Here is a 278,744-nt window from a genome sequence, read left to right as displayed (position 1 = left end):
ACAACTTAACTAATGTGGATATCAGTGCTCCACGCTGATAAAGCCATTCCTGTCCAATCCAAGCATTCAGGAACATCAAAACATTGCTCGTGACGATTTCCACTGCTCACGGAGCATATTTTCAAGCAAATTCGTCATCTGGTAGTGTAATAGTTACAGCTGCTGCTTTTAGACCCAAAGGTTGCAGGTTTGAATCTCACCTCCAGCTATAGCACCCTTGAAGAAGATACTTACCCAAAACTGAGCCACTAAAAATTACATGACTGTATAAATGGGTCAGTTGTTGCTTTGGAGAGAAGTGTTGAATAAATGTAATTAAACTGGAAGGGTACTTCAAAAGTCCCACAATGTGTGGGTGTCACTTTCTCAGGAATGTACCTTTCACTTCGTCCCTCCTTCATGAGTGCTACACCTTTCTCCAGATACACACAGATGGAAACCACTTCTCCCAAGCAGGGTTGCGGCAAACCGGAGCCTAAGATGGGAATGCAGGGCACAAGGCCGGAGGGGAGGGGACACACTCAGGACGGGATGCCAGTCCATTGCAAGGCACCCAAAGTGGGACTCGAACCCCAGACCCACTGGAGAGCAGGACCCAGCTAAACCCACTGCACTACTGTGCCCCCTTGCCTGATCCAGCATAGCACTAAAACCTCAGTGAGCAAAACTGCTGAAGCTTTTTGGAAGAACCTTATCAGAGGAAAGCGCTCAAGTGCAGAGTTTCCTGCCTGGTAATGTGGGGTGGCATGGAAACAGAGTACTGATGCTGTATAATGTGGGTAACATACAATAAATCATGGCTAATCAATATAGGGATATGTCGATCCAAAACAGACAGAAACCACACACTTGTGTAATTAGTAGACATGGCTTTATAAAGGGGTGTGTTCCTTTTCATGCACTGTACATTCCTGCCTTTTCAGAAGATGTGTGCTGTTTTGACTGTAAAAAAATGCTGAAATTACCCAGCTGTATGAATGGGTAAATAATTGTATGAAATTTAATATAAAGTTAATGCAGCTTAACATCAGAAGTTGCTTTGGAGAAAAGTATCAGCTACACGAATAAAGGTTTGCACTAATAGTCAAAATGATTTCTGGAATCATTATTATTTGACACTGCCGAGTGCAAAACTTCCCAGATCAAAGTCAAAATCAAAGTGCCTTTATTGTCGTTTCAACTATATACAGCTGGTACAGTGTACAATGAAACGAAACAATGCTCCTCCAGGACCATGGTGCTACACTGAAAACAATGTATTACGATATATCATATTACACGGGGGTGCGGTGGCGCAGTGGGTTGGACCGCAGTCCTACTCTCCGGTGGGTCTGGGGTTCGAGTCCCGCTTGGGGTGCCTTGTGACGGACTGGCGTCCCGTCCTGGGTGTGTCCCCTCCCCCTCCGGCCTTACGCCCTGTGTTGCCGGGTAGGCTCCGGTTCCCCGTGACCCCGTAAGGGACGAGCGGTTCTGAAAATGTGTGTGTGTGTGTGTATCATATTACAACGATACATTACAATATATTATAATATATACAATAAAAAACAATAATTTCAATATAGTAAATGCTGTAAAATGTAAACACAATTGTAAAAAAATGCAAAGGGAGTTGAATGGTGTTCATATCCTCACATGCACAGGTGTGTGTTCTCCATTCTCTCTTTGGCCCCCTTATATTGCTGTAAATTTACATCTGTAAATTTAGCAGATGCTTTTTTTCCTAAGCAAGTTATACTGCTGAGCGACTTAAAATGATTCATCCATTTATCCAGCTGGGTGATTTTTACTGGAGCAATTAAGGTTGAGTGGCTTGACCAAAGCTACTTCCTCAGAAGGAGGGATTCGAACCTGGGTCTTCTCAGTGTAACATAATGACTCTAACAGCTCTGCCTCCTGCAGCCCCACTGTGTTAAATGACACCAATGTACTCGTCTTCATTCCCTCTGGATCAGCCACGTCAGAACATATCTAAGCCGCAGTCATTGGCCTCGGATAAGATCTTTTAACCCAGCTGTAAGTCTCAGAGTGCCAAGAGAGATATTTCAAGCACCCGTGCACTTGACTCTGCCCCACTGCATTGTGGGAATGCTCACCATTGCTAACGGCTGCTCACGCCTTGGGGTCTCTCCTCAGATAGATTCTGGGCCTCCTGTGTCGAATGGCCTGCACCCAGAATTTTCCCCACATCCTCCCAGGTAAGCGAGATGGGATCCATCTCCAGAGATTGCGTCATCGTGTTGAACGCCGCAGATCCTGGCAAGGACGAGCGGTGCTGTCGTTCAGTCACCCGGCTCAGCACACCTTGCTCCTCTGTCTCCCACAGGTGGATATTAACACCAAAACAAAAACAATAACAGTCATACCTGGCTGAAAGAAAATCTCAGCCTTGTCACTCTCTCTAATGACATCAGTGGATATATATATCAATGGTGTAAAACAACTTCTAGGTGACTGTAACTGAAATATACATTCTAGGTGCCCCTTAGATACCGTAGTTGCAGCAAACCCCCTTCAGTCATTCACCAACCTGTACACCAGGGCTGCAGTGTGTAGCACACACTCTCACATAATTTAGAGTCACACCTGTGGAGTTAGGGAGAGAACCCATAAGCATACCTTAGTGTGCAGCCCAGCTATTGTGAGATGCCAGCACTACCCGCTGCACCACCTTGCCCTATGGTTCAAATACATATTTCTAAGTTTAAGTCTCTATTTCCAGTACATTTAATACGCACATGCTGTTCAGGTTCCCCCATAGTGTGTGAGTGACAGAGAGAGTGTGTGTTCCACTGATGTATGGATGAGTGACCCATTGTAAGTAGTGTATCTAGCAGTGTAAGTCACCGTGGTGAATAAGGTGTGTGGGCTGATAACACTACATAGAGTTCATCGGAAGTTGCTTTGGAGAAAAGTGTCTGCTGAATAAATAAAATGTAAATGTGAAGTGGTTATAAGTGTTACCTTTAGACCCAAAGGTTGCAGGTTTGAATCCCACCTCCAGCTACAGCAACCTTGACAAAGGTATTGCTCCAGGAAAAAGTAGAAGTTACCCAGCTGTCTAAATGGAAAAATAATTGTAAGAAGCTTAACATTGTTTGTCACTTTGGAGAAAAGTGTCAGATAAATGAACTGCTCACAATTAACTGCTTCATCGTTCTGCTAATGATGGGAATTAAGTTTGTGTGACAGATAAGGGGAAAAAAAAAAAAAATCCCCATTTTCTTTGCAGCGTGTATTAAAACTCAACACCGGCAAATGAATGCAGAGTTAGGATGTGGAATCGGAGCCACAGGTGTTGACACACGTCAGGTTTTCAGCACTTTACATCATCCACCGATCAGGTGGCAGACCTGCCAAGACTGCTGTGCCAGAGGGGATCGCGTCGTTCTCCGGGAGAATGCGAAGGCTGTGTCGGCTGTGTGTGCCATTACCGCACGCCCCGCTCCGAAGCCCATGTCTCTGGGCCATGTTTATTATCCCCGACCTAGATTCCCTTCACCTTTCACCGCGGGGAGATGGGCTGGAAGCTGGGGTAGCGGCTGACGGCGGGGCCTCTCGGGTAGGATCGGCACTGCGGCTGTGTGACACGTTCAGCGTAATTGGAGGAAGGATGCTGTCTCCCGCTGCGCTAAAGCAATGCAAATGTGCTTCTCAACATCTCAGAACAATACCCCTGAACCTTAGACGACGTGCCGGCATGTAAACACAAGTATCTGCTCTTAATGCAGGAAGAAGAACGAGCTCCATTAACTTCTGCACGGTTGCGATGCGTCGCTGCGGCAGCTTTGCAGAGGGCTCGTCGGGGCGCCGCGCTTTGCTAAGGACCTGCTGCGGGTTCCGCCGGCGATTTTCCGATAAACGTGGACACACGCCCAAAAAGGAAAGTGTATTTTGCTGACAGCAGTGAGGTCTCGCAACTGTCTCCTGTAATACCTGCCAAAGGACCCCACCTTATTATCATACGTCCCACCTGAGAATAATCGGGCCATCCGGCCAGGACTCAATTAACTCAAATAAAAACAGGTCCGAAGAATAGCAGAGGGAAAAACGAACAAGCTCCGCTTGCCTGAAAGCGCTGTCACCCCAAGAGCTGGCAAGTGACACCTCCCAGACCAGAGTTACACACCTATGTATTTCGCCAATTAAAAAAAGTGTCAGTTTCCCGCTGCCTACTTGCCACATGTCACACATCAGGCAGCAGAACCACTAGTTTAAGGACTCGACGCATAAATCCCGATCTCTTGATTAGCGTTTAAAAAAAGGAGAATTGGGAAGCTGGTAGTATAATGTTGCACCTAAAGGTTGCAGGGTTGAATCCCACCTTCCGCTCTAGAACTGTTGAGCCCTGAATTCGGATGGGTCGAAGAAGGACGCACGGACAGCGCTCATTACGGACGCTTACCGGAACACCAGAACGCGAAGAAATAATAGTCTCGGTCTGAGGGCCCCGCTTCCTCAAGGACCTGCATCTCAATCCAGTTCTTCCACCCTACTTAACACCCCCTAGGCTTCCTCTCTTTCCCTACTGCTGAACACAGTCACCCCCTTACAGTCCCCGCAAGTCCCCCCAGCGGTTGAACACTTAATTCCATTTTTCCCACAATTCAGCTATTCACAATAACCCCTTTTCCCGCCCAAACTCCCAGTAACGCAGGTCGTTACAGAACAGGTGGCCCTCGACTTACGGTAGTGTAACTTTCCACGAAACCTATCGTAAGTCGAAAATATCGTAGGTGGAACATGCATTTAATACATCTAACCTACCGAACATCATAGCCTATCATACATGCGATGGTCATTACGGGCTTGCCACCGCTGCCCAGCATCGCGAGACAGTATCGCACCGCATATCGGTTCCCTGGGAAAAAATCAAAATTCAAAATTCGAAGTACGGTTTCTACCGAATTTCTATCACCAGCTCACCATCACAAAGTCGAAAAATCGAAAGTCGAACCATCGTAAGTCGAGGAGCATCTGTACTTTCCCTAGATGGTTTTGGTAACATTACCCAGCTGTATAAATGGGTAAGTAACTGTAAGTGGCTTTGGAGAAAAGCGTCAGATGAATGTGTAATTGAGTTTATTTTCACGTTTCCCTCCTTCACACACTATGCCTACACCTCAGGAACGTTAATGCTGCGGGAACCAGGGATTTCGTCTGAAAACCGTGCAAACCATCCAAAGCCCCGGGATTCGCAGCATCCGAAGGCGTCTTCCGTTCCGGAGAGAACACGTCTGCGAGCCTTTGAAAAGCGAGCTTCGGGTGCGTTCGCCGTTAACATTCAGACCAGGGACCGAAAACAAAACGATGAAAATGCGCAAAGAACATCTGAATGATGTTCTTTACTGCAATCAACACATCGATCCAGTTGCATCCTTGGAGACCCTCGCTGCGCTTCCCAAGCGGCGCGCCGTTCTGTTTTCTCATTTTCACCGCTATTATTCTTCAGCCCTAGATCCACCTACACAGCTGTTTGATGGATTTCCTCCTGCATAACCCACAGGCCTCTCAGCTCAATTATAATGCCGTAGTGACAAGAAGAGGGAAAGGAGAGAACTTCTCACTTTTTCTTGGGGCAAATGCAGTTTCTTCACAAATCTGGCGAGCAGGAAAAGAGACACCCGCAATTCGGTGTCCTTCCTCACAAAAACGAAAGCACGTGTCACCTGGAAGATGATGTTTTTCGGAGCACGTGCACTGAAAAATGACCATACAGTTATGTGTGTGTGTGTGTGTGTTTTGACTAAATGGGATTTGCTTTGCAAATGATGTGCACCAATATGTGAAGACAGGGTCACGAAGGGTCAAACAAATTGTGCAAAGTTTATGTGTGTTGTGTGCGGGTTTCTTTGTTGAGAGTGTGTAAAAGTACAGTGCGGTTCATATCATATTATACGTTGGATCTCAGTCTCATGTGAGACTCATAGCTCTTCCATCACACACCCCGAAACAGTGACAAAGGAGCATACAGGCCAGCATGGTGGCACAGTGAGTAGCGCTGCTGCGAGAGGACGTGGATTTGATCTCCGCTCGGTCTGTGTGGAGTTTGCATGTTCTCCCCGTCTCTGTGGGGGTGTGCTCTGGTTTCCTCTCACAGTCCAAAAACATGCTGTTCAGGTTCCCCCATAGTGTGTGAGTGACAGAGAGAGTGTGTGTGTTTGTTCCACTGATGGATGGATGAGTGACCCAGTGGAAGTAGTGTATCTAGCAGTGTAAATCACCTTGGTGAATAAGGGGTGTGGGCCGATAACACTACACAGAGTTCATTGGAAGTCACTTTGGAGGAAAGCGTCGGCTAAATAAATACACAAACCTGATCTCTCTGTTATTTCACTAACAGTTGCTGAATAATGAGTAAGGAGTGTTCATTTAACATAATCGCTTCCAGATCCTTCATGGACTCTGGTGTTTTTTACAAGAGCAGATATCAGTAACGTCTATTCTGGGCTCAAGGAGAAACAGAGGGAAATGGAGAGAAAAAAAGGAGAAGCACGCAGAGCACATTCGCCAGGACGGGTGGCCACGGCAGGACAGGAAGAGCCATACATGGCCCTCAGGAAGTCGGGGCAGGAAGCTCCTTTTATGGGCACAGAAGTTCCTGGCGGACTGAGCGGCGTTGTCCCCCCCCGCCCTGGCCGGATCGCACGGGTAGAGTGCTGCCGAGGGACCGCAGAGGCAGCCGGCCCAGCGGCGGTCCCTGGTGGCGGTCTCCGACGGCGGTCTCCGGCGGCGCTCGCCGCTGGACTTCGCCCAGACCAACGGCGCAGCCGCAGGCCTGGCAGCCGCAGTGGCGGTGACCCCTCTGAGAGCGAGGAATGTAAGGCCAGATTCTTCTCAGGTGTAGACTGCTGGAAACCCAAGAACCTGTCCAAGAACTGTCTGTAAAAAGCGGTGTACACAAAGCCTCTCTGTGTGTGTGTGTGTGTGTGTGTGTGCGTGAGAATGATGGCGACAGGTGTCATTTTGAACGCAACTTGAGAGGGACAGCACTGCTGCATGTCCTCCTGCTTAAAACCATAAACAATGTTTTATCGCTGTTATTTCAGCACAGTCAATTACTGTGTTTTACCACGACTGACGGTGGCGTTACACTTACTCTGAGTGCAAAGTTAAGTGTCCCTGACGTCCAGCTATTGCGTCTGTCCTCCTCCCTCTCGCTGCACAGGCGGGACTGGAACACATGTCAGGACCCTGGATCTGCCCAGCCGCGTGATTTGTAGACACTTTCCCGCACAGTGTATGTCGCTGTAGGGCAGTAAACGGAATACCACGGTATTAGGATGGTAAACCACAATACCTCCTCGCAATAAATGAGCCCAGCTGTGGACCTGCAGACCGGACGTCACCCTCCTTCCGCCGCACCTCTTTGACACATTTGCCAACTTGCTACTCAGTCGCTGCAACTCAGACCGCAGCCTGTAAATGTAAAATAAAATATGAATAATAAAACACTTAAAATGCTTCTCCTGCTTTTGCATCATAACAAAATGACTTTAAGCGGTGCCCAAAATAGCCTTCTTACTTAATTTTCTGACATGATTTATCGAAATTCCCCTCTACATACTAATTTAAAGAGACAGGAGTAATTTGGCTGACCGCTCCACCACTGCGACCATCATAGCTGCTCCAGTGTGGCTCACACTTCTTCTCCATCCTTTTTTTTAGTACTCTGGGAAAGAAACATTGTCCTGCTCAGGGTAGAAAAAATAGCAGCACTGCTGCCTTATCCTTTTTTTTCTGTTGAGTTTCAAATTTTTTCGTTTAGTTGATGCTTTTTTCCCGAAGCAACTTACAGTGTAAAGGTATTTACAGTGATTTACTATTTTAAACAGCTGGGTAATTGTAGTAGAGCCGTTTTAGGGTAAGGACTTCGATCGAGGGTGGTACAGCCAAATGTGTGAATGAAATCGACAGCCTTTGGGTCAAAAGGCAGCAGCTCTAGTCACCATGCGAATGTGTGTATGCTCAAACAGGATATAAAAGGCATACTTATAACTCTATAAAAGCATTATATTATGATGGTCTGCAGACAACTGTCTTCTTTGGTTCTTTGTTCTGATGTTGTTTTCCTTGCCTTATACCTGTGTTAATGCGCTCTGTGTCACTGCGTGAGAAGAGCTCTCGATAAAAATAAATTGAACTAAACTGAGTGGCTGGTGCAGTGACTTGGACCAGGTCCTGCTCTCCGATGGGTCTAGGGTTCGAGTTCCACTTGGGGTGCCTTGCGACGGACTGGCGTCCTGTCCTGAGTGTGTCCCCTCCAGCCTTTTGTCTTGTGTTGACAGGTTAGGCTCCGGCTCCCCACAACCCCATATGGGACAAGCGGTTTCAGATGATGTGTGAATGAAATTGATTAATTGAATCGCATATTTACATTTTTTCTGTTTGCAACCTTATGTTAAGGGCAGCTATTGTAAGGGACAGCTGGTAGTGTAGTGATTAGAGCTGCTGCTGTTGGACCCATAGGTTACAGGTTCAGATCCCACCTTCAACTCTAGTACCCTTGAGCAAGGTTCTTACCCTAAATGGCTCAGCTGTATAACTGGGTAAATAATTGTTAGTCACTTAACACTATAAGTTGCTTTGGAGAAAGGTATGAATAAAGGTAAATGTTGCGCTAAAGAGAAGGTTAATATGAGCTCTCGTCCATGTTTGTGTGCTGAAGAGTGGTCCAAGTGAATAAACTCTCTGAAGAAGGGAAGAGGGTCATAGCCTGAGAACATGAAGATTATGAAAGTGTCTGAAGGACAGACAGCGTGTGTCTTGTCCAAGGGACGTGCACCTGTCAAGTTGAGATTTGTCTCAGAAGTGTTGGATGCTGGAAGCTGAACCCGTCCGTTCCCCAGCAGCAAATCTGTCAAAGCTCAACATGTTTTTCACAAAGCAAGTACCACACTGCACCGTGGTTTATTACATTTGTCCATTTAGCAGATAATTTCTTCCAAAAGCAGCTTACAATTATTCATCCATTTATACAGCTGGGTAGTTTTTACTGGAGTAATTTAGGGTAAGTACCTTGCTCAAGGGTCCTACAGCTGGAGGTGGGATTCAAACCCGGGACCTTTGGGGTGCAAAGGCAGTGGCCCCTATTTCAATATCTTGGATCTTCGTTCATACAGAGCATATGCTCATTTGCAATGGTTTTTCTTTAGTTACTTGAGCTTTATTCTAGAGTAATTCAGATAAACCACCAGGCACTCCTGCAAGACATGGGATTTAAACCTGAGTCCTACTGGAGAAAGGTAACGACTCCGAGCATTATGCCTCCTGTTGCCCCGTGTAGTCTTCTTCCTGCTAATTCCAATCAGTGCTGTATCTTTACACTTACTGAATAAGAATGACTCAACAGCAATGACCACTAAACCAGAATTAATCTCTTCTATATACACAAACATGCTAATCAAACCAAATGTTTGGGGTTTTTGGGATAAAGGTGTCATTTTATATCAACCACAGCACCCAATCTGACAGTATCTTTTCTGTACACTGTATATACACTGTAATATAATATACTCTGTAACTGTTATACGGAGGCAGCTGGTAGCGTAGTGGTTACAGCTGCTGTTTTTGGACCCAAAGGTTGCATGTTTGAATCCCACCTCCAGCTTTAGTACCCTTGAGCAAAGTACTTACCCTAAATTGCCCCAGTGAAATTACCCAGCAGTATAAATGGATAAATAATCGTAAGTCGCTTCGTAGAGAAGCGTGAGATAAATGTAATATCCAACAAAAGTTACTTTCAGTTGTTCAGCATGTGATAACAATTATTCCTTTGTAACATTACCCAGTTGTATAAATGGGTAAATAATTGTAGGTAGACTAACATTGTAAGTGACTTTGGAGAAAAGCATCGGCTAAGCGAATACATGTGAAATGTGTTATACTGTATGTAAATTACGGCAGTAAGCAAGAGGTCTGGCGTGCAGGTAACACTTTTTTAATGTTTAGGTACACTATTAGAACACATTTTGCTGTAGATGTGTGTACCTATAAGGTCGCGCCATCGAAGAGCAGTTTGGCTCCATCAGTACAGCTGACATTCCGAAGGTTTGTCGGAAGAATGAAGCAAGACTCTGCCACATAACTTGAGATAAATGTGCCACAGACCGAGCGCTGCTTGTTTACTCTGGTGTGGCTTTCTACCGAAGTCTGATTAATAGGCTTTTTCTAAATCTCCCCATTGAACCTGATGATCGAGAAATAGGCCTGTCATGTCTGTTCATGTATTGGTAATGGAAATATTTCCCAGCAAACAGGACAGTACTGTGAGTGGAGCAGGGAGAGACACTGTATCCTCTCCCTGAAAACCTGTCTCATGTGTCTGTGTGTGGGGTGGGGGATTACCTGTTGTAATGATGATGCGAAACTGCCACTCCTGGCATCGAGATCTCTCCGGAAGAGCCACGACACCATGATCGGTCTGCGTGTGGGGTTCCAGGCCGCAAATGTCTGCAATAAGACTGAATCTGCCCAACCAGTCAAAACAGTACCTTGTTTCACAAGAAAACCTGAAATGCTGCTATTCTTTTGAGGTCTTTCTCCACCCTTCACTGGCCTTCCTTTCTGTGAATCCAACTGTGGTTTGGGGGCTAAATCAAATCTTCATCCCATCCTTCTACCTATTTGTTTGTGAAAACATCTCAATGGATGTTTGACTTTGATGATGAACCTGCCGAACCACAGAGCCACAATGGTGACACGGCGACTCCTAGGGATCCTTCGATGAGTGCATATTGAGTGCCTGTGTTTCGCTGGACATGGTGACACGATGCATCCCATGGCGAATATACCGGGGACTTGCTGGAAGGCATGATGGTGTGGAGGATCCTCAATGAAAGACCTTTGATGGTTCCTGAGGTGGTCAGGTATGGTAGAAAAACCCAAACAATCTGAATAACTCAACTGTCAATCAATGCACTTTAGACTAAAATCAATTCTAATTTAAATATTTATTCATTTAGCTGACGCTTTTCCCCAAGGTGACTTCATAACAATAATAATGCTATTATGGTAATGTTAGGGTTGTACACTCAGCTACTTAATGATCTATACATCAGGGTGATATTTAATGAAGCAGTTCAGGGTAGGTACCTTGACAAGTATCCTAGAGCAGGGATTTGAACCCAATTTCATTTTATACTTAACAGTGACACTCACATCTACGCTACCTGTTGCCTTGTTGCAAAGTGTGGATTTCCAAAGACAAAGTGATATAGCAAAGTTAGTGGTATGACACAGTAAAGAGAATGTAGAGTAGTGAAAGTCGCAGTAGAAGGATCAGTGTGATTGAAAGGCAGGGTTTTACAGTTCCAGTGCTGGAGGGTGAACTCCTGAAGGTTTTGGATAAATTCAAGTAATGAATCACCTGAATCATCGCACTTCCTTGGCTAAACCTATTGGACGCGTTTCTCGAGCTTTTAGTGACATACACAGAGAGCAGTATTTGGCCTTCTGGGACAAGGAGTTGAGTGGAGAAGGGAGTTGATGGAAGAAAATCAGCCCACACGACTAATAGCTGAGAACCCTGGTGAAGGATGGAAATGTACCAACAGATGTTCACTCAACATGGTAGGTGTACAGTAGACTGAGTTGCGGTTAATCACAGGACTTCTCTAAGACGTGTGCAGGACGGTCCTTTATCTGATTCTTACCGAATCAGTGTATTTTTTAGAAGAAATATTATATTTACATTTATTTATTTAGCAGATGCTTTTCTCCAAAGCGACTTCCATTAAACTCTATGTAGTGTTATGAGCCCACACACCTTATTCACCGCGGTGACTTACACTGTTAGATACACTACTTATGATGGGTCACTCATCCATACATCAGTGGAACACACACCCTCTCTCTGTCACTCACACACTATGGGGGGAACCTGAACAGCATGTCTTTGGACTGTGGGAGGAAACCAGAGTACCCAGAGGGGACCCATGCAGACATGGGGAGAACATGCAAACTCCACACAGACTGGGCGGCGATCGAACCCATGTCCTCTCGCACCACTCAGGCGCTGCTGTCTCTATAATACAAATATAAAAAAATATTAAGAACATTGGAAGTGAAGGTGGCCAAAAGAGAACCAGCGATAACTCGTTCAGATCCATTTGCTTTCTGCCTGTGGAAATAGATGAGATGTTGACCAACTGCAAGCAATAGTGGGACTCAGTGCTGGAATTTCACAGAATATGGACGTTGTAGTACTGCAGTCATGATTTTATTGCAGGGGAAATGCAGTCTTTAGATACTGCATGTTGCTGTTATGTGTTATTTTTATATTTACAAATGATACTTTCATTTTAGAAACTTATTTTAGCTATTTTTTAAAGACACATGCAAACCGTACTTGTGAATGTATTTCTGCTTGTTACTTATACGGCTGGATGTCAGAGATTTACAAATGCATGCAGAATTTTATATTTGCCTCTTTTAACAGAATTGTTGTACACTTTTAAAGAGATTGCGTGAAGGCTTAAATGATGGAGATAGTGAATGCCACCAACGTGTTTCTAAGGGCTTTCTTGTGAGAGGAGGGGGATGAATATAGCAATTTAATACTCCACTGTCACCATGGCTACAGCCAGTTACCATAGTAAAATGGCTTGCTCTTTTGTTAATGAGAAATAAAGATATTAATGATGCCAGAAAATCCCAGCTCATTAACTTGTATTACTTTAGCAATAATGATTTGTAATAACAATTTATCACATAGGATTAATGTGGAAATTCATCAGTTTTCCACTGGCTCCTGAAGACAAGGACAGGTATGTCGCTGTTCTCGAATCAACGGAGAAAAAGAGCCTCGCTATCCAGGACACTGAAAGCAAATTAAAATTCTAGACAGGAGTTACAGTTATTTGTTCTGTTTTTCCATTTAAATTGGGAACTATGTGATCTGGCACTTATGTAATCTGACAGAATTTTCATCTGTGGGAAATATTTGTTACGAGAAAACCGGCAGATAAGATAGAACATGTTACTCTACAATTTCAGTATAACAGAGTGTCTGGTGAGCCGAGTAAAAAGATAAAAAGAGGAGACCAGCAGGAGCAGGATATCACCAACCAACAGTTATAGACAAGAGCAGTAAAAATCTCAGGATGGTTGGTTGTAACTTCTCAAAAAGTCTCAATGGCAACAATGTGCTTTTCAGTATCGAAATGACATGGAGAATTCCCTCTGAAAGAGCTGCACAGGGAAGAGGGTGGTAACTGCTCTGACTAAAGCGTGGCAACATTACCATGAGGGTATGGGATTAGAGAGCAGGTTGCTGGTTCAAGTCCCACTCCTTGGGAATACTGCAATTTGCTAGAACAGGGAACTGACTCTAAACAGCTGCAGAAAAAATTCCCAAGTGTATAAATGCTCTAAACATTGTAAATCTGGATCAAAGTTTTGGCTAAATAAGATACACACACATTTTCAGAACCACTTGTCCCATACAGGGTCGCGGGAAACCGGAGCCTACCCGGCAACACAGGGCGTAAGGCCGGAGGGGGAGGGGACACACCCAGGACGGGACGCCAGGCCGTCACAAGGCACCCCAAGCAGGACTCAAACCCCAGACCGACTAGAGAGCAGGACTGCGGTCCAACCCACTGCGCCACCGCACCCGCACTAAGTAAGATACATTAATTTCAAACATGTATGAATAACTGGTGACACTTTTTTCGTAACAGCCACTTTACTTGGTAAGGAACTTGCATGCAACTTCAAATTTCTTTTTTTGAAGAGGTAGTGACTTAAGTGACTTACCTGGTAGCATGGTGGTTCGTGCTACTGTGCTTGGATCCAAAGGTTGTGGGTTCAATCTCCATTTCTAGCTATAGTACCCTTGCTGAAGGTACTTACCCTGAATTGCATAAATGGGTGAATAATGTTAACTTTAACACTGTAAGTTGCTTTGGATAAAAGCATCAGCTAAATGAACATATGTAGAACTCCTTGCCTGAGTTGTTCTGGGATTTTAAGATGCTGTGGTTGCATGCTATGGAAGTTAATGTTTCTCAATGAGAAAATTACACTTTATAGTGATATCATAATTACAAGCATCCATGAATGTACAAGGAAGAAGTGAAGAACTTGTGTTTCAGCAAGAAAGGCAACCATGCAAGACACTTCTGGAGTGACGTCTCAAGTGTTCTAGGAGCCGACCTAAAGTGCTTTGCAAACAAAAAAAAAGATATGTTGTCTAAATCCATTCATAAGGTTGATCAATAGGGTCCATTTAATCATAACTTTTTGTACAGCACATGTGGCTGTATTTTTTTTCAAAGTAGGGCCTAAATATGTTTATATCTATTTATGTATGAGACATCATCTGTTCTGTGATTGAGTCAGAGTGAGGGGGTGCAGTGTTACAGTGGCACAGCGGGTTTGGCCAGTGCCTCCTCTCTGGTGGGTCTGAGGTTTGAGTCCTGCTTGGAGTTCCTTATGATGGACTGGCATCCTCACACCCTGTGTTGCTGGGTTAAGCTCTGGATGAGCAGTTTCAGACAACGTGTCTGTGTGATTCAATGTTAATGCAATAGTTCATTTAACAAAAGTTGAAAGTTTTAAGTCCCCAAAAAACATGGAAGCAAAATATTATACGTATTACTTCTGTGGAATGATATCTCTTACACAAAATAACCCATTGAATCATGTCATTCAAAGCCAAAACAGTCACTTTATTTAACAAACACAATTACAAAATAGAAATTGCCACAAAATAATGAACTGCATGTAAATAACATACAAAAATCTCATGCCTACCCAGTAGGTATCTTGTACACTTCAGTTGTATGTACATATTTACATCTCTATTACAAAAATATAGCTATGAAATTCCTTTTTACTTTGATTCTTAACAAGAAAGGGTGACCTCAGCTGGATCTCAATCTTCCGTTGAAATCCTGCTTACATTGTTTAAAAATCCCATCAATCACAGGGTTATTTTGGAACTCTTAACAAACCGATATGTTGAACAGATCCAAGCCGTAACAGAAGGCACCCAAAATTTTTCCAATGTTTATGTCAGTTTGTTTGATCACATTTTGGAACGAGAGGGCCCGAACCTATGATATTTACAGAAAGGAAAAGAAAAATACAGTCACACCCCATAATGCTTGACTGTCTCTGTAAACCGGTTGAAAATGAGAAAATGCTTATAGAACAAGTCCCATGTAAGTTAAAAAAAAAAATGTGAAAATGAATATTTGTCACCATAATTGGCCATGAGAAAACAAAATTTGGCACGTGACCAACACACACAGAACCCATGTATACCTTTACAAGTCCTGACCGCTAGACTCATTGTTCCAGACCAGCGTTTTCATTACCTGGGGATTCCCGGTTTTAAAAAGCCAAGAATCGCTTAAAACAGTCACATTCGATGATGAAACACAGCGGTCACGCTATCACGCTTACGTGTATTTCGCTCGGCTGAGGGAAAAGTGCTCATTTCGTAAAAATGATGAAAGGAAGGGACCCGAGAGTTTCAGCAGATCTCGGTCGTCCTTGGAGAGAGTGTGGACTGCATGTCTGACAGCGGGGTGTTGGCTGGAGAGCTGTAAATGCTCGAAGGAACAGGGGAGGGGAACCCGACTGCTCCCTGCGTGCCAAACGGACTGGAGCCTGAGGGGTACATAGTGGCAACTGACGGGGACGGGTAAGAGTTGTGCCCAGGAGACGGGTAGCAGGAGGGGACTGGGGAGGGGTAAGAGGAGACAGGCGAGGGGTATGACGTGACCGGCGATGGGTAACTGGAGATGGGGGAAGGGGCCGAGACGGAGCCCACCGCCTTCTCCGCCTTCTTGTCCTTCTGCCGCATGTGGATCTTCGTGTGCCGCTTGCGCTCGTCGCTCCGGGCAAACTTGCGGCCGCAGACGTCGCAGGCGAAAGGCTTCTCGCCTGTGTGCGTGCGGATGTGGGTGGTCAAGTGGTCGCTGCGGCTGAAGTTGCGCATGCAGATGCGGCACTGGAAGGGCTTCTGGCCCGTGTGGATGCGGATGTGGCGAGTGAGCTCGTCGGAGCGGGAAAAGCGACGGTTGCAGGTGTCCACGGGGCAGGCGTAGGGCCTCTCGTGCGGCGGGGTCTTGCTGGGACGGTTTGGGTACTTGCGCATGCGGCTAGGCTTCGTCAGCTGTGACTGGTAAGTTCCCTTCGGGTCCTGTGAGCCCGTCTGGGTGGCAAATGCCCTAATGGTGGACAGCGGCGTAAGGGAGAGAGGAGACTGTCCAGTTTGGGACTGGAAGGGCTTCTGATCTGGAGGCATCAAGGTGGTGTCGCACTGCTGCTGGGGGAACAGGTAGTCAGGAATGATGGGAACAGCGAAGGTGGAGGGCTTGCCGTTAGGGTACGCAGGTGGAGGATATGGGAGGGAGCAGCTTGAGGGGTTGGGGAAGGTCTGGCTCTGCTCTGGAAAGATGTCTTGGTTGCCAGTGGCAATAGTTGGTGCGGCGGAATAGATGGGGTTTGAATCGCCGTGGTGGGTAGAGCAGCTCAAGGTAGTCTGGGAGGAGAAGGAAGAGGAAGAGCTGATGGGCAGGGCAGCAGAGGGCAGTGCCGATGTATTGGTGGGTGCTGGCATCCCCATCAGTCCGCTGAAGAGGCTGAATATGGGCTCGGCCCACAGGCTGTTGCTGCAGGCGGCCGCCGGCTCCAGGGTGAAGCGGCCCGTGTACGAAACAGGGGGCAGGCGAGGGGCAGCACAGCTCTGCTCGGCAAGGGTCTTCTCGGAGCCCAGGGAGATCTCCGACAAAGTGTCTGCAAGACAACAACAGCAAAGGGAGCCCGTGAGACACCTGTCCTGAGAGTGCCAAACACGCCCCCCGCTGCGCCGTGCCGGCTTTACGTTCCGGGCAGGCGAGGAGGAGAATCCTGGACAGAGGGAGAGGGCTTCCCACGCTGTCAGGAGACGCTGACGCAGCATAGGAAAATCCCCAACAAATAAGAGCGTCCCTGCCGCCCCTGTTACTACAGGCATCCAGCACAACGTCGGCCAGCCCTGCCTGCTTCTCCACTCCACTTTCTAAGATCATTAGATCACCTGGTTTCGTCATCAAAGCTGCAGCTCAGCCGTTTCATTTTTTAACGTGCAGAATGTTTCTATCTTGAGAGAACCTCTAACAAACTTTGACAATGTCACATTGTCACTGTAATAAGAGCATATGGCGTTGAAATTACAAGCAAGTCTATATATTAAACACGTCAACATACTGATGTCCAAAACTGATGCCCAAGTCATTGATTCTCATTCATTTGGAAGCTTGATATAATAACTGAAGACTTTTGATTTGGTTTGTTGGTAACTGATCAGAAACGGTTACACACATCAGCACTCCTAGGGATGAATAACTCAGTAGTTCTTACCGGCTGTCAGGTGGTCATACTGTTCTCCTGGCTCTCCTGACCCATATCCCGTGGCCTCCGGGGCAGAGGCGGCATGGAAAGCGTTGGAGTGGAGCTGCAGAATCTCCTCCAGCTTGGGGTAGTTGTCCATGGGTGAGTGAGGGAAGCTCAGGGGCTCCGAGATCTGAGGTACAGGCAGGAGCATCTCGGTCTTGGCCGCGGCCATTCTTCACGACCGATGCTGCGGTTTGCCCGAGGAGGAGGAGGAGGCGGAGGATGCTGAGGGGAATCACCAACTCTCCTCCAGGGAGCGAAGAGATGCTGCTGCCGAACAACAGCTGCAGCAGCCTTTGAAGAATCTCCAGGGGGATTTTCTTTGCTTGATCTCAGCGCTCTCTCCTCTTCCAAGAAAAGAGAGAGAGAGAGAGAGAGGAAAAAAAATATCCACTACGTACTTCAAAAAAAAGAGTACAATCATCAGATGTGCCCAAATCGGCTCATTCCCACAAGTGAGCAAAGACGTATTTGTTAATTGCTTGGTCAAGCAAGTAAAGCTGGAACCGTTTGTTGTTGTTTACTTTCGTGTAACGGACTTTTTTCCGTGCTCGTGCACTTTAATGGGACTGTTCAGTAGGGCTGTGCTGCTAATGTTTCGGTGAGCCTCTCCGAGCTCTTTCACATTTCAGAGGATCCCCCACTGTCTTATATACCCTCTTGCCGTGACGCAGATGTCCATATTTGGAAGAAAGGAAGTCCATATTTAGGCACTGCGGTGGAAGACACGTGACGCTGGCGAGGTGGAACATGGAGCGCGGGGAACCGTTAAACAAAACGTTCGCGCAGAAACATAAAGCGCGTGTAATCCCGCAGTCCAGTGGTTGCTTTCCAACTGAAAAGTGCAAAGTAAGGACCAGAAATCATCGACCCCCCCCGCGCCGAGTGTTTCACTCGAGCACATATTCGCCGTTTTGTAGAAGCGCCGTTTCTGCCGGAAACTCGGGGCACCAACATACCATATAAGGTCATGCCTAGACATGGATTGGTTCCGGTCCGGTTCCACTTCCGTGCCCTTATTTGGAGTTTCCTGAGGTGGCGCTGAGCGCGGCTCGTCCACGAGCGGGATCAGCGTGCGACTGAGCGCCGCTGCGCAAAAGGAGCGGCGAATGTCAGCGCTGTGCTTGCGTTTGAATTTAACATATTTTTGTGCTTTCACAAGCGTTGACACTTGGTGCTTATCCCATGAGCTGCATTGCAATGTAAAGTCAACGCTTTAATGCAGCTGCTTTTGCGCGAAATGAATTGTGCGTGCATTGATTTGTGAAAAAAAAACAACAGTATAATTATAATAATAAAAAATGATAGTAGTAATAATGCAACAGGATATAAACATTTATAAGTCTATGGGGCATAAGTGCAGCAAGAAGATTGACATATCCCCCCCCCTCCAATATTTACCTGATGCTTTTCTCCAAAGCAACTTACATTGTTAAGGTTACAATTATTTACCCATTCATACACCTGGCTAATTTTTACTAGAGCAATTCAGCATAAGTACATTGCCCAAGGGGACTATAGCTGGAGGTGAGGCTCAAATCTGCAACCTTTGGGTCCAAAGGCAATTGCTCTAACCACTACACTCCCAGCTTTCCCTTTGTTTCCTGCTTTATGCATGACTCAATTTATACCATTGTTGTTGTTCTTTGGACACACACTTTCTGATCCGCTTGTCCCATACGGGGTTGCAGGGAACCAGAGCCTACCTGGCAACACATGGCGTAAGGCCGGAGGAGGAGGGGACACAGCCAGGACGGGACGCCAGTCCGTCGCAAGGCACCCCAAACGGGACTCGAACCCCAGACCCACTGGAGAGCAGAACCTGGTCCAACCCACTGTGCCACCACACCCCCGTTCTCTGGGCAGTAAATGGTAAATTTAACATCATCAGTATATAGTGGTTTGAAAGAACCCTTCCCCTCCTCAGCCACAGTAGTGCATTGTACAGCATTGTGAATGGATTGAAAAGCTGAATATGATGTGAGTTGCCTTCCCTTCAAATGTTGCATTTATCTCATCACTGCGTGTGTCCAGAAACAACTGAAAGAGCTCCTGGGAGCATCTATATAAATCCGGTTAGAACAAGCAGTGTTGAAATTGTCGGAACAAAGTGTGATTTCTCTCTTTCTGCTTGATTTCGTTATCTTTATCAGGCGAGAGATGTTCTAGGCTGTGAAATGAACAGAGATGTTCCTGATTGTGGGGTGAGATATGTTGCAATGCAAATACTGAAGTGGTGACTTTTGAAAATGAACCGATGGCTTATAATAATCTCTCGATGTTTGACTATATGCTGTCGACTGTGTGGAAAAGGTGCTCCACTCCACAGCTCTCAGCCAGGTAATTTTCACCGAGTGTCTGACAGATAAGCTGCATTCCCCGCCCAGCACTTGTGGCGAGTGACATCCATCACATGACTGCCACTATAGTTTATTTCATTTCCAAGAGAGGGATGTGATTGAATGAATGTCATTATTTTACAGATTATGGTCACTATTTTCATTGGAGTGTTTCATGATGGGGGGTGCAGTGGCACAATAGGTTGGACTGCAGTCCTGCTCTCTAGTGGGTCTGGGGTTCGAGTCCCGCTTGGGGTGCCTTGCGATGGACTGGCGTCCCGTCCTGGGTGTGTCCCCTCCCCCTCCGGCCTTACGCCCTGCGTTACCGGGTAGGCTCCGGTTCCCTGCGACCCTGTATGGGACAAGCGGTTCTGAAAATGTGTGTGTGTGTGTGTGTGTGTGTGTGTGTGTGTGTGTGTGTGTTTCTTTCATGACTGTACCCGCAGCGCTGCGCTCACACACTGCTGTGCTTGGCTCTTTCTACTTTGCGTTGCTGGAGTAGCTTCTCTCCGTGGCAGTTCCCACACTGCCAAGCCTTATTATCTTCTCCCCACACCGAAAAGAACAACAGAAACATGCACTTTACCAGCTGCCAGAAGTACATGTACTTGATAAAGAAATGCCCAGCGCCTAAAAGCTGGACAAAGTGTGGACATTGCAGAGAATTACCGGGATCAACTGTAATACACTGTTTGGATTAGATCAAGTTCCAGAGAATATTTCGGGTTGCGTCGAGGGGGGGGGGTTTCAAGGTGTTGTACTAAATTAAATACTGAACAGGCATGATTTCTCTGATCCTCCTAACATGTCTGAAATTGAGTTTCCAAACTGTGTTAAAGCATGTGATTCATGTATCATTTACCAGCTACATTTTCATGGTTCATTAATGAGATTTGCTTTTTCCTTGACAGGTTTGCTACAAAAATAAGCATCTTTATTTAGCTGGACTTTACATGCTGTGTATTTTCACAGACTTATGTACAGGCAGCAGCTTGTCCTTCACACAGGGACAGCCATACATTAACGTCTTCGCACACAGCCCCCTTATACGTGTGAAATAAATTATTTTAAATGCCATCGGCATAAAACAAGATAAATAAATCGGGAGCAGAAGCATTCGCGATGCAGAAGAAGCACGTTTTGTGTCGGCGCGTATCCCCCGTGGCCTGGACAGAGGTGGGGATTCGCCCGGCTGGTTTGCGGTGGCAACCGGCCTGTCGCTGTGGATCGTTATTCTGGCAGCCCACGCAGCGCAGCCCGGCGATGGTTCCTCCTGATGAGTTGGGGGGGGGGGGGGGGGGTCTCCGCCTTGTAGGCTCTCCCTTGATCGTGAGCTGCGCAGTCGCCCCCTTAAACAAAGCGGTAGATGTATAATTAAGCCTCGGCCCCTCCCACCCTCAGAGCACAGTTATGTATTCAGCTCTGGGTTCTAATGGCACTGCTCACCATGGCAACCACTCTCACCGCAGGGAACGCGGGTTCATTATTTGCATCGCTGTGCACGTGCCAGAGCGCCCTCTAGGACCGGCGCAGGTTGCATTTGAATTTTTCTGATGGCCGATGTCGGAACGTCGGTAAAGCAGCTTCTACTAGATCAGTCTCAGCAGTGCAAAAACTTAATGCGCCGCTTCGCAGAGCATCAGCTCTGTCCAAACAACCGTTTATTGTTGTGCAAAGCACGGTGGAAGTCACGGCTTTCCGTTCACACCGTGTTTACTTAAACTAGTAAACACCGTGTGATTAAATCCCGGCCTCATGCCGCAAGGGCTGGGCCGTTCGAGTTTGGCCCCGCACGGTTGAGTCCGGCAGGTTTTCCACGACTCTTCCCATCGCCGACTGCTCGGAAAGGCGCGGAAATGGCTTCAGTTAAGACGGAAAGTTTAAGGACGTGGGCATCTGTTCAGCGTGGAGCAAACAGCGCTGGCCTTCCGTGATCGTAGTCCTCGAGAAGCGGAAGTCGTCCGTTTGCACACGCCGAACGATGAGGAAAGTGCCCAACTCTGCGAGCTCGTACCCTCGTTGTCTGATAAGTGTAGTGAAACCAGGGACCTGAGACAAGGAGCTCATAGAAAATGAGATTTCTTTTTGGCTTCTCAACTTTGGGTGTTGGGAAAGAAAAAACCCAGAAAGAGGGAAGTGTGTATTACTTCTGCAGATTATTCTACAGAATTTTCGGGCAAATGGTGGGACCTGCCTGCCCACACAGACTCTTCTCTGCCTGCTGTGATTCATGGATTTTACGTATTTTAAGATGCGACCATCAAGGCGGGGCACAGTCCTGGAGACAGAGTGATGACAACATCCACCGTCATTTAGGAAAAACGTAAAGTGTCAGAAACTGCTCGCTTTGTCGAACTAAACACACACACACCGTCTGAAGCCGCTTGTCCCAAGCTGGGGTCACGGCGAATTGGAGACTAACCCAGCAACACAGGGTGCAGGGCTGGAGGAGGAGGGGACACACCCAGGATGGGATGTCAGTCTGTTGCAGGGCACCCCAAGCAGGATTCGAACCCCAGACCCACTGAAGAGCAGGACCCAGCCAAACCCACTGCGCCCCCCTGCAGACTAAATATTTACATTTATTTATCAGACACTTTTCTTCAAAGTGACTTCCAATGGATACTATGTAGTGTTATCAGCCAACACACCTTATTTACCACAGTGACTTACACTGCTATGTACACTACTTACAATGGGCCACTCATCCATACATCAGTGGAGGACACACACACTCTCTCTCTCTGTCACTCACACACTATGGGTGAACCTGAACAGCGTCTTTGAAGTTTGGGAGGAAACCAGAGCATCCAAATGAAACCCACACAGGTAGAACATGCAAACTCCACACAGACAGAGTGGGAATTGAACCCCTGTCCTCTCACACCACCCAGGCACTGCAAGACAGCAGCACTACTCACTGTGCCACCCTGCCAAACAAATACAAATTATAGGGCTTAACTCTGCATCTCATTCTGAACATTTGTAAACCTACATCTTTGCGTTTCTTATAAATTCCCAATTTTCAGCTGCACCATTTTTTAACGTCATATTTTTGCAAGGTTTGAACGTGAGGTCACTCGTAAGTTTAAGTGCACTAAATGTAACCCGGGCCTCTTGGTGTGTAAGTTACACCATCGCTCAGACAGGACGCTTCCCCTTCGCCTTTGATGGCCGAATGATAAAAAGACTCTTGCATTCTGTCCATTTCCTCTCGGTGTCTGATATTATTATTGTTTTCGGAGTCGACTTCCTTGCCAGGAAAAAAGAACGAACCGGGCTTTTCTTTAAAGTGGTGCCGGTGGTTCTCGGTTTGTTTGCGTGAGCGATTGCGTCTCCGCAAGCTCTGCCTCTGTTGTTTGTTGACTTCACGGAGCGGCCATCGTGCGGAGCCTCTGATCCGGAGCCTCTGTAGCTCCCTGGCATGTTGTTCTGAGCACAAAGCATCCGCCCGCTCCTTGTTTGCTTTTGTCGGAAAACTCCTGGCACGGCTGTCTTCGCCGATCGGGGCGGTTCTCGTGAAAACGCACGCTGCCCCGGGGTTCTCGTCCTTCTCTCGTGTGCCTGGGCGCCTCGGCACTAACGTGTCAGCTCTTTCATTTAAAGCGTTTCACTTTAATTCCATACATCTTGATCCTCTTGGTCTTTTCCAGAATTTAAAATGTTTCTGAAATCTTTTCAGTTTGCACCTTCTGCAGTATGTCTCAGTACAGGGGCTCATCTCCTCAGTTACCAGGGATACATTTACATATCAGATGCTTTTCTCCAAAGCAACTTCCAATGAACTCTCTGTAGTGTTATGAGGCCACACACCTTATTCACCGTGGTGACTTACACTGCTAGATACACTACTTACAGTGGGTCACTCATCCATACATCAGTGGAACACACACACACACACACTCTCTCTCTGTCCCTCACACACCATGGGGCAACCTGAACAGCATGTCTTTGGAGTGTGGGAGGAAACCAGAGCACCCAGAAGAAACCCTCAAAGACACAGGGAGAACTAGCAAACTCCACACAGACTGACCAGGGATTGAACCTATGTCCTTTCACACCCTCCAGGCACACCAAGACAGCAGTACCACCACACCACTGTGCCACCCCACCTGATGTGTGAGATTTAAGGAGAAAAAGGTTTTTGAGAATTTCAAGCAGTACAGAAGTGGACTTCTCGTTATTGCCTAGTAAGTTTGCTCTTATACACATCCGATGCTTTTAAAATTATTAAATGCAGTGAAATATTCACCCTTCCACCACATGGGGACCAAAACAACCGTTATCGGAAGTAAAAGGAAATTACAGCACAGCAGATAAACACGGTTTTTTTTATCGTCTCAGCAATGTTTATCTTGCGAACAAAAGTATTTCACACAGCAAAGTCTCCGAGGCAAATGCATAAATGCTGTAAAACCGTTAAAAATAATTGAACAAATAAACATTTTATTGAGGATGGCCGTTGTTTCGGATCCCTGCCTTGTCCTGCACTTTTTAAAATCTCCGTCCGTGTCTTGTATTACTTATCAGAGGGTTAAAAATCATCGATTGTTTTTGTGAAATAGTATAAAAAATATGTATTTCCTCATGTTACCCAGGTCTGTTTGCGTTCAGTAGTAACAAACTGTGTGATTCACAAAGAGTCGAGGTCAGGCAGGAATTTGCTTTGCAGTCAAACTCCAGGTACTGAGTCCAAACATTTGATTTGGTAAAAAGGTGATGAATATTACTCCTAAAGCATTTATTCCCATAAGAGGGAATTTGTTTCTTTCTGGAAACGTTCGCCGTGCTCCCCGAAACACGGTACACGCGCCGTCACCTGGGGCTCAGTGGAAGCGGCAGCTCCGTGTTTCCTTCTGCGTGAAAAATCCATGCGAGGCCTTCGCTTCCTGCCGTCGCACACTCTTAGAGGGCAGGGAACTCAAACAGTGTGTCCACGTGTGTCTTTGTTGTGTTTGTACTACTATGTAAACAGAGGGCGGTAAGATAAACACACCTCTGCACATGTTATAGACACACACACACACAGTGCAGCGCTGAACAAACAGCCCATGTGTGTCAAGGGTATTATTTCCCAAATAATAATAAAGAAGAAAAGTGTATTTTTTGGCTCTACTACATGCCAAAGATTATCATCAACTCTTTGTAAAGTACTATTCAGGCAGGCATTGGTTTGAATCCCCGTTCCCGGTGTGACACCCTGACGCAACACTCTTACCCTGATTTGCGCCCCTGAAAATGTCCAGCTTCTACGATTGTAAGTAGCTGAGTGTGCAAACCTTACAATGTAGGCTGATTTGAAGAGAAGAAAAAGCTAAATGAATAAATAATAGGAAGCCGTGCGGGGACAGCTGGTGGTGCGCTGGTTAGCGTGGCTGCCTTTTGAGCCAAAGATCATAGGGTCAAATCCCACCTCTTGCTATAGTAGCCTTGAGCAAGGTACTTACTCTGAATTGTTCCAGTAAAGTTACCAGCTGTATAAATGGGTAAATAATGGTAAAAGTAGCTCAATGTTGTAAGTTGCTTTGGAGAAAAGTGCCAGTTAGATGAGTAATTGAAGGCGTGTTCAGGATCTCTCGGTGCCGTGGTGTCCGTTTCAGTGCGAGGGGGTACAGTAGAACAGCTGTGTTACTTTCCGTTACTCTGTGCATTAATGCCTGGCGACACACAGCTGTCTCTGCGGCATCTTCGTTTTTTCTTTCTTCCTCTGGATGAAAATGCAATTTTCCGTCACACACGTCGCTTTCCTGGATGGAACGTTTTTCAAACGACTGCCGTTCTGAGCGCATGACTGTCACCGCATCGCCTCCCACCTACACACACACACACACACACACACACACAATTTTGTTTCCCTGTCACTGTTCAACGTGTGGATTTTGAATTGCGGGAAAAGTTGGAATTGCATCTTGGTGAAACGCTGCGACTGCTCTTTTGCCTGCACGATCAAGGCTCATTTTCCACTCTGGGGTGTTTTACAATGCAAAATGACCCGGCGCTTTACTCCTGAGGGCAGAAGAAAAGCTCCGGGCCTCGGACGAAACGCGCACGGGCGTCATCGGAGAAGTCGCCGAAGTGACACGACGCAGCTGGGAAGATGTAGATACGGCGAGTGGAACAACCGTTCGTGATTTCGCCTTTACTTTTGTCTGCATCTGCCTTCAGAGTCACGGAGCTTCGAAGGGCACGACTTCGCCGCAGCTCACAAAACAGGAAGCGATGCTGTTTCCTCCGCTCCGTGATATCATGGGGCCCCGCTGGTGAAACAGAGAGCGGCGTGTTCGCCAGTGGAAAGAGGAAGCGCCTCTTTCCTTGGTTCACGCTGCTCACAATACGTTCAAACGCGGCAGGCAAATGAAAAACAAACAAGGCCTCGCTCTCCGTTGACAGTCGCCCTCCGATAAACAAATAGACCGCAACGCAGTTAGGCGGGAGGATGAGGCTGGAGACGACACATCTTTCCCAGTCTGCTGTATGACTGTGAAGGTATCGGTGAATTCATATATTGGCCTTTTTCATTCTGAAGGCCGAATATGTAATATTATACTAACCAATGCAGGTTCGTAATGCCTGGGTGGTACAGTGAGTAGCGCTGCTGTCTCACAGGGCCCGGATGGTGTCAGAGGACGTGGGTTCGATCCCCTCTCAGTCCGTGTGGAGTTTGCATGTTCTCCCTGTGTCTACGTGGCTTCCTTCTGGGTGCTCTGGTTTCCTCCCACACCCCAAAGACATGCTGGTCAGGTTCACCCATAGTGTGTGATTGACAGAGAGAGAGTGTGTGTTCCACTGATGTATGGATGAGTGACCCAGTGGAAGTAGTGTATCTAGCAGTATAAGTCTTTGGGTGCTCTGGTTTCCTCCCACACTTCAAAAACATGCTGTTCAGTTTCAGCCCTAGTGTGAGTGACAGAGAGTGTGCGTGTTCCACCAGTGCGTGGATGAGTGACCCAGCGTAAGTAGTGTATCTAGCAGTGTAAGTCACTGTGGTGAGTAAGGTGTGTGGGCTGATCACACTACATAGTGTTGATTGGAAGTTGCTTCGGCGAAAAGTATCTGCTAAATAAATAAATGTAACAGTAATAATGAATGTGTTTGAGAAAAAGTTATTTACTGTGCTGTGTGTGTAATGATAATCATTGCATAAGGTGGGGACTTGTCTGGGCTCGAACATGAGACTGGGTGTACACTGTAGATATTTTCACCTAAGCACCCCTCCCTTTTTACCCGGTTTACACACTCCAACGCATGATGGGTCTCCTCGCCAAGGAGATGTGAAAACACACGCCAGCAGCCTCCCGGCACTCAGAAGGGCTGCGACAGACATCAACAAGGCGCCTGTTGCTCGTTGCCACATTGTGAGTGGCAAATGCAGCAGTTCCCATGCAGAAGTCCAGAAAGACAGCAGTCAGGGCTGGGCGCCTATGATTCGTTAAACTTTTAAACCCACGCAAAGCAAATGAAGAGCAGGGTTAGGAAAAGTATGTAATTTCATCAGACAATGGTGCTTTCATGTGCCGAATTTGAATTTTGTGCATATATGCGTAGATTCGAGCTCTCGATCCACAGAGCAAGTGGCTCATCCTCTCTTTTTGGTACAGAGGCTGACTTTTGTTTTACTCCAGCTTTTTATTTTTACATTTATTCATGTACTGGACACTTTTCACCGAAGCAACTAACAATGTTAATCTACTTACAATTTTTTACCCATTTATACAGCTGGTTTATTTTACTGGAGCAATTTAGGGTAAATGACTTGCTCAAGGGTACTACAGCTGGAGGTGGGACTGAAACCTGCAACCTTTGCGCCCAAAGACAGCAGCTACACTACCAGCTGTCCAGGGCAGTTTTATTTTCAAGCACTGTTGCATTTCTTTATTTAGCAGATGCTTTTCTCCAAAGCGACTTCCAATGAACTCTCTGTAGTGTTATAAGCCCACACACCTTATTCACCGCAGTGACTTACACTGCTAGATACACTATTTACACTGGGTCACACATCCATACATCAGTGGAACACACTCTCTCTGTCACTCACACACCATGGGTGAACCTGAACAGCATGTCTGTGGGAGGAAACCAGAGCACCCGGAGGAAACCCACACAGACACGGGGAGAACATGCAAACTCCATGCAGTCTTAGTGGGGAAGAAATTCATGATGTTTCAGATATAATTACAGACAGATAACCAAAACACTTTTCTCTCTAAATTCATGAGTTGTAGTGTGCAGATGGGGGATAAAAATCAGCGACATCCCAACGCCCACTCATGTTGCACTGTACAACGTCTGTACTGTACAAGGTCATTTTTGGGGAATCCCAGCTTTATCTCGGTCTTCGGCGCACTGCTTGAGCAATTCTAAAGTAATTCCTGGAAAAGAGAAGATAACTTCTACTTCTTGTAATTACTGAAACGTCAAGCTTTTCTCCACTTCAGTAATCAGGCTTGTGACAAAAGTGCCGTAGACGTTTTGTGCTGGTTAGACCTCAGGATAAACAGGTGCTAATTTTTTCCTACCCTTCTCATCAGTTCGGCTGGAAACTCAGTAATATGAAGACTCAGTAATCTTTTTAAACATAGAAATTAAATTCATATGTGACTGGAAAATGATGCAAGAATGTAGAATTAATCACGCTGATTTTTTTTGTTTTTTCTTTTACACGCCAGAAGTTGTGCGTTTTGTTTTGGAGAATAGATGAGGAAAGGCGTGTGGCAGAGACAAGGTGGGGAACGGTACCAAATTCTTGAATATTTGTTTCAGGTTTTTCCGTTTAATATTTTTAGGTGAATATTAATATTGAAGGTTTTTAATGCTAACATGGGTTACAGTTTACTGGTACATTTATTCATTTAGCTGATGCTTTTGTCTAAGGCGACTTACAATCTCAAGGCATTTACAGTTATTTACCCATCTATGCAACTGGGCAATTTTACTGGAGCAACTCAGGGTAAGTACCTCGCTCAAGGGTACTACAGCTAGAGATCAAACCTACGACCTTTGGGTCTGGAGGCAGCAGCTCTAACCACTACTCTATCAGCTGTCAAAAAAGCCACTTACTCTTATGTTACCTACAATTATTTACTCTTTTATACAGCTGGGTACTTTTTACCTGAGGAATCTAGGGTAAGTACTTTGCTCAAGGGTATTACAGCTGGAAGTGGGATTCAACCCTGCAACCTTTGTATCCAAAAGAAGTGACTCTAACAACTGTGCTACCAGCTGCCCCAGTTCACTGTGAATAATAGTTTTTTTGCCCTTGTGTTTACTTATAGTTCACCGTCAGGTAATGGGGGGGGGGCTGGCTGTTCCATACATGCATAGCACTGCTTGGGTGAATTGGTTACCTTAGTGGCAAAACCGAACCAGTGTGGTAAATCAGGTAATGGTTCGACCGTACAGCAACTATATCTCAGGCCAGCATAGCGAACAGTGTCTCTTTGCACCTACTTTTATTTATTTATCGGGCACTTTTCTCCAAATTGACTCCCAATGAACTCCATGTAGTGTTACCAGCCCACACAACTTATTCACCACGGTGACTTACACTGCTATACACTACTTACAATGGGTCACTCATCCATACATCAGTGGAACACACACACTCTCTCTGTCACTCACACACTATGGAGGAACCTGAACAGCATGTCTTTGGACTGTGAGAGGAAACCAGAGCACCCAGAGAAACTCACACAGATACAGGGAGAACATGCAGACTCTACAGAGACTGAGTGGGGATCAGCCCCATGTCCTCTCACACCACCCAAGCACTATGCAACAGCAGCGCTACTCGCTGTGCCACCGTACCGCCGGACTAAGTCACCTGAAGGACATGGCTTGTTGTACCCTTGAGCAAAGCACTTACCCAGAATTACCGCAGTAAAAATTACCAAACTGTACAAACGGCTATATAATTGTAAGTAGCTTAATGTACAAACCTCATATTTTCAGTTTCTTGGGACGAAAGTATCAGCGAAATCAATTAATCATTACGACTCGCAGTCAGTTCATCAATATTTCCTGTAAAAAGAATCTTTCAAGTTTCGTGAGCTGATCTGATGAAAAACAGATGAACAGTAAATCTCTGGAGCATGTTGGGGAACCAAAGTTGGTGGCTATTCTAAGTCTTTTTTTTTTCTTTCCCAGAGCCCTTGTGGACCATCTGCTGTTTTGATATGTGACAGAATCACATTTGGCTCTATTGAAATTATGACTCAATGTTCAAAATAGCTGATAACACAAGGCCGTAATAAGACATCAATTACAGCGTCATGGAACTCGACACCGATGGCGTTGTATGTCATGTTATCGTCAAAACTGGACGGAAATACCAGAAAGGATGAGACTGAAAAGATGGCTGGTGGCATAGTGGTTAACCCTGCTGCCTTTGAACCCAAAGGTTGTAGGTTCTGTTCCCACCAACAGTAGTACCCTTGAGGGAGGTATTGAAAGTAAAACCATCTAACTGTGTAAATAGGCAAATAATCATGTTGCTTTGGAAAAAAGCATCAGGTGAAGATGGCCAGATGGTGTCTTCTACCATTACTTGACTTGGAAGTTGTGCTTCCTGCATTAAAAACAGTGTGAAGAAGTATCCAAGTTCTCCAGAATGAGGAGAACTGAGCAGCGTGGAAAGTACAGTTTTCCCCCAGAAGTGTCGAGGAGCTTCACGGTTCCTTCAAGCCGTGCGCTGAGAGAGACTCCTCTCCTGCCTCTGAAGCAGTGCGTTCGTGCCATTGTTGCCCATGGCGTTTAGGGCTTTGATGCTCTTCAAAGCAGCTGCGAAATCCAAACACCAGATATTAATAGTAAAAATAAACTCGGAAAACTTGAAAACGTTACTTGGCTCTTCGTAAGTCCCTGTTACTGCATCTCGCCGCATGGCTCATCTTCAACTTTCTCATTTTTCTGTGTGTCAGTTCGGCGCAAGACTGCAGCTGATCTTCAGGAAACACTTGAATTTCTTGAATTTTAATTGTTTTTGATTTATTAATGCCTACCTCCTGGCAGCAGCGCAAATTCCCATCAGTGAATTTCATTGGTAAAAAACAGCTGTTCTGGGAGGACAGAGACACACACTGTCTAAACCGCTTGTCCCATAGAGGGTTGCAGGAGCCTAACCTGGCAACACAGGGCATAGGGGGAGGGGACACACCCAGGGCATGATACCAGTCCATCACAAGGCACCCCAAGGGGGACTTGAACCCCAGACCCACAGGAAAGCAGGAGCTGGTCCAACCCACTGCACCACCACACCCTTGTCTTCCAGTTGAACATGCTTGCTGATATATTAAAGAAGAGTTTGAACATCTCCCTCCAAGTGGACATATTTGCTTTTTCTAGGTGTTCTGTCTCCCTGTATGTTGTATTAACCCCATGCTGTGCATAAAACCAATTTTTAAAAAAAAAAAAAAAAAAAAACATCTCTCTGGACTTGACTGGAGAAGCACATCTGGCAGCTCACAGGTCCAACACTATGGGCGACCACCATGATGACAGAGATGTGACAATGACAGCTGTGTTGGAGTCTCCCAAAGAGAATCTTGATTAAATGTGACGTGGGGCAGCACAATGATACTGCAAGTAGTGCTGCTCTCTCATAGCAATTGGGTAGTGGGGGAGGGTATGGGTTTGAGCCCCGCTCAGTCTGTGTGGAGTTCGCATGTTCTCCTGCGTCTGCGTGGGTTTCTTCTTGGTGCTCTGGTTTCCTCCCACACTCCAAAGACATGCTGGTCAGGTTCACCCATAGTGTGTGAGTGACTGAGAGTGTGTGTGTGTTCCACTGATGTATGGATGAGTGACCGAGTGTAAATAGTGTATCTAGTAGTCTAAATCACCGCGGTGAATAAGGTGTGTGGGCTGATAACACTTACATAGAGTTCATTGGAAGTCACTTTGGAGAAAAGTGTCTGTTAAATAAATTAAATGAAAACAGCAGTTTGTGTCCTGCATTCATTCTTTATGAATATATGCTGCTTATTTGCCTCTACATGTATTCAGTTCTATTAACCTTTATCTATCTAATTGACAACCTTAGGTTCCCTGGTTCAAGTCCCGCTCAAAGGACATAAAAGTTTTAATTTAATTTGTTTTTTAATGAATTTCTCCCTGGGGATCAATGAAGTATGAAGTACTTTTCTATCTATCTGTCTTTTCTCCTAAGCATCTTATGGTGTTTGGCTTGTGTACTAAGTGACTTAAAATTATGTACCAATTTGTACACCTTGATAATTTCTAATGTATCAGTGCAGGTAAAGTACCTTAATAAGGGACATGACTGCAGGGGTGTGATACAATTCTGGGTCTTTGTCCACAAAGCAACAGCTGTAACAAACCACTCAGTGCTTCCTGCCGTCTTTTTAGCAGACACCTTTGTCAGGTGATGTACGGTACGAGACAGAGACAGACTGAGAGCTACTTATTAATTCATGGTACATCCGTTGAGCAAGGATGGGATTTGAACCCAAAGACTTCAGAACAGAAGGACATTGCTGTGATCACTAGACTACCTTCTGCCCCCTTATTTTCGCTCCTGTCATAGTTCCACAGGATTGTTCTTACGTTGCTAAAACCTTTGTGGATGTGAAGTAATCGTCTGGTTTGACATTAAACTGAGTGACATTTGAGAGACCAGGATATCTGTATACGTGAGTCATAATGATTGCAGACGGGAAGTGAAGGGTCGTACTGTCAAATAAAATAAAAAAAGAGGGGTTACAAATTGATTAAGTTTATTCACTGTTAAATGACACATCTGTTTTCGTCTTGTGTCTTATTTTATTTACTGTCACCCAGCTATTGGTGTGGTAACGTGATAAATTTAGTTCCATGGCAGGTTTTAATGAGCGCGGAAACTGTGACAGTCGGCTTTATTTTGACATTTCCTGTGTTGCGTGGCATCAGAGAAGCCGCAGGCCCGGCAGTGAAGCGAACGCAAAAGTTTCGGGGCGAAAAATCAACAGTGACGTTGACGTTTTGAAAAAGCATGTATTAAAAACATGTAAATAAACCGAAAAGGATTATCCCTCGCTCGCTTGACGGACAATATTTACCAAAAAAAAAAAAAAAAAAAATCCCAAAAGTACAATTTTAGATCATTTTATTGCAATTGGTTTCTCACACACACACACACACGCTGTCTGAACTGCTTGTCCCATATGGGGTTGCGGGGAGCTGGAGCCTAACCCGACAACACAGGGCATAAGGCTGGAGGGGGAGGGGACACACCCAGGACAGGATGCCAGTCCATTGCAAGGCACCCCAAGCAGGACTTGAACCCCAGACCCCCCAGAGAGCTGGCGCAGGCCAAGCCCGTTGCACCACCGGTAAATAAACACACACACACACACACACACACACACACACACACACACACACACACACACACACACACACACACACACACACACACACACACACACACACACATTTTCAGAACCGCTTGTCCCTTACGGGGTCACGGGGAACCGGAGCCTACCCGGCAACACAGGGCGTAAGGCCAGAGGGGGAGGGGACACACCCAGGACGGGACGCCAGTCCGTCGCAAGGCACCCCAAGCGGGACTCGAACCGCAGACCCACTGAAGAGCAGGACCTGGTCCAACCCACTGTGCCACTCCGCCCCCCTCGGTAAATAAACAGTTAATTTTATTTTCTCTCAAGAAATGTGTTTCATGTTTTCTTAGTGTTAAAATTCCTTCAGTAAATCGCACCAATGGAATTCCCACACGCTTCTGGGCACGAGCGCGACGCAAAACAGTCGCGTGAATGAGTTCCTATGGCGTCTACCGCATGTTTTTGCCGTGTTGTCTTTTTCAATTTGTTTACGCAGAGCAAAGGGTTTTTGGAAGATCTCCGATGACCTGACGTTCGCTACCCTCTAGCTTATCTTTCTGCGTCTACTATGCAGTACATGGGTACATGTGCAGCACTTTGGATTTTCACATGTGTTCATTCAGCTGCCACCTTTCTCCAAAGCAACTCACAAGTATTTACCCGTTGATACACATGGGTGGTTTTCACTGGAGCAGAGTAAAGGTAAGTACTTTGCTCAAGCTGGGATTCAAACCTGAGGTCCTAAAGGCAGTCACTCTAACACTACACTACCAGCTGCCTCTTTTTAGGCCATGTAGTAGAACCTTTTTTCCTCCTCTGCAGCCAACCAGGAGCACACAGAAGAAAGAAATATACACACACGTCATCTGAACCGCTTGTCCCATACAGGGTCGCAGGGAGCCAGAGCCTAACCCGGCAACACAGGGCATAAGGCCGGAGGGGGGGAGAGGACACACCCAGGACGGGACACCAGTCCATCACAAGGCACCCCAAGCGGGACTCGAACCCCAGACCGACTGGAGAGCAAGACCAGGGCCAACCCACTGCGCCACCACGCCCCCCTATACACAATATATTTATAATAGAAAAATAATAATAGGGATAATAATATATGTGTCATGTGTATAATATAAATATATATAATATTTATCGGGGGGGGCAGTGGTGCAGTGGGTTGGACCGGGTCCTGCTCTCCGGTGGGTCTGGGGTTTGATTCCCACTTGGGGTGCCTTGCCCCGGACTGGCGTCCCGTCCTGGGTGTGCCCCTTCTCCCCCAGCCCCACGCCCTGCGTTGCCGGGTTAGGCTCCAGCTCCCCGCGACCCCATATGGGACAAGCGGTTCAGAAAATGTGTGTGTGTATAATATTTATCCCTTTGTTTGATGATTTATTAATATTCTTTTGTTTACAACATTCACTATATTTCAGAAGTGTGAAATCCTGCTTTACATCTATAAATGGTACAATATCCAGCATGGGTGTCGTAGGGGTGGCACAGTGGCCTTGCAGTACCTGGGTTGTTCAGGAATGGCTTTGAATTTGGCTCATTTTCTGTGTGATTTACCTGTTCTTCCCATGTCTGTGTGGGTTTGCTCAGGTTTCCTCCCACAGTCCAAAGACATGCGGTTCAGGTGAACTGGCAACACTGAAGTTGCCTTTAGTGTGTGTGAATGTGTGTGTGGCTACCCTGTGAAGGACCGGACCCCTGTCCACAGTGTACCCATCCTCAGTAATTCTGGTGAGGGCTTTTTTTTTTAACGGACAATCAGCCCATGAAAGTGTGTGGATGGGTTTTTAGCAAAGTGCACGGGATGCCTTTTTTTTAGTGTTGACATGGCTTTCATTTATTTTTATTTACTTTTCTCTAAAACCGCTTACAACGTGGGGGCACGGTGACGCGGCGGGTTTGGCTGGAACCTGCTCTCTGGTGGGTTTGGGGTTCAAGTCCCGCCTGGGGTGCCTTGCAATGGACTGGCATCCCGTCCTGAGTGTGTCCCCTCCCCATCCCCCAGCCTTGCACCCTGTGTTGCCGGGTTAGTCTCCGGCTCACCGCGACCCCGTATGGGACAAGCGGTTACATGGTGTGTGTGTGTGCTTACAATAGTAGGCTACCTACAATTATTCACACATTACGGCTGCATAACATTACTGGAGAAATTTTAGGGCAAGTACCTTGCTCAAGGATACTACAGCTGGAGGTGGGGATCAAACGTGTGACCTTTGGGTCCAAAGGCAGGAGCACTAAGCACTACGGTACCAGCTGTCCCGTAGACATCGAAGCAGGAGGCCCAAAGTGGTCGACACCACGCGTGAAAACGCATTTTCGGTTAGTCTCCGAATAATGTGATCACTTACTCGAAATGTGTTTTAATCGCTTCGAAATGGTGACATTTAGGCTGCGCTTGTTGGCGCTCGCAGAAAAAGAAAGTACTTCTGACACGGCTATTAATAACTTTCCTGCCTCTGTCAATCATGTCGAGAGAGAGAACAAATTAGTCAGACCCCCGTCCTTCTGTTCGCGTCGATCTGTGTCAGTAAACTGAAAAAAAGGCGAAAAACGAAGCTGTCGCGAAAGGTTCCCCTCCGGGCTCCACGCGTGTAGGAGTTGCAACACGGCAGAGAGGGGTGTCGCGGGGCAGGGGGTGACATTTTGGTGCGGCGGCCGTCGACGGCGGGGAAACTTGTGAATCACCCCGAGGCCATCTGTACGACCGTGCTTCTGCACAAAAAGTGCCGATCGGCCACGTGGCTTCAAGAGCTCCGAGAGCACGGGGGGTGGAGGCGGTCCTGTCCTGTCCACGCAGCGGTCCCACTCACCCCCCCCAGCCACTTGATTGGAACCCCATAAGCCAAACCACCCGCATGGGCAGCTCTTGCTCCGCCTCCTCTTATTGGTTGTAGAGGTGTGACCTTATTACCACTGGAAGATGCGATGGACCGCGGTAAAGCGTTGGCCTCACCACCTTTCCATCAGAGCTCTAAGTCAGTGCCTGCCGGCCCACCTATTTCCATGGGGGGCAGGGGAGGGGAACAAGGACGAGGGGGATCGGGGGGGTCACAGAAAGGCACGAGAATAATGCGTGTTCTTTGCTATGCGTACTGATTTTTACCTCCCCTCATTTTACACTTTTCCCCCAAAGCAACTTATAAGAATTCACCCATTTATACAGCTGGGCAACTTTACTGGAGTAATTTGGGGTAAGTACCATGTTCAAGAGTACAACAGCTAAAGGCGGGATTCAAACTCACAACCAACGACCACCACGCTACCAGCTGCCCCACAACTGCAGCTTTTCCAATAAAAAATCTGAATGGCAAACAGAAGAAACAGCCACTGGACACACAAAGAATGCAAAGTGATGCATGTGCGATTTTGAGCACAACTGAAATAGAGAGAGGGACATGGCAACGCTGTGACGTGCTGTGTGCGTTGCCAATTCATACTGGTACAAGTAGAGGTGCAGGTACAGGTACAAGTACAAGTGGTGTGAGAGGATGTTGGGTTCAATCCCCCTTAGTTTGTGTGGAGTTTGCATGTTCTACCTGTGTCTGTGTGAGTTTCCTCTGGGTGCTCTGGTTTCCTCCCACAGTCCAAAGACATGCTGTTGAAGTTCACCCATAGTGTGTGAGTGACAGAGAGAGAGTGTGTGTGTGTGTGTGTGTGTGTGTTCCACTGAGGTATGGATGAGTGACCCAGTGTAAGTAGTGTACCTAGCAGTGTAAGTCACCATGGTGAATAAGGTGTATGGGCTGATAATACTACATAGTCTGCTGAATGAATACCTGTAAGGACAGGTAAAGACCTAGTTATAGTCAGAGCAGAGAGCTCCACGTTTATTAAGGCCCCAAGTACAGCCTCAGACGTACTGATGAATGTTATCAGCATCCCTCATCTGGACCGCAAGTTCATGTGGAGAACCAGCCGTGCTTCTCCACTCCCCAAACGGATGATTAAACTGATTGGAACTTTGTTTTGCACTCATGTTTTTGAAGTAAAAAGCAGAGTGAAGATCGTACGGTGCTGCATTTCAGACTGTTAATTTCCCTCCCAGTGGAGTCTCACAATTGAATGGAAGATCACTGAAAGTCCAAAGCACCTCTGTAAAACAAGGCTAATTATACTCTTTTTTGCAATTCAATTTTTTATACATCATAATCTTAAAAAAAAAAAAAAAAATCTAACCTGATACTGTATTTAATAAACCAGATATACAATTCAACCAGGGACATTAAAAATGAAGAGTTTTATTATACGGAGTTTCTTTTATGCTAAATTTATAGCTCAACGTGTCAATTTTTTGATTTGCTGCATTTCTCTGAAATGGAAAGAACGGTAGAAGTTTCTAGAAGCTTTTTGTCCCTTCCTCTCAGACCGCACCGTCCCACCAGTCAGTTGTAGAGGTCGTAATTCAATGAGAATAAAACAACTTGAGGAGAAATATTAAATGTACAATTTCTATTATTTATCTCATCACCAAGAGCAAGAATCTCATTATAATAGTTCATCAAATATGATAGAGATTCTGTTTTATAATGCTTTAAACAGAAGAAAAAAAGGCCTTCTGTTCAGGTTTACGAGTCTTTCAGAGCTTCGATAAGCCAGGGAGACTGACTTTTAATTTGTAATAATTCGGAAAGTTAATTTCCACTCCCAAACTTGTGCTGTACTTCAAAACGCCCGAGCGTTTCGGTTGAGGTCGATGGCCAATCACGTTCATCCAGCTATTAACTGAACAACTTTCCTGTTTTTTTCAAACTATAAAACTGGTACAGTTACAACTTGCACGGAAATGTTTATTAAAATTTTATCTTTAACCCATAATGATATGAATGATTTATTTCGCCCTGGTAACCCTCTCATCATGCTCAAACGTAAGGTTTTTGAACTACGAGCATGTCTGAATATTCTTTTTGTGTTAATAGAATGCTTTTCATACGGTATATGGGCAGTGCAGCTGTTATACTACATTTATTCATTTAGCTGATGCTTTTCCAAGGCAGCATATAATTAGTTACCCATTTATAGAGATGAAACTGTTTTTTTACTGGAGCAGTACCTTGTTTAAGGGTACAACAGCTGCATGTGGGATTCAAACCAACAACTGTTGGGACCAAATGCAAAAGCATGAACCACTACGCTACCAGAGACCCCAGAGCCATAAGGCTTGTTGTCTTCAACTCAAAACTACTTACCTTGAATTACTTCAGTAAAAAATACCCAGCTACATAAATGGGTCGTGAGCAGTTTTAATATTTAACGCAACTCTGCAATTGCGTTTAATGCTGAGACACATCTTGCACACGTAACTTTACCGTGTTTTTACGTGAGGTTCGCCTTCTCGTGTGCAAGGGTCTGGAGTTCGACTGCAGTTGGGGAGGAGGTGTTGGAACACAGCTTCCCCCCTCACCTCCTGGACCCGGAGAGCAATTGCGGTGCCGCCTCCCTCACGGCTCATACGATGTCCTGCCTCACCGTAGAACCCAAACGCGCCGGTTGATGATGTTCCGCCGACTGATATGGGCTGGAGATAATTGACAGTGACAGAATAAGGGAGATAAAGGGAGATAAAAGGATACTAACATGCTCAGTAATTACCTTTCCCATTAAGCCCGATATCTTGGTGCTCGGTGTTGTAAACCGGGGCGGAATTGACTCTAAGGCCCGGATACCTGGTTGGGAAGCTCAGTAGAACATTTCAGGAGATTTTCAAAGTCATCTATATTATGTATAATTTCTTACCTTTTCACTGTTCAGACTGAGTGAAAGTGACGATTTCACAGTTTTCCAGTTATTTATTTAGCAGATGCTTTTCTCCAAAGTGCAGAGGGAATGGTGGGTTTGGCCTGTGCCCACTATGTGGCAGGTCTAAGATTCAAGCCCTGCTTGGGGTGCCTTGTGGCAGACTGGCATCCCATCCAAGGTGTGTCCCCTCCCCTGTGTGCCCTGTAGGCTCTGGCTTGCCATGACCCCACTTGGGACACGCGGTGGTAGACATTATATTTTCTCCAAAGGGACTTCAAGTGAACTCTGTGTAGTGTTATGAGCCCTCACACCTTATTCACCGCGGTGACTTACACTGCTAGATACACTACTTACACTGGGTCACTCATCCATACATCGGTGGAAGATACACACACACACTCTCTCTGTCACTCATACACTATGGGTGAACCTGAACAGCATGTCTTTGGAGTGTGGGAGGAAACCAGAGCACCCAAAGACTTACACTGCTAGATACACTACTTACACTGGGTTGCTCATCCATACATCAGTGGAACACACTCTCTCCGTGTCACTCACACACTATGGGTGAACTTGAAGAGCATGAATTCGGACTGTGGGAGGAAACCTGTGGTTTCTTACCTCTCCTGGTATCTGTAGCCTATGAAAAAGGTCAGTTCTCTTGCAGAAGATTGAACCTCAAGTCCAACAGGGACAAGTTACCCAGTTACAAGCCCATGTTGTGAAATATTTACTGTGCTTCGAGGTAAAAGGCCCTTCTGCACTTTACCGGCACAGTTTAAAAATGCAAGGCGTCTGAGATAAATAAAAGAACAAGTCTGATAATCAGACAACATGTTGACCGAAACAGGGAGCAATAAGTCATATATTTCCACAAACTGTATCAATCGCAACGGCTGCGCTTCTTTTAAGGGAAGATATTCATAGAGAACTTCGATCTTGGAATTAGACAAGAGTTTAAATTTCTTGTTTTCCACAAGTTTTACAACAAAAAAAAAGAACAATGATGTCACAACACATCACTCCCAACCCCAGGGATTTTCACAGAGGAGCAAACAGGCTGGATATGAAAAGGGTTTATTTTAGTTGAGCCATTTCATCTCATTCCTCCCCATTTCAATGGAAGAGGCTCGGCGGAGCTTTCGGGCAAGAAATGTCACGTGGATCAGAGGAGAACCTCCACAGCCCATAATAAAAGCCGCCCACATTAGCCACAGGTGTAGGGAAGCATCCTTTTCTCTCCCGCCCGGGTGATTGACGGGCCTTAAATCCAGCAAAGGCACTGCGCTGAGAGCTGTTCCCCCCACCCCCCGCTCACATCCTTTTCTAATGCCGAGAAACGAAAGCACTGTTTGCGCATCACAAAGGGAGAAGTATACCAGTTTTACACCGGTAACTGGCACTCGGTGATACGTACATGGCTGTGCTGATGAACACCACCGATGGGAGGCGGATGCCTCAAATGATTATCTGCAGAAATGCCGAGAAGAGGAGGCAGAGCGGACTGCTAGATACACTACTTACAAATGGTCAGTCAATTTGGGGAAAAACACTCCCTGACTGGGTGGCATGGTGGCACAGAAAGTAATGCTGCTGTCTCACAGCACCTGGCTAGTGTGAGAGGTCATGGGTTTGATGCCTGCTCAGTCTATGTGGAGTTCTGCGTGGGTTCTCTCTGGGTGCTCTGGTTTCCTCCCACAGTCCAAAGACATGTTGTTCAGGTTCCCCCAGAGCGTGTGAGTGTTCCACTGAAGTATAGATGAGTGACCCAGTGTAAGTCACCATGGTGAATAAGGTGTGTGGGCTGATAACACTAGATAGAGTTCATTGGAAGTTGCTTTGGAGAAAAGTGTCTCCTAGATAAATAATAAATGTAGGGTTTGGGTCGGTGCCCCTCATGTATCAGTGGAGGAGTAAAAAACACTGTACAAAAGAAAGACATTAGCTGAGTATTATTGCACTGTACACTCTTCATACCAGACTCTCAAGAGAGTTGTTTTACCTCATTCTGACCACACCTGCATAATGAAAGTCAAAAGCCAAGTCAAAGTGGCTTTATTGTCATTGTCATAATAGGATATTGATATCAGTATTATGATGATGATTGTGATTAATATTGTCATAATCGCAGCATCTAACCTTCGGAAGTACCTGCTTCCCAGTGAGGGAGAGTCTGTGAGACACATTTCATTATTCGCCGATTCTCATTTCAAGTCACTCCTTTGAGGCCTTTTTTTTTTTACCGTGGAGGGAACCATACAAAACGCGGTTTAATTCAACAGAACGTCTTTCCATAATGAACGAAGGGAACGAACGACGAACCAAGCCAACGCAGCTTGAAGAAACACAAGTAGCGCCGACATTCGTCGATTATCATAAAGACCGGACCAGAGGACGTTGAAAGAGGAGCCCGAGAACAATACGCATTCATTACCAAGTCTGATTCGAGTCTCTCTTTGCTAAGATTAAAGGCAACGATTGTTACCGTAGTAAAAACTGTAGGGTTACTAACAACAAATCCAGCAAAAGTCTCTCATTATCGGGTTCGGTGCTGTTTCCGCAACACCTTCCTGCTTTACTTATGTCTTCTTCTTGCAAATATCTGTATGAGCCGTAACTTTAGTTGCAGGTACGGTTACCAATTATCCATAAATCTGATGGGTATTCTTTTCCAAATTATTATCTTTAAATAAAACAGTTCTAGAAGAGCATGGGTGAGAATGGTTGTGTAAAAAATCAAATATGTATACGTATCCATCAGTGACAGTCATTTTTATATCTGTTTGTCTCCAAGTATAATTACATATCATATCAATAAGAGCCAAGAACCAGTGTAGGGATCCAATTTATGGAGATAATAAACTGAAGTTAAGACTGAGAAATTTGGCGCAAATATATATGCAAAGTTGTCATTTAAGGAAGATGAGATGAGCCAAGTTTGTTAGGAAAATGTACGAGAGAATCGATCCCGTTGTGGTACGTGGACTGTGCCGTAGCGACCTGCTGGTGACCCCCATTTTTCCATAGACATGATATTCAGGTGAAGTTATGACTGATAGTTGCGCATTATGGGAGACTCTGGGAGTGAATGTCTGGTGATGATTTGTTCTGATCCCTCTGACACTCTGTACATCGTGTAACTGTCCTCAGAACAATGGATTCATTGTCATATTAAGCAGTAAATGAACACGGATGGATGGATGGATGGAAACTATGACGTCTCATGTCCACATTTCTGAGGCTACAGTAACAATAGATGTATCTTTCTCATTTTCTCTGAACTCACACACACCTTGAGTCAACAATAGTTGCAAGTCATGGATGGATGGATGGATGGATGGATGGATGGATGGATGGATGGAATACTGAAAAGCTATTCTCTCCTATAAACTTCCAAAAAGCTCTCTGCAGCAATTACTGAATAATCACAGTGAATTAAGAGCAATTAAAGCTTCAAAATGTATAATTAACACTCTAATTTCCTATTGGTGCTGTTATTTTTCTTGCATAAGATTGCAATTTAATTGTTGTTCCTTTTTCTCAATCCAAGCATCAGCTGGCATTTTGTAACTCCTTTGCATATACATTTTAAAGGGTTATTTGGGTAAAGTTTGTCAGTAAATGAATTAAAATACCACCTAAAATGATATTATGCACAGAGAAAAACTGAAATGGGTTGATTGCATAAGTACGTACCTGTGCTAATTACACATGTAAGCTTTCTTATGGTAAATTTACAGCTTTGCACAATAGTTTGCACCAATTTTACTTGTTCTTCTTGCTCTGTTGAGTTATTCGGACAACAATTATAGACATTTTTTCTTTCTTTTTTTTGCAACTGATTCAATGGATCCGATTCAACTGGATTCAAGCCAGCGTCTAAAAACAATGTATTTTTTTTCCTAAGTTACTCCAAAGTTGCTTCTGCTTTGGATCATTGTCCAAATGACAATTTTTTTTCCAAGAGTAAAGTCTTCAGTCTGCTTTTCTACCATTTCCCTGTACATTAGTCTTATAATACTAATAATAATAATAGTAGGTCATTTATTAGTCCTTAATTAGTCCTTTATTCCAACAAGTTGTCCCAAACTTTTCACTCCAGGAAATAATAAGATACATAACATGAGTGAAACATGTACAAGTTGCTGTGCAATATTTATTATAAGAAACAATATAATTCCTGAAGAGACTTTTTTATCCAAGCATAAATAATATATATTTCATTTAAATGAAAGAAATGGATGGATGGCAGCGTCTGGGTGGTACGAGAGGATGTGGGTTCAATCCCCACTTAGTCTGTGTGGAGTTTTCATGTTCCCCCGTGTCTGTGTGGGTTTCCTTCGGGTGCTCTGGTTTCCTCCCACACTCCAAAGACATAATGTTCAGGTTCACCCATAGTGTGTGAGTGACAGAGAGTGTGTGTGTGTTCCACTGATGTATGGATGAGTGACCCAGTGTAAGTAGCGTATCTAGCAGTGTAAGTCACCACGGTGAATAAGGTGTGTGAGCTCACAGCACTACATAGAGTTCATTGGAAGTTGCTTTCGAAAAAAGTGTCTGTTAAATAAGTGTAAATGTATAATTCATCTATATTTCTAGATTCCTTGTCAACTAACTTGCTTTAACAGGCAATAAATGTACAGTTGTCACAGACTGCTCTTGATACAATACTCTGGTACCAACTTGTCCTTTTCTTTTATTTCCTGCTACACACACACACACACACACACACACACACACAGATCCATAAACAGACAGTCAGCACAAGTCTCCCCGAGGACCTATGCAAGACAAATGTGGGAACCAAGGACATTATCATAATTTCTATTCTGCACAACATTAGAAATAAAAGAAAAATCTGAGCATGTTGTATTAATGGCCTGTCTTTGAAACTGCATATGTTTATTTTATTTTTTTAGTTTATCATCTTTTTCTCTATTTGTCCACTGCCATACGTCACAGGGTCGGCTTTCTAAGAAGATTCAGCTAAAATCATTTTTGGGCATAAATAAAACGAGGCCATTTCAGAAGAGAGTTTTTCTCAAGTTGGTTTTGACGATTTACCTGGAAGCAACAAGGAGAAGCCATTCATGATGAGTGAGTCCTTCGAAAGTGGGTAAGTATAAAGAATTTAGCTGTTATTTAAATTAAAAAAAAAAAACTGGTCTTGTGTTTTGGGGGTGAAGTGGTCCAGAGCCACTTCCAGGACGCAGAACCCCACACGCAACACACACACAGGGTTGCTCCGTAAAATCCGTTTAGGGTCCCGAACCCACCTGGCCACCGTGCCTGCGGTACGGAGGAGGACACGACATCGTTATTTCAAAATTTCAATATCGATTTCGCCGGGCCTGGCGGACCTGGATTCTGCAGCCCCACTTTCCTTCGCTGTTTACTGGTGTGTGACACACCTCTGCCTTCCTTTCCCTGGTTCTTGTTTTCTTCCGCTTTACTCACGCCATTTACACAGCGTTAGCTTCTTATGCAGCCCTAAAAACACACACACACACACACACACACACACACCTTGCAGGAAACCTGCTGTGAGCCACCTGCTCCTTTTCGCCATCCAGCCTGCAGGGCTCAGTCTCTGGAGCGCGATGAGCCCCCGGTTCCACGCTCGGCCCTCTGGTCAATGGGTCCAAACGCTACTTTTGCCATGAGCGATGAGGGGGAGGGAACCAGAGCAACCCCGACCAGAGCAACATAAGTCAGTTCGTGGGTTACCACTGGAGACTCGAACCCAGATTCCTGGCAGGGTACAGATGACCTCTGCAGAGATGTGGGCCACTTTCAAATGCTGATTCTGGAAGCTCAGTCCACAGTAAACTCTACTTGACCTACTGGATGATTTCTGAGGAACCGAATGGAGCCCAAAGGCACATAAGAGGAAAAATAAATGAGGCAACAATGTAAAGTCAGCAGGTTCCTCTCGATGGTGCGGTGGGAACGGCGTCTCCTCAGCTATTTCAGATTTCAGCACTCTTTGGCATATGTTGTATGAAAACTGCATTAGTGTGGACCTGGAGAAGCACAACTGTGCTCCCCTGCTCTAATGTAATTTTCCTGATCAAACAGCGCCCTCTGGTGGCCGAGTCAGGAAACGCACTTTGTTCTCCCCTCAAATGCTGAGTGTTAGGGATGAACTTCCAGCTGTAATGTGAATCTCTTGATTTATTTTCTGTAACACAAAATCTCGATTTTAAGCGTTAAATCCAAATGTTTTTCAGCTTTACTTGCAAAGCGTAAATCTCACGTACATAACTGCAAAGGGTTCTTGTACTTATGTCACAACTGTGATCCCTTGTTTAGTTATTGATCCCAAAAAGCTGTCAATGACTTCTATTGTCTTCACTGGCAACACTAATGTAAGTCAACACAATGTTCCAGTTGTCATTTTTTTTCCAGTTCTTCTCCGCTGTTAGTGTTAAGCATATTGGTGATAATTATAGGACATTATTTTTGTCCCTTGCAGAAATTTTTAACATAATTCGTGGGGACAACTTTAGGCCCATAGGTTGCAGGTTCAGTTCTCACCTCCAGCTGTAGTACCCTTGAGCAAGTTACTTGCCCTAAATTTCTCCAGTAAAATTACCCAGCTCTATAAATGGGTAAATAATTGTAGAAAAACGACAGTGAAATTAATGAATATAATCCCTTCTTCTAATCCGGCTTCTCTCCTGATCTGTTCAGCATAGAAACATGAATTTAGAACTCGTCTAGAAATGTGTTTCTATTCTAAGGAATGACTAATAATTCAGGAGTGAAACATTCCCTCATTGCATTTAAGTGGACCAAGAGATTTATAGATTTATACCTTTATTAAAATATTTTATAGTGGAAGCTACAATCACAAACATGACTTCCTAATGAAAAAAGGCAAACCAAGCATTTTAAAAAGGTGTCAGGACATTTCTGCAATTTTTCGAAAGAAGAAACTGAATTCAGAAGCTGTTTTTACACGTAAAAATAAATGCCATGATTTCACACAAAACAGTAATTACATAAAATATGCTTTAACAATGATGAACGATGTTACTTTTAACAAGAATATTCCACATTGTTACATAGCAGTGCCAGAGAGGGCAGGAGAAACACCCAGGTGAAGACAACGGGGAGAATCAGAGTGCGAGACACTGCGGCACTAGAGGAAGGCACCAGGAAACGGCCAGTAGCCATCTATCAAAAGACAGCGCTGGGCCTTTGACGGCATGAGGACGTTACGGCGTCCGTAAAAAGGGGGACATCCCATAATCAAGTCAAGTTTCAGGCTTGAAAATCATTGTAATTACATTTTCCTGAATTCACATGGACAGGAATTAATCCAATGCAGAACTTGGCATCTCATCGCTTCGTCACAATAAGGATATCTCTGTATGTTTGCATGTGTGTGCTCAACATACGGACGATGAGTCTCCGAAGGCATCCAGCGCCGTGGAGCTCTGATCGTTTGAGATGTCACGTCCCAGTCTTTGTGGGCTGAAGGATGTGCCATTTCTCGTTTCACCTTTGCCCGAAATTACAGAACGTGAGCTGGGATTTTGACTCAATGTGCACAACGGCAGTCAGGTTAAACCCCAATGCAACTCCACTTGCACTCTTCTGAAACCAAACCAAATTTTAGAAAACTGCTATGCGTGCAGATTTCCTAATAAAATGTGCCATTTATTCAAGAAATTAAGATGCTACACAATAAGTTAGTATTTCATTTAGGTTTATCCATCATCTGCAAACTGAATAAAGAAAAGAAAAAAACCTTCCTTTTTAAGGGAGAAAGCAGGAAACAAATTTGTTTTCTAAACCAATAGTTCTGCAATTAGTCCAAAGTTTTGCAATCAAGCCTGCTGAGAATCTAGTCAAGTTATTTTTAGTGAATCCAAATTCTAGCAAGCACATTCTGTTCACCATGGCTTCAGTCACGAAATGCATTCTGTGAAAAACCCAGTTAAGGCTCACCTGGAACCCTGTGGCCCGTGAAGACGAAGGTTGACAAATTGATATGCATAACGCCTCAATGCTCGTACAAAAATTCATAGGAAACACAAAACACAATCAGATCTCTAACTTTGCTTACGTTGTAGAAACAACACATGAACAGGCTGTGGACCAGTGCAGCGTGAAGACATGAGTGATCATCTTTAAAAGTAGTAGAACACAAAAGTACTAAGAAGGTCCGGTGCAACATTAGACCACATAAATATCAATTAAGACTGATTTATTTGTAAATATAAAAGCTCAAGACAAACCCAAGCTATTACTTGACCCACTGTGGTACTAAAATAAACCCAAAGACGCAGATCTACTAGGTTTCCGGTGTATATACTTCTGCTAATTTACTTCGGAACAGTACAACACCAAATTAAAATACACAAGAAAAATCAAAAGGTTACACATTGCGATGTAGAAAAAAAACTCCATGTAACACACAAAGCTAAACAATAAGCAGATTGGTTGCCTCAAGTTTAAAAGAAAAAACAAAAAAAAAAAAAAACTGCAAATGCGTGAACATTTGGAAAAAGGTTCACCTTTAACAATGGATAATCTAGCTGCATATTGAGCCCATGAGGCTCCGCAAAAGGCCTGTACAAATTTATTTTCTCCATCCTAAAGTCATCCTAGAAAAAAAGTTTCACATTTTTTCCAAAGATAACCAAATTTAAAACTTTGTGTGAAACTTACATATTTTACTTTACCTGCCCAGCTTCAAGCATAAAAAAAAAAAAATAAACGGGCAAAATACTACAGCAAGCTGTATTTACAGAGAAACTCATAAAATGAAAAATGTGAAACTAGACAACCCTGCTGGCTTCAGTTTACAGATAATGAATAACAACCACTGAGATGAAGTATACAGCGAAGGTGGAGAACTCTTCCCTAGTACTCCATTAGTACTCCAACACCTGTTTGAAACTCTCCCAAAAACCCTGTCTGTCAAAGTACAGGAACCAGCCTCTATCGGATGAGAACACAAGTCAGACTGGTAACAGGACACCAACGCACAAGAATGAGGCCAATGTGTTGGGGTTTTACCAGATGAAATGACAACAACCAAAAAAAAAAAGAAAAAAAAAAAAAAAGATGAAAACGAGCTTAAGAGTTGAGACATTTCATCTATTAAAAAAAGCTAGTCACTTTTTTTGGATACATATTACCATAATTACTTTTAATTCAATCTCATTTAGTAAAGAACTTTGTAGCTTCTTCTAAAAAAACTGTACAAAGACAAAGGTCTGAAAGTACATTCAATATCTGTTAACGAGGTACTAGAAGAGGATTCCTTAGTCACAGGACAGCATTCACAGTAAAAGTGTGGTTATTCACAGAAACGGATCGCCTTTGGCCGGACTATTTGCAGGTGAGCCATGGCCTCCTTGGCAAGATCCTCACACTGCCCCAACGTTCACACAGCTCTTTGGTAGAGCTCTAGAAATCTGTGAGATCATCATGAGTCCACCAAGCCCACGAAACAAGACAGAGCGCAGAAGAGATGAGGAGCGGCAACTGAATGGCAAACCATCGCTGTCACGCAAATTCTAATTTTTCCAACTCATGAAGGGGGAAGGGAAAAAAAAAAAAAAAAATTGCTGTTAAGTGTGACCCCGCCCTTACCTGTTCCCACAATTACATGCTGTGTTATGAATTATAACGTTCTTCTGGGCTACTACAAATATGCTGTATCTTACCACTGCACAGGTTGCATAATGGGCCATAGTGCTCCTGTCCAGTTCATCCCTCAATCTGTATGTTGTTGGTGCACCTTTGTGAAAAAGGTGGAGAGGAGCACAACACACACATCCAGAAGCTTCAGATCATCTTACAGACCAGAAGCAGAGACCAAAACTGTGGAACTAACTCTGAATGCAAGCTTCTTTAACATACAAACTAATGTGTATTTGCTTTGAACATTTACACAAGTCACCTAATGTTCATGGCTGTGAGCAAACAATGTGTGCTACATTTAATAGATCAGCTCTTAACCCATTCAGTCTGTGTGAGCTGCAGAAAAAAGAAAATGCTTTCCTTTACATTCACCTGAATTTTAAGGGAGTCAAACCTCTAAAGCCTTCTTCCACCAGGTGGAACCTGTCTGCTAAAAATGACAGCAACAAACATTGCCCATCTAACAAAACTATGTATTCATTTTTTTTTGGTTTTTCTGTCTCTCAAAAAAAAAAAAAAAAAAAAAAAAAAAAAAAAAGTCTCAACCAATTTGGACAAAAGAATCCTGAAATAGCAGGTTCACAAACCTAGTGTAAGCAGGCATGAAAAAACCCTAATTTTGAGACCATCCTAGGTCCTATTAAACTGGAGGACATGACAAATGTTCACAGGGTACCACAGAACATGTTGAGCAGGGGATCCCTTCAAAGTTCTTTAGAACAGAGCAATCCTTTGCAGCTGGAACTACAATAAAACACACAGGCTTTTTCCATCATCTTGACTGCCACAGGAAGAATGTGAAAAAGATCCAAATTTAATCAAAACAATTTAAGCTTGTGAAACCCATAGCAACAAGACAAGTGCACATAGCATAGGTCAACAGGACTTGTGCTTCAGTACTTCACTACTTCAGTCTTTAGACGAATGTTCAGAATCTGTCCCAACTCCACGTTTAAGTTCTTAAGAAATACAAAAGATTTAAACTAATTCCAAACATGTTTAACCTGAAATGACTATATCTGGCTTGTCTGTGTATAGTACAGTGTTTTAACAGGAAAACAGATCATTCTGATTACTGCAATATTATAAAAACTAGAAATTAGCTTAAAACACATTACCTGATTTACAAATACAACAATTAACAGAACAGCTTGAGGAAACACTTAAGAGGTTCAAACACAAACCGGCCAAAAAACGGAAGGGGGGTGGGGGGGAGGAAACAGGGAAAACAAAAGTTATTGAATCCTTGAGACAAGAGTTATTGCTCATTACTGGGTCAGTAAGACAGACCAGGAACTAGTGGAGGAACTGAAAGCAGACTGGAAACAGAGACCAGGAGAGGTGCTCCATTCTGTGAGGCTGGATCAGATCAGGACAACAATGTCGGTGGGCCTGTGTCAAGGTGGAGGCTGAGATCGCGGGTTCATGGAAAGCCATGGCTGGCTACTACTGATCAGCTGGGAGGTCTCTGTCTGTCTCTGCCTTGGAGGGCTGGCCTGGTGATGGTGTGTGGGGAGGGCGGGACACTGGGGCGATGCCATGTGCTATGGGCATTGTTCCCGAAACTATTCCCTCCATGGTAGCACCTGCCACTGGCAGCCCACCTGCTGGTACCCCCACAAGGCCTGTCGGGAACCTAAAAAGGGAGAAAACTGGTCATGTGTCGGCACTTAAAATGCAGACCGTTACTACGACCTCAAACCCTGTACGTGATCTTCATGTCACCTGTACGTAGCACCTCCATTCAGCTCTGGGTGCACGGTGCTCGAGTCCATGCCTGGCCACTGAGGTGATGCCATCAAGTACTCTTTGTTCACACAGTTCTTCAGACTATCAGGGATGCGCCCTAGAAAGTTACAACAGTGCTAAGTCATGCATTCACCATTTTTTTTTCAATGAGCTTTTCAATATTATACATACATTTGAATCCAATAAACACTGCACCATTAAAAATCCAGGTACCACAGCCACCTGCACTAAAAGTATTGCTTAACTTGGCTGGTTAAATATACAGATATACAAAATGTGATAATTTCATATGCAGACTTATTTTCATTGCCCGTTGTGTAAATCATCAAGATTCAAATGTGAGATGTCAGAAATGTTTTAAAAACTTGACCACTTGCATTAACAAAAGACATCTGCAATGCTTATGAATTTTTCTTTGAATTCAGCTCTTTCAGGTAAAGTAATTTACAAGGTTAGGTTTGTGCAGTTAGCAACTTAATTATTTACCCATTTTGCAGGAGATAATTCTGAGTGGAGAAATCTGGGTCAAGAGTACTGCTGCAAAGCTGGATCTGAACCAGAAGCCTTCAGATTACATGGCAAAGGCTTTAACCTCTATGCTCTAACCACTATGCTTCTCACTGTCACATTTTGATACTAAGAGAAAGAAAATACTGAAACTCTTATGAAAGCATATTTTTAAAAGAGAATTCTTAAAGAGGGATGATATTTTTCAAACAGCAAATTGGCTGTTTGAGGGGCACATAATATCTACTGTAGAATATGTATGTAAACGCCCAGCAACACAAAAAGTATACTCTTAGTACCTGTGATGGCCCGGCGCACCTCCCTGGCAGCCTCCTCCCGAGCCTCAATGGAAGCCTGCTCGCTGTACCAGGATGTGTGCGGAGTACAGATGAGATTTGGGGCGTCTTTCAAAGCGCTCTGAGAGAAGCTGAAGGAAGAGAGAATATGCAGAAGCTGTCATACAGTGGCAGACAGCACAAACTTTATGTGCACATGTATGACCAGTAGTTGTTTATACTGAAAATGACACAGCAAAGCTTGTGCTTCTTTAACTGAAGTTTAGATCTGAGAAAGGAGAGCTGTGGGTGCGTATAACCACACATACACAAACAACACACACCTGAGCATCTTTAACTGATGTTACAAACTAAATCTATAAAAAAAAAAAAAAAAAAATGCAAAACAAGGAAAATTATAAAAAAGTTTTTACATTTAGTATAACTGCACAATACATACAGCTCTGCTCAAGGATTACACCTTAAAAACTTCTGGCAAGCTAACTTGTTAAAGACGACAAACAGTTGTGGAAGCTGCAGAGGCGGACCTGAACGGCTCTATCTCATGGACATCCAAGGCAGCGCCTCGTATCCGGCCCTCTTTCAAGGCCTGTGCCAGTGCCTTCTCATCCACTAGTCCTCCTCTCGCTGTATTAACCAGGAAAGCGCCTTGACGCATCTGTAACAGGTGACAGAGTAAAAATAAGGGTTAGGCAGTTCTGGCTTGTCAGTCAGTTCACAGACATCCATGCCCAAGTGAGGCTTCCATCAGATGCAGCCCTTCACACCTGCTTGATGGTGAAGTCATTGATAAGGTGATGGTTGTGCTCATTCAGGCTACAGTGCAGGGACACGCAGTCTGAGTGGATGAGCAAGTCCTGCAGTGTTGCCATGCGCTGCAGGCCCAGTGAGCGCTCCACACCATCCGGCAGGTAGGGGTCATAGAAGAGCACATTGAATCCAAAGGCCTTGGCCCGAAGGGCCACCGCCTGACCCACACGTCCTGTGGCAACAGGCAGACCAAGATATTTCAGAGGCAATCTACTACTCAAATTAGGAAGCTTTGTAGCTTTCTGGTAACATCTACCCAACTCACCCAAGCCAATTATGCCCAGCGTCTCCCCTCGGATCCGTGCTGCCCCACCAGCCACCTCGCGAATCTGCTCCACCCCGCAGGCACGTGTTCCCTCACGGAGAGCCTGGTGCATCCATGTCACCCGCCGGTACAAGTTGAGAATCATACAGATCGCAGTGTCAGCAGTCTCCTCAATCGACGACGATGGAACATTGCACACGGCAATGCCTAGATAGAAAGAACAAGAGACAACTGAGATCAGGAATGGGAGGGAGAGACTGAAACTGGGTGACTGAACAAACCGCCTAAATGAGACAGATGCTGTTAAAACTGCTCACCTAGTTCAGCTGCTGCCTTAATGTCCACATTGTCAAACCCACTGCCAATTCGTACAATGACTCGCAGACCCTTGAATTTGTCAAGATCATCACGTGTCAGGGTGATAGTGTGGTACATCAGCGCAGCCACTGCCTCATTCAGCACCTATAGTGACAATAACAGACATGACAGTCAAATGCCACTTTGTAGTCATCGCTTGCTGTGAAACAATTCCAGTTCTGCTTTGGGGTTAAGTGTATTTGGGGTTCTGCAAGGGCCAGAAAGAAAGGGTGGGCAGGGAACCACCTTCTCATGTATCTCCTGAGTGGACTGGGCATCGCAGAATGCCACGGTGGCAACATCTTTCAGGATGGGCATCTCCACGGTACAGTCCCGTCCATCGAGTAGGGCCACCAGTGGACGTGGGTGCATCGGTCCATTCAGGATCGGTGGACGTATGCCTAGCAGGAAATCAACAAATCAGTACATTATACAGACAACGCACAGCGATGTCAGCATTCTTACTGAGTGCCACCACATCATTCCATCCTAAACTATAATATACCTTATGTGCATCCAAATGCTCCTCAGTGCAAAATGTAACTATCTAAAAGCATCTTATGCACACTTATAATGATGCAAATGTGTTAAATTTGACTCATCACCATCCATTTTTGTGCTTTGATGTTATAGTTGGAAATGGACACAAAACCTGTCTGCATTTTACTTATATACCACTTGTGATGCTATTAAGATTACTTTAAACAATGTAGAAATGGCTGTCGCCAAACTGCTAGCATATCAATTGATCATACGACATAGAACAATATTAAGTTAAAAAAGCCATTTCAGGGAATCATAATCTACTGGGTGTGATGCACACAATTCCACATCCATAATGCAAAAATATGCTGTGCCAGAATTACAGAAATTACCCTCGAAGGCTGTGAAAAAATATACTCAAGTACCCAACATGTAACATCTTACTGCAAGCAGCTAAAACATAAGTTAACACTTAAAAATCCAAATTTAATGTGTGCTCCTCCAGCAAGTAGTGACTTCTTATATTAAACTGTTTAACTAGATGTCTCTGTGATTAAGGAAATAAGTAACAATGTAGCGCTGGGTGGCTAACAAATGGATGAAGTAATGCCATAGTGACAAAAGCAGGACTTTCACATGGGGAGCAAAACATTGCACATTGCCCGGAGACAGCAGAGATCACAAAACATGCTGAATCTTTGTATAATTCAAGATATCAGCTATGAACAGTGATGGAGATTAATCAGGTTCACTGTGAATGGGATAATGGTGAATTCGCTTCCACTACCTGCAGTTCTTCCCAAAAAAACCAATAATAAACATAACGCAAAATTCACAGTGTAACTACAAATTTTATTATGTTCTAAGAGGTAGGGTAAGGAAACAAATGGACAAAGGCAGAGGCATGCAGCAAAGCAGGGTTTGTAGGGCACACTTCATGTGCTCCGAGATGCCTGCTGGACCGTTTGTGCGAGGCATGTCGAACGCGTGTGTGCAGCCATGCAAACAATGCCATTCATTCGGTAGTCATTTATTCTCCTCCTTTGCCTGCTGCTGGCGTAAGCATGCACCCTAGAGGGGTCTGGGAAGGGGGGCTATATATTGCTGCAGCACCAGTTTATCCAACACACACGCACAATTCCTTGAGCAGCTCCAAGGACACCGAGAAAATGGACCCGGAAACGGGAAGAAAAAAAATGGTGTGGTGGATGCGTCCCACTTCCTCCCCAATGCCTTAAACCTTCTGTTACGGAGACAAAAGACAAAGGGCTTTCGGTTTTCTAACCTTGCATGTTGCAGTCTGGTGTCTTCTCCCCGTCCACTTACAGTGAGAGTCAAAAGTGCCCCTGCCTGGAACAGCCTCAGCTACTGCACATACCCTCCCCCACCCGGCTGCTCCAATCAGATACAAAGCCTATTCATCCTCAGCCAACCAACACTAACCTTGTTAGCATAAGGAACTGGGGTTGGTGCCGTACGCTGGATGTGATTTCCCTGTTGTTTTTTAAAGAGGATACGCTGCAACTGCCTACATTCAATCCACTTCAATTAACACTATCTGTGTAAAACCTTGCCTGTATTTTATAGACATCTTTCTTTGTACATTGAAAAAGATGCAAATTCCTTATTATAGGAAAATTATTCCTCATCTATCTCTTACTATATATATATATATAGAGATATATATTTATTTACACTGGTACAATTCACAAACAAGCCAATTCCAAAAAGTTAACCATAATTCATTTGAATATTACTGTTATTTAAATCTCGTCATAATTGTAATTAAATCAAAGAAACAAAAACATTGATATGACAGCTAGACGCATGAGATAAAGCATGCATTAAATAAAGCCTTCAGTTTCAAGGCAAACAAACCAAAAAAGTACCACACACTAGACAAAGTGGAAATATGTTCATTCAACGTGCAATGTGGGGGAAAATATACTGCGCTACAGTAACATTCTGGATTTAAAATAAAAATGTATAAATAGGGTAACATTCCCAAAACTACTAAAACCATGTTTACCCATTAAGGGAACCAATGAAATACTTTTTTGTGGAGCTGAAGATAAACAGCAATTAAAGTATGTGTCATGCTAAAACATTTCCAAGTATTATTAATGGTAGGCTATTACAAAACATTATGTACCTGTACTATATATCTGAACCTCCTTCAGTAAAACAAATGATAGAAGTTGCCTTGGACAAAAGAGTAAACTACAGAAATACATAATTTTAAAATGAAACTTTTTACATTTTCATAGTACACCTTCAGAAAATAGAAGCCAAAATATTTTTCACACTGAGAAGCTGCATTTTTTAACCTTCTGCCACAGATCACAAGTAGAATACTACAGTATCTCTAAAGGGGTAATCTGACTTTCCCTGGAGTCAAAAATCCCTTAGGCAATTTGAAAATTGTGTCACCGTAGTGCAACCACAATATCTACAAATTAACATGGCCAAGAAAAACCATGGTTAGTTTACAGCTGCCATCAATATCAGGACCAATGCACTGGACTTCTGCGCAAAGTAAATTCTTTTCTGCCAAGCTTGAATATCCTGGTAGAGGTTAACTTATCAAGTTCATTAACTTTACAAGTAATAACACGGAATTTGATTCAGTTACGAGCAACTTCAACTAACATAAGGGTTCTTTTTATCAAAACGTGACACACTATATTCTTCATAATGCTACTGCATTCCATAAATATTAGATCTGAATAGATGCTGACAAATACTTGCTTCCTCAAAACACAAATTAGTCAAAAGGAGGGTTCTTGCAAGTTCTTAGGTTTGCAAACATTCATTTACACCAGTGTGACACAGTCAGCAGCTGAAAGCCAGGCAACTTTTTATCTTCAAAATTTGACTCTTCAAAAGTTTCAAATACATCTATCCCACGTTTAATGCACCTACTCCAGCGATGAACATTGATGCATCAAGTGGAAAGTAAGAAACTAGGTTTACTTAAGAATCATGTCTGCAGCTATGTCTCTTTTTTCTTAATGTAAATTATACTTTCGCCAAGATGTATGTCGCTTTAGAGAAAAGTGTCTGCTAAATGAATAAAAGTAAACACATTCCATTTCTGCTTAACTGACATCCAATTAATGGAAATTCACTTGGTCCATGGAATGTAGGACAGGAAATACCATGTTCCAGTATACATTTACACTTCATTAGGGACCAAAAAAAAAAAAAGCTGCTCAGCAATTAAAAAAAAAAGCACATGGTATCTAGTGTAATACACACCATAGCTACATCAAAATCCAATTCAAACTATCTCATGTTCAGATGAAGCAGTTCAGGACAATCCACTCAGTTGTACAATTGAGATAATCTATATCATTGTAGAGTCCTTTAACAAATTCAGATGTGAGGTTGACCTGCCCTGCAGTAATACACATTAAAAAAATAATGGTTTTGGTTACCTGCTCTTCAAAACAGAATTCAGTTGAAATGCAACATGTCCTAATCAAAAAAGATTTCAGAGCACCTCAGAACAACACTTCTTGATGCTCATAAGAAGAAAAGGGTTACTAAAGTATTTCTGAAGACTTTCACTGGCTTCCATCAGGTCGTTTTACTAAAATAAGAAATTCAGCACCTTTGCTATTTTCTGTAGAAGTGGGCACCCTACAAAAATCAGAACAAGGGAACGCTCAGGACTCAAAAACAAGCAACTGACATCCCTCTCAAGTTTGCCAAAGACCACCTGGACGTCCCACAGCAATACTAGCAAATTGCTCTGTAAACAAATGACAACTTGAACATTTTGGTAAATGTAGACAGAGTAAACAGAGAAAACAAAACACTGATTAACAACACTAATTCCTCATCCTAACTGTGAAGCATGGTGGACGGAGTGTATTGTTGTGGGGCTGCTTTGCTGCTTCAGGGTCTGAGCAGCTCGCCATCATAGAGAGAGCAATGAATTCTAAGTTGTCAGGAAATTTTTCGGAAAAGCATTAGTGCGTCTCTGATCCAAAACTCAGAAGAAGCTGGCTCATGAGACAAGGATCCAAAACACAGGAATAATTCAGAATGACTCAAACAGAACAGATTCCATATTTTAAAACGGCCAAGTCAGAATCCTGACCTCAACCCCATTGAAATAAAATGTGATCTGAACTAGGCCTGGCAAAACTTTGAATTAAGTCAAACAGTTATGATTAAAGGAATGGGACAAAATTCCTCCTAATCACTGTACAGGTCTGATCAGCAGCTACAGAAAGCTCTTGAGTGAGGTTACTGCCAATTAAGAAGGTTCCCTTATTTACAAAATATAAGGGTACACATTCTTTCTCCAACAATGACCTTGAGTGTTTCAACCATTTGTTCAATGACAATACGGCAACATAAAACGCTGGTTGTTTGTTAAATCATGTATTTATTACTACTTTGATGAAGATCAGATCACATTTAGAAGCCATTCATACAAAATTCAGATAAAGTTTGTGAGCCCCTGGAATTTTCTCACAATTCCATCGATTTGTATTGGCCTCAATTGCTACCATCAGACAGAACAGAGTCCGGCACGATCAACTTACTAAACTATACTAAATCTGCCTTCTTCCAATAGGAAGAGAATATCATTTAAAGAGCAACAACATTATGTAACACTGACAATGGTACTGATGATCATTGCTGCCTCAATTACACAATGACATGTGCTTAACAGTTACTTGAAATCAGGGGCAAAGTGTAGTGTAGTGGTTAGGGCTGTCTAGGGGTACCCAATTTGTATCCCTCTTCCAGCTGGAGTACCCTTGAACACAGCACATATTCAGGAGAGTAAATACTCTACTCTAGTGGTATGATGCAGTCTAGGAATGCATCGTAAACAAACTAACAAATCAATTTACCCATATATGTGACATTCATTAAACAAATAACTTAGAGGCAGTGTGTATTTTTTTTAACCATAAAAATCATGGGAGTCATTGGAATAGCTATGAATTAAATTCGATCTACCATGACTTCAACAGTTCCCTATATAGCTTTTTAATCTTGACAGAGGGTTAGGCTTTGTGTTGTATAGCCAGTTTATCTTGCTCACAAGTTGCTGAGCAAGTGGACGAGACTACTTTACTGAAGAAACAGTACCACGATGGTTAGCACCAGAGCATTTTAGCTGTAAAACAAATTAAACCTCCCCTAACAGCACCACTAAAGACAAAAAATGACTTAAACCATTATACTTTTCTAAGCAACTGGCTAATAATGACATTGAAATGAAAAGGTTAAAGCACCTCCACTTCACTCCTGCACCTATATGGATATAGGTGGTTGAATCATATACTCACCAGTGAATATTCTCTCACCATTTTAATATTTTACCAAGTTAATTTGACTGCACTTGTAATGTCCCTGGGTAAAACTACTTTATAACTGGTTTTCCACTGAACTCTGAATTTAAGCGCACACATATGATTATTTCAAAACTTCAGTATCACGTTGTACTACTACATTTTTCATTTCAGGTATGCAAGTGGGAATGCAGTAACTGTACAGGTATTAAAGGACTTTGAGTTTTTAGTTTTTCCAGATGCCAGCAAAAGTATGTCAGCTACCTGAATGGATTTTTAATCTTAAATTCAAAGACAACTAGCAGTTGCCTTTGCATTTTTAAGTTACCGATGAATAGTATACATTGTCTCCACCTTTGAAAAAACACCACCTCTCCTGCAAGAACTTTAAGGGACTCTGCAAACATTAAATGTGACCCCCCAACAACAAGGACTGACTTGATGGTTCTCCTGTGATGTGATTGTTTCTCTCCTTTTTTTTTTTTTTTTAATAACAGTGTCATTTATGTAAGACATTACATAAGCTCGTTCTCCGAGTGCGAGCAACTGACCTTCGCAGATGCGGTCAAGTCTCTGTCGCTTCACTTTGTGTTTATCCATAAGAGCCATACACCGGTGGTCTTCGCACTGTCCCGCACAGCCAGGCACCCACCACAGCACTGACCACTAGATAATGGGCACCGCTGCAGCTCCCCAGGACCACAGACCAACTAGAACCAACCTGCAGAGACAGGGAAACAGGGATGTGCAGCCTTCCTTGGGATCACCGTGCACACAAACAACAGGAAGTAAACAGGAAGTCATTAGTCAATCAGTTGAAGAACAAGAAGGACGGTGTAGCGCAGCGGGAAACAGTGGAGTCCCTGCTCGGGCCCTCCCCACACGGCACACTGTGTGTGGGCACCGGCGGCGGGGGGCCACGAGCCCTCCTTCCGGCTTCCCAATCATGATGATCCCAACAACAACCGCCCCCCCGGCCCCCCTCGCCAACTGTCAGCTACCTCCAGTCGTCACCCTTCCGCACGTAAACCCGCCGGCGTTACGGTTAGCTACTTTTAAGAAGCCTCGCGAATATCGGAATAGGGAAGAAAAAAAAAACAAACTTGAGAACACGCTGCCTGCTTCGCGCGGGGTGAAGTGGCGCAGCGGCGCGCGCTAACCCGAGCAGAGCAAGCTGCTCGCTCCAGCAGCGGCTCGCGCTGGAGCGAAACAACAAAGGGAATACGTTCAAACTGGGGCTGAACTACGTTGAAGAGCTCGCCAGAGTGGGGACGGGGGCTGGGGGGTGACTGAAAGCGCTGGGAAGCGGCAGCCGAGGGACACTCGTCTCGACTCGCTCGGTTTCTGCGAGGTTCGGGTAGGTTAGTTAGTAGTTAGCTACTAGCCGCAGCTTAGCTAAGTCACTTTTCTCCAGAGAACTACGAGGGAAGTCGATCCGCTTCAGAGCCTTTTTCTATTTTTTCTTTTTTTTTTTTTACCCACCCGACCGAGGTCCGGCCACGCTTAGCGCTCGCTCCTCCTCGCTCTCTACCTTTTTTAATAACTTCTTTAGCTCGCGGTGAACGGGGGTCGCCGTGTGCGCGCTCCGCAGCCCGCCCTCTCTTTTATGGACACTACAGGAGAAAAGTGAAAAGAAGAGGAAACCGTTGCTTCGCGGAGGTCAAGCGGCCGCTGACGAGTTTGTCCCGGAAAGCAGAGGAGCTCCCGCGAGCCGCCTGAACGCGGGATGGTGGTGCGCCCCGCGCGGCCGACCGCGGTACTGCATCCGGGGCCATGTTGGTGCGCGCGACGTGGAACCGCGAAGGGAAACACGTGTGTTTCGTGCGAGGAGCGACACTGTAGACTACGGGGCAGTGGGGATTTGCTCGTATCAGTCTTATTTAAAGTCGCACAGATGGCCGTAAATCGCCGTCCACCGTCAGTCACCATAAAATATTTGTACATTTATAAGTTTGGCTGACGCTTTCCTCCAAAACGACTTACAAGAATTATTTACCCAGCTGGGTAATTTTACTGGAGTAATTAGGGTAAGTACCTTGCACAAGGTACTAGGGATGGGACTCAAACCCACAACCTTTGGGTCCAAAGGCAGTAGTTCTAATCACTACAGTACCTCCATAGAAATGGGTGGAAAAATAAAGAACTTAATAAATAATAACCACATAATGGATAAATGTTTTGCTATGCAACATGTCTAGTTTATTCTGCATATATTATTTCTAATGTTCCAAGGGTTAGGGTTAGTTGTATTATTTCAAAACTTGTGTAGCATATCAGCCAACAGGCAGTGTCATGGTTAGAGCTGCCTGTAGAACCAAAGGTCATGGGCTCAAATCCCACCACCAGCTGCAGTACCCTTGGCCTTGAGCAAAGTGCTTACCCTAAATTGTTTCATTAAATCTACCCAACTATACAAATGGGGGGAATAATTCTTGTTAGATTAAGAATGGAAGCTGCTTTAGCAAAAAGCATCATGTAAGTAAATAAATACAACTCATCTCAGTTTGGGGAGGCAGTGGTACAAGAGGCTTGCCTCGGGCCTGCTCGGGGTGCCTTGCGATGGACTGCCGTCCTCTCTGGGGTGTGTCTCCTTGTGCCCTGTGTTGCAACCCTGCTTGGGACAAGCAATTGTAGACTGTGTGTGTGTGTGATCTTGGCTTAATATAAAGGGTTGGTATATTTTGTGGGTACCCAAATAAGTCGTTACTGTTACTGGACATGCTGTAATTTATTAGCATTTCAGCTGTTTTACACTTAAGTGTGACTTGACTGTGAACTCAGCTGATCTCCAGGTGCTGATAAATAAAAAAAATTACTATTTTGCCTAGAGCCAATATTATACCTTCTATAATAAACCTGGTATCCTGGGCAATTTTGACACTGGTGTGATACCCACCTCAGATGGCTGAAGGCCTTGTGAAAAGTAAGTGATTCTGCAAAACATGGAGAAACATGGAATGCAACCATGTCACTCATCCTCACCTCTTCTCAGTTAACGTGAATTTTTTTCCGAACTCTCAGCAACACTATGTCAGTTCTTGAGAAGAAGCAACTGGATTTTAAATTTAGGCTGTAAAATGTTAGAAAAAATGACCAAAAAAAGGCATGAAATAAAAATTGCAACATTTTCCAGAGAAACTTGTCACACAGCACGTTTTCTTTCCTTGTAAAATAATCTGCAATAAACTTTATTTTTACACAAACTGCAATTTTGAAACACATTTAAAAAAAAATATCTAAAAAGACACCAACAGTCCACTCTATCTCCTAACTGGCATCTTGACAGACAAAAAATAAAAAAATAACTTATTTGTTTTAACAAAACGACCACTGTACAATACAATATTACATTGTGCCCTCGGAATACAACGGCAGATTCCATTTTAATTCATTTCATGTAACTTTTCAAATACAGTGCATTAATTATCCGTTTCTATTTTTTTTCCAGAAAAAAATGAGGTCATACAGATTAAGAAAACATCAGAAAATATCAAATAACCCATAGAACAGCTATAGTTTTATTTTGTAGTTTTTTTTTTTTTGGAAAAAAAAAAAATCCGGCATTCTGTTAAGGCTTATGTTGACTCCCAAAGATTTTTTTTGAAGATGTTAGAAAAAACTGCAGAAAAGAACATGTGCGATGTAGTACTGCTTTTTGCATTTACATCTGAAGGAAAAGGAAATCTGTATCAAATCCTTGCTACGAAAAAGAGAAAGAACTCCAAATCACACAATTAGGAGAAAGAGAAAAAGAGAGGAGAAGGGTCAGTGGCTAGCGGTATGAGGCTACTACAGTCTGCCTTAAAGTCTGGGGGGGATGGGGATGGGGTTGGGGGGTTGGGGTGCAGCAGAAGACACCAAACCCACAGAATGGGAACATGTGGCATCTTCACCAATGAGGTTATTAAGCCTTCTGGTAACTGACCTCAGGTCCCGGAATGAACTCCATTCGAGGAACGGCGATTGCGGCATTCATTCATCTCGGCTGTGTTGTCACTTTCGTCACTGCTATTGTCAGGTAATTACAAACCCCGCTCGGGTTGCCGGGGGCCGGGGGCCGGGGAGAGGGCAGCCGATTTCCTGAGAGCCCTTCCGATGGAGGGGGCGGGCAGAGGCAGGGCGCCGGATGCTGTCGAAGAAAAAAAAAACGCACGTCCTCGTCGACGACGTTAATTCTCTTCTATGAGGGTCAAATCCAGTTCCGTACAATCCCTCTCGAAGACGCTCGGCTGCCCTCCTTCTCGGTCACCTTTTGCCTCCTCTTCCTCCTCCTCCTCCTCCTCCTCCTCTTCTTCCTCCTCCTCCTCCTCGCTCTCGCTCAGAGGTCCGATGCTCGTCCGCCCGAGCCCTTCGGCTGGGGAAAAGGAGCCGCGGAAGTCCCTGAAGAAGGGTTCCATGCCCATACAAGCCTCCTCGCCGTAGCCGAGCCTCCCCTGCTCCAGAAAGCACAGTGGGTCGCTGTTTCGAGTCTGCAGGGAAAAGAGGAGACAGCTCTGCTCACTTTCTCACTTGTGGTTTGGACACTGATGGTTGGATGGTGCAAGGGGGTGCGGTGGTGCAGTGGGTTGGACCGGGTCCTGCTCTCCGGTGGGTCTGGGGTTTGAGTCCCACTTGGGGTGCCTTGTGACAGACTGGCGTCCTGTCCTGGGTGTGTCCCATCCCCTTTCCAGCCTTACGCCCTGAGTTCCTGGGGTAGGCTCCGGTTTGCCATGACCCTGTCTGGGACGAGCTGTTCAGAAAGTGTGTGTGTGTGTGTGTGTGTGTGTGTGTGTGTGTGGACAGCTACTGGATGCTGCAAAGTGGGACCCGTTAATAGCCCTTTCACTGCGAGAATCAACTGTCCTACCATTTATTACGGATACCCTGAACACGCTAAAAACAGCATTTGGAAAGAACTAGAATGTAGAGTATTCAACTTCCTGATTGAGTCAAAGTCGGCACGGTGGCCAGGTTTTGCGAGAGGACGCAGGTCCAATCCTCACTCAGTCTGCATGGGATTTGTATGCCCTCCCTGTGTCTGAAGGGTTTCCAGCGGGTGCTCTGGTTTCCTCCCGCAACCCAAAGACATACAGTTCAGGTGGATTGATGACTCTAAAGTCACCCATAGTGTGAGAGTGTGAGAGACAGTGTGTTCCACTGATCATTAGTGTCAGTCACCTTGGTGAATAAAGTATGTGGGCTGATATCAATACATAGCATTCACTGGAAGTCGCTTTGGAAAAAAGCATCTGTTAAATAAATAAATGCAAATGAAGTGCTGTTACACTGTTTGAAAACGTGGCAGTGTGTCACTGCTATTTCCAGGAGGCAACATTTCTGCTACAATCAGGTTCCCGTTTGGCAGCTCACTTTTCATTCCACTACCCAGACAGAATCCCACACCAGGTAAGATTATCTAAATATATAAGCAGACAATAAATAAGAACTGTTTTTAATGTGAGAGAGAGTTACATTATCTTGCTGTTTAAAACGTTCAGTTTGGGGAGTTTAGTTCCCTCAGCCCTCACATAATGGACCCCATATAATGAAGCACTGCTAGAAAATATATGAAAATATTCACTCTTTTCCATAGAACAGGCTTGTTATATAGTACAACAGCATTTCATCTGATCAGTCATTTTACTTCCACAATGGGACTCCCCCCCCCAAAAAAAAAATCTCATATCAGATATTTTTAAACAGAAACAGACACTTGCTGTTTCAAAACCCAAAGTTCTTCGTCCTCACTGGTGTCAGTGTGACTATTCCCTGTCACTTTATAACAAAACTAACTTTATATTTCCGAGTTCCGACCTCACTGTCTCAACCGATCACAAACATCGATTAAGGCAAATATAAATCACAAGTGAAACTGCAGATTCGGCATTATAATTAATTCATTTAGCTTTTGCTTTTCTCCAAAGTGACTTACAATATTAAATTGGTTACAAATATTTAAACATAGATATATCAGGGTAATTTTTACAGTATAAATTCAGGGACAGTATCTTTCTCAATGGTACCTCAGTAAGAGTAAAACAGGGTAGAGCAGCTGGTGGCATAGGGCTTAAAGCTGTTGCCTTTGGACCCAACAGTCACAGGTTTGAATCCCCCTCCAACGGTAGTACCCTTGAGCAAAGTACTTATTCTAAAGCGCTCCAGTAAAATTACCCAGTTGTACAAATGGTTAAATAACTGTTGGTACTTTAACATTATAAGTTGCTTTGGAGAAAAGTCTCCGCTAAATAAAAGCAAGCAAATTAAAGGGTGTCTTATGCATCCGAATTGGTGCGCAGAAGTGTAGTACACCGTGGGCCTCTACAGGAGGCACTATGCCCAATAAAATCTGGGAATAATAATGCTTCACCCATCTTTTCAGCACCTCCACAGATCCATCTTTTCAGCGGAGTGTCAAGAGCAAGGCCGCAGCTACAGGGAGCCTTTCGACAAAAGCGGTTGGACGGTTGAAAGACGCGAAAGACAAGAGCCTTCTTGCGGAGCTTTACGAACGGGAGCAGCTGTATGCAAAGCTTATGTAAATTTGTGCGTGTGTGTGTGCGTGCGCGCGCGCTACTCCCGATTTACCCCAGAGAACATGCTGTATCCCGCTGCACACTGGCTCTTTAGGTCAGGAAACAAGGCACGATGGTGTAAAACAGAGGAACTGTTGGACAGACAGCTCGTTTACGGCAGGAACTAGTAGTACCGCGCTTTCGTTACCCTCGGATCGGACCGTACCGCAGCCGGCCGACGAACGCCGTGCTTGGCAGCATGGCATGATTTCGGTTTTCCGCTCTCAGAAACTTGGGTTTCAACACGACACGAGGTGGGGATTCTTGATATTTTAACAGACAGTTTAAAGAAAAGTTGTGTGTTGGGGCCTTAATCAATAAATTTGTACATTTATTCATTTAGCTGATACTTTTTTCCAAAGACACTTATAATCTTAAGATACTTACAGTTATTTACCCCTTTATGCAGCTGGTTAATTTCTTCTCACTGGAGCAGCTTTAGAATACGCACATTGCTCAAGGGAACTACATCTAGAAAAAGGGATTTGAACCTGCAACCTTTGGATTCAAAAGCAGTGCCGCTAACTACTAAGCTACTGGCTATCCCAGCTTATAGTTCTTATTAAGGTCTTGAGTGTGGAGTGGAAGAGCATTAATGATTCTTCAGTGTTCAGTTTGCTCATGGCAGCATTTCCATTTGTTGATCTAGTTATGATGTGCAAAATTTGTTTAACATAAGGTAAAATTCCAGGTTGCTGATGAAGCCAGGTTAACGGAGTCAAAAGGTCGCAGGTTCAAATCCCAACTCCAGCTGTAATACTCTTGAGCAAGTCACTAAGCCTAAATTGCTCCAGTAAAAATTATCCAGCTGTATGAATGAGTAAATTATAAGTAGCTTTAGAGAAAAGTGTCAGATAAATGAAATTTAAATATAAATATCACTCCAGAGTGATAAGAGTCAACAAGAGTAGTACAGGTAACACGGTGGCACAGCAAGGAGCGCTGCTGTCTCGAGATGACATGGGTTCGATCCCCATTCAGACTACGTGGAGTTTGCGTGTTCTCCCCATGTCTGTGTGGGTTTCCTCCCACAGTCCAAAGACATGCTGTTCATGTTCACCCATAGTGTGTGTGTGACAGAGGGTGTGTGTGTGTGTTCCACTGATTTATGGATGAGTGACCCAGTGTAAGTAGTGTATCTAGCAGTGTAAGTCACCGCGGTGAATAAGGTGTGTGGGCTGATAACACTACATAGAGTTCATTGGAAGTTGCCTTGGAGAAGAGTGTCTGATAAATAAATAAATGTGAACAGAGCTGTGACCCTGCAATGAAGAGACCAAGATTCAAATCCCACTTCCAGCTGCAGTACTCTTGATCCAGGTACTTTCCCTGAACTGCACACAGGCGCACGCACACACACACACACACACACACACACACAGTTGGAAATCGCTTGTCCCAAGTGGGGTTGCGGTGAACCAGAGCCTAACCTGGCAACACAGGGCACAGGGCCAGAGGGGGAGGGGACACACCCAGGACAGGACGCCAGCCCGTTGCAAGGCACGCCAAGTGGGGCTCGAACCCTAGACCCACCAGAAAGTAGGACCCGGCCAAACCCGCTGCGCCACTGTGCCCCTTGCCCCAGTTGTATCAATGGGTAAATAGTTGTATCTAGCTTTGTGTACAAACCTCACTTGGGAAAATAACGAGTCAAATGGAAAAAAAAAAAACTATTAAAAACAAATGTTTTCCGCCTTTCTCCTACAAGCCCACATGCATCCCTCCTCTCACCTGTGTCATCTTGCTGAAGTCCAGCTCGGGGCGCGCGCACGGCCGGGTCTCCGGGTCTCGGCGGCGCTTCAGGCCCGGTTTGCGCAGGAGGAGGTCGCAGGGCTGCGAGTGGCAGCGCGGGTGCTGAGGCGGCGTGGCCCGCCGGAGAGAGCACGGTGTGCTGCAGGCCGACGATGGCGAGTGGGGCATGCACACCGGCTGAGCGACGGGCTGCGGCAGAGCGGGCGGCTGGGGCAGGAAGCGAGCTGCAGCCTCCAGGATTTGCACGGGGGACAACGAGAAGCGCCGCTGAGCAGCTGGGGGCGCGCAGAAGGCCGAGGGTGAGGAAGAGCAGGAGTAGGGAGTGGGGAAGAAGCAGCAGCAGTTGCTGCCGCTGCCCCCAGCAGAGTCAGCAGGGTCCCAGGGGAAGCCCCATGGTAGAGGGGAGTCGGGGGAGAGCGCCAGGCTGTAGAATGTGGGACTGGAAGAGGAGTGCAGAGAGGACCTGGGCGATGAACGCAGCGGGCACGAGCCCCCCGCACATTCCCCGCTCTGGCATCGCCGCTTCACTGGCGTCCAGATCTTGGAGGCGCTTGGCCTCCAGGTGTAGCGGCAGTGCGCCAGGTCCTCGGGCACAGACAGCGAGCGGCAGTGGCGCTTGGATGGCGGCGGGGGAGGTGGAGGTGCTGGGGGCACCGGCGGCACCGCGTGAGCGCCAGCCACGGGAAGGGCCGTGACTGGAGGGCTAGGGGCCGGGAGCTGGTGTAAGCCATCCCTCTCGGGGAGGGAGGCTGCTGCGGGGCCCAGGGGTACTGGGTTGGGTGGGAAGCTGGAGCTCAGCACACCCTGAACACTCGACTTGGGAGGAGGGCACAGCTGCCAATAGCTGCTTTCTGTAAAGAACAAGGGAAAAATAGACATGAAACGGGCATTAGCTGAAAGCATACTCAAGTTAGCAAATAACTCAAACTGACATTAAAAATAAAATTAACATTAGTTTGGAACTGTGAGATGGATTCTTGGTTTATGTCCTTAAAACTCCATCGAAAATATGATGGTAAGTCAAAAAGTATCTGACAGTAACAGAGGACTGGTACTGTTGTGGTTGCAGCTGCTGCCGTTGGCCCTAAAGGTCACAGGTTCGAACCCTACCTCCAGCTGTAGTACCCTTGAGTAAGGTATTTACCCTAAATTGCTCCAATAAAAATGACCCAGCTGTTTAAATGGGCAAGTATGTCTGCAGCATTCGACACTATAAATCACCAGATTCTACTCTCCTCTCTTAACCAGCTTGGGATCAAAGGTGCGGCACTAAGATGGTTTGAGTCCTACCTCTCTGACAGATCCTATCAAGTGGTCTGGCGGAGCTCTCGTTCTTCTCCTCTGCCTCTCTCAAGCGGTGTTCTGCAGGGCTCGGTACTGGGTCCTCTTCTTTTCTCCATCTACACCTCCTCCCTCAGTCCGGTCAGAGCTTCCCATGGTTTCAAATACCACTGCTAAGCTGATGATACCCAGCTCTTCCTCTCCTTTCCACCTGGTGCGTCAGACATCTCCGTGCGCATTGCTGCCTGCCTGTCGGACATCTCTTCATGGATTTATGATCACCACCTCCAACTCAACCTCTCCAAAACAGAGATCCTTCACCTCCCAGCTGGCCTGTCCTCCCGTCACGACCTCTCGATCAAACTGGACAACTCACTCATTTCGCCTAGCTCCTTTGCTAAGAGTCTGGGAGTAACGACTGATGCGAGTCTGTCATTCTCTCAACAGATTGAAGCCACAACCCGGTCCTGCAGATACATCCTGCATAATATTTGTAGGATCCGTCCCTACCTCACCATTGACTCCGCCCAACTACTTGTCCAGGCCATGGTGACTTCCCATCTGGACTACTGCAACTCTCTTCTGTGTGGCCTTCCTGCTAATGCCATCAAATCTCTGCAGCTTCTACAAAATGCTGCTGCACAAGTTGTGCTTGATTTGCCAAAGCACTCCCATGTATCTCCTCTACTCATTTCTCTGCACTGGCTTCCTATAGCTGCCTGGATCAAATTCAAGACTCTGGTTATTGTCTACAAATGCATCAATAGAACTGCTCCCAGCTATTTCCAGGACTTGATCAACCGGTACACCCCAGCCAGGCCCCTTTGCTAATCTACTTCTGCTCTCTTGGTGGTCCTGCACACAAAAGGCAAAACTCGGAGATTCTCGGTTCTGGGTTCGTTGTGGTGGAATGACCTTCCCCTGTCACTCAGAACTGCAGAAACTCTGTCTGTTTTCAAGAAGGGTCTGAAAACCCACCCTTTCCAGATCCACTTTGCCCAAGATCTCTTCAGATCATCTATGGCGTAACTGTTCACGCATCGTAACTCCAGAAGCATCCCCAGATACAACCTTTATTCAGCCATTACTGTGGTATTGTACTGCTCATTTGTGTATCTTATAATATTTAATACAAAAATAAATTAAAAAATATCCTGTGTCTTATGCACTCACTTGAACGATGAACCTCAGTGCAGCAAGCGGTAGGAAACAAACTAGGTTTGCTTAAGACTTTCATGTCTGCAGCTACGTCTCCTTCTCTCAATGTAATGCATAAATTGTACTTTTACTGAGATGTACGTCGCTTTGGACAAAAGTGTCTGCTAAATGAATAAATGTAAATGTAAATATTTCTAAGTCGCTTTGTGTAAAAGCATTAAATAAAAGTACATCATGTCTTTAATAATACCTTTTAGTAAACATTACTGCGGATACTTCTTGACTTACCTTGTACCTGTTGAAATCAGCGCTTTCCAGTGAAGTGTGTGTAAGGTTTAAATGTGCAGGAAAAACGTAGAAACGAAAACTTTATTTCCAAATGTACTTTAACTTAAGGCAGAAAAAGCCAAGCCGTATCAGGGCAGGTGAAAGCTCACCTGGCATCAATCCATGCGTGGGCCTGCAGTTTCCGGGGGAGTGAGATTCCTCCGTGGACTAAAACACAGACACTAAGTAAGTGGTCAGAAGACAGAGGCCAACAAGTAAAACCATCAAAAACTGCCAAGGTGGTTGACAGCTGACTGACAGCTAAAGGGGATCTCCCCTGTACAATGCAAATACCTGGTAACTTTCCATCCTCATACTTAGTTCTTCTAACACTGCATAGAAGTTACTGTACTTGAGTAAATTTTAGGATGTTTTCCATACATTATATGCTAGCAGAGTGAACTGAATGCAATAGGAGCTGGAGGCAATAAAACATCTTCTCATTCCTGTAGAAAACACACATTACTGTACTGTAATGGAAACGATGTTTAACTGCGAACCCCCAATATCAAATTACACTATTTTTGGAGAGTACTGTATATTTTAAAGGGTTGTAGTGGGCTGGAATCATATCGGCTAGGTTGCATACTCAGGTGACACCTTTTTTTTTTACGTACACCCAGGTGGGACCCACTTCAGCCTCCTGAATAGCATGAATTCGACAAGACGGTTCTGGACACATTCCACAAGGTTCTCGGTCTACACTGACTTAACATCTTCACACCTTTTCTGCAGATGTTTTGGAACCATATTTATTCTGCTAATTTCATGTTCCACCTCATCCCAAAGATGCTCTATTGGCTTGAGAGGTGGGCACTGTGTAGACCACTGGAGTAAAGACACTGTAGTGTTTGTGGAACCATCCCGAGATGCTGTGTGATTTGTGACAACCCACAGTATCCTGCTGAGGTATCAGTCTAATTGTCCAGGGAGAGATACATCTGGTCAGTAAAAATGTTTTGGTACTTTGTGGCATTCAAATGATGTGCATTTGATACTAAAAAATTTCATGTGCCATAAAGACATCCCCACAGCATGACCCCACCACCACCAGTCTGTACCGCTTGACACCAGGCAAAATGGGTCCATGTATTCATTCTTTTTATGCTGCATGTGGCCTGGAAATTCATCTTATTCAGAGCTCTACGTACATCAAGGCTCGACGAGATGTGCATTCACAGATGGCTTTCAACACACAACTGTGGCCATAATCTGTTATACTGGCACTTGTAGCCTTCCTGTTAGCGATAACGGGTCTGCTTGTTGTCCTCAGACCTCATTCTCCTCTGACCTCCCTCATTAACAAGATGTTTTCACCCACAGAAGTGCCACTGAGTGGATGTTTTGGTTGATGGCACCATTCTTTGTACACTCTAGACAAAATCCAGGAGGGTGGCAGAGATGATGGAACCAATGCAGCTCGCACCAACAATCACGCCATGTTCAAAGTAATTTAGATGCCATTTGTTGTCCATTCTGATGTTCAGTGGAACAGTCACTGGATCTCTTGACCTTGTCTGCATGCTTTATATGCTGAGTCACAACAGACACACTGACTGTGAAAGCAAGCTGTATGTAAAAACACCCAGGTGTACCTAATAAAGTGGCGAGCGAATCTGTACTGGTTCAATATTTTCTTCCAAAACTACTTTTATAATAATAAAAGACAATAACTTCAGCATAAAAAATATGAAAGCACTCTTGCAACTTCTGATTTTGAGTTAAAATAAAAAGCCCTCTGTGGATCCAGTGACATGTCTGCGGGAATAAAGTGTTTCACAGCGAGACATGGTCACAAATAAGGAGCGACTTACTTGTGAAACAACATGTGTCAGGGATCATTTGTATATATGATATGTGCAGAAATAGTGAAAAAAGGAAGTCTAAAAATATGAACCAAGAGAGACAAACTCACCAGACTGGGAGAGAAAGCCCTGTGGTTGCTTTGGCTGTCCAGACTCTGGTTCTTCTGTTCAGTGATGACTGTTACCATGGCAAGGTGCAGCAGAATGGGGAAGGGGGAGGTGGGGAATCATGCGTCCCTCCGTCTGTCCGTAAGCACGGAACTGGCTCTGGTTCCACAACAGCCCTCAGCAGACCAGGCTGCCCCACCGAGCCTCACCAACACTTTTTAATCACTGCCATCAAAGTACCTGGAAGACAAAGACACATATGTCACACTGGCATAGAGACTGGGTCAAAAAGTACTTCGGAGCCCTCTACTAAAATGTGCTTCATGCTTTAAGTTCATCACCATCACTTCTTTAGATGGGAAACACATAGCAGCAACCCTTTGATTAAAAAAAAAGGCCAAGCCATGGTTAAGGTCCTTCAGCAAAGGATACGTAAATTCATTATTTATAAGTCCCTCTCTAACGTAGGGTCATGGTAGTCCGGAGTCTATCCCGGTACAGGTCACGAGGCAGGGTCCACCATGGATGGGATGTCGGTCCATCACAGGGCAAGTGTACACAATTGATCAAGAGAAGCCTATACTCACATTTTAAGAGTGTATTAACTGACCCATCAATACATTTACTCAAATATACATAACTATCTATTTACTTGATACTTTTCTCCTGTGGGTAAATATCTTTCTCAAGGCTACTGCAGCAGAAACAGGTTTTGAATCTGTGTCCTCTAAATACAAGGCAGGAGCTCAAACCACTATGGTACCTGCTGTTTGGACCAATTTTTTCCCCAGGATCATATAAACAACATCCCAGGTTTGTGCATTTCTCATTCTGCCAGGATTATTTAGAAAGCACTATTAGAAAAGCATATTATTTTAAACAGATGGAATTTGGGTGTCATAGCCTCTTTGACCTGCCAATGTAGCAGCAATTACAAGCCATGAATATGATAGAGAATAATACAATTTTATTGGCTTTAAGCAAGTTAAAGACTAAATATTTTAAATGTATATTAATCATGTGATGGATTTCCTAAAACCAAGGACCACACACATGAACTACCACTATCTCATCAATTTCTTCTTGTTTACAGTATTTTTGGGTTTTTTATTAAGGGAAATGAGCAAACTGGAAAGTCCCTTGAAGATAACTTATTAACAACCGAAAACTATAAGGTCATGACCCCAACACTGAACTGGTTGTAAATAAAACCCCTGCACTTTAACCCCCTGCCTTCTGAAACCCTTTAGTCCTGTAACCCATCCAATAGCTCCCGTACCATCCTGCGTCACTGTACCACCTAAGTCAGGTCTGCAGCTGAGGAAATAATAATAATAATAAAACATTCCCACAGATATCAAGAACATCTGATACAAAACATTTAATTAGGCCTCTGACAACAGCTTAGAAAGAGGATTTTCTAATACCCTGTTGCTGATAGATAGATAGATAGATAATTTTTTCCACCCCTAAAATGTAACACATTCCACATCTCCAGGATGCTACTTTGTACATCTTTCTCAGTTGAGCTGTTCTAATAGAACCTATACTCATCATGTTATCTATTAATTATTATTATATCAGCTATTTCATAACAAAAGCTTCTGCTTAAAAAAACCCCACTACCTGAAAAAAATATATATATTTTTAACAATGTTCATTACATAAACGGTAGGCCCGAATGAAATCGCCCGGAATTAATGAGTCCTTTTTCTCTCGGTTACCTTAGTAACGACACCGGGCGGGAGACGGGAAAAGGGGGCGAAGCGAAGCGAAGGGACGGCGGATCGTAAATACAGTGTGTATAAAAACCGTGCGTGGAAAACACACACAGAGTCAGGCGTCGATGCCGTACAGCCGACATGCCAAGTGTCGCCATGTTCTCGTGTTAACGCCGACACACACACACACACACGCAGAGGCACATACACACTATACCGAAGCCGGAGCGCAGCTCGCTGGCCGCACAAATATGGTTCGCTAATCATAGCGAGGTGTTTGTGTCAATAACGGGCTATTTTTAGCAGGCGCGCCGGGCTCCTCGCTCCCACTCCACTCCTGCTCGCACACACAGACATAACATAACACACACACATACATATATATATATATTATATATATATATATACGATGTACAAAATACACACAATTATTATTTATACACACGCACGTTCGTCTAATTATAATAATTCCATTTTGAGTGCGCTCCCTTTGTACCTGTAGAAAAAAAATAAACTGCGCCGCAGGTAGGCAGTAGTATTTCCTGAAAAAATCCCCATATCTGCATTCTTCTTAATAATAGAGCAGTGTTGCGTTATTTGTAACGGTGTACCTGTGCTGTGCGGCCAGCGCGCGCCTTGTTGTTATGTTTGGTTACAATGAATCCAGCATCGGCGTATAAACATCATGATCATGTCCCGCGCGCAGCCCGTTCGCACCGCTCCCCCTCACGGCGCGAGTTCACACGCACGAGATCGCCACGCCACGGCATTATTGCCTCGCTGTAGTTACCTGGCGCAAGGGTGTCCTTTGTAGCGGCGATGAGCGCGGGGCTGCGCTGTCGGGCCTGGACGGGCGCTCTGACAGCGCTGGTGCGCCAGCGGCTTAGCGAGGGACGGACCAACTGGGAGGTGCAGCCGCGATACACACACACAGCGACAAGGCGACACACTTTCCCCCTACTCGCACCTCTGCGCGCGCCCTCGCGAAATAAACACGCCAAGTACTGTACTTCACTTTGGTGCGTCTATCATTGTCTCTTTTTTTTTCCTCCTTTTTCTTTGTTAATCTCTCGCGGTGCTCTTGAATTCCGTCGTCCGCGAAAACACGCTGCTGTGCTGGTTCGCCCGTTAGCGACTGGAATTCATAAACACATCGTAGGTGTACATGGGGGTGGGTGTCCGATATAATGACCGGCTCGCCTTTAATTATTTATTGGCATCTTCGTAGCGATACGTATTTTTTTCCTCAATGTTAATAAGCCGTCGTACAAAAATAATTCCAGCGCTCTGTGGACAATTAAGGAGAGAATTAGAACACTGGGAAATGTAGTTCTGCGGAAAAAAAAAAAAAAAAAAAAAAAATGCACTGTGCATGCGCCAGGCAGACCTTGCCCCGCTAGAATGAAGTCACCTTATAAATGGCACAAGACGGAGGTCATCGTAGCGCGGACCACCCCTACCCCCCCGCCGACATACGTTCAAAAATCCACTTAACTGTTCAGTAAACCTCATTTTCCTTTTAGTTAAAATTAAGTGCAGTTAGTCTGAAAGGGGACCTCAGCTTCCCCCCCCTTCTCCATTACTACCCAAACAAAATTAACCTAAAGATTTAACACTCAAAGACAATTATTCATTTTTATGTGCATACATGGGCCTCAAATAAGCTTTCACCAACAACTTATGGATAAATTGCTGAATTCCATAGTGTGTGATTGTTAGTCAAAGACTCAAGCACAGTCCATTAACTGAAAAAGCTAAGTAATTATACACAAGATGGACAGGAAGTTGCATTAAAAAAACCCCAGCAAAATCTTACTGTAGAAGATTTTATTAATTTTGCTCAATTCTACTAGTACAAAACAAGAAAAATAAAAGCCACAAGATGGAATTTCAGTAGTTATTAAAACCCAGGAACCAACATTTTGTAACATGTGAGGGTCAAGAACAAAAAGTGGTGTACAGTGGGGCAAAGCTGGGCTACTCTATTTTAAAATGTACTGCTAGCGAGACAACCTGGGCACAATTTAAAAAAAAAAAAAAAAAAAAATCCCATACCACTTTTTGGGAATGGGGGGGGGGGGGGGGGGGGTGAAGCCATTTTAAGGTGAAGGACTGCAAGAGGACATTGGACATTTGTTACAGAAATTAGTGGTATAAACCAGGTAACAATATGTGGGTAAATTGCTTGAGAAACTGTTGACAAGTGTGTTAAAACATTCTAAAATAAAGTGATTGCACTTTAACGTGGTATCAGTGTACACACATACTCCATTGTGATTTAGTTTAACAGGTCATCCAGGTTGTGCCAGAACTGTCGAGTGGCTGCACTCTGCCTCCAGTAGAAATTACAGCCAGCGCAACACATGCTACTGAGCTTAAGCTTCAGTACAAATCTAGTCAAGACAAAGTGAGATGGCATGACTTCCACTTATTTGTTTCAGGCTTAGTCGCTGTCCACCCAACTCTCCCCGGTTTCTCTCACACATACACATGTCAAGGGCCTATGGGATAGTACAAGAGTAACTTGTCAAGCTTGAGAGGGTGCAAGACTCCGTATCCCATGTTCTTCCGCTTTTCTCATACAATGCCGTATTTGCCTGCTTTAGTAACCCTTGTCTGCAAGAAAAGGGAAAAAGTCAAGTCACTATGATAATACGGTTCATTTATACACCTCTTAGGGAGCCCCAGATTTTCTGTAAAATTGTTCTGCTGCAGTACAGAAGTGCTTGATGTAATTCATTAGTTAGTGGCAGGTTCCCATCTTAAAATAGTTTAGGGAGGGGGAAACCCACCCCACCCCACCACTTACTGCTGATCCATTGCTTCTTTGCCATCAACATTGTGCTGTGGTCCCTCTGGAGATCGGAGGGCATCACAGGGCACGTCCCAGGCATGCAGTTCCCTCCTCCACTGTCTTACTTGCATGTCCCAGGCACGCCGGCTGTACTTGCAGTACTTGTTGGGAGTGCTGGGATGCAATCCAGGGATTCGCGAATGCCTGTGATCAAGAGATGCAGCTATAATCACTCCTTACTTGACAAGCCTGCATTAAGCTAGTTTTCATATTTAACCATTTCTATAGTAAAATAGGATAATTTTTTTTAGATGTGCTTTTTTATAAAACAAGAAAATCTGCAAACTTGAAAAATATGTAGTATATTCTGATAACTAGATAATGGATGCTGGGGAGTCAATTTATAACATACATATTTAAAGAACAAAGGTTTTTATAAGTACAAAGACGGGAAAGAGCTCATACTTGGCCACCTGCTGTATGTAGTTCTGGTACCCAGAAGTGTTCTTTCCATACTGAATTTGTTTTTGGCGTCGCTTCAGCACTGACTCATTGGTCTCACAGCGAGATTTGTCCAGAAGGTCAGGGTACCTGCACCCTTCTGACTGGGACCTAGGGGATTAAATTGAACTTTTTCAGGCTTTAAATTTTTTCCATTTTTATCCTGAATGTAGAATGGCATACATCACTTCAGGAACACGCAAGCAACTGCACAAAGTTTACCTTACACTATTGAGAAGTGCGGAAGAAAAACCCACTCAGCATTAGTGGAAAAAGCAGCCAGTAGTGTGTGTAATAAATATACATACATACATACATACATACATACATACATACATGCATACATAATCCTGAATTAAAGCATGGTGCTTCAAAAAAAAAAAAAAAAAAAAAAAAAAAAAAAAAAAAAAACACCAAAAGAAACACAGATGCTAAAGTCATCATTTAGATAAAGACATCCACTGTAAAGTATTTTTTGCATGCAGATGAGCACAAGTCTCCTGACAAAGCTATTTAAAATTCAGACCTTTCCTGATCCTCATCCTCAGTTGAGGGAGACATGTTGGGAGTGACCACTTTCAGAATACAGCGCTCAAGTATGGATATTCTGGAATTGAAGAGAGCAGGAGAAATTTCCCTGTGTAAACTGAATCCTACAACAGTTGTCAGACCAGGGGGGGAAGCCAACAAAATTAAAATGCAGCACTCTAGCAAAAATGCAAAAATAAAACACCCCAGCAACTACTACTTAGAAACCAGGTCTGGAGTTAAGCTTTTTGCTTCTGCCCTTCACATGCAACACATTGCTGTATAACTTTCACCTTCCATTTCACCTAGTAGTAAATTAAAAGCAAATTGCTCACCCCCCCACTCATGTAGCAGTGATAATGTGGTACTTTTGCCTTTGTCCCCATTTAACTTCCTGTACCTAGATAGCATAACTATACCAGTTAGAAGCAGTACAGTTATAGTATACTAGACTGTACCTGTGAGGCTTCTGGGGACCAGCGGTAGCTGAGCTTCCGTCCCTGCTCAAACTAGAGCCCAGCGGTGTTACCCCCGAATTACTGAAAGTAGGGGCATCAACAGTTGATCCAAGATATACAATCATACCTGACCCCTTCACAACCCCTCACTCCTTACTTGACCAGCCTGTCAAACATAGAACTGCAGCCTGGAAGAAGCCAGGGTTCCAGGCCATAGGGACATGATACGAGTGTCCTCGTCATGTCCATAGGTAGATCAAGGATACTAGGCCAGAGGGATGCCGCACACCAGCTTCACCACACATACAGAGAGAACAACATCACTCACAGTGACAAGACAATCTTTTCTGTATACTTGCATATTAAATATAGGTCTACCAATTCTAAAGCATTTTTATACATTAAGCTTGTTAAAGTGGATGAGAATCCATATCCAAAGAAAGAATACAAAGGAAAGCAAAGAGAGCAGTATGGATTTTAGATTTTACAGAAAGAAGTTGCAGGATAACTCATTTAACATAGTTAAGATTTTTCCTTCTATAGATTTAAGATTTGTCAAATGACAACAAAAAGAAACTTTATATATATAGAACCAGTAGGGAACAAGTGCCTGTCTTTGATTTACAGGTATTTTGCTTGAGCTCAACAAAAACTCAACACTCAAAAGCTACACTCACTAACTGGAAATTATCTGTATATCATGCGGTGATATAATCCCCAACAACTAGAACTATTTACTCCTGTATAACAAAAAGATTTATGTTTGCCATCAAATAAAAATAAAAAAATATAATTGCACAACCTGGAGACAAATGCAACAGCACCACTAGTACAAACCTAGACTTCAGCTGATTTTCTAAATGAGTTGCCATACTGCTGCAAGTGGCTGGTGCCCTAATGACACCATATATACTGGGCTGGACTTTAAATGGGTAATAGCTTTCTCAGGGTGTGGCTTTGTGTATCACAAGAATAAATACTAGGGTTCCATACAAAATGAACAAATTATATACTTAAAGAATGACTATGGAAACTGAAGGTTCTTTAAAAACAGTGGTAGATGTTAATTTGTAAAGGCTGATTTTGTCTTTTTTCTTATCAGAACCAGAATGTGTTTTATTGGCCAAGTGTGCTAATGCACACAAGGAATTTGCTGTGGAATTTTTCTTATTTTTTTACTGATCACTGTCATGTTGAACTGCTGTGTGTGAGTTTACTTGTAGGGATTAATAAAGTTTTACTCTATCCTATACCGGATGAATACTTAGGAGCCGCTTTGGCTGTTGTTAGGTGGTTAGGGATGGTCATTGAGGGATGTCGTCCACGTCTTAGGTAATACCTTCTAATGAGAACCTGATTTCACCTGGAATAGTGGGTGAGGAAACTTGTTGTCCTTTTCACTTCCCCACCAATGCAATCAAGAGCTGAAGTAAAGCAAAGTAACACTGGTTTTGTTCACCCCTGTTTGCTTTTAATCCTTTATTTGTCTTTTAATAAATAAATAAATAAATATGTATATATATTTATTCTTTACATAATCACTATACATTGAACTTAATTCAGTATTTTCCACTGGCACCGAGCGAAATTGATGAAGGCCAAGAACTTGACGTGAGTTCTACAGCTCGGCACAAAACGGTCGACGTACGTCGTACGTGCGAGAAACGACGCGACCGACGTAACGCGTCACACGCTTACGTCCTTTGCAACATGGCGTCCGGCAGCGGAGTAAGTGTTTTTATGCCTTCCTTTTAAAACGATAGTTTTGTGTTTCAGAACATTACAAGCAGCGTGTTGATACAATATATGCGAAAAATTTAAATTTATATTCTCAAGCTAATTGTAAATGAATAATGTATGGTGCTGAGTCTAAAGAAATGTTTTGAGCCGCCGGCCTGTTGTGTTCGCTCGTGTACCGGCCGGGCGGGAGTGCGCGGGTAACTTTTTTTTTTCCCCACCTAAATTTGCCGCCGAATTGGTAGAAGAGTCAACTGTGGTGTTTGTGTTATTCAGACTTATGTTAAAATGGACTGCTTACTCTTTTTCAACGCAAGACTCCGCGCTCTGATGCAGCTGAGCTTGTTGTCTTGCCGCGTAAATGACAGTCTTAGTCTATATTTGTATTTCCTGAATGTTTTCTAACGAGACTTCTCGAAACCTTTTTCCTCTCCCTTTGTTTGAAGAGTAAGAATGACTTCAGGAGAAAGTGGGACAAGGAGGAGTACGAGCAGCTGGCCCAGAAGCGGCTCACGGAGGAGCGCGAGAAGAAGGATGGTGAGCGCGCGGTCGCGTCTCCTCTATTCTCCCCCCACCGGAAAACACAGTACACTCTGTGCCCAGTTCAGTCATGTCCTGCAAGTGTCCACTTGAACATGGTACACCCCCATGGTGACAGCTTTATCCCTGTTACATTTACTCATTTATCTGACACTTTTCTCCAAAGTGACTTATAATGTTAAATTTCTTACAATTATTTACCCATTTATACAGCTGGGTAATTGTACTGAAGCAATTTTGAGTAAGTTCCTTGCTCAAGGGTGCTACAGCCAGAGGAGGTATTCGGACCTGCGTCCTTTGCATCCAAAGTTTAAGCCAGCAGCTCTAACTGCTATGCTACCAGCTTTCCGTACTATGTACAGAGTATGGACAACTGGTAGTGTAGTGGTTACAAAAAACATGAACAACATTCCGTTTATTCTGACTCTAGTCTATCACCTTGGGTGTGGTACAGGTATGTTAATTTTTATTTTAACAAGTCAAGGTTTGGTGCAGGGATTAAACATATAGGTTGAAAAGATACATTTCCTAGTTACATCTAACTTGTCATTCTGTGGATTTATGTACTTGTAATATAAATGCTGCTGGTTCAAACTGTACTGCCTTCTGCAGTAAACTGGGTTAAAAATGCCTAGCTGGGTAAATGGATGAAATAGTTTAACTTGAACATAAAGTTGTTTCTTTTTAAGGATCAGATTATTATTTTTTAAACTTCCTGTGAAGCTGGCAGATGTAAATCCAAGAGAGACTTTTCCGTTTGACGTTGGCAGCCAAAGGTGTACAGTTTTGCTGTAATGTTAAATTACACCCTCATCATTACATTCAGCATCTTTCTTCTCAGGCAAGCCAGCTGTTCCAGTCAAGCGGGAGCTCCTGCGACACAGAGACTACAAGGTTGACCTTGAGTCCAAGCTGGGGAAGACCATTGTCATTACAAAGACAACACCTCAGGCAGAAATGGGCGGGTGAGATGGGATAATCTTATTGAGATTATAGTTATGAGGGTCATTTGATTGTTACATTCTTCTTAAGACACTTAAAATGGACATTCTTGTTCAGGTACTACTGCAACGTGTGTGACTGCGTTGTGAAAGATTCCATCAACTTTTTGGACCACATCAATGGGAAGAAACGTAAGTATACAAAACTGTAATGGTTGAGGCTGGTTTGTCATACAATATGTAAAATGTGTGTCTCTGTCCCACCGCAGATCAGAGGAACCTGGGAATGTCCATGCGTGTTGAACGATCTTCGCTGGACCAGGTTAAAAAACGTTTTGAGATAAATAAGAAAAAATTGGAAGAAAAACAGAAAGAGTATGATTTTGAAGAGCGCATGAAAGAGCTACGAGAAGAGGTCAGTAATTTTGCCAAGACTTTTACGGTTGTGCAAATAAGCCAGTCCAGACACATGAACATTAAACCTATTTGATATTCTTACGCTGTGGACACTTGGACCGTTGCTTTCTAGTGATATGTCCATAAAATTAATCCCATATCTTTTATGCATGGGATCTGAGTTCCTATAGGGTACCAGTTAAAAATTTGAGTCCATTTCTTAGAACCCCCCAAAGGTTTTCGTTTATCATGATTGAGCAGCAGATCTTGGTGACAGAGTACTTGTAAGTTGCTTACTTTAACTGTTTTGTTCAGTTTCCAGTTTGTGCTTTACATGTATTCCCACGGTGTACTCAAACTTTTGATTGATACTGTACCCACTTTTCTATTCACAATCTGAGTTGAGGAGGCAAAAACTGTGTTTTGTTTGGGTGGGTAAGACTCCAGTGTTTTTTTTCATGTGACAACACAGTTGACTGGGTGCCTGCAGGGCTGTCTAAAATTGAGCAGATAGATGGATGGTGCCCCACCTACCACAAAATTTGCCTGCAGCTTGTGGTGTGAGAAGTGTCTGGCTGAGCATGCAGCCATGTTCACCCGTTCTGAACTGGCATCTGTGGCAGACTTTGCGACGAGATGTGTCCGTTGGTGCCGTAATTAGCAACTAATTTTTGGTAGGGAAGCAAATTTGGTAAATCAGCTGTTTTTCATCAATTCCACTTGCCTAAAACTTGTGATATAATCATGTATTATCTTTAAATGCAGTAGTAATTAATGTGCATGTTAATGATAGTTTGTATGCAACTTCATTAAAACCACACTTATTCCTACCCCAAACCATACATTTTGGCTTCCCACCTTATATTTGTTACTTTATGTCAATGAAGGTGCGTATCCCATTTTATTATTCATCTTAAGTAGTGTCTAATCACTTCATTAACCCCTTATGCATCAGATATTGGAAAATGAATCTTGACTCAATACACCCAGGAGGGGTGGGCAGCCATTGGCACTTGGGCCTTAAGAGATTTATTCTTCACCCTTGTCTTTTGCTGTGAAGATTGGTTTTCTTTTCTCTCTGGCCAGCCACCTTATTTTGTAGTTCTTGTAATGATTTAATGTATAGCTAACATTTATTTTTATTATGTCTCCCTTTGTTCGGCGCACTGTGAGAAGGGCGCTCTGCAAAAATGGAGAAGCTGAGTAATTTCTTGTTTTCTTATTTGCTTTAGGAGGAGAAGGCAAAGGCTTATAAGAAAGAGAAACAGAAAGAGAAGAAGCGCAAGGCAGAAGAGGACTTGAATTTTGAGGAAGATGATGAAATGGCTGCTGTGATGGGATTCTCAGGGTTTGGCTCTTCCAAGAAGGGCCACTGATGACCTGTTTTCCCTGTGAGGGTTTCATGGCTTCAGAGGCTCTCAGACATCCTACTTCCCTCTTCTGCAACTGATTATGGTGCAGTTGTAGTCAGTCTTTTTGGGGAGCTTTGGAATTGAAGAACTTGATTTCTTCATCCACCTAACCCTAACCACTACGTCTTCATACAACAGAGAGCAGCTCTGGTTCAGGACAGAGTTGCCTCCCTCATTTCAGGCCTAGGGGGTGGTTTCTATTTTTTTATTTTTAAAATAACTAATTTAAGTTGGGCTTTTTAAATGTCTGCATTCCCTTCAGTAAACCGACAAGATTTACACACATTTTGGGATGAATATTTAATTTTAATCAGTCATGAATGTGAGTCAGTGGCATCTGTTTTTGTATAATACCTTGTTAAAATTTTCTCTGTACTCCTTTCATGAACTTTGGATCTACTGCATATTTATATACTTCCCACACGTTGTTTTTGTTCTTAGAGACATGTTTCTGTAATAAGAAAAGTTTGATTAAAATAAGTTCACCTTTTAAGTGTCCTTAATATATAATTTTTTTTTGGCATATTAACAGTTGAGCAATAACATGCGTTTAATGGATACCGTCCATCTTTTCCATCTCATCTTGGAGCAGGGCACTGTGTTCATGAAAAAACTAGAAGTTTCTGTGAGGAATTGTTTACTTCTCTGGTTCCCTATTTTGCTGTTTTTTTACACTTAATTCAAGCTAATTTTATTTTGTAATTGGCATTTCAACTTGTGAATAGAAAGGCATCCTTTGTACCCCTTTAAAGACAAGTAGTAAATTAATTCACTTCCATCAAACTCTCCAGAGATGCTCAGTGAAGAAAGATGAACCTGTGATGGATGTTTACATGCATTCAGTCAGTTCAGTGACTTTGTAGTACTGCAATGTGTCAGATTCTCTCTTCACTTTAAAAATGCAAGGAAGTTTTTACTACCATTAGGTTCTAGTGTTCGAGTTTTTACTGTCATTCTGCTCCTCTATAGCTTGTATACAGCGGAATGAAATGTCGCTTTTCCCGAGACCATGGTGCAACACAGAACAGGAGTACAAGACAGCAAATGAATCCACAGGATAGGACGTGGATGCGGACACGGGCTGCGAGCTGTAGGTAGTTTGTAGTGTATAAAGTCATGCTGGGTTCTCTGTTTGACTGCCAGGTGAGTGTTGGGAGGCAGCAGGGGGTTGAGTAATCTCACTGCCTCAGGGAAGAAACTGTTGTGGAGTCTGCTGGTGGTGGCACGGATGCTCCTGTACCTTCTGCCAGTTGGCAAAAGGGCGAAGAGTCCACAATGCTGGTGGCTTTGTGGATACGGCGGTTTTTGTATGAGGGGTTGATGGGCAATTATTTAAACATTTATATAGCTGGGTGATTTTACTGGAGCAATTTTATAGTAAGTGTTTTTCTCAAGGGTACCATTGCTGGGATTTGAAGCTGCAACCTTTGGGTCCAAAAGCAGCAGCTATAAGCTCCACACTAGTTTTGCTGGTTCTTTTGTCTAAAGCCACTTACACTTTTTTACCCAGTTATACAGTTGGGTAATTTTACTGGAACAATATAGGGTAAGTACCTTGTTCAAGGGTACTACAGTAGTAGGCCAGATTTGAACCAGTAACCTTCAGCTATAAAGGCAACAGTTCTAACAACTACACTATCAGCTACAGGTGATGTGGTAGTACAACAAGGAGCACTAATGTCTCACAGCACTTGGGTGGAATGAGAAGACATGGGTTCGATCCCCATTCTGTGTGTGGAGTTTGCATGTTTTTCCTGTGTGTGTGTGGATTTCCTCTGGGTGCTCTGGTTTCCTCCCACACTTCAAAGACATGCTGTTCAGGTTCCCCCATAGTGTGTGAGTGACAGAGAGAGAGAGTGTGTGTGTCTTCCACTGATGTATGGATGAGTGACCCAGTGTAAGTAGTGTATCTAGCAGTATAAGTCACCGTGGTAAATAAGGTGTGTGGGCTGATAACACTACATAGAGTTCATTGGAAGTCGCTCTGGAGAAAAATGTCTGAGAAATAAATAAATGTAAATATTTAAGTATAAGTGTTACGCTCTTAGTTCTGTGTTTCGTTGTTATGAAATCTTTATCACTATAAACCAAAATGCTCCCTTTCCACGGAGTGTGATCTGCGAAGAAATGTCAACTTGACAACAACATAGATAACCTGAAGCTCTGAAGATGTCACGTTTGTTATGTCGAACCTGTGGGTACCGTGCTGTAACAGTTGAGAAGACCAGTCATAAAGAAGTGGAAAAACTGCTGGTAAGATGCAAATGTGCTTCTAACTGATGACCTGTAACATCAGACAAGCAAGGACTTGTCAACATGTGGGTGTCGCAGTGGAATTTTCTGCATCTCTCTATGAAGATGGATGAAAATACACGCCGTCTGAAATGTCTGCATACAGTTTGTTTCGGCTTAATTTGGTTGAAGTTTCCATGCAATTTTATATTTATATTTAGCCTTTATATATTTACTGTTTATTTAATTTTTTCAAAAAAAGCGTTTTGGGTGCAATTTACTGTAAGTCTGGAATTGCAATTACCTTAGTATCTAACTAGAGTTTATTCAGTTTATGGAAATAGTATTTGTGGATTAAATTTGCTGAAGAAATTACGTATTTCCAAACAGGCAAAAAAAAAAAAAAAAAACAAGAAACTTTCAGATATGCCAAGAGAAATTTGACTATGTAGAGCATCATACACCCATTTAAGAACTATACTAACTATATTTTTCTGTTTCTACAAGTTGTACATTGTAGTTATTTGTTTTAATACATCAATTTCTGCTTAAGTTGAATGAAAATCACACACGGAGATGGGCGTTTAATTTAACATATCCAAAACACGACCACTTTTGTTCTCCTTTCAAACCGGCTGTAAATTGCTGTAAATTTGCCCTTGGTACCATGTTAATTCGGAACCTTCAACTGGTAAATGGATAGATTCGTTTTCGACCAGTGCTTCCCAAATTTTTTGAATCTTAGCAGCCTTCGCATAATTAAACGTAAAGTCGAAAGCTGTTGAAGGAGACAAATTGACAGCTTGGAAGTCAGAGCATAACAACGCTTCATGTAGGTTGCGATGAAACCATAGAGGCTCCCACAACTAGATTCTATTCGAAGAGAGTCTGCCAAATACTTGGTAGTAAACCCAGTGAAATACCGCTGTTATTGCAATACTTGTCATGTAATACTAACCTTTTCATACCAAAGCTGATCATATGATATAAAGCAGAACTTACCATCTAGGATGCACCCTCCCTATAATGCCATGTGTTTCCAGGATAGGTGCTGGACCACTGCAACCATGGACTGAACAGGTGGTTACTGACACTTTTTAACAGATAGTCTAATAGATAATAGGTTAATAGATAGCTTTGTCAAGAGTCTTAAATGTCCATTTTGAGGACAGAAAACTGTTAGAGAATGATGTTGTTAGGTGCCGTCAAGTCAGTGTTGACTCATGGATTGTTGTCCTGAAAAGCGTCCGCTCTTCCGCCAACCGGCTAAGACCTGGAAGTGGAGCATCCATGGCTGTGGCGGTTGTGTCGATCCACTGCATCGCTGGCCTTTCTCTTCTACGTTGACCTTCCACTTTGTCCAGCATGATGTCCTTTTCCATCGTCTGTCCTCTCCGCACGATGTGTCCGAAGTAAGAAGGTCGAAGCCACCTCTGAGCTTCCAATGACGTCTTTGGTTTGATTTACTGCAAATCCACATATTTGTTTCAAGGGTCGTCCAGGGTAAACGCAAGATTCTTCGCCAGCACCACGGTTCAAGGGCATCAATTTTCTTCCCATCCATCTTCTTCACTGTCCAACTCTCGCATCCCTATGACGTGACTGAGAAGACTGTGGCTTGAATGAGTCCAACTTTGTGTACAGTCCCTGCACTTGAGAATTTTATCCAAGCTCTTCATGGCAGTTTTGCACACAGGAATTCGTCATTAGATTACCTGGCTGCTTGTCACTTCATTACCGATTATTGATCCGAGTAGACTGAAGTTATCTGCTGTCTCTATTTCTTCTCCACAGAGAACGATACTTTCCTTCTTATTACTAAGTCTTTGAAAAGGAGGTCATGCATGTAAGAAAAGGAGATTTTTTTATTATCCATACATCCGTTTTGATGAACTGCTCATGCTGGTCAGGGTTGCAGAGGTTTTGCATTATTTCCCACTAAAATGGTGTTAAATGGTGTGTAATGTTGATGGCCACACTATGAGGTCATGAGCATTTCACTTTAATACTGTTCTTTAATTTTATTTCAGAATTTTTGAATGGAGCTTTGAGAAGATGTACTTCCATCTTACATGGGACAGCTGGTAGCATAGTGGTTAGTGCTACTTCCTTTGGACCCAAAGGTTGCAGGTTTGCTCCCCACCTCTGGCTGTAGTACCCTTAAGCAGTGTACTTACCCTCCATTGCTCTAGTAAAAATTACCTAGCTGTATGAATGGGTAAATGATTGTAAGTATGTAATAATTGTGGCTTTAACACTAAGTTGCTTTTGCAAAAAACATCAGCTAAATGAATTAATGTACATGCTCTGCACTAATGTTTCCTTGATGATATTTTAAGAGAGCATTTGGGGTTTTGTAAAACTACATTCCGGGACAGGAGTATTGGAACAAACTCCTGCTTGTGCTCACCTGTCAATCGCAGAGCAGGTATAACCCCCCTACAAGTCTTTACGCTTTCGTTTACACCGTTTCCAGCAACTCACTGCCCCCCCATATTCACCTCTGCTTAGCAAGGGGGATCAAACAGTTTTGCTTGGCAGCGGGTGCGAGCTCTCCAGTCGAAGGGAAAGACCAAAAATCATTTAGCCAAACGCACGACTGCAGTCCGACGCATCCAACTCATGAAGTGACTATTGGAGTTTTGCTCAGTCATAATACTAGAGCTGAGATGAGGCCCAGCTGCAGTTTCCAATCATCCTGAGAACCACAGGAAAGAGATGCCATGAATTACATTATAATGCGTTATGTACAATCCCCCGGAATAGCGTGCCTGGGCCATTTTTGTTTGGTTCTATCGTTGTCTCAACTAGGCTACACCATCCATCCATCCATCCATCTTCCTCCGCTTATCCGGGACCGGGTCGCGGGGGCAGTAGTCCAAGCAGAGCCTCCCAGACTTCCCTCTCCCCGCAAACCTCCTCCAGCTCCTCTGGGGGAACCCCAAGGCGTTCCCAGGCCAGCTGGGAGATGTAGTCTCTCCAACGTGTCCTGGGTCTGCCCCGAGGCCTCCTCCCAGTGGGACATGCCCGGAACACCTCCCCAGGGAGGCGTCCAGGAGGCATCCGGAACAGATGCCCGAGCCACCTCAACTGGCTCCTCTCGATGCGGAGGAGCAGCGGCTCCACTCCGAGCTCCTCCCGGGTGACTGAGCTCCTCACCCTATCCCTAAGGGTGCGCCCAGCCACTCTGCGGAGGAAACTCATTTCTGCCGCTTGTATCCGCGATCTCATTCTTTCGGTCATGATCCAGAGTTCATGACCATAGGTGAGGGTAGGAACGTAGATCGACCGGTAAATTGAGAGCTTCGCCTTACGACTCAGCTCCCTCTTCACCACAACAGACCGGTACAATGACCGCATTACTGCGGACGCCGCACCGATCCGTCTGTCGACCTGCCGCTCCATTTTTCCCTCACTCGTGAACAAGACCCCGAGATACTTAAACTCCTCCACTTGAGGGAGCAACTCCCCCCTAACCCGGAGGGGGAAATCCACCTTTTTCCGACTGAGAACCATGGCCTCGGATTTGGAGGTGCTGATTCTCATCCCCGCCGCTTCGCACTCGGCTGCAAAGCTCCCCAGTGCACGCTGCAAGTCTTGACTTGATGAAGCCAACAGGACCACATCGTCCGCAAAAAGCAGAGACGAGATCCTGCGGCCACCAAAACAGACACCCTCCGTTCCCTGGCTGCGCCTAGAAATTCTGTCCATGAAGATAATGAACAGAATCGGTGACAAAGGGCAGCCCTGGCGGAGTCCAACATGCACCGGGAACAGGTCTGACTTACTGCCGGCAATGCGAACCAAGCTCCTGCTCCGGTCACACAGGGAACGAACAGCCCGTAGCAGCGAGCCCCGAACCCCATAATCCCGAAGTACCTCCCATAGGATGCCACGAGGGACACGGTCGAATGCCTTCTCCAGGTCCACAAAACACATATGGACTGGTTGGGCAAACTCCCACGAACCCTCCAGCACCCTAGTGAGGGTATAGAGCTGGTCCAGTGTTCCACGGCCAGGGCGAAAACCGCATTGCTCCTCCTGAATCCGAGGTTCGACTATCGGTCGGATTCTCCTCTCCAGTACCCCGGCATAGACTTTCCCAGGGAGGCTAAGGAGTGTGATCCCCCTGTAACTGGAACACAATCTCCGGTCCCCCTTCTTAAAAAGAGGGACCACCACCCCGGTCTGCCAGTCCAGAGGCACCGTTCCCGAACTCCACGCGATGCTGCACAGGTGTGTCAGCCAAGACAGCCCCACAACATCCAGAGACTTGAGAAACTCGGGGCGGATCTCATCCACCCCCGGAGCCTTGCCACCGAGGAGTTTTTTGACTACCTCAGCAACTTCAGCCAGGGTAATGGACGAGTCCCCCTCCAAGTCCCCAGCCTCAGCTTCCTCTACGGAAGGCGTGTCGGAGGGATGGAGGAGATCCTCAAAGTACTCCTTCCACCGCTCGAGGACATCCTCAGCTGGGGTCAGCAGCGCACCGCTTCCACTGTAAACAGTGTTTGTGGAACATCGCTTCCCCCCTCTGAGTCGCTGGACGGTTTTGTAGAACCTCTTTGAGGCCGACCAAAAGTCTTCCTCCATGGCCTCACCGAACTCCTCCCAAGCCCGAGTTTTTGCCGCGGCGACTGCCAGAGCCGCGCTCCATTTGGCCCATCGGTACCTGTCAGCTGCTTCAGGAGTCCCATGAGCCAGCCAGGCCCGATAGAACTCCTTCTTCAGCTTGACGGCATCCCTTACTTCTGGTGTCCACCACCGTGTTCGGGGATTGCCGCCGCGACAGGCGCCGGAGACCTTATGGCCGCAGCTCCGAACCGCCGCCCCGACAATGGAGGCGCGGAACATAGTCCATTCAGACTCGATGTCCCCCACCTCCCTCGGGACCCGGTTGAAGCTCTGTCGGAGGTGGGAGTTGAAGACCTCTCTGACAGGGGCCTCTGCCAAACGTTCCCAACAGACCCTCACTATGCGTTTGGGCCTGCCAGGTCTGTCCAGCTTTTTCCCCCCGCCATCGAATCCAACTCACCACCAGGTGGTGATCAGTTGACAGCTCAGCCCCTCTCTTCACCCGAGTGTCCAAAACACATGGCCGAAGATCAGAAGAAACAACTACAAAGTCGATCATCGACCTCCGACCTAGAGTGTCCTGGTGCCAAGTGCACTGATGGACACCCTTATGCATGAACATGGTGTTCGTTATGGACAAACCGTGACTAGCACAGAAATCCAATAACAACTCGCCGCTCGGGTTCAGATCAGGGAGGCCGTTTCTCCCAATCACGCCCCTCCAGGTATCACTGTCGCTGCCCACGTGGGCGTTAAAGTCCCCCAGTAGAACGACAGAGTCCCCAGTGGGAGCGCTTTCCAGCACGCCCCCAGGGACTCTAAAAAGGCCGGGTACTCTACACTGCTGCTAGGCGCATAAGCACAAACGACAGTGAGAGACCGTTCCCTGACCCGAAGGTGCAGGGAGACGACCCTCTCGTTCACCGGGGTAGACTCCAACACATGGTGGCTGAACTGGGGGGCTGTTGTTAAGCCCACACCCACCCGCCGTCTCTCACCCTGGGCAACGCCAGAATAGTGGAGAGTCCACCCTTGGTCGAGAAGAGTGGTTCCAGAACCCAAGCTGTGAGTGGAAGTGAGCCCGACTATATCTAGACGGTATCTCTCAACCTCCCACACTAGCTCAGGCTCCTTCCCCGCCAGTGAGGTGACATTCCAAGTCCCAAAAGCCAGAGTTGGCGCCCGAGGTTTGGGTCGGCTGGGCACTCGGCCCCGACCACTGCCCAAATCACAACGCACGACCCCTTACGGCCTCTCCGGCAGGTGGTGAGCCCACCGAAGAGCAGCTCCACACCTTGGCTTCAGGCTGAGCCCGACCAGGCCCCGTGGGCATAGACCTGGCCACCAGGCGCTCGCATGAGAGCCCCCCCACCCAGGCCTGGCTGCAGGGTGGGGCCCCGGTGACCCCATACCGGGCAGGGTAAACGAGAACCTTGATTTAATAGTCATAAGGGGGTTTTAGGACTACACATCGAATATTATAAGACAAGGCCGATCATGATGCAGCTTTATTGGCTTCAGCTGTAATTGCAGTGTGCAGAGATTTTTATTTCTTTTACAACCACGGTGCGACAGTCACACCACTACTTGACTTGGTTTTCTTGGTGACAATTTAGGGCCAAAACATGTCTGATCTTCACCGAATTCCGTTGACAGCTAGTGGGGGTTAAAGCCGCCAGAACAACAACGAAAACTGATGGGAGCACAAATCCCGGTCAACAAGACCAGGCTTCTGCACTTCGAAGCCAGAATGTTGCAGACGCTCATCTCGTATCCGTCGTCTGTAGATATTTGAAAAATAAATAAATAATTGAAATAAATACAACAATAACAATTAAAAAATAATATTGTAACGACCCGCATTAGACACTTAGATGCAGACGTGTGATTCTTAAGTGCAGTTAGATTGTTTCTTTCCACCATATGAACCAATGTTCATCACACGAGTAGCTGCATTAAACTTTATCCGAATATTGACGATTCCTGATCACCCTCCTAGTACTTTTTTTTTTTTTTTTGAGATACATATAAACATTTACGTTACATTGCAGGAGTGGCTGTGTAAAGGATTGACCTGAGGAGCATGATCATGAACATATATACTATATATGAACTTAAGAGATCATGGGCAAAGTGGGTCTGGAAGAGATGAGTTTTAAATAATAATAAATAATTTAAAAAAACTGATGATCAATATAAGTGCAGGGCAGCGTACGCAGCGTTGAGCATAATTTTCTTTTGCAGGCCCGTACTTCCCCTTTCTACCACTGCTGTCATCAACAGGAAACTCAGGAGGAAGTGTGATTTTTTTCTTTCTTTTTCTCAGAATCCTCCAGCTCCTAATTTCTTGTGCCGTGCACAGCGTTCTCTAAGGTATTTCTTTTTGGTATGGGCTTCTTTTTGGAGCTGAGAGCCCTTTTCCGCCGATGGCTTGCCGGCCTTCTCACCGCTTGCCCTCCGTTTGCCCTCCGTTTGCCCGCCGCTCGCCCGCCGCTCGCCCCAATTGATTCGGCAAGACGAACCCTTTATAACAGCCGCTCCTCCTTTCTTTTTCATCTTTCCGCCTCTGTGTTTCCATACCTGCTATGGTGTAATCGCTTCTCTGTAATTGCGTAGCGCAACGATGATGGTGAGTTTTTTGCTCTCCTAGGTTGTTGGTCGCACCACTTTGCGCGATCAAGGGCAGACGGAGCACAGCCCAGGCCACAGCAGCCAGACATTTTCTACAGGCCCTTTTGAGTTCACCATGACGGCCAGGACGTAGACGTACAGGAAGAGAGAAGCTGCCGCTGAGCCTCATACGTTCTTACCCCGCGCAAGGATTATTTGGACGCTTCTCTCCGATTCCAAAGAACGGGAACTCGGTGAAACCATGAGTTCTGAGACAATTCCCTCCAAGTCGGAGGTCATGGGTTGGAACGCACCCCGGCTGGCAGAGTACATGAGAAAGGTGAGTGAATACCGTCTTCGCTGCTCCCCTCTTTCCCTGCTTTCACCACTGGCTTCATGAACATCTCTGTGAATGCAGGACCTCCATGTCCACTGCCCACTGAGAGGTTCCTCTCAGAGGTTCCAGTGGGCAACACTGAAAGTTCCAGATAATCTGTGGAAACGTCGAAAAAGGGACGAGTAATTCCTGCACCATCTTAAACCATACAACAGCCATAGCAAATACGAAAATGCAGAGAGCACAGACCTGCTCTCAGTACCATGTATATGTTTTTCCGTCTCATTTTCGTACTGATATATTAAAGCAGTTTGCATAGGTGCAGAGTTTTAATTACAGCAATAATAGATTTTTCCCCATTCAGTGACAGGATGTGCAAGACGATTTCATACAACTGAATATAAAAATTCACATCGAATACAATCAAAATAATATCTAGTATATTTAGTATATTTAATAAGTGTAGTATATTTAAACAGCTGCGTTCTTAATGGAGAACTACTTGTCATGTTATTTGAGGCTGACAGCAATACGAGGTTGGCAGAGTTAGATATAGAAATGGCATTTGACTTGAATTATGGAGACATCCAGCTGGATAAGTGCATTTAATAATTAAAAGTTATCTTTTCCAGCCAGGAAGGGAATTAAAATTACAGGAATTACAAGAAGTAGCCTAATTAAAATGAATTAAATTAAAATTGAACAAATACACCGAAAAGCTTTTGGAAAAAGAAAAAAACGTGTCCGTGAAAATTCTCGGCAAAACAAAAATGTAGAATCATTTTTGAATCACATGCTGCTATTTACATAACACCGTTTATATTGTTTAACTTTTTCAAATTGAGCCCAGTGACCAGAGTCTCAGATAAGCAAAATGAATAAATGCAATATAAAAATTTTTAAAACGTTTAACGTACTTAAGTGTATTTTTCTCTGAGATGTACGTCGCTTTAGAGAAAAATCCCTGACCGCTTATTCTCATAAATAGAAGCAAATGTAAATGTAAACGCTGCATTTCATGGCTGCACCACAAAAACCCTGGAGCGCAACGTTAGCGTGTCACACCCTTTCAACTACATTTCCCTCCTTAAATGGTTCCTTTCTTTTTCGTGTCCTCAGCTGGACCTGGGAGGCTGCGACAAGGTCATCATGAAGCACAGCATGAATGGGCCGCGTTTCCTGGTGAGCGCACGTCTTGCTCCTCACCTGTATTGACCGTTCTCTTCTGTATATTTATGGTCCTACACTTGTCTCACACTGTTGCGTATTTGCGCTCTATGTAGTCTTGTGTACTGTTCTGTGTTGCACCATGGTCTCCGGAAAAACGACCTTTCGTTCCACTGTATACAAGCTATGTAGAGGAATGACAATAAAAACCCACTTGACTTGACTTGACTTGACTTGACTAAAGCCATGTGTTGCTTTGAGTTCCCACCACCACAAGCTGTTGCTTTATCAGTGCCCTGGTTGCCTGCAACGTAATTTACCATCATTCCCGCCGGCTGGATCACCTCCAATGCTTACGGTACACTGCCAGCGAGGGCAAGGCAGAGACAAAGACATCTAGCTCCACGTGGCATCAGGGAATTTTGGGAACTTCCAGTGCTGACACATTTTCCTCCTTCATCCTGTACTTCCTCTTCTTCTGACTGCCACCCACTCACCAGCACTGAGAAATTTCGTGTAGGGCGAGGATATGCCTGGCTGCCCTTCGTGCTTCCTGTCTAGCTGTTCGCCATTGGGGTTTTACAGCAGAGATACTTGTGGATGAACTGACAGACGTTATTTCTCCTTTCCTTTTCAGAACATGTCTGACAATGACCTGCAGAAGTTCCCCAAGATTCATGCACCGTAAGTAAACCGTGCGCCGCTGCATACGAGAAACTAGGAAGTCGCTGACCGAAGCACCGACGTCCTGGTGGAACCATCCATTTGGATATCAGTACAGACATCCCTCTGCTTACATAAATTCGACTTACGTGAATCCAGATTTGTGTAAAAAAAAATTACCAGCATACACATTATTTACGGATAGCGCTTTTATTTCACGTAAAATATCTGAATTATGTTAAGCGCAAGCCGGCGTAACCAGACAAGGCAGGAAGCTCCATCTTCCCAGTTCCCACCAGTTTTGAGCCGTGAACACATCTCCTCTAGTTAGTGTACTGCTTTTTTCCCATATTTTTTACCCTTTTCATTGTTCACAAAGCCTGGTGGTAAACGTGCACTTGAAAGAAAACGAGAAGCGTCTCGCAAGCGTACAGCAATCGATTTGGAGATGAATTTGAAAATAAGAAGGAAGCATGAAGGTGGACAAAGAGTATCGTCTATAACACGGGAACCAGGTTTAGCCGTATCGACTATAAATACGACGGCGAAGGATGCTGCGCGTATAAAGGACCACATGAAAGGAACAGCTAGCATGAAATCAACAATAATAACACTACAGACATCTAATATGTCCGACATTTACTAGAGAATTATATTGTGTAATTTCTTACACCCATGCTTGCAACAAATGCGAAAGAAATGAGAAGTCTTGGCTCTGTAACGGAGGGGGAGGAGGGAATCCGACATACGTAAATTTTGACTTACGTAAGGGGTCCAAGAACGGCCTATTTGCATAAGTTGAGGGCTGTCTGCATTTCTTCTGCATTCCCTCCGTCACTCTCTACCGTTTAGTGGATGAGGGAAAGATTTTCCTTTCAAAACCAGCTGCCATTCCCTCTGTGCATCAGACCAAGAACATATTAATATCATAATCTGGTATGAGTGACGTGTTTATTCCCTCACAATATCGTTTCACGTGTCATGATATGTGAATGATATATGCTAAGTGAATAAATGTAAACGTGAGTAATATCACCATACGAACACATTAGATAGAGGCGCCACTCATGGAGAAGCACCTGCGTGCCGACGACTAAAAATCCGAAGCGGTTATACTGTCCACTACTGAGTACCGGCCTAATTCATACCATGGCTTCATTAGTACTTATTACAACTTGTTAATACTTTTACTATATATCAGCATATTCTATGCTGATTTACATACTTTCTTGTCTTGTACCTGTAGTACTAAACCAAGTCATAATCTTGGTTCTAAAATATTTCCATGTACCAATCTGGCAGACAGGGAAAAGAAGATCAGGTGGAAGGACAGATTAAAGAGGACCTTTTTTTCGATGGATTCCTATTAAAGAAAATGGCTTTTTTAAATATGTGATTGAATGAACGGGATGAGAATTTCTGGGTTTTGTATCACCGTGGGGGGTGCGGTGGCACAGTGGGTTGGACCGGGTCCTGCTCTCTGGTGGGTCTAGGGTTCGAGTCCCACTTGGGGTGCCTTGCGACGGACTGGCGTCCCGTCCTGGGTGTGTCCCCTCCCCCTCTGGCCTTACGCCCTGTGTTGCCAGGTAGGCTCCGGTTCCCCGCGACCCCGTATGGGACAAGCGGTTCAGTAAGTGTGTGTGTGTGTGTGTGTGTGTGTGTGTGTGTGTGTGTGTGTATCACTGCGGTTTGGACTGGGAAACATAACGGAAAAACACCCTCCTTGTGCGCTTAATGGAAAAACAGCATCACGAGGAAGAGGCAGACTAGCCTAGGCGTACGTTTTCGCAAGGAAACAGAAAAAAGAGAGGAGGAATATTTTTCTGTTTCATTCGTATAGTTATAGAGGCTAATTTTAGAAATGAAGAGGCAGTAGTTGAATGCGAGCAAGCTACCTCGTACGCTCTTACCACATCCTGTCAGCGCTGAACCCTCTCACTTGCGACTATCCAAACTTCCAATCAAGACCCCTCGTAATGAACATGTGACCTGTTATGAACATCTGAGCTCTCGGAAGGAACCCATGGAAACAGCAGAAGGTCATCAGGAAACAGGCTATGAAAGTTTGCGCAGCCTACACCTGTCATACGAGGCTGTGGTGCGGTTGCCCTAGAACGCTTTTTTTTTCTTTTTAAATTTGTTTTACAGGTACATCGCCAAAATCTGCCAAGAAATAAAGAGAAAAGAAGAGAAGAAAACAGGATTTTTTATAAGAAAGTGAGTCTACGACATAAGCAAAACAGATTTCGATTGGCGAGTCTCCATTTTTGCTCTGTGTTGATACCAAGCTAGAAATTTCACCTCACTTCACCTGAATATGAATCCAAGATCATGCTGTCTGCACAAAACTTAATTCGATGTGCTCGTTCCACAGCAAACCACCACCGAAGAACTGGGAGCCAGGTACGGTCGACTGGACTTTTTACTCGTTGGCATTACGTTGCACCGCTACGGTATGACACTCTGAATATCGGTGGTGTGAGACAGAACATGGGTTCCTCATTCTCACAATTTTCCTTGTAGAGCCGGTGCAGCAGGATCATGGCTGGGATTCCGAGGAATTTGTAAGTCGATCCAAAAGCCCTCACTGCTACCGTGTTGTCTTCCTGATCCTCCGTTGGCGCTACGATTTTTGTCCCTTTGTGCTCCACACGTTCTTTGGGCCTCTTGTTGGAAACTACAGACCTTTTTCTCCTTCCCACAGGACCAGAGCGATGACAACTACGAGAGCCCCGATGCGGAAGATGACGATGCAGACGACGGCGATTACGAGTCCCCGACAGAAGGGGACCCTAACGGGGGAGGCTTTGAAAACGACAACGATTACGAGCCGCCACCTTCCGGCCCTGAGGAGATGGTGAAGCAGATCTGCCCTGCCAAGCCCATGGGCGAGAGTGACTACATAGGTAACATGGGCCTTGCTTTCTATCAATGCCCTTTGACCTTGACAACCTGGTCCTTCCTATCGAAGGATAAGAATCACACTACGTATGGTGAATCGCAAGACTGTTCTTCAGCTCTCAGGGTTCACGAGGTGAATCCCCCTGGTCCTATGACAGCTGGACAATCTTGCAGTTCACCCTAGATCATGAGGAGTTCTTTACCTGGAAAAACAGAGACCATCAGCATGGTATATGTTCATACCTGAAAGGAATACAATGGAAGGAATATGTCTGTTTTACGACCAGGTGCTGAGAGGGAATCTTCTGCTTTAGATGGAAGGTCGGACTACGTCCAGATTCTTATGGGACGTGACCTCCGACACGGACGAGTTAGATGCCAGGGCAAAAAGGAACATAGAATATACATGAATCGGCCTCATTCTAACAGCACATGAAGTCCGGAGCAACATCTGACCGAAACTGAGCACCATGTAGACTTATGTGTGACTTGTTAAAGTAAGCCTTCTATGTCACTTATTTATCGCTGAAAAATCCTTCACAATTTCAGCTTCATAACTTTAGCACTAGGCTTTGTTTTCTAAAATCCATCCATCCGTCCGTCCATCCATCCATCCATCCGCCCGTCATCAATAACCGTTTTTAGAAGGTTGCTGTCACCGCTCCATCACCTTTTTTACTAAAATTGTGCATTAAAAAAGATACATTGTCATTTTTTGCCCCAAGTTATTACTATATCTACTCATTGGATATTTTTGTTGTCCATTTGAGCGCTCATTATAGAGTACATAAGTACTCTGAAGCAATGTTATCGTAAGAGTGCCACATGAGAATTATCACAAACTTTGAGTTGAATGTATTGAATTAAATTGAACTGAATATATGCATAATTTAGAAAAGAAGCCATGCATTTTCATGCTTCAATGCCATATTATTAGCAGCTGTCAGAACAGGAACTTGTTATCTTCACTTTGTGCGGTTAAAGAGAAATAAAAAGGGTCTTGATGTTTCTAACTGCAAGCATGTCCATATCTGGCTGTGTCTGGGCAGACAATACCCGCAACCGTGTCGTTTCGCTGAAGACAGCTCAGAACATGCCCCCGACTCCACCGGAGCGCCCAGGATCTGGGCCACCTCCTCCTACCGCAGCCCGTGTAAGTGGTCTGTCACCCACACCTGTTCAGGTATTTGCCTGCCTTTTCCTGTCTGCCCCTGCTCACACACTCACGTACTGTTACTTCGGTGGCATCGCTTACCGTTTCCGCCACTTGGAGCCATGAGGTCATTTTGTTCGAGCTTGAAATGTTGCTCTTTTGCCCTCCTTTACCATCGTTGCAAACCCCCTCTATGTATCTGTGCCTCAAACAGCCAGGGCCTCCCTGTCCCGGTCCCCGGCGAGATCAGTCTCCGTCGAAACCCTTCAGGGCTCCAAACATGCGTAAGTCACACGATATCGCTGGACTTCAACCCTCTTTTGATGTTCAGCTTTTGATGCATGCGTTAGTGCCAGTTTAGTCATTTCCGTTATTTATCTCCCCCACCCTTCGCGGGTCCCGTAGCTCCAACAGTGGACCGAACCAAAAAGCCAGGCTCTGTGGAACGAATCTTGCCGGGTCATCCAGACAGAGATCTTCAGTTATCAGGTACATCTTGAAAATTTGCATTTGTCTGACTCGTTATTATTTACTCTGCCTTTAGACCTACGGGTCGCAGGTTCAAATCCCACCTTCAGCTGCAGTACCCTTGAGTAAGGTACTTACCCTGAATTGCTCCAGTAAAATTACCCAGCTGTATATATGGGTAAATAACTGTAGGCAGATTAACATTGTGAGTCACTTCGGAAGAAAGCGTCAGCTAAATGGGTCCCATCACTTCTGTATTTTTCCATGCGTTTGCAAATTGAAGGCACTGGTTCAATACATAGGCGTCATAAAGCGAATGCAACATTTTTTACAGAGATTAAGAAACACCGTGCACTTGCTAACAGAGCTATTTGAGTAATCAGAGTAAATAAAATACCGTAGATTCAGATGTTCAGTCAGACCGAGATTGCAGCAAAGTAACAAAATATTATTGCATTACACAAAGCCACCTTCCGAGAAAGTGATGCGTACAGTATGAATGTAGCCTAGAGGTTTGAGCCTTTGCCTGGTCAATAAAAGTCCCATGGAAAGACCTGGGTTTGACTCCCACCTCCTGCTGTTGCGCTCAATCTCAGCTGATAACTAAAAAAATAAATTTAACTATCATAGGATAGAATCCTGATGCTGAAAGTTGCTTTAACGCTAAATGCAAAACCTGTAACTTTCAGCGCTCTTCTGTTTTCACATTTACAGTTTTAATTCCTGAAAAAAATGCCCTGGAGCTTCTAGTTTGTCACCTGTGGCTCAGATTGGACACATCCAGGATAACATATATCATATATTCTCCATCTTGCTTAAAAAGGACGGAGGGAGACTTGTGAAGTGTTTGTGGGAAACTAACCAGCTACTATATGAACATGTGATGCGGAGGTGTCCGAACAGCTCTGAGGTTTGTGGCAGCTCCATTATGGTGTATGTGAGCTCCGCAGGGGTGCTGCTGCAAGCAAAGGCATGGGCCGAGATCACCGCTGCGGGTCGGCAGCATCCGCTGCTTGCTCAGTTCTTTCTTTTCTTTTTTTTTTGTCCGTTTCTCTTGTGTCTGTGCAGGACGGAAGCCCGGTGGTGTCACCGACAACGTAAGGGTTCCTCTTCATTTTCTTTTCTCAGTTCCTCTTCTCTTTCCCTTCATCTGTGCTTTCAATCTGTGTTACCAGAGGCTTTCTGTAAATATTGTGTTTTGAGCATAAAGTAAAACTTACTGGAGCCAAAGTGCAATTACTGTCCTTTTGGATGTGATCAAAAAAAATAGTCTGAGGGTAGAACGTTGAATTATTGAATATACTGAGACACGGGATAAATCACTGTTTGTCTTTGTACTGTACGATATATCAGTTCACATATTTCGCAGCTTCATGTTCGCCGAGTCATTTTGACTGGTTTCTGAAGGCTGCAGGTCTAATTTGTTGGCGAAATATAAGCATTTACTTATGTTAAATTTGATTAATTTAAGGTTAGAATAAATGGAAGGTTAGTGCAAGTTTTTTAGAATAAACTTCAGAAAGTAGTGTTTACAAATAAAATTGTTCATTTGCATTCGCCAGCTGAATAAATGTATTTTCCTGTGATTGTAACCTGTTGGGAAGGTCACCATACAGAAAAAAAAAAAAAAAAGAAAAAAAATGAACTGAATAGCACCTCTCCTGGAATTTAAAACTCAATTCCATGAAAAGATGAACTGTCTGCAATTTAAAAATTAGAATTTTTTTGATCAGCTTTTATGCAGAATAAACATTTTATTTTATATCAGTAGGACTGCCTGTTTCAAAACCTTTGTTGATTCACACCAGCGTTGTACACGTTTCACTGTTGTGGTCACACACCTCTGCCTTCTTTTTCATCCCACAGCCTGCTCCACCGAGAAGGTAAGGATGCCTTTGCACTGGAGATGTTGTGAATTTACCACTTATTTGCTGTACCAATACAGTAAAGCTCTGATTCTGTGCCTGGCTTACCGTGTGTGTGTGTGTGTGTGTGTCTCACAGCAGAGGTCTGTCAAACCTTCAGCCCAAATGATTTGTGCCTATTGGCTCACTGTCTGGGTGTTGCTGCCTACAGGCCCCTGCCTGGAGAGAAAACTGAAATGCCTCGACTGCCCAAACCACCGCTCCCTGGAATGGTCAACAGGTCCAGTTCTTCCGTTGGAAAGTTCCCGTCGTCACCCAGGTGCGTCTCCTGCTGGTCCAGACACACACGCAAAAAGACACTTGTCAACATATGTTCAAATCCCACCTCCAGCTGCAGTGCCCTTGAGCAAAGTACTTACCCTAAAATTGCTCCAGTAAAATTTCCCAGCTCTATAAATGGGTAAATAATTGTAAGTAGCTGAACATTGTAAGTCGCTTCAGAGAAAAACACTAGTTAAATGAATAGCTGTAATACAGACTAACCAGTGCAGTCTAAGACCATAAGTATCTTTTACAGGCCCAGTCTGCAAGAAAGCAGAAATGATGTAAGTATGTCTTCAGACGTGTTTTCACCAGCCCTCACCAATAATAAGAAACGTGTCTTGAAGTTTTTAGCGTGCTCTCGTTCATCATCTCTCTGCTAACGCACTTATTTGTTTGCTGTTCTGCATCAACAGCTGCAAGACGATGGTATGTAGTGATTCCTTCATTGTTTTCATTGCAAACGCTGCCTCTTGCCTGATGTTTCCAGAAGTTTCCACAACACCCTTATGGCCCTTTGCCTCTTTTCTTGCAAAGTAGGACACATGCCAAGGCCAGGAGGAGGGGCTGTGTCCAACTCCAACACCTTCCCCTTGCCCTCCCGTGGTCTGTCACCCCGACCAGGGCCCGCTGCGCATCCATACTCTTCAGAAAGGTGAACCCCTCCCTCGCCAGTCTACGAAGGAGAAGCAGATGCAAATAGTACAAAAAGAGTGCGTGTGCACGAGTTTCACACCCGTCTTACCAGCCCCTGTGCTTTGCCTCTCCAGCGTGCCCTCTAACATTATGGGAGGCGGATCCCTGCCATCCAGGCTGAGCGAAGGTAAGCTCTCATGCGGACCCCAAGCCAAAATTGATAGGACACTTGGCCCTCATTTTACAAAGATATTTCTGCTTCATTTATTCCTTTGTTTTTGTGTTTTCTTCATCAGTCTATTCCTTCTTGTCTGATGCGGATCGGTCATGACCCGCGTTCGCATGGTCGGTCATTAGTTGGTGGTAAAAGGCACCCAAAGAGAATACGAGTGTTGAACTGCCTTCATTCAGCTCACTTCCAGTGTTTATAGCTCTTATCTGGCGTTCCTGAGTGTTGATGAACAACAACATGAGGACTGTTACATAGATTTGTGGGATGAACCAGTCAACACATTTATTTTTTTAGCAGATGCTTTTGTCCAAAGCAACTTCCAATGAACTCTATGTAGTGTTATGAACCCACACACCTTATTCACCGCGGTGACTTACACTGCTACATACACTACTTACACTGGGTGACTCATCCATACATCAGTGGAACACACACACTCTCTCTCTCTCTGTCACCCACACACTGTGGTGGAACCTGAAGAGCATGTCTTTGGACTGTGGGAGGAAACCAGAGCACCCGGAGAAAACTCACACAGCCACAGGGAGAACATGCAAACGCTACACAGACTGAGCAGGGATCGAACCCACATCCTTTCACACCACCCAGGCGCTGTGAGACAGTAGCGCTACTCACTGTGGCACCATGCTGCCAGATATTGAACATTCCCCCCCCAACTGTTTTAAATTAGTTTCAGTGCAGCTTGAAATTATTAGAATAAAAAAATTTTATAAATTTTTTTTATCACAGATATAGTTGAGATTAATATAGAACTAAGCTCCTAATTAAATCAAGAGACTCAACCTTTTTTTTTTTTTTTTTTAACTAAGCTTTATTCATTATGTAGATGATAAGGTATCTCGAAGGTGGTCAGAAGATATTGAACGTTGACATACTTGTGCGGTGAATCGGTAGATTGAATGAGGTTGTAGAGATTCGGGATTTTTTCCGTAATTTTATTTTCAATTTTAAAGCTGTTTGGAAGGTGAGGAGCCAGTGTGTACCAGATATGTGTAGCTAGTGAATTATGCTGTTTTGTTCATCTCCAACGAAAGTGCTGAGCGGTCACCGGGCCCCACCACAAGGTCCCAACAGGCACACATTGCCACCACCTCAGCCCAGGCAACCGCCACCGATGCTGCCGGAGCCGGATCCAGACGACGATCAGGTTTGCAGCTGCCTGGCCGTTCGCTCTCTCCAACTGCTACTCTCTCACATTTGGGCACACGTCGCACGCCATTCACCCGAGAGCCTTCAAGTGGCCCTTTCTCTACGAACGTGACTCTGCCGTGCGCCGACAGCCCCTTCCTATTAAACAAGGAGACTTAATTCCTCTGTTTTGTCTGGAGAAATAATGATTTGTGCGTGCGCCTGTGCAGGATCTCGACCCGCTGTGGTACGTGGGTCAGGTGACCCGAGGACAGGCGGAAGGCTATTTAAGGGCCATCAACCAGGTGAGTCACTTTGCTTGTTCCTCTTGGGGATCATGCGCACCTGAGGTCCTTCAATCCCCACAGAAGCCATTTAATCGTTGTAAAATCGCAATACGGAGGGTAACATAGTGGTTAGAAGCATCGCCTTCTATTTGAAAGATTGTTTGAATCCTGCTCTTTCCGTGCTTAACCTAATTCGATATAGTATAAATTACCCAGCTCAGTAACAAAGTAAATACTTGTGAGGTAGCTTCGTATTGGAGGTAATGTTATACGGTAAATTACCTCACCCTACGTTGTTTCGTGTTGCGTCGATTTCGACTTTACGTCGGTTTTTTGTTAAATATATTTGGAAAAATACAATTCGTCTTCAGTCGGCTAACGTGATTTTACGTCGGCCAGCCGGAAATATTAAAAATTGTTAAAAACTCAAAAATCACTTAAAACAATAAAAAAGTGTAAAATCAAATAAAAAGTAATGTTAAAATATGTAAAATAATCTATTGTAATCTATAAAATCAATTAAAAGCTTAAAAATAAAAAAAATTGTCTTATTTACCTGCCATTCGGTGCCGATAATGTCAAGTTTTTTTTTTTTGTTTTTCTTTAGCTTAGCATTAATTAAAGTGTATACACTTAAGGGGGATGCTTATTAGGGGTTTATAGGGGGTCTAAATAATTTTTCTAGGGGTTTAGTTAGTTTTCCAGCACTTTTCGACTCAAGTCGCGCCCTTTGGAACCAATTAACGACGTAGGGCGAGGTATTACTGTACGCCGATTTGGACAAAGGGATCAAATACAGGCAGTCCCCAGATTACGAACGAGTTCCATTCCTAAGTCTATCTTGAAACTTGTCTTTAAGTGGAATTTGTACATAAGTCGGAACAGTTCGTGTCCAAAGTCATTTATTCAAATGTTTGTCTTAGTGTACTGTATATCGTGTACCTTTCTACGCACAAAAAAACATTAAAGAAACACTTCCAGATACAATAAAACAACTTTAAGAGAACAAAGTCTTTGTCCTACCTCGCCCTCACGCGCTGACGGACCGCTGTAGACGCACAACGTTTTGATGAGCGTCGCAGAGTAGCGCCGTTTGTTATTACAAATCACTGTATGTAACTCAAACTTTTAATATAATAGGCTTTACTGGGGTTGGTTCGTAACTACGGGTTGTATGTAAGTCGGACGTTCGTAACACGGGGACTGCCTCTAACTACAGATGTACCCAACTATCCACCCCTCCCACCCCCAGGGGATGAGCGTTTTCACTTTAGCACCTCTTGACAACCAACGTCTTTCTCTGCTATCTGCCCGAGATCGTTATAACACCTTTTTATCAAAGCGCCTCTGAGAAATTAGCTTGTGAGAACATGTTTACCAAACACTTCCAACAAACTTCCAACAAATGCTTCGAAACATTTTGCAGCGGCGGCGATGGGAGCAGTAGCTCTCCCATGATGCAACACTGCCGCTGTGGATATAAATAGTTGTTGGGCAACCATTGTGGGGAATGATAGGGGATTTATGACTTGTGTTGTTCTGCTGTTTGACACCTTAGCCAGAAATGCGTGCGTGTTCTTACACTGTTTCTGGGCAATTTAAACATTGTTTAGTTTACTGTTGTACTCCATTATGATTATTGTAATTTATCTTTGTTTGAAGTGTTTTATATCGCTTTTATTAAAATTATATCACATTTATTAAAATTAATTGGGGATTTTGGGATGGGCTGAGAACAGACTAATTTAATTTTCCCCGTAAGGAATAATTGGAAATGACCTCCCTCTGTCCACCTCTTCGCTATCCACCCCTTTTATTTAGGACTTGGATTAAGGGCGAACAACGGGGTACACCTCTAATGGTTATAATAATAATAATAAAAATAATAATAATGATGATGATGATATATTTAGAAACATACACATAGCACTAATTATTATGGAGGAAAATGTAAATTGTAAATAAAGACATTGCAAATAAATAAATGTAAGTGTGAAATGCTAAACTAAGGGGATGGACATGTGGACAGCAAGCAGCAGGATGTTTGTGACTCAGGGGATTGAGAGCGAAGAGCTGCGCTGCTACTGCTTTGAGAAAAACGCTTAATGAAAACATCAAGTCCTTTAAGTTATAATATTCATCCGGGATGAAGAAATGAAAACGATGGAAAAGCAGGTTGCGGGGTGGACACGGACGTCTAACCCGAAGGCTGCTGGCTCAGGAACACCGCTGTGCCATCCAACCCTTAGTATTACCTGCTCCGGCTAAATGTCCACGGTATCGATGGGTCGGCCTGACAGCGGCAGTAGCTTTGGAACAATAGTAATTCAAAAGTGAGAAGCGGTACGATTTATTTCCGCTTCATGCCACTATTTTGGGGTAAGGTAAATATTTGTGCGTTTCAGGACGGCACGTACCTTGTACGGGACAGTTCGAGGAGGTCATCGGTCCAGCCGTACACCCTCATGGTGCTCTACCAGGACAAAGTGTACAACATCCAGATCCGCTACAACAGCGAAAAAGACGTCTTCCTACTAGGCACCAACACGAAGAACCGCGAGGTATTGTACCGCGGTGTCGGCTCGTTTTCTGGAAAGAAGAAGTCAGCTCTCGGTGTATTGAAGGAGGCCAAGCGAGGGTCAAAAATAAAACGGTCAGAAATATCGTACGGTGATTTGCATAACTACAGTAAATTCAGGTGATGAAGAAAGGCCACCTGCTTTCCATGTACAAACATCTATACAGACCTGTAATTGCCCTTTGCAAGCAGACGCGCTCACACACACACACAAAAATGTGTCAATGACAGACCTGAGAAGGAATTTTGCTGTCATTAAAGAGGTTAAACTTGACCAATGCAAAGTATTATTATTATTATGAGATAGAATCAAATAAGATGGGATTATGTCCATCCCTGTAAAGATTTTTTTTGCTATATTGATGTACGTTTTAATATTTAAAGCACAGTAGCTCTGCTGTCTCAGAGCGCCTGGGTGGTGTGAGAAGACGTGGATTCGATTCCCACTCAGTCTGTGTGGAATTTGCATGTTCTCCCCGTGTCTGTGTGGGTTTCCTCCAGTTGCTCTGGTTTCCTCCCACAGTCCAAAGACATGCAGTTCAGGTTCGCCCATAGTGTGTGAGTGACAGAGAGAGAGTGTGTTCAACTGATGTATGGATGAGTGACCCAGTGCAAGTAGTGTATCTAGCAGTGTAAGTCACCGCAGTGAATAAGGTGTGTGTTGTGAGTGAGGAACACTGTAGGTAGCGTTCTGTAGTATATCTAGGATTATAATTTACTTTGAGTGGGAAGGTGTGGGCTGATATTAGTACATGTCATTGGAAGTCACTTTGGAGAAAAGCGTTGGCTAAATGAAGAAATGTTCATTTTCATGTGGTAAAAGCCCAACATTACACATGGAACTGCAGTACTGAAACAACACACACACACAAGGTGGAGCATTGACAGTTATTTATATTACACTTCTTCACTTAGCAGACACTTTTGTCCAAAGCAACTTCCAATAAGCTCTACGTAGTGTTATGAGTCCACACACCTTATTCACCACGGTGACTTACACTGCTAGATACACTACTTACACTGGGTCACTCATCCATACATCAGTGCAGCACACTCTCTCTCTCTCTGTCACTCACACACTATGGGTGAACCCAAACAGCATGTCTTTGGACTGTGGGAGGAAACCAGAGCACCCAGAGGAAACCCACACAGAGAACATGCAAACTCCACATAGACTGAGCGGGGGTGGAACCCACATCCTCTTGCGACAGCCGGACTACTCGCTGCGCCACCCCACTTACGTGACAGTTAATGCTTGACTTCAGCACTTGTATTGAAACTTCCAGTTTGAAAGCGCCTACAAGCAGTTCGCTGAGAATCAGTCCCCGTATCTGTGTATTCTGCTCTGCAGACCTTCATGAGGGTGAGGGACATCATTCAGTTCCACACCCAGGTGCCACTTCTTCTGATTGAAGCAAAGGACCGTGGGGCAGGACCACAGAAACAGTGCCCACTGATATACCCGGTACAGTACCGATGACCACCCTGCGCTCTGCTCCCCGACTTGCGCGCTTGATGAGAGAACCAGGATGAAGAAGTGAGGAACTGGGGCATCGTGAAGAATATCAGAGAAGTTCTGCGAGCTCCAGAATTGCCCTTCATTGCTGAAGAGACACACAGAATCCTCAACTCCTTTGCAAGTCCTTCGCAACTAAGCAGTTCTACTATCACAATGTATTACTATTTAAATATTTCTTTCCTTTTAAACCGTTGTTCTATGTTGTAAAGAGCTTATTGGATTTTTAGACAGATGCAACGATTGCTACTTCCTCGGTGTCTTTCACTGCGTTTCTTTAAGAACCACATTACGAATTTCACAAGACGGCGTCTGGATACCAGGCAGCTCGCAGGCGCGATGATGGAAATCCCAGTTTTAATGCAAATAGCCCTCATCTTTCATGGATTGACCCTGAAAGTTTTAGGAACTTTTTTTTTTTTTTTTTTTTTTTTTAAGTTACAGCCATTTCAAGGCAGATGGTTTTCTGAGATTTAGATTCGCAAGATTATTTTCTGCATTGCTCCATGTACGTGACACTTCTCTCTAAATTAACTTACAGTGTTGATCTACCCACAGTTGTTTACCCATTTATACAGCTGGGTAATTTTTAGTGGGAGCAATTAAGGGTAAGTAGCTTTCTCAAGGGTACAGCAGCTGGGGGCAGCATTCGAACCTGCGACCTTTGGGTCCAAAGGCAGCTGCCCCATTGCCTTTCTTAAAGGAGGTTAAATGCATCTGCGTAATATTATTATCTGATGTTAATCCATAAGAGCTACAGCTGCTGCTCCTTATGAGCTACTCATGTGTGCTGAGTAAAGGGAAGGGAAAAAAACCAAATGCGGGAACATTGAACGGTCAACAAGAGTTGCCGCAGCACCAAACTGTCTTTTCGAGCCAAACGAAATGTCTCAAAATGCAAACCGGCTGTCGCAAACGTGATGATCTTTATTCTTTTTTATTTTTTCAATAAAACTGTTGTCACCTGCCTTTCATGTCGAAATAAATTAAAATATGACAATCTGGCACCACCGTCACGGTTTCGGACCCGACAGCTCCAGATCTGCTCCAGGTGTAAAAGTAGGGCGTGAGTCTCAAACAAATTAGCTGCCTGTCTGACTGATCGGGCTGCCAGATTAAAATGTTGTGCCAAGCCCGCGAAAACAATGGCATGTTGCCATCACAAATAAACTGTATTATTTCACTGTCTGAGCATCTTTAAGGATGGAACATGCTGTGAAGACGTAATGGTGAAATGCAGTATAAAACCGCTACTGGATTTTTTTTATTTACCTCTATTCATTTAGATGATGTTTTTCTCCAAAGAAGCTTACAATGTTAATGTACCTACAATTATTTATCCATTTACAGGGCTGGGTAATTTTAGAATAAACACCTTGCTTAAGGGTACTAGAGCTGGAGGTGGGATTTGAACCTATAACCTTTGCTTAAACCCAAAGGTTACAGGTTCAAATCCCACCAATATCCCACCAGCTGTCCCAAAAGTCCTCATTTAGTGTTTTTAAAAGTTATTATACATTATGCATGCTCCAGCACATTTTTAGAAATATAGATCCACCTTGACCTTATAGTATACAGAGATATTACAGTCACTCACTTTATCCTCAACATTTTAAAGTGCCTTAGAGAAAACTGGTGAATAAATGAAAGAATGAATATGAATAAATGTAGCAGTAATCACAAAGCCTGGTGCACGTAAGAATACATATACACACACACACTTTCTGAACCACTTGTCCCATTCAGGGTCACAGGGAGCCAGAGCCTAACCCAGCAACACAGGGCATAAGGCTGGAGGGGGAGGGGACACACCCAGGACGGGATGCCAGTCCATCACAAGACACCCCAAGCAGGACTCAAACCCCAGACCCACCAGAGAGCAGGACCCGGTCCAACCCACTGCGCCACCATGCCCCTCTCACATAAGATCAACAAGAGGCAATTTTAGAATAAGCACCTTGCTTAAGGGTACGAGAGCTAAACTAACTGCCACCCTTGGCAGACTGATGTTAACGGACACATTTTCACCCATCTTTTTATGAAAGCAAACAGACAAAGCAGTTTAAGTTAAAAAAAAAGTCCTAAGAAGTCTGCCAATTTAAAAGTGACCTGACCATCAACCGACCTTCATGTGTTCATTTGCCAAGTTCCACATAAAAGTGTTCAATTTCAAGAACTGGAAAATTATACCTTTCATAAATGCACGGGGGCTGGATATTTTTTACGCTGTTGAAATGTTTTTAATATGGAGATAATTAACAAAAAAGTGAGGGTTAATACAAGTGCTTTTCTGATTTTTCTTTAAATGATAAGTGTCCAGAAGAAATGGTGTAAAACTTCAGATAATATACCTTTGAAATGGGCAAGTTAGTCAGAAAGATCCATTTAAAAAAATTTAATACATACATACATACATATTTTACCAAAAAAATTGTTTATATTGACACTAGAGTAACAGCAAATGCATTCAGTAGGTGTACGCTCAGTACAGTTTTTGAGAAAAATAAACTGATATAAGTTTACGCTATTTAAATGGTCACATTTTAAAATATTTAATTATCACTGTGTGAATAAATGTATCATTACAATGTAATGAAATCGTGAGATAGTGTAATGAAAAATATATTGAACAGTTATTGAACTGTACATTTGCTACAAATCCCACTATTCCTAAAAACTACAGCAGAATAATTTTACATTACAGTGTATATTTAAATGTATTTCTTTAGGAGACTTTTCTACAAAGTGACTTACAGCAAATTCTCTGCATTATTTAACTGACACCTTTTCATCCAAGGTGACGTGTCGTATAACCCACATTAAAAATATTAAGGTACCATTATATTTCATGTAGCTTGTCAAAGGAAAAAAAAAAAAACCTGTCTTTTATGCAATTTTACAATCATGTTATGTAGTTTATCCCTGGCTTTACTCAAATTAAATAATTCATTGCACAAATGGAAATTATTCCGGAAGACTTACATGTTTTCAGATTTTGAGAGGCACACCTGCATCCAACAGAAAAGGCAAGAGCAAAATTTCCATCATAGGTATTCATGCAAAATGGAATTTAGTAATATGCAAAATAATTTTTAACCATTTGTCTCATTCTACCCAGAATCATAATTCTGGTTTCTCTGAAGAGCGCAAAGCATGAGGTTTTAAGGGAAAAGAAAGACCCTGCAGTACGTCAACGGCGTAGCGGTAAAAACGCCGTGACGCTCGTCACGCACAGCGAACGACCCAATGAGAGCAGGGGAGGGCGTTGCCGTCATTGCATAAATGAACCAGATGAAGGCAGCGGCAGGTACCACACACCTGTCATTTCCACCTGAGCTTTCCCGGCGGAGCCGTCACAGACCAACCGAGACAAAGCAGAGAATCCTTTGCTGGAGAAAAGGAAGCAAGAAAGAAGAAAGAAATCAAAGAAGTTCTGACTGAGAATGACTTCAGCTGACCCACAGGGCCAGCCACCTCACCTTTACATCCCGCGGTTCTCCGGCCGAGGGCTCGAGAGCCCAGAATTCAGCCTGAGCGATGACCGCTTCCGCACCTCACCTCCTCTGCCTGGCCCCCAGCGGATCACCCCTTCTACTCACGACCTCGGGGACTACGCCTACAGCTTCACGAACCCATACCTGCAGTTCAGGGGCTCTGGACTGAACGCGGTTCAGCGCCTTAACGAAGCCCCCGCAGCAGGCAGCCTCTTCTTCTCCCACTACAATCTGCAGAAGCCCTATCTGGGCACCCTTGGGACCGAGGGCATGGAGGCAGAAGCAAGCTGGTTGTCTCTACCGCTGCAGGAAGATCTGGCGAAGCTGGTCAGACCTCCCTACTCCTTCTCCGCACTGATCGCCATGGCGATACACAGAGCGCCCAACCAACGGCTCACTCTCAGTCAGATCTACCAGTATGTGGCCGAAAATTTCCCCTTCTACGGCAAGAGCAAGGCGGGCTGGCAGAACTCCATCCGGCACAACCTCTCGCTGAACGAATGCTTCAAGAAGATACCGCGGGACAAGGACGAACCAGGTGACGCCCGTTCTTTGCCCGTGCTTTCATTTTCCACGAGGTTCATCCTGTCATACAACCTTTTTATTCTGTCGAGCAAAAAAGCCAAATGTATTTTAATCAGTCCAACTCAGCTCAAGTGGCTCTTAATGTGGACAGCTCTAGCACAGTGGTTAGTGCTGCAGCTGCTGCTGCTGCTATTGGACCCAAAGGTTGCAGGTTTGAATCTCCCCTCTGGCTTTAGTACCCATGAGCAAGGTACTTTAAATTGCTCCAGTCATAATTACCCCGCTATAAAAATGGGTAAATAATTGTAACTTTACCATTGTAAACTGCTTTGGAGAAAACCATCAGCTCAATGAATAAATGTAATATGTTTGTATTGTGTTCATACAGGTAGAATGTCATAAAAGTGACATTTCTGTATGAAATTAAATTTAGCAGAAATGTGTCCAAAATAGTCCTTTCTTGGCAAAAAAAAAAAAAAAAAAAATTTATATATATCTATCTATCCTGGGAAAAAAATGGCCTTAGGTCAGATGTTCTTAAGCAATTTCTTGACTTGTTCATGAATGCAGCCACTTCAATGAGGACACAGACTTAATGGTTATTCTGTAATTTTCCCCGAAGGAAAGGGTAACTACTGGATCCTTGATCCCAACTGCGAAAAAATGTTAGACAACGGCAATTTCCGGCGCAAGAGGAAGAGGAAGTCAGACCCTACAAGTAGGGACGGGGCACCAGGGCCCCTCAAGAGCGGCGAAGGGAGCCTCGAACCCATCGACGTTGCGTCCGGCAGCTCCACGGTACCCGAGAGGAGGAGAAGCCCCTCTCCCATTCCCTCGGGGGAATCTCCCTGTCTGAGCAGCTTTCTGTCAGAGATGTCGGAGTTGGCCGCAGGGCTGGCGGACATGGGCGGGGACCTTCTCAGCCCCTTGGTGGAGAGCTCGCAGACTGAGGTGTACGACTCCTACTCCGCAAATAGCGCGTGGTCACAGTGGTCGGGCCCCAGGCCTCAGCCTTCCGAGTTCCTTTCCTCGCCACCTCAGTCCATGCCAGTATACAGTGACTCATCTATCGACCGGTCGAGCAACCGGTTTGATCTGGAGGTGAGGGGCGCCGGGCTGCTCTGCCATCAAGAGGGCACACAAGTTTAGAGAGTCACAAAAGATCAGACGACACGTAGTCACCATGTGCTCATCCTGTTCCAGCTCGTAGAGAACTGACTCATGCGTTGAGGACAGAAGTGAATCAGACCTCAACTCCTGATTCCATTTGCATGGGTGAACACATTAACATTTATTAATTCATCTGACTCTTTTCCTCCAAGGCGATTTACAACGTTAAGCTATTTACAATCATTTACCTGTTTATACAGCTGGGTAATTTTTTTTTTACTGGAGCAATTTAGGGCAAGTACCTGGCTCAAGGGTACTACGGCTGGAGGTGGGACTCAAACCTGCGACCTTCGTGTCCAAAGGCAACAGCTTTAGCACCTGCAGAACCAGCTGTCCCTGCAGACCAAACTCTCCATTCCAGCCACTACTATTGCTAGATGTAAAATCCAAGTTAATGTACTTTTCATCATTTAACCTTTTTTTTTTTTTTTTGCTCTACTCAGGTAAATGATATTTTGGCCACTAGATGGTACATTATATGTTGCAAACAATTTATTTCATACAAAATTTCACGTGTCCCTCTGCAGGCCTTTGTCAAAAAAAAAAAAAAAGACAAATCTCTCCCCTAATTTAACTGACGCAGCACAGAGCATCTTAATAGCATGTAGTTCAACAGTTAGCAGAAAGAAAACACACACACACGCAGGCTGAGACCACTTGTCCGGAGCGGGGGTCGCTGTGAACCGGAGCCTAACCTGGCAACACAGGCTGGAGAGGGGAGGGGACACACCCAGGACGGGACACCAGTCCATCACAAGGCACCTTAAACGGGACTCGAACCCCAGACCTGCCAGAGAGCAGGACCCGGCCAAACACACCGCATCACCGCGCCCCCCGCAGAAAAAAAAGCAGCTTGTAAATTTAGACGAAAGAAATCTGTATTACCTTCCCAAGGGATGGTTACAATATTTTGTGCCTTTCGCGGTATTTGTAGGGCAGTTGTTTTCCCTTCTTTTTCAGTTAAATGGCATTGATGTGTGATGCAATGTAACCAACATATGTTCATCAAAATAAATATAAAAAAAAAGAACTATTCGAACGTCATTCTTACGTTTAACGTAAAAGGTAAAGCTTTGATGCATTAGGTTGTGGAATACTGCTTTCAGGAAGGCAGGAAAAAATGGGGAGAAAAAATGTACAGGTTCGACTTTGGCAAGTTATGGAGCAGAACAAGAAAAGTTGCGTGGAAGCAGATGTTCCAGCCGTTTCTCAATTCAATCAGCCTTAAAGTTATAGGGAATCTGCAGGTTTACTTCCCGGGTAGATATGGACAGGTTTAAATTACCTCTTCTTTCCTCACTTAACATTAGTTCCTTTGGAAGCCTACAGTCAAAGCATCTTCTACTATCACATGTGGGCAGGTGATTCTCAGATCTTCCTTGCATGTTCTTCTTGGAGGACATAAACAGATTCCTCTGTATGTGTCTCTCGCGCTCTCTCATCGTGGATTGATGTTCTTGTCAGTTAAAAACACCTTAATGTGTATGAGCTAATATTCCTCTAAAAAAAGAGGGAAAGGGAAGGGAAAAAAAAAAAAAAAAAAAGGTTAGTGGAGAAAGAGAAGCTCAGTACATGAGCCTCCTTTCACTTGTACATTATAATAAAGAAAAAAAAAAAATCTTGGCAAAACAAGTTGACCATCTTGCCAGTAAGTAAATCTACCCACATCAGGAGGTTATGCAAAACAAAAGGGGGGGGGGAGAAAAAAAAAAGGAAAAAAAAAAAAAACACACTTTCCTGACAAGACATTTAAAAAAATAAAAAATAAAAAACAATTTTAAAAAAAGAAGTCAATCTATCAGCATGTTTTGAAAGGTGGTGGCGTGGTGGCACAGCGAGTGGTGCTGGTGTCTCACAGCACCTGGGTGGTGCTAGAGGATATGGGTTCGTTCCCCACTCAGTCTGTGTGGGTTTCCTCGGGGTGCTCTGGTTTCCTCCCACAGTCAAAAGACATGCTGTTGTATTGCAAAAGACATATACCCAGTGTGAGTGACAGAGAGACTGTGTGTTCCATTGATGTATGGATGAGTGACCCACTGTAAGTAGTGTATCCAGCACCGTAAGTCACTGTGGTGAAAAATGTCAGAAATAAACAAATGTAAAGACAGCTAAAAATCCCTCTGGCCTCTCTACACAAATGAGTGTCCTCAACGTTCTCCAGCTGCTCTTATTACCATAAACATGGTCGTCCGCTAAACAAATAGACTGTAATGAAATCAGTCAATACAATCATGACCACCCTCACCTTTGGGTCTCAGGTTGTCGTCATTCCCAAGGCATTTAGCTAAATTTTGCATTCAACAACGTCCAATGGCAAGATGCGGTGAAGGAGAAGGGGGAGTGGAGGCAGCGAGGAAAAGGTCTAGTGTTGACAATAAACAGGGGAAAATCAAACTTCCAGAACATTCCGGGTTAGAGGACATGAAGGGAAATACACAGAAACTAAGACATGCACCAGTTCCTCGAGATCCACCTTTTCATGGGCTATACCATACTCCTGTTTCCATTTACTGTGCCCTTACTCTTTATATTCACAGATGATATTCTTAACCTATATGGCTTACAATAAGAAAAACTAATTAAAATAAATACACAAATTTGTGTAATAAATTTGTTGCTTAGGTGAATTTTTTATTCAATGTGACTAAGAGTACAGTGTTTGTATTATATATTCCATAACCCTATTCCTTAATCACTGTCATACATACACACACACACACACGAGTAAATATTTATATGTATATAATGAATATATCAAAAAATACTTTTACTATTAATAATTCATCTGAGCAACAAATTGCAAAAGGTCACACAGAAATCTGCAAATATATGGAAGGGATGGATTTACACTTGTTTCAAGGTAAAACTACAGTTCCCTTTTTGATATTAGAATCTGTGACCACCTGTGGTTGCCCCACACACACACACACACACACACACACACACACACACACACACACACACACACACACACACACACTTCTTTACCAGGACTCCTGCTGCTGTTTGTTTTCTGTCCCATTATGACAGAGAATAAGGAACAGAAAGAAACAGCTGAGCAAGTCGGAACTACGGGCAGGAAAGAGAAGGAAGAAAAGACTTGGATGGGGAGGAAGACAAAGACAAAGCTCCTGCACTAATTCACTCCTTACCGCATTGTGAGTTCAGTAACATCTACTAATTTCACAGACGCTTGCCCCCCAAAGCAGCTTATAGTGATTTACCTACTCAGATAGCTGGTTAATTTTTAACGGAGCGATTTTGGGCAGAGCAATACAACAGTGGATGGGACTCAAACCTATAACCTCAGGAACCTGAAAGATCTGCAAGTGGCACCTTTAAAACTCAGGCAGCTGTCACACGGGATCCAGAATTTCTTACAACTGTAGCCTCAACATTCGGTTTCATCGCTTCATGGAAAGGAGACAATGAGGGAAGGAAGAGGGCGGGAAAAGCCGAGTGGCGACAGTAGTTAAGGAACACGGGCGTCTCGACATTGTCATCGCGTTCACTTGCTGTCAGTCGGTTCTTTATAGTTTTACTTTCAGAAGCAGAACGACATTGAGGAAACACGAAAAAACTTCCGGAAGAAGAAAAATACAATAGCCAGGATTATTACTTTGCGGGGTAAGTACACATCACCTTCCGCCCACTTCAATATAACCCGCTTCCCCGAAGAGTCGACCGATTTTCCAAGAAAAGAATCACCGATGAGAAAAACAACGCACCCCACTGGAGTTTCTGTGCACCAGGAGGACAGGGTCATTGCATCCAGTGCCCTCACCATCCGACCCCCCGCATGTCTCACAGTTTCGGCCTGGTGTGACTGTACAGGGTGTAAACATCAACACATGCGGCCTTACACCCCTCTCAGAGAAGAGCAAACACGCAGCCTTGTCATCTTGCACTGTCATTATTCCTCTTCACCAAGTGAGCCAGAGCAACTGTCTACAACTCGGAGGTGTGCGATGCACACTAAACATTTCTTATTCGTAATCCTTCACACAAGTGCAACAAGTCCTACATTTATTTATAAGACACTTTTCTCCAAAGCAACTTCCAATAAACTATGTAGTGTTATCAGCCCACACACCTTATTCACCGCGGTGACTTACACTGCTAGATACACTACATACGCTGGGTCACTCATCCATACATCAGTGGAACTCACACACTGTGGGTGAACCAGAACAGCATGTCTTTGGACTGTGGGAGGAAACCAGAGCACCCAGAGGAAACCCACACAGACACAGTGAGAACATACAAACTCCTCACAGACTGAGCAGGGATTGAACCCGCATCCTCTTGCAGCACCCAGGCGCTGTGCCACCCCCGTGCAATTGGCTAATAGTTGCGTCTGGCTTCTCTCAGTACTAACGGAAAAAACTTTTAGAGACGCCTGCTATCTCAGCATGAACATGCAATATGTCTATCTGACCCTTTTCTCCAATGTGACTTAGTCTTATGCTACTTACAATTATTTACCCATTTATACAGCTGGTTAGTTTCATTGTAACAAGTTAGGGTTAAGTACCTTGGTCAAGGGAACTATAGCTGGAGGTGTGATTCAAACCTGCAACCTTTGGCTCCAAAGGCAGCAGCTCTTACAGCTGTGGTGCCAGTTGAGCGATAAGGAGCAAAGTGAGCCCCAGCATTAGAGGAATTCCAGAATATGCTGTATCCACATCATATGAACACGACTCAAGAAACGGGGTGTACGGTATTTGGAACACATTTGTGAGGAAATGCTGTCGCTGCCAGCTGGAGTCCCTGGCACAGCATTCCTACGAAAATAAACCAACCATGTTTCCTCAACAAACAGCAGAGTACACACTTGAACTGTTTACAGCCTACTTGCGCCTGCACGACGTCCACGGCGGACGCATGAAGTCAAGAGGTGAAACGGCACCCTCTGGATTTGACATTTTGAGGTGAGAGACTATTTGTGTGCTGAACTGGTGGCAGGATCTCACACACATTTTTGGTATAGTTTCAAACAGCATGACTGCATTAGTGTGTTTGAGTGCCCTGAGAGGCAGCCCTTCCAGGGTGTACCCTACTGAGCCCCCTGCCCTGCACTTCTGGGATAGGCTCCAGGCCACCATGACTCTGACTTGGACAGGTGGTTAAGGAAAGTAACTTCGTGAGAGCAGTTTTTGAAAATGAAGATCTTCTCTTGCAGGAACTGCTTGCTGAAGACAGGAGTCACGATGTGTAAACAGCACTGGAATGCTGCGTATCGGAGGTTGCTGCCTCCTTGTGGTCGGATCAGTCAAACAGAAGCTCGAAGTCCATCTTCTGCTGTCACAAGTTAATCTCGTCGAAAAGTGCTGAGCGGCTGTCAAGAAAGAGCAGCAACACTGGACGTCCCGCACTGAAGGAGTTCACTGCTCAGTGTTCTGTCCGCTCAATGAGAGGATACAAAGAATAACGCCAAAAGTTTCTTTTCAGAATATAACAAAACACAAAGTCCTGTCTCTGTGTCACTGCAAGGCTGTCAATTCAATACTGAACATTCAGAATAAGGGTTAAACACACCATGCCTGCAACCTTAGAGCACAAATTTGCAGCAAGGTGGATATAAACACCCAAGTTATAAAAAATAAAAAAGAAAATCCTAGAACCCAAAAGTAAATACCAGGAGGACACTTTAGTGATGTTACATGAATAGATATTAAACCTTTGACAGCTTACAGCAAAACCGTTCCTTCCTCATTAACACTCCAACATACTAAAATATTTCCTACATGTTTTATTAAATATAGAAAATTAACATTTAGAAAAAAGAAATTTACAGCACCAGAATCTGTTCTATTCACAACTATGTTTCAATCTCATCCTCTGATTTGTCATTCAGAGTTGCATCTCCTCCAAGGTACCGGTGTGTTCCTACTGCTTCCGTTTTCTGCAGAGCAGCTCGCACCTGGACAGGTAGAGCACGAACAGGGAGGACATCATCACCAAGAGCCACTTTCCTTTTCTGCTTTGCATTGTACTGCTCAAGGCTGCATGGTACACAAGCATTTTAACACGGTAACAATATGTACCTTTAATTCCTCCTACTCTGAAATATGGAAAGTTCTCAGTTACACACCCAGAAGGTGACAGCTTGGAAGGAGGGGTGTAAATCACGGTCCTTTTCCTGACCCCAGTTCTCTCACTGCATGCCACAAGAAAGCTACAAAAAACCATGTGTAAACGTGGGGAAAAATACTTTACTGAAACACAACAAGGAAGCTGCTGAGTGACTTTCTGCCACCAAATCACATTTCCAGCTCTTTTGTCAGTTTCACTTTTTAAACATGATCAGTCTCCTCCATGTCTGATTTTCCATGTTCTAAATTAATGCAAAATCATAAGAAGGGGAAGGAAAAAACTTCTACCAAGAAAAATAAACTAAAGCTTTAAAATATACATGTCCACACAAACTAGACTGGTGGCACAAACTTGGTAGGGTACTGAACTACCTTTTCAACCATCTGTGAGACCTTCAATGTATTTTAAACATTTCAGTGTAACACTATCATTTCAGTTATACTTTTGCAATCATAACAAAAATATTTACTAATATTAGTACTGGAATGATGTAACCATGCATAAACGATTTGAAAATTAATAGAAAATCTACTGTGCAAAACACACAATTGGTCATCCTGGGCTCACAAAACACATTCTCACAAAACCACCACGACACATTCCACAAATCCCCGTCACATCTGCATTACTGCACTTAACCTTCATCACGTGCTGAAACACCTGGGACTCACCATGACCCTCCGACTGCTAACTTACGAGCAGCATCCTTACCTGGAACACATGCCAACTACCACAGACAGCACCTCACAGTTACTAGGAAGTGGTCCTACAATGGAGAGTACGCTATATTAGCTGATATATCTGGTCATCTACACACACACTGCTGAAGGCATTTAAAGAGATCCTCTTGGACCCTTATGTGAACCTCATCAAATAAGGGCCGAAATTAACGACACCTTCATGTATTCAAGTAGTCTTGAAAAGTACCATACTACAGATGGCAAACACTAAGACTATAATGTATTTCAGCACTGAAGACATTGGAAAGACAAATAAATATTCCCAAAAAGTTACACACAACCCAATTTTCTTTTTTAAATACTGAGATGAAACAACGGGGGGGGGGGGGACCTAGAGTCCAGAGGCTGAACAGCCAAAGGTCCTGTGACTGATCAATGGTCCTGGCTTTCCAAGGCAATGCCCACGTGGGCGTGGCGGATTGTGCGCCCATGCAATTTGTATCCATGCTGCTTAACAATGGCTACGGTGCCGGGCTCTGCACCCTCAGCTACCAGGTGGCAGACAATCTCGTGGTCATAAGGGTCATATTTGCAGCCCACAGGATCCATCTTCTTCAGGCCGTGTTTGGCAAAAATACACTGTAGCCGGTTCCGTATCTCTGTGAGCTCTTCTGGTATCCCCTGTGCTCCCTCGCCCTCCGGACCACCTGCAGTCTTCTCCAGAAGGTCGGCCACCTCCACTAGGTCCCGACAGAAACTCTGGATCCCTTCGTGGTGGTTAAAGCAACAGAGCAAAGGATCAGGCTTACCTCAACTTAACAATCCTGACTGTCAAATTTTGAACATCTTCTTACCAAACAGCTTGGCATCCTCAACAAACTTTTGGGTCCTCCTACGAACGGTGTGTACGTCAGCCAAAGCTTTGTTGTACTTTTCCTAGAAATGCACACAAAAGATTGTCATTTTGCCACAGAAAGGGGAAATGAAACATTCATCTCCTTGAGTTTATTTACCTATCCGGCCCCTGTTCAGACAGACATACTGTACACAGACCAAAGAGACACTACGGTTCACAAGTGCCAAAACAGGCACATTCCCCATTACTCCATCTACCATAGCGCGGCGCTCTTACAGTGAGATTCCGGACCTGCTCCTCCAGCTTACTGGCTCGCACCTCCAGTGCTCTCACAGTCACCAAATGGCTCGGCTCATCCGTGCAGTCGTTGTCATGGCAGTACGTGTCCGAACTGCACTGCTGCGCAGCCCTGCTGTAGAGACCAACCAAAACCCTGCAAGACACAGAGTGCAGAGAGCGGCCAAATCACAGGGAAGTAAACAACTGTACATATTTTTATATGAAACTACTTAACTATAGGCGGGTCCCCCCACTTGCGATGGCGCTTTGCCACGACGGCACTGTTCTAAGTCCACTGTCGTTAGTTCAAAAGCCCCTTATGCTGCACCACATGAAGCGTAATTATATATAAACGCTTAAGAAGCATGAATGCTATGTCACAGAAAACTGATATATTTTGTACTAGATTCACTAATAATTCATGACAATAACACTAATACAGAACAGTACAGAAATTATAAAATGAACCAGAAGTCCTGCACTGCAGCAAGCAACCTGAACAGAATCAAACAAAGTTCTGTAAAGAAAACTCAGCCACCGTTAGAGACCAAAACAATAATTTAATATCAGCATGGCACTAATACCAGCAGACACAGCTGGTATTATAGCACGGTAGACAAAGCAGTCGATGTTAGGTGTGACGACCAAATGGGACTTGAAAATAGAGTAAAGTTCAAGAGGTGACCATTGTAAGTGCCAGTGGTTGTTAAGTCAAGGGCCACCTGTATAATTAAGCGGTTAAAACAATAAATCTTTAAGACTTCAGTATGTCCACTTGCTGACTATTAATAATCTCTTGTCCAATTACATGACAAAAAACATGATGTGAGCTGGGGTACATCTTAAATGGGACAAGTCTGTACAGAGCAATCTGTCTCTCTGCTCCAAGGGGGGGGGGGGGGGGTGCAGCTGCTCAAAGGACACACGCTGTCCCACAGTAGCTGCACAAAATTAGTTATTATAGTCGTAAGGTGTTGCACTTGGTGTGTGACCTTTGAATGAAACATGATTCTTGCATATGAGATAAATGTAGAATGTTCAGAGATTAAGCTGTTCTGTTTTGTTAAATGCTGGTTGAGTGTAATATGTAACATTTGTCTGGATTTAATGTCTTATTCAAGTTAATGGTGGATCATGTTATGGAAGTGATGAGGAGATTCCACTGATCTGATGTTTCGCAACCAGGAACAGTTGGTAGCGTACAGGGTTACAGCTGCTGCCTTCGGATGCAAAGGTCACAAGTTGAAATTCCACCTTAACATTGTAAGTTACTTTGGAGAAAAGTGTCAGGTACATGTAATTGTTTCATTCATATTACAATCTGCACAATTAAAACTACTAGTTATTAAAAACTCAAATATGAAACAATACCAACATTCCTCAGAATAAATTTATCTGACAATTTCATCCAAAGCAATTTATACTGTTCAGTTGCATACAGTTATTTACCCATTAATACAGCTGTGTAATTTTACTCATATACAGCTGGAGGTAGGATTCAACCCTGCAACCTTTGGGTCCAAAGGAAGCAGCTGTAACCACTACACAATACAATTAAAGAATAAAAGAAAAGCTGAGCAAATATATTAGTATTGCTCACAACTATTCAGAAGAATTTGAACTAGAACATCACCTCTTAAAAATAAGTCACACGAGATTTAAACTGCATTTTTCATAAAAAGCACCAAGCTGACACTTCAGACAAGGCAGTTCTGTGACAATCAGACGATACTGAAAATGTAGAAGTTTCCTTGATTCACTGCAATAATGGGAATAAAACATCACTTGAAATTATAATTTTACTGCATAATGAAAGAGCCTGACAAGGAAGGAAGGGGTAACACTAGTCTACAGAGCATATAAATTATCATAATGACTGAGATCCTCTGAAATATCAGTATTTGGGAATTTATATATTAACTTGACAGACAGGCCTGCTCAGGATTAAAACACCCAAATATACTACTACGTAGTGAGTGATTTTAGTAAAAAATAGCTCGTAGACTTACTCGCGACACAAACAAAATCGTGTGGACAACTAGACACACTGCAGAAACACCAAACACTGACCGCCTACTGACTGTTAGACACTTTTATGTCACCGAGTTACTTAATTACACTTAATTCTGAGTACATAAATAACGCGGAAAACGGCTGAGGCGAATTTTGCGCGTCGCCATGCATCACGACTCGAATTATTAATACGTATCATTCAATGATGCCTCCGCATCGTTTCCGTTTTCACAGACTACATTTTAACTAAAACAAACAATAAACAATCACTTACCTGCTATTTTCCGAAATCACCGGTATAAACCTGTGAACAGCGTTCCGATGTCTTCCGGCCAGCAAAACACACATAACCGCCATGTTAAAAGTGGAAAGTAAGCATCTGAGTGCGGAGGGCTGATACTACAGCTGTACCGCAGCGCGCTGATTGGGTCAAAACAAATTGGTTGACCGTTGATTGGTGGAGCAAAGAGTGGCGGTTTGGTGATTGGTGGACCGCTGAACGCCAGAGAACACAACAGCCGAACCCTCGGTATAGCGATGCCGCTCAGCGCTGAGCGCGAGGGTTAATAAAGCCGAGTCCCATGATGCTTTTCGAAAGACGCACATGGACAGTAAAGAGTTTTTGTGTCTTACATTCTGTGAACCGTTCAAGCACTTTTATCTAAACTTTAGTCTCTGATTGTTTTCCCCGGCTCCTTTTTTTAAAATTGTTCCTACTTTACACGGTTCTCTTTGTTGTTTTCTTTAGTATTAATGTACATTACATAATAATATAATATAATCTACATTAATGTAATATACTATATTACATAAATAAATGTAACACAGTATGTTATGTATTTATTTATCAATCAATCAATCAATCATTGTGAGTTGCACGGTCACAATGAGCCAGAATTTATCAAGTCACTTTTTATTGTTCTTTTCATTTCATTTTTATTTAATGCCATTAGACATTTCATCCCAGGCCTTCAGAGACTTTGCCTACAGCTTCCCAAAAAACATCAATAAAACGACGTGGGCCTTTTATGTGCGTCAACATGTTGACTGAAATCGCGATTTCCCAGTTTTACATTCCTACATTTTGTCAACATGTTTACAGCCTCAAACCTTAGATGTCTTCGGGCCTTGGTGGGTGTTATCTGTCACTTTTGTCAAAAAATAATGGTTCTTCATGTTGTACAAGGAAAACACCTGTTTCATGTTAGATTTTATTTTGTTTTTCTGAATTAATGCACTTTTACAAAAACAAGGGTAATTTTTGTTTGATGAAAGGGATCTGCACAGGGATGAGTGTACATTTCTTATTGTATTTTGCCTCGTTTATGTGTAAATAATTTGTGACAAAAACGATTAACCAGTATCTAAACAGATGGAATACCATTTAAACAGGTCCATAGTGTTATTTTTATTTATGGATCTGTTTCATCTTCTCCGCTTTGCCTTGTGATGACTCCTGACATGGAGAGGATGACTCACTGGAGGACTGATTGGAGCTCATGGGGATCAACCTATAACCTCAAAATGTGGAAAAACACGATGTTCACCAGAGTGCTTCATAACAACACCTACAGTTTGCTTTTGGTTTAAAAATTAAATGGTGATGATGGGACCCTTTGGTTAACCATTATCTGCAAGTTTTTCCGGATGAATAAAGGACTTGCCTGCTGCTTGTTATACAAAATGGGTAATAGAAAAAAAAGTCTTTTTTACTGCAAGTTTGTCTGAAACATCACATTTATGAAAGCTTACATGAAAAATACAAGGTAGAAAAAACAGATGGAGGATATTGCAGTAAATTACAAAATTAGTATGTCATATTTTTATTTACAGTTTACAGCAAGTGTTCTATTACCTCTGCCTATGATATTAAAGAAACTACGTAAAGTGCAAAATATAAATTAGGAACCACAAGTACTGTAACCGATGAGCCTGAATTTAGGAAGCTTCAGAGCACTTGTTTCATGCTGACTTTGAGTGGAGTTCCTGGTTAATAATGTACCCTCTCTCCATTCTGTAACTTTTGTTGCCCATCTAGTAACCCATTGGAGTGACTTTCTTACAGCCTTCTGTAAATGTTCACCTCCAAAACCAGTTTCCGCCCTCTTCTAGGGTTTGTCCATCATTTGCAGGAAAGGCCCTTCTTTCAAACACTGACCGGTACGAAACGTGTGCCAAAGTCCAGAACAGACCCTGGGGCTACAGAGGCCAGAGTTTCCAGAGAAAATGGTCCATGCAGCTGCACCTCCACTACTTTATCTGCCTGCACTGTAATTTCAGATGAAAACCAGCTGCCATAACTGCTGACTGGTCCTGATCTTAAACAGGGAAGGAAAAATGGGATCTGATTGTCTTCATCACCCTGAAGACCAAGGAACCAAGGCTGTGCAAAATCCAGATCCACAGACAGATGAACCTTCAGAGACACTTTCCATCTAGATCTCCTTCTTCGATTCCCATTCCTAAAAGAAAACATTCAAGCGGTGATTATGCTTAATGCAGTTTCTGATGAATTGATGATGAACTTTACGGGGTCTATATGCTACTGTTTGGCATTTATATGCAATTTCTTTACAGATATTTTGACAATGCAGCTATAGTACCAATATGATTAAATTAGTGTAGTATGGTTTGATTTATTAGTGAAATATGGTATGATATAGCATCTCTGAGCACATATTTGTAAAATATTGATCAGCGTGATGAGAGCACTACAAAGACAGACATAATTCATTAAATTGCTATAACAAATAAAGACAACTTTAGTAATTTTGATGCAACTTTAAAGGGTTAGTTTGTTATATATCAATAGATTTTTTTTTTGTCTCGTGTATTTAGTTGCACTTGAATCAACACAATGAAGACATACACTGTTTTGAAATAGCAATTCTGTGTCAGATTCTTGACTGAGCAGTTGTACCTTGGCTTTCTGCATCACATTCCCAGAACTGGGTGCGCACACGGAGACCGGGATCTTGCGAATTTCAGAACTGCAGTTAACCGGAAGGCTTGCCTCACTGTTGGGGCTGTTTTTCTTGCTGAGCTGAGCCTGGAGGCATCAGAAAGTTCATGCTTTCGCTGCCATGATGCTACCTACACGCCACCGCTTTTCTACGCCAATCACTGCTGCAGATAACCATACAGGCGGTCCCCGACTTACAATGGGGTTACGTTCCGCGAAACCGATCGTTAAGTGGAAAATATTGTAAGTTGAAAATGCATTTAATACACCTGATACACACCTCTGTGTGACAGACTGGGAGATGCGGATCGCTGCCGCTGCCCAGCATTGTGATAGAGTATTGCACCGCGTATCACTTGCCCGGGAAAATCATTAGTCGAACCATCGTAAATCAGGGACCACCTGTAAAACTGGAAATCTAGTGTAAAGTCTAAGGAGAACTTTATGATAACCTCATATGATTCTGATTTTGCTTTATAAAATACCTTTAAAAATGCATTACTCAAGTCATGGCCCAACGTTTCAAATGCGTGCTTCGAAGTCAGCACCTTTCTTGTCGGCTTGCTCTCCACAGGTGCGCCCAGCATCCCTCCCGCCAAAGATTTTTTCAGGTTCTCCTTTACTTCAGTGAGTCTCAGTTCCAGATCCACTCGCTCACCCTCCTTCTCCCTACAACTTTCTTCAAGGTGGGCTAAGCGCTGCTCCAAAGCCTTCACTTGCTCACCTGTGACAGTGACATGAACCCTTAACCACAAAGGCATCACAAAAACACTAGGATGTCATGAATATTGGCCATGACCTTTCTGCTTGACATTCAGGTGTCCTGTAGTGGGACAGTAGATAATGCAAGTGTGAAGGTACCTCTGCTTTTCCACGGTCTCATCTTTCCAAAGCCATCATGTCATTTTATATACATATTTCACCCACTTATTCAAAGCACTTTTCGTTGTATTTTTATACACCACGCAATTTCTAATCCCTATTAGTATGTGTATCTTAACATTTGCTTTACAACGGCACAATTACATTAGGTGATCTGCTGGAAATTAGCCTACAGCAGCAATTACGCTCTGATTAGACTTAAGAATATTGCACCTTTTTATCGGATGTATCACACACACACACACACACACACACACACACATTTTCAGAACCGCTTGTCCCATACGGGGTCACGGGGAACCGGAGCCCACCCGGCAACACAGGGCGTAAGGCCGGAGGGGGAGGGGACACACCCAGGACGGGACGCCAGTCCGTCGCAAGGCACCCCAAGGGGGACTCGAACCCCAGACCCACTGGAGAGCAGGACTGTGGTCCAACCCACTGCGCCACCGCACCCCCGCACTCTCGGATGTATCATTAGCATGTAATCCATGACAGCTACAGGAATTAATACATGTTAAAATATTTGCATGATATGTATTATGAACCAGGGGATTATCGACTGTACCCTATAATGGGGTGTATATGTGTTTGTTTGTGTGTGTCCTTACCTGTGGCACTCTTTAAACCCTCCCTAACCTCTCTCTTCTCCTTGCGTAATGACAGTAAGGCACTACGGATCCCCTCTCGCTTCTGCTCCAGCTCCTCCTTCTCACGTAGGTACCTACGAGCATCTTCCTCCGCCCTCGTCTTGCCGTACCTGCCATAGTGATTAGTATCTGACAGCAATGATCAGTCATCAATACTGCATGTCTAACCTGGCTTTTAATTTGTATCCAACACAGACACAACAACCCCAACTCTCACTGATTTGGTTTGGTAACACAGACAAAGGCAAGAGGCCAATATACCAAAATTCCAAGCAAAGACACAGGCATTGAAATCATAAGATGCTAAACCTATTACTGATCTTTACATGTAGAGCATCTCATTACATACAATGAAGTATAACGTGGCTGATCTGACACAGCACTTGTGGAAGCATAATGCATGTCCAGTAAATACGCCATACCCATTACACAAAACATTAAATATACACCAAAGGATACTTTTCATCGGTCCTCAGACTATTGAACGTGTATCGGCCAGGTTCATAGAGGTGACTCCTTACTGGACGACTGGCCCTTGCCAGGGGCCTGGAGGACGACTCTCTGCGTGACGCGTTTTCCACGAGAATCGGACTTCTGACTCTGCTCCCCACCGAGCTACAGGATGTCAGGATGCTGGTTACTGTGTTGTACTGAACATTATGACACTGAGCATCGTTCTTTTTCTACCACCTAATATTTCAATACGTGCCTAATCGTAGCCATAGCATTCACATCCAGAAAATTAATGTAGGATAGCTAGAAACGTCTGCTGCTAAAACACAAAATAGGGCAACCTTAGAATAAAGGTGCTGAATCCCTCTGCTTTTTATTTGCAAGCACTGAGAATACGTTCACATGCAAGTGACCAGCGTGACAGTAAAAAAGCAGTAAAAAGACAGACCTAATTGCAGACTCGTGGGTTGGAACGTGCGCTCAGCTTTGACAGTGTTATTTCTGATTCATGCTGAATTATTCCAGTGTCTGCAATATGGCTTACATAGCTTGCAGTGACAGACTTCACGCAGTAATGCAGTATCATCCCTACACACCTGTACTCCCTCGTAAGCAGCCTCGTCGTACTTCTTCGAATCCGTGGAAGCGCTGCTGGAAGATGTCGCCCACCTAAAGCATTGGAGGAAATCAAGAGGAAGCACCACGCTGATTTACTGCACCGACACTGCACAAAGCCACCGACACCAAAGCGAGGCAAAGACGGCTGACCGTTCGCGTGCCAGCAGTGCAAAGACAACCGGCTCTAGTGCATCAGTCCGGTGGTCAAAGAGCACCGTGGACTAACGCTGACGGCAAACCTGAGGCCGACACCCGCGCTGAACGTGCGCTCCCTCCCGGAGCTCAGACTCACAGGAAAGAGTGGCGGACGGCATCTCGGATGCTGGCGACGGTATCCACATCCACGTAATCATAGTGCAAAACATCGGGGTCACTTGCGTTGCCCGTCTCGGCCAGCAGCATCCCCAGCCAGCGTCCCATTTCCTCAGAGCAGCTGGCCTACAGACATATAGTAGACACAGGGTGCAAGGTTACAGAGGCACAAACCTTACTATTGAGAGAAATCACCCCTGCAGCACTTTTAATAACAGCCTCTTACAGATATGCTGGGCTGCGTACCGTACATTTTGGATCCAAATAAATAAAAGTTATCGATGTCAAGAAATGCTGCCTTTCACACTCATTCAGTGTGATTCTCTTTTCTGTAGGAGTGTTTTCAATGTATTACGTGTTTTCCGTCCGTCCGTCAACAACTGCTTGTTCTGATCGGGGTTGCGGCGAGTCAGAGCCTCACCCGGCAACACAGACAGCAAGGCCAAAAGCGGAGGGGACAAACCTAGGACAGGACGCCAGTCCATTGCAAGGCACCCCAAGCAGGGCTGGAACCCCAGACCCGCCACACAGCGAGCACTGGGCTAAAAGATCCACCTCTTTGAAAACCTCGATCATTCATCAGAGCAGTCAGCAGAGATCAAGAGATGAGAAGTACCTCCAGAGTGGCCACCTCTTTGCCCTCTCGCAGGATTCGGAAAGCGAAAGGATGCTTAGGGCTAAGTCCAGGAGCCACCTCGCAGTCTGAGAGGGGCACCATTCCGATGTGTGTGTGGGGACCCTCCCTGCTCCGGAGGAGAGACAACGAGCCTCCCCGTACGCAGCACCATCGCTCTTTCCATCCCTGGTCCGTCAGCACTCTTAGGTAGCCTGGAGGAGAACAGGGTGACAAGACCCTAAACATGGCTCAGTGCTTTGCACGGAGGGGGTATGATGCTTCGCAAAGATGGTGGTCGTAACGATGTATAGGAGAATGGATGAGCAGAAACAGATGGCAGAGATTGAATGACCGTTTGAGAAGTGAAGGGAAATAACCAAGAGTTTGAGCAGAGGTTCCTCTTTTGGGGGAAATCACCAAAGTTAGTGGATGGGGACTCACCACATCGAGGATCGCTGTCATTGGGAAGGGCTTTAAGAGGATCCCTGGGAAGCGGGAGCTTCTTCCTGGGGAAGCTGATGATTTGTGTGATTTTACGGCCAGCCGCCCAACCCATTGGCCCTGTCAGTTCCGACAGAGCGCCCCGCTTTGCTTTCCCTGTACAGGAACAGCAGACTCAGCCAAGGCTACCGTGGTTAGAAGACCAAAAACAAAGTACAGACACCCCTCCACTTACGTAAATTCGACTTAGGAAAATCCAGATTTACGTTAAAAAATTCCCGGCATACACAATATTTTATGCATGGGTTTCCTCTGGGTGCTCTGGTTTCCTCCCACAATGCAAAGACATGCTGTTCAGGTTCACCCAAAGTGTGTGAGTGACAGAGAGTGTCTTCCGCTGATGTACGGATGAGTGACTCATTGTAAGTAGTGTATCTAGCAGTGTAAATCACCACGGTGACAAAGGTGTGTGGGCTGATAACACTACATAAAGTTCATTGGAAGTCGCTTTGGAGAAAAGTGTCTGCTTAATAAATATAAATTTTGGCACAGAACCACGGTTTATACATCGAAATGAAGGGCACAGCATGTTAACTGGAGAAACCACAATTAACAGCACGTTAGCAACTGTACCAGTCTTTAAAATAATTACTGCATATGGACAGCGACACTGAAATCCTTGGAGTCCTCACATAGCAAGCCACAAACAGGGTTGACGGTGGACGGGGCGGCGACAGCCAGTGATAAAGACAACGGTCAACAAGGTGGGGAGGACAGCTGATACGGCGAGACTAACCGTGTTTGCGAGCGTCCCTCTTGCGGCTGGGGGACGTGCCGTCCCCTGTGGCCACGCTATCTGAGTCAGAGGGATGCTTGTCTGCACACAGCCTCTGTGGGATGGTGTGCTGCTGTCATACGCACAGAAAGGGTATACAAAGAAAACATTACAAAGCCACCTAGGTGGATTTCTCAGCAGGTTTGACAGTCGCGGGCAAAACACACGAGGTCACAACACGATGGAAACGCTGAAAACCTGTGATCTTCCCAGAAGGCATGTACAGTAGGACATTTCGCTCAGCACAGTAAACACTGTCTCTGTTGTTCAAACCAGTAACAGTTTTGTGCTTAATGCCAACACGTCACGGTCGCATGGTTAAATGAACCTCGTGAAGACCAGGATCACCTGGTCCAGCTCCATCTTTCGGAGAATCATGGGAGAGGTGGACCCATCCATTCCGTAATTCACGCTCCCTTGACTGCTCACCTCCCGGATAACCTGCGGAGATGCCAAGGTGAGCACCAGGTAAAGTGAGAAGGAGCAGAGTATGAAGAGAAGAGCTGGGGGCAGAGGGCGTTGCCATGCCGAGCGGTGCCGCGGTACCTTTAGCCAACCCTCGGCCTGCTCCTTGCTTTGCACCGCTAGCACCAGGGCCTCGCTGCCAGGCAGCGAGAAACGCAGTTCGTGCTTCTTCCGCCGCCCATCTTTGGGCACGTAGATGACATTGCACAGGTCCAGGGGCAGGTCAATGTATGGCATGTGGTCTTTGGCCTTCTTGTAACACTGAAACGATGGTTTCGCGTGTCTTCGCGTTAGAAAACCCACAGTTATTACATTCATCTGCCACTTTTCTCCAAAACCAACCTACAATGTTAAGGTACTTCCAGTTATTTACCCATTTATGCACTTGGGTAATTTGATTGGAAGAAGTTAGGGTAAGTACCTTGCTCCAGGGTACTACATCTGGGGGGATTCTGAAAATTTCAGTGATATGCTGACCTCTGCCTCAAATTCCAGAATGTGTCGGTCTCGTAAGGTCAACTGGACCGGTCTGATAACAGTCCTACACGAGTCTCCATTCAGCGGGTTCACCTGGAGCCTGTTGTCGCGGACGAGCGTCAGCTGTTTGGTCCACTGCCCAAACCGTTTCTTCCGCAGCAGAAAGGCACAGATACGGCAGTCCTTCGCAGGACCCACGGAGTCTTCCTCCAAAGGCCATTGACCAGTTAGACGTCGAGCTTTTGCCTCGTCCTCCTCTTCATCGTACGACTCATAGGAGCTGCTAAGGGCATCCGAATCATTATCTGCACAAATACAAACCTAGATGGTAAATTGCCACCTTGTCATTCTACCTTCTCTAAGTAAATTTTACCAAGGGTGATATATACAAATGAACTGAGTTGCAGATACTGCCATCCTTATGTAACTTGCAATGATTATTTTTTTCATTTATACCTTCATTTTACTGCAGCAATACAGGTAGAGCATGCAACCATGGATCCCTGTGGGACTTGATCCTTGCAGCCTCAGATATCCACCTCCTTCATCACCAAGCTACTCTCGTAGTGCAGCTTGGCTTTTTTGGGTGATGTAAGGTACTGCAGCGCAGGACATTCATGCTCACCAGAACTCTTGTGCGGCCCGTTTATTTGAGTGGAAGGATAGTTCTCATCCGCATCTTCATAGTAGCCATCTTCGATGGAGTTGGGGCGGCTGGAACAGTCTGCAAGAAACATATCCCTCAGTCCATATGCATAACAGTCAAGTAAGTCTATGATAATTGCTGGAGGTGCGGTGGAGGGCAGCATCGTGCGGTAGGTCCATTGGGGGTGGACGAGGACTTACTGGTGGCAGTGATGTACTGAGGCACTTTTCCTGGACTCAGGGGATCAGCTTCCTCATAATAATCCTCAGGGGGAGGTGTGGTGGGCAGGGGAGGTGCTGGTGGACCTTCGGGGTTCTGAAGATCAAGGAGGATCGGAGTTCATGGGCAATCTAAACGCAGGATGCTCATGCTGCAGCTTAACTAATGAAAGCTCGGGAGTGATTTGTTCATATCATCAGAAAAAAATGTGCAATATAAATCTAATCTGTCTTCATTTCCTTAGTCCACTTGGTTTTCTTACCAGCTCTGAAGGTGGAATTTCTGGTGTGCTGCTTTTATCCTGGCTTTCGGGTTCCTCTGCATTTTTTATCTCTTGTATTTCTAAATGGTTAGACAAAGTAAGAGCCCTATTAATATTTCCCTTTTATATTAAGTATAGAAATAGACAAGCATAGCAATAAATGATACTGTCCTACAGTAATACATGTGATGTGATTTTCAAGAATTATTAATACTTTAAGGTGAGAAGAAATTCATGCAAGAAAGCCAACACACCCCAGTGCACAGCAGAGCTGCAGACGGTTATGTGTCCTTTACATTTATTCATTGCATTTAAGCAATTTACAGTATTTGCTCAGTTGCACATGTAGGACATTTTTATCGAGTATACTAATGAGTATACTAATGGGTTTTAAATGTCGGCCCCTCAAGTCCAACGGCGGTAGGTCTGCCCACTACACGTACGGACATCAAGTTGATCACGGCGAACACTCCTGTCAATTTCACATTAAGGAAGCATACAGAAGCGGTTCGCCATCCCTGCTTCTGCATGCCGTTGGACTGCGAACACGGGGGAGATATGCAAGGTCCACAAACCCTGAGGTGGATTCTCACCATATCCCAAAAATGCACTGCCCAGGTACAGTGAGGCACCAGTGTTACCCGCAGCACCACCATGTCCCCGTGGATCTGAATAAAATGTACAGTCAAACCTTGACTTTCGCGTGTTGAACTTTTGCGGATTTGATTATTCGCGAGTTTGCCATCAATAGTTAAATGGGGAATTTTTTTTTTTGAGTTTTGTGGGCTACTGCATAAAATCGCAGACGACGTGCATAGACTAGAAAATGTAACTAAAAAAAGTTTAGTAAGTCATAAATGTATAAAATGGATTTTATCATTTACTACAATAAATATAGACAAATTTATTATAAAAAGTTTCAGTGTGCTAAAGAACTGCAGATTACGCTCTCTGTTTGGGGATGCCCAACATATAAAACTTACCGTTGCAGTACAGTGTGGTCAACAGTATTAAGTGTTAAGGGTTGGAGGCCCTAGAGATATTCATGGTTTTTCCACTTTTGTAAGGGTCCTATGCCACTAATCCCCACAAATGTGGAGAGCTGACTGTGAATGGGTGGCACAGTGAGTAGTGTTGGTGTTTTACAGCACCTGCGTAGTGCAAGAGGCTGTGGGTTTGATCCCTGCTCAGTCTGTGTGGAGTTTGCATGTTCTGTCTGCATGGGTTTCCTCTGGGTACTCTGGTTTCCTCCCACAGTCCTAAGACATGCTGTTCAGGTTCCCCCGTAGTGTGTGAGTGACAGAGAGAGTGTGTCCCACTGATGTATGGATGAGTGATCCAGTGGAAGTATTGTATCTAGCAGTGTAAGTCACCGTGGTGAATAAGGTGTGCGGGCTGATAACACTACACAGAGTTCATTGGAAGTTGCTTTGGAGAAAAGTGTCTGCTACATAAATAAATGTAAAGGCTTTTGCCCTTCGCATAGATGGTTACAATGGGTAGGTGCACGAGAATGCAGCGCTCCTGATAAGGTCACAGAATCCTGTTGACAAAAAAAGGCAGAAGACTCATTCCTGTTTTATCTTTCTTGATGCCGTTAGCAGCGCAGGGGTGGAATCACCTCGATGTGGCCCGTGAGATAGCACCATTTGCCCAGAATTTCAAAGCCCCTGCTGTGATCTCTGGAGCCCTGCTGAGACAGACTGTCTGTGGTTGTTTGACCAGGAAAGTAAAATGAGGACGAAGGGACAGCCTTTGTTCCTATGATGAGATGCTGCCTTTCATACTCCATTCAGTGTGATTCTCTTTTCTGTAGGAGTGTTTCCAATGTATTTTTTGTTGTCCATCCATCGTCAACAGCCGCTTGTCCTGAGCGGGGATGCGGCAAGCCGGAGTCTAACCCAGCAACACAGGGCAGAAGGTCAAAGGGGGAGGGGACACACCTAGAACAGGAAGCCAGTCCATCGCAAAGCACCCCAAGCAGGGCTCGAACCCCAGACCGACCACACAGCTGGCACCAGCCGAACCTGCTGCACCACCATGCCCCCCGTATTATGTGTTATGTCCTTATTATTTTACATAATGTATTATGTAACATAAATGTTTATATATACCACAAAAAAAAACATATTACTAGGAAGGTGATCAGGAATAGTTGATATTCTGGTAAAGTTTCATGCAGCTACTTGTGTGATGAACATTAGTTCATATGGTGGAAAGAAACAATCTAACTGCATTTAAGAATCACACATCTGCATCTAAGTGTCTCTTCCTGCTCATGTAATGAACACATTGTATTTTCTATGAGATGTACGTCGCTTCGGAGAAAAGTAAATGAATAAATGTAAATGTATTGCTTTATGCACTCTGCTCTCTAGTTACCCTGTATAGACAATGGAAAAATGAGTAGGCTGAAAACACGGTCCCTCAGCTCTTCTGTTCATCCAGCTGTGAGCAATGAATACCAATCCTGATGAACTGGCCAAACTATGAGGAACGATGGGAACTGAACTTTTTCTTTTCTCCTTTTGTCAGTTGGTTGAATGCTAGATGTCAATGTTGACTTCTGTTGAGTTATTTTAACTTGCAGCTTTCATGCAGTTCTCAGAAAAAAGACACACCAGGCAATAGCAACTTTCCCAATGTCTTGCAACAAGAGGCCTTTTCATTCCTGGAAATGATCTCCCTAAATGATCTGATCCACTTTGTATCTCAGTGGACTCTCCAAGCATCCAGCCCCACAAGACCGAAGAAAAATGAACATTTATTGAACAGCACTGGCACTGATTTATTTTCACTTACATTCATTTATTCAGCCGACGCCTTTCTCCAAAGCAACTTAAAATTACTTACCCATTCATACATCTGGGTAATTCTACTATAGCAATTTAGGGTAAGTACTTTGCTTAAAGGTATTACAGCTGGAGGTGGAGATTTAAACCTGCAATGTCTGTCCAAAGGCAGCAGCTCTAACCACTATACTACCAGGCACAGCTGTTTACCCCATTGGCCCCTGATTTACCTGTTTGGAAGAGTACTAAGGTGATACGCTACATTTTCTCCATTTACTATTAATAAGCTCACCTGGGCTGTCAAATTGTTCAGCCAGTTTTCTGTTCTGTTTTGAAGGACAGTTTTTTAGTTTTTGTTATAATACGAACAACAATATCTTCACCAGTCAGATAGGACTGAGCTTAAACAAAATATGTCCCTGCATGAGTTCGATGTAGTTTGTATTTGTCCCGTACACAAATTTCTCCTGTACCTTCACTGAAAATTCAATGGAACACTTACTTACCAAAGTCTTGAAACAGGGATTCCACAAAGCTGGTCCCATTTCCACAGAGTGTGGTGTTCACATATATGTAGTCTGTTCCATTCACTGGAAGACATACAAAGATAAATTATGGAAAAATACCCTCCTGCCAAAAAAAGGCCACTGATGTTGAGGTCACTCCTGATCGTGGTGTTGTAAGAGAAGTGGTGTTTTAAAAAATTTCATTCTCAAGACCGTGATTAGAAAACATCCGATCCTGTTATCCGCAGACAGCAGAATGTGACTGGGACAGTCGGGTCACACGGGCTGAAGTTTCACCCCCCACCTGGTGGCTTGAGCTCTTTTAATAGGTTTCCAACGGTTCTCTTCTTCTCTGTTGTAGCAGAGCTCAGGTTCTCTTGGTCCAGCATCTTTAGCAGGATATTCAACTCTGTCACAAGGTGCTCCATTGCTTCAGGTGCCAAAGGACAGAGAACTTGTCAATGAGTGAAACTGGCAATCATCATGAAGGCATGTCCCCAAGGTAACAATGCAGCAGAATTAAGGCTATTGCAATGTTAGACCTAGAAATGCCATCCAACTCACTAATGGCTGTATAATACATTTGTTATATTACCCATCCTAATTATGCTCTCTTTCTCACCATGGAAAACTGACGCCAGTATTTCACTCCAAATCTGAATGTACACTTCTGAAAATGCTTAGTTGTCTTAAAGGTTTAGACGCTCGTATGGTATTCGTATACAGTCAGAGTTTATCTCTCTTATCCACACTTTCTGAGGTCGAACAGAGTGCAGGGCGGTACACAAAACCTTCGACTCCGACTCCAGTAACCCAATCACTGCTTCTGACTCCGACTCCGACTTCACAGCACTGCCCAAAAGTGGCACATTATTTTTGGTGATCGACTTACCCGGCGAATATCGGCCTAAACCTATATTACACCTTTAATTTTTGGGGGTCGACTTATACACCAGCATATATGGTACATTTAGTTGGAGTCGGTACATTTTTATCGACTCCGACTCCAGGAACCCAATAATTGCTTCTGACTCTGATTCCACGACTCCGACTCCACAGCACTGCCCAGAATTTGCACATTATTTTGGGGGTTGACTTATCCGGTGAATATTGGCCCAAACCTGTATTACACCTCTAATTTCTGGGGGTCAATTTACGTGCCAGATCGACTTACACGGTACAGTTCGTCAGAGTCGGTACATTGTTACCAACTCCGACCCCAGGAACCCAATAACTGCTTCTGACTCCAACTCCGCAGCACTGACAGAATGTACACAAGAAACGTTTCCATGATATTCCGCTCTGTGTGTGATGGAGACAATTGGGGGGATCCTTGTATTTACATTTATTTAATTTAGCTGATGTTTTTCCCAAAGCACCTTACAATGTCAGACTACCTAATTTTTTACCCATTTACACAGCTCGGTAATTTCACTGGAGCAATTTAGGGTACATATCTTGGTCAAGAGTACTACGGCTAAAGGTGGGATTTGAAACTACAGCCTTTGGGGCCGAAAGCAGCAGCACTAACCATTAGGCTACCAGCAGCCATAGCTATTGTGCTTTCTATTGTATTTCAACAGTTTATAAAACTTCTGAGACCCTGCAAACTGCTGTGGGAGGAAGCCATATCCTCAGCTGTCAGAACATCCACTGGACATCTGGATCTCTTGGCCCCCCTGGCTCGAAGGGCTAGGCCACAGTTTCTACATGGAGGTTCGACAGGGCTATGCAACGAAGAGGCGTGACAGGGCACGGCCTGAATTGATTTCATATGCCAGCCCCCGACAAGAACCGCTCAACAGTGCACAAACAATGGCTGAACTGTTACTGCCGAATTCCTCCAGAAAGAGGAGGAAGCACCAAGGGAGTCTCCCTTTCGGACAGACTGTTAAGCACAAAATCTGCAAAAGACACAAAGAGACCATTATGAGGTTTTAAACGGCACTTCACAAATGCTGTCAGACGTCTATTCTCATTTAGTCTCTGAAAGAGAACTTCTTATCAGAACATGGACCGGAGGACACCAGTCACAGCGACTCCATATGAGTCACTCAGCACTATGAATTAAGGGTCGGGTCATGACAGTCCTGTGACAACCTCTTATCGAAAGTGTAGTGTATTGTTACTCTGTACATCATTCTCAATCCAAATGTTCCCTGTCTGTAAGACCAGACATTTTTTTGTGAACTCTACAGACAGGACAGGACAGGACAAATACTGTATTAATCCCTGAAGGGAAGTTCACGCATAACAGCTCAATGGAACTCATAACAACATGTACATGATGGCAGCCTGGTGGCACAGCGAGTAGCGCTGCTGTCTCACAGTGCCTGGGTGGTGCAGGAGGATGTGGGCTTGATCTCTGTTCAGTCTGTGTGGAGTTTGCATGTTCTCTCCACGTCTGCGTTCGTTTCCTAAAACCCCTTGTTATTTCTATTGCTCTTTAGTAGAACAATCAGGATCATGTACGGTAAGGTGCTACAAGGAGGAGTCTTTTTAGCACATGAACTGACAACCTTTGGGTTTCCAGTCTTTAACAAAACAGGAGGAAAAGAAGAGCTCTGCTACCGCACAACACCTGAGTGGTGCAAGAGGATATGGGTTCAATCCCTGTTCAATCTGTAATTTGCATATTTTCCCCGTGTCTGTGTGGGTTTTCACTGGGTGCTCTGGTTTCCTCCCACAGTCCAAAGATGTGCTGTTCAGGTTCCCCAAAGTGTGTGAGTGACCCAGCGTAAGTAGTGTATCTAGGAGTGTAAGTCACTGCGGTGAATAAGGTGTGTGGGCTGATAACACTACATAGTGTTGATTGGAAGTCGCTTCGGCAAAAAGTATCTGCTAAATAAATAAATGTAAATACATCAAAATATTGTACTATGAACTTCAGCATTGTGTTTGTCTTATTGTAATCATTTTAAAATTTTTTCATGTAAATTATATTCTAATTCTTAACCCTTTCTTACACATTTTAAGACTCAGAAAAGGACAATATACTGCATCCTGCAGGAATATATTGTACAAAGCCCCTAAGGAAAGAGCAAACACTGTGAACAAGGTTCCTATTCACATTGTACAACGTAAACATACCATAAAAGCAGAAGCAAAAAAAAATTCAAAGAGATGTTCTTATTTGCATATGAAAGCCAACAAGGGACCCAGAATGGTTTGGAATCTGACCTGGTCCTATCAGTGTATCACTTCACACAGAGGTGTGGAATTTGAGCAAGAAACACTCGGAATGTTACTTCAAAACTGCAGATCAAAGAGTCTCAGAACACCAAGTGCTTTTCTTATTTGGGTATGTTTTTTAATGATAATAATAAAGTAAAATGAAAGACACTGCATGTTTGCTTTTGTTTTCAGTACTATTATGTAATTCTTAGTGAAATAGTTCCAATAATCAGCAGTTTATCCTGCATACTAATGCTAGGGAAAAACTTATTGATTGATCACATAATCAGCTACATTTATTCATTTAGATGATTTCCTCCAAAGTGACTTATAATGTTAAGATATTTACTCTTTTATACAGCTGGGTAATTTTACTGGTGTGATTTAAGGTAAGTAAGGACACTACAACTGGGGACTTAAACCTGTTATTGTTAGATCCCAAGATAGCAGCGCTAACCACTAGGGTACCAGCTATCCCTAAAACCAAAACTAAAAACTTTAGCAACTTAGAACCTAATCAGTTGTTTAGCTCCCTGAAGGCCACAATATACAGCCCCAAAGACAATACAGAAGATACATGAAAAAATGTTCAGCGGCTGACAAACTGGTAAGATCTCAAGCTTATGCACATGAACAACATAGAGCCTTATACTGTAATACAGAATAATACAGCATAATACATCACTGAAGTCCCATACCAAACTGACACCAAGAAGAAGAGTAAAGTTAAAGAAGTGAGGAGCTTCATGGGAGAAAAGCAAGGAACCAGATTTGTACCTTCCAGAACCAGCAGCTGAAGGGGAAGAGATGCCTCTGATTCTCCAGAGAGGTAATAAGAGTTTTCAGTTACTTCACATTTTTTCCACATCAGCTATATTCATAACAACACTGTTGTTGGTTAGATATTTTGTTATAATTGATTTGGCACTCTCTCCCTCATTCACACTCCTTCCGCTCCTTTCGGTATCTGAAAGACTGTCCGTTGTGGTTCTCCACTGGGGAGCCCCTCTTTCAGCCATGATGAGTGGGTGTGGGGGCGACCCATGTATTTTAGGCTACCACCCACTCTTATCTGGCTGTGTCATGATTGGCTGAAGGCCCGAGACCCCACAGTGCCTAGGAAGAGCTATACATTTCCACCTATTTATTTAGCAGATGCTTTTGTCCAAAGCGACTTCCAATTAACTCTATGTAGTGTTGTTATGAGCCCACACACCTTTTTCACCGCAGTGACTTACACTGCTAGATTCACTACTTACACTGGCTCACTTATCCATACATCAGTGGAACACACTCTCTCTGTGTCACTCACACACTATGGGTGAACCTGAACAGCATGTCTTTGCACTGTGGGAGGAAACCAGAGCACCCGGAGGAAACCCATGCAGATACAGGGAGAACATGCAAACTCCACATAGACTGAGCGGGGATGGAACCCACATCCTCTCGCACCACGCAAGTGCTGTGAAACACCAGCACCTCCTCTAGAAGTTAGCCTCCCATGGATTCGTGTCCTCCTTGCACAAACAAGAACCGAGAAAGTCTTGATCTTCACCCTTTCTGGAAGTTTCTCACCACAGAGAGCCCTGTTACAGCTAAGACAGCACACAAATAGACACGGAACGCCAACACTGCAAATGTGGGCTCGCACAGTTCGGAAGGGCTGCTTTGAAGTGTGTTTTTGTAAATGCCACAGTGTTTGTGGCAGTGTCCAAAAAAACCGACATCAATGTTTTTATTCATTTTGGAAACACTGGGAAGCAGATATGCTAAAATAAATTTAACCTCAGGAAGTGGTTGGGAGAAACAGTAAAGCCGATCTCGCGAATGTATAACTACGCCAGAATTATCTGACATTTTTTTCTATTCTTATGCTACTCTCTGGATTCCAGACTCTTTGGACATTTTCCTTATTCCTGTGGAATAATTACCAAATGTATGGTAATTATCGTACGTTTCACAGGACAATGGTAACCATTCATTCTCATCTTGTTCTGAATGTGTAAAATTAATACAAATTATGACTTTAATACAAACTAAGTTAAATTTCAGAATGAATTTCAGAATGTAAGGAAAACAGGTCAGAAAGATGGGACATACATTATTTCATTTAGCTGATGCTTTACTCCAAAGTGACTTACACTCTTAAACTACTTAGAATCATTTACCCCTATACAGCTGGATGATGTTTTTTTTTTTTCACTTGAGCAAATTTTAGGGACAGTATCTTGCCCAAGGGTACTACAGCTGGAGGGGAGGCTTGAACCTACAACCTTTGGGTCCAAAAGCAGAAGCACTAACCACTGTCACCTGCTACCCACTGCTGCCTTAAGCTCTTTTACCACAAACCTTGATAGAAATGAATTTGACATAACATCATGTTGCAAAAATCTTAACATTCGAGTCAACATTGTATCTTTTCTATGCACTGTATGCAGCACAGACCGTGAAAAAGAATTTCCCTTTCAGTTTTCTTCCCTCCAATTTTTTTTTCTGTTTTTGCAGCTTCATGACGTTAAACTTGATCATAACTTTTTCAGTTCAACTAGTATATGAATGGAACTTGGGGGGACTCCAGAACTGTTTTTGTGTGATTTCTGCATTGGGGGAATAATGACATGTATGATCATAGGAGCAAAAAAGTAATTATACCGCTAACGTCAACATAATCCAATTCAGGACGACATTAGAGTCAGCTGATTTTGGCTAGACCTGTTGCATAACACCACTCCCAGGACACTTCTTAAGATCTTTGGAGAAAAGCTGTTGAATTCTATCAGTCTAAACACACACACACACACACACACACACACACACACTTTCTGAACCGCTTGTCCCATACAGGGTCATGGGGAACTGGAGCCTACCCACCAACACAGGGCGTAAGGCCAGAGGGGGGAGGGGACACACCCAGGACGGGACACCAGTCCATCACAAGGCACCTCAAGCGGGACTCAAACCCCAGACCCACTGGAAAGCAGGACCTGGTCCAACCCACTGTACCACTGCGCCACCGCACCCCCTACTCAATCTAAACAGTTTTTGTTTATTTAACACGACACACAGAAATGCTGAATTGCTGCATTAATATTTTGCCTTTGTGCTTTAGCTGCTCTCCCTCTCGTTCATTTTTATTCGCCTGAATACCATCTCAGATTTATATTCTTGGATGCCTGGCATGAAATAATAGTGTACAAGCACAGCGCAGGGTACAAAAACAGCTTGTGACTGGGAGTCTGATACAAGAATACACCCGTTTGGCTTCCAAAACCCTCCTGCTCCCACGCAAGTCTCCCCACCTCAATACTCTTCCACCGCCACGCAGCCCCCCAAAAGAGCTGTGTGCATGTAGTTCGAGTATGAGCGGGTGGTTAACAGTGTGCCTGGTTTACTCAGCAGGGTAAAGTTTACTTTACTTAAGTAATCCAGCCACACTGCTAACCACCCACTAATACTTTACATTTATTTATGTAGCAGATGCTTTTGTCCAAAGCAACTTCCAATAAATTCCAGTGTTATCAGCCCACACACCTTATTCACCATGGTGACTTACACTGCTAGGTACACTGGGTCACTCATCCATACATCAGTGAAACACACACACACTTTCTTTCTGTCACTCACACACTATGGGTGAACCTCAATAGCATGTAATTGGACTGTGGGAGGAAACCAGAGCACCCAGAGGAAACCCACACAGACACAGGGAGAACATGCAAACATCACACAGACTGAGCGGGAATCAAACCCATGTTCTTTCCCACCACCCAGACACTGTGAGACAGCAGCGCTACTTGTTGTGTCACCGCACCGCCCGATTTAACCCCCCGCACCCGTGTGTGATGCTAAATGCTAAACTGACTGAGCAGCCCAGGTTTAACCCATCCTCTGATGCTGAGAGTTCACACACCTCAAACACAAGCCCAAGTCAAACGCTGCACTTTGGAGGACGGGAGTACGTTTTTACAGGAGATCGACGCGTCCATCCGAGGCCTCGCTCGGGGCCCTTCCGCGCCACACAATACTGCATTGTTTCCCCCGAACAACAGACCTGCCAAAGACACCGCAGCCTAAGAAAACAAGACAATAAAGAGCGGCAGAGTGAGGAAAGCACAAACACAGAAGTAGAAAACAGCGGTATGGACACAGCTGGCTACTTCTGCTATGCAGTTCAACTGCATTCTGGGTAAAAGGATACAGTATGTCCTGCAGCTGTTTCCTGTCCGCACTGACAGTTGTATCACCCCGACCTTCTGCTTCCTACTCCTTTAAGCCTGTCCCCAAATTCCTTGGATTGTACCCCCCGCCAAATTGTTCATGATAAAGCCTAAACCGCGGTGATCCCTTTACTCTTTCGATTTTGCAATGTCCGCACTTTGCCGTCCGCGTTCCACAAGTTGCACAGATCCTCCTCAATTAATTTTCACGCGGAGCAGCTCACAGTTACAAACATATGAAAATACCCTGAGCCCGGGGAACGCAGGAAAGGTTTTAACGCCAACACCTTGCGTAACCGATGGCAGATGGAGGGGTCAAATAGGGGTCTCTGTGAATTCTTTTATTTTTTTTTTTTTGGAAAAACAAATATACTCGACTTCAGAGGAAGAACTGTGGGGTGGCATTTAGGAAAGCTGAGCGAATTTTTTTAATAGCATAACATCCCAAATGAGATCAGTCAGAAAGAGAGAGAGAGAGAGAGCAAAAAACAAAGTTATTGAAATTGAGAAACATTTTTTTGTTGCTGGTGACCCATTTTAAGGATAATTTTGGATATAGAAAGCAGCCTCAGTGCACTTGGAAACTAATAGAACCTTCTTTCCTGCCCTGATACACAACGTACAGACGCACACATCATCTGAAACTGCTTGCCCCAAATGGGATTGCAGCGAGCCACAGCCTAACCCAGCAACACAGGAGGTAAGGCTGAAGGAGGAGGGGAACACACCCAGGACAGGACGCCAGTTTGTTGCAAGGCAGCTCGAGCAGGACTCGAACCCCAGACCCACTGGAGAGCTGGACCCGGTCAAACCCACTGCAGCACCACACCCCCCTTCGATACACAAAGTTATTCTGCAATTTTGTCTCTGCATCACGGCTGCAAATAAAAACATCCCTTTTTGCCTTTTCTCGGGAAGATGCATTAGAAAACTAATAATACTCAAAAGTCGCCTCTTCCTTTTAATCTCGGCCTGCTTGTTTACCTTCCTCGTGCTCCTTCAGTATCTGAACGCTCTTGTATACAAGCGGAAGTGAATTTGTACGCATGGCAGCACCAGTTCGACGTGAGATAAACACACCTCTGTCCGCAATGAGGCTTCTTCTTCCTCGGAGCGCCGATTTTTTCTGCCCGGCACGGTGACTCAGCGCTGGCCGATTGTCTCAACCTTCCTGTTTTCTCTCTTGCGGAAAAATCCATTTGTCCTCCTATTTCCCAGCAATATTGTCTGCGGGGCGCCATTCATTCGTGGGTCAGTGTCAGTGATCCTGATTGTCAATATTGTGTAGAAATTATACAATAATAAAGTATTACACTCTCAGCGCAGTGGTTTGGCGACATCAGTCATAAGTGCTTTAGATGAAATATCCTTCTCGAAAAAAAATTAACAAGGGCTTTGCTTCGGTCGCTAAAGAAAATGCAAAAGAGAGACCTGAAAATAAGTTGCGTTCAGATTACGTTTTAGACGCTGGGCTTATTTTGATTTTTCCACCAACAATTGCTGGGAAAAGTTCTGAGGTCAAGAAAAATGTTGATTTATTCCACTGGAGGGATTTCAGAGAGGAAGAGACAGGAGTGTTGGTGGAAATTTAATCTTTTTTCCACATCAGTAATATTTATGTATGTATTTTTGAAAAAAAAAAAAAAAAACTAATTGTACACACATTGCACACACGCCCTCTCTCAACCTCTTCGGAGGATGGAGTCCCCGACCACCATAACCTAATACCCCAAGACCTTAATCAAAGTGCCTCTGACTGTATGTCTGGCAAATTGAGAAGCACATTTTGGAGGGAATAATGACAGTGTGACGGTCTGAGGAGGAAGAGTTTTGCAATGTTGACATTTAATTTCAAATGAACCAGTAAAACACTGAAGGAACTGCTCTTTATGTCATGTATGTTTTTGTACTGACATGTATTTATTCAGCAGACACTTTCTCCAAAGTGACTTCCAACGAACTCTATGTACATGTAGTACTATCAGCCCATACACCTTATTCACCGCGGTGACTTACACTGCTAGATCCACTACTTACACTGTGTCACTCATCCATACATTAGTGGAACACACACACACACACACACTCTCTCTGTCACTCACACACTATGGGTGAACCTGAACAGCATGTTTTTGGACTGTGAGAGGAAACCAGAGCACCCGGAGGAAACCCACACAGATAAACTCCACACAGACTGAGTGGGGATCGAACCCATGCCCTCTCGCACCGCCCAGGCACTGTGCCACCATGCCGCCCATATGTATGATTATACTGGCAGAAGAACAGGTATGGTCTGACGGTTATGAGGTCAAGAAGACGCTTGTAGGAGTCGCTGTAGATGAACGGCCAGGCGAAAGACTCAACATCAGGGCAAGTGTACAGGTCAGCGATCTGACCCTCACACCCCCCCGGGCAGTCACTTTTTCCAGCCCAAACTTGTATTCGCGGGAAAATCCGCACACGTTCAGACAAAGATCCACTTCAGCTCCCGCACATGGCCTGGGTCAAGAGCCTGTATGACTTCACTACACATCTATTTATTTCATACACATCGCTGCGCTTTCCCTTCTCTTCTGAACAGCTACACAGGGATCCTCTGTGCGGCACCAGCGAGTTGTGCGCTGGCAGAGCCTTGTGTGTCTGCTGCTGATAACTGTAAGCATCCTGCTACAGGACACACACTGCGCTACGAACTTTCAAGACGAGTTAAAGGAAAAAAAAGTTACTCCGTTTGCTTTATTTGCTTTCTAATACCCACAGCTGTTTGAATGTTTAAACAAAAGGATGAGACAAGCTTTCCTTTCCTGCAATTAAAGATGTAATAATAGCTCTGAACAGAAAACAATGTTGCCATGATTAGATTTAGTAATTGATTAGCAATGAGTGGAACAGAAATGCAGTAAAAAGCAATACAGCAATAGAGGAGGTATTTACAGGACTACTTCATGGGGCACTATAGTGCTGCAAGACAGTCGGTAATGTAGTGGTTAGAACTGCTATGTTCAGACCTGACAGTCACATGTTTAAATTCAGATATAATACTCTTGATCAAAGTACTTACTCTAAATTACTCCAGTGAAATTACCCAGCTGTATAAATGGGCAAACAATTGTAAGTAACTAAAAATTGCAAGATGCTTTAGAGAAAAGTGCCAACTAAATGTAAATGGCTTTATGACCATTCAATGGTAATAAAGTGTTTTGAACATGGTTCTATGACACTATGGGACAGCTGGTAGTGGAGTGGTTGGAGCTACTGTCTTTGGAGCCAAAGGTTGTAGGTTTGATTCCCTACTCTGGTTGTGGTACTTGCTGTAAATCACTCCATTGAAATTATCCAGCTGTATAAATGATTACACACACACACTTTCAGAACCGCTTGTCCCATACGGGGTTGCAGGGAACCGGAGCCAACCTGGTAACACAGGGCGTAAGGCCGGAGAGGGAGGGGACACACCCAGGACGGGACACCAGTCCGTCGCAAGGCACCCCAAAAAAGGACTCGAACCCCAGACAGCAGGCCTGTGGTCCAACCCACTGTGCCACCGCACCCCCTACTATAAATGAGTATATAATTGTAATCTTAACATTGTAAGGCTCTTTGGAGAAAAGTGTCTGCTGATAAGTTAAGAAATGTAACTATAATGGAGAGGTGCAGGAGGACTTACATTTCTGTGACAGTTGATAGTGTAGGGGTTAGAGCTGCTATCTTTGGATCCAAAGTTTGCAGGTTTGATCCCCACCTCTGACTACAGTACCCTTGAGCAAGGTACTTACCCTAAACTTCTCCAGTAGAATTATGCAGCTCTATAGGTGTCTAAAGAACTGTAAGCTTGTGGTAATTGTAGCCTTAACATTGTAAGTTGCTCTGGAGAGAAGTGTCAGCTAAATGAATAAACGTAGTGTTCAAGGGTCCAACATTTAACGCTTTGATCGTCACTGTCAAGGTTCATCTGAGTTGTCTTAATCTCTCAAAACAGGACAGCTCTGAGGTGGGCTGTGACAAACAACAATGTACGAAGAGGCAGCAACCTCTCCTTATTCTAACAGGAACCGTAGGAGACAAGTGGGACTAAAAATAACAGAGCAATACATACTGAAGGAAAAAGGCAGGAAGGCAAGCAGCGCAGACCAATATAGCCAATGTTATTTTCCCCTGGTGTTCGGAAAACCGAGCGAGGCGAGAAGATCCCCTACAAGTTTCCAGGATGAGGAAAGGGCACATCACACCATGCCAGCATTCACTGGCTGGGAAGGAGGTGGCTTTGCAATTTACCTGCTTCTGCAAAGGAGATGTTGGATGAAGGAGGCTAAGGTTGGGGTGAAGGTCTGGAATGAGCACTTAGTGGATGAGTACAGTCAGTCAGCGACATCAGCAAGACAGCCAGGACAGGCAGCAGTGTCCAACCAGACTCTAGCCATCATCAGTGATCACAGTGAAAACGGGAAAAAAAAGTAGTTGCCATATGTGCCATATTTTTGTTGAAACATTTCCATGTTCAGCTGGAGAAGCCAGTCAGAGGAGTGATGCGTCTGGAGCTGAAAAGACTGAAACCTAGGCAGAAATTTTTATTTTGTTTTCAAAAAGGATTCTTTGCCCAAGATCCATCAAGGTGCTGGTGGGTAGTGGGTTGAGACCCAGAAATTCCCTGACATTCTTCCACCTAGGTCATCTTGACAGGTGCATGCGTGGATGAGAAAGAGCAAAACCTGGCATTGTGATTGCTCACGAGTTCAAATTTGAAGCTTTTATGAAAGCTTAACAAGTGCAGGACGAATGTATATATACCTAAAGACGCCCGGCGAGAAACATGGTGGTCTTGCTAAAGTCTCAAAACTGAACAAATGTAAGGCTGATCCTTTCGGGAAAAAAAAAAAAAAAAAAAACACACACACATATATATATATATAAGTTATAGAACCCTTTGCTCCACAGCCAGAAATGACCAGATGGGCCATGTTCTCTTTCACACTGAGGAGGGATCACCTCACTGCCTGAAGCCGTAGGAGGAAAGGAAAATACATGCAGGACCCATGAGCCGTCTCCCCTGCCAGACATGAAATAAGGGATTCGTGGCAAAATATTATTCCTAAAACAAATCTGCCATCAGCATAGGAACTTCTGAAATAGCGGGAAACTTCTGTCTTAAGTTCACAAACCTCTCACCACAGGTCTCATTTGGACTTCGCTTCTAGGAAGCACAGGGAAGGTGAGATACTATCTGACCTTTGCATCCAAAAACATCCAAAATTTGCCACTATACTATATCCAGTATAAACTACAAATCCCAGAAGCAGGTGGCATTGTGGATAAGACTTGCCTTGCAGTCTGGAGAGCCCTGGTTCCAGTTCCCCTCCTACTGTAGCACGTTTGACCTAGGTGTTTACACTGAGCTGGGGAAGCCAGCAGTATAGACTGATTTGCACTTGAAGGACTTGGGTTTGAATCCCACTTCCTGCTGTAGCACAATAAATCCCTCCAGTAACAATAGCCTGGCTGTAAGAATAGGCAAATTTATGTAGTAGTGAGGAGTAAAATCACTGTATACAAATGTAGCATTGGAAGCTGCTTTGGCGAAAAGTGTCAATTAAATGACAGAAGAAATGTATCAGCTAAATTAGGGTTATCATTAATAGTTTGCGAAAAGGTATAACTACTCATCACGTGTCTTCCAGGCCATCATGTGTCCAGATTCGAAAGATGTACCAAAGGTGTTTTAAACTGGGCAACGGAGCAAGAACAAATTCAATAAAGCTGATACGCATCACTTCCACGGGGAGATACAATCCGAGTGCCTTCCATTGAAACAGCAGGACGCTCTTACAATACCACTTCAGGGTAAGTACAGTACCTTGATCAAGGGTACAACAGCAGGAATCTTCAAATCACACGAGAACAGCAGAAACAGTAATGCTGAGCGATACCCAACCTTGCTATTATAATGAGGGACTTCATTTGTTCTGACAATTTTCATTAAAGCAAATTACAGATTTAAGCCACCAACAATTATTTACCTATTTATACAGTCAGGGAGTACCACCAGAGCAAGCTTGAGTAAGTACCTTGCTCAAGGACACCAGAGCTGGAACTGGGATTCCAACCTGTGACCTTCGGGTCCAGGCAGTAGCTCTAACCACTACAGCACCAGTTGCCCCAGTCAGTCACAAAACAGTTCATTATTTTCATTAAGCATGATGTTTCTGTTACGGGACAAGGGGGTGCGGTGGCGCAGTGGGTTGGACCGCAGTTCTGCTGTCCCGTGGGTCTGGGGTTCGAGTCCCGCTAGGGGTGCCTTGCGGCGGACTGGCGTCCCGTCCTGGGTGTGTCCCCTCCCCGTCCGGCCTTACGCCCTGTGTTGCCGGGTAGGCTCCGGTTCCCCGCGACCCTGTATGGGATAAGCGGTTCTGAAAATGTGTGTGTGTGTGTGTGTGTGTGTGTGTGTGTGTGTGTGTGTGTGTGTGTGTGTTTCTGTTACGGGGGATGCGGTGGTGCAGTGGGTTGGACCGGGTCCTGCTTTCCGGTGGGTCTAGGGTTCGAATCCGGCTTGGACGGACTGGCGTGCCGTCCTGGGTGTATCCCCTCTCTCTCCAGCCTAGCTATGCCCTGAGTTGCTGGGTTAGGCTCCGGTTCCCCACGACCCTGTATGGGACAAGCGGTTCAGAAAGTGTGTGTGTGTGTGTGTGTGTGTGTGTGTGTGTGTGTGTGTGTGTGTGTGTGTGTGTGTGTGTGTGTGTGTGTGTGTGTGTGTCACCAAGACAAATTCCTTGTATGTATGTGTGAACATACTTCGCAAAAGCTCGTTCTGATTCTGATGCTGGCAGCAGCAGCAGCAGCAGCAGTAGTAGTTGAAGCTATTGCCTGGACCCAAAGGTTGTGGGCTTGATTCCCACCTCCAGCTGTACCACCCATGAGCAAGCAAGGTACTTACCTACTCCCGTAAAAATTACCCACCTGCGCAAATTTGAAATGGGTAATATATATAATTAATTAAATTCTAAAAGCGTCGGATACATGATGAATATGTAAATGTTCACCGCGGGCGCACAGACAGAGTATCAATGCGTCCGAAGTTCAAAGCAAACACAAGTACACTTTGTCTCCCACATGTTTCCTTCGTCATTCAGTGAAACTCATTGAAAGTAAACAGTCGCGACGAACAAGCCAGGGTGAAGGTCTAGTCATCTTCCAATCGGACTCTTCGATCACTGCAAAAACAGAGTAAAAAACGGGGGGGGGGAAGGAATCGTGCGCAGCCCCGCCGACGACGGTCCGCTGAAGCCTTTTCGTCTGGCACAACAAACAGCCTTCGAAGCCCCCCGGTCACTTACCGCAGTCGCTGCTCGTGTCCATGTGGGGGCGAGTGCGCGCGCCGCACTTTGACAGCTCCGCGCTCGCGCTGGAGTGGACATTCGGCCCCGCGTTCGGCTGCAGGATGTGACTCACTGGGTCCTAAAGCCAACAGACTGAGCCTCTGCTCCTCAGCAGCAGGGAGCAGGAGTGATCAGTTTTCATAAATTACTCGTTCTTTACTGACTGCTACCTTCCTCCCTTCACATCTCCAACCAAAGAGACTATATTTACATTTACAGCATGTCTTTGGAGTGTGGGAGGAAACCAGAGCACCCGGAGGAAACCCACGCAGACACAGGGAGAACATGCAAACTCCACACACACTGGGCAAGGATTGAACCCATGTCCTCTTGCACCACCCAGGCACTGTGAGACAGCAGCACTACTCGTTAAGACTAACACCCAGATCAGATAAGCTTTCAACTAGATCACCTAGATTAGCTTTACTCTGATTTACCCATGCAGCAAGGTATTCTTACTACGTCTGCGTGATCAAAGCGTGTCCCTGTGGGTTTTCTCTGGGTGCTCTGGTTTCCCCCCACACTCCAAAGACATGCTGTTCAGCTGTGTGTGAATGACAGAGAGAGAGTGTGTGTGTGTTCCACTGATGTATGGATGAGTGACCCAGTGTAAGTAGCGTATCTAGCAGTATAAGTCACCGCGGTGAATAAGGTGTGTGGACTCATAACACTACATAGAGTTCATCGGAAGTCGCTTTGGAGAAAAGCATCTAATAAACAAATGTGTTTCTAACTAATTTTGACCATTTGAAGATACGTTCAATAAACCTGTAACGGAAGAGCCGGTTCAGTCTAAACTTTGTTCTTTTTCTCTTGACTCCTTTCCACATTGATTCCCTCTTCGTTACCCATGCAATGTCCCAAATATCTTTGCTAATGGGGGAGAAAATACAAATAAAATAGGTGGCAGCATTTCTGAGTCTTGCAGAAAACATATCCGGCAGTGGAATGAGAAGGAAGTTTTTCTTGTACAAAACAGGACATTGCCCTGCATTAAAATGTGAGACATTTCAGCTGTCAGACTTGTGTCCCAGTTATATGTTTAGAGGCACAAGCAGCACTTTCGCAGCATTCTTTGTGCTTCGGCTTTTTGGTCCGAGGATGAAATGCGGAGGAAGCGCATTGTTTTACCCTCAGGAAGGCTGCACAAGAGTAAACAACCACTTTCCCAGAATCACAACGAAAGCAGACGACAGCATGCAGGGTGATCCGTGCCAAAATTACTCTGCAAAGTGACAAAACAACGTCGACGTCTGCAATGAACATAAGGGAAAGCGATCAGGAACACGCACAACCGTGCACAGGAAAACAGCATTTTATTTCAAATAATATATACAGTATGTAACCATTTTAGCAGTATCAGTGACAGCTTCACGCCAGGTTGCTGAATTCCAGTTACAAAAAATGTACATTTATTTAAAAAAAAATGAAACCCCCTGTATCTGATTAAACATTTTCCAAAGCAGTGCCTTTGAATTAATTTTTTCAGTACCTTTGCAGAATTATGAATCCAAGAACTCCCAGAAACAACAGACATTGTTAACTCTAAAGGCTTCATTATGTGAGGATTATGTGGGTGGCAGTTTTTATCCTGACATATTAATTAGAATGGCCAAGTGTATGGCCTGTCAACAAATACACTCACCGGAAAGTTAGCAGATTATTATTTTTTTTTACATTATCTTATTCTATAGCTGAACTAAAGAGGCAGTCATTTAATTCTCTGCAAAAAGTAAACTTTAGGAAGTTAGACTCGGTTGATATAATAAAATCGGTCAATAAAAAACATTCACGCAACCATTCGATATTGCTCGACTTCCTTTGACAATTATGTATTAACATCACTTGGATGTGGTAAAGGACCACAAACGAATAAAATCAAATGACATTAAACAGAAGTGAAAACATAAACGGCAGCAAAAATATAAATTATTTCATTCTGAAAACTAAAAATCGGATAGAGCAAATTATCGAAAAACAACTGGAGAAAAATCTAGCATCAGAAAATATAAAACATAATTTAAATAATGTGTGTTTCATAAACACTGGTACAATAAATTTGACTATTATTGCAATTCAGAGCATAGACAGGGCAGCCAGGATAACCAGATTCAACGATGGAAATCAACTGGTGAATGAAATTCTGTTTCTGAACTTCACACTGTAGGTGTAATTTTAACAGTTACCGTGGTGTGTGCTCATACTCCAGACAACTTAGATCAGTTACATCATTTTTACTACTTTATATTCTGCAGAAATTCCAAATGACCCCAAATTCACTGAAACCTGCAAATTTACCCTTCAGTTAACAGAGTGGGGAAACTTCAAATAAATGTTAAATGTCAAATATTTCAATGTAAAAAGAATGAAAAATATATTTGAAATTCAGGAAGTAAATAATGTAAAGACACTGATTTGTCCTCCATTGTAATAAAAGCAGAAATTTGCCTTCAAGAGTTCAGTGGAGAGTGTGAGGAACTTAAGCTAATTTTCTTGTTTTAAAGAAACCACATGTAAGAAGGGTGAACTTGCCCTTTAACACCCATTGGCCCGTTGACTATGTGTCCAAATGACCAAGTGCCTCTTCCATTCCTCACGCTGTCCAAAAACAAGTAAACAAAACAAATACGAAATGCAGGAAATGAATTCTTTAAATAACAACGCAAATGAAATACAAAAATGCATGGAAGTTGTGGTTAGTGGTTGTTAAGTTTTACAGATATGTTTTTAGTTTATCGTACATTCTGCAAATCTCTGAATTTGAATAAATGGTATTAGCAAAAGAAAACGTTAAAAAATAAGTTCAAACAATGTTGGCAAGACTATATATTAAGAAAAACTGTAAACATTAATGAGGTATAAAAATTTAGTACATATAATCTGTGCTAATCAAATGTTCAAATGTTCGAATATTAAAAAAATCAAACCTGCATACATTACCTAAGCACGTTACCAGTACAGAGTTTGTTATTCTGGTCAAATAATTCACCATCATCTATGCAAATGAAGTTATTGTTACTCAGCAAGAAAAAAAGTGAGGATGCATGAAAAATGAAAGGAAAAAAAGAGCGCAGCGATTTCTGTATGATAAATCCATTTGGCCACATTCTGAAACGGCTCATATAATATCAACATTCTGTTTATCCTGCCTGCTGGTGAATGCTGCTCTATGTTCAAGTAAGGCAAACCTAGTCTCTGTCTAAAGCAAGCGAGCTCTTGGTGCAACCAGCAGAGCGGAGGAGGCAGAGCAGAGCAGAACGGGTCCTCCGGAGGAGCGCAGATGTTCTGCAATGGAAATAAAACAAAAGTCCAACGGCAAAATAAAAGCGAGCGAGGAAAAAAAAACAAAAAAAACAACAAAAGTCATAACGTGTCCTGGAGTGCTTTCGGTGCAGATCTCCTGTCCGCAGATGCCTCCCCTGTGAGGGCTCCATTCTCCCAGTTCCTCTCCCTACAGGTGCGGACCAGCAAAGGAGCCAAGGTCACCTCTCCGCTGCTAAAAGAGCCTCGCTTGCTTCTTCAGCTCGTTCCTCTTCCACAGGGCCAGGTGATCAAACTCGAGCGGTGTCATGCCAAACACCTGGTAGAACTCCTCCGGGGACAAATGACGCTGCCGGTCACACAGAAATGATGGCTTGGACATAGAATTCATATGTTACCCCGTCATAAGAGTGGGCGCATAGAGCTTAACAGACTGGTTCAATGAATGGTAGAGTTTTCAAAGAAAAAAAAAAAAAACACTTCCCAGTGTAAGTATGCCTTTTGACAGCATTTTCTTCAGCTACCTACATTTACTTGCCCCTTTATACACCTGGGTAATTCTACCCTATATTTAGGGTAAATACCTTGCTCAATGGTACCACAACCAGGAGGGAGGACTTGAACCTGCAACCTTCAGATGCAGAAGCAGCAGTTTTAACCACTATTCTACAAGGTGCTACACTAGCTATGGTTCTTCAGTTACATATGTTTAGGCAATCAAGTGAAACACAATTAAAAAAAAAACCATGAAAAAAATCACAGCATGTGACCATCTCAATTCAACTCACTTCTGCAGTGTTTACAGCCCATGTATGGCGTTCCTAACCGATAAAAAGACAATGAAAGCTGAATGTTTATGAGATGAACTGGTCAATGATAGGCACTGTGAATATATTTTTTTATTTGCAGCCATTTCAAATGAGCTTTAATGTCGAACAAAGTTAATACAATATTAAAATAGTATCTTAGTATCATAACATGGGGATGGGCGGATTGTGGTGGACTCAGGTGCGGTGTTTATTTACTGTGCTGAAGAGCGAAACAGCAAAATAACGTAAAACCAGCCTTTTGTCTAGACAGACTCAGAATTAAAAGAGATGAAATTTGCATCTATTTGCTTGACAGGTGGAGTCAAGGTGAAATTCTGCAGCATCACCTCTCTTTCACTCTCTTTTTAAGGGCCCCCTCGATGGATAGTGAACCGCTGAATTTTATTGCTGCCAATAAAAATATTTTACAGAACCTAACCTGTAAAAAAATGGACGGATGTCTGTTTATTAAACTTTTATCACACACACACATTTTCGGAACCGCTTGTCCCATACGGGGTCGCGGGGAACCGGAGCCTAACCCGGCAACTCAGGGCGTAAGGGACACACCCAGGACGGGACGCCAGTCCGTTGCAAGGCACCCCAAGTGGGACTCGAACCCCAGACCCACTGGAGAGCAGGACCTGGTCCAACCCAGTGCGCCACCGTGCACCCCCCCCTACTTTTATTACGTGTAAAATAAATAAAATTAAAATTCAATTTTAAATCTATCAATTACATTTTACGGACAGACATCAGGCCCCAGTGGTGTTTGTTCGTGGAGGATCGGTGAACACATTACATGCGAGTTCACCAACATGAACTTACATGACCCAGTGTAATTGCCCCGATATATAATTTGTCAAAGCAATTTCGAGTGCAGCTCAAGAAAGGTTTGTCTTCAGGGATCAGTCTCGCAAGAGAAAAATAATGCGCGCCATTCAATAATGACTCACCTCTAACCTGGCTCTGTCTACATCACTGGGCAGCCTGTTTATTCCCCTGGCAGACACTATGAGCGCTTTGTATGGATAAATCTAGAGTCAAGGGAAAAGCCAAGAAAAAGTCAGCATTGGCAAAGTCCTTCAATTGCCGAAAAATCTATTTCAATTAATTACAAGCTGCACTCGCATTAAACCGCATTTCTACTTTTAAGCTCCCATACTACATAAACTGAACATTTTTCCCTTTCCTGTATTTTAACCCAGGGTGTTTCCTTCACAGTAAAACTCTGCCTTAAATCAGTGTAATTCAGTGCCATGTAAACAACCCCAAGAACACATTTCTTGTTGCACCTCTCCTTACTCAGGGTCCAGCTAGAGGATGTTCTCCTTGACCCTTTGACCGCACAATGGCACACACTTTTCAAGGGGCACATGGTAAAAATATCAAAAGACATTAGAGCCAACAATGACTCGGACGTCCTTAGGATTTCCATGCTTTTTACCGTACATTTTTTCCTTCTCTGCAGGCTTCAGACCAGCCTCCACACTGCAGACTGATGCTAAAGATGACACTTACCCTGTAATCTGTGGGAGACAAAAAGGAAGAGGAACTGGCATGATTAAAACTGGTATTTAAAATATAGAAAAATCTTTAACCAGAGTCTTTGGGAGATCCCAAAGGAGCTCCTTACCTCTTATCCCCCAGTTGGGATCACCGCTGACGTATTCAAAGTAATCTGCACTTTGCGGCTATGGGAGTGAAAACATGAGCAAGAAAACAATGAAACAGCCAAAAAATCTATTTCTATCTATTTGATAATCTCTATTTAATGTGGTAAATCATGGTGCCCTTTATTCAACAATTAATATAGCAATTATAAATGTGAACTCACAACCACTGGATTTATGCTCTCAAGCTTATAAGATCACGTGTTACTATGAAATTAAACACAGCCAGATGTGACAATATAACTGCTACAAACAGATTTAAAAAAAAAAAAAAGACACCCTTATGAGGCAGTAGGTATTCATAAAGTGGGGGCAACTGGCACCATAGTGGTTAGAGCTGCTGCTTTTGGGGCCCAAAGGTTGTGGGTTCAAATCCCACCTCCAGTTGTAGCACCATTGAGAAGGTTATGTACCCTAAACTGCTCCAGTAAAATTACCCAGCTGTATAAACGGGTAAATAATTAACAGCGTAAGTCACTTTGAAGAAAAGTGTCATATAAATGAAGGCGATCAGTGAATTAGCAAAGTAAGTGCATGTAAGTTCACTGCGTTCTGTTCCTCACCCTGTGGAGTCCGTTCCTGCCGTATCCGGGCAAGGAGGCTGATTTTGAGAGGAAGGAGTCTATAAATCAGGAAACACAAAAATATTAGATGTTTATTACACACTACTGAGTGTAGTGTGTCTACTGAGCACAGGTTGCTCCACGTAGGAAGGACTAAGACTACAGGCCGTCCCCGGGTTACGAACATCCGACTTACCAACAACCCGTAGTTACGAACCACCCCCGTAAAGCCTACTATATTAAAAATTCGAATTACATACAACGGTTCAAATAAGAAACGGCGCTACTTTGCAACACACATCAAACCATTGTGCGTCTACAGCGGTTCGTTGGATCGTGATTTCAGTTGAACCATGTTGCTGTTGACAGTGTCTTGTGTGTTACTGTATTTGGCTTTAATTTTTTTGTTTTTACCCTCCTAACTATGGTACCAAAGCGTAAATGTGATCCAAGTGATGTGATGCATCAAAGAAAAGGGAAATGATCAGAAATAAAACTGAAGTAGAAGTAATAAAGTGATCGGAAAAAGGTGAAACGCCAACAGACATTGGAAAAGCGAACATTAAAGTTTCTTTAATGTTTTTTATTCCTACACACACACACAGACACACACGTTCTCCCCCTCTCTATTACGAATACTAAGTAACATTTATTATTATCTCTTTCTATGTCTCTCTCTATTATAAATACTGTACGTAGTTACATTTATTATTGCTATTATTGTTATCATTATAGAGAGGGGTGCGGTGGCGCAGTGGGTTGGACCGCAGTCCTGCTCTCCGGTGGGTCTGGGGTTCAAGTCCCGCTTGGGGTGCCTTGCGGTGGACTGGCGTCCCGTCCTAGGTGTGTCCCCTTCCCCCTCTGGCCTTACGCCCTGTGTTGCCGGGTAGGCTCCGGTTCCCCGTGACCCCGTAAGGGACAAGCGGTTCTGGAATTGTGTGTGTGTTATCATTATTATCATTACATTGTATTATTATTATCATTATGACTGTATTGTTATATTAAAGATGTTTTAGTGTATCCGGAAGTGTTTCTTTAATGTTTTTTATGCATAGAAAGGTACACGGTATACTAAGACAAACATTTGGCTAATTGACGTTAGACACGAACCGTACCGAACCGTTCCGATTTACGAACAAATTCGACTTAAAGACAGACTTAGGAACGGAACTCGTTCGTAATCCAGGGACTGCCTGCATTCGTTCCAAGAAGTTCCGAAGTCGGGCAACCGTGACATGTGCAAGCAGCAGGGGGTGCTAGTAACAAAGCAAATAGGGCTGTGCTCCGCAGCACCTCGCAGTCTTCCCGGATACTCATGTCAGTCCCCGTGTGAACTCACCAGCCTCGCTCAGGACACCAAACGTGCCCTCTGCATTTAATTCGCATTACGCACCCCGACTCCCTTGCCGCTTCGCAGTGTTTGTGCTGTGAAAACGTTCCCTCGAGAGCTGTGAGCATGCCGCGGAGCAGGCCCGCCCGCTGGTTCCGCCGCTCTCGTTTGCTTGCGAACAGGCCCGCGATCGCATGCTTCGGGAAAGGTAACGAGCACGTCGGCTATTCCGGGACCCGAGCCGCATACATTCCGGCGCCACTTCACAACACAAGTGGAAACACAAGACTTGATAAGTGGATGCTTCTGCCTTCCTGGGTCGAACCCGCTGTGCCGGTCCTGGGGGCTGGGGGCTGGGGGTGGGGGGAGGTCACTTTCCCTGAATAAGGACGCCCGTGTATGTTGAGTCACTCACCGCTGTCTGTGCTGTAGCGCGACCGTGGAGCTGGAGGACACAAGAGAAGGGTCACCCCGTCAGATCCACGCATGTACCATCTGACCACAGGCCAGCCGCAGAAAATCACCTCCGTCTTGTCTGCGCTCCTCATTTACAAACCAGCGGTGCGTGCCAGTGCGATATTCACATTTACGTTTATTTCTCTCGGGAAGCTTTCCTTCAAAATGATTTACAGTCCCAAGGGTAAAAAAGTGCAGCCAGTACCAAAAAAGCTTCTAATAGTCCAGAAGATTACAGGATGTGTGGCTCTTACTGTACTGGTACACTATGGGCCTCCACATGGGCCCAAGATATTTCATATTTTACAACAATTCATGACATTTGAGTCCATGTCATACTACATTCACATATTTAGCAGCCGCTTTTCTCCAAAGCGACTGCCAATAAACTCAGTGTAGTGTTATAAGCCCACACACCTTATTCACCATGGTGACTTACACTGCTAGATACACTACTTACAATGGGTCACTCATCAATGGAACACACACTTTCTCTGTCACTCACACACTACAGGTGAACCTGAACAGCATGTCTTTGGGATGTGGGAGGAAACCAGAGCACCCAGAGGAAACCAACACAGACACAGGGAGAACATGCAAACTCCACACATACTGAACGGACGTCGAACCCATGTCCTCTTGTACCATTTAGGCACTATGAGACAGCAGCGCTACTTGCTGTGCCACCGTGCCACCCTACAAACAGATATAGTTACATTCCGTGATCACAGATGGGGTCGAATCCTTGACTGTGTTATAAGCGATTCCACTGTATGTTGTCACATTGCATCAGGGCCACTGTGTATTGACTAGCAATGCAATAGCTTCTAACGTGAATTACCGTAGTACATAGATCTGCACGATAAATTCTTGGAGCGAGGTGTGTCTGGAATACACGACGCAGTGCTTTCGGAACAGCCCTGGGACAAACCGCTCTGCTCTCGACTGACCTGCATGAAACCGCTCGAAAATTCCCTTCGTTTTCTAAACGAAAGCCGCTCTGCGCAACATATTAACTAGTGCAGGGCTCTGTTTCACAGGGGCGATTAAGGTAAAGTGGTCTCTTCCCCAGTGTGTAATTAACCAGGTGTCGAGGGACACGCCGAGCAGAAACACTCCTCGCAAACACGCACCGAGCCGTGCTCCCGCAGACGTACACCTGCTTGTCCTACATAATGTACGCAGAAAGAGATCACAAGGAGGCACGCAGACTTTGAATCGTAGCGACAGAGACCTCTACTCTAACCCATTTACTGCATTCATCCAAGGTAAAACTCAAGATGAAAAGCAAGGCCGATCAAGCCCGCAAAACCCAAAGCGTTACATACGATCGCAAGTCCAGCAAATCGGTAAAAGGTCGAAGGCGCGAATTCCGGAAATTTGCACGGTAATGCAGGCCGGGTACCGTCCGGTCACGTTTGGGGTCCCGGGCGTAAAGTTAGGCCATTTAAAAGAAAATGTTTTCCAAGGCTCAGCAGTGCAGGGAGGCGACATCTCCCCATTCCAACTGCTCTGGCAGTCTCACGATAGGCCAGCTTGCAGGATCAGGGTTCTGAGGAGAGCTGGCAGAGATGCTGAAATGGGTGGCCCGCTAATGCACCAATCTGTACATTCCACTTCATTTTTATTTACAGGGCTCTCCAACTACATCTACACACACACACACACCCACACACATATATATAGATAGATGGGACAGTGTAATTCCCTTCTTGTTTATTGAGATATATACATACACTTACATCCAAATCAACATACAATTATTTACCCATTTATACAACTGGGCAATTTCACTGAAGGAATTTAGGGTCATTACCGTGCTCACGGGTACTACAGCCAGAGGTGAGATTCAAACCGGCGACCTTAGGGTCAGAAGGCAGCAGTTCTAACCACTTCCGTAAATTATACGTGTAATATAATATAGCGTGTGTGTAAATGCACATAAAATATTTTGAAAAGATACTTTCAAAATATATTATATGCATTTACACACACGCTATGAACGGATCAGGAATGATACTGTCCCAACGACACTGTCCCAGGTCCAGACAAATCAGTGTGGCCTTTATCTCAGACTGCCACTTAAACGAGTCCTTTTTGCCCACAATAAGAATGTACATCATTTTATAAACGAACAGACCCGGAAAATAAACACCGAAGGACATGATTTCTAAAAGCATTAACTGTTTGTCGGAATTGCGCCCTCACAGCCGTTGACGGTGTTGTTGTTGTAGCCCACGTTGTGCAGCGTCTCCCGGCTGCTGCTCCGGGAATTGCGGGCGCTGGCCCAGGGGTCGTTGTCATAGCAACCAGATCTGGCTTTCATCTCCTCCTTCAGTATCATCCTGCCAATTCCGCTCTGAATCTGGAAGGGACGTGCCAAGTGAGTCAGCAGGAGGGAACGGGGCGTGGCAGGAAGAGTGTCAAATGGAACAAAGGAGAGCGGGAGCGAGACGGGGGACGGCAGGAAGCGGACACCACAGAGGGACAGAGAGTGACAGCCACAGAGTGTGTCTGCTGGGGAAGAAATTAACTACAGTCGCTGGGTACTAGAAATTTGAAACATTTCAAAAGACTGAGAAGCAGTGAAGAGAGACACTGAGGTGGTGTCGCTGCTCTTGCTCAAAAATTCAGGGTCATACAATGGTCAATTAAAAGTGTTGTGTATCTAAATAAATTATGTTGAACCGAGAGTAAAATAACGGTAATACAATGGTTGGAAAAAAAAAATCACTTCTATATTGGCAAAAAAATGACATGGTGTGATTGACGTAAAAAAAGAGACCACACTATAATGAAAAAATGGAGAACTTCTAGAACAGTCATGTATTTGAACGAAACCCAAAGTGCAGATTTTTGCTGATGACACTTAATTGTTTAGTGTGCTGTCTTCTGGGTACTAAAAAAAGACAGAAAAGTGTATATATATAATATATATATATGTATAAGTGCAGGAGGTAGCATAGTGGTTGGCGCTGCCACCTTACACTTGAAGGACTTGGGCTTGAATTCCACCTCTTACTGTAGTACCCTTACTTTGTACTGAATTGTTGTAGTAAAAACTATTCTGCTGTATAAATGGGTAATGGGAATAAAGTCATTTTGAAGAAAAACAGGAAAACATCAGCTGTATAAACAGAATATACATATATTATATATATCGGGCATATATATACATATATATATAAAATATCTATGTATATATATATATATATATATATATACACACACACATATATGTATGGTAGTGCAGCAGGTTTAGCCGGGTCCTGCTCTATGTTGGGTCTGGGGTTCGAGTCCCACTGGGGTGCCTTGCGATGGACTGGTGTCCCATCCTGGGTGTCTCCCCTCCCCCTCCAGCCTTGCACCCTGTGTTGTTGGGTTAGGCTCCGGTTCGCCTCGACCCCAGTGTGTATGTATATTCATAACACATAAAACTACAATTACAATGTAATAAGGCCATAATTACCATATGTTATACATTACATTTTTACTATGGAAATACATACAGTCTGATGGCCATACCCTGTTCAGACTGTGGTTCCAGCTGTCATCCTCCCCTCCTGATGAAAATCGCCGTGCACGTGGGCCTGCAGGGTGAATGCAGCGAAATGGAAAGGAGAACCGATAAGGCATCGTTACCTTGCTGCTTCGCTAACATGTAGCTGCCTGGAATATCACCAAATATAAGAGACTGGAAAAGAAATTCAAAGGGAGAGATGGGAAAATTATATCACTGCTCTTCTGAAAGTGGAAAAAAATTGATAAAGGACAACATTTTTGTCTTTTGCCTTCAGGATAAAACGAATATACAGCACAGCACTGGGTGGTGCAAAAGAATGTGGGTTCGATCACCACTCAGTCTGTGTGGCGTTTGCATGTTCTCCCCGTGTCTGCGTGGGTTTCCTTCGGGTGCTCTGGTTTCCTCCCACACTCCAAAGACATGGTGTTCAGGTTAACCCATAGTGTGTGAGTGACAGAGAGAGTGTGTGTGTTCCACTGATGTATGGATGAGTGACCCATCGTAAGTAGTGTATCTAGCAGTGTAAGTCACCATGGTGAATAAGGTGTGGGCTGATAACACTACACAGAGTTCATTGGAAGATGCTTTGGAGAAAAGTGGCTGCTAAATAAATAAATGTGAATATAATTTACTGGAGGGCTGTTCTGAGTATCACTAAACAAAAGTGAATTACAGCCTCATATTTGTGTTTCGTCAATAAAATCAGGGCAAATCCAACAGCAGAAATTGGTGGAAAATGACATCACAAATACTGTAAGCTGTAAATGAAGGGGATGGGAGTGACTGATTCTGCCTGAACATGGCGGCTCCTTATCAGCTGAAAACACTGCAATCCTTCGCAGCCGGGGTCGGTACACAGGACGACGTGCTCGCCGATCCCCCGGAAACACACACCGGTACAATTTAATCAAAGACGCTGATGGTGAGGATGGCTGGGGAATAACAATTAACGGCTGGGACTCAAACCCTACTTGTCTCCGAAGGACATGCCAGCGGAGATACATGAGAGCAACAGAGATAATCCCGAAGAAACGTAAGCGATTAAAAAGAGCGTAATGCATTCGGCGGTCAGTAATAAATCACAGTGAACCCTTTGACCTGCAGTTGGACAGGAAAAGAAAGAGCACCTTTAGGGGAGCTGGCATAGTGGTAGTATTCGGGCTCCCCATGCTGGTAGTGGTCAGAGTAGTAGGGCGCTGGGAACTGAGGTGACTGGAGGATGTCTTCACTTGCCTTGCCCTTGGTGGCTGAACGTTGGTGGTTACCTGCAGGGAACACAGAGCAGCGCTCAAGCACCACTTTAGAAAGCATGCATTGTAAACGGGACCAGACGATAGCATAGTGGCTACATTTACTTATTTCTGTTGCAGACACTTTTCTCCCAAACAACTTCCAGTGAACTCTATATAGTGTTATGAGCCCACACACCTTATTCACCGCAGTGACTTACACTGCTAGATACACTACTTACACTGGGTCACTCATCCATACATCAGTGGAACACACACACTCTCTCTGTCACTCACACACTATGGATGAACTTGAACAGGATGTCTTTGGAGTGTGGGAGGAAACCAGAGCACCCAGAGGAAACCCACCTAGAAACAGGGAGAACATGCAAACTCCACACTGACTGACTGGGGGTCAAACCTACGTGCTCTCACACCACCCAAACGGTGTGAGAGGGCAGCACTACTCGTTGTGCCACTGCGCTGTCCCATAGTGGCCGGGTGGTGCTTATTGGGCGGTGCTCGGTTACAGCTAGTGCTTTAAGACCCATAGGTTGCAAGTTTGAATCCCCTCTGTAACTGTAGTACCCTCAAGTTAGTACAATATAGTAGCCTTAAATACCCTTAGTATACTATAGTACCCTTAACTGCTCCTGTAAATTTACCCAGTTATACAAATGCGTGAATAATCATAAGTAGCTTAACACCGTAAGTCGTTTTGGAGAAAAGCATCAGCTAAATGAATGAATGTAAATGTACAAACAGAACTGATATGAATGGTGACTCCTGTAAAAGAGACTTTTAGTCAGTGTCACATTGAGAGGGAAAACATAAGAATTTACTCATTTAAGTGATTCATTTCTTCAAAGTTGACTGACAATGGTGGGTTTGCACACTGAGCTACTTGCAATTATTTACTCATTTCTCCAACTGGGTAGTTTCTTGCTGGAGTGTTTAAGGGTAAGAATCAGAATGAAAACGGACATCGGAACCTGGATACTTTAAGTTCAGGGGGCAGCAGGTAATGTAGTGGTCAGAGCTACCCCCTTTGGACTCAAAGGTTGCATGTTCAAATCCCAATCTCCTGCTGTTGTTCCCTTGATCAAGGTACTTGTTTGAAATGACTCCAGTAAAAGGAACTACCCAGCTGCACAAACAAGTAAGTAACTGTAGGTGGCTTAAAACAGCAAGTTACTTTGGAGAAAAGTGTTGGTTAAATAAATAAATGTAACCACTACTTGACCTGCTGCCCCAGGTACAAAAGATAAAGCAGAAGACTCTTTCCTACTGGACTACAGTACCTTATTGACTCTTTCTGAATGACCCCAAGAATTCTGCCTTATCTGTTATAACATAAATTACAAAAACCACAACAAAAAGAAATAAATGCTAAAAAAACAAATAGGGTATTCTTGAGGTGTCACACATTTTGTATATTCACATTATACATACAGTATTTATAGTCACATTATATACAGGTGGACCCCAACTTACGATGGGGTTATGTTCCACGAAACCCATCGTAAATCAAAAATATCGTTAAGTCAAAAATGCATTTAATACACCTAATACCCACCTCTGCGTGGCAGACCGGCAAATGCGGATCGCTGCTGCTGCCCAGCATTGTAAGAGAGTATTGTACCGCATATCGGTTGCCCGAGAAAAAAATCTAAATTCAAAATTCGAAGTACAGTTTCTACTGAATGTCTATCTCCAGCTCACCATTGTAAAGTCGGAAAAATCGGAAGTCGAACCATCATAAATCAGGGACCACCTGTATATATATACACATTATATACTGTATATACATGTACACACATACATGCATCTATATATAGTAATATATATATATACACATACATACACTGTCTGAAACCCCCTGTCCCAAGCGGGGTGGTGGTGAACCGGAGCCTAACCCGGCAGCACAGGGCATAAGGCTGAGGGAAAGGGGACACGCCCAGGAAGGGATACCAGTCCGTCGCAGGGCACCCCAACCGGGAGTCGAACCCCCGACCCACCGGAAAGCAAGACCTGGTCAAACCCGCCACGCCACCGAGCCCCCTCTATATATATATATTCACATTATATTCTTACATAGAAGGCAGTGCAATGGGAAGTCCACTGAAGGCCTGGACTCCTCTCAGACACATGAAAAGACACTATTTAGTACTCTGGGCGGCAGAGGCAGCACTGTGACAACAACAGTGCATTTCTCAGGTTAATTGAGTAATGTAGGGCGGAAGAGGGCTCAAGGCCACGAGTGACCGTCCTCTCGGCTCGCCGGACAATTTGCGCACGTGTCTTGCTTCTTTTACAGAATATAAAGCCTCACCGCCCCTATATACCTTCCAAAAGGGCACTTTTAGTCTTCATAGTTACTATAGTTTCAATGCAAGAGTTAAGAAACGGAGGGGAACGGGGTTTTTTTGCCTGCATTTAAAATAAGATGATAATGAATATCGTTCAATGGCCTTGTTTGCTGCAAAAGCAGAGCAAACGTCTGACTCAACGACAATCTATCACCCCTCCTCATTAATCATGATCGTGTCGTTTTGGAAAATCTCTCGGTCAAAAAGATTGCATTGCAGGACCAAAAAAAAAAACAAAAAAAAAAAGAGAGAAATCCTCACAGCACTTTGGAGAGCGGAGGACAGTCCAACTGCAGACACAGATAGAACAGATACTTACCAAGGGCATTGTGGACCGAGGAGAATACAGCAATGTGCAGAGGAAAAGAGAAAGAAACAAGAGAAATAAAAAGGAACAAGAGCATCAAAAGAAGAAGAAAAAAATCATTACAGGCTATCCATAGCAATGCACAGAACCAAAGCGCAAATTTGATTCTCATATGGAAGAAAAAGAAAAACAATACAAATATTCCATAGAAAAATACTGTGTACTAATGGACATTGTAAGACCATCAACCCTAATTTCGTTTCATTTTATTCATTTAGTTGATGCTCTTCTCCAAAGTGACTTACAATATTAAGCTACTTAGAATTATTTATCAATTTATACTGCTGGCTAATTTTTACTAGAGCAACTTTAGGGAGTGGGAGGGTGAGGTGGCGCAGTGGCGCAGTGGGTTGGACTGGGTCCTGCTCTCTACTGGGTCTAGGGTTCAAGCCCCACTTGGGGTGCCTTGCAACAGACTGGTGTCCTGTCCTGGGTGTGTCCCCTCCCCTGGGTGTGTCCCCTCCCCCTCTGGCCTTGCGCTCTGAGTTGCCGGGTTAGGCTCCGGTTCCCTGCAACCCCATATGGGACAAGCGGTTCAGACAGTGTGCGTGCGTGTGCGTGTGCGTGTGCGTGTGCGTGTGCAACTTTAGGGTAAGTACCATGCTCAAGGGTACTGGAGCTGGAGATGGGATTTGAACCTGTAATACTTGGCTCCTGAGGTAGCAGCTCAACTCGCTCTGCTTTAAGATGCGCCTAGTTTATCCAGCTAGTATAGACAGATGAGTTAATAAGCAGGTCATTATTTTACAGTGTAACATTATCACTCACAATGGAAAGTCAAAAAAGTACCCGCAGTATACTGTATTTTTTAAAAAGTTTACATATTTTTGTCGATACTTTTTGACTTATCCTCCTACAGTACATTTATTCCGTCGGCAGATGCTTTTCCCCCAAAGCAACGTACAACTCAGAATAACATTCCGTACCTCGACCGCATCAAAAGCCAGCAGTTTATCGTGAGTCAGATATGCGGCCATAAACCTGGATGCTTATGGACTTAGAATCTGTCAGTGATTCCATGTTCGGAGTTTAGCGAAACAAATAGATTTATAGCTTTTTACTATGAGGGTCAATGACAAAAATTTTACTATGCCAATTTTTTTTCCCATTTCCCGTTCATTTTTGTTAGATTCAGCATACCATTAGTGTTAGTTCATACTATATGTCACTTTTTAGAAAAATATTTCACATTCTTGATATTAGAACATTTTGGTGAATTTTGGCAATCGAGTTCCAAGCACCAAGTATTCCAGTACCTTGTAGGATCTGAACATTCTAGAATGTTTTGGTGGTTTTCTAGAGTGTTCTGGTGCCTTCTAGAACCTTCCAAATGGCTCAAGATTCAGCGGTTAAAACTGACACTCTAGAAGAACCAGTGGCATTTTTGTAATCGCGAAACCTTAATCATAATCTATACAAAAATTGACATAACTGAAAACGTAGAGAAATTTTGTTACATTGTGTTATTAATCATTTTTAGCTGAAACCTTTGTTTAAGGTGACTTTGCAATCCCAGATAAGCAACTTCACAAAGCGATTCTGAAAAACCTGTTTCTCTGTGACCCGTTACGGTTCGATCGATTAGTTTTAATGTTGCATAAAGCAGTGTGTCCCCCTTAGCGTTTCTCAGCGTGCGTTCAGGGTTTTCCCTATTTTGTAGGAAGATGACATGGCAAAAGGAAACTCTCGGATCACGTCACAGCGGATTGTGATGTCAGTGTAAGACTCACGAAGTGCCACTTTGCTGTTGATTTCCCACCTTGGTTTGTGTGTGTGTGTGTGTGTGTGTATACCTTTGGTGTATGATGCTTCATAGTGGATGAGATACAGATTGGCGCTCAGTCAGAGAATAAAGATTCTCCCCCATGAGTGCCCACTGCCACTGACAGTAATAATATGGATCAGACCTGCTATGGTACCTGATATTCGTTAATATCCTCCAGAAGTACACAAATACATATGACGAGTTACATAAAGACAAAACACTGACATGCTATCAAAAAAGTAAAGATGCACTCTCACAGTCTCCACCTTAACTGTTTATGTGATGAGAATGACCGAGAAAGCTATTTATACACCGGTGTGATTAAAATTTCCACACGGATATCAGATTATTAAATATTTCAGAAAGACTGCATCTTTACCAAGGGACAGTATCACACTGACGTAGTCACAAACTGGTCACCAGACAAAAAAAAAAAAAAAAAAAAAAAAAACTACATAGACTATACAGTAACATTGCAGAGAAAAATTTCCAAGTCTAAACCGTACTTTAAATACAAGCCTCGATTCCACAGAAAAGCAGAACATGCTGAAAACAGCACCGACCAACCAAAGTCGAATTTGACGAGAAACTCCTTCGTTTACACATTTATTCATTTAGCTGATGCTTTTCTCCAAAGTGACTTACAATGTTACGGTTACAATTATTAACCCCTTTATACAGGGGGGGTAATTTTTTACTGGAGTAATTTAGGGTAAGTACTTTGCTCAATGGTACTGCAGCTAGAGGTGGGGATCAAACCTCCCACTGCAATACACTTGAGGGGATTGAACCTGTAACCTTGGGTCCAAAGGCAGTAGCACTAAGCACAACGCTACCAGCTGTGCCCGTACGCTATGCATATGATGCATTATTGCTACAGGTAACCTCAGCCCTCGGATGACATTTAACTGCAAGATACATAAATCTTAAACGTCATATGAAAATGCGTTGAGCATATGGACGGCTGAGAGGCTGGTCATCGCAACGGAAATCATCCGGTGGGGCCGTGTGAGGATTCCAGGTTTCACAGCACTTCTGGGGCAACATAACACTGTGAAACAATCTACTCGAGGGGGGATTGGGGTGAAAACACAGAGCACACCAATGCACTTGAACACACGGCCTTTCCGAACATCTCCGAAAGAGAGAGGGCGACGACCCCGTCTTTTTCGGAGAGGAGCAGGACCGTGCCACACAACACTGTACCATGTCTCTTATAGATAGGAGGTTTCCTGTAGATGTTGGTCTCCCCAGTGTCTGAGGACAGAAAAAGAATGGAGGTGACACATTAAAACAGAGAGGAGGAGGAGGACGTGGGGAGGAAGGAAGAAAGGAAGGAAGGAAGGGGAGCTGAAATCTTGGTCAGGACAGGAGAGAGACAAAAGCTCAGGGGATAAAATTAATTCATTTTACTGCGCTACGACATATTTTAGGCACTGAAATAATTGCGTTAATAATTGACATGAACAAAATGAAGAGATACTTTGTCTTTGCTCCTCTTGAATTACACTTTCTACCTTAACGCTCTGAATGTGTAATTATCATACAGCATCACTAATCATATTAGCAACACAATACTTATTTCAGTTTCCTTTTCATATTTTACAGAGCTCTCCACAGGTATCACTGTTACTTAGCTTCACTCTGAATCATCTGGGTTCAGGAGGAATGGGAACTACAGGGTGAGGCTGAGGTCCACCTGCAGAAGATCTGGAGGTCTAATGACTGGGGGATGGAAAAGGAAAGGGCAAAAGAGGAGGAGGAGGAGGAGGAGGAGGAGGACTCAGCTTTCAAGTCCTCAGCACCTACTGTATCAAGGCGATAAGAGTGGAAGTGGCCAAGTGCCCTGAGGTTCTGGGAGGTCCCTGTTCGTTGGGATTAACCAGCCGCTCATGGACTGGGTATATCGAAGCCACCCGGGACGCGCGGCTGAGAGACCGGGTGCCCGGAGCCCGAGAGCGGACGTTCCCACGCGGGGCCTGCAGGTAGCCGACGCAGCAGAGGCCGATGCCGACGATCGCTTAGGGAAGAGCGGGGAGAACCGCACGCACCTCCACGGCGACTCCGCCGAACGATGCAGTCCAAAGCCCGCGGCGCGTAAATCGAGTCAAACCTCGTGCCCTCCTGCCATATTTACGTGAGCAGCTCCAGCTTCCCTAAACCCACGGCGTGCGTCTCCATGAAGGAAGCCTGTTTTGTATTCTCGGCGGCTCCCCGCTCCTAACTCACCGCCCCGCCAGCCGTGCACGTTAGCCGTAAGCGACCGCGGGTCCGTGCACGGCATCCTATTAGTGCGGCCGGGGCGATAAAGCGCACGTCAGCGGTGGAACAAACGACCTTGTAACGCGCGCCGTTTTTTCGCTTCGGTGATGAATACGGGGCCCTCGCGCCGAGACAGAGGGAAAAACGGGCAGTTTGCCGTTGAGAAGCGGTGGTAGGTTATATGATGGATCACATCTGAGAGGGCGAGGGGCTTGAGATGGTACTGGAAGGTAATGAGGAGAACATGTTTGACGGAAACAAGAGCGGGGAGGTGGACAGGTGGATTTCATGTCGAAATGAGCTGTTGTGTCATGTTGTCCCGAGGCACAGGCTTTAGGGATTGTTCCTTGTGGAGGAGCAGGAGGAGGAGCCATGTGAACATCATGAGATGTAAGGATCCAGGAGTGCCTGAGTAATAGGTTGCCTACCTGGCACGTGGAAGTGCTTGGGCGCCTGGTACGTGGTGGGGGTGCCGGCTCTGGCGTTGACAGCGCTATAGTAAGGGGAGCTCCTGCCGCTCTCGTTGCCTGTGGCCACCAACCAATGGTCAATGACAGCAAAAAAAAAAAAAAAAAACATTGTAAGAGAATTATTCTTCAACCACCAACATCTAGAGAGAAAAAAAGAAAAACTTCTGCAGGCAACGATCAAGCAAATGAAGCACAAGGAGCATTAAACACACACCACCAACGCATGCGGAAGAATCAACAAAACGTAAAACGTACATTTTCCCACCAGAAAAAACCAACACTGAAAGTTACAGTATCAATTAATATATGGTTATAGAACGGTTTTCAAAACGGGTGAAATAAGCTCTTGGAAGAACTGCAAAACACAGCAGTATAACGTTAAAAAGCTCAACTCCATAAGTTCGGTGTAGTGAACAGCGGGGCAGCGGCAAACAGCCGACTAACGGGATGAGAATGTTTTCATGCGTCGATGAACGCGGAGGTGAGGGTGGAGAAGTAATGAAGGTAGAGCAACTGCTGCCACTATCCCAGTGGTGGGGTGGACGCATTTACATTTACATTTATATTTATTCATTTAGCAGATGCTTTTCTCCAAAGCGACATCCATCTCATAGAAAATAAAACGTGTTCATTACATGAGCAGGAAGAGACACTCGGATGCAGACGTGTGATTCCTGAGTGCAATTAGTTTGTTTCTTTCCACCATATGAACCAATGTTCATCATACGAGTAGCTGCATAAAACTCAAAATATCGATGATTCCTGATCACCTTCCTAGCAATTTTTTTTTGAGATATTTGAACATTTACATTACATTACAGGAGTAGCTGCGTAAAGGTTTATCCGGCATCGTCTTAAAGTTACAGCGCATGAACATTTACACCTTACGTGAACTTAAGAGAACATGGGCGAAGTGGGTCTGATCAGCAGCGGGGGGGTTCTGGTTGTACAGGGCAACCGGCCGACCAGAATGTGCTCACAACGGTTAGTCTGTTTCTACAATTGATGCACGAACCCAAGTCGCCACCATCAGTGTCAGCAGCAAATTGCGGAACAGCCTGGAGATTGAATATGGCCTTGGAATGATATTTCCCCCGAGTCTACACGGGGTGTTTAATTCCTCAAAGTGCTATTTCCTGTCATGGACCACTAGGAATAGCTGTAAATAAAGATTTAAAACCCTCCTGTATGTCCTCTGTCACTTAAACAGAGATAATCTACAACAGTTCTGGGTGTTTTGGTTCCAGGTGGGTAGGTCACCACAACATTAAGTTTACCCTCTGGACTGAAGCCATTTAACTTCCTTTCTGAGTATCCGACACTCAGGTAGAGCTGGGAAGTCTGCTGGACTTGGTCTTATAGAAGCAACAGTCGTGATTGACAAGGCTGCCAAGGAAAATGTCTCGTAACATTTATTTATCAGACTCTTTTCTTCAAAGCGACTTCCAATGAACTCTATGTAGTGTTACCAGCCCACACACCTTATACACCGTGGTGACTTACACTGCTAGATACACTACTTACAGTGGGTCACTCATCCATACATCAGTGGAACACACACACTGTGGGGAAACCTGAAGAGCATGTCTTTGGACTGTGGGAGGAAACCAGAGCACCTGAAGGAAACCCACGCAGACACGGGGAGAACATGCAAACGCCACACAGACTGAGCAGGGATCGAACCCACATCCTCTCATACCACACAGGTGCTGTGAGACAGTGGCGCCGCTCACTGTGCCACCATGCCACCCCCTAGTGCACAGACCTTGTCTTTGACAATCGGCTGCGATGGATATGATTATGGATGCTGGGCGGGACGGTGACAAAGCGAGAACAGTTTGAAAGTGGGAAAATGTTGCGGGCGGGGTGGAGGGGAATTTCTGGGTCTCACCTGAGCGGTAGTAATGCAGGGGGGAGCGGGGTAAGGAGGGGGACATGCCCTGCCGGCTGTACGTGGGTGAGTCGATGTACCCGGGACTGGAAGAGCGGCGGCGTCTCAACTCCACACTGCTGTATATGTCCTGCCATTGGATACACAAACCACACCCAGGAAACGGTCGCATCCCCCACCGCCTCTCTCATCCGACCGGTGGTCAGCAGCTACACAGGAATGACCATGTAGAAGCAACAGGACATTCTACTCCCTTTGTTCAAGGAGCTGCCAAGGCAGCAAGCGATCAGTGCGATTTGGACCATCCCAGGATCTCAAGTGTTAGTTCTAACCACAAAGTCAATTCCTCTCTGTAAACCGAGTGCAGCGGATGATATTTTCCTGCACATGAGTGACAGTTTCGTCATTGTCGGCAGCAGGATTTCTGGCCAAGGCACAGGTGTTGTGAGCGTAGTCGCAAACTTTCATTTCTAGCCTCATCACTGGTTGGAGATGATCGAATAAGCGATTTCAGAATTTCTATGCCCCCTAAGGACTGACTGAATTCGTTCATTTAGCCGACGCTTTCCTCCAAAGCGACTTGCAGCATTAAGCTACTTACAATTATTTACTCATTTATACAGCTGGGTAACTTACCCAAGGGAGTGGGATTCAAACTTGCAACCTTTATGTCCAAAGTCAGCAGCTCTAACCACTCCACTGAAAGCTGTCTTCCTGACTACTATTCCATATTGTTGCAAAACTATTTTATTGCACGGTGCTGTTGAATAAAATAATTACACAGTTAAGGTTGGTAACTTTAACAAATTTTAAAATCGGGTTGGCTCCACTTTTGAAGCCAAATGAATTGATGAGGTGGTTGGCGAACGGGTCGGCGTGTTGGCGACATTGAGGTTTTGCGGCGCTGGGTGTTCTCTGTGACTTCATGGTGATGTTGGTTGGACCGGGTCCTTGAGCACAGCTGTTGTAATATATGCATGGGGTGCAACACCTTGTCCTGTGTATCTCGAATGTAAGCGTAAAGTAATTCCTTCTCGGTCACACAGCTCCCAGCAGTTATTTGTCTCCATCTCATGGTTTACCACGCAGCCCTGCGGTGAGGTGCAATTACCTGAGAATATGGAGAAAGGGTCCCGAAGGACTGCAAAAACAGAAGGACAGAGATGGTCAGAATCTGATGGAACATGACTACAGAGGAAATCATTTTTCATCATCACTCACAACCTGCCTTTGTAAAGTTCAGAGCTGGCGCCTGTGCTGCCTAGTAGGGGACGCAGTATAGATGCTCCTTGACTAACGATGGGGTTACGTTCCGATAAACCTATCGCAAGTGGGAAAATCGTAAGTGGAAAAAGAAAACGGTAGCGCACCTACCGAACATCACCGCCTGGCCTAGCCTACCTTAAAAGTGATCAGAACACTTACCGTAGCCTACAGCTGGGCAAATTGAAGCTGGAGAGACACCTGGGCGTTTAGTAGACATGATGGGATGCAAAAACACAAAATAAAAAACCGCTTTCAGCACAGTATGGGTTGTTTACAGTCATCGGCGTGATGGCTATGGAGCCTGCGAGCGTGGTTCGGTGGATGCTGCGGCTCTCTGCCATCGCCCAGCATCGGGAGAGAGTATCGCACCGCACATCGCGAGCGCGGGAACAGATCGACATTCAAAAGTCGAAATACGGATTCTACCGAAGGCGTAGCGCTATCGTACCGTCGTAACTTTGAAAAAACCTAAGTCGAACCATCGAAAGTAGAGGAGCATCTTTACTCAGAAAGCAGAGCACATCTAAGTATGAACCGAATCGGAGAGGAATACTCTAGTAAAATGACGCTAAACTCTACATGAGCACAAATTATGCCCCTTCTGTTACTACTATAGTAACCGTATAGTATACTGTACAAATCGCCCAGGTGTGCGTTGAGCTCAAAGAAAACACTCTGCGACCTCATGAACCTGAGCAATACGAGTTTATTAGAGGAACTCAGATACCACTCTATTATCTGAAATAAACCTTGGGAAGCAAGTTAGAACTGATAAGTTTTACCTACTGGTTTTATATTTTGAGATTAATAGCAGAAACATTATTGAATATTTTGTCAACATTCAGCTCGACAATGGGTACGCATGACGATGTTCAGGCTCAGGTGAAGGACAGCCATCAGATCACATAGCACAGGGAGGACAGGACGAAGGTGGGACGCAGAGGAGCCAGTGGGGGGACATACAAGGAGGGACAGGGACACGTCACATGCGTACAGAGGAGGACAGGCGTGCCGGTGCCTCAGTACCTCCCCGTAGCTGAAGCGCTCGAGCCCGTCATCGGAAGCATATCTCTGACCGAAGCCATGGGAACTGAGGCTGGCCCGGTGCGCGTCATAAACATTTCTACTCTTTGCCAGAGAAGAGTAATCTTTGTATTTAAAGATCTCATTTTCCAGTTTGGCCTACAGAAAGGACACAAGGAGGAAAAAGAAAAACAAAGAAGAGCAGGTTTGGAAACGCATGGAGTCAGAGGCCTCGGATCAGCTGCTTTCGGCCTCCGCGTGCTCGAGCGCTCCCGAAGCAGCCGGATCCGTCAGAACCGATACGAGACATGGAAGGGATCCGTGGGAGAAGCGCTCCGCCGCAAAGGAGATGAAGCCTAAACGCACGGAAAAGTGCATTAAAGGTGCATTGCCGCTTCGCTTCCCTGCGCTAGTTGTACCAAGACTGAATGCGATGCGGGGTCATCTCACCTCAACGCAACACGGAATCGTGGGCAACCCATCGAAGCGCATTCCACATTCGCACAATCCACGAATAAGGCACAGCTTTACGAATGCTCCGTGCACGTTGCGTTCATTCGTTTTTTGATTCGAAATTGAAAAAGAAAACGCGGATTCCGATGCCTGCGTTAGTTTTTGAAAAAAAAAAAAAAAAATTAAAAACAAATTATGAATTAAAAATGTTTAAAACAAATTTTTTGCTCAAAATGTAAAATATTTAAAATATGCCTCATTTATAGTTTCTCGCTGTCTTATTTTTTTATTTTGAGTTATTTCGTTTTGTGGTATTCTTGAACAACCCGGATGTAAACCGCGCAAAATCCATCAGTGGCTTCATCGAACACGCTGGCTTCACTTCGACTTATTGATCGTAAGTTAATATGGATCACTAGGTGCTTTTCAAAAGCAGCAAGAGACTGACAGTAAAGGAGGATGACATGGTTTTTCGTTGTGAGCAAAAACCGATTTTTAAACATAGTTAATTCACAATTCGTTTTTCAATTTCGAAACGAAAAACGGATGAACGCAACACGGACCCGTAACGTACACCGTATCTATCTGCACTCTTCCTCCATTCAGATTAGTGACGTTTCCATTCACTTTCACCAAAAATCTGGTTAAGGCACTCAATTCCTACCAGAATGTTATGAGTCTAAACCCCATGAGAGGAGCTGATGTTCTACCATGTAGCAAAGCAGTTAAAATGCACTGATGTTGTATTGCTTAGTTTACTGGAAGTCGTCCTGGTGTGCATTGAGCACTGGTGTGCAGGATATCCACTTTTAGAAAGACATAATTTACCCCCCCCCACCCTCATAATTTACCCCCCTCCCCACCTTCTTCAAAACAGATGAGCGCCCTGTGATTTGTGCTATTTCGGTTAAGCCACTAAATAATGTAGAACAGACGCAAAACTGCTTTCTCCAAGCGAGCGACTCTTAATTCGCGCCCCCTGCATAGCTCTGTTTCTCAACATGTGATATGCTGTACGTCTGAGGAGACCGGCTTTGGCCGGGCGGGAGGGAAGCGGGTCCCTGTGCTTGTCTTGTGGGTGATGGAGAGAGGAAAATAAAATAGAAAAACCCATCCTGTCTATTGCACTCACAGGCCGGCAGCCTCAACGGAGCCACTTTACTCACACAAATGACTCGGCTGGGGGAGCCAATGCTGGAGCCGGGCGGGGATATGGAGGCCTCCGAGGCGCGCCTGTGCTGCAGGGAAACAGGGGCAGGAACACAGCGGTGGAGGCGGTCGACGGAGCAGGGTGGACGTACAAGCTAACACCGTCCTCCCCTTTCCCGAATCACAGTCGCTAAATTCTTAGGGTTACAATTTTAAAAAGAGAAACTACTTTAAGGATGTTATCAGGAGGGTGTTACGGGCCCAGAACTCACCTTGAGCTTCTTCTCGGCTCGTGCTGCTTGTTTGCACAGTGGATGCCACACCTCTGAACCTAAAATAGAGCAGCATGACCTGGCATTTACATGTATTCATTTATCAGACGCTTTTCTCCAAAGCGACGTAAATCTCATAGAAAATAGAATGTGTTCATTACATTGGGAGAAAGATGCAGACTTAGATGCAGACGCTTGATTCTTAAGTGCAGTTAGTTTGTTTCCACCATATGAACCGATGTTCATCACACGAGTAGCTGCATAAAACTGTATCTGAATATCGACGATTCCTGATCACCTTCCTAATACAGATGCTCTTCGACTTACGATTTTTCGACTTTACGATGGTGAGCTGGTGATAGACATCCAGTAGAAACCATACTTCGAATTTTGATTTTTTTTCCCGAACAAGCGATATGCGGTGTGATACTCTCTCGTGATGCTGGGCAGCGCACCAAGACCGTAATGGCCATCGCATGTATGCTAGGCTATGGTGTTCAGAAGGTTAGGTGTGTTAAATGCATTTTCAATTTACGATATTTTCAAATTACGATGGATTTCGTGGAACGTAACCCCATCATAAGTTGGGGACCACCTGTACGTATATCACGCTTAGTGGTCCCGTGCACGAAAGGTAAAGACGGAGGTTTTTAGTTCTGGCTCCTTTGTGCTGGAACGACCTCCCTCTGCCACTCAGAACTGCTGAATCTCTGTCCACATTTAAAAGGGGTCTGAAAACTCACCTCTTCCAGGTTCACTTAGCCCATCATCTCTTAAATCATGTAAGGTATAAATGTTCATTGTGTGCCATGTTCGTTCCACCACAATGGAACCAGAACCGAGAACCTTATCGAACTTGCTTTTGGACCTTTGTGCGTGGTTAGGGCATGTAGGTTATACCGTGGTTCCTCCTCACAGAGCCACACTGAGCCGCTCATAACCACATACATGTACATTCATCTGTGTAAAAATAATTCCCAGACTTACTTGCAGGGCATGGATGCTGAGCCTTGAAGTATTGCTTAAGCAGTACGGGTCTTGTGCTTCTACGAAGTTTATGCAGGGATTAGTTCAGCAGAGTAATAAACTAGATCATATTCTCCTTCAGGCACATAGGGGTTTAAACACTCAGCAGTTAACCGTCCATCAGCAGGTCAACAAAAGAAAGCATGACTGACCAAAATGAACTCCCGACCCGATGGTTTATGTGCTGCTCACGGTTCCACAAGTAAAATAATTTTATTTTCATGGGGACGCTTACCCGATTCCTTGATTCCGAGCTGAGCCGTCATTTATTGAAAATACAGCACACATGGCATCACCGATGGTGCTGAACAAGAGTGAAATCATGTGTAATGTATTAAAGTGAAATGAAGCAAAGTGCAATGAATAAAAGTTTAATGTACTGTACAGAATGGCAGCTTGGTAACATAGACCGTAAAATATTAAACATAGCTGTGCGGCAGGGGCCTCAAATCCAATTTCTGGTGAGTCGTGTCTCTGCTGGTTAATGTTGCCTGTTCCTGTAGCTAGAAGATATTATCCAGACTGATTATATATACTTATATGAACGGTTTTTTTTAGGTGTTTCAAAAAAACATTAAAAAGATACAAAAATATTTAAAAAACACAAATAAGAAGTTAAATAAGAAAATAAGTAATTGGTAGAAAAAAAAGACGATTATGCGGTGCGAGCAAAATCTTGCATACCTGAGCCACCGGGAATCACTGTGACCCTGATTTAATAACTATTATTTATTTATAACAGAATAACATTTCAGACATGTGACAGAAGTTGGACCCCAATCAAAGGGAGTACTAATAAGGCCCATGTGTAAAAAAAAAAAACAATGCAATCATACTTCAGCAACCACAGCTAAATGATCTGTTTTTGGATGCTCTGAGGCAAAGACAGGAGTCTACCAGTCTACGAGCACCGCACTTCAAAACCTCCATGGACTCCATACATGGGCTCTGCGAGAAGATCCTGTAAAGAAGGGTCGGAGCCTGGAGTTATGGCCACCGGCTGCCGGGGCAGACTCATCACAGGGTGAGGGACTGGTGACTAAAACCATGAGTCCTGCTCTGTCTTACATGGACATGGTCACAAGCCCCAAGCATGGGCCAGCTGGTAGTGTAGTGATTACAGCTATGGCCTCGGGACCTGAAAGTTGCAGGTTTGATCTCTATCTCCAGCTATAGCACCTTTGAGCAACATACTTACCCTAACCTGCTCCAGTAAAATTACCCTCCTGTATAAATAACTATATGTGGATTAACACTGAAAGTCAATTTGGAGAAGAGTCAACTAACTGAATCAATTTGAGTGAAGAACCAAATACTTGTGTCCTGAGGAGATACTAATGCAGCATGAATATTGCTAATACTTTGATAAATTCCCATATTGCTCTTAAAATGTCTGTTTTTGTTGTATCTATACTCATACATGAGATCCAGCAAAAAAAGTCTCAAAGTCCTATATTAATAACTCTGGCATCTATTCAATTCAATTACACAACTTTGATCTGGCCATCCTTTCATTTTTATGGGCCTTATTTACAGCGATTATTAATCGCATAAATCTTGTGAGACTGTACCGACAGGAGCAATCTGTGTAGGCTCCCTAAATCAGCACGGCTCAAGGAAGGATTCATGCGCCACATCGCCCAATAAATCACCTCGGAGCTGAAATTCCCGATCAACTTCATAATGGCAGCAAACGTGGGCTTCTGGATCCATTAAAAAATCGAGACGGCTTTCCCGTAGTAACCCCATCTTACTGTGGACCGAGATACTGGGCTTGAACGGGCTGTAAGCCATCAGCGTGCACTATGTGACCTTACAGCATCAAAAACTTCTGGAAATGAAAGTAAAGGACCGGCTTCGCTTTCTCCAGCTGCAGCGTCGGAAATTAATCCAAGAAATTATACATAATAGATCCTTTCATGGGCTGTTTCTAAAATTTCTAAAAAGGCACAACCGTGAACGTGATGGACAAACACTAAAAATATGCAGTCACAGATACAGATGCTCCTCGACTTACGATGGTTCGACTTCCGATTTTTCGACTTTACGATGGTGAGCTGGCGATACACACTCAGTTGAAACTATACTTCGAATTTTGAATTTAGATTTTTTCCCGGGCAAGCGATATGTGGAGCGATACTCCCTCACAATGCTGTCACGCAGTCACTAAACAGACACCCCCCCGTATCTACGTTGTGTTTGGTACATCCATAATGTCACAGAAACGCCCATCAGTGCCTTCAGCTACTGGTGGGAAGAAGAAGAGGAAGGTAATTATTCTTGAGGAGAAACTCAAGATCTTTGATCAGCATGAAGGTGGCAAACCCCTAATGACCATCGCATGTATGCAAGGCTATGATGTTCGGTAGGTTAGGTGTGTTAAATGCATTTTCCACTTACGATATGTTTGACTTATGATGGGTTTCGCGAAATGTAACCCCTTCGTAAGTCGGGGGCCACCTGTTTTTAAGAACCTTAAATCAGAGTCCATGAGATCAAACGATACCACCATTAATAAACATCGCTTTACACCCTATTGCTGCTTATCAAGTCATTCACTTTACATTAATCTTTTTTTTTTTTTTTACTTAGTCACTCCATACGATCTGATGACATCATAGGCCTAACTTATAAATTTTGCCTGGCACAACGTCTAGACTCCGGGTTGCTCTTATTTCACATGCTGTTCACATACGACAGAAGTGGCCTCATCTGACTCCTTAATGGTTTCACTCTAGGAGACGTCCGTACTGCTACCGCGGTACTAATGACAACGCCTTCTGCCTTTAATGACTTGCCCTGGGAGAAAACCATACCAGCTGTACTTTGGCGGCTCGTGACTACGAGAGCCCATCAGCGGTCATTTTAGAAACACTCTTTGGAGTCGCACGCAATGCCACCTCGATCAATAGCGGCCTTAAACTAATGATCTAACAGTACTGCCTCAAAGTCAAGGAAGTAAAATGCTGACAAATTGAGTATTTCATTGTCTCTGGAGGGGAAACACCGCGTCGGTTTTCATCTTCGCATCAATAAAAATATGTGAGTGAAGATGGATTTTAACTGAGTTTTTGGCAATATAAAGCCTTGGAGATAAAGTTAGACTTTTTTCCCCCCATTTTACTATGTCTGAATTATATTACCATTTCAGCATGTCGTTTCCTACCACCGTTTAGGATGACCCACAGGGAGCACAAAGACTACAGAGCTACCTGGGTGTTTGGCTGCATTTCAGACTGGACCCACAAGCTGGAAAAATGTGGTTTTTTTTTCCCCATTGTCCATCGAGATTAAACCGAAAGTGACCTCTGTATCGGTGCTCCTCACCTGTCAGGTACATCTCCTCGCCTTCCGTGAACATCATGCGACATCGGGCACACCGGGCACAGGTAGGGTGGTAGTGCTTTCCTCCAGCCTAGCAACGAGGGAGAGAAAGTGGAAAATGGGACGACGGACAAGGGCGGCAAAGACTGGGACAGGAATGGCAACCGAAGGAGGAAGAACATGGTACGGTAGCTACAGAGTTTCCCCAGAATGTTATACAGTCGACCCTTGAACAACCTGGGGGTTAGGGGGGCCGACCTCCCGCGCAGTCGAAAATCCACGTATAACTTTTGACTCCCCAAAAACTTAACTACTAACAGCCTACTGTTGAGCGGAAGCCTCACCGATAAAATAAACAGTCGATTAACACATTTTTTTGTATGTTATATGTATTATATACTGTATTCTTACAATAAAGTAAGCTAGAGAAAAGAAAATGTTACTAAGAAAATCAGAAGGAAGAGGAAATACATTGACAGTACAGTACTATATTTATCGAAATTTATATGTAATCGATACGATTGCTTCACAAAATCTTTCCTTTTTACTTTTGCTTAAGAAATGTGTGTAATTCATGGTAGTAAACGATAAAACAGACCAATTATCACAGTAGTACAGTATGTACTACAGTAAATTTTATGAAGTTATGATTTAATACTGCATCTTTACATTTGTTTACATTTCCCTTGACTGCGAATGACGCCATGTACGGTGTGTAAATGTGTATGTGTGCATAAGTTTCGATAAATTTGAACTTTTTATAATAGATTTGTGTATTTTCTGGTAGTAAATGATAAAATAGACTACTATGTACATATATTTTATGCATTCATGACATGCCTAACTTTTTCTTAATTTTCTCGATATTTCCAGGCTACGCGGTTCGTCGGTGAGTTTTTCCGAATTGCCGCAAATCTCCCAAAAATTTTTGAACGTATTTATTGAAAAGAAAAATCCGCGTAAAAGCGGACCCACGCAATTCAAACTCATGTTGTTCAAGGGTCAACTGTGGTTTGAATTCGAAGGGAAGGTTTAGCTTTAAACCCTCAAAGGAAACAGCTTGAAAACCCAATTCCATAATGCATAGACTCCTACTGCATGAGTCTCTCTGAAGGAGTGTCTGCTAAGCAAAGTAAATTGAATTGAGCAAGAAAGCAGGATGTAAGAGTGCAGTGAGAAGAAGAGAGGATGTAAGGGTGTAAAGAGAGGTAAAGTGGGGCATTTCATTTTTCAATTCGCTGTGCAACGGGGGAATAAAACCCTTGAAGCACTCGAGAGCTGCGCAAATTGTAAAGATGCTGGGCAAAGGCAGCGAGAAGTGATTCCCACCACGAATCCGATTCCACGCCAAACCGTCCGATGTACCCATCCCTCCTACAGCTGGCCTTTTATTGCCTTCTGTTTTCTAATACCTTCTATTATGATTACCATCGCGGTGCCACCGGGTCAATCTGGTGTGTTGCACACGCTTATGAAGAACATGCTTTCATTTCAGAGAACGAGAGAGCGTCCCGAGCTCCTCTTCGGGGACACGTCGTGACCGAATAAAATAGCAGCGATGCAATTTCTGGTCCGAATCCGCTCTCTGCAGTCGAGATTGAACCTGTTCCTTTTTTTCTTTTTACCTCTGAAATCTCTACATCTCTTCATCCTTGAAAATTTTCTCATTCTCAGCCGCTTTTTTATGTTATATCAGGGACGTACATCTTGTATTCCTTTTTTTTCCCAAACCCTTAAAACGTACGCTTTTCAACGTCGTTGCGCTTTGTTCCGAGTTTTTGATGTTACCTTTTTTTTCCTCCCGGCTGAAATGTCAGTTTCATGGTTTTCCAGATGCTGTTCTGCCTCTTGCTACAGTGAGGAATGCGCGCGCACACACACACACACACACACACACACAGTGTCAGCGCACTCAGCAAAAAAAAAAAAAAAAACCCGCTCAGAGTCCAAGGTCGGCCTTGAGCCCTCCAGCCGACACCACCTACAGACACAATCAGTGCTCAATCAGTGCTTTAGAAGCTTTTGTAAAACCCAATGTCTCAAACCATATCGCCCCAAAAAAATCCCACAGGTACTCAAACTTGGAAAAAAGCCCAGCGATACCACAAGGCACAGGAAGTACTTTTTCTACACAGGTGTTGTGGACAGGATGAAAACCGTTAATTCCTAATTTCTAAGCTCCACTTAGAGTTAGGCATTATAATTGTGATCTCATGTTGTTTCATATTCTTGTTCCTCAATAAAGTGCATTTTGGGACAGCTGCGGACCCCACCTTTTCGGGAAGGGGCAGATAATGGTAGTTTCAAAGGTTACCCCTTCTCGCCACACAAATAATTATTTTACTCACGCGCACACAAATGGGTGTTTTCAGCGATAAACTCTCAGTCTCGCGAACAGAGTATATGTAGGCCAGTTCAGCTCTGATCCCTGAAGCCTAATTAATGTATTGTCTCCATGGGTGTTCACTTGAAGACAGAACAAGTACAGAGTGGCACTAGAGTGCTGACAGAGGGCTATAGTTAATAGGTGCTTTTGCTCTGAGCAGGAGCCAATTTAACCCATAGCCCAGGAGAATCTCCATGGCAACTGCAGGACGATAAGAAGCAGGGGGTTCTTCAGAGGAAAAACAAAACAAAATAAAACAAAGTAAAATAATAACACATTTTGAGCGGCGGGAGGCCGTCGCTGATGTAACATCCGGAAATCGAAGCCCAGGTATCTTTACGGAGCGGCTCGAAGGTTGGGTTTATCGTAGCTCCGATTGTCTTGATTAGGCAGGTGTCGGAGTATTAGGCAGAATAAACTCGGGGACGACTGGAACGATCTCCAGGTGGGACAGGGAGCGCCGAATGCGGATCACCTCCAGTACTCTCCCGCTGATGTATCTGTTGCAGGTGTTGCACTTAATCCCAAACTGAGCGTGGTAATCGCTTTCGCAGTATGGAACACCATCCCTGAACAAGGCCAAGAAAAAAAAACACAACAACAAACAAATAAGCAAAAAACAGGAATCGCTCCACTGATGGGTGCAGGATGTTTATTCTTGGTCGGTCCTGTGTTCGCGGCCACTTAATTAAAAAAAAATCACTGCATGGCTTTCATGATACTTCTTTGTTCCCAGATCACAATTACAGTATACCATAGTATACAGTAAATAATAAAGCATATTAAGTATTGCTTTGCCCTAAATTGGCCGACTTTAACTCTTCTAAAGAGTTACTAAGGTAGCAGGTAATATACTTAAGGTCCAAGACTTAAGCCCTGCTTCAGTACTGCTGGCTACCCGTGAGCAAGAGACGATTTCTCCTGGTAAAACATCCACTGGATAAAGTGAATTGGCTAAAAAAATCGAGATTATCCAACTGTGCCGATGGCTTTGTCAAAGGGTACCGTGGTAACAGCTGGGGAATGTCGATACAGCAGGAGCGGGCACGCGGTGATTTAGCAACCCTACGTACTTGCTGATGTACTCCCCGGTCAGCACAGTGCCGCAGGTCTGACACTTGAAGCAGCTGACGTGCCACTGCTTCTCCAGGGCCAGCAGCGACTGCCCCTGCTTGATCTCCTCCTGGCAGCCAGCGCAGTCTGGGGTTGGGAGAGAGGAGAGACTACTGGGCTGAGCCATAATGCGTAACCCCCACGGGGACCGAGCGGAGTCATCTGCTAGATGTGGGGCGGCGGAGGATGCACGGCTCTGGGCAAAGGGGGTCTTTGCATGCGCTAGGACATTCAGACAACCAGCAATCCAAGTCCAGCGCTGGGGTGTCACCTCAACTGTCAATCAATTCCTTCGGTACATAAGGAATTGATTTTAGAGCCCTAGCCCTGTGGTACGTTTACCCCTTACTGAAGAGTTATATCTGGGAAAGATCTGGAGCATCGTGACCTTGACTTGATAGTGATTTCAGGTCAAGACCTGCATTCGTTGGCAGGTTCCTGTAAAATAGAGGCTCTGGCCAGCCATGCTAAATGTTGAAAGTGGAATTACATTTCCACCACATAAACATTTCTATTACATTTACATTTCCATGACATTTACATTTATTCATTTAGCTGATGCTTTTCTCTAAAGCGACTTACAATGTTAAGCTACAGTTATTTACCCATTTATACAGACAAATAAATAAATAAATATATATAAGGCACAAAATTACTGTATTTCCCTCAACTAGCCTCTAAAAGTAATTTAATTTTATATGGATCAGACATGCACAATGATTACTTTTCATACACCTGGAAAAAATGTTCTAATGAAGATCCTCACCGCTAAGTCGCAACTGAAGTTTGTATGTCAGCTATGCTCCTAAAACGGACTAATGACTTGTTTCCTTGTGAAAAACAAAGTACAAACCATTCCCTGCAAATGAGCGCTGTGAGCTGAGAGCACATTTTAATGAACATCCCATGAAAAACCCGAACCTGGAAGCACAAATGAAACCGCAGAGGAAAAAGCGTCGGCCGACTGTCCGGTTTTAGCCCGTCTTTTGCCTAAAACTCACACGCGCAAACACACACATCCCCAATCTGGCAGCGTCATTCTCAATTATTACCCGACACGTCCAGAACAATAACATTCATCAAGCAGGAGATTTAATCATAAGGGGCACTATTTTTCTTTCCACTATTTTTCAGTTAATATGATGTCACCCATATTTTCCTCATCTCATCAAAACATCTTATTCTTCAGTCTTTCTGAATCACAGCGGCAATTATGCCTCTTCTTAATTAGGCCTCCGTGGAAAATTACACCTGCCTCTCACAAAGCTAATTTGGTAGTTACACTTAATGAATGGCAGAATCCCTGGAAATTGAATCTTTCGCTCCTAATTCTGATAAAAGTGAAATATTGACATCCTGGCAGACTCCAGAATGTTCCACTGTATGTTGCGCGTGCTTGAGATCACTCTTTAAGCAAAAGGGTGTCAAGACAGGGCAGCTGGTACCATAGTGGTTAGAGCTGCTGCCTTTGGGTCTAGAAGTTAAAGGTTTGAATCCTACTTCCAGCTCTAGCAAGAGTGAGCATAGTACTTACTTTAAGTCGGTATAGTAAAATTTAGTAACGTTTTATGCAGCTACTCGTGTGATGAACGTTGGTTCATATGGTGGAAAGAAACAAATTAACTGCACTTAAGAATCACACGTCTGCATCTGAGTGTCTCTTCCTGCTCATGTAAAGAACACATTGTATTTTCGATGAGATGTAAGTTACGTAGGAGAAAAGTGCCTGATAAATGAATACAAGAAAATGCAAATGTAAAATAATGCAGCTGTATAAATGGGTAAATACAGTTGACCCTTCAACAACATGGGTTTGAACTGCGCGGGTGCAGTTATATGAGGAATTTTTTCAATAAATATATTGGAAAATTTTTTGGACATTTGTGACAATTCCAAAAAACTCGCAGGCGAACCGAATAGCCTAAAAATATCGAAAAAATTAAGAAAAAGTTAGGTATGTCATGAATGCAGAAAATATATGTACGTACTAGTCTATTTTATCATTAACTACCATAAAATATACACGGAATACATATAACATCTACAATGTTTTGTATTATATAAGACAGTATTGATGTAGTTACAGACAGATAGATGATTCATCTTGTAAACAGATGATGTAAAATTACAGTATCGATAAATACAGTACAGTACTGTAAATGTATTGTCTCTTCCTTATGATTTTCTTAGTAACATTTTCTTTTCTCTAGCTTACTTTATTGTAAGAATACAGTATATAATACATATAAAATACAAAATATGTGTTAATTGACTGTTTATTTTAATCGGTGAGGCTTCCAATCAACAGTAGGCTGTTAGTAGTTAAGTTTTTGGGGAGTCAAAAGGTACAGGTGGATGTTCGACTGCACGGGGGGTCGGCCCCCCCAGCCCCCAAGTTGTTCAAGGGTCAGTTGTAATTGTAGATATCTTAAAACTGTGAGTCACTCTGCAAGGGGAAAAAAGCAGCTAAATGAGTAAATGTAAAAAATGAGGATAGAGCCAAAACCAGGCGTAAATACTGATTGATTCAAACCACTGGTGATGATTAGCAGTAGTTATTTTCCTAGCTTGATGATCACGAACTGCAGGTGTTCCGTGGACCGGTCACCTTAAATAATATTAATGACTTCATTGAACCCTCTGTTATGTAAATAGGGCAAGTGGAAAACTGCATGTAGTGCAGCTCACTTTGAAAAAAGCGCAGAAATTACAGTGTGATGATGCTGAGCTGCCTTTGGCCCTCGATGTGACACCGCATAGCGTAGCGCATCCGGAACCAAAACCACAACGTGTGTTCCGATGCTGATGGTCAGAGAGGTACTTACAGCTGGGACCGTGGATCTTGACGGGCTCACTGACCAGCGTGAGAGAGCACTGCTGACAGATGCACTGCTTTCCGCTGAATGTCACCCGATCTCCGATGGGGAAGGGTTTCCTGAAAGAGCACAGACACAAAGCACAAGGCTGAAGATCACTCCATCACACCGTCTGTCTTTGAACATCTCGTGCTGGTTCTAAACCTGAGAGTGCCAGTGCAGTGTTTACTCTGGTTAATCGCTGCAATGCAAATTCGTTCATTAAAATTCAAATGCGCAGTGATTTTCGACTGTTTTATCTTCCCTTGAAAGACAAGAAGCAGAAAACTGGGAGGAAAAAACATGCCTAATGCAGTGTTGTCATTAATTTAGTGGAGAAATCTCAGACCTTCTGAACAGCAGCATGTTTTTGGATTCCGGAGCAGGACAACAGTTATTTACACTTATTTGTTTAGCTGACTTACAATTATTTACCCTTTTATAGACCCAAGTAATTTTTACTGGAGCATTTTTAGAGACAGGGCAGCTGGTGGCATCGTGGCTGGAGCAGCTGCCTTTGGATCTGAAGGTTGCCGGTTTGATCGCCACCCCCTGCTGTAGTTCCTTTGAGCAAGGTGCTCATCCTGCTATTGCTCCAGTACCTTCACCCAGCTGTGCATCTGGGTACCTAGTTATGGCCCTTTGATGGACTGGTATCTGACCAGGGTGTGTGCCTCCCCTTCAGCCTTGTACCCAATGTCTCTGGGATAGGCTCTGGCTTGCTGCAGCCAGACTCAGGACAAGCAGTTCTTGAAACTGGTTGGTTGGCAATTTTATGGTAAGTACCTTGCTCAAGGGTACTACAGCTGGGGGGAGGGTTTGGTCCAAAGGCAGCAACTCTAACCACTATGCTACCAGCTGCCCAACATTATAACATGGTATTGAGTTGGGGCAGCTGGTAGCATAGTGTTTAGAGCTGCTGCCTTTGGACCTCATAATTGCAGGTTCAATACCTACCTACAGCTGTTGTGCCCTTAAGCAAGGTACTTACCCTAAATTGTGCCAGTAAAATGACCCCACTGTATAAATGGGTGAATAATTGTAAGCTGCTCTGGAGAAAAAGAACAGCTAAATGAACAAATGTGAATTAACATCAGACTTTGAAGACCTACACCATGATGGGAGGTATTAATAATCAGCATAAGGTGATAATGCTAAATCCAGCTTTGCTCATTATATCCAGGGGAGAATGGAAAAATAAAACTCCAAAGGCTAAAGTTCTGTTATAACAATGAAGTGCATTAAATAAGCAATAAGGAACATGTGGATGAGATGAATGCGGAAACCTGCCTTCGGATACAGAGGTTTCATGAAATAAACATCCAAAGGGACGGTATTTGTTCCGTTTCGCATTTTCCCTCGAGTTGAATTCCTCCTCGCAAACGAGGGCCTTCCAAACCTCAGACAGCAGCCGCCCTTTGCGGAACGCCCGATAAATACACAGGAGGTCTGCGGTGGGAGCGTGCTGACATCACACTTGGAAACGGGAGGATGACCATCAAAGAGAGGAAGGGGAGATTCCGGCGGAGCACTAATAAATAACGACGGCACGGAAATGAAGAGCACAGTTAAGGGTCATTGCAAAGACAGCCGTGTCGATGCCTCTATCTCGGAGTGTGTAGAGCGAGGTCGCGGTGACTTTTACACCCCTTTGTGCCCATCGGAGAGTTATAATGTACAGCCACTAACTGTTCTACTGCCTCATAACACAGCAGATCTTCTCGATGGATTGGACATACATACATACATACATATCTATTATATATATGCATATATACACACACATATAAATACATACATACATATACATATATATATACTGTATATTCGTGTGTGTGTGTAGCGGTTAGAGTTACCACCTTTGGATCCAAAGAGTGCCGATTCAATCCACTCCTCCGGGTGTAGTGCCAATGAGCAACGTACTTATCCTAAATTGCTCCAGTAAAAATTACCCAGCTCTATAAACGGGTAAATAATTCTAAGCTTGTGACTGTAATAACTGTAACCTCACCATCGTAAGTTGCTTGGGATAAAAGCAGCCGCTAAATGAATGAATGTATCTATAGCCAGACAAAAAAAAAATTACATGGAAAATGCAATATAACTTACTTTGAATGCCCTGGGAAAAAGCAGATTCACAAAAAAAATTATATTTCTATTTATTTTAAAATTACTGTTATGATAAAGAATTAGTGAATAATGTTTCTCTTTCCATACTTAATAATCCCCTGTCCAGTGCAGGATTGTGGTGGTCTGGAAGCACTGAGCATGAGACACTGTACACCCTAGATAGGATGCCAGTCCATCACACACACACACACACACACACACACACACACACACACACACACTGAAGCCGCTTGTCCAACCAGTGTCGCGGCGAGGCGGAGCCTAACCCGGCACCACAGGGTGTAGGGCGGGAGGGGACACACCCAGGACCGGAAGCCAATCCGTTGCAAGGAACCCCAATGAGGACTAGAACCCCAGACCCACCAGAGAGCAGGACCCAGTCAAACCCGCTGCACCATTGCGCCCCCAACATGTAAATACACTAAAGGCAATTCAGAGTCACTGATTCACTTGAAACATGTGTCTTTGTCTGTGGGAGGAAACCAGAGCCTACTGAGGGATCTCATGCAAACACAGGAAGAACAAACAAACACTACACGGACGGACTGGGATTCGAACACACGTCTGAATTCCACATCTGGACAGCTGGTAGCATAGTGGTTAGAGCGACTGCCTTTAGATGAGATGAGAGAACCGATAGAAACTATGACACACTGTGTGGATGATGGGTGGCATGTTGCCTTTGGACCGAAGGGTGCAGGTTCAGTCCCCAACTGTGGCTGACATACCTTTGCGAAGGTACTCACCCTGAATTGCTTCACTAAAATCACCCAGCTGTGTAAATGCATCAGTAGTTGTGACCTGAACATTGTAAGTGGCTTTGGAGAAAAGCATCAGATAAATGTAAATTTACTGACTGCTGGGAAAAGCAGTTCTACTTTTCATGTTTTATAACACACTCCACTACTATGCAAATGATTTGCAAATGTTAAATGTAGGAAACACTTAATGAGGAGGATTGATCTGAAAGTTCCAAAAATAAGCAATGTGATTATGTGCCCAGTTATTCATCCTTTCCAAGCGCTGGAGTACAGGAACCGCGGGTCCTCCGGAAGATTATCGGATTGCCATCGTTTTATAAAACGCCGGCTGCTCGCTGTGTAGCGGCTGCCAGAAACAGTGCGAGTCAGCGCTTGTTCCGGGGCCTGCTGGCGCGACAGCCAGCTGTCACAATGTGAATAAACAAGGCGCGCAAAATGCGGACGGGCCTGCAGATGTGAAGGGGAGACGAGCCGACAGGCTGCTTCGTCGTACCGCTTCGCTCGCACTGATTTGTCAATTAAGGGAAAAAACGGAAAAATTAACCACTCCTTTTATCGCATATAGTGGTATCTGCCAAGATTTTTTTCATTTCAATATTTTTATTTATGCTCAACGGCTGCCGTTGTTTTCATAAAATAGTTAAGTGTTACAATTACACTGCGCTGGATTAATGGTAGCATAAGCCCTTATTACTGGTTTGATTATTGCAAATAAACATTGAATAAGGTTCCTTATTTCAAAGATACGTTAGATAAGTCAAATTATTCTGCGTGAAAAGTAATGAAATCCACCTTAATACCAACTGAACTGAATAAAAGTTTTTTTGTTGACATATTAAACACCTTGTAATTTCTTTAGGTATTTCTGTTGCTCTTTAGTAGAACAATCAGGATCATGTACTGTAAGGTCCTACAAGGAGGAGTCTTTCTAGTACTTGAACTGACAACCTTCAGGCTTCCAGTCTTTAACAAAGCAGGGTGGGATAATGAGTAGCTCTTCTGCCGCACAACGCCTGCGTGGTGTGAGCGGACGTAGGTTCGATCCCCACTTGGTTTGTAATTTACACGTTCTCCCTGTGTCTGTGTGGGTTTTCACTGAGTGCTCTGGTTTCCACCCACAGTCCAAAGACATGCTGTTCAGGTTCCCTTGTAGTGTGTGAGTGACAGAGAGTGTGTGTGTTCCACTGATGTATGGATGAGTGACCCATTGTAAGTAGTGTATCTAGCAGTGTAAATCACTGCGGTGAATAAGGTGTGTGGGCTGATAACACTACATAGAGTTCATTGGATGTCGATGAAACTAAGTCTACAGCTTCCATTTTTGTTTTTTTTTTTTTGAAAGCAAACACGTTCAGGGTCAGAAGAAGCTCCTGCATTCATACGCTGACCGAAGACACCAACATGGCCACATACTCCATGGTGCTGACAGGTTAAAACATTGAGTTTTGGGGACCCTACGTGACCCTGTCATGGTTTATGCTCGACCCCAGGGAAGACTCGTTGAACTCACAGCTGATACCAGTCTCTGTGGAGCCTGACCCCACAAAATGTGTCCTTTAATCAACTCAGCAGCGACACATAGCTACAGCCCCGCCAGTTGCTTGGCACTAACGCTGTACAGGAAACAAATACAATAAAACAGACAGGACCATTTACAGTGCCTAATACTCCATTGTTATTTTCCTAATTATTATTACTAGATGCGTTTTTATATTGCATTCCCAGTACTCAATCCTGTAGTCCAGCTAAACTGACTTGTGCCATTTAGCTACCCATAACCAGCTAAACATTGTAATTTGGCACATTACAAACGCTGATTTTGTACTGTTCGGGTATGAGCATGGTGCAGCCAAAGGTCTCTTGGTTTATTTGCCTTCTAGAAAACAATGACAATAAAGGAGAAAAAATAAGAACATGATCATCTGCTACACCCCAACCAGATTGTTTCGCTCTTCCACATCTGCCCGCTTGGTGGTCCCACGTACGAAAGGCAAAGCACAAAGGTTCTCGGTTCTGGCTCTGTTATGGTGGGACGACCTCCCCCTCTCACTCAGAACTGCTGAATCTCTGTCCACATTTAAAAAGAGTCTTAAAACTCACCTCTTCCAGACCCACTTCGCCCATCATCTCGTAAGTTCACGTAAGGTGTAAATGTTCATGCAGTATAAATTTAAGATGATGCCCGGATAAACCTTTACGCAGCTACTCCTGTAATGTAACGTAAATGTTTGTATGTATCTCAAAAAAAAAAAAATTACTAGGAAGATGATCAGGTATCGTGGATATTCTGATCCAGTTTTATGCAGCTACTCGTGTGATGAACATCGGATCATACGGCGGAAAGAAACAAAGTAACTGCACTTGAGAATCACACGTTTGCATCTAAGTGTCTCTTTCTATGAGATGTACATCACTTTGGAGAAAAGCATTTGCCAAATGAATAAATGTAAATATAAGAACGGTAACGGGTGATTCGGTACACTAACCGGAAATACGTCCCACTCCCTCTGGTTGATGTCGACTCCAAGTGCAGCGTTCAGAGAGAACACTGGGGTTTTGGCACATAAAGTCACCGATTTGCAGCCCCCCCCCCCCCCCCCCCCACGCAGGTGTCTGATTTAATGGAAGATGAGCAGAGATGAGGGTTAGCCTGACCAGACCCTCCCCCAGTGGACTTTGTGAAGGAAACATACGAGGGTGATGCTCAGGTTCTAGAGCACCTCGGAAACAGCCAGAGCACGCACACCTCGGACAACCTTGGCACCACCTGCGGAATCCGCCCCCTCCCCCGGCCCCGCCGTTTTCGTAAACCGTTTATTCTTCCTCCATCTGCCCAACAAATCAAACTCATGCGGTTATTTTGCTGATGTCTCGAGATTTATCTCACGTTACGTCTCAGGCCGAAAGTTCAGGAGCGCAGCGAGCTCTCTCTGAAGGCACCAGATGGTAAAATAACACCGAGGCTTTCAAACACGCTGAACGCAACAAAAGCCACTGAGTGACACCACGCAGACGCGGGATGAGTCCAAAGAACGGCCCGGTGTGTTTATTGTCTGGATGCTGGAGGATGCGATCGGTTCACCGCAACAGTGACAGGCGGGAACTGTCTGCTGCGCCGTGATTTGTAACAAAACGCCGTCAAACTGTCCTGCACATCTCACAAAGTCGCTTTTCCCGCCATACTTTACTACGTGGCAGAGGATGGAGAGTCTGATATTGGAAAAGGGGAATATTTCGGTACATTCGGCGCTGCAAACCTTTGGATTCTCGGAGGCACCCCACGCATTCCGAGAAGTCCATCTTACACGGGTTAAACTGGGCCGGACACAATGACGCATCATTATCTAAGTCTTTGTATGTATGCACAGGAGCAGTCAGAAGTTTGAGTACACTTGCTAGGAACTCCATTTTTCCCCACGAGGCATTTGGTTAACAGTTTTCGGCAGGAAATCAACATTCACATCTTAGCAGCTCCCAGAGATGTAGGTCACTTAAGAGCTGCTTCACTTTCGCTCTTCCATCCACTTTGTCCCATACAAGCGTTGGCCAGGTTGACCAGGTGTACTCACACTTTTGACTGGTACTATACATTCACTTATTTCACTGACATTTTTCTCCAAAGCACCTGCCAATGAACTCTATGTAGTGTTATCAGCCCACACACCTTATTCACCATGGTGACTTACACTGCTAGATACACTACTTACACTTGGTCACTCATCCATACCTCAGTGGAACATACTCAGTCACTCTCTCTCTGTCAGTCACTCACACACTATGGGCAAACCAGAACAGCAAGGCTTTGGGCTGCAGTAGGAAACCAGAGCACTCAGAGAACATGTGAACTCCACACAGACTGAGGGGGATTGAACCCACATCCTCTCGCACCAGCCAGGTGCTAGGAGACGGCAGCGCTACTCGCTGTGCCACCACCCCACTAAATTCATCACTAAAGGTATTACCTCTTTCCTGGAGCACTGCGAAAATCAGAATTCTTTGTCTGGTTATAAGGTCAAGAAATTTGCCACAGTTTAAATCCAGGATATACGAATCAGGATGAAGGGCAATTATGAATTATCTTGGTCAGCATGCAATATTTCATTTGGCACCAAGTATTAACGATTTTGAATGTAGGAGGTCATTGTGGAGAGACAGTGGACGCTGATTGAGACAATGAAGGAGAACAAATGACCAACAACCTTAATGGACTGAGCAGTATTAATAGCACATCTACTCTTTCATCTTGATCCATTTATGGTGCTTCTTCCATTATTGATTCTTTAATGTCTTTTTTATGTTTTTTGGGAGGAATGCTTTGGCTCTGTAATAGAAATTATGGGTATGGGAAGCACGGTGGTACAATTGTCTCAGAGCACCTGGGCAGTTCGAGAGTACAAGGGTTCAACCCACAATCAGTGTGGGTGGAGTGTAAATGTTGTCCCTGTGTTCCTGTGGGTTTCCTTCAACAATTCAGAGACGTCTTTATATATTTACGTTTAGCTGACGTTTTTCTCCAAAGTGACTTATAATGTTAAATTGCGTACAATTATTTACCCATTTATACAGCTGGGAAATTTTCCTGGAGCAATTTTAGGGTAAGTACCTTGCTCACGGGTACGACTGTTGCACAGAGTAGACCGGAGGCCCAATTGTGGACCCAATTGCGGGATCGATACTTGGGACAAGGCAATACTCTGAGTCGGGGACAAATGTGGCTCAATCCGAGGTGCAAACGTGGTCTGAGAGGAGAAGCCGAAAACATGGTCAATGACGCAAAGTGAGGTTCGATGCCGTGAGAGACAGGAACAGGGAAAAGGAGATGGGAGAGGAAACAAGGAGCGAGGTATTCGGAGGAGGACGGGTAAGGCGCTGAGGAAGAGTCATGGGCGCAGGAAAGACGTTTGTCTCTAAGAGATTCTGTGACTGGGAAGGAGCTGGGGACAATTTTTATGGATGACTTCTCCAACTGCGGACAGTTGCCTAATCGGAGTCAGGTACTGAGGGTTGAGGTGTGTGCCTGGTCGTGACAGCTACAGCCGGAGGTGGGATCGAAACCTTTGACCTTTTTGGGTCCAAAAGTAGCAGCTGTAACTACTATACTACCCTCCATCTCCACGTGCGTTTCCCTAGAGGACACTGGACAAAGAACTGTCGGCAGCAAACAGTTGAAAGCCTCTATAAGCAGAGCACTTGATCCCTGAAAACGTCGTTGTACAGTACTGTGCAAAAGTTTTAGGCACTTGGGGAAAAAAGCTGTAAAGTGAGAATGATTCCAAAAATAATGCTCTTAATTAATAAACTTCCTACAAAACTCAGTAACCATCCGTCGTCAACGACCGCTTGTCCCGAGGACGACCACCTTGTGTCTTGTTGCTGTAAGCACTCTTGTTCTGGTGTAGGATCTGAGAGTTAAACTGCCATATCTGACAAAACCTCACATTTTCAGTACGGTTGTCCTTCGCCCACTTTTATTGCCTCTGTACAGCTCTTTCTGTTTCAGTTGATCCGTGAGCCATACAAAGACCTCAAGTTCTCTATTTGGAAAGTGGTTTATTACTATTTTACGTTCATTCTTTAATGACATACAAAACCTTTACTGTAATACTGTAACTTTTGCAAAATTGATGATTGGAAATCTAAGATATGCTCTTCCCCATTGACACTAATGCAGAAAACGTTAAATAACGGTCTAAAACGAATATTTTTTTGAAACATCTAAGTGCCTAACGCTTCTGCACAGTACCGCTGTATATAACAGCGTTCAAACATCTTTCTTGTTATCACCTGGTTGAAGGGTCTTAACCGAAGGAAGAAATCTGTGTGAGTTCAAGGCTAATTGACTACCCAACCCTCCAGGTCTTGCCAAGGAGATTCTCAATGTTTGGATTCTACTGCAAAAAGCCTACAGGAAGGGTTGCAGGTGCTTCTGGTGCCAGTTCCTAAAAAGTGCTGCAGTTGAGCACTTCTGAAGAGCGATGCTACAACGACGATTAACGTTTTTCTGACATTACGTCAAAATTGAGTCAAGAAATTCTCTGCTGAATTTTTCATTTACATTTATTTATTTAGCAGATGCTTTTTTCCGAATCAACTTCCAATGAACTCTATGTAGTGTTATCAGCCCACACACCTTATTCACTGTGGTGACTTACACTGCTCGATACACTATTTACACTGGGTCATTCATCCATACATCAGTGGAACACACACACACTCTCTCTGTCACTCACACACTATGGGGGAACCTGAACAGCATGTCTTTGGACTGCGGGAGGAAACCAGAGCACCCGGAGGAAACCCATGCAGACACAGGAAGAACATGCAAACTCCACACAGACTAAGTGAGGATCGAATCCATGCCCTCTCGCACCACCCAGGCGCAGTGAGACAAGCAAAAACAAGCAAAAAGAGCAGCAAGCAAAAACGAACGCTTCTGCACCCTCCCTTCTGCGATGTCGAAACTTTTAAAAACGAATTAACCACACCCGATGAGGGTTTTTCCATGCGATGCCGGCAATTATGCGTCTCGCTTCTTTCGCAACGTGCTGTCGGGAGGTGGAAGCGCCGTCATTCATCACAAGCACATAAGCGCGAGAGCAGGTCCGTGAGCACAGTTAATAAGAGGATCGCAAGAAGAGTAATATCCCCCTGGGGGCCCGCAGGCCATGCCACCGTCTGTTTAAACCCCTGGCTGTGAACGAGGGATTCACACGCGAGATGGGAAGAGCAGTTCGCTCATAAAGGGGCTGAACGGATGATTAAATAAGAATGAAATACTCGATGACTCCAGGGCTAATCCTGTAAACACCAGAGTGTATTAGTAACGTATCAGTAACGTGCTCCGCCTCTAATGTTCCCGTTTCTGCAGCCTGGCCAGAGGTGGTGTCTGCCAGCTCAAGAAAGTTCCAGTGCTTATTCACCCTTATTCACAACACTATTTACAGAGAGTGACCACAGGGCACCACACAGGACACTGGACACAAACTACTAACCAGGCATCTGCTGGCTCAAGTCCCAGAAGGAGCTTTAACATGGTAACTTGGTTCAATGTACTTATCCCGCTGTGCTCCGGGGAAGTTTTCTGGGAAAAGCTGACTCAGCAAAAATACACTGATTCATTCACAAAATCTGAGAACGAGAAATGATTTCCTGAGCCATCTCGCTTGGGTTATGTTTCTGAAATTGAATTCTAGCAGTCAGTATTATTATACTGACCAATATTGATCAATGTTATTACAATGATGTGTATGTTTTATGAGCACTTTGTGTCTTAGACCAAAATATGGAAAAAAAAACTGCACTGAATCAATATGATCACACCACTAGAGTCTTATCATGCAGACCCCACATTCTCATATAAAGAAGCAATTATCCTTATTTTCAGTGTCACTATTAGATTTAAAAGACATTTTTTTACATGTTCCTGAGGCCCAAAATTGACACCTATTTTTGCTAAATACCACCAAATCCGATTAAAATGGACAAAATCACTTTAATAGTTAACATTACTTACGATAAAATAAGATCACAAGACAGTTTTCCTTCATTAATTACTTTACAATATTTATAGCTGTCCACATGTGCTCTTTCCACTCTTTTGCAGCTATTAGATACTGGGCGTTTAACAGATTTCATTCTCGTAAATGTGCAGGAGTGTCTAAGAACCCAAAGAAGTGGTATTAATTTAAACTCCTTATAAAGTCCAATTGTTAAAACTCAAAGGGGTGTACCTCAGGGTGTGGATGTTATGTTTTTGCAATTTTTGGACATCACAGTAACTGTATCTAGGGGGGGGCATGGTGGTGTGGGAGGTTTGGCCGCTGTCCGCTCCAGGGTTGGAGTCCTGCTTGGGGTGCCTTGCAATACACTGACATCCTGTCCAGGGTGTTTCCCCTCCCATTTCAGCCTTGTACCCTCTGTTTCCAGGATAGGCTCTGGTTCACCATGACCCTCCTTGGGACAAGCAGTTGTTGACATTGACTGGTTGACTTCCACTGAACTCTATGTAGTGTTATCAGCCCACACACCTTATTCACCGCAGTGAATTGACTTGCACTGCTAGATACACACTGGGACATTCATCTATACATCAGTGGAACACACTCTCTGTCACTCACACACTATGGGGGAACCTGAACAGCATGTCTTTGGACTGTGGGAGGAAACCAGAGCACCCAGAGAAAACCCACACAGACATGGGGAGAACATGCAAACTCCACACAGACTGAGTGGGGATTGAACCCATGTCCTTTTGCACCACCCAGGTGCTGTGAGACACCAGTGCCATTCGCTGTTCCACCGTGGCACCGGAAACAAACGCAAAACAACAGTAACAGCAGGTACCTGCAGACGCTGCAGACGAAGCACTTGGGGTGGTAGGCGCGCCCAAGTGCCGAAACCACCTCTCCCGTGATGAAATCCCCGCAGCTGTCACATCTGGTGCCATAGAGGCGCTGGTAGTCAGTGGTGCAGATATACTCCTCGTTCTTCTGGAAAAATCCTGAGCGGGCCAGGTCGCAGCCGCACACTGCAGACACACACAAGAATCGTGGGGAAGAAATGCATCAGTGGTTTCTGTGGAAACATAACTGCAATAAATGGATGCTATAAAATCCACCCATCCACACACGTATCCCACAATCAATGCATTTTAATAACCGTTTTCGGTCTCACCCTACTATTCATAAACCGGAAATAAGAAAAACAGCTTTTTCAAACTTTCTTGCTTTCTAGTGTTATGATCCTCTACTGACTATGAGTTTACATTTATTTATTCATTTAGCTTAACACGAAACATCTTTCTTCGGGCATATACCAAGATTTCTATTGGCAAACTTCAAGAACAGAAAGGTCTCTTATTTTAGCTGATATCATTAACGCTTTCGGGAACGTCTACAAAGGAGAATCACATTAAAGACACAAAACATTTCCGCCAGCTTCAGTTCTACACTTTTGATGGCTCTCAGCCTTCTGCAACCTGAAGACTAACACACATTATCGCTCTTCCACCTCGACTGCTGCTAATAATATCCTGCAGGGTAACTTCAGCTGGACCCTCCAGGCTCCAAAGCTACATTCCAGCTACAGAAAGGAAAGGCCTTGGATATGGAGCACCATCATTATCAGTTCATCCACCTGCTTTCACATATATTTTAAATTTACATTTATTTATTTAACAGACACTTTTGTCCAAAGCAACTTCCGATGAACTCGGTGTAGTGTCATTAGCCCACACACCTTATTCACCGCGGTGACTTACACTGCTAGATACACTACTTACACTGGCTCACTCATCCATACATCAGTGGAACACACACACACACTCTCTCTCTCTCTCTCTCTGTCTGTCACTCACACACTATGGGGGAACCTGAACAGCATGTCTTTGGACTGTGGGAGGAAACCAGAGCACCCGGAAGAAACCCACACAGCCACAGGGAGAACATATAAACGCCACAAAGACTGGAATAAATGCTGGAATAATACTGAAAGATCTCTCTGTTAAGTACAGAATTAAGTACCTGGTAAATTTAAGGTACCAGCTACTTGCATTAGTTTTTTTTTTCTAGTTGCATTTAATTCCGATACATATACTGTGTACCATGTGGAACATTCCACTGTCAGCTAGACCAGCTGATTTTTGAGACGTTTAAATATTTCTGTCAAAATTTCTACTCCACTCCTCAGAGAAAAGAAAAAAAAACACCAAATTACTTCTGTTATACTGAAATCCAGTAACATAATAAATGTAAAAAATTTAATTTGTAAATCCCACTGAACCAGACAAGAAATCTTAAAGAACTTACCATCTATTACCAATCTACTTTTATTTATAGTAACTTCCTATATTTATCACCTCGAGAGGAGGAGTAAAAACAGGGTGACCTGTAATTATATCCACTTCTGGACAGTAATACCTTTAATAGGGATAGTGTTTCTTAATCCATGCCTCTTCAAAGATGTAACCAACCTCTAATGATCCAGGCATTTGGAGGAAATGATATCTGTGGTTACTTACAGTGTTTGTGCTCCAGAACCCAAACACACCAAACCGCGGATAAAAACACAAGTCACCTGATGACGGTAGAGCATCAGATATGAAATCTGCAACATGTGCAGTTACATATTTTTTATTTATCACTTTTCTCCAGAGCAGCTTCTAGTGAACTCTATGTAGTGTTATGAGCCCACACACCTTATTCAGCATGGTGACTTACACTGCTAGACACACTACTTACACTGGGTCACTCATCAGTGGAACACACACACTAGGGGGTAACCTGAACAATGTGTCATCTGACTGTGGGAGGAAACCAGAGCACCCACCGGAAACCCAGACAAACAGGGGGAGAACAATGCAAATTCCACACACATCAAGCTGGGATTGAACCCACATCCTCGTGCACCACCCAGATGCTGTGGGACAGCAAAGCTACACATTGTGCCACCATGCAGTAATTGAAACCAAGCATTTCTCAGGGCATGGAGAGATATGCGGCAATGAAGAAAAAAAAAATCATCCTTGTCTGACTAAGAAACTCTGCACCTTCAACGCGGAATGCAGAAGTGTCTCTAAAAATACGTCTCCATCCAGTCGAACCTGCAATATTAATAACATTGCGTTACATACGCCGCGCTAAATTTAGCCAGGGGAGAGCGGAGGACAAGCAGGAAGAACATTTCTTCAACCGAACTCTGGAGATGGGCGACGTGCAAAGACGGTTTTGTGGTTCTAAGGTTCCTGCTGGACAAGAGCAGGGAATTGTGGGAGCTTCTGTCAAAAGTGCTGTACTTACTAGAGGCGAGAGAATAAAAAGGCTTTTTTAGACCGTTAAGCGATTCTCTGGCCTGACTTGTAAACCACCCTCAGGTGAAAGCGGAGTGTGGAAAACACAAACGCGCTTCTTGAGCTGCTGGCGGCACACAGGTGGATTAAACTACGGTGAACATCTCGTTCCTTTTCCACTGTATTGGGACACTTTCAATGGGATGTGCACGACATATCACATTTACTTATTTAGCTAATTATTTTCTCCAAAGCCACTGACAATGTCAAGGTTACAATTACTAACCACTTTAATCAGCAGGGTAATTTTACTGGAGCAATTTGGCACAAGCACCTTGCTCAGGCATACAACAGCCAGAGGTGGGGATCGAACCTGTGGGTCCAAAGGCAGAAGCTCTAACCACTATGTTACCAGCTGTCCCGAAAAAACAGTGACATTTCCTTCTGTTATTAACCCAGGAGGATAGAGCTATTTATTCACTTCTCCAAAGCAGCTTACCATGGTAAGGTTGCAGTTGTTATAATCAGAAGCATCTATCTGTTCAAATAGCTGGGTACCTCTACTGGAGCAATTCAGGGTAAGGACCTTGCTCAAGGGTACTACATAGAAGTGGGGATCAAACCTGTGACATTTGGTTCTAAAGGGAGCAGCTCTAACCCACAGACCATAAGCTGTCTCTTCTCTGGACCTGAGCAGCAAGTCCCAGGAAGGGAGTAGATGGTGTACCTTTGAGGATGACTCATGAACTTCATGTGCTTCCATAGAACGGTGCGTTTTGTGGGCTATGCAGGTTTCTTTGAATAAAATGTTATGCCAAGCAAATAAGCACAAATATTTCACTAAATAAACCAACTGAGTGTCAGCTGAATTGTTCTCTGAATCGCCAAGTCCAGCAATAATCCGTTCGTCCAATATCGATAACTACATATGGGGTTGAGGGGGGTCTAAAAGTCATCCTGGAATTGAAAGTGCAGGGCATGAGGAGGCCCGGACAGGACACAAGTTCAAAGACAGCAACAACACACAGATACACAAAGAGCCAGTCAGAGTCTCCAGTCCCCCAGAAAAGCATCTATAAGGGTTGCACAACAGCACAGCGAGTATTGCTGTTGTCTCAAAGTGCCGCAGTAGTACGAGAGGATATGGGTTTGATCCCTGATCAGTCTGTGTGGTGTCTGCATGCGGCTCCCCTGGGTGCTCTGGTTTCTTCCCACACTCCAAAGACATGCTGTTCAGTCTCCCTATAGTATGTGAGTGACAGAGAGAGAGTGTGTTCCACTAATGTATAGATGAGTGACCCAGTGTAAGTAGTGTATCTAGGAGTGTAAGTCACTGCGGTGAATGAGGTGTGTGGGCTGATGACACTACATAGAGTTCGTTGGACAGAAGTTCCTGCTAAATAAATAGACGCCCATGTCTGCGTACTCCATGCAGACTAAATGTGATTTGATCTGCTGTCCACACCCTGCTGCCACACCCCCGTGCAGCAGTACTGAATATCCACCCATTAAGCAAACACTTTGCTGCAGCACAGCCCTCAACACCATATCAGACAACGTAACATCGCTTAGATGTTTCGGCGTGGATCGCAGCGCATCCTTTCCGCGACCCCAGATCCTCCGGGCTCGGCGGTGCAACAAGCTCCGTGAGATTGGGCTGCAGAAACACACGCCGCAATGAGGCACCACACTTTAGAAATATTGCACGTATTCAAAATTTATGCAAACTTCTGAACAGAACAGTGGAGAGGATCCATGTTAATAAATTACTGCAAAACTGAAAGAATATGTTTCTTTGCAAACAAATAAATTCCAAACTTCTGTCACTGGATACAACCTAAATTGCTTCTTTAGATATATATATTTCTTACCTTGATACTGTATTTTCCAGCAACGCAGTATCCTTACATAAGCTGTAACTAAACCGTGTAACTTCCAGCAGTTACATATTTAATGTGTGACACAACATCACCGAATAATATTTTGCTTGCTTCGGTTCGGAAAGGTGCTGTATATCTTTAGCAATGATACGGTTTACAATGGGATGAATCCAAGAACAAAATAAATTACCCTCAGCTGCGTTACTTAATAAGTTTGAAACGTGTCCACATGCTCAGTATGTTGTTTTTGTCCCGGGCGGGACGCAGCTGAAGGGCCGTGGAGTGACCAGAGAGGCCGCCTGCTCCGCAGTTGCCATAGGAAACCTGCACATTCCCCTGTTTCCGTAGAGACAGCGAGGTCATAGAGGCACCGCTGTATATGTGCGCTAATGTCTTTTTTCTTTATGAGCAACTGCTAAATATTTACTATAATAAATATAATGCTATAATAACTGCACCACCAACACAACGGGAGAAGAATTAAAAAGTGCATCGTAACCATAATGAGTGTATGAATATTAGTACAGGCCATACAAAATTATACTGTTGAGGACATTGTATGCATTATTTGTGTTTATTTTCCTCTTCACCCTGGAGTACAATGGGAATGTAGTGGATGGCACTGCGAGTAGCTCTGCTGTCTCACAGCACGTGGGTGATACGAGAGGATGTGGGTTTGAGCCCCGCTCAGTCCGTGTGGGTTTCTTCCGGGTGCTCCGGTTTCCTCCCACACTCCAAAGACATGCTGTTCAGTTTCCCCATAGTGTGTGAGTGACGGAGAGAGTGTGTGACACTGATGTATGGATGAGTGACCCAGTGTAAGTAGTGTATCTAGCAGTGTAAGTCTTTGGGTGCTCTGGTTTCCTCCCACAGTCCAAAGACATGGTGTTCAGGTTCCCCCATAATGTGTGAGTGACAGAGAGAGTGTGTGTTCCACTGACGTATGGACGAGTGACTCAGTGTAAGTAGTGTATCTAGCAGTGTAAGTCACCGCGGTGAATAAGGTGTGTGGGCTGATGACACCACATAGAGTTAATTGGGAGTCGCTTTGGAGAAAAGCATATGCTAAGTACACACACACACACACACACACACATTTTCAGAACCGCTTGTCCCATACGGGGTCACGGGGAACCGGAGCCTACCCGGTGACACAGGGCGTAAGGCCGGAGGGGGAGGGAACACACCCAGGACGGGACGCCAGTCCATCGCAAGGCACCCCAAGTGGGACTCGAACCCCAGACCCACTGGAAAGCAGGACTGTGGCCCAACCCACTGCGCCACTGCACCCCCCATATGCTAAGTAAATAAATTTAATAACTGCACCACCAACACAACGGGAGAAGAATTAAAAAGTGCATCGCAACCATAATGAGTAGGTGAATATCAGTACAGGCCATACAAAATTATATTGTTGAGGATATTATGTGTACTAATTGTGTTTATTTTCCCCTTCGCCCTTGAGTACAGTGGGAATAAAAAAACCGCCCGGAGCCGAATGTGCCGTGCAGTTTAGAGCCACGAAGGTGTGATAAAATTAGCGCACGGGAAGGAGAAGGCCGGAGCTACAGAACGCTGTCTTTCCTGTGCGACAGACAGCGGCTCCAGCATATGAAAATAATTACAGATAGTCGTATTTATCTCCCCGTGAATACAAGTGGAGCGGATGGCAGAGCGAGTCTTTCCTTTGAACTTCTCAAAGCGAGGTTGTCTTTGTGCTCAACTAGGAGAACGGGACGGGGAAACTGCAGCTCTTACACGGCGAAACGAATGACATTCGCCAGCGAGTCCTGCTACCGGATTCCACTGTAATTCACATGTCCGTAGAGTCAGTGGAAGGGAGTGAAAGAAAAGGATTTTTACACTGTTTTACACGGAGAGATTTAATAATGGAAAGGAAACAGAAAATGGAAAAAGAACGTATTTGTTAACGGAGGAACACCGCGTTGGACTTGGTCGCGAGACTAAAGAAGGCTTGGTTTACAGCAATAACGCGGTTCTGCTGAACAAACCGGGTTCGAATGTTGAAACGCAGCAGTATGAACCTGCGCAGCATTCCCTTCTTCTCACTCCTTCCAAATACTCTCCGTCAGTTGTTTCCTCCGATTTTGCCCGTGATGCCGCCTTCCGCAGATGTAGCGTTCTGTTCTTGGACCGTGCTCGTTCGCCAGGACCACGGCACGGTTCGGGTCCTTTCTGCCCTATTACTCCCCCATTCTGTTTATGTGAAGCTTTGTGAGGACAACAGTAAACACCATTTCTTCTGCTTCCAGCACATTCCTGTCCGGCCTTAAAAAAATACATTTTTTTTTAAATGAAGCAGAATGTTTTGTTTAAATGTTTAAAAGTTGCATAAGGCTATTGTTCTCAAGTTAGTTCCATATATAATTTTGGATTTAACCGGTTTCTGATTATGAATTAGTTACATGGCATGTTATTCTCTACCGTGACTATTCTCCTTTCCTTTTTTTCTTTTCAAAGCATCTGGTTAACACATGTCACAGTACAGTTTCCTTCCACAAAACAGCAGTCAGTGGAAAACAGCCAGATGAGTAAGTGAGCCAAGCAGAAACCACTCTCCGTCACTCATTACGCGATATATTCAGAATCCGCATGTAGTACCGACAGCCCTACACGCCCTATTAATCCTCACATAATTGTTTCGTCGTCACGGAAAACGGCCCGTTAAAATTTCTGCTGAAATTCTGCCTCCTCCCACTCTGCTCTTCTCCACTCCTGTTACCAGAAGGTCAGTAGATCGCAGCCAGTGACACCTTCGCCCTGTGACGCCTCCGATGAACGTTGTGCAATTGCTCAGCGCTGCATGTGAACACCAGTTTAGCATGAAGTATAAAAATACAACATATTGTAACGACCCGCGTTACTGGTTCAGTGTAAATAGTTGCATTATGGGAAATCTGTAAATAATGTCTGTAACCGCTGGGGGCGCTTCGGGGGGAAATGGTGGGTTGACTGTGTGTGCCAGTGTGTTGAGAGACAGTCTGGGGGCGCTAGGCAGGTGAGGAAGGCTGGTTGTAAGTGTAGGTCCTGGAGAAAAGGGGGTCCTTGAACCGAGAGCATCATTTCCCTTGTACTGGTGTTTGAATAAATCGTTCGTAATGAACGCTGCCTCCGCGTCCTTCTTCGCCCCATCCAAACCCACGATGCTGCGCGCCGCAATATACTGTATAACCTATATGTATGTATAACCACATCCACGCACACCCCTCTACTTACGTAAATCTGGATTTACGTAAAAAATTCCCGGCATACACATTATTTGCATTTTTATTTTACGCAAAACATCTGAAATATGTTAAGCGCAAGTCGGCGTAGCCAGACAAGGCAGGAAACTGCATCTTCCCAGTTCCCGCCAATTTTGAGCCTTGAACACATCTCCTCTCGTTAGTGTAGAGCTTTTTTCCCATACTTTTTACCCTTTTCAATATTCACAAAGCCTGGTGGTAAACTTGCAACCGAAGGAAAACGAGAACCGTCTCGCAAGCGAACAGCAATCGATTTGGAGATGAAATTGAAAATTATAAGGAAGTATGAAGGTGGACAAAGATTACGGTCTATAGACGGGAACCAGGTTTAGCTGCATCGACTATAAATATGATAGTGAAGGACGCTGAACGTATAAAGGAGCAGTGAAAGGAACAGCTAGCGTGAAAACAACAATAATAACGAAAAAACACTGAGGTGCAATAACTGAGATGGAAAAATGATTAATGTTGTTATGTTGATTGGTGGGGAAGGAGGGGGAATCGGACATACGTAACTTTTGACTTACGTAAGAGGCTGAAGAACGGTCTATTTGCATAAGTCAAGGTGTGTCCGTATTTACGTTTTAAAACTTTTTTAACAGTTTTTAAAGCATTCGCTTCTCTCAACCCATCGCACCACTTTTTCCAAAGCGACCACCTTTTGCTGCATATTCCCTCCGACATAAATTTAAGGGATATCAACACCTCTGTCCATTGTTTGGTTGGAATCCAGTTACGCCGGTAAAACTGGGGACTGCGGGGAGCTCCCATGAGCACCTGGTGGACCATCTGTGGGCTGGACACTATAAACCACCGGATGCCCTGCGAACCGCTGAGGTCAGGGTGCGAGTAGCAGAGCTGCAGAGCCAAACCTGTTAAGTAGTCCCACTTCGTATTGTGCTAACGCCACGTGGGCAAAAACTGGGCAGAAAACAACGGGGATGGAAATTCATTATCACCTTGATCGTTCCCTGCGAGGCAACAACACAAGATCCGGCTCGTGTCCCCCTGTGGACGGGCGAAGACGGGAACGGACAAAATGTGTGTTTTTCGTTCATCTCGTTGTCAATATATAGCAAACGAGATGACACGCATCGTTTCTGGGATTTGTCTAATTTGTACAAAAAGTGTGGTTTAAAAAAATAAAGATCACCAAAGGATATAAAAGCTTGACTGAAATTGGACTGCGGGGATTTGGTTTGTTCCAGTTCCCAACTAAACCACACTAGCGATTCGATATTTGTCTGTTCCGTCAACGTCGGTTCTCTCCAAGCCGACACCTTCAGCTGCCAACTGGGGATATAAGTGGTGTATCAGATTGGGATTCTTGGTTTATTCATTCCATGTTTGTGCATTTTTTTCATGTGTACTGTGCCGTGCCCAGTAGCTGACACTGGAGACGTAACAAAGATCCCGGAGCGCAGCGAATAGATATATCGAACACTGACCTGTGCATCCCCACCTTACCTGTGCCAGCAAAGATGTTGTTTTTAGATGCTGCCTGCACTGTAAACTGGATGCACAGCAGTTTTACTCCCAAAACCTGTTGATATGCTTCTTGAGTTTGTAAATTTTGCAATTTCTCAAATTTACACACACACTGTGTGAAACCGCTTTACCCGGCAAACCGGAGCCCAACCCGGCAACACAGGGTGCGGGGTCTGTGGGGTGGAGGGACACCAGTCCATTGCAAGGCACCCCAAGCAGGACTCGAACCCCAGACCCACCAGAGAGAAGGAGAGGCCAAACCCCCTGCACCCCCTCTCACAATACAATGGAATATACAACATACTCACACACACATTTTCAGAACCACTTGTCCCATAGAGGGTTGCGGGGAACCAGAGCCAACCCGGTAACAGAGGGCGTAAGGCCAGAGTGGGAGGGGATACACCCAGGACAGGATGCCAGTCCGTCGCAAGGCAGCCCAAGCGGGACTCGAACCCCAGATCCACCGGAGAGCAGGACTGTGGTCCAACTCACTGCACCACCTCACCCCCAACATACTCTAATCTATAAAAATATATTCCAATAGAAGAAAAGACAGAAGGCCAGCTAGTAGTATAATGGTAGAGCTATTGCTTTTAACCTGAAGGTTATAGGTTCAATCCCCACTTCTGGCTATCATACTGTTGAGGAATGTACTTACCCTCAATTGCTCTAGCAAAAGCTACCTACCTCTGTAACTAATTGTAAGTCATTTCTGAGAAATGTAAAGAGGATTAAAATTCCTTCATAGCACAAGTTGCTATTTTATATACTGTGCTCACATTTTGTGCTACTTATTAAGAAAAACCAATCAGAACACAATACACTTTTTGCCATTGTTGTTATGTGAGATATAGCTGAACAGGTAACTGTACAGTAATCGTTATGACAGTTTTGGCCGCTATGATTTTAAGAAATTAAATGTTGAGGGTTCCATTTCTTGTCAAGAATTTCTTATAAAGATTTACTCAGTGTAGAAGTGACCTCCTACCAGCAGAGTGATGATGAGCTCTGTCTCTACTACCTTCTAACTTATTCTATGTCTTTAAAATAATTTTTTTCAGATTTATCTGTCTGCCTGATTGCGCTTATTTATTTATCTCCATTGTGATCAGGACTGCGGAGACCACACTTTCCTCACTCTGTTTAGAGGTCTCACGATAAACAAGCTGAAAAGCTGAAAAATTCAGCGTTTCACTATTGACAGAAGTGCAAAAAACATTGCAGTGCAAAATATTCACCTTTAAGTGGATTTTAAAAGTGTGTCACATGCAAGCAGGATGCAGGGTCTCGCGATGCTCTTTGACTCCGGTTCCATTCTTAACTCCAGATACTTTCCAAAGAAATATTTAGGGAGAATTTAGCAGCTGTTCTCCTCTCGGGAAAAGGTGTCACGATAACAAACAGTGCGCATCCATCCAAATGCAGCTGTTCCTCAGAAAAAGAAACTGCTGATTCCAACAGAAAGAAAAGGAGAGAAGAAGCCAAGGGCCTGCAGTCTGCAGGAGGATCTTCTTGGAAAACACTCTGTTTTCACATTTGACAGGAACATGCGCGGTGTGGGAGAGCGCAGTTGTTCTGGAGCTATAAACCAGGGCTACGGAAACGCATTCTGTCAGCTCACAGTTCTCTGATGGGTCGGGGGAGCGGGATGCGCAGAAGGTTGTGGGAGGAATAACCTATACCCTACACGCTCCCGTGGGATCCCAGGAAAACACTGGCTACCGTCAGGCTCTCGGTATTTTTATCGTCAAGCGAACTACTGTTTTATTGCGCTCAAAATTCTCCAACAATACAGTCTAATGAATAAAGCGAGTAAAAATATGCAATGATGTAGGTTGATGCTCTTCACTGACAGCGTGGAAGGACATTATGTGAAGATATAACTGCTGTCAAGTTTGGAGCCCATGATAAAGGATGAATGTGAGCAAAAATGAGCTTTAGAGACTTATAAGTGCCTCTTGCAAATTAAAAACGCCAGGACACCTGATTGCGTACTGGTCACAGCTGCTGATTCTGGACCCAAAGGTCATTGGTTTGAATCCCACCTCCTACTGTAGCACCCTTGAGCAAAGTCCTTAGCCTAAAGTCCTCCAGTAGAATTAGCCAGCTGTGTATAAATGAGTAAAGAACTGTATGTAGCTTAACATTGTAAGTCACTTTAGAGAAAATTGTTGGCTAATGTGATAAGTATAAATATCCAGCTCCTCCTCTACTTAAATAGAAAGCCTGCGGTAAAAGAGTTTCCTGGAAAGCGTGACCCGGACCGTCAGCCCACTCGATCGACTCAAGTCAACGGCACGGCATCCGCTCTGAAACACCGCTGTCGTCGCCGTGTTGGAGAAGTTCCTCGTGCTTCCATTGAATTCAATGCAACTCCAGTCTTTAATATCAGCAAAACGGAACAAAACTACAACGGCGGTGCGAGACTTGCTTTCTATTCTGCTTGACTCACGTCTCAAATATCTGGCACTTGGAAGAACACAGGAAACCAAAATACCACAAAAACCTTTTTAATTACATCTGCCAACGCAGATCCAAGGCTGAGATACGACGGTTTTCTGGGACGCGAAACACAGGGCTTTCAAACCGTTTCATTGTTTCACATCTGTGGCACCACATCCGTGCAAGAGCTCTGCTGCAGTCCCTGTAACTGAGGTTCGATATGCCGTAACCGCTTTTTTTCTTTTTTTTTGCGACTGGTAAGTACCGTTTCCATGAGCTGCGATTACGTTTCAGTTTGCCTGACTTTGGACTGATGCTTTGACATAATGGCATTATATGGTAGATGTCAGAGTTGCATTAGAGAACTCACACACACACACACATTTTCTGAACCGCTCATCCCATACGGGGTCGCGGGGAGCCGGAGCCTAACCCGGCAACACAGGGCGTAAGGCCGGAGGGGGAGGGGACACACCCAGGACGGGACGCCAGTCCACAGCAAGGCACCCCAAGCGGGACTCGAACCCCAGACCCACCGGAGAGCAGGACCTGGTCCAACCCACTGCACCACCGCACCCCCTCATTTGCATTAGAGAACTCATTCCGTAAAAATATCAACGATTCGTTAAAGCAAAACATTAATTAAAGAAAGGAGGGGGTGCGGTGGCACAGCGGGTTTGTCTTGTGCCTGAGCCCTGCTTGGGGTATCTTGTGATGGACTGTCCATCACAAGGCACCCCAAGGAGGACTTGAACCCCAGTCCTGCTGGAGAGCAGGACCCGGTCAAACCCGCTATTCCACCACACCCCCCATTACTCACCTGTATAAGGGGGTAAATATTTGTAACCTTAACCGTGTAAGTTGCTTTGCAGAAAAGCATCAGCTAAATGAATAAATTAACTGTAAACGGCGGAATGGTTAAAGACTACACTGCGCTCCTTCGTCAACTCCCCTGGATCCTTGGGGTTTGTCTTGGGTCCTTCTATTAACCTTTCTTCAGAGATACCACTCAAAAGTTGGAATACACGGGCTAGAAAGTAGTCCACCCCCCCACCCCATGCATTTCCCATGTGTTGGAGGCAGCAGTTCCCGGAGTTTAGGACACGTGCGGCTCGCTTTGCTTTGACGTTTCCGTCCAGTGCGTCCCGCGCGGGCATTTCCGGGGCGTACTCAAACTTTTGACTGGTGTTGTATCTGCTCGGCTCCGCAGACATGTCAAATCAGTCAAGATCCATCACAGCGATACTGCTTGTACCTGCTATGCTTTTTTTTTAAATGAATTCTTGTAAAAATGTTCCGTCTAGGTTACTGGATTTTTTACTGCGCTGTCAAACACGGGGAGAAAATGTGCACCATTTATATACTTCTTACGTGCAAATCCAAACTAGAAGACTAGACTCCTAGACTCCCAATGCTCAGGGAAAGGCAAACACTATAAGACCTCAAACCGATACCGATGACGAAGCTCAAATTAGAAAATATGATTAAATAATGAAAAAAGACGCTATAAATTCCATTTTTAAACCTTGCGACTCCTTATGTGTTCGTGGCCAGAACTGGTCAACATCACATGAAGAAACGACGTGAAACCGCTTGCACACGTACGTGTAACAGTCAGCCACACATGTGACCGACGCTCCCAAAATCTCCAGGGCTGATTTTTAAATTTTTTTTCCCATTGCCGCACCATTCGGAACACAATAACGGGTGGGTCTCGGGAAGCGCATCCAGCGTCCCGGGCGGACAGCAAGGCCCGTTAACGATTCTCGGCGAGTAACGTCTCTGCCGAAAATAATTCGGCAGCTCCCTCGTGGAGAGAGAGAAAAAATAAAAGAAAATTTGTGGACTAACGTTTGATTTAGAACCGAACGAATACGCATCCGGGAGCTACGGATATAGCCGTGCTATCAAAGGCCGGCTGCAATCTCAAATTTATTTATCTTCCTTCCACGGCTGCAGAACAGATTACTTCCATCTTGCCTCTCGGCTCACTTTCCCGCCCCTCCGCCCCAGCAGACCCCTGTTCCAACTGGGTTCACTGGTTCTCCGGGGCCTCCGCAGGGACCACCCATTTTGTTAATATTTAACACGAGTGGGAAGAGAAAAAGCAAATTTATTACTGGAAACTGGCGCACGTGGACCGTGGGTGTGCGTACACGAGTTTCCCCCTTCTACCGTTTTTTTCCGAGATCTTCCTTCGCGTTTCGTGCACTTGGATGTTGTCCAAGGCCATTCGATAGCCTTTATAACTCGGTATCGATGGCAGGAATGTTTTCCTAAAACCACGCGAACGACAACAAAAGGCTGAACGATTTCGCAGATTTTTTTTTTTTTTCCCCTACTGCAAACTCCGCATTCAAATACAAAATTAAAAATCCACTTTCTTTAATATCTGGGAGAGATTTAAATGAAAGAGCGCTTCGGTTGCTAAATAACAATGAGTCATCACTTCCTAAAGCTTCGGCAAACAAACTCATTTAATAAAAATGGACTGAAATCGCATGTTGATGAAAACACTGAACAAAAAAAGTGATGAAAAATTACGGAAAAATAAAAGGAGACACATTTCCTAATCCTTGGGCCACCGGATTATTCCAGTCCCTTACAAACTGCTGAGAACAAGAAATTTAATGGAAATATTTGGACACAGCAGTTAAATGTGCCGCCTGAATCCAGATGCCCTTATATCGGCTTCACGTCCCTTCTTCTTTTTCCAAGTAGACTTGTGATTATTTTACTCACTTGGTGTATGAATAGCTCTCACCTGATACATGTGAAATATACTTTACTGTATGAATCCCAGTCTATGTACATTGATTCATTTTGCTGACACTTTTTTCCAAAGCAACTTACAGAGTTAAGTTACTTTCAATTATTAGCCCATTTACACAGCTGGGTAATTTTACTGGTGTAATTTAAGGTAAGGACCTTGCTCAAGGGTACTACAGCTGGACGTGGGATTCAAACCCGCAACCTTTGGGTCCAAAGGCAGTAGAGCTCAGTACCAGCTGCCCCTTATGCAAGATATTCAAGCACTGGCTGCTGTTTGGGGTTCAGACTTAATATTTGTTAAGTAACAAGTGTAATTAAAACACAATTAACACAATTATGACTATGTAACATTTGCTATGGGGGGTGTGATAGTGCAGGGGATTTGGCAGGGGCCCACTGTGTGGTGGGTTCGGGGGTCAAGCCTGGCTTGGGGTGCCCTGCTGTCCTGTCCAGGCCGTGCCACCCCACCAAGCCCCGCCCCGCCCCGCCCCGCCCCGCCCTGCCCCCCACACCACCGGGCTGCGCCCCGTCTTGCCGGGACCCCATTTGGGGCAAGCAGTTGTAGACATTGTGTGTGTGTGTGTGTGTGTGTGTGTGTGTGTGACACATGCTATAAGGGTAATTTTGTTTAGAAAAATAGAATATTGTCACTTTTTTCATAATCTTCCACAGTCTCATTTTCTTTGTTAGTCACGCACTTATGAAAGCGGCTGGAAAATGAAAAGCCGATTGAACTGAAAATGCAGTAATGTACTGGAATATGCCTGTATGCCATTATTAATAAACATCATTGATTACTAATAGCTACAAGGACATGTGTTATTTTAAACGGTTAAGTCTGAGGCCTTCCACTATTTATTCACAAATAATATAGTGAAGGAGTCAATAATGTCTCTAATGATGACAATTAATGTCATTAAGAGGAATATATAACAACCCCCCCCAACCCCCCTACTGTTACTGTCCACAGCACAGGGAAAATCTTAACTAAACAGCGGTTAGTGTAGTGGTTAGTGCTGCTGTCTTTAGACCCAAAGGTTGCAGGTTTGAATCCTGCCTTCTGCTGTAGTACTCTTGAGCAAGGTATTTACCCTAAACTGTTCCAGTAAAATTACTCAGCTGTACAAATGGGGAAATAACTGAACAGCTTAACAATGTAAGTCACTTTGGAGAAAAATATGATGTAAATATCCTTAAAAAACCAATATAACTAATTCAGCAGATGCTTCTCTCCAAAGTGACTTTCAATGAACTCTATGTAGTGTTATGAGTCCACACACCTTATTCACTGTGGTGACTTACACTGCTTACACTGGGTCACTCATCCATCAGTGGAACACACACACACACTCTCTCTCTCATTCACACACTTTGGGGGAACCTGAGCAGCATGTCTTTGGAGTGTGAGAGGAAACCAGAGCACCCAGAGGAAACCCACACAGACTGGGTGGGGATTGAACCCATCTCCTGTTGCACCACCACAGCGCTGTGAGACAGCAGCACCACCCACCGTGCTGCCTGTTTAATCTCTCAAATTTCAGTTAAACGATTAAAACTGCTGGCGGGTTACATTTCCAGGTACATGAGGACATTCATACTAAGCTATGACCCGCATTTGCATATATTTTTAAGCTTTTGGACAGCAGGCAGTAGACAGTCATCCTATAGGGCACAGATGCCAAATACAGGCTGTCTAGGATTCAATACAAAACCAGCCTGGAGAGGACTCTCCACACTTCTGTAGAGAACATGGCACAAGTGGTAAAGTGAGAAATGCTGTGAGGACAGGCGACAGACAGAGAGTGGAAGAACTTTCAGTCATTTAATGGCCCTGCAGAAGGTGGAGGAGGGAAAGGTGGGTAGGATGGAAAAAATAGGAGGACCGGGGCCATGAAGCAGAATGCCGGACTCGGGGTTGTCCTTGGATAGTCCAGGAGGTCCCAAGGAAGTTGTGATGTCACAGAAAAGACAGCGATGGCGTTGGCCCGTGTTGCCGGTATCCCCCAAAGGGGGCTCCGCGGCGCACAGGAAAGGCTCCAATTGGCTGCTGCTTGGCTGCGTGTTGCTGAGAATAGCCACCACCCAGAGAGGCTGCCCCCTTCACACCGTTACCACAGCAACCCCTCAGAAGAAGCGCCAAGACAGAGTGAGCACCGGCGTTTTGGAATACCGGCGACAAGGTGGGCGAAAAAGCCCACCAGGCGAAACAATCCACTCCACATTACTCACACAATGGGATCCCGCTGTGCTCCATTTGCTCTGTTACACGATATACGAGAAGCCAATTTATTCTGGGGTTGTCACTGAAAGTCGTACACTGGAAGAGTTGTAGTTGAACACAAAGACATGGAATGAGTTCAGAGTAAAAACACAGTGTGGACGAGAAACTGGGAGAAGTTGCCGCCCTACGCAAATCACTGGGAATCTAAAGACGAAGAGAACAGGCCGACATTCATTTTTATTGATTTATCAGACACTTTTCTCCAACGTGACTTCCAACGAACTATGTGGTGTTACAAGCCCACACACCTTATTGACCGTGGTGACTTACACTGCTAGATACACTGCTTACAATGGGTCACTCATCCATACGTCAGTGAAACACACACACTCTCTCTGTCACTCACACACTATGGGGGAACCTGAACAGCATGTCTTTGGAGTGTGGGAGGAAACCAGAGCACCCAGCAAAAACCCACAGAGAACATACAAACTCCACACAGCCTGAGCAGGGATCGAACCCACATCCTCTCGCACTACACACCCGTCGCTGTGCCACTATGCGGCCCGACAAAGAGTGTGCCACTGGGACAGCACATCATGTAAAGGTACAGTTGATTTGTTAGGTTTCTTAGAGTTCTTTCCGGAAAGATTTATATTCCCCCTTTCAGGTTCTAGCAGACAGGGGAAAAATTTCCCACGGAATTCCAGTCAGATCTGGTATCAGAAGAGACTTTTTCTCTGGCATATCTAATGAGAAAATGTAAATGTGATGGAAGTGCATACTCCGCAAAAAGCTTTTTGACCTGGGTGAGGACTGAACGTGGCTCGGTCTGTGCGGAGCTCAAACGTCTCTGCGTGGGTTTCCTCCTCGGCGCTCTGGTTTCCTCACACACACCAGTTCGAGTGGACTGGTAACACTAAACTGTGTGTGTGTGTGTGTGTGTGTGTGTGTGTGTGTGTGGTTAACCTTTGATAGACTGGCATCCTGCCCACAGTGTACACCCCCGCCAGACTTGCACCCAGTCATTCTGGGATAGGGTCCCAACCACTGAGAACCCAATCAGGACAGGCGGTTAATGAAAATGAACAGATGGATATTAGAAATGATAGCTTGCAGATTCATATTCTGTCATATTCTTCATACCAAAATAGTGAAGAAAGAATCATCTGTTTGTTGCGGGACAGTTGGTATCGTAGTGGTTAGAACTGCTGCTTTTGGACCCAAAAGTCACCTCCAGTTTTTTTACCCTTGAGCAAGGTACTTACCCTAAATTACTCCAGTAAAATGCCACAGCTGTATAAATGGGTAAAATAATTGTAAGTAGCTTAACATGCGTTGGTTGCCAGCAGGTCCTACCTTGGCAGGTGAAGCACTTGACATGGAAGTGAACGTTCTGCACGCGAACCACCTCCCCCCGGCAGACCTCCTGGCAGCGGAAGCAAAGGACGGTAGTGGAGCTCTGTCTGCTTCTCAAAGGGCTGTGCTGGTGGGGCACTGCTGGGGGTAAAGAGCGAGGGATCAATACAGATGCAACCATGTAGCAGCAGTCAGTGACTGCAAAGGACAGTCTTGTGATGAGATGGAGATGCTATCAGGTACATGACTGGATCGAAAAATGGGAGTAAGGTGTTCGGCTCTCGCGTTTCTAACAATATCAGTGATACGCCAGAGGTGAGGTCACACAAACAAGAGCTGACTACACAGACAGCTTTAACAATTACATTTATTTATTTAGCAGACACTTTTTTCCAACACAACTTCCAATGAACTCTCTGTAGTGTTACTACCAGCCCACACACCTTATTTACCGCAGTGACTTACACTGCTAGATACACTACTTGCACTGGGTCACTCATCCATACATCGGTGGAACACACACACACACACACACACACACACACACACACACACACACACACACACACACAAACACACACACACTCTCTGTCACTCACACACAGAGGGTGAACCTCAACAGCGTGTCTTTGGAGTGTGGGAGGAAACCAGAGCACCCAGAGAGAACATGCAAATTCCACACAGACTGAGCAGGGATTGAATCCACATCCTTTAGCACCACCCAGGTGCTCTGAGACAACAGTGCTACTTGCTGTGCCACCCACAAACTTTGCTTTCATTCCCACCATCGAACATTGACTTCATCTTGACTCGGCACGACTCGCTTACTAGAGAAAACAGGTGCAGCCTTAGACAGAAGCATTTCGCCGAACACAAGCGTGTTGCCAGGTTAACAAGTGCTAATTATGCTGTTTGGTGACTGATTTTGCATTTCTGCAGACACTCAGTCTAACTTCCACACGCCTGGTGCTGCTCTGCTTTTGCTCAGGTCTGGGAGACACACTGAGAGAGGGTTCTGTTATTTACATCACCAGGGAAGCTTCGAAGTCACGGCCCAGATGGAGAAATGTGGCTTTTTCAGCGTAAATGTTCATCGGTGGTGTTTAATGGGTGGGTGTAGAGTGTTTCCTACCCTGTTCCTACCATCATCCTGGGGGCTTGGATTTCTGAATTTGAGCCTGTGACACCAGCCAATGAAGTGCGAAGGGAAGGGCACAGGTCTGGGCACAGGGTGCTGGAGAACAGCAGGGTAAGACACTATCAGAATCACAGAGGAGCTCAGTCTATGGTATATCTGAGTAAAAAATGCTTGTGATTGAACCCAATTAAATCCTCAAAGCTTCAGAGGTTCTGCCAGCAACATTTGCACCATTTCACCCATATAATGGGACAGCTGGTCACATAGTAGTAAGAGTCACTGCCTGTAGACTCAAAGGTCCCAGGTTTGATGCTCACTTCTGGCTGTAGTGCCCTTAAGTACTGACCCACCCACACACTAACTGAAGCCACTTGTCCCAAGTGGGGGGTCACAGCAAACTGGAGCCTAACCCAGCAACCCAGCAACAGAGGGCGTAAGGCTGGAGGGGGAGGGGACACACCCAGGACTGGATGCCAGCCTGTCACAAGGCATCCCGAGTGGGACTCGAACCCCAGACCCACCAGAGAGCAGGACCCAGTTAAACCTGCTGTGCTACCACACCCGCTTAAGTACTAACCCTAACCCTTAAACAAGGTACTTACCCTAAACTGCTCCAGTAAAAATTACTCAGCTGCATAAATGGGTAAATAACTGTAAATACCTTATGTAAGTGTCAGTTAAATGAATAAATGCATTTTCTATTTTAGCATCACTGTTACATATTTATTGCACAACTTATTGTTTCCTCTCAATATCTCAGCATTTTTACAAAGCCATATTACTTCCCCCGCCTTAAGAACCTTTCCGCAGGAGTACTGCGACAACAACAGGGAAGGGGCTTGAACCAGCAACCTTCAAGTTATAAGATAATGGCTTTAACTGCTCTTCCACATGCCACCGCATCCTCTGAACAACCATGCAGGAGGAGCTGTGAGGGAGCGAGAAAAAAAGCACAGCACTAAATAAGAGGCTGGCGGAACCAAGCGGACACATGGTACTTAGGAAATGTGCCTGACTGCACCACTTGGGGAACGTGCTCGACTACAAAATGACACAAACGAAAGCAAGAAAATCCACGAAAAGACAGGGATTCGGGCCGTTTTCAGTCACGGCACGCTCGTCCGCAGAGCCGCGTGGGCTCGCGTTGGCCGCCCCCCAAAAAGGACACGATGCGAGCGAGTACGGCGACTGTTTCTGCTAAAACAACCGACAGGCGTGATCAGCAGGGGCCGACGGGAGCTGTCGGAGATCGCAGTTCGCTCCTCCTGCGGCGATACAACTAGCGAAGTCTGCCGTCCCCTCGCGAACGCCGAGGGGGCCGTTATCGCCAACGGCAACAGAGGCGTTAAACTGCGATCGTGGAACGATGAGAGCGGAAAAATGTGCAGGTCGGATGTGCTTCTCCGAAGCCAACGAGACTTGGAGGAACGTGTGCTCTCGACCCCTTTGCGGGCAACAAATATCACTTCCTTATAGACGATGTGAATTTGGCTCACTGTTTGGACAAGTAATATTCGGAATTAAGAGAAGAAAGCCGTGATTCGAGTCCACGACGACCCTGAAAATACATAAAAAAATCATTTTACCTTTAACCCCCATAACGTCCTCAGTAGGAATGATTAAATGTTTTAGTGAGACGCATGTTACTGCCCTCCCCACCACAAGTGACAAGGTTCTGGAGCACAAGCATGCAGCTTGGTTGCAGTCCAAAGAATCACAGCAGGGGTCTCACCTCTGGCCCCCAAGAATGCAGCACTTATTTATCTGACACTTTTCTCCAAAGTGACTTACAATGATTTATTTATTACTAGAGTCAGGTAATGTTACATGAGCAATTTAGGGTAAGTACCTTGTTCAAGGGCACTACAGCTAAAGGTGGGATTCAAACCTGCAACCTTTGGGTCTAAAGGCAGCAGCTCTAAGCAATACACTACCAGCTGTCCCGTAACACGAGCATAAATGTGCTCAAGGCGTGAATATGACTCACGCTCCCTAAAAGTGGCAGAGCGGGATACTTCAGCGCCATTTTTCCTGTAGCCGAGCTGCCGTCACTGTAAGCGACCCGACGCACCGCCGCCCGCCGCAACATCGAGCAGATCCTGGGAAAGCTGCGAAATGCTTTCCAGACAGCTGAGAATAAGAGCGGATCACAGACGCGCACGAAGATGGGCAAAAGAGCTCGGTCTTCATCAATGGTGCTCTGAGGATTCTTAAAATGGTCCTCTGTTCTCGCACCAAGAGGGATTTCGTGATGAATTCATTACAAAGAGGTCCTTTTATCATCCTCTGAAGCTACATTTGAAGGGTGTCCCAGTGTTAACCTCAGCCATCGTCCACCAGCGGAATTCTAAAGGGCAGCCGACTGGCAAATATTCATATATTCATATTAACGGTGACAAAATCCTACACGTGTAGCACCGTTTTCACTTTCCATTATGCATCTAACAGAAGCTCAGTACTGAGGAGGTGCTGAAAGTCACAGAAAGGGGAACAGAAAATGTCCAGGAGTACGATATTTTACCGTCGACACGTAAAATTCGCTCGCGTACTGCGGCGGTTCCAAGTATTCTCGCCAATAAATGCTGAAGAATACCCAGCTACTTGGATCTGCTGTTCTTTACGTAAAAGCGACTCAAAAAAGTGATTATCCAACCAACATCAACAAACATTTGTCCCGAGGGAGGTCGTGGCGAGCCGGAGCCTATCTGGCAGCACAGGGCGCAAGGCCGAAGGGAGACACACCCAGGATGGGATGCCGGTCCGTCACAAGGCACACCAAGCAGGGCTCGAATCCCACACCCACCACACAGTGGGCATCGGTCAAACCCATCGAACCACCAGCCCACACACCTTATTCACCGCGGTGACTTACACTGCTAGATACACTATTTACATTCGATCACTCATCCATGCATCAGTGGAACACACACACTCTCTCTGTCACTCACACACTATGGGTGAACCTGAACAGCATGTCTTTGGACTGTGGGAGGAAACCAGAGCATCCACAGGAAACCCACACAGACACAGAGAGAACATGCAAACTCCACACAGACTGAGTGGGGTTCGAACCACCCAGGTGCTGTGAGAGAGCATAAAATTACTAAATGGCATAAAAAGATAAAATGATTATCTTCTAGTGCTAATACAAACCGCAGACACTGAACCGATACGTGTTCGGTTCCTTCCCGGCACGAATCGATACCGTATACATTTCGCGTGATGAGTTTTCTGGGAAGCGGGTGTAGCGATGAGCTGAGAGCCATAAGAGTTCACCTGTTTCGGGCCCCTGATTCATTGTGGGTGATCTGGGGAGGGGGGTTTGGACGACAGCAGGACACCCTCTACTCACCCTGTAGATACCTGAAGGTCTTTGTTCTCCGGATTCATCAGATCCAGGAATCGCGGTATAAAAACCATGGTTGGCTGTCAGCTCCCTGACTGTCCACACCTCTCAGTAAAGGAACGAAGAATAACACAACGCTAAATATCTATTAATACGTTATTGTGAGTACTGTCAAAAGTGTGAAAAATAACTGTCTCGAAATCATATAACCGGGTGCAACTGTTTCATATTCACAATGCATTGTGGGAAATGTTTCCAAATTATTACAACACCCACACTTTAATTCAAGCTTTTTTTTTTTTTTTTTTTTAAACCAAACACATTGGCAACTGAGCTGCGAAACTGCTTTGTTAGAACCCATCCTGTGCCACAAAAAAAAAAAAAAAAAAAAAAAAAAATCGCTCAGATTCCTACGGAAGGTTTCCACCACATGCCGGCAATGAGAGTTAACCTGGCTGACCTTTGACCCGAGCGATGCCTGCCCCGCTGTGTCTGTCGTGAATCTGTTTTGGTTTAGTGTCACCTGAGACGTGACACACCGCCCCCCACGCAGGGGAGATCACACGGGACAGGGATTGGCACACACTCAATTCCGTGACTCAGTCACGGCCTGGCATGAGACGGGGCAGCATTCGAACCCACCCACTCGGTGCCTCGCGGACGCCCACGGAGACTTCCGCCGCCCCCCCCCCACCACCGATTGCTGCGTCCGCTGGGGGGGGGTGGGTGCCATCCACCAGCTGATGCATGGCGGCATCTCTCAGCCGCTTCATGTACTCACCAGCCCCTAACTGAACTCTAAGTGGTGGAAATGCTCATCATTTACATTTATTCATTTTGCTGACTCTTTTCTCCAAAGGTGCTTATAATTATTTACCCATTTATACAGATGGGTAATTTTACTACAGCGACTTAGGGTAAGCACGTTGCTCAAGGGTACTACAGCCGGAAGTGGGATTTACACGTGAAACCTCTGATTCCAAGGCAGCAGTGCAACAAGCACCCCCCCTCCCCCCACCCCTGGATCCACATCACATTTATTTTGCTAACCCTTTTTCTCCAAACCAACTTATGATGTTAAGCTACACAGTGATTTCGAAATTTAAACAGCTGGGAAATATTCGCCGGAGCTGGGATTCAAATCTCAGCTGGTGGGCTGCAATCAGACATTTTCGATGGGCAAGTTGACCAATTACGCCATGATCGTGACAATTTCGAATAATTAATCACATTTCTCAAATGGCACTCGGAAACATCTAAAATGTGAATCACTTGCTTCTTAACATAAATCCTCAGTTTCCTCTTGTGTCGAGTCCTAAACTAAGTTAAAGGAGACTGAAGCAGACCATCCCCGTCAGTCCTCATTAGTGTGAGTGTGTGTGTGTGCGTGGCACTGGCCTGAGGGTACTCATAAAAACTAGAGTGGTTTACAATAAATTCATAATAGTGCGCATAAGAGAAGGAAATCAGAGAACACGGCATTAATTTGAATTTAAAACTGCCTCATGGTTGAGACTTGGAGCAGCTTCCATCTGAGAATGTGATTTTAAACGTGTAGATGAAATCTTGGACCAGTCCCCCTCCCTCTTTCTACTTAAAAAAAAAAAAATTAAAAATTATATAAAATATATTTAAAGATAGAGAGGGGTGCGGTGGTGCAGTGGGTTGGACCACAGTCCTGCTTTCCAGTGGGTCTGGGGTTCAAGTCCTGCTTGGGGTGCCTTGTGATGGACTGATGTCCTGTCCTGGGTGTGTCTCCAGCCTTACGCCCTGTGTTACTGGGTAGGCTCTGGTTCCTTGTGACCCTGTATGGGACAAGTGGTTCTGAGAGTGTGTGTGTATTTAAATATATTTATATTTAATTGTGGGGGTGCAGGGGGTGCGGTGGCGCAGTGGATTGGACCACAGTCCTGCTTTCCAGTGGGTCTGGGGTTCAAGTCCTGCTCGGGGTGCCTTGCGATGGACTGGTGTCCTGTCCTGGGTGTGTTCCCTCCCCCTCTGGCCTTACGCCCTGTGTTGTCGGGTAGGCTCTGGTTCCCCGTGACCCTGTATGGGACAAGCGGTTCTGAAAATGTGTGTGTGTGTGTGTGTGTGTGTGTGTGTGTGTGTGTGTGTGTGTGTGTGTGTGTGTGTGTGTGTGTGTGTGTGTGTGTGTGTGTGTGTGTGTAATATATTTAAATATAGAGAGGGGTGTGGTGGTGCAGTGGGTTGGACCACAGTCCTGCTCTCCAGTCGGTCTGGGGTTCAAGTCCTGCTCGGGGTGCCTTGCAATGGACTGGCGTCCTGTCCTGGGTGTGTCCCCTCCAGCCTTACGCCCTGTGTTGCCGGGTAGGCTCCAGTTCCCTGTGACCCTGTATGGGATGAGCGGTTCTGAGAGTGTGTGTGTATTTAAATATATTTATATTTAATTGGGGGGGGTGCAGTGCCGCAGTGGGTTGGACCAGGTCCTGCTCTTCAGTGGGTCTGGGGTTTGAGTCCCACTTAGGATGCTTTGCAACGGACTGGCGTCCCGTCCTGGGTGTGTCCCCTCAAGGCCTGAGTTGCCGGGTTAGGCTCTGGCTCCCCGCAACCCCGTATGGGACAAGCAGTTCAGACAAGGTGTGTGTGTGTGTGTGTGTGTGTGTGTGTGTGTGTGTGTGTGTGCGCGCATATTTAATTGTATATTATTTAACAAAAAAGAAAAGTAAAAATATACATATATAAGGCAATCCCTAAAAATACACACAAAAAAAACATTTTACCTTTCGCCCCTATAATGTCCCCAGTAAGAATAATGAAATGTTTAAAGACTCTATATATACTGTATACTTATATATAAAGATATAAATACATAAAGTGAGAGAAAAAGAAGTAAATTGAATTTGTCAAGATTTTCGTAAGTCATGTGACGAAAATCTCGTCAAATCAAATCTGCCTCCATTTTCACTCTTGTCTCACAACGTTACCTTTTCAGTTAAGTTGCAGTAAAAGTGACACCCGGTAGTCTACTGGTGAGACCAGTTACTTTTGGAACCAAAAGGTTGCAGGTTCAAATCCTACCTCCAGCAATAGTGCCCTTGAGCATAGTACTTAGCCTAAATTCCTCCAGTAAAATTACCCAGGTGTATAAATGACTAAATAACTGTAAGGAACTGAACGCTGGAAGTTGCTTTGGAGAAAAGTGTCGGATAAGTTAATAAATTCAGCAGGACGTGATACTAGTGTGGCCCATACCTGAGAAACAAGCCTGATTTTTGAGATTCTCTAGGCATCTGGCACAGGTCTGTGGTGGTCTACCAGTCTAAACGCTCCAGCCTGCGATGTGACAAACGGTCCTTCTCCTGCACCTTTGAGAAAGGTATTTACCATTAATTGTTCTAATAAATTATGTCTGTACGATTGGGCAAAACCTCTGTGACAATGTGGTGTACCTTGCCTTGCCTAGCACTCTGTGCTTCAGGGATAGGCTCCGGGCCACGGAAACCCTGCCGGGGCTCAGTGCTTATGTGTGGTCTGAGTGACTGTAAGTTACTTCATCATATCACAGAATTTAAAAAACAAATAAAATACATTCACAGTAATAAATTCCTTATGTATAAGTCCGAGACCCTCATTGGAGCAACATTAATAGTGTGAAAAACAGGTAAGTCCAGGGCATGAGAGAAATCTGGGTGGCACAGAGAGTAGGGTTGCTGTCTTACAGCGCCATGAGTTTGATCCCCGCTCAGGCTGTGGGGAGTTCGCATGTTTTCCCTGTGTGGGTTTCCTCCGGCTGCTCTGGTTTCCTCCCACAGTCCAAAGAAATGCAGTTCAGGTTCACCCATGGTGTGTGAGTGACAGAGAGAGTGTGTGTGTGTTCCACTGATGTATGGATGAGTGAGCCAGGGTAAGTAGTGTATCTAGCAGTGTAAGTCACTACGGTGAATAAGGTGTGTGGGCTGATGACACTAGATGTTGCTTTGGAGAAAAGTGTCGGCTAAATAAATAGTGCTGATGTAAACTAAATAAGACAAAGTGAGTTGTGTATTTAAACTAGTTCAGTTAAGCTTAAAAACTTCAACAAACGAGGCCTCTTCCAGACAGCAGAGGAACGTGTACCAGAAAAATTATCCCATAGAGCTTCAGTCTCCAGAAGCTTTTAATTGCAGCTTCAAAAGACGCCGCAGATCCATTCTTGTGGCCATAACACAAATCGGGCCCTGATTTATTTCAGATCAATTGCAAGCTTACTGTATGTATGTTTTTGTTTCAAATCAGCTGCCAATTACTGAGCTGTTTGGGAGTGGATCTCCTCTGGGTGCTCTGGTTTCCTCCCACAGTCCAAAAACATGCCACTCATCCCGTTCACTCGCAGACACTTATGAAATGCATTGCAGAGGTTTTGTAACAGTTGTGGGTGTTATACCAACATGAGGATCAAGAACCAGTCCACCCATTGTGGCCAAGGTTCAAGATTAAATCCAGTTACCTATTTAACTTTACTCAATTAACTGACACGTTTCTCCAAAGAAACTTACAATGTTAATTTCCCTACCATTAGGTATTTACATAGCTGAGTAATTCCAGGATAAGAATCTTGATCAAGCATATTACAGCTGGAGGAGGGATTCAAACCTGCAACCTTTGGTCTGAAGGCAGCAGGTCTCCACTCTGCCGCCCATCACCCCTACAGGGCATGGCATAGTTTCTATAGGTTCTGTCATTCACCAAACCCGTTCTCTGCAAGTTCTTCCTTCTCCAAAGCAGGCAAACTTCATCCTAAACAGATGTATGAGAAAATTAAAAAAAAAAAAACCCATCTGGCTGTTGCAGCCAAAGAAAGCCAGATCTTCTAGAACGTTCCATCAGATGAGACAGAAATTTCAGTGTTTTGAGTCTACTGCACCGTTTTTATTTATTTTTTTTTTAGATAAACCGCACAAGATTAGACACTGTGCAAGCAACAATTATATTTTTTTTCCCCCCACCCTGCTTGTTCCTCAGGCAAAGTTGTTCATCAACACTGCAGACAGTACTGGGGCACAATAAGTTATCGGCGTACTGAGGAAAGTGCCCCAAATTGTTTTGCAGACCGAAATCGAGCAGGAGACACTGTTTTGCCGATGCGGAACCGCATAGGTCACATCCGGCCGTTGGTCTACTATCGCAGTACATTACATTTATCTGAAACTTTACTCTAAAGTGACTTACAGTGTTAAGGTCACAATTATTTACCCATTTATACACCTGGGTAATTTTACCGGAGCAATTTAGGGTAAATACCTTGCTCAAGGGTAGTAAAGCTGGAGGCAGGACTTGAACCTGTCACCTTTGGCTTCAAACTACTACACTGCCAGCACCCCACAACCTTTTTGAAGTTATATTTTTAATCAAAGTGGTGCCAAGTGCTTCCAACACGGTACAGTATTACTCTCTTGGATTCACATGCCGACGTCATCGGCCGTACGATAAGCACTCAGACGTCTAATCTCTCCTCCGCTCCGGTGCCAAACTGCAGTCTAGCGAGAAACCGGGAGGGAAAGGCAAAGAGGCGTGTTGGCGCATTACCCGTCTTCCTAGTAGCGGCACAGATGAATAGCGAAAGGGAAACAAAGGCAGGTTCACAAGTTCGGTCGCAACGGCGTTCGCAATGCAGCAGAATTCCTCTCATGAAAAGATTATTGAAAGTGCGTTCGGTTTGCTTCGGGTTTGTTTTACACACTATGAACACTGCAGGGCGTTCGGTGAGAGATATGGGTGCGGGGCGGCTCACGGGATCTGAGCCGTTCGGCCGCGGGTCTCCTCCGGGTGCTCTGGTTTCCTCCCATACTCCAAAGACGTGCAATTCGGGTGGACTGGGGACGCTACATTGTCCTTACAGTGTGACTGGGTGGATGAGGGAGTGTGTGTGCCTCGCAGTGGACCGCGTCCTATCCAGGGGGGACACCACCACCCCCCCCCACACCGCAACCATGCTCACCGGGCTGGACGGAGCGGTAAGGATGCAGCAAAGTGTGCGCGTTCATCCGGAGCGTGGTGAGCGGCTGGTGCTGAGCAGGTGGACTTTCTGACACGAGGCACAGGTGCCAGACCTGCAGGAACGGCATCTGGATCTCGCAGCAGGTCGGTGGGAAGGGGGGGGGGGACCGTGAAGTGCCCCCTCCTGCAAGCGTCAGGTTTCCTCAAGCGGAAAGTGGCGCGAAAAGTGGGGGCCGAGTGACCAGGCCTGACATCTGACATCCCCACTGTTCGCCACAGGGAGACAAGCTGCTGCTCTTGGACCCGTGGCGCCTTCATCGCAGCCTTCGGCACCCCCTGCCCCCTTACTGCGGGGGCATCGCAGCCAGTATTACCCCACAGATACACTGTAATACCACAGTGAATCTTTTACCCCACAGTTACACTCTCACATGACGGCTAATCTTTTACCCCACAAATACACTGCAACACAAGCAGACTTTTACTCCACAAATCGACTGTAACACCACAGTGGATCTTTTACCCCACAGATACCCCGTAAGACCGCGGTCACTATGAGAACAGTCTTCCGTTGCATGTCAGTCTTCTGACTTCATTTACACTGTTTTACTCTTCCACACCATGCCCTCATTTTTTTACACTACAGCTGGACTCTTTTCAGTTTCATTAACAATTTCAACGCTGTAAAAACACATATTTCGGAATATGTCACAGTTTACAGCATCGCATTACTAGTCCTCTGGGCTGTAACATTATTGGAAACACAACAGAACGAATAAAACAAATGAGCTCTGAGACGAGTGTGTGCTGATCATCCTCAGAACCTTCCAGAATGAACAAGTAGCCCTGTGAAATACCACGGTTCTTTATTGACCCTCCCCCAAGCCAATTAGCACCCGAGAAAGAACCAATATAAACATCCCCCCAAAGACACGCAGCGTCACGCTACACACAGCAGTGTTTCACAAATTAAGCAAAGAATATCGAGCACAGCGACACACTTGACACATTGCGTTCTGAGAGGAACAGTAGGGCTGCTGTGACCTGAGAGGTTCTCCTGCGTTGATCAGGTGTGAAACAAATGAAGGAGAAGCAGCTCTGCTCATACCTGTCACCTGATCTTATAGGGGCACAAACACTGCGAACACACACACGCACTAGCCGAACTCTCTCCCCATCACATCTCTCTGATACTTTTCACCAAAGAAACTTACTATTATTTACCCATTTATACACACACACACACACACACACACACACGCACACTTTCTGGACCGCTTGTCCCGTACGGGGTCGCGGGGAACCGGAGCCTACCCGGCAACACAGGGCGTAGGGGACACACCCAGGACAGGACGCCAGTCCATCGCAAAGCACCCCAAGCAGGATTCGAACCCCAGGCCCACTGGAGAGCAGGACCCGGTCCAACCCACTGCGCCACTGTGCCCCCGACCCCCATTTATACAGTTGAGTAATTTTACTGGAGCAGTTGCGCACAAGTACCCTGCTCAGGGGTAAAACGGCAAAAGGTGGGATTTGAACCTCCAACGGCTGGAGCCCAAGGCAACAGCTGTAACCACTATACCACCAGCATCACATCCAACAGCCCCTAAGGTCAAAGTTCACACTTTCATTTGGTGCCTCCCTCTCTCTTACTTGCTGCCAGCACACACACACAGAGCAAAGGGGAGAGAGAGAACGACTTGTAAGCTCTCCATCTACTGTTTAAGGAAACCATGCTGATCTAGGGGGTTCTGTGGCACAGGCCCACGGTCGGAGGGTGGGGCGCACGCACGCACGGCAGAGCCGGTGCAAAGGCCACGTTTATGCAATGGGGCTCCGAAGCGTACCAGAGGGGCCCGGCAGGAGGACAGGCGGTGGAGGAGCTGTTTCGCGAGGAGGGGCATCAGATGCCAGCTCCGCCACGCTGGCCCACGGTGCGCCCATATGGAGGGCGGCGATCCAGGCAGCCGTCCCAAAAGGGCAGCAGGGAACGCCACGAAAAGCGGATCTGCTCCGCCGTTTCGTTTCGGGATGAGCAAACTAATTGGAAGGGAAATGTAGGACAGCATGAACACACAGCCCTATAGCACATAACTGCTGGAAAAGACGAGTTTACAGCACGGAAAGGAGTCCGTCTACAGAAGGAGAAAGTAAATAAATAGTGATCAAATAGGAAATCGATTACATGACATCAACAGAGATTCAATGTGCGAGTAAAAAAAACATAACTATTCATGAATGAGCTAAAACAAGGAATAATATCCTCAGTACCTAATATAAAATTAATAAGAACTCGAGATTAATAAGAAAAAGCTTTTCGGTGAATCCATACAAAAAAAAAAAACTAGTATTGAATTTAACATGCTGCCAGTTTTATGTCGCTTATGAACACATCAAATAATGGTGAAACTAAATAGAAAAAAGATGAGAGCAGAGCCAAATGAGAACAGCCTCGGAGGCTTAACTGGGATGATTGCCGAAGCCGCGGGGATCTGAGAGCGAACCTGCCATAGCTGTCAGTCGTGTTAACGGCAGGTGATCTCTACCCCGGGGCTCTGCTATGACCTCCTGCTTGAGGGCCCGGGGCAGCAGGACAGAGATCCTGCCGAGGGTCAAGCTAAAGTGAATGTGAGGAGGAAAAAATATATATAATTTAAAAAAGAAAGTCAATGGCCTCCAAGGAGGACAAAAATAAATATGTTACGTATAATAATTAAGAAAAAACGATGGTCTACAGGGAGGAAAAAATGTATTTTATTATATATAATTAAAAAAAAACAATGGTCTACAAGGAGCATTGAAAGTAATTTATTTCTTTATTCTATATTATTTATTTGAGGCAATCATCAGGGCAAGTTCCTTGATCAAGGGCACTCCAGCAGGAGCGGGATTCAAACCCAACCCGCAAAACTACCTGCCGCCCCGTTTTAATATTCCAGAGCAGATGCGAAACCCGAGAGAAGGACTGCAGATACCGTGGAACCTCCAGTGACCCCGAGTGATTTACATGCACGTGCCAGGCAAGGTCCCGCTGAGCTACGACTGAGCGAGGAGCTCAGCGTGATCCGTTCAAGTCGGAAAGTGTCTCTGAACGTATCTGGGTAAAAAAAAGAAGAAAGGCGACGCCGCACAATTGTTGCGTCGAAGTCCTACAAAGTTCACGAAGCAGAGTAAAATGAGCTAAGTAAAGTATTCAGAAGAGCTCTGCTGAGGATGGAAATCCCAGGGCCACCTTTGCCTGACACTTTTCTTTAGAGCATCTTACAAGCTTACAATTATTTACCCATTTATACAGCTGGCTATTTTTACAAGAGCAATTGGGGGTAGACACCTTCATCAAGGGTACTAGAGCTGCAAGTTGGATTGAAACCTGTAACCTTTAGAGCCAAAGGCAGCAGCTCCTCCCACTATGCTACCAGCTGCCCCCTTTTATACATTTACCCAACTGGGTCACTTTACTGGAGCAATTCAAGGTACGTACATTGCTTAAGGGCTCTACAGCCAAAGGTGGGGATGGAACCTGTGGATCCAAAGCCAGCAACTCTAACCACTACATTACCAACTACCCCATGTTTAGTTACCTAACTGGGTCATTTTAGTAGAGCAGTTCAGGGTGGGTACCTTGCTCAAGGATACTACAGCTGGGGGTGGGATTTGAGCCTGCAGCCTATGGGTCCGAAGATCGCCGCTCTGACCGCTAGCGCTAACAGCCGCCGCCATTCCTTACACCGTCCTAGGAGCTGTGCTGGGAAAACGGTGCGAGAAGCAAGATTTACGAGCGATCGAGACACGTCTCTCCTCGCCTGCTGCCAGACCCGGAGTAACGAGGCCGTCGCTTTCCACGAGCGCGAGGTCACGATGTTGTGGCGTCACTCCTGTTTCGCCATCCCATCTGCGGCGCAAGGTGGCAATTCCCAAACCGCAACATTAACATCTTCTCCACAGGAAAAGCGCTCTCCCAGCCCAGCCTCTGAACTATGTGAACGGGGGGTTGGTATCACCGTCACCGGTTAAGCAGAAGAACGAAAGGCAGGCCGAGACCCGACACGGTCCATAATAGCTCCTCTAATATGAGATGACGACCACGTTCTGACAGATCAAAGCCTGGAGCAGGGAGCTGCACTGCTCAGCGCCTTTTTAATTCCCGTCTAAACTCTAATCAGATCTGCGTCTGTTTTCGGATTTCGCTGCCTACCTGATTAGAGGCTGCCAAGGACACGAATAAAATACGTGAGCAGGGCGATGAGAGTTTCTCGCTACGTATCCTGGACACAACGCGTGCTACGAATACAGCCCTTAGCATTTTGTGCACTAAGGATATGGAGACATTACAACAATCCAGCGTTTTAACCACTGACTCAACTCTGCGTCCCTCAACACGCCAAAGTCATAAGCTGGTCCTGTAGGAACGCCCTGTAGAACATGCAGAGGATCCACACTTATCTCACAACATACCCTGCGGAGCTCCTGCTCCGAACCATGGTGATATCTCACCTGGATTGCCGGATGGTTCTCCTGGACTTTTCCATCAAGCCTCGCCAGTTGATCAAAGTGCTACTGTTTGACCTGCCAGAGCACTCCCATGTATCCGCCCTCCTCATCTCTTTCCGTTAGATTCCTGTAGCTGCTCGTAGCGAGTTCAGTGCTGGTTACGGCCTACAAGACCGTCAATAGACCTGCTTCTCAACACCCGCAGGACCTGATCAACTGCTGTTCCCCAACCAAACAGCTATACTCCTTCACCTTTGGTCATTGTGTGGTCCCCTGCCCTAGATTTTCAATATCTAAAGCCGGAATATTGGTGGATCAGGTTCCAGTGAGGTGGAATGAGCTCCCTCTCTCACTCACAACTGCTGAATCCATTTGAACATCTTTTTCAAGCCCCACTTCTCTCCTGATTTCATCTCTCTGCCTCATGAACTTCCATTACATTAGGTGCACTTTTATTTAAGCTGAGCTTGAGGTCGTTTTGGAGAAAAGTGTTGGCTGAATATAAATAAATAAATAAATAAATGCAAAGGTGCATGTGTTTCCATCCCAGTTTCCTCAAGCCAACAAACAAAACTGTTGTGATTTTCACAGTGCGTGGCATAAGAGAGGAGAATTTATATATTTATATGTATTTATATGTAATAGCTCAGTGACTTGGTATCCACAATTCTGACAATTATAATGTAAAGAAATATGGGGGGGGGTGTAAAACTACGGCCCTGCACTTTCTCAATGGCTTTCCCAGCCGGTCCATATGCAATCCACACCAGCTGGTGATGATGATTGCTGATCAATACAATTGGAGCAATTTTCCGCAGTAAATGGGATAATAGCCTGAAGACCAGTCAACTGGGAGCATAAAGGCTGTTTTTGCAAATTTTCTGCCATTGCGTGAAGATGGTGAAGTAAACTGATTTTTCTCAGACACCCAGGAAAGATTTACTAGTAGACCAGACATGTGAGGCACAGGTCTGGTTCTCAGGTCAGCATCCTACTGCTTTATATTGAATTGGTAGCTATTTACCACATTAGTATTATTAAAGGCAGTCCCCGGATTACGAACGAGTTTCGTTCCTAAGTCTGTCTTTAAGTCGAATTTGTACGTAACTCAGAACAGTTCGATACGGTTTGTCTAACGTCAGTTAGTCAAATGTTTTTTTAGTATGTAGTATATTGTGTACCTTTCTATGCACAAAAAACATTAAAGAAACACTTCCAGATACACTAAAACGTCTTCAATACAACAATACAGTCATAATAATAACAATAATAATAATAATACAATGTAATGATGTAATGACAATAATGATAATAATAATAAATGTAACTACATACAGTATTTACAGTATAACAGAGAAAGAGAGAGAGGAGGAGAGAGAATGTGTGTGTGTCTGTGTGTAGGTATAAGAACATTAAAGAAACTTTAATGTTCACTTTCCAGTGTTTGTTGGTGTTTCACCTTTTCCAGATCGCCTTATTATTTCCACTTTAGTTTCAGTCGTGATCGTTTTTGTTTTCTTTGATGCATCACCATCACTTGCATCACATTTATGTTTTGGTGCCATCGTTAGGAGGGTAAAAGCAAGAAAATTAAAGCCAAATACAGTAACACAGGAGACACTGTTAACAGCAACATGGTCCGATCATGGGTCAACGAACCCCTGTAGATGCGCAACATCTTGATGAGCATCACAAAATAGCACCATTTGTTATTACGAACCATTGTATGTAACTCCATCCATCCATCCATCCATCTTCCTCCGCTTTTATCCGGGGCCGGGTCGCGGGGGCAGCAGTCCGAGCAGAGTACTCCAGACCTCCCTCTCCCCGCACACCTCCTCCAGTTCCTCTGGGGGAACCCCAAGGCGTTCCCAGGCCAGCCGGGAGACATAGTCTCTCCAACGTGTCCTGGGTCTGCCCCGAGGCCTCCTCCCAGTGGGACAAGCCCGGAACACCTCCCCAGGGAGGCGTCCAGGAGGCATCCGGAACAGATGCCCGAGCCACCTCAACTGGCTCCTCTCGATGCGGAGGAGCAGCGGCTCTACTCCGAGCTCCTCCCGGGTGACTGAGCTCCTCACCCTATCCCTAAGGGTGCGCCCAGCCACTCTGCGGAGGAAACTCATTTCTGCCGCTTGTATCCGCGATCTCATTCTTTCGGTCATGATCCAGAGTTCATGACCATAGGTGAGGGTAGGAACGTAGATCGACCGGTAAATTGAGAGCTTCGCCTTACGACTCAGCTCCCTCTTCACCACAACAGACCGGTACAATGACCGCATTACTGCGGACGCCGCACCGATCCGTCTGTCGACCTGCCGCTCCATTTTTCCCTCACTCGTGAACAAGACCCCGAGATACTTAAACTCCTCCACTTGAGGGAGCAACTCCCCCCTAACCCGGAGGGAGCAATCCACCTTTTTCCGACTGAGAACCATGGCCTCGGATTTGGAGGTGCTGATTCTCATCCCCGCCGCTTCGCACTCGGCTGCAAACCTCCCCAGTGCACGCTGCAAGTCTTGACTTGATGAAGCCAACAGGACCACATCGTCCGCAAAAAGCAGAGACGAGATCTCGCGGCCACCAAAGCAGACACCCTCCGTTCCCTGACTGCGCCTAGAAATTCTGTCCATAAAGATAATGAACAGAATCGGTGACAAAGGGCAGCCCTGGCGGAGTCCAACATGCACCGGGAAAAGGTCTGACTTACTGCCGGCAATGCGAACCAAGCTCCTGCTCCGGTCATACAGGGAACGAACAGCCCGTAGCAACGAGCCCCGAACCCCATAATCCCGAAGTACCCCCCACAGGATGCCACGAGGGACACGGTCGAATGCCTTCTCCAGGTCCACAAAACACATATGGACTGGTTGGGCAAACTCCCACGAACCCTCCAGCACCCTAGTGAGGGTATAGAGCTGGTCCAGTGTTCCACGGCCAGGGCGAAAACCGCATTGCTCCTCCTGGATCCGAGGTTCGACTATCGGTCGGATTCTCCTTTCCAGTACCCTGGCATAGACTTTCCCAGGGAGGCTAAGGAGTGTGATCCCCCTGTAGTTGGAACACAATCTCCGGTCCCCCTTCTTAAAAAGAGGGACCACCACCCCGGTCTGCCAGTCCAGAGGCACCGTTCCCGAACTCCACGCAATGCTGCAGAGGCGTGTCAGCCAAGACAGCCCCACAACATCCAGAGACTTGAGAAACTCGGGGCGGATCTCATCCACCCCCGGAGCCTTGCCACCGAGGAGTTTTTTGACTACCTCGGCAACTTCAGCCAGGGTAATGGACGAGTCCCCCTCCGAGTCCCCAGCCTCAGCTTCCTCTACGGAAGGCGTGTCGGAGGGGTTGAGGAGATCCTCAAAGTACTCCTTCCACCGCCCGAGAACATCCTCAGCTGAGGTCAGCAGCGCACCACTTCCACTGTAAACAGTGTTCGTGGAACACCGCTTCCCCCCTCTGAGTCGCCGGACGGTTTGCCAGAATCTCTTTGAGGCCGACCGAAAGTCTTCCTCCATGGCCTCACCGAACTCCTCCCAAGCCCGAGTTTTTGCCGCGGCGACTGCCAGAGCCGCGCTCCGTTTGGCCCGTCGGTACCTGTCAGCTGCTTCAGGAGTCCCATGAGCCAGCCAGGCCCGATAGAACTCCTTCTTCAGCTTGACGGCATCCCTTACTTCCGGTGTCCACCACCGTGTTCGGGGATTGCCGCCGCGACAGGCACCGGAGACCTTATGGCCGCAGCTCCGAACCGCCGCACCGACAATGGAGGAGCGGAACATAGTCCATTCGGACTCAATGTCCCCCACCTCCCTCGGGACCTGGTTGAAGCTCTGTCGGAGGTGGGAGTTGAAGACCTCTCTGACAGGGGCCTCCGCCAAACGTTCCCAACAGACCCTCACTATGCGTTTGGGCCTGCCAGGTCTATCCAGCTTTTTCCCCCGCCATCGAATCCAACTCACCACCAGGTGGTGATCAGTTGACAGCTCAGCCCCTCTCTTCACCCGAGTGTCCAAGACATATGGCCGAAGGTCAGAAGAAACGACTACAAAGTCGATCATCGACCTCCGACCTAGGGTGTCCTGGTGCCAAGTGCACTGGTGGACACCCTTATGCATGAACATGGTGTTCGTTATGGATAAACCGCGACTAGCACAGAAATCCAATAACAACTCACCACTCGGGTTCAGATCAGGGAGGCCGTTCCTCCCAATCACGCCCCTCCAGGTATCACTGTCGCTGCCCACGTGGGCGTTAAAGTCCCCCAGTAGAACGACAGAGTCCCCAGTGGGAGCGCTTTCCAGCACGCCCCCCAAGGACTCTAAAAAGGCCGGGTACTCTACACTGCCGCTAGGCGCATAAGCACAAACGACAGTGAGAGACCGTTCCCTGACCCGAAGGCGTAGGGAGATGACCCTCTCATTCACCGGGGTAGACTCCAACACATGGCGGCTGAACTGGGGGGCTATTAGTAAGCCCACACCAGCCCGCCGCCTCTCACCTTGGGCAACGCCAGAATAGTGGAGAGTCCACCCTCGATCGAGTAGAGTGGTTCCAGAACCCAAGCTGTGAGTGGAAGTGAGCCCGACTATATCTAGACGGTATCTCTCAACTTCCCGCACCAGCTCAGGCTCCTTCCCCGCCAGTGAGGTGACATTCCAAGTCCCAAAAACCAGAGTTGGCGCCCGAGGTTTGGGTCGGCCGGGCACTCGGCCCCGACCACCGCCCAACTCACAATGCACCGGCCCCTTACGGTTTCTCCGGCAGGTGGTGAGCCCACCGAAGAGCGGCTCCACGTTATGGCTTCGGGCTGAGCCCGGCCAGGCCCCGTGGGCATAGACCTGGCCACCAGGCGCTCGCATGCGAGCCCCCCCCCCAGGCCTGGCTCCAGGGTGGGGCCCCGGTGACCCCATACCGGGCGGGGTAAACGGACGCCTTGCTTTTTCCTTCATAAGGGGTTTTTGAACCGCGCTTTGTCTCGTCTGTCATCCAGGACCTGTCTGCCATGGGAGACCCTACCAGGGGCATGTAGCCCCAGACAACATAGCTCCTGGACTCATTCAGGCACTCAAACCCCTCCACCACGATAAGGTGGCGGTTCACGGAGGAGATTGTATGTAACTCGAATTTTTAATATAGTAGGGTTTACGGGGGGTGGTTCGTAACTACGGGTTGTATGTAAGTCGGAGGTTCATAACCCAAGGACTGCCTGTATCATTATTACATGCCTAGTGTTACGACATGAATCTTAATATGCACTGAAAACCTACTTTTTAATACCCTCAAGCCTTTTAAGCCCTGAGAAACTTTTTTCCCATGTATTCAATCAGTTGTAAGGTCTTAATGAAAACAGTATACATGATTTACAGAGTAAACTGCCATTTATCTTTCCAAATATGGGATTTCATAATCCAAGCAAAACTTGTTTATGGTAATTTGACCTTCTGGGACAACTGTAAAATATGATTTAAAGTCACATAGGCCAGTATTATTTATGCAATGTCAATATGCAGCATTGTGAAAACAAAATTTATATCCAGAAGTTTCTTCAATCTCATACATATGCCCTTATATAGACCCTTCACTCTTTATGTTGCTGAAATAAAATGATCCATGGCAAAGTGCAGGATTTAAAAATGTAAAACATGTATGAACCACTGCAAACTCAGTCTCCCAGGCACTATGACTAGATATCCCAGCAAGAATCCCCTGGTTCACCCTGTTCTTCCTTACAAATGAGTGTATTAACATAGTAACAGGAGCCAAAAGCTTGCGGTGTCTTGCTGTGTAGCTCCGAACTCCGTTCACGGTTAGGGCATCTGCAGCACCATACAAAGAACTGCTCTGGGCTGCCACCTTTTACTTTGAAGGTTACTGGTTCAAATCCCCCTCCGAATGTAATCCTTCTGAGCAGATTTTTTACACTAGATTGACAGATGGATAAATGACTGTATCGCTTGTACTAACCAAAGGCAGAGCCAGTTGCAGAGTGGTTAGAAGTGCTAGTGTTGGATCTAGAGGTTGCAGGTTTAAATCCCACTTATTGGACAGTGGTGGTATTCACCCTTCAAATTACACACACACATTTTCAGAACCACATGTCCCATATGGGGTCACAGGGAACCAGAGCCTAACCCAGTAACACAGGGCATAAGGCCAGAGGGGACACACCCAGGACAGGACACCAGTCCACCACAAGGCACCCCAAGTGGGACTTGAACCCCAGACCCACGGGAGAGGAGAACTGTGGTCCAACCCACTGCACCACCGCCCCTTCAAATTACAAAAGTGGGTAAATAACAAAGTTGCTTTAAAGAAAAGTGTTAACTAAGTGAAAAAATGCAACTAAATCACTCTCATGAAGGCTACTGACCAACAATGGCTTATCGGACAGGGTAAAGTGTACCACATAAAGTCCCCCGAAAACCGTCAAATAACATCGCAATATGGTTATTTTTTTCTGGTTCTGGAAACTGACAGATGCTGTGCGCGCCTTTTTGAGACGCGGAACTGCAGCGTCGCACCGCCCTCGCGGAAGCGAGCACGCGTGGCCGCGCGGTGCGGATTTGGGTTCTCACGAAGCCCACATAGCCGAGCTTCCCAGAGTTCGGCCGAACCTGCGGACGAGTCGGACCGACTGCCGGACTCAAGTCACTCCAGGCGAAGCGTGACACCTCACAGCCAATCAAAGCGCGACGTTACAGGGACACGGCCACGCCCCCTCAAGAAGCACCGCCCCCAACACGTGTGCACACAGTCGGGTGGGACGAGCGCAGCTGCGCTCGATCTACCATAATAATAATAATAATAATAATAATAATAATAATCTAAGATGAACATTGACTCGTTAACAACCAGAAACACGAGGCTGCACAGCTTGAGATCACAAAATTGGGCGATTATTTCCCACGTCGTAGTAGCAGAACAAATATAATTAATATCAATAAATCTACAGTGGGGAGTTGTTGAAATGAAAATCCCCACCGATTTCACACAAGAGTTGGTCTCAACTCTCAAACTTGATTTAAAGCCGAAAATTTTACTGTGTGTGGTCCCTAATTAATCTTGGGCAGGACGGTAATTTTCAGCGTCTCACCAACTGTGTTAACTGGTCAACGTGAATGTAGCGCAAAAACAACATATTATTTACATCTGTTTAATTCGGCTGTGATATTTCGCACTCAGCACGTACTCTGTCACTATATATAATATAAAATCCATAAACCCAAAGCCACGGCAGAATGCTTCAGCATCATTACCGAGGCAGAAATTAAAGTACATTTCAGAAATGATTTCTTGTGTTCTAGAGTATCACACGGCTTAACACAATTAACAATTCTTCAAACTATTAATGAATGAAAATAACGGAGACTCAAGGTCTTCTGATACTTTCTGTTTTCTTCCCCCTTCTTATTACATATGTAAATTTTTTTAAAAGATATCTAACGGGCTTGATCCACCAAGTCAGGTCAGCATTTGTTTGCTACAACAAAGATAAGAGTATTACGAACTTCTCGCATTTGTCTGATGGGGAAATAGCATATTAACAGAGAATAAGCCTTATTGGCAATATTATTATAACGATGATGAGATGGGGAGTGAGGAACAGAAACGAAAAGGAGCAGGAACCAGATTCTCACCGCTGCTGCTCATGGTTCCAGTTTAGGTGCAGCAGCAGATGAGATGGAGAAGCCAGAAGGTTCGGTCCAGTCTGAGGTCCCGGGAGGAGCGATGAGCGCAGGACAGACCCGAAGGAAGCGCAGACCGCTCACTGAGCACCGAGCGCTGCTTTCCTCCCCGGACAGGACAGGTGCGCTGGCTTGGGACGCCGAAGGAGCAGATCGCTGGAGGACTCCTCCAAATCCGGATTGAGATGAAGACGCGCGTTTCATCTGCAGCCTCCTCTCCGGCACGAGCTCGAGGCAGAAGAGAAGGCGCTGTCTTCGGTGGGTGGGAGGGGGGGGGGGAACGGGGGACTCCTCTGCTCACATGTAAGCACGTGAGTCCATTTCCTGTGAAGGCGCGTCAAAGGGCCGGGTTTGACACGCGAAGCCCAGGCGATTTCCCAGGGTTCAATGTCCTGCACATCGGCGAGCTCCGCTGTCCTGGACTCCCGTGCGATACAATAAACAGTGCGATGCGTTAACTGCTCTCCGCGGAAAGCGACTCATGCTACTGCCATCTGCTGGACGGCCGAGGGAACTGCATCTACATTTATATTTGACATTTGCATTGACATGTATTCATTTATCAGACACTTTTCTCCAGAGCGACGAACATCTCGTAGAAAATGCAATGTGTTCATTACATTAGCAGGAAGAGACACTTAGATGCAGACATGTGATTCTTAAGTGCAGTTACTTTATTTCCACCATGTTCATCACACGTGTAGCTGCATTAAACTTATCCGAATATTCCTGATCTCCTTCCTAATTTTTTATTATAAACATTTACGTTACATTACAGGAGTAGCTGCGTAAAGGTTTATTCGGGCATGATCTTAATGTTATAGTGCATGAACATTTACACCTGATGAGCACAGGCTGGAGCACAGGCTGGAGCACAGGCTGGCCCAGTACATAGCCTTCGTTCCCTACTGAACATCTGAATCTGTAACTCCCTCGTCTTCAAAGAAATTATTTACAGTTTTTCTTTTTTTTTTTTTGAATTCTCACTGGAACAGCAACTGTACGCCCTTTGCGCTTCCCTGTAAAATAATTTACATGTGATTGATTCACAAGTAACTGAGTTGCATGCGTTCCCCTTTCGGTGCTCCAGTTTCTTCCCACATTCCAAATACATGAGTTTTGGGTGGACTGAGTGATGAATCTAAATTGTCCTCAGTGACTCCTCTGCAATTGCCACACTGTACCCCTCTTTACCCCTTATGCTTCTCAGGACTGTTCCCAAGCCACTGTACCTTGTACTGTATAAGTGGTCTCTGCAAATGGTTTAATGTAAAAAATATATCTTGAAAAGGGGTTGCACTGCTATTTAAATTACCTATGTAAGCATATAAAATATTAAAAACAGTGCATCTACATTTGTATTAGTAAAATGGGAAGCATTCCTTGAAATAACCACATAGTCTGAAGCCACTTGTCCCACGGGGGTGCAGTGAGCCAGAGCCTATCCAACAACACAGGGTGCAAGGCTGGAGGGGGAGGAGGGGGCACCCCCAGGAAGGGATGCAAGGCCATCACCAGGCACCCCGAGCGGGACTCGAACCCCAGACTCACCAGAGAGCAAGCCCTGGTCAAACCTGCTGCACCACTGCATCCCCCTGAAATGTTCATATCTTTTGAAAATTGTGTCAGCTAGTGAGACTGTGCAGCCAACTTTCTTTGAAAGTAATATTTCCGGTGGTTTTAAAGCTATATTAGCTGTACTACACTGTATAAAATCCTTACCCTCATTTCAGAGTCTGTCCTATATATCCCTTTCCATAGTGCTTGGCTGTCGAACCCACTCCAAGTTCATTGGTGTCTATCTGCCAGCTACTCTCTATGTGATATTAAATAACCACCTGGACTTGAGTCAAAGGCTGAGCAGTTTTCTTTAGTTTTCGTTTAAAATTTCTAACAATCATGTCCTATAATTCCTCTGCATAATAATGATCCAGATGTTTGGTGATTAATTTTTGACAATAATTCAGCTGAAGTGGATCGTCTGCAGTGTTTGTCTGTTGCCCCAAATAAATACATCCAGAAATTTTATGGGGCAGCAGTATTGTAGTGGTTACAGCGATTGCCTTGCAATTCAAGGACTCAGGTTCTGCTGTGATACTTTTGATTTAAGGTACTTTCCTAGAATTGCTCTATTTAGAATAAAAAAAAACAGCTGTTTAAATGGGAAAATATCTGTGAGCATCTTATAATTAGCATTGTAAGAGATGTTGCACAAATGTGTCAGGTAAATGATTAATTATGTTAAATATATTTGGACGAGGGGGTGCGGTGGCGCAGTGGGTTGGACCGCAGTCCTGCTCTCCGGTGGGTCTGGGGTTCAAGTCCCGCTTGGGGCGCCTTGCAACGGACTGGCGTCCCGTCCTAGGTGTGTCCCCTCCCCCTCTGGCCTTACGCCCTGTGTTGCCGGGTAGGCTCCGGTTCCCCGTGACCCCGTAAGGGACAAGCGGTTCTGAAAGTGTGTGTGTGTGTGTATTTGGACGAGCTGTAAATAAACCACTCAGCCCTGCATGCATTTACAAACCCGACTAATTCTCCTGATGTTTTCCCTCATTGCCGACACTTTGGTCCAAGGAAATTTACACTTACACTTTTCTCCAGAGTGACTTACAGTGTCAGTCTGCTTACAATTATTTACCCATTTATACAGCTGGGTACTGTTACTGGAGCAATTGTAGGGTAAGTACATTTACATTCATTTATTTAGCAGATGCTTTCCTCCAAAGTGACTTCCAATGAACTCTATGTAGTGTTATCAGCCCACACATCTCATTCACTATGGTGACTTACACTGCTGGATACACTACTTACAATGGGTCACTCATCCATACATCAGTGGAACACACACATACTCTCTCTCTGTCACTCACACACTATGGGTGAAGCTGAACAGCATGTCTTTGGACTGTGGGAGGAAACCAGAGCACCCAGAGAAACCCACACAGACATGGGGAGAACATGCAAACTCCACACAGACTGAGTGGGGATCAAACCCACGTCCTCTCGCACCACCCAGGTGTTGTGAGATACCAGAGCTGCTCACTGTGCCACTGTGCTCTATTTAAAACATTGTATTGTGCTGCCTGTATGGACTTATGTCCCAGTAAGTGTGGTCAAAAGCTCATTTAGAAAGGAGAAGGTAAGTGGTGTTTGATGACATCCGCTGGATTGAGTGAGTATTACCCACTGATTCATATTCAGAAGGGCGCAAAGCAACCAGATCCGTTGCACCGGACATTTGTGCCATATGTGATTTTGAACGAGTCAAATAAGATTTTGAATGTGGATTTCTGTTGCGCTGTCTAGAGTTTCACTGCATCAAACCCCATTTTTGTACCCAGAGCCCTCAGCCAGGAGTCTCCTCATACACGTCCAACCTACAGAAGCAGTAGGGGATACGGTGCACTGACTACCAGTCGTCTTCTATTCTCTAAAGTGGGATTTGACCCAAATTACTGGAGGCTTAAACTTGAACTTGAATAACATAACTTGAGAAATGAAAGAGCGAGAAGCCGGGGAGACAGTATTGAGGAATTTTTACAGAAAGATGTGTGGTTATCATACTGCCTTTGGCAGGAGGGGTTGCAGACGTAAGAAATAATGAGGAAGAGAGGGTAATTAAGGTAATCTGATGTAATTAGGCAAAATGGACTGTGAGGTGAACTTTCGAAAAACAATACCCAAAACTTCTGCTTTGACACAGAATGGTCAGAACACATTGGCAGAACCACAGATGGCAGTGTTTCACTTCAGTTCCCAAATCATATTTGTGTTTTCACTCCTGCTTTTCAGTATTGTGTTCAAAAAATCAAATTCACAGTGAAACCCATCTTACGTTCCATGAGAAAAAAAAAGAAAAGCATTGTTACAGATGGTGAAACACTTCTTAATGTTATACTCTACTGGAACGTAACCAGACACTAATCAATAACATGGCTTGACCATCCTTTTTTCTGACAAGTAAGGCCAGGTATGAGGTTTATAAGGGACTTTTAAAGAAACTTTAAATTTCTCTCTATAAAAGATTCAAGTCTTCGGAATCTATTTTTTATTTGCTGCTATTTTTACTTGTTACAGGTTTTTTCCTCGTCAATGCTGTGAAGCATCTCTTGTGCCCACATAAAGAGGAGGTGTGTGGACCGGCAGCAGCAGTTCAATCCACCCATACTGCGTACCATTTACATTTATTTGTTTAGCAGATGCTTTTTCTCCAAAGCAACTTCAAATGAACTCTATATAGTGTTATCAGCCCACACACCTTATTCACCGTGGTGACTTACACCCCTAGATACACTACTTACAATGGGTCACTGATCCATGCATCAGTACAACACACACACTCTCTCTCGCTCTCACTCACACACTATGGGTGAACATGAACAGCATGTCTTTGGACTGTGGGAGGAAACCAGAGCACGCAGAGGAAACCCACACAGACACAGGGAGAACATGCAAACTCCACACAGACTGGGCAGGGATCAAAGCCATTTCCTCTTCCACCACCCAGGCGCTGTGAAACAGCAGCCCTACTCGCTATGCCATCTTGCTGCCCATATTCTACACCAGCAATGTTGTAATCTTTCAGGTTGAGGGACAGTGAGTAAAGAACGCCCCATACTTCAACATTTCCTGACAATGATATCTTAATCTCATTTGGACATAGAAGGATTTGGCAACCACTCAATTTCACTTTGAAAGACTGTAAGGTGGCACCTCCATACGGGAATCTACAAATCAAACAAGTGACTGTAAAAAGTAAGAGCGACCACAGTTTTACTGGTTTTCGCCTTCTCTTCAGTGGGTTGTTGCTGTTTTCTGGAATTCTTGTTGGGAATTCCAAGAGCTACGGGGGGGCTGTCGTTGAACCCTGGACACTCCCCAAGAATATGTTCTACGTTATTAGTTGGCAGCTCATTCGGTCACTGATGGACTGAGGTAGGACTGAAGAGCAGAGGAGGGAAACCTGATTACTGCTGAGGATATGAGCCTGTGGAGTCAATTAAATGTTCTTTTCCACCTTTGGGAAATGAAACTGCTTGTCTACAGTGTGGTGAACTTGCATTTGTTGAGCACAAGAGACAGCGATGTCAGTCGGTGAACGGGAGTCCTTTCATCAAGTTCGTGCTTCTTTTTCCACCTCAAAGCTATTATCCCTCGATAGATTTTCTATAGTTGTTTCACTGAAATACCAGCTTTGAATCCCTATTCCCTCTGCAGTAGGAAGAAAGGTTCTTACCCTGAACTCTTCCAGGTGAAGTCATATCTGTGTAAATGGGTAAAATAATAGTAGACTTAGTATTCAAGCATAATTCAGTCCTGAAGATCCGCTCTTAAAGTGTTATCATGAACAAACTCTTCATTACTACTAATTTAACAAATAAAAAAGGGAATTTGTTCCTTAGCCACAAAATGTTCACCCATTTTTTCACAAAACATGCCAAAACTCTGCATCATCTTTTAAGCACAGCAATCTAATTCAAAACCAAGTCCAGAATATTATTTCGCTTTTGGCACCTTTTAATCCAGGGTTAAGACCCATGTGTTCAAAATCGCTTATGCAAAATACATAGGTGTGCTCCCTTTCCTGTTCCTCTCATGTTCATGTGGGTTCCCTCCAGGTGCTCTGGTTTCATCCCACAGCTTAGTGACTTTTTCTGTTTTACTGGTTTACCTCATACAAAACCGCTGCATCCGCAAAGCCACCAGCATTGTGGATGACCCCTCTTACCCCTCTCATGGACTCTTCGCCCTTTTGCCAACTGGCAGAAGGTACAGGAGCATCCGTGCCACCACCAGCAGACTCCACAACAGTTTCTTCCATGAGGCAATGAGATTACTCAACCCCCTGCTGCCTCCCAACACTCACCTGGCAGTCAAACAGTGAACCCAGCATGACTTCATACACTACAAACTACCTACAGCTCGCAGCCCGTGTCCGCATGCACGTCCTGTCGATTCAATTGCTGTCTTGTACTCCTGATCTGTGTTGCACTATGGTCTCCAGAGAAACAACATTTCATTCCACTGTATACAAGCTGTACAGAGGAATGACAATCAAAACAACTTGAACTTGAACTTGAAGGCCATTCATAATTATATTGTTTTTCAGGAAAATTCTATGAGCCTCACAGTGATTTTTCTCAAAGTTTCCAACAATTTTCTTTCCGACTATCTCATTTCATAGAACGATGTTGGTAAAAAAAAAAAAAAAAAAAATTACTAACATCTATTTAAATGAGACAGATGTTTAAAAGAGGTGCTTTTCACTCCTCTACCATATCTATCCCCTCTTTAGAGCCGACACAATCCAGCAATCAGAGCGCATAGAATTTTTCCAAGATGGATATCAGCTCCTAAAATGAACAATGGTGCCATTTCTCTCACATTGCACAACCATTTATTCTCAACAATCTCAGATGATTTATGCAAGTTACAGTTTAACAACATGTGTAGGCACCTATTCATATAAGGCAGAGCTAATGAGTCCAGGTCTTTTCGGACTGCTGTAAAACTGATGGAAAATTTCTGCTGTTGAAGTGCTAACAACCACAGCAAGGAGAGAGAAATAAAACAAATAATTTAGGGTAATGATTGGTTTAGCCAAACGCTTAGCTATTCAGACAGAAAGAAAATGTGCCTGTACTGCAGCGTAGAGGAGGACATGTAAAATCCTCCTCATTAACAGGTCTTGTTTTATCCTTTGGTGGCACAGCGAGTCTTACTGCAATTTACTCAGCAAGCTGACTGTTGCGAGTCTTCATCCTGCGTATTCAAAACATTATTGTAAAAGTTGGAAATCCATGCATGCGTGTTGAAGAAAATTGCAGTTTCTCCTGTAATATTCATGTCTCTTTAAAAAAAAAATAATAGCAAGGTGATCAGAAATCATTGATACTCTGAAAGTTTTATGCAGCTACTCGTGGGATGTACATTGTTTCGTATGGTGGAAACAAACTAACTGCACTTAATCACATGTCTGCATCCAAGTGTCTCTTCCTGCTAATGTAATGAAAACATTGTATTTTCTATGAGATGTACGTTGCTTTGGAGAAAAGTGTCTCCTAAATGAATAAATGTAAATGTAAATTTAAAATTCGAACCCAAGTTCTGTTTGCACTTATTTCTTTAAAAGGCCTTGAGGTTTCGGTATTTTTAACAAAACTTTTATGCTCGATAAGGCAGGTTTAAGTAACTTCCATGTCAAAATCAAGGGCTGCTTTCAAAGGCTGTAAAAATTGCAGTGATTTCTGTTAGTTAAATGGCACATTTACCCATTGCACACACTTGGGTACACAATAAATATCTTTTCTTTAGCCTGCCTGATGCCCTGGCAAACAAGGTTAAAAGTGAACGAAAGGCTTTTTTCAGTAAAATATCGCATCCAGCAATTATTTACACATGGGGACATTTTATTTGTATTATCTCTCCTATTACAAGAGAAAAGCTGCCTTCCAGATGTTGTAAGACAGAAGCTGAGATAAAACTCGGTGGAAAGTATTGTGGCTGGAGGTTCTTATCAATGTTCAACCAGCTTTTATGTAGCTCTAGCGAGGCTACTAAAAGATTTCCGATAAAATTATTTTAGAAGCGTTTGATGGGAATTAAAAGAAGGACATTCAAAGCAGTATTTGAAGACACCTCCTGGGTTGTGTTCTCAGCGGCAGCCGAACCACAAAAGAAAACGAAGAACTTCAAAAATATGCCACTTACAGTCATTCTCCAAAGTTAACGACATTTTGATTTTCGTATTTCTTAATCCGACATATCCATTATTTTCCCATTACAAGTATTATTACTGTGTTTTATTCTATTTCTCTCTTAATGATGAAGATATGTGCTGATCTTCCTTTCCAAACACAGAACTTTGCAGATTTTGCAGACCAAGCCATTTTAGCATTCAGATAAATGTGCTCTGTATGGAAACAGTGCTTCACAATACCTTAAAAGAATGAGCGAGTTGACTTGACTTTAATTTATTCAGTTTCTCGCACAGCACAAAGCCAATCAATCACAGAATGGCAGTCACCCTAAATCTAAAGCCAACTGACCACTGTTCAAATGTTCAGTCCATATTAGCTTTTTTCTATGTACAGTAGATTTATTTCACACTGGGTGGAACTACCGTACATCACGGTGTGTTGCCTCAAAGCTCCTGGGTGCTGGGTTCAAATCTGTTCCCAGGCCCTGTCTATACATTGAGTGTGTTTGGGTTTTCATATCTTCATCAGCTTCACATCAAAGACATGGTGTTCAGGTGAACAGTTGACTCTTGTGGCAGTCATTCCTTATGGCTCCCAAGTCATTGTTGAAAATGTATGGATGGATAATTTTCCTAGAGCAGGGTATGTACCTTTCCTCAAGGGTACTACAGCTGGAGATGGGATTTGAACCTTTGGATTCAAAAGCAGCAGCGTTAGACACTATATTACCAGCTACCTTTGAGGCAAAGAGGAATTTAAGGTTCCTTCAATGTTACCAAGATATCCTAGTCCTTTGCCAGCAAAACATCCCAAACCATCACACTGTCACCACCATGCTTGACTACAGGTGGTCCCTGACTCACAATGGGGTTACGTTCCACAAAACCCATCTTAAGTCGAAGATATCGTAAGTCGAAACTGTCATGGTCGGGTCTTGAAGGAAGCGGCGGACCCAAGTGCGGAGCGGTAATCGTGGTGTCTTCGGGGAAATCCAAGAGAGGAGGTCAGAGGACGGGCAAAGGGTCTTCGAGGTGCGAACGTCGTAACAGGGAGAATCCAAAAGGCGAGGTCAGTACACAGGCAAGAGGTCGATGATCAGAAAGAGGCAGTAGATCGGGGGAACAAGGGACGGGTTCAGGGAAGGCGTTCGGGAACAGGAAATGGCTAGAGAAGGTCGCTAACGAGGAGGCGGCTCAAGGTTCCACATCAGCTGGTGGTCTGACGCAGCCTTTTATGCTGTAGTCTGCGTTGCGTCCCAGGTGTTCCGTGTTGGCCCGGAGGTGTGGGCGTGGCAGAAACTGCATTTAATAGACCAAACACACACCTTTGCGAGACAGACTGGGAGATGCAGATTGCTGCCGCTGCCCAGCATCATGGGAGAGTATTGCACCGCATATCGCTTGCCAAGGAAAAAAATCAAAATTCAAAATCTGAAGAACGGTTTCTGCTGAATGTCTATCATCAGCTCACCATCGTAAAGTTGAAAAAATCGTAAGTCGAACCATCGTTAATTGGGGACCACCTGTATAGGAAAAAGGTTCTTACTCTGAAAAGCCATAGTACGTTTTTGTTAGACATATCAAGGCCCACATCATCCAAAGTGTTCAACTTTTGATTAATTCATTCACGGAACATGCTTCCACACCAAAGAAACAAAATAAAGACAAGACTGGTATAATTTAGGGGGGGTGTGGGTTGGACCGGGTCCTGTTCTCCAGTGGGTCTGGTGTTCGAGTCCCACTTGGGGTGCCTTGTATTGGACTGGCGTCCCGTCCTGGGTGTGTCCCCTCCCTCTTCAGCCTTACGCCCTAAGTTGCTGGGTTAGGCTCTGGTTTCAAAAGCTCTGAAAATCAAGCGCTAAGCTTACACTTATAGGTATGAGAGGTCATGGTGCTTTACTGGAACCTAAAACCCAATGGAGACCGTGGCGAAGCTCAATCTGTACCTCTCAAAACGATGTCTTTCACAAGCAACGTCTAGCACATTGCGAGGCAGTGGAGATATATGCCAAAGTCTCATGTTTGTCCTCCCCGTTTCTCTGTGGTTTAGAATTGGGAGGACATCAATGGAGCAGAATCAGTGGCTTGTTCTCCCACATCTGTCTCCCATCAGCCACAATGTCTAGATACACCTAATTGAGTGCATTGGTGCTGCTTTTCTGTCCATCTACATTTCATTTCCTTTTATGGACAAAATGCTCTTTAGACCTACAAACCTGAACAAAGGCCTGTGTATAAATTATTGTTTTTTTTTTTTCTTTTTGGGAATTTAAATCCCATTTTGGTGTCGAGGAACAAATATGACAGTTTAAGTGTTCTTCCGCAACTTTCAACCCTCTAATTATATGCTTAATTTTAGGCTGCAGATCTGCTTATGGAAAGGATTGAGCTCTAACCCAAAATAAAATTTTAAGGCTTCTTCCTCGCTGTTGCTTTTTGCATCTGATTTGCATCCTTATAAAGAACATTATCCAATTCATAATTTGTTAAGTATTAGCAATAGATGCATCTGTTGGCTCAGTCGTGAAAATGCTGTAGAAAGAATATTTAAATCTTCCTTTTTTACTGTTGACATGATAATCATTTTATGAGTTTTTATTGATTTATTGTATTAACAATGTTTGTTTAAAATATGAAAATATTTGGAAAATAGCTACTCAGTTTTCCTTGTTGTCAGCCAATAAATGGAGTGTGGTAAGGAGAGCAAGGAAACTTGCTGAACAGTGAAATGAATATCCCTCATACTGTATAGATACACCTAACATCTGTTTTGTGGATTTATTGTTTTCACGGAGTGTTTGTTCTGATTGGCAAAAGATGACTTACAATGAGACCATTTTCAATGTTGAAATTTCAGAAATTGAAAAAAATTGCACGATTCATATTGTAAAACGCAATAATTATTGCAATGCAACTATAACTGCATTTACACACATTTTCTGAACCGCTTGTCCCATTCGGGGTCACGGGGAGCCGGAGCCTAACCTGGCAACACAGGGCGTAAGGCTGGAGTGGGGGGGGGGCACACCCAGGATAGGACGCCAGTCCGTCACAAGGCACACCAAGCGGGACCCAAGCCCCAGACCCACCAGAGAGCACCACTGTGCCCCCCCTGCATTTAATCATATGGAATTATAATTGATTAATTGTATATATAAGAATTCATAAATTATAATTGATTAATGTAATTATTCACTGGTAACATCTAGAAATTTCTGAAATTTGCAGACAAGTGTATGGCAAAAGGAGACTTGCACTGGGTCACTCATCCATACATCAGTGGAACACACACACTCTCTCTCTGTCACTCACACACTATAGGAGAACCTGAAGAGCAAGTCTTTGGAGTGTGGAAGGAAACCAGAGCACCTGGAGGCAACCCACACAGAGAGAACATGCAAACTCCACAGAGACTGAGCAGGGATTGAACCCACATCCTCTCACACCACTCAGGCACTGCGAGACAGCAGCACTTCTCACTGTGCCACCATTATCATCACAGACAAATTTAAGAGACATAATTTTGTTATTTATTTCAGGCTATTCAAGGCTGCAAAGCCTGTTCTTATTCTTGCCAAGGGCAGCTTATGGTAATTTTTCCATCCACTCCCAGCATTCCTGGCTGTCAGCAGAGAGGCCCAGGAAATGTGCACAGAATTAAATTAAACCCATGGCTCATTTAAAGTGACCCAATTGGATTAGAGCAGAATAAGGACATCTCCTTGTTCAAACTGTTGGTTTGACACCAGTCAAGCTCTTGGCCTTACTGGGAAGTTATCTAACCTTGTATAGCCAGACAATAATAAGTGCAAAAAAAGCAGCAGAAAACGGTGAAAAACCACATTGCTTAGTGCTGAGTGGTCAGTTGTGGGGCGAAAGCGGCGATATGGGTAGGACAGAGGTGCCGGACAGTGTTAGACGTGTTGAACCAACACAGAATGGCTTCGTTTGGCACTAAACCAAAAGAGGGATTGAGGTCCCTTCAAGAAGACCAGAAACAACAACTAAAATAGGCCCAAATTGGGCCAACAAAGCAGCCCACCCAACCTGGGCTCATCTCTGGGACAGGAGTCTTTCTTCTCCCAGGGGAGAACTCAAGAAATCGTCCTAAGGTCCAGAGAAAAGCTGCTCTGAATCCTGTGACTGAGAAAATCTCAGACTGAGACAAGCAAATGGAAATGAAGGAGGGAATCGAAACACGTTGTCGGGGTGGCATTGACTGGATTTCCATTGATGTCGGGTTGGTATTGACTGGATTTACAGCGATGCCTTTCAAGTAAGGTTAACAGGTTCCGGACCTCCAGTCGTCTTCCCAAACCTCTCATCCAAACGAGGTCACGGTGGCCAGGCCGGTTCTGGAAGGTAGAGGATACACTATGGACAGGATCACACTAGGTGACCCGTTCACCTCAGTGCCACATGAGGAAATGCACACAAACCTGGAGAGAAGATGCAAAAAGATGCAGCATAGCAAGGCTAACATTATACATGGTTTTGTTGCAGTTAACGCATGTAAGGAATATTTCTTGCATTCAATTAAAAATATAAAAATAATGAATTAAATTCACTGCGACCCAGCTTAGAACAAGTGGTTATTGAAATTGGATGGATGGATAAATTAAATCTGAAGATTCAGAAATTTCATTTTCTATTCAAGGAACATCAGACTGCCAGGCTGTGTTTTCATAGAAACCCTTTAGTATTAACAGGACACATAATAGAGTAGAGTGGGAGTGGGCTGGAATATAATTTTTAAAAAGTACACTATTAAAAAATGACAAAATGTAAAAAAATAATTAAGACCTTATCCGTCTGGGGAGTACACCCCTCAGCCTTGACCCCAGTGATTCTGGGATAGGTTTTGGACCTCCTAACCCTGATCAGGACAAGCAGTTAAAGAAAATGGATGGATGGATGGATGGATGGATGGATGGATGGATGGATGGAACATTATTACTAAATAAACACATCATTACTGTTTTTTTATTCAGACGAAGAATATGAATTATTTACACAAAATTTTTTGTGTGATCAATTGAAAAAAGGTGTACTGGCACCAGTCTAGTTCACATCCCCTGTGCTGCATACCAAATTCCTTTAAGAAAAATGATAGGTAGGAAATATAGAGCATAATGCAATTCATAAGTTCACCTTGTATCCCCATATACTAAATGAAGGCTCCTCCACTGCACATATATTAGACATGAATTGATATTTTTAATGTTTTATTCTACTTTTTGTGAATAATAACGTCTGATATTCTATGCTTGATGACCTGAAGACACAGATTATTTGACTCTATGCGGCTGCATAAGCAATCTAAGGGAGGTGAACTGAAGGCACATTCATCTTCTGCAGAAACAGTGACGTTTATTATATATTATTCCATTCACATCTTCTCCGCCAGCTATAAAACTGTGTTATTTCTTCAGCTGTGCTGGGTTCCAGTCCGTGGCAGTAAATGACACTGACTGATGGTTCTCTTTTATTTTGCACCAGGCAGGTCTGGCTGCTGGAGAGCCACAGTCCAGCAGTTATTTGTGGACTTTTTTCACCTTAAAAGACATGGAGGACATGTCCTCTCATATTTACTGAGCACTGACATTCACTGCGTTTTATGGACACCTGAAGCAGTCCATTTGCACAGCTACCTGCAGCTTCTTTATACAGTTATCTGACACTTTTCTCCAAAGCAACTTATAGTGCAAAGGTTACAATTAAAACAGCCACATAGACAGAAAGCCTGAAAGGTGGTCTGAAATCAGTGATGATTAATAGTATTAACTCTTATAGTGAGACATTTACATCAAAAAGTAGGAGGGATCGCACAACGCCTCTGACAAACAAAAAAACAACCTTTCCGCTCCACTTGTTGCAAGTAGTGTAATGGAGTGTAAGGCTGGAGCCGTCCGTTGCCTTGTGACTGAAGTTTAAATACCCACAGTGCACTTGATCAAGATGAACCCATACAGTAATAACACCTTGCTAATAATATACTAATAATAATAATAATAATAATAATAATACAGCAATAACGGGGGGTTGTGGTTGTACTGCGTGTTTGGCCGGGTCCTGCTCCCTGGTGGGTCTGGGGTTCGAGTCCCGCTTCGGGTGCCTTGCGATGGACTGACGTCCTGTCCTGGGTGTGTCCCCTGCGCCCTGTGTTGCTGGGTTAGGTTCCGGTTCGCTGTGACCCCAGTTGGGACAAGCGGTTTCAGAGAATGTGTGTAGTTGACCAGTGTTGTTGTCACTTTCCCAGCTAAGTAGACCATGAGTGTCAGGTTATATTATTGGCAGGTCGTATAAGTTTTTGCCCCGATCGAACACTCTGATCCACTAAGTCGCTCCAAATAGGTTTGGCTTCCAAATAAATATGTATATCCATTGCATTTATGTAAAATATAAAAAAATAATAAATTGAATTCACTGTCACCCTGCCTAGGATGAGCAGTTACTGAAACTGGATGGATGGACAAATTGAATTTGAAGATTTAGAAATTTTCATATAGCGGTGTATATTCTCAGCGAAGGGGGTGTGGTGGCGCAGTGGGTTGGACCGCAGTCCTGCTCTCCCGTGGGTCTGGGGTTCGAGTCCCGCTTGGGGTGCCTTGCGACGGACTGGCGTCCCGTCCTGGGTGTGTCCCCTGCCCCTCCGGCCTTACGCCCTGTGTTACCGGGTAGGCTCCGGTTCCCCCGTGACCCCGTATGGGATGAGCGGTTCTGAAACTGTGTGTGTGTGTATTCTCAGAGAAATGCTTTTGTATTAATAGGACACATAATACAGTAGAAATCAGATGAGTGGGAACGGGATGGAATAAATTTTAAAAAGTAGACTTTTAAAAAATGACTAAATGTAGTGAATTTTCATCTTTTATTACAAAGAAAGGTACTTGATGCATTTTTAAATGACATATTCATGAATTCAGTTCTGTGATTTGTTTTGTGAAACTGTACAAAAGGCAATAGGAGAAACAAAAAATGACTTCAACATGCACATTGAATCTAGAATTTATTACAGAAATACAGTTGTCCGGTGACATTTAACTTCATTAAACACAGTTTTAGCACACATTTCCAATAACACATTGACATGTTGACAATCGCTTGTGAGAAAACGGTTTGATGTCCACAGCAATCTTCTACATATTTCTACCAAGCCGTTATTTCTAAGCTGTTGCACGCAGCAAGTGCTCTACCTTCTCTCAGCCTGTATTCTTGGTCTGCTACAGTACAGCGATGGAGGTGCCGACCACAGGGTCATAATCTTTTTTACAAGACAGCTTCATAAATGTCACACCGCTACATCGGTAAAGCAGCCCAGGATCAGTAAATGGACATGGTTGAAAAATGTTATACTGGAGGTTCCTCGTCCTAACAGAGACACGGAGGCCAACTGTATATTTTTAGCGCTCGGAGAACCTGAAGTATGTTCTCTTCGGTGACACCGAGGTCACGATGCCTATGAGACATGACTTGCTCTCATAGATGCCTTAAACCTTTATGTAATCCTCACAAAAATAAATTTACCATTGAGTCAAAGTTCATTTTGGTTCCTGGCAGCTGTGAGTCTCGGGGCTTCGTGGTGGATGCGTACAGTAGATTCCGCACTGTGGGATAGTCGGTTAAAATAAACAAATAAATAAGAGGCTCACGCGTCACGGTGGGAGGACACATGCGAACGATTTCTGCCAATAGATTGAAGAGCTTGGATGTTGGAGACAGCTGGTAGTCTAATGGTTAAAGCTGTGCTCCTTGGACTCAACGGTCCCAGGTTTGGTTGTCCACCATAAGATGTAGTATATTTATTCATGTAGCTGACACTTCTCTCCAAAGTGACTTACAGTGTAAAGGTTACAAATATTTATCCAGCTGGGTAATTTTAGTGGAGTGGTTTTAGGGTTTGCTCAAGGGTACAACAGCTGGAAGCAAGAATCAAACCTGCAACCTTTGGATGCAAAGGCAGTAGCACTAGCCACTATAGTACAAGCTGTCTTTAAACAAGGTACTTACTGAGAACAGCTCCAGTAAAACTACCCAGCTCTAAAAAATTGTTAGTAGCTTAACACAGTAAGTATGGAGAAAAAACATCAGCTAAATGACCAAATGTAGACCCTTTGAAGTGTGATGCCAGTCTGCGAAATGGCACTCGGAGCATTTTTAAGGAATGCAAATTCGGCTGCGTTCGACTTGTTTTGAACACAATAATGAAGATAATAAAAGAAGTGCGGCTTAATAGATGCTTAAAAGACAAATTCATAAATTTGTATTTGCGGCTTTGGAGAGTGTTCATTGGCCAGGACGAATCAGATGCAGTTCCACGTGCCACCAGGGGAGGGCGGTGTGTACAAATGCTTTGTGAGGTTTCCCGCCAAAGTTCATCATAAGGCAGATGTACCGGACCACAGTATACCACATTGTTCACGGGTCACGCAGCATATACATTAATATTCGAAACACCGATGCACCACAGATATCTGCTTATATTTCCGAAAGATTTCTGTGCTCCGCAACAACATTGATTTTAATACTAATAGTCACAAATTTAGACCAAGAAAATCTCTTCTTTGTTTCATTTGCACATTTATCTGAAGATGTCTTTTTTTTTTTTTTGTAAAGTATTAAATGTTGGCACCGCACTTGAACATTTTTTTTAAAAAAGTAGTGAAGTGTATGTTTGTTTCTACAGCCTTCATGTCTCTTGGCGGACACGCAGAAGGAAAAACCTGACTTGACGCAAAAGCCACGCAAAAAAAGGAGATGTTTGGAAGTTGCAATGTTCACATCCTTTCACACAGATGCCAGTCTGTGCTTCAGGTGAACACCGCTTGTCCAGATCGGGGTGTTGGTTCGATGATGAATGGCTGAAGTTTAAGAAAGTCCCATCCAGTCAGTGCTTTTCTGGCACTGAACCCGAACCCAGTGTCCTTCCGAAAAATCAGGTGAACGTCTAACTCTCCACAGCAAAAAGACACACTCCACACATACCCTAATCCCATGAACAGGGAGCACATGTCAATAAAAGAACAAGATTCACTCTTTATACAGAATAACAGTACAAACATTTACATTGATTTATTTATCAGACACTTTTTTACAAAGTAACTTCCAATGAACTCTATGTAGTGTCATCAGCCCACACACCTTCTTCACCATGGTGACTTACACTGCTAGATACACTACTTACACTGGGTCACTCATCCATACATCAGTGGAACACACACACACACTCTCTGACACTCACACACTATGGGTGAACCTGAACAGCATGCCTTTGGAGTGTGGGAGGAAACCAGAGCACCCGGAAGAAACCCACACAGTTGCAGGGAGAACATGCTAACTCCACACAGACTGAGCAGGGATCAAACCCACATCCTCTCACACCACCCAACAGCGCTACTCGCTGTGCCACCCAAACAGGTCAGCAATAAAAAAACTACATGTGCACCATATTCTGTACATACGAAACTCATGAAATCATACACTTTACATAAAACTTTCCAGTTTCCGCTAAAACAATAAATAATAGTTGCGCGGTGTGGACATTGAGAGAAACATTTCTTGTTTTTCCCCCTTCTGCAGCTTGAGGTTTTGTGCTTACGCACACCTCACACGTGACTCTAGTGTCCAGCAACGCGGAACCGGTTTTAACCTCACAGCTCCCCGCTAACCAGGCACTGAGGGGGAGGGTGTGTTGGGGCAGGGTTATACAACCTTTATTGGCCAAGGGCCACAATTATTACCGTCAACTGGTCTGAGGGCCACTTGCGTAAAGATCATAGTAAAGGACATACCGAATCTTACATGTTTGAACTGAAAAAAATACTCTGTTATTATTATCATTATTATTTATAGGTGTAGTGTGTGTTCAAATGTGTTTGTCTAATTTTAACTGTACTGTCATATTGTTTCCTATAATTTATACCATTTATGAAGTACATATGGATGTATATATTAATAATTTCACAAATGTTCTTGCATGCCGCACTAAGCATAATATCGGACCACCAGCAGCCCTCGGGCCGCACGTTGGACGCCCCTGCGCGGGGGGGGGGGACGGGACGGGACTCGTTTCCAAGTGTTGCTTAACTGTTTTTGATGCACGGCCGGGACAAGTGCAAGTAAGACGCCCGCACCTGTTCCCGCTCATCTGGGTGTTGGGTTACGGCCCCTCTGCCAAGCTGCGCCGTGAGAACCGCACAGTCATATCGGAGGAAACCCAGATGCATATGGAATGTGTAGGAAGTGCTCTCTGAGAACGGGGGGGGGGCGACCACAGCGCTGAATTCCCTCATTTACCCCCGCTGCTCTAGTACTACATTTCAAGGGACTGCAAGGTTTTCTTTATGGCAATAACTATTTTAAAAGACGACTGAGTGAATGGGTTAAAAACCGAGGTGTGTAGACACACTGAACATTGATAGTAAATACACAAAGACATTTAAATATTAAACTTACCCTGCTCTTCTTAAATGAGAAGAATAAAGACATCTCACATCACAAAGTGAGGTAGGTAGAAATAAAATATGAAATGAACATCATTGCAAACCGGCTCTGAAACGGACACCGCTTTCATGTGTGGTGCATCGAGAACACGCAGCATGGAAACATCACTCCAGCCAACCCACACACACACACACACACACACACACACACACACACACACACACACACACTCACAGAAGCACATTTAAAGTGACCCTGCTTAAGTAAAAGTGAATGTGAGACCTCTCCGTTTCCAGGACACGCACAGAACATAAAGTCAAGCGACTGTTGTCTCTACACTTATTCCCGACCAGATATTATCATGCGCTTGGTCTTTTTCCCCCAGTAAAATATTGCGGCGCTATAACAGCGCTCACGAAATTAAGACTTCATGCGGGCGAGAGCCGTCAGAGCTTCGTCACCGTTTCTGTGAGGGTACAAACTGTTTGGGGAAACATGCTCTCACCCTTTTCCACGGTCCCCTCATCCGAGCTCCTGCCCTCCCAGCTGCACTGTTTCCTGGCCAGCAGTTCCCTCTGCCAGCTGTTCCCAGCACGTATGTTTCCGTTGGCACCTTTAGTCCTCTGTTTGTAGAAGGGCGTCCTCCTGAGGCGGAGGATCTCCTGAAAGGCGCACCTGAAGTCAGGGCTTCTGCAGTAGATGAGCGGGTTGAAGGCCGAGTTGGCGTAACCTATCCAGTTGAGTATCCTGTAGGTCAGCTTGATGTTGTCCACCTTCCAGATGGCCACCACCACGTTGAGCACAAAGAAGGGCAGCCAGCACAGGGTGAAGACACCCATGATCATGCCCAGGGTCTTGAGAGCCTTGTGATCCTTCAGGCAGAACTTGGCTCGTTTGCCGCCGTTCCTGGCCTCGCCGCCGTCCTGCGCGAAGCTGCCGCTCTGGGCGCGGAAGCGGCCCTCGCACCTCTCGATCTTCCTCAGCTGCCTCTTGGCCTCCTGGAAGACGCGACCGTAGACGAAGACCATGATCACCAGCGGGATGTAGAAGGAGATGATGGAGGAGGTGATGGCGTAGGCGGCGTTGGTGTTGAACTCGCAGCAGTAGGTGTTGTTCGTGCAGCGCAGCGACTCGGGCTCGTCCGAGATCCACCACTTCATGTGGATGGGCAGGAAGGAGATGAGCCCCGCCACCGCCCACACCAGCAGCACCACCAGGCGAGCCTTGCACTTGGTCAGCTGGCGGCCGAACGGCGACGTGATGGCCAGGTAGCGGTCCAGCGCGATCACGCACAGCGTCTCGATGCTGGCCGTCACGCAAAGCACGTCCACGGCCGTCCAGAACTCGCACCAGAAACTCCCGAAGTGCCAGGTGTTGAGGATGATGTAGCACGCCCCGAAGGGCACCACGACGAGGCCCATGACCAGGTCGGCGCAAGCCAGGGAGGTGATGAAGTAGTTCGTGACCGTCTGCAGCCGCTGGAACTTGGCGATGGCCGTGATCACCAGCACGTTCCCGAACACGATGCCCAGCACGAGGAGCGACATTAAAATGCCGAGCAACACGCTTTCGGCTTTACTGTATCCAGGGGCGACCGAATCTGAGGAGGAGACGTTCAGCTCACCGGAAGCGTTCAGTGTGACCGCGGCGGTGGTACTTCCCATGGTCTGAGATGAAGAGACACGCAACAGACAAGCGTGAAGTGCAGAAATAGTGAACGGCGGTGCAGAGGAATAAAAAAATCTCAGTTTTATTACTAGGTATTTAACAAATAAAAAATGAACAAGAGGAAGAAATAACAAAATACTATTAGTAACCTGTATCCAGGAGGCAAAACTTATCAAATTCACAAATATTAGAGATACAGGGTGAAAGACAGACTCAGTGTGATGTTTGAGTTCCATTTCTATCGAAAGCTCTCGCTTTACATTTTACTGCGAATGAGTAAAATAAGGAAAAGGAGAAAACGTACAATTGTTTGTGAGAAGCATAAGAAGAAGTGTAGTCACACTTGCATATTTTTTATGTAAATGTGAACAAGTTTGAAACTGGCACTACATTTCAGACAATGATTCCGGAGAACACTGTCAACAAAGAGAGTTAAGGAAAATGAATCAAAAAGTGTTATAATATATATATATATATAAAGTATAAAATATAATAACAAACCTCTAAAGTGCTCCTTTCTTCTGGTTAAGTGTATTCCTTCAGGGCTGGAGTGATTTTCTGTAAGTATTCAGCATTTCTCTTCATTTTGCACCCTGGATCCTACACAGACACACACACACACACACACACACACACACACACACACACACACACACACACACACACACACACACACACAGAGAAACGCACACACTCTCTCTCTGGCATTGTATGTCATTCGCTGGCTATTTCTCAGAGCATTTATAGAGCTCACTGCTGACGTCGGACACCACCTGCAGCCAATGAGGAAGCAGGTCCCGGCAAAGAAGTTTCCCCATACCAATTTCAAACTGGAAAATTAATAAAATAATAAAAAAAAAAAAAATAAAACATTTCTGATGAAAGGCGAGGAACTTCTCCCGGACATCTGTTATAACAGGGTGTTCACAGTTTGTGGTTAAGGCATCATTAAAACCGTGAGTGTTATTTTTCTGTGTTGAGTTCAAGTGGGTAAATAATAAATAATGATTAATAATAATTAATTAACCTCTAAGAATAATAAATAAAAATGATTTGCTGATAAAAAACTGAATATGGTAACAGATTAGCGGATTAGGAGATGCTACTGTAATTTTCTTCCGACAAGTACAAATGTGCAACATCTGCATGATCTGCAGTTCGAGGGTTTATATTTATCTTATATTTTACGTCACGGGGATCCCCTTTAATTTATGCTGACAATTTAATTTTGGAATCTGCTGTTCATATTTTATAGAAGATTTTTTTGGAAAACTTTTTGCAGGGATTTCTGAAGGCATTTCAGTGACTGAAACTTTGCATCACGTTGTCAGAAACTACACATTTCTTGTGTTTTTATTGGAGTGTAAACATAAAAAATAATACTAATGCAGAATGTCACGATCAACAATTTTCAAGCCTTCAGTGCCAACTGTTCAGGGATAGCAAAAACGCAGCGGTCTTTTGCACAGCACAATAAAATGACTGTCAAAGGGAAAGTTTTCGCTGTTTCAAAAGGGAACATCTCATATTTATTGCTTCACTGATCATAATATTGAAACTAATGATGTCCTGCAGCATCATGTATGGTATGAGAACTCTGTTGTGTAGCTGTACATTGTAGCTTGTCCAGGTTCATTGTCTCAACATCAGTGATATTTACATTTATTTATTTACCAGACGCTTTTCTCCAAAGTAACTCCCAATGAACTCTATGTAGTGTTATCAACCCACACACCTTATTCACCAAGGTGATTTACATTGCTAGATACACTACTTACACTGGGTCACTCTTCCATACCTCAGTGGAACGCACTCTCTCTCTCTGTCACTCACACACTACGGGGGAACCTGAACAGCATGTCTTTGGACTGTGGGAGGAAACCAGAGCACCCAGAGGAAACCCACGCAGGCACGGGGAGAACATGCAGATTCCACAGAGACCGAGTGCTGATCGAAGCCACATCCTCTCACACCACCCAGGTGCTGTGAGACAGCAGTGCTGTGAAACCTGGACGGCTTGCAGGACCGTCCCCTGCAGACAGCTCCTCAGCTGCTGTCCCTATAGCTGTGTGCAGAATCCCACTGCTTTCCTCACACAGACAATGTGATGTTCTGGTGGCACACAAAGCCTCAGAATGGTTACAAGGCAGATGCCCACAGTCTACCGTGAAATCTTCAATCCCACCCCACCCATCGGCCCTGAACCACAGGAAAAATGTACAGTTCTGGGAAAGACCCGAGACTTTAATTCGGCTCTCAGAGCAGGGGCCGGGGGGGAGTGAGGGGTGTGTTGTCTGTGGAGGGGGTGTGTTGGCACAGCAGGTTGGGTCTGGGGTTTGAGTCCTGCTTGGGGTGCCCTGGGGTGGACTGGCATCCTGTCCGGGGCGTGTCCCTTCCCCCTCCAGCCCCACGCCCTGTGCCACTGGGCTAGGCCCTGGCTCACCGTGACCTTGTTGTAGACATTGTGTGTGTGTGTGTGTGTGTGTGTGTGTGTGTGTGTGTGTGTGTGTGTGTGTGTGTGTGTGTGAGCAGGGGCAGGTCCCCCGCAGGGCCGCAACATGCCGCTCGCCAGCATTTCTCCTCTCCGAGGGGGAGAAGCAGTTGAATCACAAAAGCACTTTTCTCAGAGGAGCCGCGGTCAGAATGAGTTGCTCTCACTCACTCTGCCGAAGGGAGTCTCACTGGGTCTTTTACTTGCCCTGCATATGTTGCATGTGCCATACCTGCTCTGTGTTTCCTCTGAAACCACATAAACATGGTCTACAGCTATATTTATGCTTCAGAACAATCGCCTGTTACTCCGTTTCGTTGGTAGAGTGATGGTTGGAGCCGCCGCTGCCTTTTAACCTAAAGGTTCTCGGTTCAAATCCCAGCTGTAGAACCGTTCAGAAACGCACTCGCCCTAAATAGCCCCAGTAAAACTTACCCAGCTGAATAAAAGGGTGAATTATTATAAATAGTGTAGCATTGTAAGTTTATTTAGAGAAAGTGCAAGATAAATGAATAAATGTTTTCATGTGAACTACTCATGACAATAAGCCATGGGTTGGTGGGGGGAGGAGCCGACCTAACAGTTAAAACAGTTTGCTTTGTTTTTGTTTCCTGATATATCTTTTGACCAGCAAAGGCTATTTTTTTTTTTGTTGTGCAAATAAAATAACTTGCCTTTCCTTAATAGAGAGTGGGGTGTGGTGGCACAGCAGGCTTGGCCAGGTCCTGCTCTTTGGTGGGTCTGGGGTTCGAGTCCAGCTTGGGGTGCCTTGTGATGGACTGGTGTCCCGTCCTGAGTGTGCCCCCCCCCCCCTCCTCCTACGCCCTGTGTTGCTGGCTTAGGCTCCGGCTCATCGCGACCCCCCTTGGGCAAAGTGGCTTCAGCAAGTGTGTGTAGGTATGCTGTAATAGAAAGCTATGCAGCCACTTAAAAAACATAACTAATATACTGTTTTTTTTTTGGAAAACAAATTTAAAACCATCAGTAGATGGTCTTACTGTACCTGCTCCTTCAGTAGTGGCTACTGCTCATTGGTTGCAGCGCCTGGGCAGTAACAGAGAAAAACACTGAAATTCTGAAAAAAGGCAGAATTCACACACACACACACACACACACACACACACACACACACACACACACACACACACACACACACACACACACACACACACACACACAGAGCGAGTCGCATTAACGTCGTTGCTTGTGCTCCAGTTCAAAAACCTAGACACTCCACCTTTTTTTCCCCCCCGTATCCTGCCAGGATATCACACATTTGGGAGGTTGCTAAGAGATGTCGCCATCAAACCATTTGCGGCGACTGTGCAAACACGGTTCGGTCAGCCTCCGAGATGGTCGTACCCTGCGCACGTGCTGCAGGAAAACTCATTTCCCGGGAAAGCCGTTTGCCGCAGGCGCGGTGGGAACGTGACGGCTGCGACATGACAAAAGGCCCTTCCAGTGGGGTACTGGGACGCGGGGGGTGGGTGGGCCCCTCCCACCCGCACTGGCACAGCCGTTCCTGCCGCACTTTGGGGTCACGCTGCCGAGCGTTCTGTGTTTTCTTAGGCGGAGAGGATGCCACCGCTTGTGCTGACTTTGCGGTTTCCTTATTTACACAGGCACCTCTCGCAGGCCTGGGTTCTCTTTGATATCCCCTGAAATATTATGGAAATATACCCGATGACAACATTTTAGACAGCCGTTCCGGAACGCTGACATTCTGACCGTTAAGAATTCCGTGATGATACGAACGCACGCAATTTTAACACGAAACTTCATTCGTCGCGGTCTGGTACGTTAACGCAGCCGTCGGCGGCGGTAAAGCGGACGGTTGGAGCGCAAAGCAACGCGTCAGCCTGCGTCCGGCATTTATTCATTTAGCCGACACTTTTCTCCAAAGTGACCCACAATGTTAACCTGTTAGGGCTCACCTATCAAGGTCACCCGACTGTATACATAAACACGCTGTTCACGCAACCCCCCTTCCCCAAGCTGATGATGGCATCTCGACTGATGCCGAAACCTCTCTAAATAAACCACTCAGCCCTGCAGGCGCTTACGAATTTAACTAATTCTCCCCATCTCCTTCCTTTATCGCCAGCACTTTGGTCCAAGGCAATTTACATTTACACTTTTCTCCATAGTGACTTACAATTATTTATCCATTGACACAGCTGGGTAGTTCTAGTGGAGCAATTTTAGGAAAAGTACATATACATTTGTGGAGGGCATGGTGGCACAGTGGGCTTGGCTGGGTCTTGCTCCCTGGTGGGTCTGAAGTTTGAGCCCTGCTGAGGGTGCCTTGCAATGGACTGGCATCCCCTAAGGTGTGTGTCCCCTGACCCCTCCTCCCTCCCCCCCTCCAGCCTTATGCCCTGTGTTAGGTTCCAGTTTGCTGCAACTCAGCTTGGGATGAGCAGTTTTGGCCAGTGGGGGTGTATATACATATACATTCACATTTATTTAGCAGGCACTTTTCTCCAAAGAGACTTCCAACAAACTCTATGTAGTGTTATCAGCCCACACACCTTATTCACCGCAGTAACTTACACTGCTAGATACACTACTTACATTGGGTCACTCATCCATACATCAGTGGAACACACACTCTCTCTCTCTCTCTGTCTGTCACTCACACACTACAGGTGAACCTAAACAGCATGCCTTTGGACTGTGGGAGGAAACCAGAGCACCCAGAGGAAACCCACGCAGACACAAGGAGAACATGCAAACTCCACACAGACTGAGCAGGGATTGAACCCATGCTCTCTCGCACCACCGAGGCACTGTGAGACAGTAGCGCTACTCACTGTACTACCGTGCCGCCCACAGTGGCACAGCAAGTACTTTGCTCACAGGTACTACAGAGAGAGGCGAGAGTCAAACCTGCAACCTTTCGGTCCAATGGCAGCAGCTCTAACCACTACACTACCACTTGTCCCTCAGGTCGTTTCTTGCTTTCATTTCCTTTGTTTTGTTAGACATAGTTTAATTCCCTCGTACTCCTGTTTAGTGAAGGTTGTGGGGGGGCGTGGTGGTGCAGCAAGTATGGCCAGGGCCCGGTTTGTGGTAGGCCTGGGGTTCGAGTCCCACCTGGGGTGCTCTGCAGCAGACTGGCATCCTGCCTGGGGTGTCCCTCCCCCCATGCCCTGCACCCTGCGTTGCCAAGGTCTGCTCTGGTTTGCCTCAACCCCATTCCAGACAAACAGTCTGGATTACTTCTGGATTAAACCGAGTCGTGTGGGACGTTGGTTCCAACGTTTCGCTTCTCTTGCTGGAAGCATCGTCAGGGAGTTGCGACGTCTCGTAAAGGTTGGATGTGTGTTACAAAATGTCGCAGCTCCCTGACGATGCTTCCAGCAAGAGAAGCGAAACGTTGGAACCAACGTCCCACACGACGCGGTTTAACCCAGAAGTACAAAACTCCCAGTCAGTTGACACCAACCGCGGAAGCCTACGAGTTTTAACAGTGTGTCTCCGTGTTTACTTTTGTACAGAAAATCTGTCACAAAACTGCAGACCATGTTGGGTGTAACATCTACAGTCCCATTCTTTCTGTAGACTCTGGTATTAACTGTATTTGCATTTTTACCAACTGACTGGGGTTGATTTGTAAACACACACACACACACACACTGGCTGAAGCCACTTGTCCCTAGCGGGGTCACGCCGAACCTTAGCCTAACCTGGCAACACAGGGTGTGAGGCTGGAGGGGGAGGGGACACACCTAGGATGGGACACCGGTCCATCACAAGGCACCCCAAGGGGGACTCGAACCCCAGACCCTCCGAAGAGCAGGACCCGGCCAAACCCGCTGCCCCACCGCACCCCCCCATTCATAAATACGATACAAATATTGACGTTCGCCATACGGTCACGATGTCTTCGATCCGGTCGACCCCTGACCGTAAGGAGTGAACCGTGCGCTTAAAACGTCTCTCTGGCGTCGGCCTGTTTGTCACAAGCCTGTGAACGTAGAACATGATCCCTGCCGTTTCGTTTAACCGAATTAATCGTCTTTTAAATTGACCGTAAAGAGTCCGGCCACGCATTTACGTGTTTGCTTATTCCAGCTGCTCGGTAGGAGTGATAAATGACAGTCGTTGGGAAGCAGCGTTTGTCGAAGCCTAATTCAATTCTCATTTGGTAGCCAAAGACAATACATTATACATGTCAATGAAGGTAATAGAAAGAGTTCGGGGAGAACTTCAGCCGCTTATAAATCTTTCCGAGGTTTATTCTCGAGATGGAATCTGATTAAAAATTAAATGAGTGTCTGACTCACAGATAAAAATATGTAGCTTTGAAAACACTTAGAGGTTTTTAAATATGTGGTTCATTTGTGCAGCTATTCAGAAATTTCGTTGACAATTAAGCTTATGATATTGCACTTTCTTTACATGGTATTTTTAGGGGTTTTAAAAAGCAAAGGTTTATAACGATCCATTTACAGCTATTTACGTTACTGGTTTTCATTTACCTGTGTCAAATTAACTTTAAGGTGTCATTTAAAGTCAAGGTTTCTTATTAATTTGCATACTTTTGTTCAGAAGGCCACGTTCTGAATATATATTTTTCTTTCTGTATCTTCTTTAATCAGCTGCAGTGTTCATGAGGCTTGATCTCCAAACCTTTTCATAAACTGTCTATTCAAGAAAACAGTGCTTTTTTGTTATATTTTTAAAAAGCACAATGCATAAAAAAACATTTTTCATACATTTAAGAAAAAAATCCTTTTGAATTTAAGATGAGTATTATTTTACCTCTCCTTTCAATATTTCCAAATTAAATTAAATAAATGATAGTTTCTTTTTTCTGACAGCATGTGGAGCCCAAGGCTGGATGGGGAGGAGACACACCCAGGACGGGACGCCAGTCCATCACAAGGCACCTCAAGCAGGACTCGAGCACTAGACCCACCAGGGAGCAGGACCTGGCCAAACACACTGCACCGCCCCACCCCCACCTGTGCAATACACCAAAATTATATTTTCGAAATCTAGAAGTATCGCAGGGGGGTGCGGTGGTGCAGCGGGTTTGGCCGGGTCCTGCTCTTAGGTGGGTCTGGGATTCAAGCCCTGCTTTGGGTGCCTTGCAGCGGACTGGCGGCTTGTCCGGGGTGTGTGTCCCCTCCCAGCCCTGCACCGTGCGTTGCTGGTCTAGGCTCCAGGTCTCCGCAACCCCACTTTAGATAAGTGTTTGCAGACATTGTGTGTATTGTAATTATCGATTCAGGGTCACGGGGAAACAGAGCCTACCCAGCAGCTCAGGGCATAGGGCTGGACGGGGAGGGGACACACCCAGGACGGGATGCCAGTCCGCTGCAAGGCACCCCAAGCGGGACTCGAACCACAGACCCACCAGAGAGGAGGACCCAGTCCAACCCACCGCACCACCGACCGCGCCCCTCCACATGCAGTATATTTCTCTAATATTCTACACAGTTGCATTGTTTACATTTTGCTGCACCACATCAAACATCATGCACTTGGACCAGATGTGGAAGACTGGATACATGAAAATCAAGACCAGTTAACAGACAGTGGTACAGCCGGACAAGATATGTGAAAAACCAGATATCAGGATACCAAATAATGGGGGTATAAGCGTATTCACGTTTATTCATGTGTACAGCTTAACGTTGAATATCCAGAGCCACAAAAATAATAATTAACAACATGGGAGATAATGTGATGGGGGTGAGCAGGAGTTTAATTTATTCAACTTTACAATATTACTCATCATCCTGTATTTTGCTTTAAAAAAACTGATTTTTCTGTAAGGTTAATAACTGTGGCAGTCCAGCACATCACACCGAGTGGCTCTGGTTTGACATCTGAGATGGTAGACTTGCTCGAATATACACCAAACAAGATGAGCCAAAAAACTTCACTCTCCAGAAAGACACCACAACCTTCCAAACCTAAATTTCAATTTTCTTGATGCCGTTTTCGTTGCAAAACAAAGCAGAAATCACCTAAAAAACATACCTTCGGGTTTTACCGCACGTGAACTACATTATTAACTTTTGTCTGCAATGTACATACAATAGTGTTTCACTGGAATCATATGACATCCATCTTACTTTCTCCAATAAATGAAATATAACTGAACCCTTGCAATAGATCAGCGTAAATGTGCACAAAATGTCAAACTGCTCATGAAATTATATAATCTAATATTACGATGAGCCCGGAGACTTGTGCTGTGTCTGTTCCAGCAATCAGCCCTCCCCAGGGATGCAGTGTGGGAACATTCTCCTTGGAAATACACTCATCTCCTTTCTAAGCCTTAAGGGACACAAACTTGACATAATTTGTGATTCCAGGGGGTATTTGCGCCATCAGAACATTTTACATGGATTGATGCCTTAAAGAGGTATTCCTCTGGTTGATAGCACTTTTTTTTATACAATACAAATATACACTCTGACAATCTTAATCGCATTTTAGTTCTGAGTCATATGAAAATTTCTTTTAATCTAATGGATTTCAGCACGTAGTGAGATATTTCTGATTCGTTTGATAGGAGCGTTAGTGAACATTCACAACATTTTGAAGGATTTCCATTGAAAAAGAAGTCTGTCGTGTATCACAGGGTGACTTAGACAAGGTAAATCTTGATCTCTTAAGCTCATGGAAGGTGTAAATGATCATGCGCCATAGCTTTATGATCATGCACAGATAAGCCTTTACACAGCCGCTACTCCTGTATTTTACGTAAATGTTTGTCTATCTCCAAAAAAAATTGTAGGAAGGTAATCAAGAATCATCAATATTCTGAGTTTTATGCTGTGACTCGTGTGATGAACATTGGTTCATATGGTGGAAAGAAACAAACTAACTGCACTTAAGAATCACACGTCTACATCCAAGTGTCTCTTCCTGCTAATGTAATGAACACATTGTATTTTCTATGAGATATTCATCGCTTCGGAGAAAAGCGTCTGATAAATGAAGACATATAAATGTAAATGTGTCACATCTTGTCACATTAAGGCCATTGCAATTACTTCATTTTCAAGGGAGTGACTTTCCATGATGTAACGATAGGTGTCTTTACACCTGTGTTTTTTCTGAACTAGTTGATGCTCTGTGAACATCTTTCCATGGAGTTTATTTACTATATGAACCTGACATACCAACACAGATAAGTTTACATTTACATGTATTCATTTACCAGACTCTTTTTTCCAGAGCGATGTACATCTCATAGAAAATACAAGCGAGCAAATGTGGAAGACCATAGCAGTCTGGTTGGTATGTAGGGAATGATCAAGTCTTGCAGATATGTGGGAACAGCTCTGTTGATGCGTTTGGAGGCCATAACCAGGGTCTTAAGTTTGATCCGGATAGCTATAGGAAGCAAATGCAGAGAAACGACAGATATATGAAGTAGGGTGAACTCAGGTGTATTTAGATGTGCGCTGTGTAGTTGGTGGTGAATGTAGACATGGTGCTCTGGTGATGTGGTGACGTGTGAGCGGGGAGGGATGTTGACTTGGCAAAATGGGAATGGAAGATCTCGGAGGATGCAGGTGCACAAAGACTTAGTGATCTGATGACTGCAGAACTTGGGTGATGTGGGACCATGGTGGTTTGGTGAAGAGACTGGAGAACTTTGATGATGATCCAAAGAAAGACACTGGGAACAGGGACTTGAAACAAGTGGTACTTACACAAAGTCAGAAGACACATGATAAAGCTGCTCTCAAGTGTGCAGAGTGATAGCAACTGGCTAAGAATTTACCATGTTGAATCAGTGCTTTGCTTCTTTCATTGGGTTGGTAATCAAGTGGTTGACTTACAAACCAATATGTTGGTTCAGATGCGTGAGCCTGAACCCCACTATGCCCGGGTAACAGGGTGGATTACTTCCAGGGTTAGTGATGGACCAACTCTAGAGATTGAGGTTCGACAAGTAACATTTTGTTTTACTGAAAGCAGAAGTGAATGATTTGATCATTATAGCCAATCGTTCCTAAATTACTGGGAGACAAAACTTAATAATAGGCTGCAGATTCAAATCAAGTTACAAGAAAAAAAAACCTACTTAAATTAAAGCTTTGCGTTGATTTATTAGGCGCTTGTTGAACAACACATCTAATGCATTCTCAAAGAATAAAAGACACACAAGAAGGTTAATGAATAGATAAGTGTCGCCTATGTTACTGAGCTGCTGGTGACACGTCAATTTGTTACCCTCAAGAGCCATCAGCTACGTGATTGCTGAAAACATTGTTGTCAAAAATCTCGTAATTATGTTCTTTACATCCACCTACCTTCTGCTTGTTTCTTATTTATTTGTATAAATTTGTGTTCAAAGTTTTTATTCTCCATCGACAGAATGACCTACTTGTCTGAAAAATATTCCCATATTGATACTACACATGTTCTCACGGAGAGAATTTTAAATGCAGCTACCTCTCAGTAGACTGGACGCTGAATGAGAGAACCAAGGTAAATACAGCTGTAAATAGGTGAAGGTGTGGTGAATGCTATTTTTGCTTTTTAAGAATATAGTTTGAACAGTAGAAGATAACCAAGGCAACAAATCCGTGACATTTCCCCTAGAGTTAGTTTGTAAGAGCAGTTGTTGTGAGAGGTCGCAATGAGTCAAAATCGACTTCATGGCATGTCCATCCATAAAATTTTTAAGCAGCTGAGAAAAGAACTGTGCAGGACTCAATAGTTGATGTGCAGCAGTTACCAGTTACTTGGATCACTGTGAAATCTCATCTCAGGAGGTCAGTGAAATATATTAATAAATGAATAAATAATAAACTATTATTGGTGCCTTGCAATGGACTGGCATCCCGTCCTGGGTGTGTCTCCTCCTTCTCCAGCCTTGAACCTTGTGTTGCGGGGTTAGGCTCCAGTCCTTCTAATAATAATAATAATAATAATAATAATAATAATAATAATAAGAAATGTAACTAGATACAGTATTTTCAGTATAATAGAGCAAGAGAGAGAGAAGAGGAGGAGAGAGAATGTGTGTGTGTAGGTATAAGAAGATTAAAGAAACTTTAATGTTCACTTTTCCAATAATAATAATAATAATAATAAAGACATTACTATGGGAACAGCTGGTAGTGTAGCAGTTAGAGCTACTGCTTTTGGATTGAAAGATCCCAGGTTCAATCCCAGCCTCTGGTTGTTGTACCCTTGAGCAGGGTATTTACCCTGAACTGCTCCAGTAAAACTACCCAGCTGTATAAATGGGTAAATAATGTTAACATTAGCACTGTAAGTTGCTTTGGCAAAAAACATCAGGTAAATGAACAAATATAAGTATCAAAAAACTGCGTTTGGATCTGATGGGACACAGTGCCTCTTAGACAGCTGATGATAGTACTTTTCAATCACCTTTCCCAAAAGCCTCAGTGAGGGTATGTCACAGTGACATGGAGGAAACGAGACGGTGGTCCAGGTGCAGACTCACCTTGATTTTCCATCTCATTCATTGTTTTGTAAACGTAAATATATTTCCTGTGTCGTTCTTCGGAACAAATGTGTGCGCCGAGGGATTGAGTCCCATTGTGTCGACTGACAGGGATGTTTAATATGATCAACTGAGCAAGTTTAACTGGGCAAAAGAAAAAAAACAGAATCTATCTCGGTATTACTTCAGCAGATCCCAAATTCGGGAGTGTGGCTTTATGAGATGATTCATCATAACAATATTATTATAGCTACTCATTCACTATCTATAGCCACTTGGAAACAATTATACACCCATAACACATACACATACAAGTGCTTCTTATAGTAATATTAATTACTTTTTCAAATGCCCTATTGCCTTTGAAGGTTATATTTATGGTGTTGATGTCCGACCTTTATCAATGTATAGAGGCCTCCCGATCATAGCTAGTGCTCCTGACACTGAATCTCAAAGACGCAAACCTAACGACAGGTAAATTCCAGTTTATTCTAAGCAGTTTTAAAAAATATGATATTGATTATTGTTATAATTTTTCTCATTCGGTGTCACGTGGGAAGAGTGATAAATGAATATCGTAAAACAACAAGCACAGTTGCAATTGATCTTTCCAATAGATTTAACGAAAAAACCGTAAATTCACTTTTCGAGAATTAATTCTTAAGCTGAGCTGCTTTATAGGTAGCGACTTAGTCTATTGATAATTCATTCATGTAAATCTGATGCGGTTTATGAAAAGCTTTGTATGCTGAATGACCTCTGCTCTGCTATCGACTATCTATTATCAGTCCGAAAGCTTAGCCCATACTGCCTGTTACCCCTGTTACAAATGTAAAAATATTTCTTAGCAGCTTTGTCCTTAAAGTACTTACCTTAAATCGCTCTAGTAGAAATTACCTAGCTATAAAAATGTGTAAATAATTGGAAATTGCTTTGGAGAAAAGTGTCAACTAAATTAAGAAATGTTCAGATGTCAATGGTACAGAATTAAATGGGGAGATCTATTGCTAGAGAAAATATTCAGCACTGTGAGTCAACATTTATTACCACAACTCTTATGTCTCCTTTTGTCCCAGTCTCAAACTATTTTCTGAGTTTGTGGCTTACTTTATATAATAAACACACACACACACACACACACACATTTTCAGAACCGCTTGTCCCATACGGGGTCACGGGGAACCGGAGCCTACCCGGGAACACAGGGGCGTAAGGCCAGAGGGGGAGGGAACACACCCAGGACGGGACGCCAGTCTGTCGCAAGGCACCCCAAGCGGGACTTGAACCCCAGACCCACCGGACAGCAGGACAGTGGTCCAACCCACTGCGCCACCGCACCCCCTTATTATATAATAAACAGTCAGTATGATATATTGAAAGAAAACGGTTTTAAGTCCATTTTCTGCGCCACGTAGTCTAAACAGATTTCTATGTGAAAGAAAAAAAAATAGATTTCATGAAGAATGGATTATGCAGTCAAAAAAAAAAAAAAAAAAAAAACCTTTAAAAGGGAATTTGCTGAATTTATCTCTGAAGACTGACTTAATTAAGAAGACAAAATAGACACACAGAGTGGCTGAAGCCACTTGTCCCCAGTGGGGTCGTGGTGAGCCGGAGCCAAACCCAGCAACACAGGGCAAAAAAGCTGGAGGGGGACACACCCAGGACGGGACGCCAGTCCATCACAAGGCACCCGAAGTGGGACTTGAACCCGAGACCTGCCAGAGAGCAGGACCCAGCCAAGCCCCCCGCACCCCCCAGAAGCCAACACAGGGATTGTGAAAATATAATAAAATCATTTGTCGAAAAGAGTTATTCTCAGTCAATTAAAGTTAGCTGGAGTATCTGTTGTTTGCTTGATTACTTATCCGATTATTCAACGTTAATAGACCACGAGAGGATCTGCTAGGCTGGAGGAGGCGGCAGCCTATTGATACCCAAGTTAACGCCATTATAGACTAATATGAACCTTCTATTGACTCGTTACATTTATTTATTTAGCAGATTCTTTTCTCCAAAGCAACTTCCAGTGAACTCTATGTAGTGTTATCAGCCCACACACCTTATTCACCGCGGTGACTTACACTGCTAGATATACTACTTACACTGGGTCACTCATCCATACATCAGTGGAACACACACTCTCTCTCTCTCTGTCACTCACACACTACAGGTGAACCTGAACAGCATGTCTTTGGACTGTGGGAGGAAACCAGAGCACCCAGAGGAAACCCACGCAGACACGGGGAGAACATGCAAACTCCACACAGACTGAGGGAGGATCAATCCCATGTCCTCTCACACCATCCAGGCTCTGTGAGAGAACAACGCTACTCACTGTATCACCCACTTTTTATCAAAGCTCCTCCCGAACAGATTCTATGCCATTACATGATATCTTCTACGGCACATTGTCATGGACCAAAATGTGAAAATATGTTATGAGGTTTATGCGTTTTGTAAATAAAGTGTGAAAAATTGCAGTGCTGTGTGTTCGTGTTATTAGAAAAGATTAGAAATGTCCATAACAAGAGCATGTTTTGACGCTTAAGTAGTAACTGATTGTAAGCTCTGGTCTTTGGCTATTACTATGAACAATGACTTGTTTTTGCTCTGCTGCTCTTGTTGCTGGGGATGCCTGCAGAGAGTTCATATGATTTGGCAGTGCAGTTGCAGTCCAGTTGCCTAAAGACTGCAGGCAATTGTGGGTTCAAAAGAGTCCAAAAACAAAATTATAGCAGCGCTGTTCCTTTATAGTGGAATAAACAGTGGACTGGATTCCTTCTACAGAAGTTGTTCTTTTTAGTTTTGAAGACCACCATATCACACTCACTAGGTACATTTAAACACACTCATTGTATACTGTTTATCCCATCATTTACATGCATTATTATTATTATTATTACTTTGTAAAATGTATTCCTCGAAATGTTCTGTTGACCTTTCAAAGACTTCCTTTCCCTCTGTTTTAGCTCCATTTATTTTACCCTCATATTGTCACTGTCATGTAAAATAATCACTCAAAGTGCAGTGCTCCAGGTGATGTGTTTTGTAACTATTTATTCTGGGAGCCTTAATAAAAAACTATCACAACCTATCTCATATTTTTTGAAAAGCCCTGCATCACTGAGTTCTGGTGGTTCAAGCACTGGTAAAGTATTTAGAGAAAAAAATTACCACATTATATTAATGAGTAAACCATTGCAACTAGAGGGGTGTGGTGGCACAGTGGCACAGTGGGTTGGACGGGGTCTTGCTCTTTGGTAGGTCTGGGGTTCGAGCCCTCCCTGGGGTGCCTTGTGACAGACTGGCACCCTGTCCTGGGTGTGTCTCCCTCTAGCCTTAGGCCCTGTGTTGCTGGGTTAGGCTTCGGCTCCCTGCAACCCTGTAGAGGACAAGCGGTTCAAGCAGTGTGTGTGTGACCATTGTAGTTTCTTGTGGAGAAATGCATCAAAATTAAAATCCCCAAAATAAATGTGATGATGAAATGACATTTCAGAGTCAGCTGTCACCCTTTGTGAGTCTTGGCATCAGTGTTGTTAATGACATAGTGTGTTTCTTGTATGTGAGTGGCACTCTCTACTCCAGCAGGATCATAACCAACAAGGGTAGCTGGTAGTGTAGTGGTTAGTGCTGCTGCCTGTAGATCTGAAGATTATGGGTTTAAATCCCACCTCCAGTTGTAGTGTTCTTGAGTGAAGTACTTGCCCTAAATTGCTATAGTAAAATTACCCAGCTGCAAAAACATTTATGCATTCATTTATCAGACGCTTTTCTCCAAAGTGACGTACATCTCATCGAAAATATAATGTGTTCATTACGTTCGCAGGAAGAGACACTTAGATGCAGACGTGTGATTCTTAAGTGCACTTAGTTTGTTTCTTTCCACCATTTGAACTAACGTTCATCACACGAGTAGCTGCATTAAACTTTATCCAAATATCGACGATTCCTCATCACCTTCCTAGTAATTTTTTTTTTTTTTTTTGAGATACATATAAACATTTACATTACATTACAGGAGTAGCTGTGTAAAGGTTTATCTAGGCATCATCTTAAATTCATAGTGCATGAACATTAACACCTTACATGAACTTAAGAGATGATGGGCAAAGTGAGTCTGGAAGAGATGAGTTTTCAGACCCTTTTTAAATGCGGACAGAGATTTAAAAATGGATAAATAATTGTAAGTATTATAACATTATAAGGTGCTTGGGAGCACAGTGTCAGCTAAATAAATAAATACATATACTGCAGGTTCGTAGCCTGTGATCTCAGAGGCAGCATGTAGTTCTGAGATGTGAATCGTACTAACAAATATGAGCGTGACCAGTTGCACACATGCCATCACACACCCAAGTGAAAAAGGGATGTTGCACGAAGATGGTTATGCCTGCTGTGTGCTCTCACATCATCTCCTGCCTGACTTCTAAGAGAATGTAGTCAGCCTAAGTTAGTCTCCCTGGTTATCATATTTAATACATTTACCTCTGATACACAATTTAATACTCGAAAGACAAGAACATCAGTTTATGGAAAAAACAGGGATAAAAACATTTTTGGGCATAAAGATTTACTGCTGTCTAAAATACATATAAAAAAAAACATCATTCCCAAATGGATGTACTTATTGAGATTGGGACTTAAGTAATATAGAGATCCTACATAATTTATGTATAATAATATATGTTTTTCATGAGAAAACCCATTAAACGTGGATGGATGGCTAAATGTCGAAGTCTGCAGAGAAATTAGGTTTTTAGGTTTCAAATCCATACTGCAGTTGCAACGACACTGTCCCAAAAGCTCTAGCTCTTGAGTATTCGCAGAAAAATCAAGTAAAATAAGATTATTGCTTTCACAACAAATTCCTTCTCTGTCTCTAGCACTTCAAACGACAAGCCAGTATGACAGTCACAGCAAGAATGATGTTTTTGTTTAATTGTAACAGCTTTTCCTTTAATAAACAATTATGAAGTATGTTACAAATAGTATGCATGACACATTAAAAAACAGTCGAGGCTTTTTGGCAGATTTCTCACTACCAAGACATTGGAATTTCATAATTATAAGCATCCATTGGACTGATAAACTGTTTTTCAGCTGCACCAAAACGTTTACATATTTAGCAGACATTTTTCTCCAAAGCAACTCCCAATGAACTCTACGTAGTGTTATCAGCCCACACACCTTATTCACCGCGGTGACTTACACTGCTACATACACTACTTACACTGGGTCACTCGTCCATACATCAGTGGAACACACTCTCTCTCTCTGTCACTCACACACTATGGGGGAACCTGAACGGCATGTCTTTGGAGTGTGGGAGGAAACCAGAGCACCCGGAGGAAACCCACACAGACGTGGGGAGAACATGCGAACTCCACACACACTGAGCAAGAATCAAATCCATGTCTTCTCACATGACTGAGGTGCCATGAGAGAGCAGTGCTTCTCATTGTGCCACCATGCCGCCCACTCTCAGCATGAACTACCTACTCCGCTCAATAAGAGGACTCATAGTGTCATTGACTCACAGTTCCAGAAACTCCCAATCAGCTGGGAAAAGTAGAGAGGTAAAACAGGGAGGATCTGCTTAGATATCAGTTTGTTCATGTGTTGGTTTACACTGCTGAGTCAGCTGGACCAGGATGAGATATTTATTTATGAAAATTCATTAACCGCCAAAGAAGAACTGACCCCCCCAAGAATGACTTCACTTGTTTTCTTTTAGTTTGTGTACAGGCCAGTCTCAGGGCAAACCAAAAGCAAGACTGACACTGTTATTATCTGACCGGACCTCAAAATGAATTATAATTTTTCATGGTAGATTGTATGTAACCAGTAAGTAATTAAACCTGAATTCAGCAACTGTCAATTAGATGAAGGACCAGTTTATTTGACTGCTGTAAATAAATTTGCCAGTTCAATTCCAGAAATCATGAAATAATGTTCCAGGTAACTGTGGTGTGGTACACTGGCTTAAAAACACAAGCTGCCATACGCTGATGTTACACTGGTCATTGGTGACAAAAGATTTTATTATGGACCCAGTCAGTTTAAAGTGGCTTAGAAAAAAGCTTCTCTGTCTAGTTTGCTTTGGCAGCACACAATGACTGAATAAAGCACACAAAATAAGATCCCCATTAATGTTTGCTTAAATATTTGTTTTATGCAAATTATGCATAATACAGAATGCATTTGTGCATTTCAATACAGATGGTGATTTTACTGGCCAAGTACCCCACTTAAGGGTACAACAGCAGCAGCAAGAAGGTGGGTTTGAACCAGCAACCTAAAAGTTCTAAGATCTTGTGCTTAACTGCTGCTCTTATCATATGTCCTGGTCACTGTATTCCAGTTCCTGAAAAAAAGGTAAGCTCTCTCCACAACGTTGAAAAGACTGTCGAGATGCATTTATACTTTTTCACAGTCCATGTAAATTATCTCATAGCCGAGAGCTTGCAAGATGATTTAAAAAATCCTTCCTACTGTGTCCAGTATTTGAATGACACAGAGAGAGTGTGTTCCACTGATGTATGGATGAGTGACCCAGTGTAAGTAGTGTATCTAGCAGTGTAGGTCTTTGGGTGCTCTGGTTTCCTCCCACACTCCAAAGACAGGCTGTTCAGGTTCACCCATAGTGTGTGAGTGACAGTGAGCGTGTGTGTGTTCCACTGATGGATGGATGAGTGACCCAGTGTAAGTAGTGTATCTAGCAGGGTAAGTCACCGCAGCAAATAAGGTGTGTGGGCTCATGACACTACATAGAGTTCATTGGAAGTCGCTTTGGAGAAAAGCATCTGCTAAATAAATAAATGAAAATGTAAAAAAAAAGTTCTTTGTCCCATTTTTTCAAAGATCACAAACATTTTCTCCTGTTGCATGGTTATCCCTCTGTTTACTCAATGTTCACATGGCAGTTTCCAAGCCTGTGCCCTCGGGTTCCACACATTTTTATTCTCACGAGGGCTATAAAGATGTCAGTTAAGCAGTAAAAATATTAAAAGCGGGAAATTAAGGGTATCAAGAGGTGTCACTGGATTTCACTGTCTGAATATGCACTTTAAATGTACACAGAATACTACATGACATCGCTGTTACCTGCCTGCTCATCAGCGTCGTCCCATCCTGGATGTTCAAATCCCTGTGGAGGGAAAAAGAAAATAAAGAAAAACCTCTCCTCTACAATGAAGACCATTAATACCAAACAGTATTTTCTTGTTGCTTCTGTTCGTTATTTTGTTAATATACCCGATGTAATGCTGTTCATATGACTGTGGCTCTAGGACATGGCCAGCCATTCTGAATATCCAGTCACCTGATATCTTATCTTGAGCGGAGTCATACAGAACATTCCTCCACAGGCAAGAAGGGAGGTGAGATGTGCGTTGCTGAAACGTAATAGTGGTTTACAGTAGCAGTTGCTCATCACAGTGCGGCTGAACCTGGGAACATACCCAGGAGGGTATTTTTAATCCCTATCATGTTTACAATCATCGCCATGTGAAGGGTGACACACAATAATTGCGATTATTTCAATAAAAACATTTGAACAGATTGTATTTTTATGTTCATGTGATCTGCACAAAGCATTTCTTTCATGAGACTGAGAGAGGACAGTCAAACCTAAGCCCTCACTGTATTCATGTGGTCCGGATTCTTTTTTATTGATTTCATTCATTTTCAGTCCTGGATGTGGGATTTTTAAATATTTCTTTAGAGATTTCCTAATTTAAATGGAAATGTTAAAAATAATTTTTAATTATTAATAACTTATTTTTTTAAAAATTAATTTCTTAATTAAAAAGAATGTAGCAGTTTCTTACCTCAAGCCATCAGGCTCCTCAACACCCAGCAACTGGACTGACACACACACACACACACACACACACACACACACACACACACACACACACACCCAAACTCAACTGAACACCATTCCACTCCCTTTGCAATTTATTGCACTGTTCTCTTTTTTTTTTCTTGCTGCAAATTGGTATGTTTATATTCATAGCATTTATTTTTATATTGTAACATCTTCTGTTTTTACTGAGTTTATTGCTTTGCTTAGTAATTACTCTACTGTCTTGTGCTTTGTGTTGTTTTATGTAGCACCATGGTCCTGGAGGAGCGTTGTTTCGTTTCACTGTACCGGCTGTATATGGTTGAAATGACAATAAATCCACTTTGGCTTGACTTAATTTGACTTAATGTTTATTCTCATGGTTTGGTCTCTTGTGAGATTGTGAAAAAAAGATTTCATATGAATGGCATTAGAGCTACAGCACAAATAAGAGCAAAATATAATATTTTATATTAGGAGATATACATGTATGAATGAAATCCAGTACATGTTACATTTTAATTACAACATCACTAGAGGGAGGGGACATGGTGGGACAGCGGCACAGCGGGTTGGACTGGGTCCTCCTCTCTGGTGAGTTAGGGTTCAAGTCCCACTTGGGGTGCCTTGTGATGGACTGGCGTCCCATCCTGGGTGTGTCCCCTCCCC

At 44.5% G+C, this 278,744-nt stretch overlaps 11 protein-coding genes across 34 annotated transcripts; 3 read left to right on the top strand and 8 right to left on the bottom strand.

Moving 5' to 3' along the window:
- Positions 1 to 14,695: 14,695 nt before the first annotated feature.
- LOC108934077 (early growth response protein 1-like) lies at positions 14,696 to 17,995 on the bottom strand. The gene is made up of 2 exons (XM_018751582.2): positions 17,353 to 17,995; positions 14,696 to 16,746 (listed from the first exon to the last, which is right to left on the bottom strand). Exons 1-2 carry the CDS (start codon positions 17,555 to 17,557, stop codon positions 15,479 to 15,481), a joined length of 1,473 nt encoding a protein of 490 aa, XP_018607098.1. The 5' UTR covers positions 17,558 to 17,995; the 3' UTR covers positions 14,696 to 15,478.
- A 31,116-nt stretch (positions 17,996 to 49,111) lies between these two features.
- On the bottom strand, positions 49,112 to 60,094 carry LOC108934203 (C-terminal-binding protein 1-like). Of its 3 annotated transcripts, none has more exons than XM_018751758.2 (10): positions 59,722 to 60,094; positions 58,791 to 58,960; positions 52,688 to 52,842; positions 52,402 to 52,546; positions 52,085 to 52,291; positions 51,777 to 51,991; positions 51,537 to 51,667; positions 51,013 to 51,140; positions 50,183 to 50,303; positions 49,112 to 50,093 (listed from the first exon to the last, which is right to left on the bottom strand). In XM_018751758.2, exons 2-10 carry the CDS (start codon positions 58,846 to 58,848, stop codon positions 49,904 to 49,906), a joined length of 1,350 nt encoding a protein of 449 aa, XP_018607274.1. In that variant the 5' UTR covers positions 58,849 to 58,960; positions 59,722 to 60,094; the 3' UTR covers positions 49,112 to 49,903. The 3 variants fall into 3 exon arrangements, with proteins under 3 accessions (XP_018607274.1, XP_018607275.1, XP_018607276.1); XM_018751759.2 differs by having other exon boundaries at positions 58,791 to 58,962; positions 59,774 to 60,093; XM_018751760.2 differs by lacking the exons at positions 58,791 to 58,960; positions 59,722 to 60,094 and adding an exon at positions 54,210 to 54,365.
- A 2,195-nt stretch (positions 60,095 to 62,289) lies between these two features.
- fam53c (family with sequence similarity 53 member C) lies at positions 62,290 to 73,978 on the bottom strand. The gene is made up of 5 exons (XM_029250821.1): positions 73,733 to 73,978; positions 71,224 to 71,461; positions 69,419 to 69,476; positions 66,522 to 67,393; positions 62,290 to 62,708 (listed from the first exon to the last, which is right to left on the bottom strand). The coding sequence occupies exons 2-5, from the start codon at positions 71,299 to 71,301 to the stop codon at positions 62,409 to 62,411; spliced, it is 1,308 nt and encodes a 435-aa protein (XP_029106654.1). The 5' UTR covers positions 71,302 to 71,461; positions 73,733 to 73,978; the 3' UTR covers positions 62,290 to 62,408.
- A 1,054-nt stretch (positions 73,979 to 75,032) lies between these two features.
- Positions 75,033 to 78,104, bottom strand: slbp2 (stem-loop binding protein 2). Its single transcript, XM_018751896.2, has 7 exons — positions 78,061 to 78,104; positions 77,381 to 77,515; positions 77,224 to 77,304; positions 76,764 to 76,844; positions 76,202 to 76,348; positions 75,752 to 75,940; positions 75,033 to 75,558 (listed from the first exon to the last, which is right to left on the bottom strand). Exons 1-7 carry the CDS (start codon positions 78,093 to 78,095, stop codon positions 75,444 to 75,446), a joined length of 783 nt encoding a protein of 260 aa, XP_018607412.1. The 5' UTR covers positions 78,096 to 78,104; the 3' UTR covers positions 75,033 to 75,443.
- Positions 78,105 to 78,911: 807 nt separating this feature from the next.
- On the top strand, positions 78,912 to 82,742 carry zmat2 (zinc finger, matrin-type 2). Its single transcript, XM_018751792.1, has 6 exons — positions 78,912 to 78,951; positions 79,407 to 79,497; positions 80,342 to 80,465; positions 80,560 to 80,633; positions 80,711 to 80,856; positions 82,070 to 82,742. Exons 1-6 carry the CDS (start codon positions 78,934 to 78,936, stop codon positions 82,211 to 82,213), a joined length of 597 nt encoding a protein of 198 aa, XP_018607308.1. The 5' UTR covers positions 78,912 to 78,933; the 3' UTR covers positions 82,214 to 82,742.
- Positions 82,743 to 91,358: 8,616 nt separating this feature from the next.
- lcp2a (lymphocyte cytosolic protein 2a) lies at positions 91,359 to 107,505 on the top strand. Of its 3 annotated transcripts, none has more exons than XM_018752333.2 (22): positions 91,359 to 91,429; positions 91,707 to 92,006; positions 93,123 to 93,185; positions 93,808 to 93,854; positions 95,982 to 96,050; positions 96,208 to 96,236; positions 96,357 to 96,397; positions 96,538 to 96,739; positions 97,784 to 97,887; positions 98,102 to 98,171; positions 98,293 to 98,376; positions 99,424 to 99,452; positions 100,222 to 100,238; positions 100,432 to 100,539; positions 100,798 to 100,825; positions 100,958 to 100,970; positions 101,082 to 101,196; positions 101,312 to 101,364; positions 102,462 to 102,574; positions 102,786 to 102,860; positions 105,248 to 105,403; positions 106,772 to 107,505. In XM_018752333.2, the coding sequence occupies exons 2-22, from the start codon at positions 91,929 to 91,931 to the stop codon at positions 106,898 to 106,900; spliced, it is 1,623 nt and encodes a 540-aa protein (XP_018607849.1). In that variant the 5' UTR covers positions 91,359 to 91,429; positions 91,707 to 91,928; the 3' UTR covers positions 106,901 to 107,505. The 3 variants fall into 3 exon arrangements, with proteins under 3 accessions (XP_018607849.1, XP_018607848.1, XP_018607850.1); XM_018752332.2 differs by having other exon boundaries at positions 101,079 to 101,196; XM_018752334.1 differs by lacking the exons at positions 105,248 to 105,403; positions 106,772 to 107,505 and having other exon boundaries at positions 101,079 to 101,196; positions 102,786 to 103,256.
- A 2,315-nt stretch (positions 107,506 to 109,820) lies between these two features.
- On the top strand, positions 109,821 to 112,298 carry LOC108934258 (forkhead box protein I1-like). The gene is made up of 2 exons (XM_018751837.2): positions 109,821 to 110,968; positions 111,578 to 112,298. Exons 1-2 carry the CDS (start codon positions 110,380 to 110,382, stop codon positions 112,102 to 112,104), a joined length of 1,116 nt encoding a protein of 371 aa, XP_018607353.1. The 5' UTR covers positions 109,821 to 110,379; the 3' UTR covers positions 112,105 to 112,298.
- A 6,022-nt stretch (positions 112,299 to 118,320) lies between these two features.
- LOC108934105 (grpE protein homolog 2, mitochondrial-like) lies at positions 118,321 to 122,601 on the bottom strand. 2 transcript variants are annotated; one of them, XM_018751629.2, is made up of 4 exons: positions 122,324 to 122,601; positions 120,034 to 120,190; positions 119,756 to 119,837; positions 118,321 to 119,668 (listed from the first exon to the last, which is right to left on the bottom strand). In XM_018751629.2, the coding sequence occupies exons 1-4, from the start codon at positions 122,404 to 122,406 to the stop codon at positions 119,334 to 119,336; spliced, it is 657 nt and encodes a 218-aa protein (XP_018607145.1). In that variant the 5' UTR covers positions 122,407 to 122,601; the 3' UTR covers positions 118,321 to 119,333. The 2 variants fall into 2 exon arrangements, with proteins under 2 accessions (XP_018607145.1, XP_018607146.1); XM_018751630.2 differs by having other exon boundaries at positions 120,076 to 120,190.
- A 471-nt stretch (positions 122,602 to 123,072) lies between these two features.
- On the bottom strand, positions 123,073 to 150,039 carry LOC108934419 (actin filament-associated protein 1-like 1). 4 transcript variants are annotated; one of them, XM_018752209.2, is made up of 19 exons: positions 149,905 to 150,039; positions 135,490 to 135,615; positions 135,186 to 135,269; positions 131,888 to 131,967; positions 131,607 to 131,721; positions 131,386 to 131,484; positions 130,854 to 131,065; positions 130,365 to 130,544; positions 130,167 to 130,259; positions 129,780 to 129,891; positions 128,984 to 129,139; positions 128,543 to 128,754; positions 127,907 to 128,052; positions 127,593 to 127,665; positions 127,065 to 127,158; positions 126,505 to 126,672; positions 125,560 to 125,735; positions 124,970 to 125,098; positions 123,073 to 124,511 (listed from the first exon to the last, which is right to left on the bottom strand). In XM_018752209.2, the coding sequence occupies exons 1-19, from the start codon at positions 149,924 to 149,926 to the stop codon at positions 124,485 to 124,487; spliced, it is 2,304 nt and encodes a 767-aa protein (XP_018607725.2). In that variant the 5' UTR covers positions 149,927 to 150,039; the 3' UTR covers positions 123,073 to 124,484. The 4 variants fall into 4 exon arrangements, with proteins under 4 accessions (XP_018607725.2, XP_018607726.2, XP_018607727.2 ...); XM_018752210.2 differs by having other exon boundaries at positions 129,780 to 129,888; XM_018752211.2 differs by lacking the exon at positions 149,905 to 150,039 and adding an exon at positions 139,137 to 139,212.
- Positions 150,040 to 151,267: 1,228 nt separating this feature from the next.
- LOC108934366 (actin-binding LIM protein 3-like) lies at positions 151,268 to 238,934 on the bottom strand. Of its 16 annotated transcripts, none has more exons than XM_029250961.1 (23): positions 238,433 to 238,934; positions 215,890 to 216,030; positions 198,016 to 198,199; positions 186,752 to 186,861; positions 183,887 to 184,013; positions 183,289 to 183,382; positions 180,431 to 180,518; positions 176,078 to 176,136; positions 175,823 to 175,894; positions 174,207 to 174,362; positions 173,026 to 173,055; positions 171,915 to 172,044; positions 169,982 to 170,080; positions 168,498 to 168,548; positions 162,689 to 162,826; positions 161,564 to 161,628; positions 160,223 to 160,403; positions 157,998 to 158,027; positions 156,253 to 156,311; positions 155,653 to 155,710; positions 155,538 to 155,545; positions 154,973 to 155,053; positions 151,268 to 153,397 (listed from the first exon to the last, which is right to left on the bottom strand). In XM_029250961.1, the coding sequence occupies exons 1-23, from the start codon at positions 238,443 to 238,445 to the stop codon at positions 153,146 to 153,148; spliced, it is 2,226 nt and encodes a 741-aa protein (XP_029106794.1). In that variant the 5' UTR covers positions 238,446 to 238,934; the 3' UTR covers positions 151,268 to 153,145. The 16 variants fall into 16 exon arrangements, with proteins under 16 accessions (XP_029106794.1, XP_029106797.1, XP_029106796.1 ...); XM_029250964.1 differs by having other exon boundaries at positions 160,247 to 160,403; XM_029250963.1 differs by having other exon boundaries at positions 162,689 to 162,808.
- A 17,884-nt stretch (positions 238,935 to 256,818) lies between these two features.
- Positions 256,819 to 258,910, bottom strand: adrb2b (adrenoceptor beta 2, surface b). The gene is made up of 2 exons (XM_029251304.1): positions 258,789 to 258,910; positions 256,819 to 258,286 (listed from the first exon to the last, which is right to left on the bottom strand). Exon 2 carries the CDS (start codon positions 258,281 to 258,283, stop codon positions 257,066 to 257,068), a length of 1,218 nt encoding a protein of 405 aa, XP_029107137.1. The 5' UTR covers positions 258,284 to 258,286; positions 258,789 to 258,910; the 3' UTR covers positions 256,819 to 257,065.
- Positions 258,911 to 278,744: the final 19,834 nt, after the last annotated feature.

Source organism: Scleropages formosus, chromosome 4, assembly GCF_900964775.1.
Source record: "Scleropages formosus chromosome 4, fSclFor1.1, whole genome shotgun sequence".
Taxonomy (NCBI): Eukaryota; Metazoa; Chordata; class Actinopteri; order Osteoglossiformes; family Osteoglossidae; genus Scleropages; species Scleropages formosus.
Note: the sequence above shows the minus strand (reverse complement) of the source record. Positions and strands in the feature narration are given on the sequence as shown.

Excerpts from the sequence above, each read along its gene's own strand:
- fam53c (XM_029250821.1), bottom strand. The coding sequence starts at position 71,301 with ATGGTAACAGTCATCACTGAACAGAAGAACCAGAGTCTGGACAGCCAA. Across the intron at positions 69,477-71,223 it reads GGGCTTTCTCTCCCAGTCTG|TCCACGGAGGAATCTCACTC; the intron begins GTGAGTTTGTCT and ends TCTGTGTTTTAG. Across the intron at positions 67,394-69,418 it reads CACGCATGGATTGATGCCAG|AAAGCAGCTATTGGCAGCTG; the intron begins GTGAGCTTTCAC and ends TGTTCTTTACAG.
- adrb2b (XM_029251304.1), bottom strand. The coding sequence starts at position 258,283 with ATGGGAAGTACCACCGCCGCGGTCACACTGAACGCTTCCGGTGAGCTG.
- LOC108934203 (XM_018751758.2), bottom strand. The coding sequence starts at position 58,848 with ATGGCTCTTATGGATAAACACAAAGTGAAGCGACAGAGACTTGACCGC. Across the intron at positions 51,141-51,536 it reads CATGAGATAGAGCCGTTCAG|CTTCTCTCAGAGCGCTTTGA; the intron begins GTCCGCCTCTGC and ends CTCTTCCTTCAG. Across the intron at positions 50,094-50,182 it reads AATGGAGGTGCTACGTACAG|GTTCCCGACAGGCCTTGTGG; the intron begins GTGACATGAAGA and ends CTCCCTTTTTAG.
- LOC108934258 (XM_018751837.2), top strand. The coding sequence starts at position 110,380 with ATGACTTCAGCTGACCCACAGGGCCAGCCACCTCACCTTTACATCCCG. Across the intron at positions 110,969-111,577 it reads GCGGGACAAGGACGAACCAG|GAAAGGGTAACTACTGGATC; the intron begins GTGACGCCCGTT and ends TTTTCCCCGAAG.
- LOC108934077 (XM_018751582.2), bottom strand. The coding sequence starts at position 17,557 with ATGGCCGCGGCCAAGACCGAGATGCTCCTGCCTGTACCTCAGATCTCG. Across the intron at positions 16,747-17,352 it reads GTATGACCACCTGACAGCCG|ACACTTTGTCGGAGATCTCC; the intron begins GTAAGAACTACT and ends GTTGTCTTGCAG.
- LOC108934105 (XM_018751629.2), bottom strand. The coding sequence starts at position 122,406 with ATGGCGGTTATGTGTGTTTTGCTGGCCGGAAGACATCGGAACGCTGTT. Across the intron at positions 120,191-122,323 it reads GTGATTTCGGAAAATAGCAG|GGTTTTGGTTGGTCTCTACA; the intron begins GTAAGTGATTGT and ends TGTGTCTTGCAG. Across the intron at positions 119,669-119,755 it reads TGAGGATGCCAAGCTGTTTG|GGATCCAGAGTTTCTGTCGG; the intron begins GTAAGAAGATGT and ends ACCACCACGAAG.
- LOC108934419 (XM_018752209.2), bottom strand. The coding sequence starts at position 149,926 with ATGGACACGAGCAGCGACTGCG. Across the intron at positions 131,722-131,887 it reads AAATTCCACCTTCAGAGCTG|AACCCCGAAGGTCCACCAGC; the intron begins GTAAGAAAACCA and ends CTTGATCTTCAG. Across the intron at positions 124,512-124,969 it reads ATGTGATGCAGAAAGCCAAG|GAATGGGAATCGAAGAAGGA; the intron begins GTACAACTGCTC and ends GTTTTCTTTTAG.
- lcp2a (XM_018752332.2), top strand. The coding sequence starts at position 91,929 with ATGAGTTCTGAGACAATTCCCTCCAAGTCGGAGGTCATGGGTTGGAAC. Across the intron at positions 92,007-93,122 it reads TGGCAGAGTACATGAGAAAG|CTGGACCTGGGAGGCTGCGA; the intron begins GTGAGTGAATAC and ends TCGTGTCCTCAG. Across the intron at positions 100,540-100,797 it reads AAGTTCCCGTCGTCACCCAG|GCCCAGTCTGCAAGAAAGCA; the intron begins GTGCGTCTCCTG and ends TATCTTTTACAG.
- slbp2 (XM_018751896.2), bottom strand. The coding sequence starts at position 78,095 with ATGGCAACTCATTTAGAAAATCAGCTGAAGTCTAG. Across the intron at positions 76,845-77,223 it reads GGTCCCCAGAAGCCTCACAG|AATATCCATACTTGAGCGCT; the intron begins GTACAGTCTAGT and ends CTTCAATTCCAG. Across the intron at positions 75,559-75,751 it reads AAAGAAGCAATGGATCAGCA|ACAAGGGTTACTAAAGCAGG; the intron begins GTAAGTGGTGGG and ends CTTTTCTTGCAG.
- LOC108934366 (XM_029250961.1), bottom strand. Across the intron at positions 173,056-174,206 it reads AGCGCTTCAGCTACGGGGAG|TCCTTCGGGACCCTTTCTCC; the intron begins GTACTGAGGCAC and ends CTGTTTTTGCAG. Across the intron at positions 168,549-169,981 it reads CAAGCACTTCCACGTGCCAG|ACACTGGGGAGACCAACATC; the intron begins GTAGGCAACCTA and ends TTCTGTCCTCAG.
- zmat2 (XM_018751792.1), top strand. Across the intron at positions 79,498-80,341 it reads GGAGCGCGAGAAGAAGGATG|GCAAGCCAGCTGTTCCAGTC; the intron begins GTGAGCGCGCGG and ends CTTTCTTCTCAG. Across the intron at positions 80,634-80,710 it reads CCACATCAATGGGAAGAAAC|ATCAGAGGAACCTGGGAATG; the intron begins GTAAGTATACAA and ends GTCCCACCGCAG.